The sequence below is a fragment of the Pogona vitticeps genome, chromosome 11 (genome assembly GCF_051106095.1).
Source record: "Pogona vitticeps strain Pit_001003342236 chromosome 11, PviZW2.1, whole genome shotgun sequence".
NCBI lineage: Eukaryota > Metazoa > Chordata > Lepidosauria > Squamata > Agamidae > Pogona > Pogona vitticeps.
In genome coordinates, this window is record NC_135793.1 from 1,414,140 (window position 1) to 1,699,217 (window position 285,078).

The 285,078-nt window shown below is 46.2% G+C and overlaps 6 protein-coding genes, 1 long non-coding RNA gene and 1 other non-coding gene across 9 annotated transcripts; 5 read left to right on the forward strand and 3 right to left on the reverse strand.

Moving 5' to 3' along the window:
* The first annotated feature begins 7,552 nt into the window (after window positions 1-7,552).
* PGK1 (phosphoglycerate kinase 1) lies at window positions 7,553-20,690 on the forward strand. Its single transcript, XM_020784372.3, has 11 exons — window positions 7,553-7,764; window positions 11,331-11,381; window positions 11,990-12,145; window positions 12,257-12,401; window positions 14,856-14,959; window positions 15,767-15,886; window positions 17,445-17,559; window positions 17,919-18,098; window positions 18,218-18,395; window positions 18,621-18,719; window positions 20,184-20,690. Exons 1-11 carry the CDS (start codon window positions 7,700-7,702, stop codon window positions 20,222-20,224), a joined length of 1,254 nt encoding a protein of 417 aa, XP_020640031.1. The 5' UTR covers window positions 7,553-7,699; the 3' UTR covers window positions 20,225-20,690.
* Window positions 20,691-34,167: 13,477 nt separating this feature from the next.
* AMOT (angiomotin) lies at window positions 34,168-54,590 on the forward strand. Its single transcript, XM_072981355.2, has 12 exons — window positions 34,168-34,409; window positions 36,072-36,982; window positions 40,847-41,339; window positions 41,919-42,063; window positions 43,170-43,262; window positions 44,064-44,209; window positions 49,517-49,666; window positions 50,490-50,680; window positions 51,686-51,808; window positions 52,034-52,266; window positions 52,486-52,749; window positions 53,514-54,590. The coding sequence occupies exons 2-12, from the start codon at window positions 36,141-36,143 to the stop codon at window positions 53,612-53,614; spliced, it is 2,781 nt and encodes a 926-aa protein (XP_072837456.2). The 5' UTR covers window positions 34,168-34,409; window positions 36,072-36,140; the 3' UTR covers window positions 53,615-54,590.
* Window positions 54,591-59,189: 4,599 nt separating this feature from the next.
* ATP7A (ATPase copper transporting alpha) lies at window positions 59,190-95,606 on the reverse strand. 2 transcript variants are annotated; one of them, XM_078380674.1, is made up of 25 exons: window positions 95,467-95,606; window positions 87,409-87,553; window positions 85,056-85,196; window positions 83,384-83,873; window positions 81,824-82,561; window positions 80,993-81,217; window positions 80,026-80,186; window positions 78,346-78,507; window positions 77,534-77,610; window positions 76,984-77,209; window positions 76,312-76,545; window positions 76,019-76,110; window positions 75,468-75,595; window positions 75,138-75,292; window positions 74,583-74,717; window positions 73,874-74,068; window positions 73,518-73,700; window positions 72,531-72,744; window positions 71,875-72,021; window positions 70,927-71,069; window positions 70,204-70,407; window positions 69,763-69,880; window positions 69,097-69,199; window positions 67,581-68,013; window positions 59,190-61,938 (listed from the first exon to the last, which is right to left on the reverse strand). In XM_078380674.1, exons 3-24 carry the CDS (start codon window positions 85,173-85,175, stop codon window positions 67,737-67,739), a joined length of 4,527 nt encoding a protein of 1,508 aa, XP_078236800.1. In that variant the 5' UTR covers window positions 85,176-85,196; window positions 87,409-87,553; window positions 95,467-95,606; the 3' UTR covers window positions 59,190-61,938; window positions 67,581-67,736. The 2 variants fall into 2 exon arrangements, with proteins under 2 accessions (XP_078236800.1, XP_078236799.1); XM_078380673.1 differs by lacking the exon at window positions 95,467-95,606 and having other exon boundaries at window positions 80,993-81,211.
* Window positions 95,607-100,742: 5,136 nt separating this feature from the next.
* TRNAL-CAA (transfer RNA leucine (anticodon CAA)) lies at window positions 100,743-100,860 on the forward strand. The gene is made up of 2 exons: window positions 100,743-100,780; window positions 100,815-100,860. It is a non-coding gene; the product is annotated as a tRNA-Leu (tRNA).
* Window positions 100,861-101,942: 1,082 nt separating this feature from the next.
* MAGT1 (magnesium transporter 1) lies at window positions 101,943-110,836 on the forward strand. The gene is made up of 10 exons (XM_072981512.2): window positions 101,943-102,104; window positions 102,898-103,067; window positions 103,390-103,507; window positions 104,137-104,277; window positions 104,382-104,522; window positions 105,189-105,278; window positions 105,484-105,547; window positions 106,804-106,878; window positions 107,612-107,702; window positions 108,894-110,836. The coding sequence occupies exons 1-10, from the start codon at window positions 102,009-102,011 to the stop codon at window positions 108,907-108,909; spliced, it is 1,002 nt and encodes a 333-aa protein (XP_072837613.1). The 5' UTR covers window positions 101,943-102,008; the 3' UTR covers window positions 108,910-110,836.
* On the reverse strand, window positions 108,549-111,169 carry LOC140702351 (uncharacterized). Its single transcript, XR_013538747.1, has 3 exons — window positions 111,037-111,169; window positions 110,834-110,920; window positions 108,549-108,645 (listed from the first exon to the last, which is right to left on the reverse strand). It is a non-coding gene; the product is annotated as an uncharacterized LOC140702351 (long non-coding RNA).
* Window positions 111,170-112,604: 1,435 nt separating this feature from the next.
* Window positions 112,605-168,994, forward strand: ATRX (ATRX chromatin remodeler). The gene is made up of 35 exons (XM_020784345.3): window positions 112,605-112,757; window positions 122,224-122,333; window positions 123,602-123,657; window positions 124,545-124,597; window positions 125,179-125,303; window positions 125,857-125,976; window positions 127,075-127,184; window positions 128,506-128,573; window positions 130,234-132,941; window positions 135,321-135,396; window positions 141,482-141,621; window positions 142,545-142,724; window positions 143,498-143,600; window positions 144,449-144,554; window positions 145,741-145,920; window positions 146,953-147,091; window positions 147,268-147,377; window positions 148,579-148,725; window positions 148,893-149,070; window positions 150,266-150,403; window positions 151,162-151,337; window positions 152,460-152,577; window positions 153,588-153,718; window positions 153,971-154,059; window positions 154,152-154,324; window positions 154,934-155,087; window positions 155,372-155,472; window positions 156,390-156,498; window positions 157,535-157,712; window positions 158,366-158,560; window positions 160,792-160,941; window positions 162,580-162,705; window positions 163,296-163,391; window positions 164,509-164,637; window positions 166,021-168,994. Exons 1-35 carry the CDS (start codon window positions 112,738-112,740, stop codon window positions 166,285-166,287), a joined length of 7,059 nt encoding a protein of 2,352 aa, XP_020640004.3. The 5' UTR covers window positions 112,605-112,737; the 3' UTR covers window positions 166,288-168,994.
* Window positions 168,995-171,836: 2,842 nt separating this feature from the next.
* Window positions 171,837-184,847, reverse strand: FGF16 (fibroblast growth factor 16). Its single transcript, XM_072981113.2, has 3 exons — window positions 184,432-184,847; window positions 175,508-175,611; window positions 171,837-173,073 (listed from the first exon to the last, which is right to left on the reverse strand). Exons 1-3 carry the CDS (start codon window positions 184,703-184,705, stop codon window positions 172,828-172,830), a joined length of 624 nt encoding a protein of 207 aa, XP_072837214.1. The 5' UTR covers window positions 184,706-184,847; the 3' UTR covers window positions 171,837-172,827.
* Between the last annotated feature and the right edge of the window lie 100,231 nt (window positions 184,848-285,078).

Below are 285,078 nucleotides of genomic sequence, written 5' to 3' on the forward strand. Positions count from 1 at the left end.
CAAGAAGCCAGCTGCCCAGTGGGATGGGGCCAGTTTCTCTTTTCTTGCTGGTCTTCAGAAGATGGGCTAGTGCCCTCTGTGTGTGTGGGGGGGGGAGAGTGGTCCTTTAGCTCTTGATTCCCATAGCAGCGGGTGGTGGTGGTGCATTAGCAGATGTAACCTATTCATACCTCCATTGATCTAGAATTCTGATTAATTTTTACTATAGAACTTCTGTTCAGACATTTTCCCCAATTAGAAACCTATAGAGTAAACAACATTTAATTAACTAGTCATTAGTTCCAGTGGTAAAAGGGACTAAATGTCAAGTGCGACGTTCTGAGGAACAGCCCCACTTGGAGATTTTCAATCACCATATTTAATTCATTTGATTAGTTCAAGTGTGCTTATTTTAAATTATCCTTCCATTTGTTTTAAAGAATCTGCCCATGGGAATCCATATGCTGGTAAAACTTCATGCCTACTTGGACAATATATTAATTGTGGGGACGCCCTTGACACACACACACGCATTCTTTCATTGTGAGCAGCTCAGCGTTCTCCCCCTCTCCGCTTGCCAGGGCCCAGACAAAATTGGCTCTCAAAAGCTGCTTTCATCATTTTTTTATTTTTTTTGGTGCAATGATAAGAAGAGCCGATCCTTCTAGGTAGTGCTCCAGGTTTGGAAATACTGTAAATAAATTGGATCAAGACCTGACTGTGAGCATTTATATAAGTATGTATAAGTTGTATACTTTCTGTTTTCAACTTTAAATACCACTTTTCAATGTTGTAAGCCACCTTGGATCCTTTTTGAGGAGAAAGGCAGGGTAGAAACATATTAAATAAATAAATAAGGATGAGTTTCAGACTGAGGAATTATGTTTTCTCTGATCTAGTAGTTTTGGCCTTGGTGGAAACAGGAAGCTCTTTATAGGGGAAATCAATTGCTCATGATGTCATATATACCATCCCTTACCCTCCAAAATGCGCTCAAGGACTGAAGCTTAATTGAAAATACAAATGAACTAATAGTTTTAGATTCTTACTCATCTCTGGATACTCTGTTTGCTTTCCAACAGAACCTGCCTCCTAGCAGAGTATATGGAAAGCAAGACTTTTGCCAAAACAGGACTGACTGAAAATATCTCCGACAAACAAACCAGAAAATCATCTTGTGAACTGCCCCAGTCTTTTCCAAACCCTGTGATCTCTTGCACAGTCAGCCTGGATTCATTCCTCTTCCATCGGGTGGGCTTCTTCTGTCGCAGAATATTTCTGTTTACACAAATGAAAGATAATGCAGATGCATCTTTTTGTCAGCTCACAGACTGGAAAGCTGGTGTGTGATACTACGAAGGCTGGGCAAAATGAAAAGCAAAAGCCATCTCTCTCCCTCAGTAGGCTGGCTTCCTTGGCATGATTAACAAAATAAAAATACTGTAAAGAATAGGTTGCTCCTTATTTAATAGAACAAGCTGTGCTTTTGCTCTGAAAAGTGAATTCTACTGCCTCTATCCCATTATTGATGTGTGGAAGACAGAGAATCCTGTGGTTCCATAGAGAATTTTCTGTCCCGTAGGACTCCAGCAGACACCTTCTGTACATTTCTCAAATATGTCTTCACTGCAGGAATCTTCTCTACAGACTGAGTACCAACATCTAAGTTCAGAAAGAGCTTGCTGAGGAAAAATGCTTGAGGAGGATTTTCATCCTGTACCTTGATTTTCATGCTCTTCTTTTATCCCCAGACCTGTCTGATGGTAGCCAATATGGTGTATCCGATAGATGCGACTTGGAAGATCTGTATTCAGATCCCCACTCAGTTGTGAAAACATACTGAATAATACTAAACCACTACTTCAACATCTCTCAAATCTCAAAAAAAAAAAAAAAAACCTATCAGAAACAATTTGATGGCATGAAACAACATCGGAAACACTGGGAAAAGCTAGACATTGGAGTACGCATGCTAGCCGTGAAAGGGTTTGCTGGCTGTTTCACGATCCCAATGATGCACAGCCTAATGTGGGATAGCATCTGTGAAATTCTGGGAGGAAAAAAAGTCACAAGATCTGTAGCCTTTCTTTATGCAGAGCATCTCTCAGCCTCCCTTAAATGTTTGGTTGCCTGTCTTGTGATGCAACAAAATAGGAGTGTGTATCTGACTAGTAAGAACAGTGGGGCGCCGTGTCCCTTTATTCCACAGTGATTTGATATCCCTCTTCAACTTGTATTAGTCCTTCCAGTTTGGGTTGCGAGAGAGTGCTCTTCAGAACTGAAATGTTCCAGTATGTCTCATTTTACATACATGACTGATGATAAACATCAACCAATCAGTATGCAAGACCTTAAGTGTCCCTCCCATAATGATCTCACAGTAGCATATGTTCCTTACCTCTTCCAAAAACTGTTTTTAATATTCTGTTCTCCAAATACTGAATATGAGTATTCTAGGACATGTGTTTGTCTTCTTTTTCCAACCATTTGATGCTCAGGAATTTATTTATTAGCTCCATTAACATCCCGCCTTTCCTTGAATGAACTCAGAGTGACAGACATGAGCGGGTTCCTCCCTACTTTATCCTGCAAAGATCAATCAAACTGAGAAAGAGCAACAGGTCGGAAGTCAGTCTGCGAGTTTCACAAATGAGCAAGGGCTTGGATGGATCTCTCTTGAGTCCACTTCCTGTATTAGCTGGCCCTTTATGGGCACTCTCTGAGGTGCTGAATCCTACAAATATAGGGTCTGCCTTGAGAAAACAGGGAAGGTCCATGTAGCAGGACTTGGAGTTTGGAAAGAGGCAGTAGGTAGGATCCAAGCACTGTGCTTTACATATGGATCAGATAAGGACCAGATATCATAAAGACAGATGTGGAAATTGGAAATGCCAAGTTCAGAGGAGGCCAACCCATTCAATGGGCATTCTATAATTTACAGTTAATCTGTCATCTCAACGCTCCTTGAGCCCACTCCATGCCACAATGAACAGGGGAAGCTTGGCATTCCCACAATTGAACTCTACTGAAGTGGCCATCTTTTGAAATTAATTTGACAGCTTCTGAAACCACCATTCATTCACTGTCATAGGCAGAGAAAAGTAGCTAGGGGAAGCAAAAAAGAGGAGCAAAACTGAAATCTCCAAAACAAAACAGAAAGAGCCCTTCAGATAATACAGTACTGTGGGTTAATTACGACGATCACTGAATGTATTTTCTTCATTTTGGTACGAATTACTGTACAACTTTTTCTGTTGAGTGAGGCTTCCGGGTCTCCAAGAGGATAGCAGTCGGCTTCAATTTGTGAGCATACTCAGAGCTGAATGCATGTATTTACAATTATACAGATCCTGGGGAAAGCTTACGTTATTGCAATTTGCTCAGATGCACATTCTAAAGTACATTATTCATTTGCAATGAATCCTGGAATGATTATAATTGAGCAACTTTGGTAACTCACCCAATAATCCACTGTAGAGTATCAATAGGTCAGCATCATAGCTTATCAACACTCTATTCATTTGAGAAGACCTTATTTTATCACAGTATACATATTTAAAAAAAGCTGAAGTGGCTGCAATCAATCATAACATTGAAGAGTCTTCGTAATCCAGTCTCTGGTGCCCTCTAGTGCCTTTCAATCAAAGGCATGCCATAAAAAGACAGAATGGGGACAGCCCAACAGCAACAACTTTAAAAAGAGGAATGTAATATACGCCATGCAACCCTTTGGATTTGAAAACATAAATTGTATGATCTGGGGTGTTCTTCATTCTGTTGCATGGCACGAATTTTTGGGGACCAACACCGGCCACCTTAAAAAAGATGGAAGCCTTTGAAACATTGGGCGATTACAGGATGTTAAGAATCCAGAGGAATCATTCAACACATAAAATGTGGGAAAGTAGAGTACTATTGTTCCTTAACAAGAAACAGTACAGAGTTGACAGTTCAAGGTGAAAAATAGATGTGAAAAGAAGCAGATAGAAGGGAATAATTTGTCGGCCAAACAACCTTTTGTTCTGGATGTGAAACAACATCACCGTTTGGAGATGCTGCATCCAGATTCAGAGAAGCCAGGATGACTGACATCCCACCTCTGGTGGCAGAAGACCAAGTGTTTTCAGTGGGTCCAGCTAGCATGATCTCACCCAGCTTTGAACAAGATGGGATCTTTTCAACAAGATGTGTGAAGCAAGGCTTTGCCAGATCTGGTTTTCTTCCTACATCCGTTCCGGCCCTGAGAAATTTGACTGGCCTCTTATCATGTGGATCCTAGTGGCGAAGGAGAAGGTTTTTATTTATAACAGGTTTTGCTGGAGTCTGCTGAATGCGACAGTGTCACTGTTATGTCGTTTTTGTTACCGTTGTTCAGTTGAGCTGGTTTTAACTTTTGCCACTTTATGGATTCAGTGAAGGCTTTAGAAAGCCCATCAGGAACTTCTTGGTGCTGAAAATTTCTGTTTACCATTTGCTCCTTTAAACAATTGTGTCCAAGAAAATCCAAAGGCAAGTTCTGCCCTCTGTGTTTCCTTTCTCTGTCCTTCTCTTATCCCGGGATCGTAAACTGGAAGGCCTCTCCAGAAAACCTGGAAATGGTGTCATGCCTAAAGGAGGAGCCACAAGTACACTGCGGTCAGAGCACATCTCATAATGCTTTCACTTCTTTGCAATTCAGGAGGGTTTTATATCCCAGGGAGAGAAAAAGAGAAACCGTACCACATGGTATCATTGACATCTTTTATTTTACGAAAACTGCATTTGACAAAATCTATTAGCAATGAAGTACTAAAAGAACAGATAAAATTTTAACTTAGAAATGTACAACCACAATGGGATAGCAGATTCAGAAGATCTCCACTAGAAGGCATATTGGTAAGAAATAAACAAACAAAGGCACACTCATAAATCCAAAAAGGTAAAAGGTCAAGGTTCCCCTTGACAATTTTTGTCCAGTCATGTTCGACTCTAGGGGGCGGTGCTCATCCCCGTTTCCAAGCCATAGAGCCAGCGTTTTGTCCGAAGACAATCTTCCGTGGTCACATGGCCAGTGCGACTTAGACACGGAACGCTGTTACCTTCCCACCAAAGTGGTCCCTATTGATCTACTTGCATTTGCATGCTTTCGAACCGATTACCAAACATTGAAACACGAGAGAAAAAACAACAAAAGCAAGATGCCTGGATGAAAACTTTGATTCATTTGAGATAAACGGATATTGCACTGAACATCATTTCTCCCAGTGTGTTTCAGGCAAAAAACACATATAATGTCCCCCTGCCCCACATTAATCACGTTGTTCATTATGGCCATTTAGCTGTTTCATTTGCAAGGTGTCAAGAGTCTGAAAATTGAGGTTATGGAACTAAGAAGACAGGAACGCCACAGAGCTGCAAAAAAATTTTTTATTTAAAAAATACTGCTATCGCTGCTGCCTCTGCTGCTGCTTTAGATTAATGTAGCTATAAAACTAGCACAGCCTGTGTGCTTGAATCTGTATTGCTGTAATAACTTACTGTTCAACTTGTAAATTAATAAACAGAAGAAACATTGCAAAGTCTTTGTAACTCTCTGGCTCTTTCTACTAAGAGGCAACTGATTCAGCCAACTGCTTGACTGGGGCGTCAGGAATGGCCAAGGCCAGTCCTTTCTACTATAGTTTCTCTACCCCTCCTGCCAGTTGCTCTTTTGCTATAAAAAAATTGAGAAGAATGGTTTCTAAGCAAACTAGTATTAGATCTAAGACATATATTGGAAAGGATGGTGCTCGTGAAAACAGAACAGAATGCTTTCATGTGGTCCAAAAAGGTATGTAAGCCGATCAAAGCACATTCCAACATTGTGGTTTCCAAATTTGGGTAACTCGGGTGTTCTTAGATTGCAATTTCCAGAAGCCTTCACTACCAGTTGTGCTGGCTGGATTTTCTGGGAGTTGCAGTCTTAGAACATGAGGATTACCCAAGGCTGGAAATCACTGTCCTAACACAAAACTTTAATTGCAACCATAGTTAATAAAGAACAACAGAGGCTAAGTGGTCAAAATCCTGAATTCATAAGGAGTGTTTACAATTGCTAATTGCAAAGAAATGTGTACATTTCTCTGCAATTGAAGAAAATACAAATCCTTCGAGAATACAAATGTGTACCTTAATTACTCTTTTTAGCAAGACTGTCCAAAATCCTGTTGCGTAGCTTACCTTGCTATTTGGGGAGAGGATATCAGATTTGAGACATTTGACAGCATTTTAGTGCTGTATCTTTACCTAAGTTCAACCTGTGCATTTGTAAATAAACACAGGCATTACAAAGATACCAACAGGGACTTCATCCCAACGGAAAGTGTTCTTTCCTCACTCAGAGAACTGGGGCAACACATTTAAAGCTGAAGGGCAACAATGTCCACAGCTTGAAGAAAAGCACTGTAACTTTTTGTGGACTGGAATTTGAACAATCCCACCTTCAGATGGGGTAGAAAATGCTTACCCATCACCAGTGTTGAAGACACATTTTCATCTCCCAGCCCATTGAATGGGAAGGGCACCATTTTGTTCTTTTTCTCGGCCACGGAAATGTCTTGCATGGCTTCGGGATCCTGGTAGCAGCAAACGGCCTTTATATTTCCATTAGAATGCAGTTAATGAAGAAGTTTTAAATCTTGTAATATAATGTGAAGTGGCTTAATGCTGCTGAAATAGTAGCATCACAGTGAGGCACCCCAATATTGGGGAATATATTTTTCAAATGGGCCATGTAATGAATATGATGGGTAGAAGGTGCTGCTAGTATTTATGTCTTTCTCCAGTAAAGTGTATTTATTTTTAATGAGGCATACCTACTATAGTTATTACCGTAGTTTTCCTTTTGCCTTTAAAATACCATATTTTTCCATGTATAAAACAATACTTTTTCCTAAGATAATTGAAGGAAAAATTGAGAATTGTTTTATACTCAGACGTAAGGAGGGGGGAAGGATCAAAGTGCTTTGATCCCTGTTTTCCCCTCCACCTTTTGCAAAGAAAATGCAGGGGAAAATCAATTTCTGCTGTCCCCCTACATTTTTCTTGCAAAAAGCAGCTTTCTGCCTCCACGTTTTGCAAAGAAAATGCAGGGGGAAAGTGATTCCTACTTTCCCTCTACATTTTCATTGCAAAACGTTTGCAGCAAAAATGTAGGGGGAAAGCAGAAATCGCTTTCCCCCTGCATTTTCTTTGCAAAACGTGGAGGGAGGAAGCTATTTTTTGCAACAAAAATGTAGGGGCAAGCACTTTGATTTAGAAAAGTGTGTGTGGGGGGGTGTTAGTATATTTCTGACATTTCTAGATGTGGGTATTCCACGCTTCCTCGCTTCAGCTGCTTTTTAGATACCTTCCATTAAGCATTCTGATTGTCAGAACTTCCCTCAGACCCCGTTCCCGCCCTTTTTGAGGCCCGCCGTGCAGGACGTGACTGGGCCCACGGCCGCTCCTCCCTCCGCTCCCGCCCCCTCCGAGACGGACAGCCCGCCCGCCGCCAATCCCTCGGCGTCGGGAAGGCCGGCCGGCCAATCGGAAGCGCGCTCGGGGGGCGGGGGCGGGGCGTTCCTTCTTCCCCCTCCTCCTCCCCCCCCACACTCTCCTTGGCAGGTGCGCGCGCATCCGGGAGCGCGCTGGTTCCGTTGCGGCCGCGTCAGAGTGAGGAGCTTCCCCGGGTCGTGAGGAAAGGAAAGCGAAGGCCGCCGACATGTCTCTCTCCAACAAGCTCACGCTGGACAAGGTGGACGTGAAGGGGAAGCGGGTCGTCATGAGGTGAGCGGCGCGAGGGGGGGGAAGACAGGAGGCCTCGGGGGGGGCGAACCTCTTCTTCTTCCTCACACCCCCCCCCTTTGGCTTTTCGGGCCCAGGGAGGCCGGCTCGCACGGATTTGCGAGGGGGAAGAACACCCCAGTCCGCTTTTTTCCCCTTTCTTCCTCGTCTTTCCTTTCTCGGAAGGTCACGTCTGAGTGGGCCTGACCCGTGTACAGCGCTCAGCAGCCTTCCCCCACACACGCGTCTCTGAGGGGGAGAGGGGTTAAATCCCCTCCTCGATGCGGGCGGGTCCTGACTCCCTCAGGGTTCTCAGACCTGGGTTGGCTGACACGTAACGTGGGGAAAGGACTCTCCACGTGTGTCGCTTCTTTTTTGCCTCATCTCAGAATATATGAGTGGGATTTGGGGGGGAAGAAGCAGGCGATGCTGGTCAAGGGGGCTTTGTGGAGAGGGGCGCGGGAGTTGGTGAAAAACAGGTGGTATTTGATGAAAAATCGAGGATTTTTCCTCCTGTGGTTTTCAAGCGGTGGCGGTTGAAAGGCAGCCTCGACCCCGGTGCGAAATGGCACGTAGGCTTTTGCTTCCAGGCAAGGCGGTGGGGGGGGGGGGAGAGAAGGGAAACAACCCACAGCCCCTTTATGGCATCCCATAATACAAGGGAGGAGAGGCCCAGATGGTCAGTGATCGGTATAAACCTATATCAAGGCCTTCTCACAAACTCCTTTTTTTTAATTTCAGGTGTCCCCCTGAAGGTCACAGAGGCTCCAGAAGCTGGGTTTTAAAAAAGGCTACCAGGTTTTACTTGGGCAGAAGATTTCGTGGACCGTTTGTGGTCCACTGCCACAGCCCACGAAAGTGGCTGCCCAATAAAATGCTGCAGTCAGACCTCTTGTCAGTTTCAAATGCAACAGACTAGCTCCCCCTGTAGAATTTATTTATTTATTTCCTTCATTTACATACAGCCTCGTTAGCTCGGAGCACAGTTCTGGGTGGTTCACCAACTAAAATCAACAACAAATAATGAAATATTGAAACAGGATGAAGTAGAATTCAAGTGAAAATGCAAAGATAAAACGATGCAATGATAAATTGGCATGGCGGTGGTAAAACAAATCTGAAGTGGTTTCTGTTGAGGGCTTCTCAGTTACAACTTTTAAATATTAGGCTGGATCCCTTAAGTGCCCCCCTCCTACAAAGCTGCACTGAAGATGGTGGGGCTTGTTTCTGAATAAATGTGCAAAGGATTGTCATCCCGGAAAAAGGCTTAGGTGGCTGGTTTCTGCATTAGTGGGACCTTTGCATGGAAAGGAGAGATGTTTTAGCCTCGGCAAATGCTTGCTGCTGTATTCTTAGCTTGTTGGCTTTTGCAGCCTGGCATTGATTTAATGCCCTGCCCCACCTCACCAAGCAGGTGGGGCACTGAAATGATAGTGTCTCTGGCACAGGGCAAAGGGGGGGGTGCTTCTCATCTACCAGAAGGAGTCTTTTCTGTGCAGTCACTGAAGCTAAGTCTTAATTTTTATGTCAGTTTCCCCCTCTTTTGGAGGTAGTAGATTGCAAAGGGTAATGTTTAATTTTATTTACTTACAAATTTCATTCATTGGTTGCCCAATAATAATAGTTCTCTGGTGAAGTACAAAATAAAAGAGATTTAAAAAAAAAATCACAGTGGAAAGGGAACGAATAAGGCAGAAAATAAAACAATGTTAAAGTTAAATGTGTTAGAGAAATTAAAAAGACTTGGGGAGGAACATGGAGGATAGGCCTCAGGCAAACTTCTCTGCAGTTAATTACAAATCAGAAAAAGAGGACTTTCCTTAGAGGCTAAGGATAACAGATACTGCATGAAATCCTTATACAATTAATACACTGCTAGTCCACAGAAGTTACTTGTCACCAAAATGAATATATTTATATATTAGCTTTCTGGGATTGGGAGAAGAAGAGTGGAAAATTCCATTCTTCCTGCAACAACCTGATCGTGCAACTACTGTATATAGAATTCCCTCTTGCCTCTAAAGGTGCACATACCTCTTTAAAATCTAATGCTATCATTTTCAAGGCTCTTTCCCAACTTTTTTTGAAAAGTGCGATCAAGGATGATTAAACTGGGATCCTCAACTTGAAATCTTGTACAAAGACATTTGATGATGTGTTCATGGCTGTGCAGGACATTTCCCTCCTTTGTAGCTGTGAGATTCAGACCTCATCCAACTGGGTTAAACATTAGGCCGATGTTTGATACAACTGTGTATGATTATTTTCTAGAGAAAATTTGATGCTTTGCAAGTGGCTTTTTACATCTTCGAAATGTGAAGTATATTCAAAATTCTTACATTCAGAATGAGACTACATATTTTGGAGCTACCTTTTACTTTTAATTCCAGCCCAAAAGACCTAGTCTCAACCAACTGCGTGTCTGGTCTGTTGCTGTATTACACAACAGGACATCCTCTCTCCTTCAGCTTTGGGGCACAAAGCAGGCTTTGTAGAAATGGATTCTGAAGCTCCTCCTCCCCCCCTTCCATCCTTATTTCTGCTGAGTAATTGCCAGTCAGGGCCATGTGAGATGAGTTGGAAGACGCGCCCTTCCCTGGTGTATTTTTCTTTATAGAAAAAAGTGCTCAACTTTTCTCAGAACTGTGAATGGGAATATTGCTGGGCTGGAATACTTCAGAAGTTAAAATTGTAATACACAGAAGTGGGCATAAGGTTGATTAAAGCAATCAGCAGTCCTTACAACAGCTAGGGCTGTGCGATTGAGCAGAAGCAGCAATCTGTCCCAAGTCCATCACATGTGTTTAAAATGGGGACACCCGTGGATGTACAGATGTCGATTGGACTCTCATCAGCCGTAACCGGTTAGAGGAAAACTCGGCTGAGCAACTTGTAGAGGGCTGTGCATTTCGCATCCTTGCTTTGAAGGTTGAACTCCCATGTACAGGCCTATTACGTTTTTCCCTGCTAAAACTTAGGTGAAGGCTTTTTGTTCTGCAGCTGTTTGGCTTTCTTTCTTTTCCTTTCCCCCTCCCCCTTTCTTTTTTGAAATGAGAGGGACAAAAAAGCCCAGGCAGCTTTGAGGTCAGGAAACAAAGCCATATGTTAGTCAGATGTACAAATCTGATTCTACACTGTGTTGTTGATGTCAGTTTTGAAATCTACCGGATAGCCAGTGTTGTGCCTTTTGCATTTAGAGTTTTACCTCCTCTTTGTCGTCGTTTCTTATCAGGAGTGGCTTTGTTAACAGCTGACGACGTGCGTAATTTTTTAGTAAGATTCTTAACTAGTAATTTTTCTGTTAGATGCTCTTTAGTATTTTACCTTACTTTCACATGTGGAAATCAAAAAAAGTCTCTGCTGGGAAGGGTTTGCAGCCTCTCCTTGCTGCCAGCCCAGGGTGGTGATAATGAAACCCACTTGCTCTGTAGACACTCCATCCCAGAGAGCTCTCATGCACCCCCCCTTTTGACAATTTTGTTTGCTGAACTTCAGCAGCAACCAGCTTTATAGTTTCTGTGGTTTTTATTTCTGCTCATGCATTAAACATTTCCTTTTTTTTAAAACAGAGTTGATTTCAATGTCCCCATGAAGAACAATGCAATAACCAACAACCAAAGGTGAGAGCCCTCTTTAAATTCTTAATTAAGACCTGTGGTTAAGTATGTTTTCTTCTCCATCAACTCCACCCCACCCCATGGACTGTTACATCAGTGAAGTCTATATAAGATTTCAGAAATGATTTTTAGCGTTTTCTAGCAAGGCTCAGAGATACTGAAGCTAAGAAGCATTTCCTGGGCTTCATGTGTTGGCCAAGATAGATTTGAGATGTGTTGCTGTTTGGGCAGGGGAGAGATGTTTGTGGAGACGAGACACTGTGGGCACCAGACAAAGATGTTCGGTCTCTGTAGCAGGATGATTGGAATGTCTATGGTACTGTTGGTGATGAAATCATAAAAAAGTACATCACTTTGGGTGGGACTTCAGTGTGAAGGAAGGACTGCGTGACATTTATCCCTGGATGAGATAGCAGTGAGAATCCCTGGTAGAATTTTATAATTTCTAGCCTCTTGATTCTCTGATCAGTGAGTTCAATCCCCTTCCCATGCTAATGGTTTGCGTAAGTACCACAGGAGAGGTGTTAGATAGAAATTCCCATAAGATACTTATATTTACAATCCTGATCAGGGGAGCAGATTTCTCAGTTGGTTTCCTGTCTTCCCTCCAGAATCAAGGCAGCTGTGCCAAGCATCAAGCACTGCTTGGATCATGGAGCCAAGTCTGTTGTCCTGATGAGTCACTTGGGTCGGCCTGACGGAGTTCCAATGCCGGACAAGTTCTCTTTGGAGCCCGTGTCGGCTGAGCTCAAATCACTGCTAGGCAGGTACGTTGTCTTGACCTTGATCAAGGTTAGCTCGCAGATGCTGTTCATGAGTTTTCATTGAAATATTATTTTGGATAATAAACTGACTGTCTTGTCTTGGATTGTCTCCAGGGATGTCACATTCTTGAAAAACTGTGTGGGTCCAGAGGTGGAGGCGGCTTGTGCTAATCCTGCAAATGGCTCTGTCATTCTTCTGGAAAACCTCCGATTCCATGTTGAAGAAGAAGGAAAGGGCAAGGATGCCTCAGGGAATAAGGTGAGGCACTCATTGGGCCTTGAGCGCCACCTTCTCTGTTCTGTTCCTGTAGATTTTATAAGTTTTGTCCTTCACAGTGCAGCTTGAAAGATGATAAACAGGTGCTTGATACAGTATTAACAATGCTTCGTCCTCTTCAGCATGTTTGGAGATAGAATTAACAACTCTGAAAACATATGAAACAGAAAAGCCAATACAAGACCCATGTTGCCCTGGTGCCCTTTTCAGACCTTACATAGGTTTTGAAGACCTTTGAATGCAGAGACCACTTACTTCCCCGCCAGCCATCTGGTGTTCATGCCTCCTCCTTGTACCTCTGACATTTTCTTGAAGGTCACGAAGAGCGCTTGGTCCCTGCTGGTTTCTTTTCTTAGCAGCTCTGACCCCACTAAGCCTTGAGCTTGGCTCCCTTTTGCAGTAGCCATACAGTGGGAGGGCTGATATACAGTACGGTGCCCTTTCAGTTTGATACAAAACACCATACATTGCTCTAGAAACATGTGCAAGTAAACGTCTGCCAATCAAGTGCTTGAATGTGCAAATTGACTCGGCACCATCATTCTTTCCTCCTTATTGCCACTTGAAATAAAAACTGGGTAATTTACATTTACCCTTCTGATGCCTTGTTCATGTTTGTCCCATGATGTTCTGGCCTCACCTTTTGTTTTCTCTCCCATTTTCAAAGTGTAGGCTGTAAACTTACTCTGAAGAACCATGCACACTGATGACTCTCAGTGGCATATTCTGCCACCTTTTATTTAAATAGCTAATCCCTACTAACCTATATATTATTTCCATTTTGAACTTTGATATACCAGACTACATTGCATATGGACAGCTGAAGCAAAGCTTCCTGGCTGGCTTCCCGTAAAATGTACATGAAAAGCATTGTCCCTCAGACCCTAACTGGAGAGGGGCAGGTTCTATTAGGAATAAACGAACGATGCCCCTGCACTTTTAGCGGCAGGTGTCATAGGGGAGGAGGTGACTTTCCTCTGTGATAATTTAGGGAACAGGGGGGGAATATTGCCTTAAATTAGCCCTCAGCTCCATACTGCTGAGATCCTTTCCATTTTTGCAGAATCAGTTGCAAGTTGTAGGGTCATAATTCAGCCTTCTTGACCATTGTCTCCATGCTTTGATGTAACGCTAGGAAACAGTTTCTGTGTCCAGGGCAGAGGATGCCAAGGTCGGAAGTGGGTGGGTGGGGGGAGATCTGCTGATTGGCTGTTAGTTACCTTTCTGTTGTGCTGTTTCATAAGCCTAACTGGCCTGCAAAAGGGTGGGACCAAGGAGAAAGGAGGCTCAGTATTTCCCTAGTAACCTTTTTCCTCACATGAAAGAGTTGTTTTACAGCAAATGGCAAGAAATGCTGCAATAATACATTGTCATTAGATAACTGTAGTTAGTAACAATGTCATCTGTTATTGTCAACAAAATAAAGAAAACCACTTGATTGTTTTTACAGTATAGAAAAACAAACAAACAAAGCAGTGTGGTCTTTAAATAATACCAGTATGTTTTCTCTCCCCATGTTTACTACTGGTTATAACAGATGTGCTTAAGGTAATCATGTCAAGCTGGTAAATTGGTGGATTAAGAGGCAATTATGTTGTTAGTATATGGTAGCAGTAATGGAACACTGCTTATTTTTTTCTAGAGGTGCCTAGAAAAGGCCTTCATCCTTTTTTTAAAGGGACTATTCTTCACATCTCCTTATTTTGAAACAAAGGGTTCTTGAATCACCACTGTGTTGAACAGTGCAAGAGGCTCTGGTGTGTGGTTCACAACCTGACCAAAGCCTGTGTGGCTTCTTTCTTTTCTGAGGGAGGGGGCTAAAGAGACCTTTGTTGTTGTCCCAGTTTTAAGGAATCACTGGCTTCTTTATATTTTGGTTTGTGACTGTGGAAAAGAAGGAAAAGAAACAACTGTATAATGCAGTGTTCCAGTATACAGTGGTGCCCCACTTGACAGTTACCCTGTTAGACAACGAAATCGCTTGACAATGAGTAGCGATTGCAAAATGATGTTTGTATGGGTTTTTTTTTTCGCTTCATGACGATCGGTTCCCTACTTCGGGAACCGATTTTCCGCTTAACAACGATTGGCTCTCAAAATGGCTCCCCACTGTTTTGCTGACCTCATTTCGCAAGACAGGGAGCGGAAAATGGCCGCCTATGGAGGATCTTCGCTGCACAATCAGGTATTTCCCCCATTGGAACGCATTGACTGGTTTTCAGTGCATTTCAGTGGGTTTTTTTTTCCGCTTGACAATGATTTCACTTAACAGCGTTTTTGCTAGAACACATTATCATCGTCAAGCCGGGTACCACTGCATTAACAAACTGATTTCATCTTCAAAAATACAGAAGAAGAATCACATTGTTCTTCTGAATAATTTGCTACCTTTTGACAAGCTAAAACAGGCAATGGGTTTTTATTCTCTTTCTCCAGATCAAGGCTGATCAAGCAAAGGTAGATGCTTTCAGAGCATCACTTTCTAAACTAGGAGACGTGTATATCAATGATGCTTTCGGAACTGCACATAGAGCCCACAGGTATGTCACCATCGTCCTGTCTTCTACAAATAAAAAGGCACTTCACTGTTCTAGATTAGTGAGGATACCCCATGTGGCATGGTGGCTGGACCTCCATCTGCAGCCAAGTTATTCTGTGGGTCTGTATGTTGGCTTGGCTCTGTCCCACAGCAAGAGAGAGTCCCTTGGAGTGAGACCAGTTTACAGATTATACTGGGTCTGATGTAGGTCTTGTCATAAGAAGCCGTGTTTGGGTGCGCCCCGGCCTTTGGGATGTATTTTTTTAATTTGGAGGGTAGGACCCTATGGCCAGAATCCAGTTCGTTAGGCCCTCCAGTGAAATTCCATTGGTGTGAGTCTCCGTGGCAAACAGCCACCAGGTAAGAAGTGTGACTCAGTGTGCAGTAGCAAATGCCTGCATAGAGGTCTTAACTTACAGCTGTTTGCTGCTGAAATTTGTACCAGTGGAGTTACAGTGGTGTAAACATGTAGTAAGATTCTGGCCACTGTACTTAGGTGTGGATTCCTATCAATATCCTAGAACTACCCTTGTAAAAGTAAGTAATCAAGGTCATCTCCAATGGTAGCATAGCGTCCTTTGGTACATATAGACTGGATAATCTTTTCTCGCCTGGCTCTTTGAATTTTGAATGAGTCCTTGGTCAGTCTACTGTGCAAAACTACCCAAGCTGACAGAGGTTGAAATCTCAGGTCGTAAAGTTAAATATGGAGACAGTTGTGGACTTTGAAGAGTTTGATCCATCTTTGTCGGTCCATCAGTCTTGCAGATTACTAAGGTCTCAATATTTTTCTCTCCCCATGTCACAGTTCCATGGTTGGTGTCAATCTGCCTCAGAAGGCTGCAGGGTTCCTGATGAAGAAAGAACTGGACTATTTTGCTAAGGCTTTAGAGCATCCAGAGCACCCCTTCCTAGCAATCCTTGGAGGGTAAGAATAAAGCCAAATGCAAAAACTTTCATGCTGTGTGCATATCTCCTTCAATGTGTTGGGTTTTTTTCCCCATTACAATTTATTTGAAAAGAGAATGTTCTGTCCGCATATCCACATACAAGTATGTTCTTTAAAGATTGTTCCAAGGCTGGTCAATGTATACATCTGTGGGATAGATCAGTCAGAATCGTCTGTGTGTCTGACCTTTTGATCCAAGTTCAAAGTACTATACAAACATAGCCTCTGCTCCACATTTCTGTGTGTAAATTGAAACGGCCTGTCATTATGCAATGGTAACTTAACTGATGCTGAGTACACTTTGGCTCCTCCAGCCTCCAGCAGAGAGTTGGTTTGGAAGTGGACATTTATTAAACTGTAGAGGATGAGGTCTCCTGATTCCACCTGGATTCTCAGTGTGAAAAAGGTGTGCTCCCTCTTTGCTTAGCAGTGCCTTTCCTTGGGCAGTTCTTAAGCCCAGGAGTGCATTTAACAAAGACACGTACATACAAAGTGTGGAGATCTTGCTAAGTGCTGTTCTAAATGCATTGAATCAACTTGTGGTCACTTCTGGCATTCCTGTTGCTGCCATACTGAGAAAGAAGCAATAATTAATTAAAAGTGTGATTAGTTTTATCTGCCTAGTTAGGTGTTCCTTCCCAATTGCCCAACATTATTTATCCTGGAAATTGGGACCCAGAATCACTGCAGGACAAGCTGACTCTTGGCTTGGGGGGGGATTCCTCCTCCTGTTTTGTTTATTTTTTTAGCCCCTCTCCAGATCTGATCACAATAGGATAGCAAGACAAACCGGGCTACATCTCACAAAGATCATACCTGGGGCTGACCTGCCTCCACTGCTACACATCTAAATTGCAACAGATCAAAGATCCCAACGCCAGCTCTTAATGGGAAATATAGGAAAGCCTGGCTAAAATGATGCATAATTACGGTTTGCTGAAGTGTCTTCATACAGGCATTAAGGCTTAAGAGGTCTGGGGGGGAAGTTCACACTTACACCCAACTTTTGTAACACTGTCTATCCAGAATTGTAACACCCAAATTGGAACAATCCCCTTGTTTGCATGTGGATCATGTTTGGAAAACATTCTAGGGAGAGTACCGTGGCAGCTTTTGGGACTGATGAACAGTTGAAATGATTTGTTAGCTTCACACATCTCTGGACATTAGGGGGCAGCACAATCTACTGAATGGTTTTGGGTGAGTTCCATTTTCAGCTGCCTGCCTGCCCCTTTTCCAATTTGTCCTTGAAAACATTACATTGGGTTCCATAACAAGAGAGAGAATGCTTGGAATGTCAGTGAAGGAGCCGGAACAAGGGTCCAGCCTCACTGTGTATTTAATAAATGTAATGCCAGTGTTTACAGATGGAGACTGTAATGGTTAGCCAAATCTAGATTTGTAGGATGAGTTAGGCAAGCCGGTGTTTCAAAGAATTGTGCAGTTTCTCTTCTCTTCAGTTGGAGAGAGGGCTTTTCAAATAATGGTGTCAATACATATCTTGTTCATTTATATGCTTTCTTTTTTTGTTCATCAGAGCGAAAGTTCAAGATAAGATTCAGCTGATCAATAACATGCTGGATAAAGTCAATGAGATGATTATTGGCGGTGGGATGGCCTTCACCTTTCTCAAGGTTCTCAACAACATGGAGGTAGGCAACCTGTAGCATCTGCCCATCCTTAGGAAAGGGGATACATGCAAAGCATTCCACATGTCCAGGCTGTTGTCTTTGGTTTTCAGTCATTAGATTGTCATCCGCCTGCTAAGTGCGACAGGTATCCACTTGTCATTTGAGTTCTGTTTGCAAATTCAAGAATGTAGGGAATGGCATGGGGATGAAGATGGGTCTGCAGATTATCCTTTGTCTTTTACGAGAACCCAAGTATTATATTAAACATCTTGAGTGCCCAAGATGAGGAGGACCATTGCAGAAGCCTTGATTCTGAGGCCCTGACTGGCTTCTCACCAGTGTGTAAAAGGAACATACCACGCCTTTACTTGGCCTTCCAGATTGGCAACTCATTGTTTGACGAAGAGGGATCAAAGATCGTCAAGGACCTGATGGCCAAGGCAGAGAAGAATGGGGTGCGGATCTCTTTGCCGGTGGACTTCATCACTGCAGATAAATTTGATGAGAATGCCAACACTGGAAAAGCTACGGTGGCCTCTGGGATCCCTGCTGGATGGATGGTAGGTTTTAACGGCGGAGGAGGGGGCGCTGCCTGCAGGGAAAGCTTAGAGTGCCCTTCACTTCTCCCCACTCGGTGGTGATGTGGCCGAACTGTGCAATTGGCTCTTTCCTCTTCTAGGGCTTGGACTGTGGCCCTGAAAGCATTAAGCTGTTTGTTGAAGCGGTGGGCAGAGCCAAGCAGATTGTGTGGAACGGTCCAGTCGGTGTGTTTGAGTGGGAGAAATTTGCCGGCGGAACCAAAGCTGTGATGGATAAGGTTGTGGAAGTTACAGCAAAAGGATGTGTTACCATCATTGGTAAGGACTGATCAGCACTCTCTTTCCTCTTTAATTGCCAGTTTAAATGTGTAGTTTTCTGCTCACTCAGAATACGGCCTGCCTGCCTGCCCTTCCATCAGGAGAAAGTTCAGGAGAGACTGTTTTACCCTGAGTCAGACCACTGGGTCTGTCTAGCTCCAATCCACCTCTTCTGGGTTGTGCAAGATCCTCTGACATCCCTCCACTCTCTGTTGTTGTTGACAGGTGGTGGAGACACTGCTACATGCTGCGCTAAGTGGAACACTGAAGATAAAGTTAGTCATGTTAGCACTGGAGGTGGTGCCAGCCTGGAACTTCTAGAAGGTACCTCCTTTTTTAAATTCTTTGACAGTTGCTATTTATTTGTATACCTTTTTTTCAGCAGGCTGATACATACTTGTGGAGAGTGTAGTCAAGTGCCTTGAGCTACATAGTAAGAAGTAGTGCATCTGTCCAGAGGCGTTACTCACAAGGGATGCAGTTGCTCAGATAACAAGCACTTAGGTTAGGGCCTCCATAGGAGTCCCGAGCCAGTTTCTGTGTTTTTAATTTTAAAAAAGATGGGAAGCTCTGTAGGTGTCTGCTTAGTGCATTGGCATTACACTTTTCCAAACAACCCCCGCTCAGAGAGCCTTCCTGGCCCAGTCTTTTTTCAGGCTCTTAAGATTTGCTTCCAAAATTAAGGCTGATTCTTGCTGTACTTGCAGCTTTTCAGAGAGCCGCTCTCTGTAAACTTCCTCTGGCAGTGACTCAGTCCTGGGTCAGGAAAGACTTGAAGTTTAACATTAATGTATAGGTGCTTGACAATGAGCTAGACTGTCCTCAGAATGACTCGTGCTTCCCTCTGGTAATTAGCTGATTTTTCCAATGCATGTAAATTTTCCCATACTGTGGTGGCCTTGATTTATTCATGGAGAAAGACCCTCACGAAAGTCACATGCGGCTGTTTATTTCCAAGCGTTTTCTGCTGGCCAGGGCCTTTGTCTCTGTTGCCAAGGAAGTCACGGAGAAGGGAAAGCATGCGAACTAGGAGGAGGAGGAGGCTATAAAGGACATTTTGCATCCAAACTGGAGGCTCTCTGAGGCTTCACCAATTTTAGGAGACCTGGGATGAGAACAAGTCCCTGAGGAATGTGGTGAATTGGATTAACCTCCTTTTATTTAGTTTACAAAATAACATAAGATTGTCTTGATTCTGAATTACCCACTTCTTCCCAAAATCGATGGGAGAATTTTGCTCAATACCACAGAACTGGCATTAAGCAGCTTTCCGCTTTTGTTCTTCCAGGACACACTGTAGCTGGATTAAGTCACCAGTGACTGGGTTTTAACATCTTTGATAGAGGTTTAACGTTATTTTTCAGGATTAATCTGTACTAAGCATCATTTATTTATATAATTTATTGGATTTCTATCCCGCCCATCTAGACCAAAGGTATACTCTGGGCAGTTCTTGTTCTTTCCTGTTATGTAATGGATGAATCTGTGTGCGAGTTCCTTTTTGAAACTCTAGTGGCTCATGGCCAGCAAAGCTTGTGCTCTCTTCGTGTAGTGCATGCAACAAGCTTTTGCCTTTTTCTCTCTGTCCTTTGAGGTGATGAAGCAGATTCTTTTTTTCTTTTAACATTTGGGGCTCTTTCAAAAACAAAAGTTCCCTATAAAAGGACCTTGGGGTCTACTGTAGATGAAAAATAGCCTGTTAAGCTGACTCTTTATTCCAACTTGAGATGTAATAGAATGATAATTAAGAAAGGAGTCCACTTACACGTGTCCTCTAACAACCCACAGGTAAAGTTCTTCCTGGGGTCGCTGCTCTGAGCAACGTGTAATGCGTACGTGTCACGCAGGATGGATCAGAACATCCTCCCTCACATGTTCCTGTGCACCTTGTCCTGCGAGCAGCCACTGCAGTGCTTCTTTTTATCTGTACCATCAGCAGATCACAAGAATGTAAACTGGAAGCAAGTAAAGGGATTTGATGCGGTTAAGATGTCTGTTTAGCAGAGTTGCAGTTTACATGATGCTGATGGGTCCACAGTTACCCCATCTGAACTACTGTAGTGTTAAATGGTTTTTGTGGTTTTAGAGTGTATATATTTATATTTTTTGCCTTTTGTAAAAGGCCAAGTTTCCCCAGTAGTTGCCACCTTCTCAAAACCAGTTTCTCCGTTCTGCTTCAACAGTGTTTGCAACTGCTGCTATTTGTCACTTTTACACAAGCCAGGGGAAAAATACAAATTTCTGGACATTGAAGACAATGTTAGCTTCTAAATAAACGTTTAAGTTGCAAATAAAGCTAGACTGTGTTGTTTTCTTTCATGTATTAATATTGTCTGTTGAATGCATATATAAATTACATTATATATACTGTATATATACAGTGGTGCCCTGCATAGCGATTGCTTCGTTTTACAACGAAATTGCTTTGTGACAATTTTTTGTGATCGCAAAAGCGATCCTATGGGGGAATGTCACTTTGCGATGATCGGTGCCCGCGATGATTTAACAGCTGATAAGCGGTTTCAAAATGGCCGCCAGGTTAAAAAAATGGCCGCCGGCTGTTTTCTGGGAAGGATTTGTCGCTTAAGAGGCACCAGAAATGGTTGCGCTATGGAGGATCTTCGCTGAATGGTGAGTTTTAAGCCCATAGGAACGCATTAATCACGTGTTAATGCGTTTCTATGGGCTTTTTAATATTGCATAGCGACATTTTCGTTCTGCAGCGATTTCTGTGGAATGAACTAACGTCGCTATGCGAGGCACCACTGTAATAAGTTATTCTTATCCATTAATTTAGTAATACATTTTTAATCCACCTGAAGACATGCATTGGATAACAAATGATGCATAGAACCAATAGGATTTTAAAAGGTAAAATATATACCAATTATAATATATCCCTGCAGTTGTTTTATATCTGCCCCTGTAAAAGCCAACCCAGATGAAGTGGTCTTAAGAGAATTTCTGGGAAATGCTCAACTCTGTTTGTACCTCAAAAGGAAGAGTAGTGCAGGTGTTCAAGAGAGCCTCTTGATTCTTCCCTGATGTTTGAATCTGAATTGCTTTATGCAGGCATTTTCTGTAAGGTAGAATGGAGACTTTGGCATGTAAGGGACTATAAATTGTCCTATCCTTGGAAACCCCTTACAAATGAAAACGCACAGGCCAATTGCATCACCAAACTTGTCACAAAACCTGTTCCATTCTTCTACTGAACCCTGGTTAGGAAACACTGGTATACGCTAATCATCGTTAGTATCAAGAGTATGATTGTGAGACTCATTTTAATAATATTGAATACAATGTGACCTTATTTATTTAGGGTAAGTAGATGTAAAAACACCTGAGGAGCAAGTGGCACCCATTATGCCCTGCCACCACCGCCAGTCTCTTGCACACTTTAAAAAACAGTCCCAGAGGGCTCTGGGTTGGAGGCATCGTCGCTTTGTCTCAAGCTGCAGCATCTCAAATCTGAAGGATCCGGGTAGGAAGAGAAGGTCCAAGATGCAGCAGTAACCTGTGAGCCTACATGCCACCAGTGGGGGGGCCTACTTTTCTATTTTAAATGACAGTTCAATGTAAGGAGTGCATTTAAAACACGGGCTTCAGTGGCCTTCATGGCTGTTTAAAACTAATTTGTGAGAGTTGCAGTTTTAACTGACCCCCCCAAGAAAGAAAAGTCTGGAAACCAAACAGCTATGAGTCTGATGTTCTCAGAGGCAGTGATTGTGGCCGTTGGAGAGCAGGATCTTGTTTGTGCAAAGCCAAGGAGATTGCCTGTACAATCCACTTGGATAAGAGTTTGTGAGTCCTCTGTGGATCCACACATCCCGCCCATCCTCCCCTCTGTCCGTCATTGTAGTCTCAATTTATATCTGACAGAGGCAGACTTATGGGAACTGAGGAGGCCTTTGGCAGGCGGGGCAGGCGCTCCATGAGGGAACGGCCCACTAATTACATATCTTTAAGCTCTAAAAGTTTCTGAGACGCCCTGTGCAGGCTGTGTGGATTCATAGAGGACCACTCGGAGAACCAGGGTTACAGGCAGGTAACCTCTCTCTCTGGGGGTTTTAGTCCAAGAGCCTCTGGGGACCCAAGGTGGGGAACCCCCAGGCCTTGGGATTCCATCCAGCTCTGCAATTCTATAAAATCGCTTCCCAGATAGGACTTGTCAGTCTCCATTCTTTGCACGTTCCTGGAGTAACCTTCGGCTGGGTGACCTTGAGAAACTGGCTGGAAGATTATTGGAAGGATTATTTGGTGGTTCTTTGTTTGGAGAACTGGGAGGGGAAATCCTAACGGCTACCTGGGGTGGAGTTTGAAACCACTCTCTCCCAACAACTTTCTCTGACTGCATTTGAACTCTCCTTGCGGAGGAGATCTGGCACAATCATTAATGTCGAAAGTGAGCTGTTTGATTTTTTTAGCCGTCCGATATCGCCTGCTCTTGCATTTGTATTATGTAGGGACCATGCGACAGTCTTTTTTTAAAAACGCTTTGCTTCAGGAGCTCGTTTCCTGTGTTTGGACATGGCAGCATGATCTCTTCATGGAAAATCTCAGACTTCCTTTATCTGGGAGGCCCTCAGAGTGTGCCAGAGGGGTGGGGAGGGCGGGAGGGACACATTTTGGCAAACAGGACCTGAGAGATCCTGGTTTCTTCCCTCTTTCCTGTTCGGCTCAAGTTTTTGTGCCTGGCTTTGTTTAGCGAAACGCATAGTGCGCTGCTGAAATGAATGGAAGACAATGGCTTTGAGGTGATACAAGAGAGGAGGAACCCAGCTGGGCCTTCCAAGCCCACCTACTCCCAAAGGGAGAGGATGGTGTGCCTTAGCTCAGCCTGAGAGAAATCCTCTGGAATCTTTCCCAGTATTCATTGTGGATTTTATGGACTGAATCTATAACCTTTTTTGCACTGCATGCAAAGCATCTGCAACCGAGCAACCATCACCAGATGCCGTTCGGTGGGCTTGCTGGGAGCACAGCTGATCCTGCTTGAGTCCATAGGAGGGTGTTCGCTTTCAGGTTTTTTTTTGGGGGGGGGGGAGACTCTGAAGTCCTGGAATTCACCAAAAATTCCCCAGGCAGAATTCTGGGAGTTTCAGTCCCCAAGCACCATACCGACATTTTCTTCACCAAGAGCAGGGCCTGCTTGCTACTTAGGCTGCATAGCCTTCACTTCCTGTTGGAAGTGGGGGTGGGGGTGGAGAAGGTCTCGGGACTTCTTGGGAGTCGCAGTTTTGCTTCTTTATTCATATCAGAGCACTCCACTATGTAAAATCATGAACGTCTATGCAATATAGGAAAAAAATTAAAACAAATTAAAATGTCAAGATAATCAGACTATTTTTGACGTGAAGCGTGCTTTTTCAATAGCATCTCAACCATGTGCTAGATCCTTTTTTGTACCCATGGTGGGGCAGAAACTGTATGCACCTGAGTGCTGCGTGGATTGAATTTCCCCACAGTCACAGAAAAATTGTCCTGTATCTAAATAGCCCCATTTTACTTGATTACTTTTTGATCTTCTTTGCTTTGAAATCTGCTAAGTGGTTTACAGAGTCTTTTCCCACTAGAGTCTTGTCCTGGTGAGAGACATTCTTCATTCTTCACTCGCTTGGCAATGTGTGTTATTTGTTGCTCACCGTAGATTTGGGCTAGCCTTTTCTGGTTTAACATTTGGAGCTTGAGAGGTGTGCAGAAAACTTTCCCTCACTTTTAGTCAACTTGATGTCCCTGAAGTGGATGGGTTTGGTGCTGTGCTACCTTACTCTGTTCAGTATTGGCCTCAGCACCTTTGGACATACTTCTGGAGGGGCCGTGCTCATTCAGCCACTGTAGAGGAGGTGGGTGTCTCCTGAAACGCTGCAGCAGGTACTACCAACAAACTTAGAAGGATACATCAAAAATGGGTCAGGCTTTTAAAAAATAAACACCATCTCTTCAAAATGTTCAGAAAAATACCCACCTGAGTCGGTGTGCAAGGACAGAGAAATAATGCCAGCCAAGGCGGTCAGTTACACCAGGCAGTTAGGGGGCAATGTCGACCCATCAAGACGTGTAATTGACCAGTGTAACCGACCTTACTTTTGCCATGACTCTTTGTGGTTATGAGTAAGGCCACTGTTATTTTCCCCCCACCCACCCACTCCCCAATCTCTCCTGTAGTTCTGTTCCAACCCCATCACCAGAAAGGAATAACAAAACCGGCACCGGGGCGTTTCCACCTGGCCTGGTATTCAAGGTGCCTATCTATGAGCCCCGGGGGTGGGTGGGGGGTGGTGGCGACGTGAGACCCAACCTGGGGATCGAGGAAGGGCCACCGGGAGCCTCTTGGGACAGACGGGAAAAGGCCAGCGGGGAACAGAGGGAACCCCCGAAAGACGCTGCTCTCACACGGAACACACGTAGGACTGACTCCCTTTGTCCAGGGGGCCGACGCGCGGCTTTTGCCTCGATGCATGTGCACGTCCGAAGAAGCGGCTCTCCCCGGGGGGGAGGGGGGTCCCGGGGGGGGGGTCGGTGGGTTGCAAGGCGCGCTCCGGGGGGGGCCTCGCCTGTGCGCCTTCCTCCTCCTTCCACCGCCCCCGCCGGCGCTTCTGTCCCGAAGCAACGCCGCCCTCCGACCCCACCAGCGCGGACAATGAATGGGCCGCTTCCCTGGCTTGGGGGGGGGGAGCGGGGAGCGGGTAGAAACAAGGGGAGGGGGGGAGCCGGTGGTGGATTCTGGGCGATGTAGTCCTCCTCCCCTCCCCGCCGCCCCCACGAGACCGTCTGCAAGCCGAGAGCTTCCTCGTCGGTGCGTAAAAGGCGAGGGAGGCGTTCGGGGCCCCCAACTCGGACGGGGGGGGCGCTTCTGGGGCGGGCGGGGGAGGGGGGAGGCCTCCCTCCGGACAATGGCCCCTTGTCTCCGGCCTCCCGCTCGCTCTTTTTTGTCCCGTCCCCCCCCCCCCCGGCGGGTGACGGGCGGGCGGGCGAGCCAACGGAGCGCGCAGCCCGGCCGGCCGGGGCCAGTGAGCGGGCGGCGAGGGGCGTTGGGCAGGCCTTCCTGCCGCCCTTCCCTTCCCTTCCCTCGAGCCGGACCGAGCCGGGCCAGGAGGGGAGCGGAGCGCCGGGGGGGGGGGGAGAGAGAGGAGGGCCTTTCTGAGCGCCGAGCCAGCCGGGCGCGCCGAGGGAGGGCGAGCGGAGCGGAGAGCCGGGGCGGCCGGAGGGGGCTGAGCGGGCGGGCGGGCGAGGAGGGGCCGGGGCTGCTGCCGGGGACGCCGCCTCCTCCTCCGCCTCCTCCTCCTCCTTCCCTCCTCGGCCATCTTTCCGCGGGCAGGTCGCCGGAGCGCTCGGAGCGCCCGCAGGAAGGAAGGAAGGAAGGCAGCCCGCCCGCCCGCCGGCCGGGGAGGAGAGCCGGAGGGGTCAGCCGGGCTCCGGGCTGGGATCGCGCGAGCCATGGGCCGGTCGCGGCTGGAGGAGGCGGCGCCTTCTCCTCCTCCTTCTCCTTCTTCTCCTCCGCCTTCTTCTCCTTCGGCTTCCCGGCGAGGAAGCTCCGGCAAAGGTGGGGAATCGCCGGCGCTGGAGAGAGAGGGAGGGACGGAGGGGGGACCCGGCGGGATGCTGCGCGCTCGGCTGGCCTTGGGCGCGCCCTCGTGGCGCCCCCGGAGGGACCCGTCGCCCGAAGGGGCTCTTATGCTGGGATGGCGGGGGTGAGTGGGGGGGGGATTAAAGAACATAAAAGAGAGAGGGGGGGGCTCTCCTCTTTCTCTCCGTCTCTGTCCCGCTCCCAAGTTCCGGGAAGCGCCCCGCGGAGCCTCCAGGGTTCGGTCCCCGGGGCAGGATGGAGGCGGGCCCCGTCCCTCGTCGAAGACTCCCGGGTGGCTCCTGCCAGGCCGTCCCGGTGGCCCTGCCCCCCTCCTCGCCTTTCCCTCGGCGGCCGCAAAGGTAGCCGTTTCCGAGGAGCCACTAGCCCCTTGGAAAGCATCTGTGTGTCCGGAATGGAGGGGAGAAAGCGGGGAAAGGTGGTGGGGTTGTCGAGGCTCCCCCCCCCCGGTGCTCTTTTCCTCTTTCTGGTGCCACAGCCTCTGTTTCGAAACTTCTTTAAGCAACAACTGATTGTGTGTTTGTGTGTGTGCGTACGTGTGTGTGTGTACGCCAATCCCAGCCGTCTCTTCTTTTTTACCATCTGCCCCCTTGAAGGGTTCTGCGTGGCTCTGAAGCTTGCTTCGTGTGTGAATTTGGCGTGCATCTCTGGCTTTTCCATTCTGAGAGCATTTCTTTTTCTTTCCCAATAAATAAACCTATGGGTTTCCTCGCTCCACCCGCTTCCCTCTATTTTTTTAAAAAAACTATTCAGCCTGATGAAGAGTCCTGTCAAACGCAAAAGCTTGCATGCTGTGTGCCTATCCAGTAATCCTAATACATACTGTACCTGGATATAAATGTAGGATCCAAATGGGATCCTCCCTTTAGTTTGCAATAAGGCTGGATGTGGCAGTAAGTAAGAACCTTTGTTTCTGAAGAAGTCCCTGTATGTTCAACGGGGGGCCTGACCTTGATTTTGAGCATCTTGAATTAGTTCTGCTTTCAATTTCTCTGTCATTGTTTCCTGAAAGCCAGACTGAAATCTGCCAGGCTTCCCCGGTGCCATATTTTGGGTCATAAACACTCAAGGGAAATATCTCTCCGTGCCTCTTCAATTTCTATTGAAAGAACTTCTGGCTTGTCGCTGTAATAGCTTTTGGGCCGTTGTTGCTGGACAATATTATTATGGCAGGATCTCTGTGTTTAACATCTTGTTTAATGCTCTCGTTGTGCTCAGATTATATCCAACAGAGTCTGTATGTCGTCATCTTAACGTTTGCCAGGTCGTCTAAGGCTGTAGCAAACTGTATTGTATGCACTTCTCTTCCTTCCGGTTTTAAAATCTCTTATCAGTTCTAGTTCCTTTATCCTCTCCCGGGGAGGGGGTGGTATAAAGAAGGACGCTGATCCCCCACTCGTGTGTCCCGCCCCGACTGCTTCCTGCTCCTGTTGGCAGGACGGGACAAATAAAAAGGCTGTGGAGCAAGTCCCCCCCCCGCCACTTTTCCCGAGACTCCTGAGTTCCCACGGTGGGGCCCTGGCAGGCGTGACACCCCTTGGCTCCTTCCCCTTCTGTCGTGAGTTCTTGGACGAGGTGCCCTTAGAGAGGGAGTGCCAGTGGGCGAAGACCCGTTGCATCCTGTGGGTTCACGGCGTCCTGCATACAAAGTGGGTCCTCTTGAGGAGCCCAGCCCCCTTTTGTTTCCCCTGACCGGTCAACTCTCCCACTTCACATCTTCCCTTCTCCCCCTTGGCCCCCTTGAGCAGGGACGGGTACTGACCAGACACAAGGACACGGCCTTCCATTCACTCGGGAAAGCTTTAACCCGTCAGAAAATGATCCCCACCCCACCCCCACTCTGCTTCTTGTTGGCACCCAAGAGTGGGCCTTTTTGGGGTCTGGATGGGCGAAGGGTTGGAATCTGTATACTGTACAAGAAGTTCACCTCCCAGGCCCTGAGGGGTCGACCTGTTCTTCTCGACCCCTTTGCCCATCAAAACATGGAAGGCAAATCCTCTTTCTTTGCCCACCCTACCTTCCATAGACAGTGCCCAGTTTGTGACGGGTGCCTGATTCAACGAGGCAGAATAGTCTGCTTTCTGCCCATAGAGAAGGGCAAAACGTTCGAGGGGCACAAGCGCAGCACGATGGTTTGGGGTGGTTTCTTAGTTGTTTCTTCCGATTTTGGCTGCAAACTTCCTTCCTGTTTGTGACACTCTCTTTTTTGTTCCTCATCCAGAGGAACTGGCCGGTTTGGTCACAGGCAAGATATGACGGTGGCTGCCTTGCGGGGGGGGGGGGGGGCGTTGGAGAACAGAAGGGAGTTGGTGCCTTCGTTAGTGAGGAGTCCGAGAAACACAGATTGATTAGAGCCTCGTAGCAAAATAAGGCTCTTTTAAAAAAAAAATCTGAGCTGTACTTACCAGTGAGTTGAAGAGCGGGTTTACTGGTGGGTCTTATTAGCTTACCCAACGATGGCTCCCCGGGCATTGTTGACTGCCTGTCCTCACCGTCCCTAACCATGGATAGTGCTGACCACGGTCAGAGTAGAGAGAGTCCCACCCCCTCTGAACTGGCAGCCCCCTTGGAATTTCTTCCAACTCCTGTTGCTCCTTGGTTATTTGGCTGACCCCAGCCTTAGGAACCAAAGTTATTGACTGGATCCAGCCTTTCTTAACCTGGTGTCCTTCAGAGACACGTCAGACTACAACTCTCATCGTCCCCAGCCAGTGTGCCATCCTGTCGGAGTCTAGCCTAGAAGGGTCAACAGCCTGAAAGAGGTTGCGAAAATCTCATGAGATTGAAGTGGCAAGTCGTGGAGAAGGGAGCTTGCATCCCAAGCAGAGAAAGGGGCACTTGAGGTCATCCAGGACACCCAAGGGGGCCCATGATGGCTTCCAGAGGGGGCTGGAGCAAGGGGAGCCCTCCTCCCTGGCTGGCACACCCTCCAGTGAGGGATGATGGCCATTGCAGTCCGAAAGCGCTTGGAGTGAGGGAGGCTTACGGGTCTTTTTCTGGGACGTCTGCCAGGCAGAACCAGATGTAAAAATGGTGACTCAGTGGGTAGGCGCATAAACTGCGCACTCGTATCTGACCCACATGGACAAGTAGAAACTTGCCCTTGACTTAATAATCCCACAACCTTTTTGCCACGATTCTTGGTAAAACAGTTGGAAGCAGTAAAACTCTGTGCAGCTTTGAGACGCCTTCCTTGATCTCCGTGTGGGCCAGGATCCTGCAGGAAGCGTTCCCTCCTCCTCGCCTGGGGTCTGTTGGGTGCCTTGACTTGCCCTGGAAAATGCCCAGAACCACGCGTGCAAGATCACCTTCCCGTAATCCGTTTTTCCCCAATGAATTCGAGCCACGGGTGCTAATCAGGAGTAGCCACGTATCGACCATCAGGTGTGAAAGGACTCCAGATCGTATTCCTGGACATCCAGGAGTGGAGGTCAAGGTTGTGTCCCTCCTCCCCGGGATCAACATGAGACAAGCTCGGGTGAATTCACAGGGAAGGGTCATTTGGCTGACAACCGAAAGATAAACTTGAGAGTCTAGGTGTTTTTTTGGGGGGTGGTGGGGGTGGGGGTGTTAAGAGACAGATTACGCAGGTGAGACAACCGGGAGAGCTTCCTTTGATGTAGTGATAACATGTGGTCTTTGCATCAGATAACGGAGGACTCTCTCCAGGTCTTCTCAGCCCGAAGCAGTTTAGTGAATATTTGCTGATCCGGGGAGGAAGAGGCAGGTGAGCGGTGGAGGGACTGGACAGGAGGGGCCTCTAAGGAGTGCCTGCCTCTTACTTACAAGGTTTTCCATCAGACGCCTTTCCTCCAGGGGAGGAGATGATGATGATGATGAGCCGGCCTCTTCACTCAGGATTCTGAAATGTCTGGAACCATCAGCATATGAAAACAGCAGCACAGCGATTAGGTCTCTGGTATTCCTGAGGATGAATGTCGTGTCCGGTGACCTTCATGACCTCAAGCCCGCCTCCTTTCTCCCCTTCGGCAGCCACCTGGACCAACAATCATCTCGGCCTATCTTGCAGACGGGACGGCTGGAACCAACTTCTTTTAATTCTGGGAAAGAGCAGCCCTGGAACTGGGGGGGGGGGCAGAGGTTGATTGGAATCTGCACCCCCCTCTAAAAATGTTTCTGCACCATGCAAACTTGTTAAAAAATAATTCGGGACACGCTTTAACTAAAGCAAGGCTTGCTTTAAAGGAGGCCTCAAGGAGGGCAAATGCTCCTGATTTTGGACCCTCAAAATATCCTCTTTTGGCCGAGCGGTTGACGGAGGAGCTCCAGAAAGGAACATGGATGCATGCTCGCTTCCCCAGTTAAAATATGAAATCTTACTGTCATCTCAGCAAACATACATTCCTGTAACAGTGTAAATAAACAACTGGATAAAGATATGTTTATCCTATTGGTGAGGACCCAGGAGAGGGCCTTCTCTGTGGCTGCTCCCAGAGACTCTGGAACTCCCTCCCACCGGAGGCCAGGCTGTCCCCCATTCTTTCCCATCGTTCTTCAAGCAGATAAAAGATCTTTCTCTTCAGGCAGGCTTTTCCCTTCATCACTGGCGGTCTGAGTTGTTGTTTTTTAGCAGAGGGTTGATGTTCTGTTCTGTTTGCTTTTAAATGTGTGTTTGTTTTAGTATTGCTTTTGCTTCCCGTTTCTAAGAGCCGCATTTGTTTCCTCTTTTATAGTATTTGTATACTTCTTGTTTCTAGCTTCAAATGTTGTCTTTTAATGTTGCAAATGGCCTTGTGTCCTCTTTAAAGAGAAAGGCAGGGTAAAAATATTTTGTAAAAAATAAGTCAAATCATCTGTTCCTTGTGCCGCTTAACCTTTTGGGGTCCCATTGCAGGCGAGCCTCTTCTTTGCCGCCAGCATGCGGCGTTTCTGGTTGGCGTTTGTTTTTTCCCCCCTTCTTCTTTCCACTCTCGATTCGTTTAGAAGACACTGATTTGAGCCCATGGAGATTCCATTGGGATCTCATGTGGTTTTGATTAGCCGGCAACCCAGAGCAGGAGAGGAGGCCTGGATTAAATCAGCCGAGGAGGAGGAGGAGGAGGAGGAATGGCCATACCACGAGGAGAGGAAAAGAACGAGAAGGTCCCGATGCATTCCTGGGATATTTTGGGGATGGGACTTTGGGAGTAACGGGAGGGGGGGAGGAAGCGAGCGAGCGAGCGAGCAAGAGAGAAAGAGAGAGAGAGAGAGAGAGAGAGCTAGCTCAGGATCTGGAATGCTATGGAACAAAGCAACTGAACGGAGGAAAAGTAACCGTCCTACGTCCGTTCCTCCTCCTCTCTCCTCCTAGGTGTGGGCATATTAAATTTCACTGCCGGGTTTGTTTGGAGAGGCTTAAGGGAGCAGTTCCTTCTATGCGTGCCTGCTTACCTGGGAGCAAACTCCATGGGACTCAAGCCGGACTTTCATGTCCCAAGCCAGCCTCTCTCTCTCTCCAGGTCGAGTCGATCGTGGTTTTACTCTCCGTGGCTCTCTTTGGAGAGCGTGGCCTTTTAACCAGAGCCAGCAGAGGAAGGCAGAGCAAGAACGGTCCAGCTTGAAACCACGGAAGGGGTTCCAGCCGACGGTACTCTTTCTGGCAGCCCGGATAACTCTTTCTTATTGACCTTCAGATCTTCCCCAGTTCTGAGGTTCCCTTGTGGGTTTGAATTATGTCAAAGTGTGGAACAAATTTAGTTCCTTGTTTTAAAAGGCAGGGAGACTCTGGGATTTTGAATGGAGTCACCGCGTTGCGGGTGCCGGTTTTTTTGGGATGTTCAGCTTACACAAAGGGTTTGTGAGCGGCTACCAGCCGGGCAACTCCTTGTTTGAAACGAAGCAGGGCGATCCTCTGTCCCCTCTCCCCTCTCTGGTATGAGGATGTGCGATAAACTGGCCCTTTCCCGTCCGCCGCCGTTGTGCCACACCTGTGACCTCACCTGCGAGGCGCTTGCCAAGCCCAAGCAGAAAGGAGCGGCTAGATTTGGGCTCGGGCACCGTAAAATCGGCGAGACCGTCTGCAGAGAGTTTTCCTGGGCCGCTGACGTGTTTGCTTAATGACACATTCTGCTTTTTTAGCCAGTTCGGGAGGCCTCTGCCGTGTCAGGTTGGATCCGGGGATTTGAAATCGCTCCGCGATTCCGCTTTTTCTTTTTTCCTGGGAATCTGACTTAGCATAACTGCGTCCGACTCCAGATCTGGGGAAGGTTGGAGCTCTCTTGCTTTCTAGATCTTGATGGAGTCCCACCAGTCCTACCCTGAGTAACCTTTAGCAGGGCGTGATGGGAGTTGTAGTTCAGCCCTTAGCATAGAGATTTCCTTCAGTTTGGGTCTCCCATCCCTTCAAGAGAGATGGGCCTTCTCTAGGCTTTATTCTTGAACCCTCCAGGTTGGTGGGAAATTCCTAATCTGGATTAAAATGGCCACCCTTTGACCGTTTAAAGGGGTCTTGGGCGGGCTCATGAATTCACGGAAGGCCTGTAGCTGGATGCTGATCTGTCCGCTTGGCCTGGCATTTCTCTTGACGGTTTCTTACCATGCTAAATGTCCTCGCTTACTCACTGTGTGGTCTCAGGGACTGCATTTGACGTCCTGGGCACGAGGACCTTGATTGCTAGTTGAAGATTAAGCGAAGTTAACGATTCTTGTCAGAAGGCTGTTCATAAAACGCAGGGAAATGATTCAAACCCGTTTTGCTGCTTTTTACAATGTTTTGTATGCGTGATTGTCCCATTTCTAAAACAGGAAGTGGCCCTTCTGGAAAAAGAAACACGGGTAACCGATCCTTCTAGGCGGAGCTACTGTGATATAATCGGCAGAGGGTCAGACAAAACTCTGGAGTCCTGGGTTCAAATCCCTGTCCAGCTGTGTAAACCGAAAGGGCGATGGCAATGCTAAACCACAAGCTTTTGGAAGTGTTTAAACTTCTGTATCTCAAAGAGCTCCTCGCTCTCCAGAAGCGACTTGATGGAATATAAAATATGACATCAATCCAGGGTTTCAGCCTTTAAGTCTTATTTGAATGATTCATTTTAGAAACAGATGTGCTGACTTCAGTTATTAGTGATCATAATAACTAGTAGGTGTTGTCAGGTTGATTCCCGCTTATGGTGACCTTTGCCGGGGGGGGGTCTACTGGGTATAAAAGAGGTATTCCCTTCCCTCTTTTTTTTCTGGTGGTGTTCCAGGAGGGCAACAGCTTGCCCAGGGCTACACAGGGTTATTAACCACCTCTCTCCAAAGCGAGGTGAAACTGTTCAGATCTTCGCTAAGGTGCTTCTTCTTTGTGGCCTCTGTGAATCCACAACATTGGGTTGTTCTGCGCCTGCGCTGAACCTCTCGGACGTTCCTAGAGCTTGGAAGACACACAATTAGTGGGATGTTTCCCCCGTGGAGCGCATGCTCTGCCCATCACCGATCCCTTCCGTTCCTGTGAAAATCTGACGCTGTCAAAGAGCGATTTCAAAGTACAACCTGGCAGGCAGAGGGGAGGATGGGCGGGAGGTGTGGATTCACAGAGGACCCCTAGAAGAACCATGGTTACAGGTAAGTAACCCCTCTCTATTTCCTAACCAGGCCATGGATCTTTCCGGGGCAAGTTTTTACAGGTTGCACCACATCCCATTGTCCTCGTTTCTCAAGGAGTGGAAAGATGCTTGTCTTTCCCTGTTCCTGCCAAAACGGGAGCGATATATCTGGCCAGCCCTCTGCTGTGTTTTGTGAGAGCCTTGCGTAACCTATTCACAAATACTAGTTCCCACCAGGGAGCGTTGCAAGGTTGCTGGCTTTAGATTGCGTTCTGCAAATGGCTGTTTAAATCTTGCCCTGCGCCTGTGCGTGTAATGATGGATGGCAGAAGAAGCCCTTAGGACAAGCCTTAAGTCCTTTCTGTCCTTTTCCAGAAAATTACCCCCCAGAGCCTGTAAGGCTAAGGCGAGGCAGAGCAGCGTTTCTGATTCTGTGCCGTGTAACATCCGGCCAAACGCTGTTGGTTAGGCTCTTCCGTTTACACAGAATGAGAGAGATGATGCCAACTGACCCCTCTCTTTCCCATCGCGTGCCAGAGAGGCGGTTGAACGTCTCCTCCAGGGCTTGAGGGTCAGCGATGAGCTCCAGAAGACGACGGGTTAATGGAAACCATCGCTTTTCGCTGCTTTTCAAATTTCACCCTTCTTTGTTTTTCAGGATCTTTGCCACTGTGAAGGAATTTAAAAGGAACTTGGAAATATACCACAGTTTGCATCCCCTCCTGTACTGAGAGTGCTGTTTTGGAATCCAAGGGCCAAAGCGAGAACCGCCATTTTGGAATTGCCTGGACATTTCTTGTCTCAACCTTCCTCTGAATGGGGCGTTTGCAAGCTGTGCTCTGACTGTGAAGTGATCTGAGACAACGGAAATTTGAGCAGAAATTGTTACGGTTTCATCCAGTAAGTTGCCAAGTGTGGAAGAGAAGTCTTTAGGATATCACATACTGTATGTGGGCTTGTTGATATATTGTCTCCCTAAATCAATATAATACTTCTTCTCTTTTTCCAGAGCGATTGAAGAAGGGGGAAGCTGGGGTGCTTTGCATAACTATTTCTGTTTGTAAATCATTTTTGCTAGTTTATACAGTGATGCTTCGCTTTACGATTGCCCCGCATTACAACGAAACTGAATTATGACCATCTTTTTGCAATCGCAATTGCGATCGCAAAATGATGGTCTGAATGGGTTTTTTTCACTTTGTGATGATTGGTTCCCCGCTTCGGGAACCAATTCTTCCCAAAACGACGATTTTCCTCCAGCTGATCGGCGGTTTCAAAATAGCCGCCGAGTAAATAAAAGGCTCCCTGCTGTTTTCTGGAACGGATTCCTCATTGCACAGGCACCGAAAATGGCTGCCCTATGGAGGATCTTTGCTGGACGGTGAGTTTCCAGCCCATTGGAACGCATTGAAGGGGTTTCAGTGTGTTTCAACGGGCTTTTTATTTTTGCATTACAACGTTTTTGTTCTACAGCGATTTTGCTGGAACAAATTAACGTCGTAATGCGAGGCACCACTGTATCCATTTTGGTGCTTCACTGCGTCCATGAGACAGACTGAGAAGAAGTGAAGGCCCCCATTTCAGCTTCATGGCCATGGGGGTTGGGATCTGATCCTGATTGAAAGGGGGCAAGGCTCAATGATCCTTGGGATCTCTCCCAATTCTGCAGTTTTGAAATTATGACTGAGCTGCTGGAGAGCTCAGTGGGTTCAGTCTCTGGCTTTGGAGCTGGAGGTTGGGAGTTCGATTCCCCGTTGGTGCCTCCTTGACCGGGGCTGGACTCGATGGTCCAGAGGGTCCCTTCCAGCTCAGCTGTTCTAAGCTGATGACGATGACGATGATTCTCCCCCGTCCTGGTCCAAATTTCTAATCCCATTGGGCTATTTCCGCCAGGTTCCTTATTGAGTGCAGGGCCCTCAATAGCCACTGTATTGTGGCCGTTCCTCCAGTGTAGAGTTTGGACTGGGGAGGTCTGGAAGGCGAACCCCAACCAGGTTCATAAACCTATTCCAACCAGATTTTTGTTTGAAGTCCACCTAAGACCTGCCACTTTTCAAGCCTGTGTTAAGACCTGCAAGAAGTTGGGCATTCTGCCGGAGGGGGTGTGTGTGTCCCCTGGACAATGACCCCCCCACACACCCAGATGTCAGCCCCCCCCCCGTTACATAAAACAGTTCTGTTGTTCTTGTTGTTTGTCACAATCCAAGAAACAAAACCTGGGCAAAACAAAAGGCCGGACAAGGTTCTTGCTGTTTTTATCTCTCTCTCTCTCTCTCTCTCTCTCTCTCTCTCTCTTTTTTCCCCCTTTTCCTTTTCAATCCCCTGGAATGGCCAGAGGCTGGAAGGCTGACCTCTAGATAGGTCACAGAGGTGGCTTATGAAAGACTCCCGATTTTGCCCGGTCAGGTGGAGGATGCCTGGGGGTTTCGCCCGGCTCGGTGGTCTCTTTCTCTCGAACCTCATCAGGGAAGGGAGGGGGTGCTGGTGGCCTTTTTTTCTCGGGCCGGTTCTCCCTTCCTGCTTGGACTGAGAGGTTTCACCACCTCTCCTTTTCCTCTCCAGCTCTCCCGGCCGGCCGGCCAGCCGAGCGCCCTCTCTCTCCCCTTCCGCCCACGAGGCATCGCAGTTGAGATGAGGACCTCCGAAGAGCCCTCGGCCACGACAGTCTTACAGCGCCTGCTGCAGGAGCAGCTCCGGTATGGGAACCCCACCGACAGCCGCAACCTCCTCGCTCTGCACCAGCAAGCCGCGGGCAACGGGCCGCCTTTCGCCAGCAGCGGGAGCCCCGGAGGGCCCAGCGACGGGCTGAGTGCTCAGGACCATCCGGGCGGGACCCATGTGGCCCGCCAGGAGCCCCAGGGCCAGGAGATCCCTATGGACAACGGCATCATGGAGAAGCAGCTCTCCCCGAGGCTTCCCAACAGCGAGGACCTCCCCACCTACGAGGAGGCCAAAGTCCAGTCCCAGTACTTCAGGGGCCAGCCCCACGCCAGCGTCGGGGCCGCCTTCTACGTGACGGGGGTCTCCAACCCGAAGATGAGGACGGAAGGGCGCCCGACCGTCCAGCGCGTGAGCCCTGGCAAGGTCCACCAGGACGAAGGGCTGAAGGACCTCAAGCAAGGCCACGTCCGCTCGCTGAGCGAGAGGCTGATGCAGCTCTCCCTGGCCACCAGCGGGGTGAAGGCCCACGCGCCGGTCACCAGCGCCCCGCTCTCCCCCCTCTCCTCCTCCTCCCAGCAGACCGGCGACTTCTACAAGAGCACCGGGCCGCCCCCTCCTCAGCTGGCCATGAAAGGGATGGAGCACCGGGGACCCCCACCCGAGTACCCTTACAAAAACCTCTCCGGCCCATCCATGGGCTGCAAGCCGCAGGACGCCGGGCATTTCTACGGGGACCATCGCCTGGGCCAGCCGGGACGCCCCGAGGGGCCCATGGTGAGGTACCAGCATCCGCCGGAGTACGGCTCCTTCAGGTGAGCCACCTGCCCTCGGGTGCAGCCGGTGGTGGGAGTCTTCTCGGGAGGTGCCTCTCTGGCCTTTCCGTGGGCATCGCTGTGAGAGGCGGGGGCAGTTTTGGGGATTCCTTAGAGGAAACCGGGGGGGGGGAGGCCTTTGCGAAAACAGCTGGAGAAAAAGATCCCTTTTAGATGAGCTGCTTCTCTCAGGGCAGAGCCTCCTCGGCGGGACCGTGCATGCGCGCACAGTGGGACTCCTCGGAGAAAGTGTGGAGAGAGCGGTTCCTCCCCCCCCCCAGTCCCCACTTGCTGGTTTTAGACAGCAACAACAACTTCCCCATTCTCCTCTTTCCTTCAGACTTGCAGGACCGGCCCAGGCCTGGCGCGTTAGCAAAATTAAAAAGAGAAAGAGGGGCCACGTCCGGGTGCACTTCAAAGACCAACAGGCTGATTTCTGTGTCAGCTTTTGTGGGTCAAAATCCACGTCTTCAGACCCAATGAGTGCAAATCCACGTCCTCTGTATTTAAGCACGTCCCCCTGGGAGCGGGGGCAGTAAGAATGAGGCTCAGCGAAGGGTCCCGGCCAATGGGCCATGCTCCATTAGCACAGGGATGAGAGGAGATGATCAAGCTGTAAATGACTTGAGCCTTTGCCCGGGAGAGAAGCCGTCTGCCAGGTACGAGACTTGGCCGTCACAAGGAGGCTCCAAGCTGGAACGGATCAAGGGAGGCAACCCTCCTGTATTGCAGAAGCATCGCTTATTAATCTAGTCCCTGCTTTAAGGAGCCTCCATCTCTACTCAGTCCCTGAGAGAGGCAGTGGAACTTGTTGACCTAGTTTCCACGTTTCCACCTTCTCCCCTGTGGGTTTTTGGCTCTCGGTGGCTTTCACCCTTTCTAGCCTCAGGGCCTTATTATCTTTTCTTCCACCATGGAACCTATTTCGAATCTTTCCTTACCTTTGATGACCCCCCCCCCCCCCAATTCATGGCAGGACTTTCCCCTTCCCCGTATCAGCTGCCTCCATATTCTTTCGTTCAAAAAGGAACCCATTGCTTAAAAACTCCGCTAGCGTGGCTTTGTTATGACCCCTTCCATCCCATGAAAGCTGCCCCTTGAGAGAGAGGCCGGTTTGCCTTGGGGAAGAGTCCACGCCCTCTTGCCTCTTTGGCCACCCTGTCTCCAGAGCCAGTTTGGCGCCCACAATCTGAAAGGACTTGTGACCCAGAGAGAGGCTTTGATGTCTCCGAATAAATATCGGAGTGTGCCAAGAAAGGCCTTTCCCCCCCCCCCCGTCCCTACCCCTGATTTGGGGCTGATGCGTTCTGAGTTGGAAGTACTTTTCAGACAATACAGGGTGAAACATCTGTTAAACTAAATACAAGCGTTGCCACAGAGCCAGGATTCTACCACCGGGACCAGCATTTAATTCTCTGGCCATGGATCAAATACAAACTAAAATAATTCTCTTTTAACAAATGAAAACTTTAGAATACAAGGTAATAATGAACAGTAAGAAGAAAGCAACTCAGTTAAAGGCTAATAAAGAGACTGGTGAGGTGCAATGGGTGGGAAGGACGGGGACACTGGGAATTTGGATCCCTGTGTTGCCTCCTGGCAAAGGGGAGCTGTGAGATCATCTAGACGGAGCCTGGGTGGCAGATGGGGGCTCAGCACCCTGCCACTTGGGTGGTCTTGAGAAAGCTGCGGGGAGGGGGGGAGGAGGTGTCCCAGAGCGGTCAACAGAGAGGATCTGATGCTGGAAGGAAGGAGCTGATGATGGATAGATTGAAGGAAGGAAGGCAGGAAAAGAGAGAAAGGGGGAAGGAAGGAAGGCTAGTTTCCCATCTTTGGCTTACACAAGGTCTTCACAATGGGCTTTTGGGTTGCCTGTAATGCAATCTGATGAACGCTAACCGTCCACCCCACCCCCACCCCGCGGATTATCACCTGAATAACGTGCCCGGCATGCCCATTTTGTGGGGACACCCGTTGCAATGCTGGAGCAAGAGGGACGCTTAGCTGCTGAGGGGGTGCGGCTGCCCCAGTCGGAAAGCCAGGCATCTCCTGCCCCCCGTTTGCAATCCAGCCGTGCCCTCCGTGCTCTGTGATGCCTGCCAGGCAAGGAGCCTGAACGCTGGTGGGGCTGACCCTGTACAAGCGTTTCGTCCTCCTCCACCTCCACCTCCGACAGCCGAGCTGAAGGGCCGGCTTTTTGAGCTCCTTTGCAAGCCGGCTCGCAGCCTCCTTTTGTCAGGCGACGGGGGGGGGGGATCCAACCCGGTTGGGCTCCTGTTTCATGCGGTTTCGGACAGATCTCGCAGGGACAAAGACCTTTTTCTGTGGCGGGAACCCCACCTCCCCTTTTCTTCCTCCCTCGTTGTTCAGGGGAATTTGAAGAGGAAAAGAATTCCCTCTTCCCCTTAAAGGAACAATAAGGCAACAAGACAAAGTCCAGTCCATTCCGGGAGCCTTGTTTCCCTCCCCGGCCATTTTGTTTTCCTTTGGGAAGCAGCTTCCGCAGGCGTTTGCTTCCTGCCTTCCCGGTGACTCCTCAGAACGAGGAACAGGCTGGTCTTTTTTTTTTTTTAAATTCTCCTTCTTCTTTCCCTTCTTTGGTCTTTTGAGGGACACTCAAGGGGTCCTGTTGTGAAACCTTCTTCGTGTACCGGCTTTCAATTCTGGTTCTTTACACGTTGCCCCCCCCCCAAGGGTGGGTGGATGCATCTCAGGTCCTAAATTCTGCTGCATGATGGGTTTGAGGGGCGGGATGCTGTCTTAGGCTCATTAAGGAAAAGGCAGAATATGAATGTTGCTATCCTATGCGGTCAAGTCCCTTCCAGCTCAGGGTGGCCCTGGGAATGAGTGATCTCCCAGGGATCCTGTCCTCAACAGCCCCGCTCAGCTCTTGCCAACCTGTGGCTTCCTTTATGGAATCAATACGTCTCGTATCTGGTCTTCCTCTTCTCCGCCTGCCTTCCATTGTGTCTTGGCTTCTCTCGGTGTGCCCAAAGTACAAGTGACACCCCCCCCCCCCGGGTTTGGTAATTGAGTCAACAAGCCTGGGCCGGATTCCCCTCGAGGCTACGTTTCCAGGTCCTTTTCCCGATACGGCCATCGTGTGACACCTACAAGCCATCGTAGGTGCTTGTGACTAAACTAGGACTGATTGCAGTTGGGGGCGTCCTGTCGGAGAGGAGGTCCCGCTGGCGGACCAACCAAGGGTGGGGTTTGGAGGCTGGAAGGTCTGGCTGCCTGGTGGGGGGCACCTGTCAGCCGCCCTGGGCCGACAGAGACCCTCAAATACACACTCCTAAAAATGAAACAAGCAAGTCGCCTCTCTCAAGAGAAGCACAGTCCCTTGGCTTTGTTCAATGGGACTGCAGTATCTGCGGCGTGATTGGTTCCAAGCCCCTTCCACGAATCCCCCCCCCCAAAAAATGGAAATATGAAAGGTTATATATTGCATGGTTTCTGGCTCTCTCTAGTGGACAGTCCCAGTAAATACATCATGGAAATGCGTATTTCTGGGTTTTTTAAAAAAATTATTTTCAGGAAGCAGATAAGCCAATCAGTGGATACTGATCCCACGGATAGGGGGGTCCTATTGCCCTTGCCCCTCCCTCTTTCCTCTCTTCGGCTTTGGTTTATTGGCTTTGATCCCTTCCCAAGTGAGGTCTCCATCCCTTGGCAGTTCTTAAGGAACCGAATCTTTGAGGTGTGGCAGAACCGTCCGGATTCATGGGGCAACCCACTGAGACGGGTGTCTTTTTGTGGGTGCTGGAGGTGGCCGGGGGGCGGCGGCGTTCAGGTGGCTCTGAGCCGTCGTTTTGCAGGACGGGCCCCCCCCCCATGAACTGCTGGCGTCGCTTGTCTTTCCAGGCAGAATCCGGACCTCCCGCTGCAGCTCCAGCCGCGCCTTCCCCACCACCACAGCCCCACGTCCTCCCTCACCTCTCTGGGGTCCTTGACGCTGCTCCAGTCGCTGCCCCCGTCCAGGCTCTCCCCCTCCCAGCACCAGCCGCCACTGACCCCCAGCCAAGGAGACCCTTTCTCCCTGCCACGGACCCAGCCGCTCTTCTTGTCCAACCCGATCCACCAGGGAGAGCTTTACCGGCTCTGCCAGCCGGTGATTGGGCAGCCTCAGCAGCAGCAGCAGCAGCCGCCACCGCCGGCCCAACATCACCAGCCGGGGGATTCCTACTCGGCTTTGCCCAGGCCTCAGCCGGCACCGTCTCCGTACCAGACGGTGCCGATCGATCCTTTCCTCATCGTCCAGAGGGCCCAGCAGATGGTGGAAATCCTGTCGGACGAGAACCGGTCTTTACGGCAGGAGCTGGACGGGTGCTACGAGAAGGTGGCCAGGTTGCAAAAGGTAGGAGCCGAGGAGGGAGGGAGGGGGACGCCTCTGGCCGGCCTTCCCTTTTCTTCTTGCTTTGGGACGGTACGGACGAAACACTGGCGTTTCATGGCCGGTGAATGTCAAGGCCCTGAGTTCATAAGTGGCCTCGTAGAGCTCGGTGGTTTAGGCACTTGGCTGTGGAGCCGGAGGTTGGGAGTTTGATCCCTGGACTCCATGACGCCGAGGAATCCCTTCCGTTCCAGCTCTGCCATTCTAAGATGACTCTATTAGTGAATGTCCTGATGTAGGATGTGATCCTGCGGGACAGTGCTGGAGCAGACCAACTTTGGATTCGTGGAAGCACAAAGTGGGCATGCATTCATTCACCCTACCTTTCTCCTTTTTTTTAAAAAAAAGAGAGCCCCAAAGTGGCTTAGATCTTTGAAAAGACAATATTTAAAAGCTTAAAATACAAACATTCCACTTGCCCACAGAGGTCTCGGTTGCCTCCAGTCCGTCCGTCATGTCTGCGTTTCACAACGCTCGTAGGTCTTTTAGGGCTACCTGTAGTCCACTGACAAGCGACCGCCTGCCTCTTCTGTCTTGATGCAGTTGGAAACTGAAATCCAGCAAGTTTCGGAGGCCTATAAAAACCTGGAGAAGTCTTCCTCAAAGCGGGAATCCCTGGAAAAGGCCATGCGGAACAAGTTGGAAGGGGAGATCCGTAGACTTCATGACTTCAACCGTGATCTCAGAGGTAAGAGCGGCTTCCAAAATCCTGCACCTACTTAACAAGAACTGATGATGGAAGACTAACCAGTTAAGATGACTGATGCGAGATATATTTTCCGCCTGTCCCATCTCTTTTTAATTGCACTGATCATTGCTGTTCCCTTCCTCGCAGCCCTTGCTCGCTCACAGGTCTTATCATGTTCAGTCATTCCTGCAACAGCCCTGGGTGGAAAACTTTGGTTGAGAAAATATTTATTTCCTGCTCAGTCTAAAATATTGCAGTAGGGTAAAACAGTGTGGGTTTCCTTGCGTATTATTTTCGGCATTTTTCACTTCCAGGAGCTTGGCTCTTGGTCATAATCAGGATCTCATTTCAAGATGTGCATTGAACGTTGCTTAAATGTAAACCGTAGAAGCAAGCCATCTACTGAGTGATTGAGAAAGTTAAGATAATTGCAAAAGGTGTGGGGTGGGATTTACAGCTGGTTGCTGGAAATCTTGTTTCAGTCATAATGAAGAGCGTGCATTGCAAGGTGGGGGAATCGGTTCTGTGATTCTGTTGTGACACAAGAGACACACACAGGACACAGAGTGTTGTGATATACTAGATCTCAGTCCCACCACCCTTACAGGTTCACTTGGTGGGGCCTGTCTCTGCTCCCAGACTCTGGAACTCCCTCCCACTGGAAGCCAGGCTGGCTCCATCTTTGCTTCCCTTCCGCAAGCAGGCCAAGACCCTTCTCTTCGGGCAAGCTTTCCCTGACTTCCTAGGAGACAATAAATGGGTTGAACATTGAGGAAATGTTGGAATGCTGTCGGGTTTTGCAACAAAATCCTTTTTGGAGTTAAACACAAAAAGGATTTCTCCGGGTAAAATGGGAAATCTGTGCTTCCGACGACAACAGCCACCTTGCGTTCTCTAGAATAGCTTCGCAGTAGAGGTGTGCAGATTATACACCTCTGTTTTATAAAACCGATCTAGAAGGTGGAGGGAATATTCTGCTTTTTTTCCTTTCCTTTTCTTTTTTTAGCATGGGTGAGAGGACTAGGCGACTGAATTCCTTCATGCCACTGAGAGGTACCGAGTGTGGGGATCTTACCTTGTCTCTTCTCTCTCTCTTTTTTGCACAGAGCGGATGGATACGGCGAATAAGCAGCTGGCGGAGAAAGAGTTTGAAGGCTCCGAGGATAACAGGAAAACCATCTCCCAGCTGTTCGCCCAAAGTGAGTGCAGATTTTTGTCAGATTCGTAGCTCTTGCTGGTGCGAAGGCTGAGCTGGGCGGCAGACGCGGGCTTGAAGCGACTGCTGGGTGGAAATCGCTAGCAAAAAGAAGAGGTTTGGTGGAGATGGGATTTGCTCTGTCTGCTGGTGAGACGTTGGGGGTCCAGATGGGCAGATTTGTTTTTGGACTACGACTCCCAGAATGCCCCCATAGCAGCAGCCTCTTTTATATTACGCTCCTTTCTGTTCCTCCCTTAGAAGCTCATGAAAAATTTATGTGTCTGTGTGTGTGTGGGGGGGATTATTCTCCTTTTATTTTTTTTTTTAAATCTTGGGGCAACTCTTCCTCTTTGCCTCAGCCACCAGCTCAGATCCTGCTGAGTTTTTACACCAGCGCAACACCATCAGCAGAAATCTCACTAGCGAAGGGCCCCGCGTTTAGGAAGTCAACCTTTGCTATTCCAAGCTTAGCAGTGCATGCGAGTTGTCCCACAGCACCAAACGCCTTTGCTCATTTCTTAACCAGTAGTCAGTTTGCTGCTTAGATTGGGGCTGATGGCATTGTGCCAGCAGGGCCACCTACCTCGCAAGACTGTTGTGAGCGTAAAATAGGTGGCATCCGTCTGCTCCCACTCTTCACCCACCTGGAGAAAACGGAGGGGTCCATATCGAGGGAGGAAAGAGAAGCCAGGTGACCCTCAGCCTTCCTCCGCTAACCCCTATTTTCCCTCCCAGCCATCTGCCCATGTTCAAGGTAGCCTTCTTCACAGGTTCTCCTCTCGCTCCCTTTCTGTTCACCCAGACAAAGAAACTCAGAGAGAGAAGGAGAAGCTGGAGGTGGAACTGGCCGGCGTTCGTTCCGCTAATGAGGAGCAGCGGCGACACATTGACATCCGCGACCAGGCTTTGAACAACGCGCAGGCCAAAGTGGTCAAGCTGGAGGAAGAGGTAAAGCCTTTTTTAAAAGCATATTCTTTAGTGCTAGTGAAATTGGGTAGGGTGGGGCTCGTCAGCCATGGAAGGCAGCCCATCCAGGAGAAGGAAGACTCCGATTCCAAACCTCCCCTGCCTTGTGGCTATATCCACTGATGGAAAAGGCTTCAGGTGTTAACCTCGAGGCAAAATCCGGAGCCAGAGTCCCGGAGGCAGTTCGTGTTGTTCTGGCAACTCCTATAACATCGCTGGAACCAGTTGTATTGGCTCTTGCCTTTCCACTGGACCATTTCAGTGATGTGGAGAGGGGGGATCTGCTGCTTGGGGAACAGCCTGTCCTCCATATTATTTTACCCAGGCTTCGCATACAGCATCAAAGTGAAATTGAGGGGGAGGGCAGTCCCTACTGTCATGCAAACCTTATATTTTGCAATGTGTATCCTAATAATAGAGAAGTTGAGCTGGTGGTTATTCGTTAGAGGCGTGTTGTGAGGTGTGTTGTGTGTTAGGCGTTCCATGAAATCAGCAACATGTCTCAGGGAGTACTAACATTTGATTTGGGACGATGGTTTTCTCTTGGGACACACCTCCTATTGATTAATTGCTGATGTTGTGGTTGTAGATGTTCCGCCTGGAGACCAGAGCTGAGAAGTGTTATGCTTTTGGACTACAAAGCCCAGATTTCCCCTCTCCCTGCCAGCATAACTAGCTGGGGGATTGTGGGTGTTAGAGTCTCCCCACAAAGTCAAATGTCCCAGCTCTGCTGGAGAGAGAACTCATTATGAATGGGGCCCCTTTTGCATTGACTGAGGATGGAGCCCCTGCTTACCACTGTTTTTAAAAGCCCACGGCTGGCCACTTTTGGCCCGTGTAGGCAAACCATCATCCGTGTGTGCTGTATTTTTAGTCAGGCTTCCCTGGGGTTGGAGGCTTCGCGAGAGGCCCGGACTGGGCTTTTTCCTTCCTCCAGCAGATAAATGCAGATGCTTCTCTCTGCCTGGGCCCCAGTTAAGCTTTCAGGATGTGCGTTGTGCGCAGGGGAGGCGAGGAAGGAAGAGAAAAGAGCAGCCGGCCAACTCCGCCTGGCCGACTTTCCCAAAACATTTAAGAAGAAAAAAAAAATCACTCTGTGGCCAACTCTGTGTTATCCGCAGTGATTTCTCAACCTCCCAGTTTTTTTTTTTTTAAAAAGAGGTTCATGTTCTAAAATGTAGAATTTCACCATCCAAGCTATGATTTGGGGGTGGGTGGGGAGGGTTTGGTGGTTGAGCTGTCTCTGAAATCCTTGGTGTGCTTCCATTGTGATTTTGGCAAAGGAATTCCGAGTTAGCGAGAGGGACGGGTTGAGCAAAGCTGTTTTTCTGGCAGAGGTCGCAGCTGGAGGGCTGTGTGTGCGTGTGCGCGTGCGTGTGTGTGTGTGTGTGTGTGTGTGTGTGTGGGTGTGTTTGCTTGCATTCTGCAGAGTGGGTTTTTCTCTCCCCTTTTTTCTCTCTCCTCTCCTCGCTTAATCTTTTCCAGACGCCTTTTTAACAGCAAGCCCGGGTCTTGTATTGTGTCGCCAGGGAGGGGACTGTATGGATGTGACGGATGGTGGGATTTGGGGGTTTGTTTTGGACTCCGACAACGAAAGTGCTGAGGGTGGGGGGCAAGCCTTCAGCGGCTGCTGCTTCTGGTGCCCAAAGAACCCCTTGGAGGGCAATGCCATGAGACCAAATTGAGATCTTTTGCATTATTGGGCATAAGAAGTTCCTAAAAGCAGCTGGTTTACATTCTGTTTCCTTCACTATAATCGTCGTAATTGTGGTGGGAAAGAGAGCGCGGAGGGTGCGCTTGGACTGGATTGTCCCGTCGGGCTTGGACACTTGGTGAAAAGGGCTTAGAACGAAAGGCTCGGTTACGTCCGTGACGTCAATGCAAAAATGGCCACCCTACGTCCAGGGCTCAACTCCCGGAATCTCAGAGAGACAACATTCCCACGTGCTGGTTATATCCTTGCTATTTATGCAAGCAGAATTTAGGGCTGCTGCAGAATTGGGGCAGTGATACAAAGTCATGTCATATTTAGGAGCGGCTCTGTTGTGTTAGTGACGAGACAAGGGGACATCAAGCCAAGAACGAAGAGATTCACAAATAGTTCTTGGTAAAATTAGATATTGTTCAAGTCACTTCTGATGTTGTTCAGTAGGACCCCCTTATCCACGGGATCAGTATCCACTGATCTACTTATCCACGCTCTGAAAATATTACAAGAAAGATCCTAGGGAAAATAGATATACAACTGGCCACTAGAGAGGGCCAAAGACGATGCTATGTATAGTACTTGCTATTAAGATGTCATTCGCTATAATCTGTGGTTTTCAGCATCTCCGGAGATGGCTTGGAACCGATCCCCTCAGATGCTGGTGTCCGACCGTAGTTCTTTTATGCATGAAGCCCATCCTCTGAGCCATCTACTGCCCAGGATATGCAATGTCGTATTCACAAGAATGGACTAGTGGGAGTATCCTGCTTCAGAGAAATGGGAATGCCCTTTAGTTGGATCTTACAGATCAACGGTCAGAATTGGATACATTAGGCCTGCCGGATGGGAGGGAACCTGTGGCTGATGAAACCTCTAGGCCCACCTGGTGCCAAATGGGTTGTGTAAGCCCACTGTACTCATGAAGTGGTTGCCTGATCATGTGACGGTGGTGGTGGTGGTAGGCAGCCCTGTTGCTCACTCTTTGGGCTTCCTTCCTACTCCATTTCAGTTATTTCCTGTGCAAAGCTATGCGTGAATTGGAGAATGCTGACACCTAGCCGTCAATGTGTGGTACTGCAGGTTTCAGGCACACTGAGATAGGCAAGCCAGTTTTTTTTTAAAAAAAACCTATTATTTAAAAAGAAATAAAAATTAATAAAATAATTTCCCTAGCATCTCGGTAGGCATGTCCAGTTTTGAGTTAACTCGGTTTCATGATCTCGGCTCCGTGGCAGAGAAAGACATGGTTCTGGTCGATCGCTGGAGGTGGTTTTCCGGGGAGCGCTCCTCCAGACCGATGAGCCAGTTGGGTGCGTCGAGGGCAGTGCCTCACTTATGAAACAGAAATTGCTAGGTTGCTCTTCAGCGCCTTTCCCCAAGTCTCCATTTTGGTCTGGGAGTAATTTTCCAGAGGTGGTTTTTGAGGGTTAGAACTTATTTTAAAACAAGCAAACAGACGGAGGTGCTTTGCTCGCCAGCCTGACCCATGACTGGTTTGGCATGAGATGTCACACGAGCACAGTGGCGCCTTGTCTGGAAACGGATTCACATCAAGAGTTTGTGTTGTTGTTTTTTTAGCAGGCGACTCCGTGAAGCCAGCTTAAACTCTGCTCTGGAGCAGAGGGTTTGGCAAGGCGGTTATTCCTCCGGTGGTTTGATCCGTTCCATGAGCGGTTTTAACCATCCTTTTATCTGCTTCACTTGATCTCTGCAGTGGATCGGACACCAGCTTAAATATATAATTGCAAATAAACTCTTGGGAGAAAATACGATCACCTACTAGATTTGGGGGGGGGGGGAGTGTTTCATCTGCTTCTTCCCCACGGCCTGTTCCTTGGTGGGATGGCCAACGGATCCCGTTTGTGGCAAGCCAAACCCTGTTTCTGGCAAGCAAAATGAGCACAATGAAGGAGAGCCGGGAAACGTCTTCTAGTGCTTTTTCTAGAAAACATTTCTTGGCAAAATGCTGTGAAATGAGATGCCTTTCGAGACACAATGAGGACTGGTGACATGGGAGAATACGGGGTGGTTTTTAGCATCCAGATAGGAACAGGGACGCATCCTGTAGAAAAGAGGTGCCTCTATTTCATAGTTAGGGAGTCAGGACAAAAGGATCACTAGGTAATTTTGTTCATTGACTGCCTGCAAAGGGAGACAAAAGGAGGACGCAAACGGATGAGTCCTCTGGACGAGGTCTTAAGAGTCCTGCCCTTTTCAAAACACCTAGCCAGGTTTTTCCCAGGACGTTTCGGAAAAGAGCTTCAGTTCCTTCGGAACCGCTCCCGTTGTTAAGACTCCTCTCCTTTAAGGCTCCCGGGCCTGCCTTTTGTGCCCTGCCCCCCCTGTTCCATCCCGTCTTCTGCCTGCCCCAAGTGCCAAACGGGCAGAGAGAGACCAACCATGCCCACTTCTCTGGTGCAAAGGGGGCACTGGGCATCCTTTGAGAGGCGAACAGCGAGCGGCCTTTGTGAAGGGCTCGTGGTCACCTCGCGAGCAAGACAGGAGGGCTTCCCTTCCGGGAAAAGAGCCACGTTGGGGAGGGCGACTGCTTTCTGAGCCGTGTGCGTTGCGCAGGGCTTTCTTTTGCGTACAAAGGAGGGGAGCAGAGCGGCTATCATGAGGAGGATGGGGATGGTGGTCCAGATGGTGGTCCGTCACTCTGGAAGGAGTGACGCCCCCCAAGGCCCCGAGCTGCCCTCCCTCTGTTCCAGACTCGATAGTCCCAAGGAGGAGGAAGAGGAGGGCTTCCAAAGACAACTTTTCAACCCTTGGCAGTCCTTCAGTGGCCCTAAACCACCCCCCCCCAGCATGTGCCGACAGGAACTTCCCAATGCTTCACCAAGACCAAGCTGTGGCTGGGGAGGGGGCTCCTCTTCCTGCAGCGCATTGGCAGCCGTCAAGATATTTCATTCCCCAGTTTTGGTCCCGTTCCCCCCCCCCCGAGGGAGGGAGGAACACGCCCAGACTTCTGACCATGTTAATCAAATCCTTCTGCTTGGGGGTGGGGGTGTACAGTGTTTTGAGGTTTTGCGTGTAGTTTTCTTGGCCAAAACTGGAATGAGCAACAAGAATGTAGGAGAGGAGTCCTAGAATTTGCCTGCTGTTTCTTGAACTCATTATTACTGAAGACAGATTAGGAAACAGTCATAATTTTAGCAATGCACATAGACCGGTGATGGAATTGGGAGAAGTAGGTTGCAGTCTACAAAGACTGGAACAGATCTGTTCGTCGTAAAGGGGCCACCAGTTTTTTCCTCCCACTTCTGTGTGTTTCTAGGCCCATAAAAGGGGGTCAGAGTGTCCCAGATAGAACTGGGCCCCTTAGAGGGACATGGAAGGATGGTTTCCTATTTTTTTTTTCCTGCTGATTTATTTTCCGGTGATAAAGGTTGCAGAGGTGGCAGGGGAAGTATTAGGAGACAGCATGTGACCTAGCAGAGAGCACGATTTGCATTCAGGGCGGATGAGGCCTCTTAAAGCCAGCGTGCAGAATCTCTGAGCCTGCTGTGCCGCCCTTCCCTGATGTCAAACAGGCTCCTCATTCTTTTTCCTTCTTTCTTTTTTTAAAAAATGGGCATTAGCTGAAGAAGAAACAGGTCTACGTCGAGAAGGTGGAGAAGATGCAGCAGGCGTTGGTGCAGCTGCAGGCGGCCTGCGAGAAGCGGGAACAACTGGAGCATCGTCTCCGGACCCGGCTGGAAAGAGAGCTGGAATCTCTGCGGATGCAACAGGTAAGCGCCTCTCCCTCTGCGCTGCCACAGCCGACCGTAAAAATGTTGGGAACAACAGCTCCTCCTTCTGTTTGGGAAACTTGGTAGATCTTCCTTCTGTTGCTGCGGGTGCTTCTCTTAAGAGGCGTCTCCCGTGCGGGCAATTTGATAAGCGTGGCCGCTAAATGGGTGGGCGAGGGAGCTGTCTCGCAGCAACCCAATTTTGAGCCCAAAGTGAAACATGTCTGCAAAGGTTTCTCATGAGGGAATAAGTCCTCCTTGGCTGAGCCCGGCGACCCTTTCCCTCTCCACTTTGCTAAGGCGAACCAACTCTTTATTCTCCAGAAAGCCACAGCATGTTTTTGTGTGTTTTAGGGTTAGGGCTTTTTAATCTATTTTATGATTTTGATTGCAAGTTATTTCGTTTCATTTATTGTAAGTGATTTCAGTGAGTTGTGATCTGTCCAGAGAGTGCATGCGCTATGGGGGCAGCTGAAATAATAAATAAGGAAGTAGGTAAGTCAGTCGGTAGGTAAATACATGGATGGATGGATGGATGGATGGATGGATGGATGGATGGATGGATGGATGGGTTAGTCTATGGATGGATGGATGGATGGATGGATGGATGGATGGATGGATGGATGGATGGATGGATGGATGGATGGATGGATGGATGGATGGATGGATGGGTGGATGGATGGGTGGGTGGATGGATGGATGGGCAGACAGAGTTAGTGGGAGTAATAACGTGCCATTGTTGTTTCCACGGGCGTTCACGAAGCCCAATACCTTCCAGGCTCACTCCATCTCACGGGTCTGCTTTGTCCCTTTCTCCCGTCAGCGCCAGGGGACGTCTCAGCAGGCCAGCGTCTCCGAGCTGAACGCCGCGGCGCTGATGGAAGCCCTGCGGGAAAAGGAAGAGAGGATTCTCGCTCTGGAGGCGGACATGACCAAGTGGGAGCAGAAGTATCTGGAGGAGAGCGTGATGCGGCAGTTTGCGCTGGATGCGGCCGCCACTGTGGCTGCTCAGAGGTAGCGGCAGCCTGGGGAGCATAAAAGGATCCGAGCAGGGGACACAGTCAGGCTGTTCTGAGATCCCTGCTTTCCAGCCCACCGGCTTTAATCAATCCTGGTTCTCTTCCCGGTTTATGGAAGAGAAGACCTTTGGCAGCTGCAGGTCCATGCGTTCCCCTTGCAGTTGCGTCTTCCAACAGTTTCAGCCCTGCAAACAAATTCTGGAGTTTCTCCTGGAGCTGGTTTAGCTTGTGATAAATCTGGCAGGAAGCCTACCTGTTCCATCAATTTCTAAGGTTTGCTCTCCGAAAAGGGGGAGTCCTGTCTCTGCTGCCTTCTGCCAGGATTCCCCAACTCGGGAGAGGAATTTAACCATCTTTTCCTCCCTGTCTGACAAGGAGCATCCGCTGCTGAAAACTTCAAAAGGTTCATTCATTTATAAGGGCTATTTAATAAGATCCGCACGGCACAGGTATGGGTGCCGGACTGTTTCCATTCGTGCGGTGGCACTCATCGCTGTAAGACTGTTGCATTTGTTGCATTGCACCTTTAGACCTTTTTTCTCTGTTAATTTGAAATACGTATATACTTTGCCTCCTTGCTGTTACAAAACCAGCTTATCTGGAGAAAGGCTAGGCTGGGCGCGCTCTTCTCAGACGTTCTCATTTTGTGCATGCCAGGACGTTTTACACATAGAGAGACCGTTTTGATGGCTCTCCCTCTCAAACACATACACACACACTTTAAAACACTGATGGAGACAACCCAGCAAAAATGGTGCCAACTGTGCGCCTTGCCTTGTAGCCAGACGCAGTAAGAGTTATATTACTGGAGCACATCTCCTATCATACCGCAGGTGGTTTGGCTAGAGCTATATTTGATTCTGCAGCTTTTGAGCCTAGGAGCCAGAAAAAGCTGTGCTCCTCTTGCACGTTGCCTAGTGTGCTTTTTTGGGTGTGAGTGGGGGTATTATTGAGTTGGCACACACACGCCCTGGCTAAGTGCTGGCCTGTCTGTTCGCAGGGACACCACGGTCATCAGCCATTCCCCCAACGCCAGCTACGACACTTCCCTAGAAGCTCGCATCCAGAAGGAAGAGGAGGAGATCTTGATGGCCAACAGGAGATGCCTTGATATGGAAGGACGGTAAGCAGGGGTTGGGTCCTTGCTTCTTTCAACTCCTCCTCAACACTGTGCCTTCGATCTTCAGGCATAAGGGAATCAGTGACAACGGCTGCGGGGAGAAACACAGCCTCTTGTCTACCCTCTAAAGCAGGAGGCAACTGAATCTTTGGGTAAGAGGAAGGGCACGTTGAGAAAAAGCACACGGTCAATGCAACCAAGGCCTGTTCTTTCGCCCCCCACTCTTAGAATCAAGACCCTCCACGCTCAGATCATAGAGAAGGATGCCATGATCAAAGTCCTCCAGCAGCGGTCCCGGAAAGAAGCCAGCAAGACGGACCAGCTGTCTTCCATGAGACCAGCCAAGTCCCTCATGTCCATCTCCAACGCCAGCTCGGGCTTGCTGTCTCACTCCTCAACACTGAGCAGCACCCCCATTCTGGAAGAGAAGAAGGAGGATAAGACCTGGAAAGGCAGCTTAGGTAACTGATCCATGCATGCATCCTTCCTTCCCTCCCTCCCTTTCGGAGATGAAAATCTGCACGATTAGAATCTGGCTGCATGAAAGCCTCCATTCTCGCGCATGGTGGGCTCCTTTGAGGGTGCGGCAGGGCAAGGCAGGAGAGGTCCGAAAGGATCTTGAGCCCTGGGGAGGCAGAACATCAGCTGGCCTTGCGGTGTCTGATGGCTTTTTCTTCCAGGTGTTCTGCTGGGGACAGAATGCCGCTCTGATTCCATCCCTTCCACCCCTTCGCCGGTTCTCCCCTCCACTCCGCTGCTCTCCGCACACTCCAAGACAGGCAGCCGGGACTGCAGTACTCAAACGGACCGGGGCAGCGAGCATAACAAGGCCCCTGCGCCTGCCACTGCCTCCTCCTCCTCCACCACCACCACCACCAGCATCACCCCTCCTGTGCAAACAAGACTCCCAGCTATGAATCTGACCTACGGTTCTGACAAAGCAGGTAAGCTCGCCTCCTCTATTGGTTGTGCTCACGGACGGCACGGAACAGGAGACCGGCCGCTCTGGGGGCAGGCGGAGCTGAGATGGCAGGGCAGGGCAGGGCAGGGAAGTCCACCCCCATCTTGTTGCTGGGGATTGCTAGGGAAGCAGCCTTTGGCAGAGCGAGAGAGAGAGCAAGGGAGGCTCAGCACCTTGCCCTACGGCCCGGAAGCAGTTGATGAAGTCTCCTTCTGCATCAAAGAAAACGGTGAGGGTCCAAAGTGGCTTTTCTGGCGCCATGTGAATCTGGGAACAGCACCTACGTTTGGGACGACTCACAAGAACTTGATGCACAACTTTGGAGAAGATGACTGACCATCAAAAACTCAACTGTTTGTTGTTTTATCTTCTTAATAGCTGGTTAAAGGTATCACCTGCTCCTACAGCAGTCACTTTGGTTTTCTGTGAGTGAATAGGGATAACTTCGTTGGAGGGCTAGCAATCAAACTATTCTTCCTTCCAGATGGCAAACAGCAGAGCTGTGCTAGTCCTTTCCGGCTGGCTATCCCTACAGAAAAGTTCATTACCCCACAATACCTCCTCTGAGATGCTCCTTTTTTTAAAAAAGGAGTTTAAATCTTAAGTCTGTCCAGTTAAATCCATCAAAGGTTCCAGTTCTTAAAAAAATGGCATTTTGGATACTGTGAATAGAAATCTGAAGCATTCTTCTTTTTTTAAAAATCACAGTCTTTATTTGTCTGTTTTCTTCTTCTTTCTTCTCTATAGATGGCTCAGTTTTCCATTCCAGCACTCTAGAAAGGAAACCCCCACCTCAAAATCTGGGGCAGGACCTCAGCCACGGAGAGATGGTGGAATATCTCATCTGAAGAAGCGCAGCGATGGAGTCCGGGAGCAGGAAACAATTCCCCTTGCCCCAAGACTTTTTTTTAAAAAAAATAGCAAATTTTAGTAATCAGGTCATAAAGGAATCTACAACGTGGTCCTGTTTGTATATACTTTTTTTCTCAAAAGTCATGGACACGTTAACTTATAATTTGTTCCAAAATAATTGAAGTAGTTTTGTTCTCTTTGTGAAGGTTATCTTTCTTACCTTTGGGGAAAAAATATACTGGATCTGGTAGCATCTGGATTGAAGTAAGCCAATTTCTTTAAATGCACTACATTTTAAAAATATCAGTATTTTTTTTTAAAAGCCCTTTGTATTTAAGAAAGATCCATGCTTAATGTCCGTAATGCCTTTACACAGCCTGGTTCCTCACTAGCCAGACAATATCATGGTGCTGTACAATCTGAATGTTAAGTGTCCGAAATAGTGATTAATTCCTGAGTATTCTAGTCCAGCCTCCAAGGGCAAAGGAGGAAGCTGGTCACATTCCTTAGGAGAACGTCTGTTTCAGAACACATTCCAGGACTGGGGGGGGGGGGGGGAATGTGGATTTCCACAGTGTGCCAACTCTTGGATGTATTCTCCCCCCTTTATTGTTCACATGGTTTTGCCTTTCTGTTAAATATCCCAAGAGGAAAGGGGGGAGGCTTGCCTTTTATTTCATATATATCCAAGGGCCTTTTTTTTCACAGCAGGATAACGAATAATGTCCTCTGTTCCGTGTCCCAGTGAAAACTAAATTCTTCGTGAGCCTCTTTTGTATATCGTTGTTCAGTTTGATTCCCTTTGTACCACATTATGCAGCTGGCTAGACTGGAGCAATTTCTGTACTTAAAGAAAGTTTCAGCATTTTTTTAAAAAAAACATTGGACCTTAATTTTTTCATGATATCATGCTGGAGAACTTTTATATATATCTATATCTATATACTGTATTTCCCTCTCTTCTCCTCCCCAAATGTTTTCTTTAGCTGTAATCTGATCATTCCACAAAACAGGACTTTCCTCTTCTTAAATGTATATTACCTTTGTAAGAATTTAGTGCCTTACTCAAGACAATAGTTACAGTGGGGTTCAATATTTTTCAGAAACAAAAATGGGGATGGTTGAAAACTGCGTTTTCAAGAGAATCCTTGATAAAGTGTGTTGTCGGCAGAGATGGGCACGAATTGCCTGTTCTGCAGTTCATGCTGGTTTGTTTTTCATCCAAACAGGTGTTTGGTGCTTCCCTGCCCTGCCTCCTTTGGTGGGCGCCCACTCAGAGGCAGCATCCCAGCTTCCCTGCCCTCTCTTCTATGCCCAGGCACTGCCTCCAAGTGAGCAGCTGCTGGGGGAGGTGGGGTGTGGAAGCACCAAACGTGTTCGGATGAAGAACAAACTGGCTGTTCATGTCTCTCTCTCGTTGTAGAGTATTTTCTCCTTCCCTCACCCCACCCAGAATTCCTCTGTGATATATGTTTTTGGGGGCTAAAGCCAGCGGATAAGCCCCAGACCAAACTAATCTGTTGAACTGTTAGGATTTTAGTAGACCCAGCACTTATGCAAGCCACACGGGTCAACTCTAAGCAGGACTAAGATTGCATCTGGCCCTCTCTTTTTTGGAAATTCCATGTAGACTTTTCGATTGTAGAAAGAGAGAGAGAGGGTGTGGGAATTAATTTCATGCAGGCACTTAGAAAGTATCAGAAATGAATGTGGGTTGTTTGTTTCCTGATGCTTAACAATGGCCTAGACTAATCACAACATTCACACTTCTAGCGAGGAAAAGGCAAAGCAAAACAGGGAAACGCAGCTGGATCTTGTCCTTCACGGACCCCTGGGGATCCCTGGGAACAAGATGCAAAAACTTCTGCCAGGCAGGGAAGTATCTCTGAGTAGAGTGCCATGGATTCAGTCCTGGAGTGGGCATAGATGAGAGCCATGTTGCACAGACGGCTGCCCTGAGAAACATCCAGCGATGACTAAAAAGAAAGATGGGGGGAGAAAAGCCCCTTTTGTGTCCAGGAGTGTCTTTTAGATTTCCTATTCAAGGGAGCATGCTCTTAATAGTAGCGGAACAGGCGAGATCAGCCTTTCTCTACTCCAAAGCAGAGGGCTTTCACGTTTCCTCCCTAAGATACTGTATTGGGCTGGAGCTGAGATTGGGGGGAAGGATAATGCAGCGATCTTCCCATGTATTAATAATGCTCGAGGGAGCTAGGCAGCTGCCACTCGCTTCCCAATGGTGCTCCTCAACTTCTGAATTAGCAGTGGCTGTGGGGCTTTGCCCCGCCCTTGCACATGCAGTTTCGGCACCTCCTATCCGATTAACCTTCTCCCGAGAAGTGTCTTCAGCTCAGCCCATAGTAGTCAAGGTCTTGTGAAAGAAAAGCAAAACCTTCTCTTTCAAGTCTTCTGCGTTTTAAAGGACCATGCTGATTACAGCATTTTGGGGGGGGGGGGGGGGATTTGTAACTGTGCCTGTTTTAGGAACATCTCTTTCCCCCTTTGTGGGAAGGCAGCCCCCCCTGCATTAAATTTGGGGTCTCTTTGTACAGAATTAATTTTTTTCAGTTGAAGCGACTTAACGTCAAACTGCACACCTCTTCCTTCCTTCTGTAAAACTGCTTTGTACTGGAAACGAGGCAAGGAAATACAAGCTTGTGATAACCTTTTTGAGTTTGTGCTCAGACCAAACTTTAGACTAAGAGTTTAATGCAAACTCGGGTAATAGAAGCAGCGGTGTAGATTGTGTAGAGGAAAGCTACGTAGGTCTTCTCTGAGAGCAAGCCCACAGATGTCAGACCGCCTCCCCCTCCGATGGGCCTGGGTGTCTCCTCCGTGGCTCCTTTCCATGGGGAACAGCCCAAAACAGACTGGATGGTTTAGGATGGAAACTGGTTGAAGGAGAGATACCAACATTTGGCATTTCCCATCTTGGGGGTGACCACAGTGCCATAAAACCAGCGGGAACGTCTGTCATTGCTTGGTGCCTCAATATATTTCTTACTTTGTACCTGTATAGGAATGTGTGTTTTTACGTCTAGAATGTATAGCTCCTCGTAATGGTAACTGTATTTATGAAGAAAATACATTTCTTTCTGAAAATGTTCGGGTGATCTTAGCCTTCTGTTTCCGTAGCCAATTTAAATGTTCAGGTGGAAGCCTCTCAAAATCTACCTTGCTTGGGGAAAGTGGGGAATTCTACTCTCGAGACAGAAAATGATGCGCTCCGTGCTCATTCATTCCCCGAGCAGAAATCCATTTGGAGGGGCTGAGCTCTTGTACGGAATGCTTGAAACCAAGGTTTCTCAGGTGGAAGTCCTGTGTCCTCCCTAAGCGGGCTCCCTGGTTATTAGGCTCTGAATCTTCTGTCGTTTTCTTGGCTGGAGATGGGTTGACAAGAGCTACGTGCTGGATCGCTCTATCCCAAGACCCCCACGTTGTGAGGGATTATTGGTCCTTCTTGCTGCCATCTGCTGGACCCCAAGGACTTCGACATATGAAGCGCTACGTGTTCCTCCTAGAGCAAGTGAAGGGTGCCACTGCCTGACTCCCTGATTTGGTGGGTAAAGCCAAAGGAGCAAGACATGTCCTGACTTGCACCAGAGTCCTAGAGCGCGCACGCACAAAAGGGAGCTTCCAGGCTTGGTTTGACGGTTTCATTATAGCAGATGGGTTTCAAACAGACGGACTCTAGCTCTCTCCCTAATGTTAAAGAAACTATTTGTCTCATGGCTGTTGTTTCTAGGAAGTACACAGCAGTCTCTAGATCTTCACAACCTTTGCAAAAGGGTGAATGCGCTGCCTCTACAACCAGGAGGCACACCATGCGCATGGAGGAGGCAGTCACATCTGTTTCCTGCCGGACCTTCCCCTTGCCACCTGGAGCGATCTTTCTGAAGCTTTCGGCCAAAAATCCCTGTGGCAGCAAACAACAGGAAAGCCCTTCTTGAACCTCCGCTGGGGGAGCCAGGAAGGACTGCACATATATACCCTTTTTCTGAAAGACTGAATCTTTTGTCTCGAGCTGAGTCCCAGCGACTCAATTGTTAGCTGCCCCAGCCCCTCAAGAAGCCAGTAAGGCTGAAATTGGAGGGGGGGCCATAGGCTCTTTACGTTTCTCACACGGAAGGAAGAAGCAGTAGGCACGGGGCTGAACCGTTTGTGAATATTTGCTAGCCACAGACTGTAGCTGTTTTGTGACTCTCTAGGGCCTTTTCATTAGCTGAATGGACAGAAAGGTTTCAGAAAGGTTTGCTTCAGCAGTGCTTCACCCTATCCTAGCGATTGTCATAGGAAGGGAGACCCCAGGAAGCTTGACTCCATCCAAATGGCAATTTACAGACACCGTTCAGATGAATTGATGGTCAGATGCAGAAAATTATCCTCTGTTTGCTCAGCTAAGAGACATCCTTCTGAATAGAGACCGTGAGACAGACCGAAACGGAATGTGTGCCTTTAAAATAAAAACACCACAGACAAGATGTCATTTACAGTTACATGCAACCATTTATAGAGCTGAAGAAGGCACATTCTTGGCCAGAATTGTAACTGGCAAATCCAGTAAATATAAAATGTGGACAGTCATGTTGTTTACATTTTAAAAATTTTTAACTTAAAAAAAGGGCTTCCTGAAAATTAAAACAGAATATATATGTCACGTTTGCATTTGGGACGAGAGAAAACCAAGAGGCCCACGGAGATGCCAATGTCTAGCAAAACCAAGCAGCCACCTTTTCAGGTGAGACCAACATCCAGAATGCCCAGAGCCTGCGCCCAGAGTCCTCTTGGCTCTGGGGCTGGGATTCAAAGGGGTCACGTGCAAGCTTCACACCTTTTCAACACGGAAAGCAGCCTTTAAGGCTACAGAAACCACCCTGCTCTGAATGGATTTTAAAAATGCCATTCTCTTTATTAAAAGCAAATAGGAAAATTCCATGCCATGTCTACCTAGTGATGAGGACACTGTATTTGGACATACAGAGAAGTTGCGTGGAAGCCAACCTGCTACAGAGATACATTCCAAGGAGCCCCTGCTCTGGGTTGAACTTAGAAACGGTCTCGTAGGAGCAGAATCTGCCTGGGCAATCTGCTGATGGCTTGAAACCAGGGCCTCCGTTAGCACTCCTCTCCCTCTCACCGGAGTTTCATTTAAAAAAAGAAAAGAAAACCTGCTTCCAAAAACAAAGCTAAATAGGGACGGGTGACTTGCAGTGCCTCAAAGAATGAGGAGGATGGCCCTCTTAGCTCACCGTGATGGGGTGCCTGGGAGGCTAGACCAGCCAATGAATTTTGGCAATGGTCTTGCCGGAAGAGCCAGGTGTGAACCCTGCGAAGGGAAGAAGCAAAGCCCTCGATCTCTGTACAATCTGCCCAGTCATTTAAAGATACAATACCAGAAAACAGACATCAGCTATGAATGCCACAGAGGAGAACAGCAAAAATAAATAACAGTAAATGCTATGCATAGTTCTGGGGTTGTTTTGCACTCAGATTTCCAAACTATTTTAACCAACACATGACAACGTAAAACTCTTAACTTAAAACCAAGTGCAATGAAGACAAGAAACAAACCTATATACAAGACAGGTTACATTTTACAGAGCACTGTACATTCAAGACAGAAAAAAAGATTTTGGTTTTTTTGAATTAAAGCGGAGTATAAAATTTTCTCCACAAAGTATCAAGAGGAATATTAGAAAAAGCTTAGCAAACTACATCAAGGTGACACTCCACCGGAAAGTGGACGTGTTGGCGGTATGCTGGGGGAGACAAGATTATCAATGTTAGGTGTACAATTAAAAAAATTACTTCCATCATTCGCTCTATCAGCTTTCATAATGTTTTTCAGAGGATTACATGATGTACAACTCACTAATTACATCACAATGAGTGGATGAAATAGGGCATTTTCTGCAAACTGGGTTAAGCTGGCGTTTACTTATGTCTAAATCAAAAATATACTTTTAGAAAAGCCAAATATACTTTACCTCATACTGGTTTGATCTCAAAGAACGCCCACTCTCAACTAAAGAGCCCAAAGATGGTTTCTCCGAATTATGACTAAAATTATTTGGAGGCCACTGCACCTACATTCTTGCATTCCAGAGGGAGACGAGAAGTAAGAAAGCTGCTTTTAGGCTTACTCCATTTAACAGGAGATGTGTGAATTAAAACAACATCCAGCGTAACCCAATGTTTTTATTTTTGAGATGAAGGGCCTTAACTGCAAAGTGAATTGCTGCCAGACAAATAAAGAGAGAGTAGAATTTGAGGGGAAACCACCAGGCCCCCATCTTTATCTGCCGGATACCACCAGAAAGTGCCCCCAGAGCAAATGTGAAAAGGGAATGATACTCCTTTTCACAGAAATATTAGAAGCATGATTAGAGTAATTGATTGCAGGAGAGACGCCTTCAAGGCAGACCTGAGAGAGGGGAAGAAATCGAGCTCCTGTGACTTCTGTTTAGTGAGGATCCGACAGAGAAACACATTTCCTCTTTTGGAACCCACTATTTCCCCACTCTGTTATAACGACTCCTACGGGTAAGAGGACAAGCCACATGGCAGGCAACACGAAAGGAAAGCTGGCGAGCCGCAGTTAGGCAGCCGAGAGGGCTCTGCGGTCTTTGAAGCTACATCCTTAGAGACCCGTGAAGTTTCAGATATACGCTACTTATTTCTAGGTATACAGAGGCTATCTGATATCAGACGTCAACCAGTGTTTCAAAAGAGTGTCACAATAAGAATGTGATTTTGAACACAAGCAAACCCCCGTAAAAACCTGGAATTAAGTCACGCCAGCCTCGGCATTGCCCTTCAGCATAACCGCGGGCTCTACAGCAAGCCCAGAGGAGTTGAGCCCCTGGCCTGCCTCTGCCAGCTGCTGCTCTTCCTCCACGCTTGTCCCCCGGGCCATTTTCTTGAAAAAGCGGGAGCTGAGCTCAAGTGATGTGGGAATGGAAGGACGAAACGGGCACCCACTGGGGAGTGTGGGAGTGTGTGGGAGTGTGTGTGTGTGTGTGTGTGTGTGTGTGTGTGTGTGTGTGTGTGTGCGCGTGCGCGCGCAGACCAAGACCGTAAGTCCTTTGGGGGGGGAGGGACTCTATACTAGAGATTATTTTAACCATGATTCCAGACAAAGGTTAAAACCTAGCACCAGTCACTTTGCAAACATGATGAGAAAGGTGGACACGCCAAGGGTTTCACCCCTCAAAACACAGTTCTTTTTAAAGCACTGACACATTTTTTTTTTCAAATGTGAATATATGAAAGCACATGACAGAAAACAGGGTCAGATCCTGTGCTTTGTCTTAATAATAATCTTAGAACTGCAGAGCCGGAAGGGACCCAATGGATCACCATGTCCAGCCCTTGACAAGGAGACCGAGCGGAGAATCAAACTCCCAACCTCTGGCTCCGCAGCCAGAGACCTAAACCCCCTGAGGAGCTATCCAACAGTTAGTGGGGGGCAAAGCATGTCTCTACCATTAAGAGATGTGCCAGCAAGACTGGTACCAGGATCTAGTATTTATTAGACTTCGCCTATCAGAAAAGCAACCACTCACTGGTGATACCACCTAAATCACAGGGAGAAAACCTCTGGGGATCTAAATGAAAACAAGACATCAACAGACTCCTTTTCAGAAGCATTCTGAGAATAAGGACTCTGAACGTCCCAAGTAGCCCAGTGGTCTCTACAGAACACGGCCTTGCTTGCTTCACAGCTGCAAAGGGGTGTCTCCTCCTTTAAGCGGCTTCCCCACAAGGGCAGTAAAGCAGGAGGAGAGGCTGCCCTGACCTCCCATTTTTGCCCATGGCTGAAAAGGAACCAGATGATTTCCCAGACATGCTGCGTGCACACAGGCCTGCCCTTCTCACCCACAGCCCCAGAGGAGTGTATACAAATCGGAAGGTCTGCTCGGTGGGGGAGGAAAACACATGAATACCAGGGAATTGTTTCTCTCTTTTCCAGAACCAGAGAAAACATGCATTAACATTTTATGAAGAATTATGAACAAGCCTGAATGTCAGACGGCTAAGGCACATCTGTTTGGCAAAAAGTGGTTTGGTTTAGCATCATGGTTTATAGCAGACCCTAAACGGCCTCCTACCTGCAAGGACACGGCCCAAAGCCACATGCCTGGTGGCTCCTCTCTTCATGATTCCAGATAAGGTCCTTAAATAGTTGGGCTCTCTTTCCAGAAAGCAATGTCCAGTGCAGCTGAGTGCCACTGCCCAGCATTTGGTTTCCAGCACATACGCGTCTTCGCCTCGTGCTCTCCTTGGCTTGCTAATACTGGCAAAACAGTGCAGAAACCACCTGTTACATAACAGCACTGATGTTACCTGTCTGTCATGGGTTTGGAGGGAAAGTTCCATCCTATGGGGAGTGGAAGGCGGGACATCAGGAGGAGGGGCTGTACTGTATAAATATGTGATGCCTGTGTGGTGAAGGGAGATGCTGAGACAGACTGTGAGACACTGGGTTGGGACGAAGCAGCAGCTGGGGAAGAAGAAGCTGTTGTGGGAGTCTGGGTGTCTGACAGGGTACTACTGTGTGTCAGAGTACCAGCCTGAAAGGTTCAGGGGTCTGTTGGTTAGCCAGAACTGATGGGTTCAGGGTCTGTGCTTTAAGTTAAAGGTTCTAGGTGAACCAAACTGTATGCTTGTGTGTGTGAGAATAAGCCACGTTACTTTATTTTATTCACCTGATTGTTTTATTTACCCTGTTTGTATTTAAAATAAACCTTATTCTTTTATTGTTTAAAAATCCATCCCTGGTCTGTGTGACTTATTATAGGGAATGGTTGGTGGCAGCTTAGTAACTGTGTGATAGATCCCAGTAGGTCTGGGTTTGTCACATTGATTGGTGTCCAGCGTGTGGGATACGACTGGTCCAGTTGTCCAGCGGTCCAGCAAAGCCTTGGCAGGTGTGCCCAGAGCAAGGGGGGTCTAGTCAGGGACAGTCTGAGGCGCGTAGGTAATCTTCTAGGTGTACCTCACGGGGAGGTGCGCTAGTAGAAGAACGTGCCAACTGGGGAGACTTAGATTAAGGTGCTCTGAGGCAGCCTAGTTTTGGCGGGAAAAAGCTGAGGAAAAACTGCGTAGCAACAGCGAGCTAGCTTGCCAGCTGAGAGGCCCAGCAGAGGGGGGTAGGCTCTGACTCGATACTGTTGCAAGTTTAGTGCTGAAGAACAGCAGCAATCTCTAGGGAGAGCTGGTTCTGAGGCAAAAAGGAAAAAAGTGGTCGTTTTATTCTGAGGCTTGACTTTTTAAAGCAGCCTGTTCTGAGGGGGGGGTATGCCCTTGACTCGAAGCCAAGTAGCAGACATGAGTGAAGTGAAAGACCCCCAGATTGACCAAGGTTCTGAGGATGAATTTGGCTCAGTGCAAGGTGACAGCACAGGAGAGCAAGACCCAGAACTCAGAAAAATACTCATAGCCCAACAGCATGAACTGAGGGTGAGGGAAATGGAGGAAAGGGAAAGAGAGAAACAGCGGCAATTTGAATTAGAGAGAGAGAGAGAAAGAATGGAAATGGAGAGGGAGAGAGAGAGAATTGCTCTGGAAAAAGAAAGAATGGCGTTTGAATTAAGAAAACTGGAAATGATGAACCAGAACAATAATAATAATAGGGATTCTGAGGGAGGCCAACTGTCTAAGGCTGACCTGAAGAAATTCCCTGTGTACCACAAGGGAGATTGTCCTGAGGTGTTCTTTTCCTTAGTGGAAAGAGCGTTTGTGGACTTCTCAGTGAGGGAAACTGAGAAGATGACCATCATGCGATCTTTAATCAGTGGTAGCCTGGCTGAGGTTTATGCCGAGATGCCTGAGGAACTGATGAAAGATTTTGCAGAGTTCAAAAAACTGGTGTTTGCAAGACATGGGATAAATGCAGAGCAGCTGAGACAAAGATTCAGGTCCCTTACCAAGAAGCCAGAACAGACTTTTACCCAAGTGGGGGCCCAATTGGTGAGGCTGCTTGAGAAATGGCTATCGCAGGAGGGGACAGAGACCTATGAACAGCTTAAAGACTTGATAGCCCTGGAACAGTTCTATTCAGTTCTGCATGGGGAATTGAAATTCCAGGTGAGGGAAAGGAAACCGAAATCTGTGGCAGCAGCCGCAGAAATCGCGGATTTTATCTCCCAAATAAGAAAGCCCTTGGGTGAGGGGAAATCTGTAGGTAAACCCAAAGAAACCTACAGCAAGTACTCTCAAGGACCAGGGAAAAGCCAGCAAGGGGGAGGGGCCCATGGTGAAGGGAAGCCCTCAGGCATGAAACCAAGCCCTCAGAATTTGGAGGGAAAACCGAAACAAGAGGAGAGAGAATCCAAATACACCAGAAAATGTTATTTCTGTCAGGGAAAGGGTCATCTGATCTCAGAGTGTGAGAAATTGAAGCAGCTAAAAGGGATGGTGCCTCAGAATTCTAGTGGGACCAAGCCAAAAGCTGTGTTCTGTGTCCAGAAGGAGCAAAGCTCAGTGTCACTGAGGGAGCCGGTTGCCATGGCTACTCAGTCTGGAACAGCTACCTCTGCTGATCAGGCTGAGGAAAATGGTCCTCTTGTGGAGGTAAAGCGCTGCTTGCTGATAAAAACAGATTCTCAGTTGTTTGAGACAGCAGGGGTGGACGTAGGAATACTTGACCGTCAGTATAGGGGGCTGCGGGACACTTGTTCCCAGGTAACCCTGTGCCATCCAGATATTATTCCTCGGGAGTTTATAATCCCAAATGAGAGCATAAAGGTGGCAGGGATTGAGGGGCAGGTAATCTCTCTGCCAGTAGCAGAGGTACCTGTCAACTTTCAAGGCTGGAGGGGAGATTGGCGGCTAGCGATTTCATCGACTCTGCCAGCAGCCGTGCTCGTGGGAAATGACCTGGCTGAACATGTGAAAAGGGTGCTAGTGATTACACGCTCACAAGCCACCACGGGGACAGTTCAGGGGGGTAATGAGGAGCCAGAGACGGAAGCAGAGGGGAGTTTAGAAGCTGTGGTGGAAACCTTAACCACAGACAGCAGATTTGGACAGGAGCAAAAGGCAGACGCCACTCTCCAAAAGTGTTTTGAACAGGTGACTGACGCCCAGCTAACATCTGAAACCCCAGTGAGATTTCTGGAGAAAAAGGGGATTTTATATAGAGAAACCCTGAGGAATATCTCAAAAGGGGGAGATGGGATCAGAAGCCAGCTGGTGGTACCTGAAAAGTATCGCCCCATGATCTTACAAAGGGGTCACTCTGACATGTTTGCTGCACACTTAGGGGTGAAAGGGCCCCTTGATTTGATCAAACAAAATTGGGAGCAGATCACCCAGGATGACCCACAAGACGTTGTGACATACATAGACACCTTGATGAATGACCTAAAGAGGAATCTAGAGCTGGCAGCAGAAAACCTGCAAGCTCAGAAGGTCAGACAGAAAACATGGTATGACCACAAAGCTAGAGAGAGGCGCTTTGACCCAGGGGAGGAAGTGCTTTGGCTTAGGCCCTGCAGAGAGAATAAACTGCAGCTCAAATGGGCAGGACCATATAGGGTCATTTCCAAGATGTCAGACCTGAACTACCTAATAGAGCAGGAGGAGAACCAAGCAAGGAGGGTGGTTCATGTGAATGCCCTAAAACCCTACTACAGAGGGGAACAGAGGGTTCTATTTGCTATAAAAGCAGCTGAGAGTGAGGAAGCTGAATTACCCTTCTGGGAGGGTAGAGGGGAAGTAAAATACAACCCAGAGGAGGTCAATATCAGTCCTGCACTCACCCAAGACCGGCAGCAAGAACTAAACATGCTGCTTAGGAAATATCAACAGGTGTTTTCCAACAAGCCGGGGATAGTGAAGGGAGTGATGCATCGGATCCACACAGGGGATGCACCCCCGCAGGCAGTATCCCCATACCGAGTAACGGGACCCTATAGGGACAAGGTGCGGAAGGAGCTGGACGAAATGCTGAGGGAGAACATAATCGTCCCCTCTTCTAGTCCTTGGTCCTCTCCGATAGTCCTTGTGGACAAGCCTGATGGGAGCATTAGGTTTTGTGTTGATTACAGGAAATTAAACCGTGTAACCACTCCTGATGCCTACCCAATGCCCAGGCTAGACAACCTGATTGAAACCATAGGGGGTTGTCGGTTCATCTCATCATTGGACCTGGTAAAGGGATATTGGCAATTAAGAATTGATCCCAGGGATCAAGAAAAGACTGCCTTTTGCAGCCCTTTTGGTCTCTATGAGTTTCGAGTCCTGAGCTTTGGTCTCAGAAATGCACCAGCCACATTCCAAAGGCTGATGGACCAGACCTTGGCAGGGCTCAGTGACTTTACAGTGGCCTACATTGACGACATAGGGATCTTCAGTAATACCTGGGAAGATCACCTGATACACCTGGAGTTAGTGCTGCAGAGGTTAAGTGCAGCAGGGCTAACAGTAAAGGCCAGCAAGTGTCAGCTGGGTAGCCCAGAAATAAAATACTTGGGTCACATGGTAGGGGGAGGAGTGATAAAACCCCTGGAGGCCAAAATAGAAGCTGTTCGTGATTGGCCTAGACCCCACACCAAGAAAAAAGTCAAATCATTTCTTGGGTTGGTGGGCTACTACAGAAAGTTCATCCCGAGGTTTGGCGAGATTGCGGCTCCGCTGACCGATCTGACGAGGAAGAAGGCTGATGACCGCATCCCGTGGACCAGCGACTGTGAGGCGGCGTTCCAGAGGTTGAAGGAGGCGTTAATCAACTATCCAGTCCTGCGTGCTCCAGACTTCGACCGGGAGTTCATCATCTACACCGATGCGTCTAACAGCGGGGTAGGAGCAGTTCTGTGCCAGGAGGATGAGAATGGTGACCAACATCCAGTGTCCTACCTGAGTAGGAAACTTCAAAAAGGTGAGAGACATTTGGCAACCGTGGAGAAGGAGTGTTTGGCCATAGTCTACGCGATCCAGAAGGCCAAGCCTTACATCTGGGGAAGACATTTTATTCTGTGTACTGACCATTCACCATTGCAATGGTTAAAGACAATGAAAACCCACAATAGCAAACTTATGAGGTGGGCTTTAAACCTACAGGACTATGACTTTGAAGTGAAGGTGGTCAGAGGGTCAGTGAACTGTGTTGCTGACGCCTTATCAAGAAGACCTGAAGAATGAAGACGGCGAAAGAACATGGACTATATGTATATAATGAAAACAAAAAGTTAAAATGTACCTGGTTTTGAATTGGTTTGTATGAATAAAGGTAAATTGATGTAATGTATATGGTAAATGTTTAAATGCATAATTGCTATGGTTAACTTAGAGTGTAAGGATGAGTAAGTATAATATGGTATGTATAACTGTTTTTGTGTATTTTATACAGGTTGTTTTTTTGTGAAAAGCACGTTAGCTTTCCCCCTACAAAACAACTTATAAAGAGGGGAGGTGTTACATAACAGCACTGATGTTACCTGTCTGTCATGGGTTTGGAGGGAAAGTTCCATCCTATGGGGAGTGGAAGGCGGGACATCAGGAGGAGGGGCTGTACTGTATAAATATGTGATGCCTGTGTGGTGAAGGGAGATGCTGAGACAGACTGTGAGACACTGGGTTGGGACGAAGCAGCAGCTGGGGAAGAAGAAGCTGTTGTGGGAGTCTGGGTGTCTGACAGGGTACTACTGTGTGTCAGAGTACCAGCCTGAAAGGTTCAGGGGTCTGTTGGTTAGCCAGAACTGATGGGTTCAGGGTCTGTGCTTTAAGTTAAAGGTTCTAGGTGAACCAAACTGTATGCTTGTGTGTGTGAGAATAAGCCACGTTACTTTATTTTATTCACCTGATTGTTTTATTTACCCTGTTTGTATTTAAAATAAACCTTATTCTTTTATTGTTTAAAAATCCATCCCTGGTCTGTGTGACTTATTATAGGGAATGGTTGGTGGCAGCTTAGTAACTGTGTGATAGATCCCAGTAGGTCTGGGTTTGTCACACCACCTACCTCTTTTTTTGGGGGAAAAAAATTCACCCCATTCCACTCAGCCTGAAGAGCCACTGAGGGAGGGACAGCCGGGTCCCTCTCCAGAACAGAGCAGTGCCTGGCGACCAAGGATTTCACCCACTCCATGGGGGAATGCGGGGTGGGGGAGTCTTTCAGAGCGTCGTGTCATCTTCCTCCCGGGAGTCCCCAACTAGGAGGGAGTGTCTGTCAGGCTCGCTGAGGATGATGCTACTGAGGGAGCGCTTGTCCGAGAGGAGGGAGTTGATGGAAGCCCGGCTGTAGTTCACAAGGCGGTCCATGAGGCTCAGTTTGGGGGACCCTGGCCCCGTTTCATCAATCCCGATGTGGACACTGATCTCCGAAGGGCTTTTCTGTCTCACGTGAGCACTGGCACGCCGTTCGTATTTCTCACAAGTAGGCTTCCTGTACCTAAACGGGGTGTAAGGCAGGGTTGGAATAAATGAGAACCTATCCTCTCTCTCTCTCTGCTTCAGATAGGGTCTCACAGGCTGGCACAGGGGCAACAAATCGAACGCCCAACCTCTGGATCTCAAGCCAAACTCACTCAGCTACCCAGCCAGGCTCTCTTGTCTTAATAATAAATAAAAATCATGTGCTGCCAAGTCAGTTCTGATTTATGGTGACCCCCGTTATAGGGTTTTCTAGGCAGAGAGTGCAGAGGAGTGATTTCTCATTCCCTTCTTCTGAAGGCGCCCTAGGGCTGTGCAGCTGGCCCAAGGCCACCCAGGCTGGCTCTACTGGCAGAAGGCCCTGTGGGGGACCTGAGCCCCCCAACCTCTGGCTCTGCAGCCAGATATTTAACTCTCTGAGCTCTCTAGCAGGAGAAGGATCATCATCTCAGAACTGCAGAGTGGGAAGGGATCATGATCAAGTCCAGCCATGGCCAAGGAGGCCCCGGGAGGAACCCAATTCTCAACTTCTGGCTCTGAAACCAGACCCCTAAACCGCTGAGCGATCTAGCACTCTTCTCTGAGGTATCTGTTTTTAAAGAAATTCGGAAAATAATTCATCCAACAACAGCATTCTCATCATCCCCGGATCTTCTTTCTCTGGGAGCTCATTTTAATCTAAACCATACAAGCTTAGCATTGTTTTAACCTCTGACTGCCAGAATGCAAACCGCAGCCAAAGGGAAATTGAGCGGCATTTATTTCTGTTTATTAAAAGTTGTGAAACAGCAACTCGTGGAAAAGTTTACATCTCAAGGGCACTCTCTCACAGGTCAACGCGCGTGCGCGCGCGTGTGTGTGTGTGTGCCGACTCAGTATCTCTGAATTCTTAAGGGGCAGCTAGAAGGATGTTTGTAGCCAAGACTGGCACATTTTCCAATTCTTTTTACTATGACACTTCTTCTTGTGGGCTTATTTGTAAGTCAAATACTGGGCTGTGTGCCCATGAAAACACAGATGCTGTTTATATATTCTTACGCATACGTTTTTTTTAAAAAAAAGAACAACAGATAAATTGCCCGCGGGCATGTGCTATACTTACAGTTTCAGCAGCAGAGAAGACAACACGACAGACACAGATGACGCTGCCATGGCAGCCGAGCCCATCCACGGCTGCAGAACCAAACCGATGGGAAGGAACACACCTAAGGAGGACACTGGCTGTCACTGAAGCACCACACTCAGACCTTCAGACGTAATTATGGATGCAGGAAGGACAAAGCATCTCTTGACTCTTAATTACTATTAGCCATACAGGAAAGAGGCTTGCTTAAGGACTAGCAAGCTCCCAGACTACCTTGTCTTCTCTGCACTGGGCCCAAAGCTAAGATATTTCGCATAGGCCTTGTTGTATTGCCCCCCTGCCACCACTAACCACATGAAACTAAGCTTGGGAGAATGTGAAACAGGCATCTCAGTTATGGAACCCACTCAAAACATCAGGCCTGAATTAAAGGAGTCATTGGCTGCCTTCTCTTCTTAAATCAGGGGATGTTTTTTTTTTCATGTACAATAATCTACATTTATTCAAATACAGTCCTGTCATCTTCTGGTTGCTGCACAATGGTGGCAGGTGGGATTTCACTTAACTGGGGCTTATTTTAGGGTTAGAGCTTATATTACGAACATCCTGAAAGCCATACTAGGGCTTATTTTCAGGTTAGGTCTTATTTTCAGGGAAACAGAGTTACATACAGTACATACATACCCGCAGCCACAGGAACACCCACAAGATTGTAAATGAGAGCAAAGATAAAGTTGACTCGTATCCTCCGGACCGTCTTCCGCGACAGATCGATACTGGCTACCACGTCCAGCAAATCATTCTGGCAAACAAAGCATTTGTTAAGACATGTTAGCCAAGGATGATGATCCGACTCTAGGCTGCTTTCAGTTTCTAAATTGGACCAAGCCAAAGAGGGGGCGCTTCTGAGCCATCCCCTGATAAAGAGAGAGGCCCAACTTTCCAGGCAATTAGCCCAACGAAGCTCCCACTTCGGGGCTCAGTGTGAGTCCAGATACCAGGGCTAAAGGCACAGATCCCATCCCGCCTTATGCTTCCAAAAGCCAGAAAGCAGCCACCTACCAGCAGGGCACAACCTCTCTTACCAGCTCCCCCCCCCCCCGTGGGCCCAATCCCACCACTGACCCGGATCAAAACAACATCCGCCGCTTCGATGGCCACATCCGTGCCGGTGCCGATGGCGATCCCAACACTGGCCATGGCGAGGGCGGGGGAGTCGTTGATCCCGTCCCCCACCATCGCGACCCGCTTCCCTTCGTCCTGCAGCTGCTTCACTTTGGCAACTTTGTGGGAGGGAAGCACTTCGGCAAACACTTTAGTGATGCCAACCTAGACGGAAAGCAAGGGCGAAGCCACCGTCAGAAGGCTCCAGAGCAACCGTAGGGCCAGAATTGTCTGGAATCACGGAATAAAGGGCTATTGCAGTTTGGTAAAATCAGGACTCTCCTAAAACAAGACGGTTTGGCCTGAAGTATGTAAATCAACATTTTAAACGGCAACAAGGGTTCCAGGCCTACACGAGAACCTGCGCATTCAAGAAGCTTAGGCGTGTGAAGTGGTGAGGCTGAACTGCGAGGCTACCTGTAACATAACGATTCAGGAGCTCACAGTTATCTGAATGGATTTTCCTGAACTGGAGTTTAGCATACAGAGGTGGGTAGGTGGGTGTGATGCTTTCACGGCCTAACCAACGAACAGGAACCAGATGTCTGAGAAAACATGGTCAGTTCCACCATCTTTGCATCTCACACATACTGCACCCATTTATTTCTTAAACTATCATTCGATAGCTTTGGTCTCTGCAGGTATTAGGACCATGAACGGAATCCAAAAGGTAGAGCGACTTACTTGAGAGGCGATAGACCGAGCCGTTTTGCTGTTATCGCCGGTCATAAGAACTACTTCTAAACCCATTGCCTTCAAAGTACGGACCGCCAGCTCTGCTTCAGGCTTCACAGTATCAGCGATCGCTATCAAGCCACAGAGTTCTCCTAGACAGACATCAAGAACCCAGGAACATGAATCATCGCCTCCATTTTTGGAGGGTACAGAAAATCTGTTTGTAAAAGACCCTCCCTCCCTCCCTTCCCTCCCTTCCTTCTTTTTCTACCTCTCTGTCTTTCGCTCTCCCTCTCTTATTTCTCCTCTTTTCCTTTCTATCCCTCCCTCTCTTCCCAGGCATAGATAAAACTCCAGTCAGATTCCCCCCCCCCATGTCCTAAACCTGCTTATATCTGATTTAGCATGTTTGGCATGCAAGCTCAGTGCAGAAAACTTTAGAAGTACCCCACTTGATCTACAGGTGCTGTACACATCTCATCAGATTTCAATAGAAACACTTGAACTGATCATTTCCATGTTGGGATGCAATGGATAAAGCACACTCAGTAGCCCAGTGAATTAGGTCTCTGAGCACCCCAGTAGAACAGTCAGCCTGGGTGGCCTTGGGCCAGCTGCACCATCCTAGAGCAGCCTTGGAAGAAGAAGGGAAGGGGAAACCACTTCTGAGTATTCTCTACCTAGAAAAGGCTGACAAGGGCCACCGTAAGCCAGAACTGACTTGACGGCACGCCACCGCCACCATGACGTGTACACTGATTAGGCCACTCATTGTATGCAATGTATCTTTGGAGCTGGAATTTTTCAACAGAAAAACACAGCAGCAGAAAAATGCCTACCCGACACGACAGCTTCATATACAAATGTTTCCCACTTAGCCTCTCTGCCTGCATTCCGCCTCATCTTGTCACTCTAAAACACTGAGAACTTCATACATAAACCAAGCCCCAAACTTACCATCCACGGCCACAAGAACAGCCGTGCGCCCTCGACGCTCATGCTCAATCATGGTGTTATCAATATCATTTTTGACCAGAAGGCCGTTTCTGGACATCCACTCCCGGTTGCCAATGAGAACGGAATACTTCCGAGAATTCCACGCGGCTGAAAAGAAAACAGGATTGCCCTTATGCTCCAAATAAGTAATAGTGCCACTTAGGCATGCTTACGTTTGCTGGAACTGTGATTCATCCTTAAGTAGACCACCGCAAGGGAGACTAGGTGTGTGGTCAGCGTTATCCAGAACAAGCACACATGCATCCAAGCTACATGAGCAAAGAATGATGTGGTGCAATTTCAACGGGACCGTGTTGTTTCACATTTAGGGTAATGGCATGTTTAATTCTATTCCCATCATCAAATAAATTCCACACATCCCCTTTCAACCTGTGGAATGAAGCGATCCTGCCCAATAAGAAGCGCGGCACAACCTTCTCCCCCATGAATGTCTTGGCTTTTATCCAAAGCCAGCGCCCTGTTCTGTCCGCCATGGATTTGCAGGCTCTGCCTCTGCTAGCTCTTCCCTCCTCCTCCTCCACCACCCCAACTCCTAGAACCAAAGGAGAGCCACAAACCAGGCATCCGTTGGATGCGACTCCTGCCTTTCCACTTACTTGGCAGCTGCTCATCAATAATCAAGGCCGGCTGTGTCTGTTCCGCAGCCGTTTCATCAATGCTGACAAGGGCTGCGTTTCTCACATTGTTTTCTTCGACTGTCTCACTTCTGCTCCTTAGGAGGGTTTCAATATTGGTGACTTTACACCGAATGCCACAACCAGGGACCACCTGAAAATCAGTGCAGGTTCCAAGGGTGTCTGTGTTCAATTCCTAAAGAGAAGGAAAAGTCAACGGAGGCTTGAAAGATACCGAAGGCCCTAGGCTGGAAAAAGCTCACCTTACAGAAAAGCACCATCTCCAACTTTTGAGATTGCAACTTGGTAAGGTGAGAAAATAACATTTTTTTTGAAAACGACATATTTCCTAATCTTCACAAATCAGAGTAACAGACAAGACACTTCAGAAAATCAGTATGTTAATCTAGACCATTCGGAATTAAGTACAAAGACGTGTATGGACATTAACAGGTACATTAACCCTGACATGGGGTTAAAATGGTTATCCCCCTTTTTCCCCCAAGTAGCTCACAGCCACCTTCCCTCCCCTTGTCATTTTCCACAGTAATCCGACACATTGCATTAAGACTGAAGGAAAGCAAGAGGTTCAGGATCACTGACTGGGCCTCATCAGTAAGCCCTGCTTGGCCCATTTCAAAGCCAGCCTTCTGATTTGTACTTATTTGCCGCTTTCTCACTCAAAGAGCTCAAGGCAGGATATGTCACTCCCTCTTTAGTCATTACATGACTTCCCAGTCATAAACCCACTTGAGGCAACTGGGAACCAGTACTAACTACCTAGGTGACCATGAGAATTTTATAGCTTTTTTGAAATGTCAGATGAACTGGAAATAATAAGTAAAAGGAAAAGAGGCACTTCGCTTGCGCAACTGAAAGGCCCAAACCGCCAAGGTCCACCAGAGTATGCAAGCATCTGGCCAAGGACTCTCTCGATGCTTTGTCTGAACGATGCAAAACATCCTCTACCTGTTTGCAGTACTTTGTGATAGCTGCTCCCAAAGGGTGCTCGCTGTTGCTCTCCGCAGTCCCGACCAGGGCCAACATCTTACTGCGTGGGATCCGGTTGCTTTCCACCAGCATCTTCAGTTGCATCACCATGGGGGTCCCATGGGTGATGGTCCCCGTCTTGTCAAACACCACCACTTTCACCTGCCGCAAGACACGGCCCCACATTAGGGGACAGACCCTCAGGAAGGGGCAGGATACACAGTGGGAATTCTGAGCCGAGGCGGGAGAGTCTCGTCACCCCATGGACCACAGCCCTCCTGGCCTTTGCGCAGGCTCAACGGGAAGGGACGAAAGAAACCCGTCAGGTTCGTTACCTTGTGCGCCATCTCGAGAGGCTCTCCGCCTTTGATCAAGATGCCGTTTTGGGCTCCCACGCCGGTGCCCACCATCACGGCAGTTGGCGTGGCCAGTCCTAAGGAACAAGGGCAGGCGATGCACAGCACCGTGATGGAGGCTTGGAACGCAAAGCGGATCACCACTTCAGCTTTGGAAATACTCTTGTTGTAGCCCTGTGGGTCATAAAGAAGAAGAAAAAAGGACGCCAGGCCTAAGCAGAGGCTCATTCACAAATCCTGAACTGGCAGGCCACTCGTATCAGCTCAATTCCAGCACCACACCGAGGCATGTTCAGGGAAACTCAGCTATGGCTTCAATGTGACCTCTCGGCAGAACATCCGACTGTACAACTGGCTGGTACAGAAGAATACCAAAGATGAACATGGATTTGCAGGCTATAATTTAGGGCCATGCCTGAATTGGCATAGAACGGCAAGAGCCAGAGCCAGAAAAAGTTACTTTTCAAACCATAGTGCCCAGAATCCCATTGGCTGGCCTCCATCTCATTTAGATGCATTAGGAAGCTCTAAATAAAGGGCTGGCCTATTGTATGCTAAGCAGAACAATGACTTCCCATGACAGCTGCATTAGGGAGGTAAATCTTAGGAAGGAAAGCTTGTAAATTAAACAGCTTTTAGAGGACATTTCTTGAGAAAAATGTCAGAAGAAGAATTATTAGGAACTTACCGGAAAGTAGGTTTCCACGATTTCAAAATTAACAAATCCAATTACAATCCAGGCAATAAGGGTTATCACAGAAACACCAACAATAAAAGGAACAAAATAGCCACTGAGTTTGTCAGCAAACTGCTGAATTGGAGCCTATAAACAAGAAAGGGTGAAAGAGAGAAAAGAAAGTATGTTACTTCTTACAGATTCCATGAGCATTGAGGTGTTTGGGCCCTGGGTCTTGGCCTACTGCCTACACATTTGTAATAAACAGGAAACAGACTTTAGAAACTGTGCTTTTTAAAAATCCCTGAGGACAGTTTTCAAAATTCTGATGCAAAGTCTTCTAAGAGTTTTGCTATAACAGTATTTGACTTCACCAAATTAGAGGGCTTCAGTTTTGGAATACCGAAGCCCAGAATGAGGAAAAAGAAGCTTGGAAATTATCAGCAATTTCTAATCAATTTGACTCTTGACATCAGTGTGTGGGGATTTTGAACCTAGACATAGAGTTGACCCAAGAAAGCAGGAGGAGACCTTCTCTTCCTCTCTCAGGCAGCCCACCGCGTCTACCTTGGAGGTCTGTGCTTCTTCCACCAGCTTGACAATCTGGGAGAGGGTGGTGTCAGCGCCCACATGTGTGGCGGAGATCAGCAAGGACCCATTCTGATTGATGGACCCTGTAATGACGGTGCTGCCGGGCTTTTTTGTGACGGGCATCGCTTCCCCTGAGAAAACGGAAGGAGAGCAAAGTATCAGAGGGCCTGCCCTTGCCCCCTTTCCTCCTAACCCCACACTCACAAGTCGCCTTTCCCTTCCCTTGCCCACTCCCTCCCCGAGGGAAAGGTTTGCCTCCAAACAGGCACACGCATGGGAACTTGTGCGCGTGCGCATAGAGCTTACCTGTGATGAGAGATTCGTCCACCATGGAGTGCCCTTCAATGACACGGCCGTCTACTGGAAACTTGCCACCTGGGACCACTTTGACAACGTCTCCCCGCTGGACCAGTTCCACATCCACCTGCTCTTCACTGTGAACAGGATACGGAAAGCCAACCGTCAGCCGTGCAGTTGGGTTTTTCTGCACATCATGTGACCTTCCCCTCCAAAGTCTGCTTTCAAAACCCTCCTCTTCCGCAAAGGTTTTGACCCATGTCCTCAATCCCGGCCCTTCTACAAGACAGAGCTCAACGAGGAGCAACTGAACCTCTGCCTGGTCCTGCTTTGCCCTGCTGGCGCCCTGGCTTCGTCTTTCCCTAGATCTTAAAGGCTGGATGGCCAGTTCTTTGTAGGTTTCCACAAAGGGGCTGGCCGCTCACTTCCTTCACTCCGTTAAGTGCAACACACACGGACGGCGACAGGAAGAGCCCATGGAAATCAGCAAGGACAGAACAAGTAATGTTTCAGTGTTGCCCCTCCACCTAAAAAGGCTTTTTAAAAACTCCACAAAATACCTCAAAAGGATGTTGTCTGGGCCTAAAGTCACAATAGTGGCCTCTGTTGCTTGTAGAGAAATTAGCTTTGCAAGGGCTTCAGATGTTTTACCCTAGAGGGGGGAAAAGCCACCGCATTTTACATTCACATCGTAAGACATTATTCCCATGTTACACATTTTCTGCAACAAAAGCTCATGGTGACAGCCAACCAACACACACACACACACACACACACACACACACACACACACACACACACACACAGAGAGAGAGAGAGAGAGAGAGAGAGAGAGAGAGAGAGAGGTATTTACCTTGGCGACATGCTCCAGCCACCGCCCCAGGGCTATGAACACAAACAGCATGGGCGGCGTGTCGAAGAACGTCACCGGGTTGACTTTCGCCTTCTCGACCATGGCCACCAGAAGCACCACAAAGGAATAGACAAAGGCAATGGTGGTGGCCAGGACAATCAAGACGTCCATGTTGGCCGTCTTGTGCTTCAGGGCTTTGTATGCTTGGATGTAGAAATGCCAGCCTCCAATGACCTGGAAGGGGGAGGAAAGGGTCTCAATGCTATTCCGTACCAAAACCCAGAAAAAGCTGAACCGGGCTTTAAAGGAGCCATGATGAAGAACCAGAGCGGATCTGCATTTCCTCTCTTTTCCTGCACTGCGTTCAAGAAATGCTCCCCTGTCAGGGGGCTGACCCAGACTCAGACAAAAGATGCCAGGCTACCCAGAAAAATCCTACAGAGGCCCAGCCTCAAGAAACCTCTCAAACAGGGACAAAAAGGCTTTAAACCTTTACTTTTGCTGTACAACTGTAGTCCATCCAAAGTGAAGCAAAGGTTGGGACATGCCCTGCGGTCAGCAGGGCCAGCCAACAGCCAGGAATCCTGGGAGATCCTGCACAACCACATCCAGGGGGCCATTCTTAGCCCTCTCAAAGGAACACTGGCATGGCCATATTCTTCTTCCACTCACCTGAACAGGGACGCACAAGACAAAGGAAAGCAAATTCATCACAGAGAGCCCGGGAAGGATCTGGTGCTCCAGGAACATGGACGAATGATGGGCTTCCATTTGTTCTTTGGTCAGGTTTACGGCCTTGTCCATAGCTGACATGTGGCTCTCCATCACCATCATGTAAATCATGAGCCCCATTACAGGAATGCAAAAAAACAGGCTGACAAGGAAGGACCGCTTCCATCTAAAATAACAAGAGATCGCTGAGAAACCCACCACAATGAGGGAAATCATGCAAAGCTTGAAGTGGCATTCTAGCATCTAGCGCTCTGGGCATGGCAAGAAGTATTCCGTGGACTTTGTAAAACAAAACCCAAAGGTGTCAAAGGTGCTACTATAGAAGTTCAAAATTGAACAACTATACAAACAGAAGAATATCAGCTACTACATTTGACACTGAACGTGCTAAGAGTATAACTACTGGCCCTTGTGAACAAAATTATATACTAGATTCTCCATAATTTCAAATGAAATTTCAGCATAGAGTTAAAAAAATAATAATACTGACCGCCTTATTTCCTGTTTATGATCTAGGTGGCTTGCAGATCTATCTTTCTTCACCAATTCAGCATTAAACCCTAAATCCTAAAAGGGAGATATGTTCATTTCAGCATGAAAAGCTTGCACCTCAGTTCTTTTGAGGAAAACAAAGCAGGTCCTGCAAATCTCCATTCTGACCATCACAGATATATAATGTAACAAAACCCAGTGCATAAGCTTGACATCTAAATCTGAGATTTAAGAGACTTGGATGTGACCAGGAGACTGATTCCAATGACCATTGCACACAGACACCACAGTAGCAATGTGGACGTGAGAATTTCTGCGGTAAGTGGGAAACTAGGTTTAAAAAATGCATAACCCATTCTGGCTGCCATCACTGCCGAACTCCACTGGCAGCAACGGCAGCAGCTGCAAACATATTTATCTTAATATTTACATTTTTACATCTTGGATTTTTGCATGTTTATTGGTTCTATTGTTTTTAAATTGTAATGCCGCCCAGAGTAGACCATTGGTCTAGATGGGCGGGATATAAATCCAATAAAATAATAAATAAAACATGGGTGGGACATGAGTGTAGATGCAGCTCATGCAATAAGTACACAAGAGGAAGAAGCAAAGAATCAAAACAGAAAAGCATGGATGCCAGAACGGCCTCAATGCTGGCATCTTGAGGGTTCACGGAGCAAACAACAATCATCTGAAACTGCCCCCCAACCCCTTTGCCCAGAGTTCATTCTCTCCTGGAGAGCCCCTCGCTTTCAGCTAGATGGACTTTTAGAAACCAATGTAAACAGCATTCATCAGGACGCTTACCTCTATGATCCGTATAATATTGCGAGGACCGACTATCTCTGGATCATACTTAATGTGTGCTTTGTTGGTGGCGAGAGCCACTGAACTGTACAGAACCCCCTTCGTTTTCATCAGTGTGGATTCTATTTTATGGACACAGGAAGCACATGTCATTCCTCTGACCTATTGAAAAAAAGAAGTTTTAATGGTTTGCAGAGCGTAGCCCAAGGAATAGTTCTGCGTATATTATAAATAATGAAGTTTAGTGTAAACATAACCAATTCAGTATTGATCCTATAATTGTTTTATTGCACTGTTTTCACTTTTACACCCCTCAGGTACTGCTACACAAGCACAGAAAACCAATTTTGCAAATCAAGACATGCATTAAGAATCCAAAGCTCCGTGGACAGCAGAAAGTGCTGCGGGTCCACTAGACTCCGGATCAGATACGCCAACCTCCAATTAAAAACTGTGGCCCCTTCTGACGAGATATTTCAATAGCTGCCAGTTTGCCACCTGCCACCACTGGCATCCTGGGGTCCCAATGGACCAAAATAAAAAACCAAATTCAGGAGGACCCCCCTCTCTCTGGTGCCAACAAGAGCTTCCATCCCAGAGGGAAGTGGGAGAGAATGTATTTTGCTCGGGACTGCGGTCTCATCCTGCTCCTCAGTCGTACCCTTTGCCTTTCCCAAACAGGCCACTTCGGGCTGCTGGTTCTTAAAAACATGCATGCTATTAACTGCCTTTGCTGACACGTCATAAAACCCTATTGGGATTAACTCACAGTGGCAAGGCTTTGCATACACAGCCACAACAGAATAAAAATGTGCATAGGAAAGCTTGACTGTCACCAGCTCCCTGTATCCCACTATCCAGGGCCTTCCTTATCTAGGCCCTGGAGAGGGTCACAGGTAATCTTAACAATGTTTCAGCTTCAGCACGATGGCTGTGTGTGCTTGACCCCCGTGCCCTTGCATTTCAACAGCTGACCGCTTCTTTGGTCACAGCTCAGCTTCCTGTCTCACCCTTTCATAAACAATCAGCTGTCGGACCCTGCCGGGAAGACCCAGGTTCAATGTTCCTTTTTAACAAGAAGTTGAAGAAGGACACAGCAAAAGAAAGCACATAGAAATGGAAGTCTGTAGTAACAATACTGGGGAAAACGAAAATGAAAGACAAGGCACAATTGGGTCTAGCACAGACGCTGCTGAACTTGGGGGAAAGGAAGCACAGAAAAGCCGAACAGATGTAATCTGACCTTTAAAAACATGAATACTTTGTAAAAGCCAAAAAGAGACAATTGCACTGTTTACAGGAAAAGTGAGATGGCCAGTGGCTGAAATCTTATACATACTTGAGTGAGCACCACTGGACTCAACAAGATATTCTAGTAAACATGCATAAGATCCACCTGCGATTCAACTGATGCACTTCCACATTTTTAAGGGGAATCACAAAGTTAAGCTTTAGAAGACTGGCTCGAAATCTTTGCAGCCCTACTAGAACTCTCAAAGGAACAGTTAGATGGACCACTCTAAATGAGGTAGAAGAGTTTTCAATACTCTCTCTCTCTCTCTCTCTCTCTCTCTCTCTCTCTCACACACACACACACACACACACACACACACACACACACATTGACTTTTGAAAAAGGTTGCATGCCAGGTGCTTTAATTGTTTAATTGATCTGCTTACCACAAGTTCAAGGGAGCCATCTCCATCACAGTTTTCCAGGACTGTGGCACCAAATCCCAGCTCCCTAATCAATTCTGCTACCATTGGTGGCTGGATGATCGCAGGATTATACCTCACCTCTGCCTTTCCAGCCATGAGGGCAACAAGTACAGTGCATATTCCTACAAACACAGAGCCGTACATTGTAACATTTAGTGACAAATGTATAACATACAGAAAGATATATTCTGCAATATAGAGTTTAATATATAGTGGACTGACCTAGGTGAATATATCTGTATTAAGACTAGAATAGAACAGCAACAATGGAACACTGGTTGACATAACTTGCAAGAACCAAAGGATGTGATTATTTTTCATAAAAAGAGACCCATCTGCAACAGTTACAAAGACCTTTCCCTTACCATGTTTACAACTGGCAAATAAAAGCAAGACACAAATACTGGAATGAGTAAATAAGTACTTCCATAATGTAAACTGAGTTAACATACAAAATGGGTGAATGAACACGGTTTTTGTAGTTTCACAAACACGAAGAGATTATTATTTTTTCTTTTTAGGCTATCTGAACACTGTGTATGTTAATCAAGCACTCTGAAGAGCGCAGTCAGTTATTTGAGAATTAAATCACAAATCAATTAAACATCAAGTAGCAATAGTCATAAAATCCAAAACGCTGAAAGACTGGACTTCTGCATGAAAAGTCATTAGCCACCAGAGCAGCAAAGAGGAAGAAACGGAACCCATTAACTTTTAAAGTCGATATTGTCTGAATATTGTGAAATGTGAATGCTACTCACCTACCAAAGGCTACTTATATCACTGTCTCTCAACACCATCCCAAACACCACACCCTCCCCATCCTTGACAAACAAACAAACAAACAAACCCCATCGAAGTCAGCACCTTTACCCAAAGGGACTGCCCAAGCAATTCCCTAAGCTTGGTTTTTAAGAATATTTCTCACCATCTTCTCTCTTCAGATTCCTTTCAATATTTGCCACGCAGGAAGCACATGTCATGCCTGTGACTTGAATGTAGCATTTCGATGGTGCCTTTGCATCCTGCTTATTATGGGTGGGCGACAAGTTGGAGGAGGCTTCCAGTTTGGAGAATTTCTTATCCTGAGGTTCTGCAAGTCTCCCCTGTGATGGTTGAGTTATCAAAACCACAGGTTCTGTGCTTGCTGGTACTGAGAACAGAAGACAATTACCGTAAAATAGCTTTTAAAAGCTTTTCAAACTACTATAGTTCTTGAGACAGTAAAGTCATCAATTTCACAATGAGGGAAATCTCCTAATATAAACATTCCTAGTTCAAAAAAACATAATCCTGTTCCAACTCAGTCTCGCCACTTTGAATCCCAGGAAGCAGATAAAGCTACAAGTCCCACATATTCCTTGCAGGAAAATTACAATTCATATTGTGGTCTCCAGTTAATGCTTGGCTCTAACAAGTTCATCAGAGCTTTAACACCAAATAGAAAGAAGGGTCTCGAGGGTTCTGGTTCAAGGACTATCAAGGAAATCAAGAAATGGCCACCTTTTCAGTTTGCCTCTTCTTCAAAATTTCTTAGCAACCACCAAAACCACCTAAAGATTTATACATTTTCCCAAAGAAGTCTGGAAAAACAACACACCTTGTTTTTTGAAAAGGCAAATTGCTTACTGAGACCAAGAAATACCAATGCTTCAAAATCTGTATTCCTGAGATTGCTATTACTCGGTAGCCCTGGACAATCCTTTCCTAGGAAAGCTAGCAATGGCACGTGTCTTTTGGAATTCTAGAGAGGTGTTACCTGTTAAGGAAGCCTCAAAACCCATGTCCTCAATGGAGTTCCTTAAGTCATCTGGAGAAGTCAGCATGGGGTCATATTCGATAGCTGCGTTATGGTTCTGAAGTGACACACATATGGACTTCACGCCTGGTTTTTGGGATATCACACTCTCAATAGACTGCACACAAGAATTACAAGTCATTCCTTCTACATTTATCATGGTTACGCTAATCAGAGGGTGATGCATGGTGCTGTTCATAGCTCTTTGAGAGTTCAATGGAGATATTGGGCTGTTCAGAGGTTCTACATTCTCATGTCCGTCCAAAAGGCTGACCTTAAAAGTCTCTGAGGACACAGCCTCTATGGCTCTTTTCAGTGCAGCAATGCCGATTAGGCTAGGATTGTACTTTACAACAGCTGATTTGTCCTCTAAAGATACTACAATGCTAGTTACTGAAGGGAGTGCTGAGATTTGATGTTGGATGTTGGCGACACAAGATTGACAGTGCATGCCATCAACCTGGAACCTGACAGTCTTTAAGGGGAGCAAGTCTTCCGGACTCCCTGGTTGAGCTCTTTCAAAGCCTTTGGTCTGTGCTTTCTTCAGTCGCTCTACGTCGATAGCACCAAGACTGAGGGGTTTAGGCGGCTTCTTCACAGACGCCATGAAACCTGCAGCTTCTATTTGGGTTTTTATTTCCTCTGCTGTGATGAGATGTGGCTGGTACAAGACCACCGCTTCTTGATTGTCCAAGGAGACTAGAAGAAAAATGGAAAAACATCACTAGGCTTCTCTTATGATAATCCATACACAGTCTTTATTTAGACCCATGAGTCAGACTGCCAGGGGTGGGGTCTAGCTTTCATCATGGGAACATGGGAAGTGCTGACCCTGGTGGCATGTAAATACAATGGTGTCGTGCAATACAGGCAGTTCAATTCCCCACGGTGCCTTCCCGGGAGAAGACCCAGTCTGAGTGGGAAGCTGACCAGCATCAGAGTATCCACAGAAGAAGGGAACAGTAAACCACTTCTGAATACTTTATTTCTAGAAAACCCTGGAAAGGGTCTCCATACATCAGAATCGACTTGAAGGTCCATCATCATCACCTGCTGGAGAGCTCAGTGGTTTAAGTATCTGGCTGCAGAGCCAGAGGGTGGGAGTTCGATTCCCCCACTGGGCCTCCTTGATGATCCGTGGGGTCCCCTCCCGCTCTGCAGTTCTAAGGTATCATTACACATTTTACGTGCCATTTTACAATTTCTAAAATATTCTCTCTCTTTGGCAGATGTATAAACTTGTGTCTGATTTCTGAACAGCTATTAAACGGCTAGTTTACTATTAGAAGGAAGATTAATTATATAGCGCTACTCATGTGCATGATTTATGACAGTAACAAGAACTGAGTAGTACACAAACTAGAATTTAGCAGAAGGGCAAAGGAGAGGATAAACAAGGGAAGATCAGGTTGAGTTACTAACAGTTTCAGTGCAGGATGAGAGAATAAAGAAATGGTGAAAAACGTTTTTAAAGGGAAGCCTTTTGAGTTAAATCCATACTCTCGAAGGCATTCCACTTACCTTTAATCCGTGTCACCCCTTGTAGCTTGCCAATCTTCCCTTCAATGGTGCTGGTGCAGGAATGGCAGGTCATCCCCTCTACTTTCATCCTCAGCACAACATCGCCCATTTGGGATGTATTTGCCTCTTCCGACATTCCCAGATTTTGCTCCTGTGTTGCATTATCTGAACACAACGCTGGCACTATTTCGCTGATTTGCTTGCTGTTTATAACAGAGGGGATGAATGTTACAGCTAAAGATTTTCCATCGAAAGAGTTTTTCACATCCAAGATGCCCTTATTCTTCAAGAGGCTGGCACGGATCTCTTCACATGTTAAAGCTGCTTGAATAGGCACTGAAAGGAAAACAGTGTCTGCCAAAATGACACCGGGGTTTGCATCAGCAAGATCCGTGTCATAGCCCATGTTATCTATGGCTTCTTGCAATGCCTCTGGAGTTTGTTCTCGGGGGTTGTAAATAATGGTTGCATTCTTAGCTCTCAGGGAAACCTTGCAAGGAAACAGAAAAATACAAATCAGTCAGCTTAGCCAAACAAAAACTAAAATCCTCTTAAAGTAGCATGAATGGATCAGGCAGCTTGGTCTTATTATTGTGACACCTGGCATAGTCATTTCAACCACCTGAGAAGGAAGCACAAGGCAGTATACCTATGAAACCACAAATTAACTCGGATTTATCTGTAACACAAGAGCACTGTTAAAAGATGATCCGTAAAGGGAAAAATGCCAGATAGGACTGAAAACGTGACACAGCTTCTTACTCTCACTTACTAAAACGGTACAGAACTTTAATATTTTTCTTCCATTCGGTTTCAATCAGAGGCGAATCAGGAGGTGGAACATGTACTGCAGGATACAACCAAGCAGTGACTTCCTCTTTCCCACCCTGATCAAGTCTTGCTAGATAAGCAAATCCTGCTGTTCCTGGAAACCATGTAAATGACACGGTTCCTCCATGAAATATAGCACACACCTAATAGTCCTCCAGTTCTTCTCTTCTGAAAATATATAGCATAGGAGAGCTGACATTCGAACATGACCCTTTGATGAGAGGGACAGAATAGGGAAAGAAAAAGAAAAAAAGAAAGAAAACCAAGCAAAGCTCCTATCAATGACAAGCAGCAGAAACATTTTATCTGAACTTTGAGAGCCAGATTGTTTTGCTAACGTCATGAGCTACTCGCATACGACACAACAAACATAAGAACTCTGAATTGCCTTCAGCCAGAAGAATCACTCTCCCAGTTTTTCTAATTTCTGAAAGGGCAGAACGACGCCACTGAAAAGCCCATTACATTAACTTCTAATTTTATATTTTCCTCGGGCAAAACCCAACCTGGAAACCATGACTGTGATCCAATTACACAGCCTAATATATTTAAGTACCATAGCCTCTCTGTTCTGCCTTTGGCCTAAAGTACCACTGATTGATTTGCTCGCAATTATTTGTCAGACAATGAAAATGCAGACTCTCTGAAACCACATTAAACATGAAGTCACCCTGTCCTGAAGCCTATTGAATACTATTTCCAAAGTGGGAACCAGCCCCCATTCCCACCTCGCAAGTGGCGAGAGAAACTATGAGGGCATCCAGATTACACTTGTCGGCAGATTCCCTGCCACTTCCCATTTAGCCCACAATCTAGAACAACAACATGTAATGTTACCTACTTTAACTTCATGAACTCCTTTTAAATTAACAACGTGCTTCTCAATAGCCTCCGCACAAGAGTTGCATGTCATTCCCTCCACACAAACAACAATTGACCGGGCACCCGATGTTGGATCCATTCTGAAGGCAGCTTGGCGTTCCTGTAAGTTAGAACAGAAAAACCAAGGCACAAATGAAAAGGTCTACAAGCAGCATTTCTCCTCAGGCAAAGGACAGCCTGCAGAAGAACTCCTGGAACTCTGGGCAACTGAACCTATTTATTGGATGTTGGTGCTTTAGACAAAAAGACTAACCCAAAACTTCTCCCCACCTCCAGACTTAGCCAGCGACAGGTTAAAAAACGTTCCACTCTATGCTTTGCTAATGAGTCTCTTCACATTACCTACCAGGAAGTACATGCAGCAGTTTTATATAGGAATAATAATAATCTTAGAACTGCAGAGCTGGAAGGGATCCAACAGATCATGGGGTCCAGGCCCTGCCAGGGAGGCCTGGGGGGGGGATCAAACTCCCAACCTCTGGCTCCACAGCCAGGGACCTCAACCCCTAAGCTGTCCAGCAGTTTTCATACTCTCTCTTAAATGCTAATCTCTTCCATGACAGCTCTGGAGTAACCTCCTCACCCTTATACCGAGTTACCTCCAGTTGTAACCAAGCTCGAGTATACTAAACCACATGAGTTCAAACCATCCTCCCTTTTCTTTCAACTGGCTTCTGAACATCAAGAACCAGATTCAAACAAAGCACCTTTCTTGCTTACAAACTCTTCCAAGTGCCATATATTCTGGCACCAGCAGAAACGGACAGACCGAGGCCGGTTTTGATTTTTTTCCCCCCACACAATCCCAGACCTTCCAAAAACAATGGTACGATGCCAAAGTGAAACCAAGAACTTTTAGTTCCAGGCATCAAGAGTTGCTACTGCTACCCTCAGACACTGAAAAGCTATTTGCACAATAGCCATTTGAGGAAGTCTGTCAAGTAGGGGCTGTAGGTTACAAAAGAAGAATGCTGGACAAATGAAAGGCCTTACAAATGTCCATGTCAATTGGTTTAAAGGCTAGCATGACAGAGAAGTCTTGTTCAGGGATATTAAAGATACCATTTTACAACCAGAAGCAGAGTTAGGAGGACAACAGGAAGGAGAGAGGCTCCCCTTAGGCACACACCTCACAAAGAGTCAACATGACAAGTTAAAAAGAATAGGACTTTAAACATGTATTTTGTACAATCCCAAGATGAACTCAATTAGTTGAACATGCCATAGAAAATAAACCAGGGGAAAGAGTGAGGATCCAGGGGCATGCATGACTTTGCCCATTAAAAAAGGTGGTAGAACAGGAAGTAGAGGGAATGCTAAAACTAGGAGTGATAGAACCTTCCTGTTCCATGGGAAAGGCCACTGGTCTTCATCCCAAAACATGGCATCCATTTTTGTGCAGTTCATAGAAGATTTAATGGAGTGTCTAAATTTGGTGCCTAAAATTGGCAAGATACTGGAAAAATTGGGGAGAAGCTTGTTTCTTAACCTCCCTAGATCTTGGTAAGGAGCATTGGCAAATGCTCTTCAGGATCCAAGGTAAAGAGAAAACAGCCTTCTCTGCCCCTAAAGGACTTTTTCAATTCAAACATATGCCTTTTCCATTGCAAGGTGTGACAGCCACCTTTCAAAGACTGATGAATTACATACTGCAACCAGTACAAAAGTTTGATGCAGCATATATTAATGACATTATTATTTTTCGTTTACTTTGGGAGGAGTATCTGAGTCACCTTTGTCAGGCAGCGCCAGAAATTGCAAAAGGCAGGTCTCACAGTTGGCCCCACTAAAGGTAAGATAGCACAATCTCAAGTACAATATCTATGCTTCCAAGTAGGCAGCGGGTTAGTCAAGCCAGTAGATTATAAAGTTACAAAGGTCTCGGCGTGACCAATCCCCAAAACTAAAAAATGTGGGTACTACACTAAATGTGAGTTCATATCACATTTTGCAATTGCAACTGCATCCCTTACAGACGATACATGTAAGCGCGTCCCTAAAGCAATCAGGTGAGGATCTAAAGAATGAGATTGCCCCTTCTCCACTCCTGCCATCCCCAACCTGTCCATAGAAGTGGTAGTAGTTCCAAAAGCCCGGACACAACTTTATGTCTTTTCAAAAAAGATGGCCTAACAAAAATCTCCTCTTGATATGGAATCTGGATACGGTCAACAGCCATTTTTCCTTCTATAGGCGTTTGCATTCATAAGTTCTGGAGTGCTAAATGTTATATTTCAGATGGCATTCTGAAGAGAAAGTGTGTTTCATATAAACAGTATAAATAGTTTTAATGATAGCTGGAGAATAATTACCTTTCTAACCCATACAGAGTTTCACAGAGTTACATGTTGACAGGTCTGGCAAAGGGGAAATGTACAGCTTACTCTACATAAAACAGCAGACTCTCCATGTAAAGTCAAACTTCAGCCACACGGATTTGTGTACTGTCCAGAAGAGCTGTCAGGAAAAACAGGGAAAGTTTAGTATTTCTGCTCCCACCATCAACACCCCTGTGTAACATTTGTAATTTTTATCCAGATGGATACGGAGTGGTAGAAAGATGACAGCATCCTAGAAATGGATTCAATCAGTTAGTCAAGTTGCAATTATGTTGAACATGGCCCAGGATCTACCACCCAATAAACACTAGAACTGAGCTAGGGTACTCTATCTCTTCCTTTAAAGCATCAAACTCCATTATGAAAGATCAGATGCAGCCAGGCATCACCAAAGAAACACCAAAAGAACAAACAATAGGTGCTTGCTTGCTGGCTAGCTAGCTAAGGGAAGGCAACGACTAATTGGGGAGATAGGGATAATTCCTTCCTATGTAACCCTACTCTTTAACAGCCCACAGCAAAGTCCACAGCATACTATATACTGTACAAAAAAAAGTGGGGGAAACCCCTGCAAAAGCGGGAGAGGAAAACAGGCAGGAAGAGTGACACACCGTGTTCTTTTATGGCTGACAGCCTTCCCCAACCTGGCATCCTCTAGACATGTTCAACTGCAGCTTTCGTTATCTTCAAGAACCTGAAGCTCGACATATTTGCAGGGTGCGAGGATGGGAGAACCTCTGCCAGGAGGTGCCTTCCCCCTTGGACAGTCCCTCCCCAGCACAGCCTGCACCTGCCAGAAAGCCTGCAAGAGGTCTGGCCAAGAGGTTGATGGGGCAGAGAGGCAGCTACAGTGGTGCCTCGCATTATGACGTTAATTTGTTCCAGTGAAATCGCTGTAGAATGAAAACATCGTAATGTGAAAATAAAAAGCCCATTGAAACGCACTGAAACCCCTTCAATGTGTTCCAATGGGCTGGAAACTCACCGTCCAGCGAAGATCCTCCATAGGGCAGCCATTTTCGGTGGCTGTCTTGCGAGGAATCCAGCCCAGAAAACAGCGGGGAGGCATTTTATTTACCCGGTGGCCATTTTGAAACTGCCGATCAGCTGGAGGAAAATCATTGTTTTGTGAAGAATCGGATCCCGAAGCTGGGAACCGACCACCGCAAAGTGAAAAAACGCCATTCAGACCATCGTTTTGCAATCGCAATCACAAAAAGATCATCGTAATGTGGTTTCGTTGTAATGCGGGGCAATTGTAAAGCGAGGCACCACTGTATAAGATAGTCGCAAGGGAGTACTATCCCCACCTGCACCTTCCATTCCCACTCACACAAAGGCCTGCCTGCTGAACCTGACTGGTAGAGAACGGCTTGAGTAGTTCATCTAGAATATCAGCTCAATGAGCCTCTGAAGAGCCCTGAAGGCAACTCATTACAGTTCATCCTTGGCCTGCAGATGAGAATGTCATGTACCAAGAATGCCATATACTGTACCAAGAACGTCATTTCCTGAGGCCACCCAATGAATTCAGGGCAGGGGCACAGCAGATTTGAGGCAGAAATTTCTCAGACGGAATACAGCAGGCTCAACTCACTGTCAGTTGCAGCATTTATACTCACCCACTAAGAAAGCACAATAATCTAAGTACTAAAACATTTCATTTTTAAAAAAAGATGAAGATGGTATGTTATCTCAGGTTCATAGCGGCTTATGAAGAGGACTGGATTTCTTCAGTCCCCCCCCCCCCCCGGGAAGGAATAAGAAATTTGACTTGCTATCACTTCCAGAACCAAGAATATTTCTACAGCAAAATGTTTCTTGTTCAGCTTATCATATGTAGTTGTTTGCTAATAATGAATAAGCCATGTGCATGCCAACAGGGCACAGCAATGGAATGTTTAGTTAATCATTGTCACTTTGAGGTGTGGAAAATACATTATGATGCAAAATATGTTAGCTAGTGTTTTTATGTTTTACCATCTTGGACTTTCTCTATCTCTATGTTGTCGATATTGTTGTTTTAATTTTTGTTATATACTCGGATTGCAAGCCGCCCAGAGTAGATTTGTTGAATCTAGATGGGCGGAGTAAAAGCCAGAGAAATAAAACAAAAATAGTGTTCCCTATGATACTAATGCAGTAAAATCAGAGCCAGGGGAAATTTAAAAACACCTGCTCCCATCAAGGTTCTGCTTGTCTAATAAAATACAGTTTCAACTAATCAATATATCCATCAAGCTAACTTGAAACTGAAGCCATGATAATAATGCCAATCACATACCATCCAATCCATTCTGACATCTGGTGACCCTTTTCCATTCCCCTTTTCTGGGGGCATCCTGAGACTGCTCTTTCAAAAAATACAGGAATCTGTACAATGAGGGTGCAAAATGGGCACAGAGATCTACCAATCATTTTGTCCTCAGCCAGATAAGTTTGCCCCACCTCACCACACAAAGAGTGCCACTTTCTCTGTCAGATCACAAGCTCTGTCTCAGCCAGGGTGGTTCATGCAAAGGATAAGATCAGGCTGACCTTATTCTTTCATTCCTGTATATGCATTTTTATACAACCCTCCAATCAAACGCTGATGGCACTGAACTGAAAACTCTTCCCATTGTTCTTTAGTTCCATGACGCAGACTTTAAACCGCCAAAGTCGCATAAGACAGCATACAACTGAGGAACTTGAACGGACATATCTCATAACAGCCCAACCATACAAAACCATGAAATATTGCTGCAGGAAAGTGGGATGGATGGACAGACCAAAACACACATCATCCTTTGGATATCATTGGTTTGCATCTCCCATCTGCCCAAGTAAACATAACAAATGGCAAATAATGATGGACGTTTCTGCCAAACTACACTGGTGGGAGGAAATTGCAGAACCTGTGACAGGTCAAGCTTCACCCCACCTTTAGCTAAGGCAGTAACGCACGGAAGGTCTTCCTGTGGCCAGTCCAGGACCGCCGTGCCCAATGCCAAACCTTTTATTACTGCACTGCACAGGAAGGTTCGGGATGAAGTTGTCGGTCACTGGGTATTGATCTCACCGCATGCCTTTGCGGGTTCTCTCATATGTATCGAAAATGTGTAGAGGCGCCAGTCCAGGAACCACAAGGAGAGAAGACACAAGGGTGTACAAGGAACAATGCCGTATATTGATCTCTGATTAATTTTCAAACCAAATATTCCTTCCTCAGAGATAACGAAATATTTCCTTACATGGAGCTCCTTGACACCACCTTATGATGCCAAAATAACCTCAGTTCTCCCATATTCTTGCCCCCAGTTTTCACAGCTTTTCTACTCAGAGGGATGGAATTTCTTAAATGCTCAGCTAAACAGTCTTTCACAACTCACCTACTGATGGCATAATTCAAGTATTCCTGACAATAAAGATTCTACTAGAAACTTTACAAGAATAAAGTCTTCAAGCTGCATTCCGAAGCGCAGAATGCAAACTCAGAAGTAAGCATTATGTACGGGGAAAATGAGCATTTAGTTGAGGTGCTACCTGTTTCTACGGAATGTTAGCAGCTGAACATCTAACAAACCAGTCACTCTGGTTTATGATTATTATTTTCAAAGTATCTGCACTATATTTTACCTGACAAACTAATCTAGTCAACATTTTCTGTAGGTTGTTTACATACTAAGTAACAAACCGATTAGCAGATTATTCGTACATTCAAGTACTCTTTCTCAAGGTAAACATCCCACACTCTGAATAAATTGAGGACTAAACTCTGGCCTCTTTCGTGACATTCATAATATGTTCTGTTGTGCACAGACAAAGCATAAAAAGGAAAGCATATACACAAACGGCACAAGAAAAGGCATCGAAGTACCAGACACCTATCCTAAATATTTTGACCTGACACATAATCAAGACTAATATATAAACATTTACTCTTCCTGACTACTCTGTACAGAAGAAAATCCTAATCACAGAAAACAAATGTGTTTATTTACAACTGACATGCATTTGTGGTTTTGGTGTTCATCATCAGTTTTACAAAAACGCCTGACACCACATAAGAAAACATGTTCCTTGTTTATGATTCATACAAAAATCCCCAGGTGCAAGCAGGTAAAACATAAGAATACATAATCTGCAGTGAAACCAATGGCATTTAAAGTGGGTTTTTTTGTAAATGAGGAAGTTAGATGTTATTACCGCTCCCCACATTCTATCATCATCTGTGATATTTGTTTTTTAACCCACAGGCCAAAATCCTCTTAGCTATGCTGGCAGAACAGTAGTGGCTTTACTCCTGAATGTAAATTATTCCACTATAACACTAATCTATACTTGATCAAAGCAGGCTACATATATATATATCTCCAAAAAGACCTCATAATATTTTACAGATTTTCTAGGAGGTATTCAAATTTTTATAGATCTCTAGAGGAACAGAATTGCCTAAACTTCAATTAGAGGGGAAAAATGCAAGCATTGAAAATCATTTATATTTCAATCCCAATATACCTAAAGAGTTGAATACAGAGGTACATGGACTTTGTAACAACAGTCACTTGAGAAGATTGATTACATTTTTTAATGTTAGATCTGACTGGCTGTGAACCTATGCTGATTGACCAATTATTAACTAACTATAAGGAAATGTGTGAAATTAAGGAACAAAATCAATCAAAAACATAGTGTGTGGGGGGGAACCCTATCTCCCTCTCTCCCCAATTACCAGGAAGGCACTAGTTCTTCTTGAAAGGTTGCAATGAAGTAGAAAGAAAGCAGATCCCTGGGGTAGCTTCACCACCACCACAATTTGCTGTCAAGTCGATTTTGATTCATGGCAATCCCTTCCCCAGTTTCCTAAGCACATGGCATTCAAAATGCTTTAGCATTCACGTCTTCTGAGGGTGTTTTGGGTCTGTGCAGTTTGCCCAAGGCTGCATAGGGCGGCTCTTCTCTTACCAGCCACAGCAGAGAATCAAACTTCCTACGCAGTCAGGTGCTCCAGCTCACAGACCCTGAGGCATAGTGGCTCCACTGCGTAAGCCCCATGAATTGTACACAGCAAACCACAGATCCGCCAATGAATTCAAGGCAAATGTAAGTTGCAATTATATTTATATAATGATACATGGGCATATGCCATTAAAAAAAATAAAACCAAAATTTAACTGTAAGATGGTGTAGCAGTTAAAAAACATATGGCAAACTAAAGCAATTCTCGAATGAAAATGTTGGGGAAAATAAAAATGATTAAATGTGTCACTGAAAAAGCTTGCCTTGTAGATACTAAACACATTTCTATCATGAAACCCACATTTGTGACAGTATCAGTGAAAAGGCCTTTTCTCTTTTATTGTTACACCGCACATGTCCCTTAAGAATCTCACTTCCAAAAAGGCTCCAGCGGAATGTCTAAAGTATCTACAGGCTGGTACTGAAAGAAATGTTCCTTCAGATATAAGCTGCTCCATAATATACTGTACTTCTTTCACCACATACTTACAAGTAAGCCCTGTTGTTTTCAATGGTGGTTGCTGTCAGATGCGTAGTCAGACAATTCCAGCCTTAAATATTATAATAGGCTCTAAGTTTCACTTATATCCATGTACAGTACTATCACTATTTCTAAATTAACAGTGGATCTACTGAAATGTCCTATTGGAGAGGAAAACAAAAATATATGAGCTTGGGTATTTAAATGCAATAGTTGCAAAATAAAAAATGCACCTCTATAATTAACTTTAATTACATTAAGTGCCCTGCCTGCTGTGCAGGATTTGGACTCTGATATGATGCAATATTTCTTCTAATAGAAAGCAAAGGGCCTACTCCTCATGGGAGGTTACCTGAGCCTCCTTCCTATGTACTTGCAAAGAGAAGAGAAGAAACAGGAACAGAGCTCTCTTCAGCTTTCCTGACATTTTTAAAAAGTGGTACTTGTCATGGACCAAACACATGGTCCAGGTATAAACATTAAATTTGTTCAGTACTTCAGTATAAACAAATTTAACCACATTCACACATACTGTATCAACACTGATGCATTTACCAGAATTATATCTGAATTCAATTCAAAGGGAATAATTGTAAGGAGAACAGGGGAGGACCCCCACCCCAAAAAAGTAGCAACAATGGGAAAGTAGCTTGGTAACTAAATGTCAAGATTTAAAAAACAATTTTATTACTTTTTGGGAGAATACAGGACATCACCACTCACTCTTTATCATAAACGTCTTTGAAAGCAACTTCTCTTTACGAAAACAACCTGTCATGTGGAAGATGAGATTGCTGATAGAAAAGCAGAAGTTGAAAGTGCTCCCACTGCTGTGCTTTTGTGGAAGTCTCTTAAGAGTCCCCGGGATCCGTCCATACAATCATTTCAGTGATTCTCATGACACGGCAGTTTTAGCATTAACACAGTTCAGATATTCAAGAAAAGTTCAAGTGAGGGGGAAAAAAATACATCGTGTCCACGAGGACACACCTTGCTATCTGATGGGAACAAACATACCATCTGAAGCTAGAAAACCCATGATTAGCTCTACATTACAGTTGGCTCAAGAGAACCAGCTAGTTAATAAAGACTTGTGTTTCCTATTTTGTTATAGGAGTAGTAAAGAATGGACTGTGCAAGGCAAGAAGATGAGCTAAAAGATCAAGCTCCCGAGCAGAGTGGCTTTTTCTAAGGAACAAACCAATTTGGAAGGCTGGCTCAAACTTCCATAACGCAGGTTTATTACACAAATGTTTGAGTCCCACAGACCAGTTACTTCCCCATGCCCAGTCTAAAGGTCTCAGAGCTTCAGTATTGTCTGTTTCAGCCCCTGGCCAGGGGAAAAAAAATGAAGGCCAAGAGGAAGGAAGTCTCTAAAAATCAACTACAAATCACAGACAGGCTAAAACTGGGACATTTCACATGTTCAAGTACAAAAGTGCCCTTTGTGAAGAGATAGGGCAGTGAGCAGGAGTAATTGGAGAGCCCTTGCTTCTTAGGTGGTCTTAGGGAGACCAGCAAGTATTTCCAACTCCCAGCTGTTAATTAGCCATACAAATATTAATCACCAATCCCGAATTTAAGTTATTGCAATGAACCAGGGCTGTGCGCGCACGTGTGGGACTGAGCCATGTCGGTCTGTTGCAGCAAAGCCAAGGGGAAAATAGCTTTGGAAACAAAGGCATTTTCTTGGGCGTCAGGCTGGACCAAATGCCACACATTATCGGAGGCACATCAATGAAACACCTGCATATCAAAGATGCTCTCAACCCCAAGGTGAGAGCATCTTTGATATGCAGGTATTTCTTTCTTACCAACCCATCACAATCAGGGTGTACTTCCATCTCTCTATTTTGAGGCTGTGTTCCCTCTCTCTCTCTCTTTATGTCTGAGGAGGTGGACGTGTCCACAAAAGCTCACGTTCAAATAAATATAACAGTCTTTAAAGGGCCACCGTATTTTTTACTTTTTAAATTTTTTATTATTTTGTTTTCACTTACGAGGACGCTTGCTCAGATCAACGCAGCTGCCTCTCCTGCAACTAAACGACACGATGCACAAACGTTTGCACATTAAACTATGTGATCCATGGTATTAATTCATTTTACTAACTTTAAATGTGTGACAGCCTTTAAGGTCCGGCTTGGTTTCTCTCTCTCTTTTCTGTCCTGCTCCCTTTGGATTTTGCCTGACGGAGGAGGCATGACTCTCTGCCACAACCACCCCCCCCCCCCCAAAATAATCGCTGTGGTTGTTTTTAGGAAGGGGAGGAAGGATCGGAGGGGGGGCCCAAATCCAGGGTCCTTCCCAACACCCTGAGGGCGAGGTGGGGGTTGGGGGGGGCTGACTTCAGGGGCGTTGAGTCTTCCGGGGGAGGGGAGGTTCCGCCTTGCCTTCTCTCCTTCCTTTTTCTCCTCCCCCCCCCATCCCTCCTTGCTCCTTCCCTCCGGGGCTGGAGACCCGGCACCCCCGGGCTTCCCCTCAGAGATACCTCACGGAGGGAAGATAGTGGGGGCGGGGAAGGAGGGCGCCAGCGTACCGGCTTTTACCTCAGGCTCCAGGGTGGGTCGGTCAGTCGGTCTCTCTACGGGCCGCCTCCGTGCCCGGGCGCCGCTCCCCTCCTCCGGCCAGCCGGACGGACTGACCAGCCTCCCTCCGTTCCTCTCCCGCCACAAGCGCTGAGGGAACCGCGCGGCGGCGGCGGCGCCCTTCCCCGGCCCAGGGCTCGGCCTCCCCCTGCCCTCCGCCCCGCCCCTTTCCCAGCAACGGTTGCTACCCTTTTCTCTGCGTCACGGCGCCCTTGGCCACGCCCTCTTTCCACCAAAGAGCGGGAGCGCGCACAGGGCGCCGGCGAGCGGGGAGGAGTCACGGGGTGAGACACACGTGACGCGGAAGGGTCAGCCGGCTCCGAGACACTCCGGGCGGAAGTCCCTGTTACAGACAGGCGGAAATGCGCAGGCTCCCTGGGCCGAGAACTGGCCGGCGGGTTGATCATCACCATCATCATCTTAGCCCTGCATAGGTGGAAAGAGGGGAGCCGATGGATCCTCAAGTCCAGCCCCTGTCAAGGAGGCACCAAGGGGGAATCGAACTCCCAACGGGGTTGGTCTTGGGTCAGTTCGGATCACCATTGCAAGGAGGGGTTGAGGGGGAAATCCCCAGGCCAAGTAGGGTTGCTAAGTAAATCTCAAGGAAAGAAGGGACTCTTGCCCTGATTTCTGTAATTCCATCTATTTATAGGTATTTCTGCAAAATTAGAAACTGATTTTATCTATTTACGTGGCTCAAGCGGGTATACTGAATTTCAAAGTGAACAATTCATATATTTTAATTAATGGAGCAAAATTCAGAACACTTAAAAAAAATTGTTCTCGTTGAAACAGAATTAAGAGATCACCAGCCAAAAGCGGCTTATTGCTCCTGTGGGCAATTCGAAACAGAACAAGTCCAAACAGCAGAGAGCAAAATGAGAAAAGGCAGGCACAAGGGCTCGCGTTAGCCAACACAGAATAAGAAAACATCTCTCCGGAATGTGGAAGCCTGAGCAGGCTTGAGCCTAGGACAGCTCTAAGGTTTGTCCCAGCCTGCCTGGTCTACGTAGGGAAGGCCGACAGTGCAAGGGGCTGTCAGGAATCACGGATCTTTGGTTGCCACAGCTGCTCTTGAGATGGTTGCTGCTGCTGGAGGCACAGCTGCCATGGCTTCTTCAATCCCCAGGGCTGCCTCTGGGTCAATGTGGGGCTAGGTTGGCCCTCCAGGTGTCACAGTCTCCAGTGGGCTGCTGAGAGATCAATCCAGACACCCCGCAACCTCAACCTTGTTCTTGGGACAGCCAAAACTATACCTGGGGGCCTCAACATAAAGTAGGTATAAACTAGGGCTTCATCAGCCCTCAGGGCTCCTCCTGGGAATCTCCCTGTGCACCTTCCTCCTCGACCTCGGAAGTGTCCAGATCTCTCTCTCCCAACTCACAGGTCACGACTTTCCCCTTCCCCAGGCAGCTTGGATCTCCTGCCACAGTAGACATGGTCTAGAGCAGTGGTTCTTAACCTTTGTTACTCGCATGTTTTTGAACTGCAGCTCCCAGAAACCCCAGCCAGCACAGTTGGTGGTGAAGGCTTCTGGGAGTTGCAGTCCAAAACTCTTGAGTAACCCAAGGTGAAGAACCAGTGGTCTAGAGGGGCGGGGTAAAAATCAAATAAATAAATAAATACCTCTTCCAGGGCCAGCTTCCACGCCTGCCTCAGAATCACCAGCGTCTACCTCCCAAAGATCCAACAGGGAACAGCTGGGGGGGCAGACCACCCCCTGGGGGCACTTAGCTGACACTACAACTCCCCACAATAACCCAGCTTAGAAGACTAATTACAGGTATAGGATAGTCATCTCCCTTAATCTCTATCCCCTTAGCAAGTCTCCAGATCCTTGCACCTGCCATGTCTACCAAGATCCAATTACTGCTTTAATACCACTTCTGTTACTTGCTAAGTATAGCAGAAGCCAATTAAATCCACGACATACAATACAAAAAAAAAAAGTCCTGAGACGTTTTAAACACATTTATTGTATCATAGGTAACAGAGTGAATAGTGCCCTTCTAGGCATGGCTTAAGATACATTCTCATCACAGCCTAGGGCCAGCGTACGGCTGCTTCCAACGTTGAGAGGAGGGTTTAGGAAAGGCAGGCACCTCTATTTGTCTCTCCATTCTTTTGGTGTGATCCGGCCAACAGGGGACAAATTCAAGTCGTACCCTCCTATTGTAAAAGCCTGCAAGAAAGAGGGTGGGAAATCAGCAAACAAAAGAATGCCATGCTTTCCAGCAGCTGCAACAATAAACCAGGTGCCTTGCACTCTCGGCAGCATTCTGCCACATTCCCTCCCCCCCCGCCAGTCCTCTACCTCAGCTTGACAAATGTGCCAGTGCACAGCCCATGAAAGTACAGCCAAGGCCAAGTGGTCATTTAGACTCCTCAAAGGCTCCTGCTCCTGATTTATATTAAAAAAATGTTTTTAAATTATTCTCGCACTCCAAAAATTTCAAAGTGGCCCTTAGCAGGCAAAACCCTACAGGAGCTTCCTGGCTGCTGAGCCCAGACTGATCTGACTCTCTTTCCTTACCAGCCTTTCACTGGCTGATGAAAACCACTTTCTTTAGACATACTTTGAATACTTGGTAAACTGTCTTCCTCACATTGTTGGTGTGAGTCTGCAGCTCATTAGTAGCTCTTATTCTGATCATTTTCGTGTGCTGCCCCACTTTATTTTTTTGTATTATGAATTTATTGTGTACTGTGACAGTCCTTGAAGCTGCATATATATTTTAATGAAAACAGGACACTGAGTGTTTGTAAAGGTAGCTTTTAACAGGTACTTCTGTCCTGGAAACCCTTTAAATCCTAAATGAACTCCATTGTCCTTTAAAGGAGTGGTAAGTCATACTGGCAACCTTACTTAATTTTGAATAACCGAACAGGAAATGACAGGGAATTGACAACAGCCACCTAGAAAGCTGAAATACTTACATATGTATAAACAGCCACACAAAACAGACCGCTACTAATAAGAATCAGGTTGCCATATTTCCCATGAAAATCAGGTTCACCTCTACGACGAAAGTTTCTTGTCACAGTATGCTGAATCCCACGAGCTAAAAAACACAGCAAAACTTCAAATTAAATTTTGTTTTGCATTTGGCTCTCATGCATAACTAAGCTCCAAAAGTGTGTTGCAGGACCAAACAAGGAGCAAAACAGTACAGTATTAACATCTATGACTGAAGTATGAATAGCATTCTTAGACTAGGTTAACAAGCTTTTTCTTTCAAAAAAACCTCAGATTTACATGGAACTTATTTTGCCCAGACAGGGAAAAATGCAAAGCCCTTCATTAGGATAGTTATGAACTCCTAACTGGGCTACCCAGCTTTTTCCTTTATACTTAACCTGCAAAAGGAGAGAGATTATCTCAACGTTTCCTGGTTACATTTAACAAACAATTTCAGTTATTTCTAGATTATTTTTACTATATAGACACAGCTCATTGCAATTTTTAATCTACATTTTAAACAATTTTTATTATACTTATATGCTGCTTTTATGTGTTTGGAAACTGTCTAGAGTGGTCGCAAGACCAGATAGGCGGGATATAAATAAAATAAATAAATAAATACATACATACTGTACATACATCTGATTGAAGACCAAGAGGAAACTGCACTCTAGTCGAGGAGGGGGGAGAAGAGGCTGGAGGATTTAGGGGCTGCTCATCATGACCAAGCGATGTGGTCCTGATCCATGAATGCTAGCAGACTGCATGATGGGTTTCCCCCATAGAAATACTGCCTATTCTTGCTTGCATTTCATATTGTGTAGTGACCACAGGGCTCCCGTTTATTGCAAGGGAATTAAGGTACACCCCTGTTCCTCACCACTGGCGATGCTCACCAAGACTGATGGGAGTTGTAATATCACAACAGAGCCGAAATGAACACTTTGCCACTAAGTCCGGTCACCACCTCCTTTGCAAAGCACCACAGAGGCACTGGAGCGGCCCTATAGCCAAGACCCCAAATCTTTCCCCCCCCGCTCCCCCCCAATTGACATCTCTGACGAAAGCATGCTTTGGATCGGAAGGAGTGGTCTTAACCGACCAGATAGGTGGGATATAAATAAAATAAATAAATAAATAAATAAATTTCCTGCATCCTGGTTTCCAATACCATTGGATGGACCACTTCCTTGTGTTTCCGCTTAGCGGCTGAAATGGAGGTGTGCTTTTTTTAAATGGATGGTTGTGCTCTGTTGCCTTTAAATGTTTTTTCAGTGCTGATTTCACTGACTGCTTTTCATATAATCCTTGTTCAGTCCTTTTGTATATGCATGCTCCCTATTTAAAACTTTTAAACATGGTCTTTTAATTGTTGCAAGCGGCCTTGGGTCCTTTTAAAGAGAAAAGGCCCGGCAAAGGATTTTCAAAACAAACGTTGGCCAACGACTGCACAAGGGGAGGCGATCCTTCAGGCCAGAAATGCCTCTCTCCGAGGCCTGTGGCCTACCTCACAGGGCTGGTCTGAGGGGAACTTGCAGAAACGCGGAAGAAAAAGCCGAGGGCAAATGCCTGGAATTGTGAATTTAAAATCCCCTTCGCGAGGGCTAGGTGGCCTTTGCATGCACGGGGCCCAAGGGCGCCTTCTTGCCCACGGCAAACTCAAGGGGGCAAGAAAAAGAAAAGGAAGCGGTTAACCTTGACTCGACACGCGAAGCATACACACGCGTTCATTAACCCGCAGGAAGGCTCAACCCAGCTCCCGAAGGGGGGGGTGCGCGGCCGGCAGGACTCACTTGCGGGCCTCAAGAGGCTCCTCGCCCACGGCAACATCTCCGCTCCTCTCACAGAGAGAGAGAGAGAAAAACAACGACGACCTTCCCACCCGCTGCCAAACGGACCAACTGACCCGCCTGGACCCTGAAAAACAAAATGGCGCCTTCCCTCGCGCGGCCCGCGCCTGCGCCCTTCCGCACAGGCTCCAAAAGCCCTCTGGGAAATGGAGTCCGGCGGCCAGGAGGGCGCGGCCTAGCCCAGCCTCGGAAAATAGCTGAGGGGGGGAAGAAGACTTTTAAAAGGAGGCGGTGGGGGGGCTCTTTTGCCTTCTCCACCCCCCCCCCAGATTTATCATACCGTCTTCCAGGGGTCCGGAGTAACCCCCCCCTTGGGGGCCGAAAAAGACCCGTCAGATTGGGGGGGGGAAGAGAGGAGGAGTCGGCGTCGGCGCCGCCTCCATTGACGAGAACGAGAAGGGCTCCCGACGCTTTGTTGTCGCGGTGTCAGGATGGCCGAGTGGTCTAAGGCGCCAGACTCAAGGCGGTGCAAGCCTTCCCGAGAGCGGGGCTGGGTGTTCTGGTCTCCGTATGGAGGCGTGGGTTCGAATCCCACTTCTGACACATTCCTTTTTTCCTTCCCCTTTCTTTTAAATCCGCTTTTTTTCTAGACGATTATTTAAATCTCTTCTAAATGATTTCAGAACAGCGCAGGGGCGCCTAGGAAGAAAGAAAAAAGAAGAGGAGAGGCGATACCTCTTTTCATTGCAAGGTGTTAGAAGCCAAAGGAGGGCTTGCTGTTTTCCTCTCCACCTCCAAAACCGTGGGTTGCTTATTTAAAATACTGTATTTTTATCCCGCCTTTCTCCTCCAAAGGACCCAAGGCGGCTTACATCAGTGAAATATTTATCATATTTAATATGATAATTAACATAATAAAATCAGTACAGTATTTAAAAGCTAAAAAAAGCAGGTATACAAATATTAAGTTAAAGATGAGAGTCCAAGGAGCTTTTCCCTTTCCTTTTCAACCCCTGGTTCGCCACCATGCATTAACAATGCTGAATGATAATAATAGTAATAATAATAATTCTTCACCGCCAAGATAATACCAATTTACGGTGACCCTTTCCAGGAGGTTTTTCTAGGGAGGGAATACTCAATACCTGAATATTTTGCACAAGACTAATTTAAGACTCCTGCCTCTAGTTTGCTAGTTTATTAATTTTATATTAAATTTACATTTTGCTCCTTGATTTGTTTTTAAAAAATATACAAAGCGTCAATAGTAGTTCCGTTTTTAAAAAAAAAAAAACCTAGATCTACTTCTCCAATCCGGCCCAACTGGTTCCACTCTTTGCCTGCTTACTCGCGAGTAAAAAAAAAATCTCCATTGAGTTCCTGGAACTTGAACCTCCCACCTGCAGCCTACAGGGGGCGGGCTGCCTCTTCCGCGGAGCCCCGCCCACCGGGGCGCCGAGCGACCAATCCAGCCTCAACAGCTGGCTTCCTTTCCCCCATCACCCCTCCTTTGCCCCGCCCACTCCTTTCTCTTCCGTCCCAAAAGTAAAAGTTCTGCGCTGGGGCGGGGAAGCAGGAAGTGGAGCGGACCAATGGGGGACCAGCGGAAGTGCCGCTTGGTCCAATCGGCTCCGGGCGCGAGGGGCGGCTTGGCCAATGGGCGCCGAGCCGCCGGCCAGGGAGTCCGGGGGAGGGGTCGGGGAGCGGCGAGTCCCCTTTCTGGCTGGGAGGGAAGACGCAGGGAGGGAGTGATGGCGGCGCCGCTGCTGAGGGTCTGGGCGCTGGGCTTCCTGGCCCTGTGGGCCGGAGGGGGCGGCCTCGGCGTCGGCGGGCAGAAGAAGAAGGAGGTGAGGAGGAGGAAGAGGAGGAGGAGCACCCTTGAGCATGTGCAGAGTGCCTTCCTTTCGCCCTCCCCCCCCACTTTAGCCGGTGTGGTTAGGATGACGGCCAGCTCTGGGTTTGCAGGGAGGAGGGGGGACGAGCAGGTGGTTGGTCCTTTCAGGGCGGGGGGGGGGTTAGGGAAGCCCTCGCCAGGTCGTTGTCCTCCAGGTGCAGCTGCTGAGGCTGCAGAGCAAAGGGTTGGGCCAGGAAGCGGAGGGAGGGCGGGGTGACCCTCGGCTCAGCCTACCTCGAAGGGAGGTTCTGAGCCTGGGGGGGTCGCGAGAGTCCTGTGTGGCGACTGGGTGGAGCTCCCCTGGGTAGATGGCCAGGTTCCCCTAACAACGGAGTCAAAGGGGAAAGAATAAGGGGACGTATAAAGGGTCATCTTGCATCCTTTCACACAAGGTGAGATGAAGCCTCGGCAGGTCGGAGCCGCTGCAGCCCTGGTTGAGCACGAGGAGGAGGAGGAGGAGGAGAAGAAAGGTTATCACCTCAACTGTAGGAATAGTAATAACAATAACAATCGCAATAATATTAGTAACAGCAACAGTGGGAATAGTAACACTTCACATCATGCGGCGTCCAGTTGCCTCCAAAGGATGGTGACCCTAATTTTAGGCTGAAGATTGGGGGAAACTTCTTAACGCTGGAGGCATTCTAGAGAAAATGGGAAAACCAAAGAATCAGTAGTTCTAGAATCATGGAGTTGGAAGGGACCTCTCAGGCCACTGAGTTCAACCCCTTGCTCTGATCTTTCAGATGGTGCTTTCAGAAAAAGTCAGCCAGTTGATGGAATGGACCAACAAAAGATCTGTCATCCGACTCAACGGGGACAAATTCCGGCGTCTAGTGAAGGCACCACCGAGGAACTACTCCATGGTTGTGATGTTCACTGCACTTCAGCCTCACAGACAATGCGTTGTGTGCAAGTATGGGCTTACATTGCTTAGAAACCCAAAATGACTGCAAAGCTTGTTAACGTCTGTCCGTTTCTGCTTTCCTTCTTCACGCACATTTCTTTTATTGGAGTGGGGGGGATATCCTGCTGTTACTAGCTCTGAGACTAGTTCCAAAGCATAGATGTGGTTGTATATTTTGGTTACAGCTTCTGGGATTCTGAGCGCATTTGTCAAAAAACACACCTCCACTGCAAAGTGAGGTCCTCCTTTCTTAAAGTCTCTGATAAGCCAAACGTTTCACAGTCTGCCTGACCCAATCAGATTTTCACAGTGGCTTCTTACATCTACACAGGCAAGCAGATGAAGAATACCAGATACTGGCAAACTCTTGGCGATACTCAAATGCCTTCACCAACAGGATCTTTTTCGCTATGGTTGACTTCGACGAAGGTTCTGATGTATTCCAGATGGTAAGGTGCTGCCTTGCTGATGTGACTCGTGCTGGAATAGGGTGTGAAAAAAGAGATGCGCTTTTTTTTATTTTTAAGAGGAACACATGTCCCATGGAATCCTAAATAGGATTACTCAGAAAGCTATCCCAGAATGTTCCTCCTCCTCCTGTATCTTGAGGATTACAATCCCAGCTGTGAAAAAGCCTAGAGGGGTTATAGAGATTGCTGCAGCTTGATTCCCTGAAGTTTAGTGAAAGAAGCTCTGCCCTCCAGCTGTCCCTCAGCTCCCACCTACATGGCAGTGGTGATGGAGGTTGTAATCTAGCAATATCTGGGTGGTGTCTGAAGGGTTCAAATGCTCCCCATCCCTAGAGTAGGTCTAACAGGAGAAGGAACTATCCCTCTTTTCAGGTTTGTAACGTAGATCTAAATATTTTGTTCTGCAGACTGTACAGTGAAAGGTAGTGACGGATTTTTTGGTAATTTCAGAATTTGATCGCGATTGTTATATGCTATTAATTTGTTACATTTGTATTCTGGGGTTCCTGCAACGAGTTCATTTTAAAGTACGGATGTTTCAGTCTTGATGTTTCAAGTTACTTTCTAGATGACCGGATGTTTTCTCATGTTTCGTTTTAAAAATGCAGCTCAACATGAACTCTGCTCCAACTTTCATTAACTTCCCACCGAAAGGGAAACCGAAAAGAGGTGACACTTACGAGCTACAAGTACGAGGTTTCGCTGCTGAGCAACTTGCCCGCTGGGTGGCTGATAGGACTGATGTCAATGTACGTAAAGGCCAGAATTTGACTCCCATGAAGTGCTGTGCTTCTAATTGGTCATTTATTTCCTGTTTTGAAATGCTTCAATATGTAAATGGTCTTTGCCACAGATTCGGGTGATCAGGCCTCCCAACTACGCCGGACCCTTGATGTTGGGCCTGCTTTTGGCTGTTATCGGAGGCCTTGTGTACTTGAGGAGAAGCAACCTGGATTTTCTTTATAACAAGACAGGCTGGGCTTTCGCTGCCTTGGTAAGCAAACCAACTGCTAAAGCTTTTCATTCTGCTCTCCCGTGGCATGTGCCGTTCAGGCTTGCCTTCCCATCCTTCCCAGTCCCTTGATCTGTTGCATAATAAAACAGGCGTATTGTTTTTTTTATGAAACGTCTGGGAAGTTACATTTAAAGGAATCACTCCCGCTGCTTTCCCCTTTGAGACAACCCCCTTAAACCTCCCAGGGATGGGGCTCGCCCTCACCGTACTGTGGAATTGAGTAATTCAGTGCAATTAGTCCTTCAGAGAGATTTTGAAAACCAAGTTGGGGCAAAGACCTAGCTCTCCGGGAGATGAAACTCTGGGGAAGTGGGAAAAGCCCGTCTCATCCAGACTTCTGCTGGAATCACAGGCTGTGTCCTGGCAGTGGTGCCTGCCGTGAGCATTGTCTTCCAGTCTGCTGGTTGTGAACTCAGACACGTCTGGGTTGCACTGTCAGTCACACCCTTGACCTTCTGGGAAGGCTGCTTGTGTAATTGTCATTACACTTCAAGTACTGTATTCTTCAGTAGGATTTGGGCCTTTTCCACTAGCATTGCATGAGATCCGTTAAGAGAAAGAGGGGCTTTGCCCCAAGGATGTTTTGATTCATAGCACGTTCGGTAATGTATAACATAATCACGATCATAATCTGTTCTTTTTCAGTGTTTTGTCCTGGCAATGACCTCGGGGCAAATGTGGAATCACATTCGAGGGCCACCCTATGCTCATAAAAATCCTCACACAGGCCAAGTGGTAGGTATCCATACCTTTAAACTAGGGAAGTCCCAGCTTGCAGCCAGGTTGGAACAGGCTCAGCAGTGACCCTCTAGTTCCAGCAAAGCTTGGCAGAGCCTGCCTCCTAGGCCCCCTCTCGTGTGTCTGTGTGTGTGTGAGAGAGAGAGAGAGAGAGAGAGTTCACCATGTCTTAAATCTTCACCTTTTAAAAAAAATCTTGCAGAACTACATCCATGGGAGTAGCCAAGCTCAGTTTGTTGCTGAAACGCACATCGTCCTGTTCTTCAGTATCCTTCACAATGTCAAATAATCCAGCATCAAGGCATGTCTTAGCAGACCATGCCAAAGTACTCTGCAGCACGTACGGGTGGAGGTAGTTACAGCACCCAGAATCACGAAAGAAGGGTTACCTGATCAGCAGGCATTGCAAATGTCATGCTTCTCCATCTTTTGAGGCACGCACAGGTGACCTTGCTGGCCAGGAGACGCCGTCGATCGGTATCTCCCAAGGAGAGGCTGTCGCTTTCCTCGTGCAGACCCAATGTGGCCGTCGGGATAGAAGACCCACATGTGAGGTGGGCCCTACAAAAAAGATGGGACAGCGACAGACGTAATGAGGCCACATCTTTTGGCATGCTTAGATTGTCAGGGATCACCGGATACAGTGGCTGGGAGTGTGCTTTATATATACTGAAAAGTGACAACAGAATTGCTGTCACAGTTCCCATCCTTTCTGCTCTGATGTTTCCACGTGAGTGTAATATCTCAGCAGGACATAGCACATTTTGATGTAGTGAAAACTTAATACAGAGTAAATCCATTAACCATCTCAAGGTAACAAAGATTCTGTGGTGTCTGCTTCATGCCGTGTAACGTAATGCCCAGCAGTGTTCTCCCTTTCTTCCTCTCCCCTCATCGGTGCTTCCTGTTTCCAGTTATGCATAAAAACAACACAAGCACATTTGTCTCCTTGTTTGACGAATAGGTATGGAAAGAAAGCCTAATAAGACCGAGAAGGCACAAACTGAAAATGCTGCGACTAAGTGGTTCCTCCGTTCAATATAGCTCCACTTGTATGTTTTACTGAATAAGTGATTGTTGTTATATGCCATCTATTGTCTTCCCCATATGTTTTCATAAATATCTTAGATGCCTAACCTCAGGCCTGGGGTAACAAGATGCATTGGCAGAAGGGGAGTTGACATTCATGTAGTACCTAGAGGGAGAATGGCTTTCGGGTTCTGAATTTCCCCAACGGAATTAACATATCCTGTCCCCTGACCTGAGTTTGGGCATGTGGGCAGGCTGCTCTTACCCTTCTTTTTAAGCTGCCCCTGAGCACACGGCCAGAATGTGTTTCCTTTTATAGTAGTCTTCATCCTACGGAGAGCTGTTCTCTCCTTGTGGGCTGCGCTCAGCAGGCTATAAACTTCTCAAACTCTGCCGAAGGAAAGAGAGGTTTCTAAATGGTTCGGCGCCCTTTGAAATGTTTGCAAGCGTCCATCCAGTTTTAAGTGGTTGAGCCTTAAAACAGCTTTCTCAGATGCAGGCGTCACTCTGGGGATTGTGCTGTTGCACGAAGCAGCTACTTCGGACTTAGAAGTGGGCAAGAGAAAAAGTAAGTAGCAAAATGCGGGCGCTAGCGTTGGTTTCTTTTCGCTTCTTCAGGGGCAGGCCACTTTCCCAGTGACCACACACCCCCATGCACACGGGAAAATTTAAAACGGGAAGTGACCCAGTGTCTTTGACTGCTTGGTTTGGGCCTCAGTACTAGAGAATCGTACATTCAGGATAACGTGTTGAGCCAAGGAGAGGATCAAGGTTTTAGAAATGGAGCCTGTCTGAAGCCTGCACTTTGCCCACGCCGGCTTTACTTGGCGTGTCTTCTACTGAATTTAAAACGAGGGAAGACACTGTGGAAAGGAGCAGACGGGAAGGCGTGTAGCAATATTTTGGTATGTGGGCACATATTTCCTATTGACGTTTATTTTGTCAAGTGCAGAACAGGGTTGCTGCCCTGTGTTATTTTAAAGAAAGAATGTCTTACCACCTTTTTAAAATATCCAGTATATGCTTGCAAGTGTTCTGTCATTTATTTATATTATTTTTATGCCGCCTTTCTCCCCATAAGGGACCCAAGGTGGCTCACAATGCTAAAACTATAAAACAATCGTTTAAACATACCATATAAATACCATATTTTTAAACAAACAATTAAACATCTCATGTACTTCATTCAAATGGAGGAAGACCAATGGGCCCCCTTCTTTAAGTCCCCCTCCCACTTTCCTGTGGCTTCTTTGTTGGTTTGTGCCGGCTGACCATTTATTCTGTGATTAAATTCCCTGCAGTCATTTGTATGGCCGGCATTGGTCTCGTGGTGCTGTTCTTCAGCTGGCTGCTCTCCATATTCCGTTCAAAATACCATGGCTATCCATACAGGTATCCCTTTTCCTTCAATTAGTAGGTTTTTCATAGGATTCTGTAGCTTTTGCATGAGAATGTTTACAGAAGTGACTGAATAGGAATGGAATGCATAGCTCTGCGCCTGCACACTTATAATGAGGAGAGGCGATAGACGGATCCTGGAAAGATAATTAAAATTGGTGAAATAGCAGCATTCCGAGAAACACCCCCCCCCCTTTTTTTCCCCTTCCCTATTTCTTCTTTTCTGGCTTCCCCTTTTTTTATTTATTATTATTTTTTTGCACAGCTCAAGTGAGGGAGCTGTGAAAATGGGTCTGCCGCACACCTCTTTAATGCCATTCTCGCTGAAGATGACCAGTCCGTCAGCCCTGCCCCCACCTTCCATCCAGCACCCTGGGGCGCCACTAGCCTGGGATATGTTATGCCTAGTGTAGTCCCCTTCCTGCCAACTCAGCCCTCTTCCATACTTGTGGGGGGCAAATACTTCCTCTGCCACATTCCAAAATCCACCTCGCAGCAAAGGCATAGAAATCTTTGTATAAGCTTTCAAGGAAAGGTAAAACACTCATCTGGCCTGGGGTTACCAAAAAGAAAAAGAGAGAGGGTGTGTGTGTTTCGGCATTAGAGCCCCGTCCTCTCCAGGTCTTGTCAAGATGCAAAGAGGGAACGGTGGCAGCTGCTAAAGGAGGACTTCTCAGGTGTTAGGGTTTCCCCTAATTTTGCTGGGAACACCAAAGACCCTAAGAAGCAATAACCCTTAAATCTTAATTTTGAAAACACAGCAACACCTTGGAACCCTAATCTTTCTCTGCAAAGCATGAGGCTTTTGCTTCTTTCTTTCTTTCTTTCTCTCTTTCTCTCCTTTCTCTCCTTCTTTCTCTCCTTCTTTCTTTACTCATTTACAGTATTCATTTAATTTTTAATTCCATCCATCTTGCTGAAGGCTGCTCTGGGTGGTCTGCAACCAACACGAACAGCATAATTAAAATACTATTTAACCAATTAAAAATAATAATAAAATAAAAATAAACAATGAAAAGCATTAAAATACATTTGCATAAAACATTTAAAATATAGTCCCTGGCAATTCCTGTACTGTGGGCACTGGAGATGACTGTAGTTGTGTTGTCAAAAGGGTTGAAGAGGGGACACGGCTTGCTTTGGTCATGATTTGATACACGATCTGTGTGTGTTCTTGTTTTATAGCTTCCTAATGAGTTAGAGGAGCTTGGAGCCATCCTGTTCCCATGGAGCGGATCAGAGGCATTAACCATGTGGATCACGCTACCTCTAATTCAAAATGAATGAAAATTGTTGCGCGCCAAACCAAAGACGTCTGAGTGCCTTGATGAAATACACAAGTATCCCCTAAAAATCATGGGAAGTATTAAGACATATCTGCATCCTCCGTTTACTTACAACCTAGCAATTTGGATTCTGGGCTTTTTGTAGTTGACTGGCCTAAAAGTTGCTGAAACTTAACTCTGCAGCCGCTCTTCAAAGAGCTTCCTTAGACACCAGTTGCCTGATGTTCCCTTGGGATCCGGCAGTGGCTTGCTGGGGTGGGGAAGGGTTAGCAATCTGGCCATCTGGAGGGTTCAGCACAGCCCTTTGGACTGTGGTTTGAATCGCTGGACTGCCTGACACTGCCTGTTTTTGATGCCGGAGAGGTCTCCCTTCTCTTCGCTTTTCTGGAGGTCTCTCCATGCCATGCAGAAAGTTACCTGGTTTCTATAGAAGCAGCCCCAATTTTATTCAAACCTGCTTAATTAGGGGGTTTATTCAATAATGCTTTCTGTTCAAAGAATACAGATAATATAGGAATAACATTGCCATTTTTTGAGGCCATTTCTCTTGGCGTTAGCTTTCTAACCTACTGAAGAGAACTCTCCCCCAAATAACCTGTTACACTACTAGCACAACCTAATTTGCAGAAATTGATAGATCCCTGGAAAAGACCTTTATGTTGGGAAAGTGTGAAGGCAAGAGGAGAAGGGGACAACAGAGGATGAAATGGTTGGACAGGGTCATCAAAGCTACCAACATGACTTTGACCCAACTCCGAGAGGCAGTGGAAGACAGAAGGGCCTGGCGTGCTCTGGTCCATGGGGTCACAAAGAGTCAGACACAACTTAAAGACAAAAATTGATAGCAAAAATATAACGTGGGCCTCTTACAGTTTCATTTCAAACAAAACCTAGCCCTGATTTGTGGTGGTTTGGGCTGTACTCCTGCCCGTATTGGCCTGAAAAACTCACTGCTTCAATAGTGCCAGTTGCAGTGGAGTGAGGAATTCAATCACAGGACAGAACAGATGACCAGCACTTTTAGGACTTTTTGTGTGGCCTGCTTTTTAGGGGCAGTGGGGTTGTTTTATCTCTTCCATGCCTTTGGGATGAGATTAATGGTCAGCCTGTAGAGACCCACATAGGAAGGTGGGGGGCAGGTGTAATTCTTACTTTGAGATTACAAATATTATAAATGTGGCTGTTTTCCACTTCAGTTGATGCTTCCTCGGGTGAGAAGCACATGCTGTTTCAACCCTTTCTCCCCTTATTCCATCCACACTGCTTGGTTTTCAGAACCTAGCTTGCGTAGGTTTGGGATCTGCATGACTAGGGAACTCCAGCTGCTTGACTTGGTTAAGTGTCTCTATCAAGGGAAGCCCAGGACTGCATTGGGTTGCCTGTGTGAATCAGGATGGATGCCTGTGGTGGCCCTGCAGGTGTTACTAAGCTGCAGATCCCATTATCCCGCCCCATTGTCTGTTCTGGCAATGGCTAATTTGCAGCCAAATAGCCTCTGAATAACCAGCTATCCCGCCCCCTCCTCCAAACAAAGAGGAAGAGAAATGTATTGTTTTTCCTTTGTGGTGAGGTGGGGACTGCATGGCAGTGTTCCTCATTAAAAGTGATGAGAGGCAACTACAGCTGTACTTGGTTAAGTAGTTTTCTCTTATGCAAGTGTGCTGTATTGAATTGCATTTCAAGTGCCTTAACACTGTTCATTTTTTTTTTTTTTTTTGGTATTGACTCCACAAATAGCCTAAAAGTATGTTTTGTACAGCTCTGAGCATCCAGTGGTAGCATGGATATTGGAATGGCTACTGTGGATTTTTGACAACTTGTAATAAATTCTTTACAAACCCTGCTGTTGTATTTTCAGTCCAACCATATCGAGGAGATGTCCTTCAAGGCTATAGTCCATCCAGAGTTTCTCCTGTGCAGGCTGCTCTGAAATAAATAGGGGTAGTTGAAAATTTTATATTTTGATAGGTGGATTTCTAGAAGCGTTTGACTGAGAGGTGTATGCAAGAAAAACAAGGAACCAGAAACACCCAGATCCACACCTGCAGCCCCCCTTCAGTTATTCCTCTTGCTTCCTTGACAGCTGTTCCAGACAGAGCATCTGAAGGGAGGTGTAGTTAGAACTGCACGTGGTTTAATGTTTTGAACCCTACTTATATTCTCTCTTGTGCCTTTAAAATACAGTTCTCCATCCCCCTCCCAACAACTCAGAGGCACCAGAGTTTTTGCTTAGCATTCAGCCTGACTCCTGGGCACGGTGAAGTTTACACCTAGGCTTTCAGATCCACATTCAGCAGTTATCTCCTGCAAATCCAAACACTGGGGCTTTCTCTCCACCCGCTTTGGTAAAGGCTGTCAGCTGAATAACTGCAGTGAAATTAACGGCCGGTTGGTTGCCTTCTGCAAACAGCCTCTGGAATGCACCCTGGGATCATAGCTCCGCCTGCACGAGAGGCCTCTGGTCTGCGCTTTCCAAACTGCCTTTTTCCAGGAGACTCTTCTCTGCTGCAAAGGAGAGGTCTTTGAGCCCCATTATGCTTCATGGGCTTTCTTCCCAGGCAGATAACCAAAGGCTTGTAGTGTCTAACTTGCATCCAGATTCGAGTCATTTGATCATTTATTGTAACAGATCATGAACAGGATGAGGTGCAATTTGAACGATGACTCAGTTTTGCTTTGCGGTATGGTTAGATCCGCCTTCCACTTCTAGAAAGTTAGCCACGTTGTTGATGCTGCATACTGTCAAGTTGCATCCGAATGACCCCTAGTAGGGCTTTCAAGGTATGTGAGTTGTCCAATGAGTGGTTGACCATGACGGACCCCTTCCAAGGCCAAAGAGTGATTCCAGGGCGGGTCTCAGGGCCTGTGTATGATCGCTACATATTTAGGGCTTTATTCATGGAAGGTGCGGTAGGTAGCCTTCAACATCGGCTGCCTGGAGGCTGATTTGGGCCATCAGAGATGACACGCAATTTGAGTGGCTGATGGGATCACAAGCTGTGGCACCTGTCCTTGCCTCGGGCAAGCAGCTGAGTCCCACAGCGCTCCTGGAAAAGGGGGAACGAGAAACCCCTTCTGAGTATGGCATCTCTAGGAAATTCTTGGAAGGATTGCCCTGTGTTGGAAGGGGGTGTGCTCATTAATTCAGCACCTTTCCCAGACTCCGATGGTTGGTTCTTGATGTTCCTCTTCTTAATTGTAATTCCTATAATTCTCCTTCGAAAGGACACTGGCCTGTCCACCTCTAGCTTGAAAGGATGAGACCCTTGAGGGCCACCTTCTCCATTGGGAGGAACAGGGGGCGAGGGGACTGGAGACCCCCCCCACACACACATACACACACAGAGAAGAGAGAGAGCCTCCTGTAGGAGAGCAGAACCGATGGGCACGGGCGCTTCCCTCCCGATGACGTCACGCGCGTCGGGCATGACGTTGGCTGACGCCAGTCCCTCCGGGCGCCCAATCGGGAGCGGAGGGAAGCGGGATGACGCCACCGGCCCTAGCAACAGCGCCGTCCGCGGCGGGCCAATGGGAAAAACAGCCGCTGCCCGGCGGGAGCCAATGGGGCGGCGCGGAGCGGGCGAGGGCGGCGAAGGGGCGGGGCGGCCGCCTGCCTCTCCTCCTCTTGCCGACAAGATGGCGGCGGCGGCCGGGATGGTGGCGCTCGCGGCTTTGTCTCCCGCCCGCGCCTGAAGCGCGGCTTTCCCGGGCCGGGGGGCGGCGGAACGGCGGCGGCCGAGACCATGACCGCGGAGCCCGCCAGGTAAGCGGGAGCGGCCCGGTTGGCCCTGGGCTGGGTCTTCCCCTCAGAAGGGGCGGCGGCGGCGAAGGAGGAGGAGGAGACCGTGAGGGGAAAACCGGTCCGCCGGCCAAGGAAGGGGGCGTGAGAGGCCCGGCGCGGGTATTTCTGAGGGGTATCTGAGGAGACTTGGGGGGGAGGGGCCCATCGAGTCCCCCCCTCTCGCCCCTCGGCCTCGCCTCTCTTCTGCGCATGCTCGGTGGGAGGCCAGACCAAAAGGGGGGGTGCTGCTGCTGCCTCTGCTCCCCCCCTCCTCCGCCGTTGCGCCTCCAGGGCGCCCCCTGGTGTTAGGCGCCGGTTGCCTCCGGAGGGAGGGAGGGAGGGATGCGGGTCCGGTCCTTCCCTCCCCCGCCCGGAAAGGGACGCGTGTCTTTCTCTCCTCCCTCCTCAAAAGGGGTGGGCTGTTACATTTTTTTTCCCGTACACGCGATGGCCCTGCTCCCACGAGCCCCGAGGAGCGTGTCAGCTGTTTACACCGGGGCGTCACTTCCGTCGTGCCCTTCTCCTTCCCCAAAAAATAAAACACAGACTCAGTTCGTGTGTTTTGGGAGGGCAAGGCAGAAAGAAGGATGGGAGCCCATGAGTCGCCCTGGGAAATGCCCCCTTCTCTCTTTTTTTGGTTTTATGTCTGTTTATTTTAAAGGATGCTTTCCAAAAGGTAGCTGAGAAGCAGGGAGTCTGCATCCTAAGGCTAGGTTCTTTCTTGTACATTGCACAACCCTGGTGTGGTGTGTGTGCGCGTGTGTTTAAGATCGGGTCATCTTTGTCTATATTTTGCGGTGAGGGAAAAGTTGCCACAATGGACAGCGAGGTTTTCATCTAGACTTTCATTGAGACACCCCAGTTATTGGAACTGAGCCATCTATCCCTCTTGTTAAGAAATTCCTCTCAGGAGATCTGTTCTCCTTATCCTGCACTTAGCAATCCTTTTTTTTTCCCCACCAAGGGTAAATAAACTTTTGGGGGATCTGATCATTAAACTTTCCTGTTAGTTTGGTGGATGTTGAAAATGGCGGAAAAGTTATCTTTCAAGGAATGTGTGCTGGTCAGGTTATGTTAATTTAAGGATAAAATGTGAGCAGACTGTTCTCCATTGGCTTCCATATGTCAGTGAATCTGAACCCATTTGTGGTCAAAGGTGTAGTTGTGTGAAGCATTTTCCACCTGGGGGATTTTCCTGGGAAGGTTTAGGCCCCAGGCAGAGCAATATTGACCTTCAGCTTATTTCATGCAGATTCAGGAAAAATTAAGGAAACAATAAGTATGGTTGTTACATTGTAGAACAATGTAATTTTGTAGTTGTATGTTATTTTTATATATTTTTTTTTCCGCGTGTTCATTACAAAATAAACACTAACATAGGTTCGGGTGTTTGTTACTTTTAGTGATGGAATTGTATATTTAGCTGCCAGTTGAACCGAATGTTGGCTGCTCTACAGAGAAAGAAGGCCTCATAAGTTTCTTTGATTCAGTGGGCCTACCTTAGCATGCTGAGCAATAAGATTTCAGCCATTGTATATTTCATTACATCTATTTTTAGTCATGAAGCAGAAAATTAGAGGAAACGTTGGTTAAATGTTTATTGAAAGTTGAATGTTGCCTTTTGCGAGATGGTTGTTTCTGCAATTAGTTGCCATTTTTAAAGGAAACAAATGTTATGTCAAAAGGTTTTAGACTCTTTTGCCACAACCACTAGAAATTTGACTCTGTTTCCTATTGGATTCACTGTCTGGTTAGTGGCCCTGTTGATTCTTGGGAGCAAGACTTTTTCTCTATTTTTAAATAGAGTAGCAGTTTGATAACAAGTGTGCTGTAAGGTTGCTAGTGCCACTTCTAAGAGGACTTGAGGAAAACTAACTGTGTCTCCGATGCTTTGCATTTGCTTGGTCCTTTTGCACTTTCAGCTTGGCGTTGCCACATCACCTCTCTCAAGTGCTGTGGAACAGGTTGATCCCAGGAAAGAAGAACTTCTTGACTGTGTTCTTCCATTCTTTTTTGTCCTTCATAATTAAAGCAATGTTATCTTCTTGAACCTTTCAGCCTTGTCAGCAGAACTCTGGGTAGTTAACATAAATTGAATAAACAGAGGGGAAAGGAAGGTGCATCAGACAAATTCTTTGGACCCTACTAAGTTTGTGAAGTGCATCTATGGTTTTTCTTTAGAAGTTCTGCACTTTGTTTATGGGCTTTGTTCCTTTTGCTTCCAGAGTTGTCTCTTGTTAAGCAACAGTGGAAGCTGGTGATCGGACAGTAAGTGGTGTGAAAGAGGGTAAGAGTGGCTAATTGCCATCATCTGCTTGGTTGAATGTCACATGTGTTATTGTAAAATAGTAATATTTCTCATATGGTGTCATACAGTACTTTAGAACCTTAAACATTTTCCTAAGAACTTTACTTTTGTTTAGCAGTTGTTGAAGTTGTTGACCAGGGGGCATATTACATACTGTACAGTGTTTTCCAAAAGAAAATGTTGGAAAGATGCTGCAATATCACATCTGCATTTGCATAAATGGGTTGCTACTTAATTTTTCACGCCATCAGTTCTAAAGAAAATGAGAAGACTTTGTCTAATAGTTTGCATAGAAAAATGACTGTTTTGTGCCTCTTCTTTTATTTTGACACCACTTCGGTTGCATATGAGAAACGGATTCACGTATAACTTGTATTTTTCATTTCTGATATGATTATTCATATAAATGTTCTTGTTCGGTGTCATAAAACACTCTAAAACAAATTAATAAATGTTGTTTAAAAGTGAACAGACCTTAAATATGTTTGTCCTAAAATAGTCCTCAACATTATTTACCTTTAAAGCTCATAATTCTCTTACTATCACTGTACAAACCAACACATGAATATGTTGGATTCTCTACAAAGCAGACTTCCTTTTTAGTGTTACATGTTTTGCATTTTTTTTTCTGGACAAAACATTAGTGACTGAAGCGCTACAGGTGCACTTGTAAGGTTTATATAACTTGCTGTAGCTAATTGTGGGAAATTGATGAGGTACCAGGGTGCATCTCAGTTTCATAGTTGGACATGTGTTATGCACATAATTGAAGCATGCTGCAACTTTACTTACTATGCTAAAGTCACAGAATAGACCAATTTGAATCAGTGGAACTTGAAGAGGGGTTCACTCACCCAGTGGCCGTACTGTAGTCTGATTTGCTACGATAGGCAACAGAATTTTGACCATTGACACAGTTGTTAAATGCATGAATACTTTTATGTTTGGCCCTTTAGAACTCCCACTTCTTGTACAGAAATATTACCATGGTAAATCCATGTTGAATAATGGCATAATATATAGACATAGATGGGTCTTGATAGGGGTTGTAAATACTTTGCCCATAAAGATAAGTGAGATTTGCAGGGCATTCTCTTAATGAACATCGTGCTTACACATACTGTCTGTTTCCCTGTGCAGATCAAGGAATAAGGATGCAACCTGTACTAGATGGGGATACACTTCCCCTGAAAACACAGGTGTGCAGCTTGGGGATGCTCCTGGATTCATCTCTGAGCCTGGATGGCCAGGTTTTGGCAGTGGCCAGGAATGCGTTTGCACATTTAAATGCCAGCTACATCATTTCTGGAGAGATGTGATCTGGTGACAGTCATATACACTCTAATTACTTCCCAGGTGGATTACTGTAACTTGCTTTATGTGGGACTGCCCATGGAAAGTGTCAGGAAACTTCAGCGGGTCCAAAATGCAGCAGCCAGATTGCTGACTTGGACTGGTTACAGGGACCACATAACCTTCCTACTATAGCAACTCCACTGGCTGCCAATCGCTTTCTGGGCACAATTCAGAGTGCTGGTCTTAATCTAAAAAGCCTTAAACGACTTGAACTCAAGCTATCTCAAGGACTGTACCTCCCATTATGAGCCCACTTGGGTTTTAAGATCATCAGGGGAGGCCTTTCTCTTCAGCCCCCCACCCTTTAGAGACACATTTGGTGGAGGCACAAGAGAGGGCCTTCTCTGTGTTTGTTCCCAGACAGACTCAGAGAAGGCCCTCTCTTGTGGGCCTCCCGCGGGAAGCCAGGCTGGCTCCATCTTTGCTGTCCTTCTGCAAACAGACAAAGACCTTTCTCTTCAGCTTACTGGTCTTTGACCATAATAAAGTTATTACTACTGCTACCTTTCTCTTCAGGCAATCTTTATTGACTGTCTGCATGAGTGACTGGCCACACAGCTGGTTACATGAGTAAATTCAGATGGATTGTTATGCTGTACTGTTCTGATGGTGTCTTTAGTACAACATGTGTTTACCATCTCTGAGTGGGTTTTGCTTGTTCCTTTTTAATATCTGCATATTGTTTTAGTTTTAATACTGAATTTTAATTATATAAGCTGCCTCTTTATACACATTGTTTTCAGCTTTAAATATTGTTTTTCAAGTGTATATATACTCACACACACTAATCCCAGAGTTTCTTGGTATGGCCAAAGGAATTCCCTGTTCATCATTCTGGACCAACGTTCCCTCTAAAGTGCTCACACAGAGCTCCATCGGCACTGCACAGCAGCAGTAGCCAGGGTCAATACTGTACCTGCTTACTTCCGGGTTTCAGATGAAACCCCGCCCCCCACGTGCCGATGGGCGAAGCTCCCACGCAGCAGGGATGACAATTCGAGGGAACGTTGGTCTGAATTGATTATGGGATGTGTTCTTGGCTCATGATGCTAGACTTGCTTGAGAGTGACAAGCCAGTAATCTTGGCTTCAGCTGTTACACCAAACCTTTACCTGTGGAGGACTTCCCTTCTTTAGCTACTCTAGACGGCAGAAGATGCCAAGTGAGAGTGATCAGACAGCATATGTTACCATACTAATCATAAACACACAAGAATTTACAGCCGTTCTGCCTTATCCTTACTTGCACACCAGGTCAGTGTGCATTGTAGTGCCTCATGGCTTGTGTGCAGTGTTAAGGCTTGCATAATGTAAAGTTTACAGATTGACCAACACATGGATTTGGTTTGGAAATATGAGTAAAGTTGTTGCATATGATGCTAAGAAACTCAAAGAAGTAATAATTCACTATGGCTATAGGGGAGGGGGGTGAGGCTTTTTGTTTAAGAATTAAGAGTGTTTAAATCTCTTGTCACTTTTTAGGATATGGTTTTGCCCTGAGTGGCAGGTGTTTTGCACTTTAGGACTTTGTGGGGATGTTGACCCTTCTTCCAGCAATGCTCCCTGAGATGTCTTACTGTTACAGAGGCTTAGGGGAAGGTTTTTATCTGCCTCTGGCTAAACAACTGTAATCCTAGGACCTAGAGAGAAGGCAGAACAAGGAGATTGGAAAGACAGGTTGGGGAGCAAAAGGTAACATGGTCATATCAGTTAATGGGGTTTGGGCCAGATGATGTTTAGTGAGATGACAGGGAAGCATTTGGGGAAAATGGTGGCTAGGAAGCTGTAGAGGTGCAGAAAGAAGAGGGGAAATCCATGCTTGGATTAGAAATCTGTAGCCATGTCTTCAGCTTTAAAACTGTAACAAAATTCAGTCCCATAATTTAAAAAAAAACTCAGTACTTTAGAAGTTACATTCTTGTAATACGTATGGTATGGATTTGTGCTCTGAAGTTAAGAAAGGGTGCAATCTTCCATTTTAAAGAATATTTTCAGTTTTTATTGGACTTTGGCAAACACAGCACGACTGATCATGTAATGGTGCTTCAAACTTGACTTGATTATTTGTGGCTTTGTGTCCTTCAATTTACAAAGAACAAGTTGTGCAGAATTTTCAGCCTTCCAGCAACATTGTGAAGGCAAAGAGATAGTGACATATCCAAGGCTACCCTCTGAACTGGGAGGAAACTTTGCTGTGATCAAGGGCTGTAACAATTGCAACATACCAATTCTGGTTTGGTTTTGCTTATTAACTGCGGATTCTGTAATCTGTTTAGGAATATATTACACCATTGTATTTATTTGAGTCTGTGAATCTCATATACGTTGGGTGCTAGAGCTTCCTAATCTATTCCTATTTATTGGCAACGTACTAATAGTTATCCATTCCAAAGCCATGCAGAAAACAATTCTGTAGCAAACTCTTTAAAAATAATGCAATAATATGCATAATGTTCGAAACAAATTCCAGACTTATTCTGCTTCACTCTGATGTGGCTTTTTAAAATGTTTTTTTTAAATTAATAAATTATGTTGAGATGTTCCCTGGTACAGGGTGCATTTTATTATGGAGGAGGTTAGTATAATTTTGGGATTTTTAGGTGTGGGTATGAGCAAAATGTTGTAGAATCTGGGGGGGGGGAGGGATAATAGGGTCTGGAAAAAGGCTCTTACAAGATTACATCCCACCCAACATTTACAGCAGAAGTGGATAAAAGATCATGCTTACCTCAAAACTCCAGCAGCTCTGACAAGCATGGCTGCTGATCAAGGATTATTGATTTACAGCCTGCCATCATCTGGAGGCCTATGTTGCCTCCATCGCAGGTCTATGGCTTTGTTCAAATCATGGTTTGTATTAATCATAGTTTAGATTGTCAAACCACAGTTAGAGGCTGTATATTAGTACCACTTGTTGCTCTCACACATGTTGCTTGGTTGGTATCACAGGGTCTACAAGTGAAGTTTCGCTTGGTGCAACCAACTCACTTTCAGATGTTTCTGGTATCTATAATATTGAACCTGCTCTGGCAGCAGTGACCCTTCTGATGTGGAATGTGCAAACCTGGGTCACCCTCACTGGATTTCCTCCATGGTGTTCATGACACATTTATTTCAGAGAGCTTCTGTATGAATTAGTATTCTTAAAAGCCACATAGCTCTTGATTTTAACAGATCTCTGTGAGCATCTATGTGTTTATAAGATGACTTCATAGGCTGTACTTGTTCTCCTTAGATATATATTTCATTTAACCAGCTTGGGCATATTGCCTTGAAGTGGTTTAGAAACTTGTTGCAGTGGTGCCTTGACTTACGAACTTAACTTGTTCCGGAACTCTGGTCGTAATTCGAAGCACCATTTCCCATAAGAATACATTGAAATGCAATTAATCCGTTCTGGCTGAAGAAAAAAATACCATATTTGCCGATGTATAAGGTGACTGGGTGTATAAGACCACCCCCCAACATTCCCATTCAGAATGTAGAGTTTGTTATATACTTGCTGTATAAGACTACCCCCTCTTCCGCATATGTGATTCTGCTTTGGCTGCATCATGGGGAGAGTTCCTTTTGCCCCTTTTGGTTCCTTTTCGGAGAGAGCCAGGGTTTGGTGGAAGAAGGAACAGCAGAGAGGTGGCAGCCATTTTGGAGAGGCGGCAGCCATTTTGAGAGGCAGCAGCCATGTGGTCGCATCTCAAAATAGCTGCCGCCTCTCTGCTGTTCTGACAGTCAGCTGTTCGGTGCTAGAGTCAGGCTGTTCCCAGGCTAGGAGTGGGGCTCTACTCGGTCTTACTACCAGGTAAGTGACTTCGCTGGGAGAGAGGGAGGGTTTGCTGGACATGCACCTGGCGTACAAGACGACCCCCCCACTTGGAGGCATATTTTTCAGGGCCAAAAAGTCGTCTTGTATCATGGCAAATACGGTAACCAAAAAAAACCCCAACAACCACTGCATGACCCATTGGAAATGCGATTAATCCGTTCCGGCCGAAGGGGGGAAAATGAAGAGCAAAGGAAACAAACCATGCAAGACCCATCGGAAATGCAAAAAAAGCAGAGCAGTTAGCAAACAAACCATGCAAGACCCATCGGAAATGCAAAAAAACAAAGCAGAAAGGAAACAAACAGTGCAAAACCCATTGGAAATGCAAAAAAAAAGCAAAGCAGAAAGCAAACAAACCGTGCAAGACCCATTGGAAATGGGAGGGGGAATCCAAAAAAAAACCAAACCAACCCCGCAAGACCCATCACAGTATAGAAATATAATCCCACCATGCAGCCCAAAACTACGCTGCAAAACCCTCCCAGAAGAGTTTTTAAAAAGCAGAAAGCAGCACCTTACCTTACCAGGCAGTCCGAAGCCTCCTCCAATTGCACACCCTCTAACTTCTGGAGCGAGAGAGCTACAAAGAAGCAGCCTCTTCGCCAACAAACGGTTAGCAATTTGAATTCCCCACCTGCATTTTTCTGTTCATAACTGGAAGCTCTGGCCGCAAATTGAAGCAAAATTTTGCGGCCAGAGCTGGTCTTAACTCAAAATGGTCGTATGTCGGGACGTTCGTTGAGGCAACACTGTATATGTTCCATCCTTTTAAGTTGCCTTTTTTTAAACAGTCGGGGACCCTCTTGAGTATTGACTGTATTGATAGTGATAGAAGGCAAAATTGTGTTGAACTCATGTTGATTTTTCTAAGATCAATGTTCCTGAAATTGGAACAAAGGCCTCTGCTTGATGCTCAGAACTGTGGATGTGAATGTTAACAAACCCTCTGTAATAATTATTCTTTCTCCTCGCCTGGCTAGGTCTAGGTAGAAGTGTTAGTTCTCTCATCAGTCCACTTGGCTTTAGACTCATTCCAGCCGTGCCTTGAAATCAACCTGATGGCAAGTCAACGTGAAGGGATGTATCTGGGCCTCAATGGGATCATCTTAACTATGGGTCTTGAAGGGGAATCAGATCATAAAGGCTGTGCTAGTATATCCCACAGACTGATTTGAGTTCTGTAGTATTAAGGAACTCAGCTTACAATACAGAAGTCTGAAAGGTATTCCCTAATGAGCCTGCTACCTGTTCTGAGCAGGGAACGTTTGGTGGCATAATTAAGAAGGTCTGTGAAACTGTTGAGTGGACCCACTGTTCATCAGAAAGTTATATGGTTGGAGTGTAAGGACTATAATCCAGGAGGGATGTAAATCAAGCAACCGTTTTCATAACGTTGCCAGATGTAGATCCCGTAGGGATTGGGACCAGCAGTGGTGGTTTTTGGATATCAAAGGCTCTGTCTCAGACCCTGGGGTAAGTAGGTAGAATAGGAAACTGAAAAATTAAAGATTAAAGTCTGCCTCTGATGACATCTTCAGCCTTTGGTTTGGTCAGAGTTGCACAGCAGGATTCTAGCCAGGGTCTGTTGTCTGGTGCACCTTGTGAATTAAACAATTCTTTGGTAATTTTTGATGTTGCTCACCTGAGTTCATTTAGCCAGACTCCAAGTGACCTTGTGATTTGTCAGGATGATTATGTGTGCATAATATTTCAAGAAGAATAGATACAAAGAGGAGTATATGAGACCCAGTCAAGCATGTAGACCTTGGAGGATAGCACAGCAGAACATGTCTTTTACTCCCCCCTATACCTTTTTCAGTCAGAGGAAAATCTGCGAACAGGTATACAGACTGCTGTTTAGGGACCTTGGAACAGTTAGACTTTACATATGTCATTGCATGAAACAAAGTCTATAAGTGACATTAACATATTTATTCATATGGTGAATTTGTTTTTAAACAGTGAAAGTAAGTTAAATACACTGGTGCAGAAGCTTCATGACTTCTTGGCGCACTCATCAGAAGATTCTGAGGACGCAAATTCTCCAAGATTATCTGTGAGCAAAAATACAGGTAAAGGGCCTTATTATTATAAACTTGCTCAGATCTGTGTGTCTCAATAGCTAAATTTGCCAATAGTTTAGGAATGGAATCATGAAATAACGTTCATCCTGTCTTCTTAAAATTTTAAAATTTCTTCTTAAAAAGACAAAACCCTTTATCCACAGTCCAACAATCTTGTCTGTCGAGCACACATTAAAGTGTAAATTGCCCTATTATTTCCCTGTTCAGTTCATCCCAGGGGCTGTGCTGTTGAAGTAAGCAGGGCCTCTTGCTCATAGCTGTGTTTACACGTGCACCGAGGTGCATGTGAATGAAAGCGCATCGTATCAGAATTACATGAGAGGAGTACCTATTGTTCCAATGAGAAAAAATGTAATGGACAAAAGATTACAGCTTTCAGGAATATTTTGATATGGTTGATGGCTTGTAGTCTATGGATACCTCCATCACCTTTTATACAATCCATGTTGACCAGAATCCTGTTCCTGGCTTATACTTGCATAATGGAAATTGTGTGTGGCCTTGATGGCGAATTGTTGCTAATTAACAAGGTGTTGACAGTATTGCTGGGTATGTAATGCCAGGAATGCCACCAGCACCTTGTTAACAAGTAGCAGGGAGCTTTCAACGTAGTTTATGCAGTTACACTTATGTAACAGTAAATCAGCAGTATGTATATTGCCACTGTGTTATTGAAGATTACAGTGGTGCCTCGCAAGACAGTGTTAATTCGTTTAGCGAAAATCGCTGTCTTGTGAAAAATCATCTTGCGAAATGTGGTTCCCCATTGGGATGCATTGGAATCCATTTAATGCGTTCCAGTAGGGAAAAATCTTTGTCATTTTGCGAAAATCGCCCATAGAGAAACTATTTTGCAAAGCGCAGATCAGCTGTAAAAATTGCTGTCTTGCGAAAACCAGTCCCGGAAACACCCCTTTTGCGAGTCGCGGACTCAGCTGTCAAAATCATCTTGCGAAAATCAGTCCCAAAAAAGTCTTGCAAAGCACGGTCCGAAACATCATCCAGTGAAAAACGCCCATAGGAAACACTGTTTTGCGAAGCACTATAGCGATTGCAAAAACTCATCGTCTAGCAAATTAACCGTTTTGCGAGGTAATCGTCTAGCAGGGCACCACTGTATATGCAGTCTTAGGCACATGTACTTGGAATTCAGGTCTATTCTGTTTTCTGATATTTACCTCCTTGAACATTTGCATTTATATTGAACAGTCTTCAGAAGTTTTATATGTGGATATTTTCCATTTTCTTTTTTACAGATAATAGTACTATGCCTGGAAATATCCCAGTCCCAATAGAAAACAGCAAAGAGGAGGTAAGAACAGAATGCTGAACGAATGTGTATAAGAATGTAGTGACAATTAACTTGGATTGATATTTTCACAATGTTATGTGTTACATAGAATTACTATGGACCCCATTTTTAGAAGTGATCATAGAATATTATAAGATCGCAGGACAGGAGTCCTCTGCAAACTGATAAACCACTGCTAACAACCAACCAGTTGCAAGACATGGAAACTTTCGTTTGCTCTCTGAGTGCCTGTGCATTTTTTATTTTGGATATATATGTGTATGTTTGTTAAGAAGGACTTGAGGTTTAAGCATGCTGTGTAACTTAGATTGAGAATATGTTTTCCAAATCAAGTCTGTGGCTGAAATTCTGTTGCAGAGCTCCACATGTGTAATGGGGAGATGTCATCAGAAGAGGTAAATCACCACAGATTAAAGACTTCCTTTGGTGATTTTGGGTTATGGTGCCTTCTGTGCACACTCCAGAATCACCTTCAGTCAGCCACTATTCACAACTGCTGCTGACATCATTCCTGTTGTTACCTATGCAGCAGGATGTTAGCCTATATTTGTGCAAAATACTTGATTAGGTTCATACACAGGTTTCCTGTTTCAGCCATGTATGATTCATGTCTGACCAAGAAGTTTACCAATGTAGATGATGTTACGCCTAGTGTTAACATTCTGATGTAACATTTTAAACACTCCACAGTTTTTGGTAGTTGCTGTTCTGTTAAAGTGGTTGCCAAAATATGTACGTTTGCACAAACACTTATCTCCTAGTCCTAGAAATGAATTATGTCTAAAATGAAAAAAGAGTGGAGTTATCCTTATTGATTTGCAACTCAAGATTGATAGTATTTTGTTTCTGCATAAAATGCTTGCAAGTTTGCCTTTTCCCCCCATTAGGGTAGCAGTTCTTCTGAAAAATCCAAATCATTAGGATCATCACGTTCTAAAAGGTTAGTGCACTGTCCTTGTTTACCTGTTTCAGTGTTTTGATTAAGCCACTCAGATATCAACATGCCTATTGGACTTTATAATGAGAAGGGGTACAGCGTTACTGGCTAGGAATTCTCTGGGTAGCAGACAGACAAAAAACATTTCCAGGTTCTGCAGTGAATATTTTGATGGTTTTAATGGAGAGTTGCGGGTTGTGGGTTTTTCCCCCATTCTTTTCCAACTAGTTGATGTTATTTAATTTAGAGGATAGATCCATAAAGCATTGAAGAATAGGAAAATGTGATTATCCTCAATGGTAGCAGCTAAATAAATCCCTGATATTTATGAAATGGGTTGTTACATTGACAGTGCATTGTTCAGAGTGCTCAGTGGAACTAACACTAAATGAGCTTTATCTTACTCTTCTTCACAGCCTGAACTAGATTTTCTTGTATGAAATGGTGATGTTTTAATTAGCAAAGGAATTGGGCAAGATAAAGGAATATGAAAATAAAATATACAGAATCATATACTTTAGTAAAGGTTTTCGGAATATATATCTCCTCGGTGTTATGGATAACAGTATTTGTTGTTCATGCAGGAAACCCACTGTTGTGACAAAATACGTTGGCTCAGATGATGAACCGGCATTAGATGAGACTATGAATCAAGATGGTTCGAATGAAAACTCAGAAAATGAAGTTGATATGAAGTGTTTGCCTAAAGGTAAATAATTGACAGGTTCCCACTACCATGTGACTAGGGTCCATTAAAATCTAGCAACCCAGATACACTAATTTGTTTTAAGTCAAAATGGAATTCATAGTTCCCCTGTATAAATGAACCAGAGCAAACCCTTGTGAGGTTCTGTATGAGGATATAGGGTAGCTTTGTCATTCCCACCCCTACAACTTTGTTCCTTTTTGCAACCTTCTGACTTAGTTAATATTTACAATCTTAAGCAAATTGAACTGATTTAAATTGAAAGTTCTGATATTTTTAAAGTTCCTTTTAAAAAATCACCCAGGGTGTTGCCATCTAGATATCTGTTTGCAGGACTAGCCTTTGAGCCAGATGCAACCAGCAACATTTTTCTTGGTTACCTAGCAGACTTAGAGAGAGAGAGTGAGTGAGTGCGTGCATGCATGCATGCGTGCGTGCGTGCGTTGTCTTTACTGTTGGAGGGAGACAAATTGACCATCCTTGAAATTCCTGTTAGATACCTACTGCTATGTTTTTATATTGCTGTTCTGCATTTAATTAACTGTCCTCTCTTTAGGTACAGTAGTTGTTCAGCCAGAACCAGTACTTAATGAAGATAAAGATGGCTTTAAAGGACCCGAATTTAGGAACAGAAATACTACTAAAATAAAACCTGAAACTCAAAAGAAGCGTGGAGGTAAACGCATGATGAATTAAGTTCAGTGACAAATTTAAATTATTCCATTTTATTGACTAAACTGTGTTATCTGTTGGTTCCCGAAATGTCTCTTCCTTGAAGACACTCTGCTTATTAAGAGAATTATATTGAGACAAGTAATCTTTACTGCTTTCTCTGCATCTAGAGGCAATGCATACTTAGAGAATTCTGTATCGTTTAGGAACTTGGTGGAGAGCATCTTCTTTGGGCTGTCCAATTAAATGTTTTAGCAGCGAACTTGGGGCAGACAGAAATAGTTGTTCTCTCTTCTTTGTAGCAATAAAAGAATCAAATGCTCACTTCATATGAGCTTGGATGGATGACAGATGGCTGTTGATTTCTTCAAAAGTTAAAAAAAAACCAGTTTAAGTAAAGAATAAAAGGAAACTTGCTGGCGGATCAGTTCTAGCCATTGCATGTACAACGTCTTACTGCGATTCATCTGAATTTGCCCCATTTTCTACAGTGGTTTTGGTGACTGAGGTTGCTGATGCATCCTAATCAAAGAGCCTTCAAAGTCGTGGCATTTCAGGCTCTCTAATTGTGGCACAGACCTGCCCTCACGGTTTAAAGTAACAAAGGAAAGGTGGCCGCTTGGCATATTTTCAGTTGAGTCCTTCACTTAATTGCCACTCCTCAGAAGCAGCCTTAGCTCTAGGGCCAAATCCATGTTCAACATGTATTTTGTTTTTGTTTTTAACACTACAGTCACAAATCAAGATTTTTGCAGTAGGAATTGTACTATTATTGCAGCAGAATTTTATGCTAACAAAGTTAGAATGAAAACCTAGATCTTTAAAAAAAGGTGTCGTGTCTTTGGGTGGTACTTAGCTAGCAGACAGGAAGGAATCTTGTGGGACCTTTAAGACCAACACATTTTATTTTGCATGGATATTTGTGAATATTGAATGCCTCTTCAGAACAGTATGCCCACTGCCTCTGATTATAGGCTGGAACAGAATGAAATGAGCTATAGGAAATGACCATTGGCTTATGAACAGTGTGGAGGATAAAATACGTTGAGAATCACTTTCTGCGGTGAAAAACTGATAGAATTCTTCTTCTTCTTTTAAACAGAAGAAGGGCTCCATGGGATCGTGAGCTGTACCGCTTGCGGTCAGCAGGTGAACCATTTTCAAAAGGATTCAATCTACAGGCACCCCTCCTTAAAAGTACTTATTTGTAAGGTACGTAAATGTCCCATGTATGTTTGTGCCTAGCCGTTGTCAGCGTGCCGCCCTGCAATCTTTTTCTGCAGCATTCAGCTGTTTAAGCCCTTTTTCTGAATCTGGTTAGGGTGTGAAGTATTCTGTGGGCACAGGTCTCCACTGCGATGGCCTTTGTAAGCCCATTCGGATGAACGCGCTTGCAGTGTTTCTGTGAATAGGAGCCCTACTTTATCCGAACTTCCAGTCGTGGGAACGTTGTGAAGTGCAGTCAACAGAACATGTCTCCTGAGGCTTTGGGAGACCTTTGCTGTGAAGCTGTAAGAGTCTTCCTGTGTTCCAGATGGAGTAGGTGGGGGTGGAGTGAGGCTGATGTGGGCCTGCCATCCCTGCCCCGTCTCAAGCCTTCTCCTGAGTCAGGCTGTAATTCCTGAATAGTGTTATATTCCTTTAAAGACACGGAAACACCTTTTGGCATTCCCCTGTTGACAGAGGAACCCCCTGCTGGGTTCGTTCTCACATTGTTCCCTTTAACTCATAACAAGTGCTTTACAGCCTCTTAACTCAAGAGGGAAAGGGCTGTACTTGCAGACCTTGGGATGTTAGTGCTGTGTGAGGGAGGTGCTTTGTTCATACAGAATATTGGGCCATCTGTGAACAAAATGCATCACGGGCACATGCACCAAATCCCAGTGTTGGCATCTAGTACAGGAAAGGAATGCCTCTTCTGCGTCGCTCATGTGACTCACCCTGGTAGTTCCTTAGGGATTATTTGCTGATTTGCAGATCTTTTCTCAGTACCTGCACTCTCAGCCCATGTTCAGAATCAGGCCATTGATTTTCATTAAATGTCTGGATATTTTTAATGAAACATTATAGCTGAAACATAAGACAGGCATCCTGGGCAATTTTCTAGTTTTTCGTCTAGTCTGTTTGTCACATGGAAGGGATCCTGAGCCTGGCTCTTTAGGCAGGCCTTCCCTTCTGTCAATTCTTGAATTCTGTTTTCTTGTTTTCTTTCATTCCCCATCTTGAATATACCATATTATTGATTCAGTTGTTTAATGTTTATAATGTTTTTATGATATTTGTAAGCCGCCCCGAGTAGGTGCTGTCTAGGGGGGCAGGGTAGAAATCTAATAAATAAATAAAATAATTGAAATCAGGGGGAGAAAAGGTTGGGAAGAGATGAGGTCTTACAATGTTCTGTAGTAGGCAAAGCATATATTCCTTTAATACCGAGTTGAGGTCAGTCACAGTGTTTCAAGAGCATGTATAATGTATATCCAGCTAATGTGGTTTAAGAAAGATGTCAAAAAATTGCCTTCTTTTTTTTCCCTAGACTTGCTTCAAATATTACATGAGTGATGATATCAGCCGAGACGTGGATGGAATGGACGAACAGTGTAGGTAGGTGTATAAACAAGTCCTCTATGTAGTCAAATTTAGTAGATTTAACGGGATCTTATGTGGACAGATTGTGATCCATGTGGAGGAACACTTTCTTCTCATGACCTGCTGGCATGTAAAGGGCTGGTTCCTACTTAGGGATCCACTGGAACCGTGACTTGACATAAATGAACAGGTTACTGGGGCTCACTGGTTGTTCACTCCAGCTTTCAGGAGGAATGGCGAAATAAATGAGTGGATTATATAGTCCGGCCGTCGGCAGCTTCTCTTCTGTGATTTGTTTCTTCCAAACTAACCAGAGGTCTAAACTAGGGCTTGGTCTCAATTTGATTTTGTGAGTGAGTGGAGGCTAGAGAAAGGAAAGTGCTGATGTCCCAGTAAACTTAAGTATAGAACAGAAATTCTGTTCAGTTTGCTTAGCTGCTTCCACTGCGAGCAGGAGGGATGGAATGGCGTACACCCGAATTCTGCTAGTTCTTACACTCAAAGTGTAGATCCAAGGTACACAGAAGTACTCCTAGTTCTTTTCACCTTGGATTCTGTTTTTCAGATATCATTCCCCCTGCCCCCATAACCACATGCCAAGTTGTCATTTTAAAACAGGTGGGAGGTTGCCTTTAATGCGGTAGGACAGAGGTCAAAGCCTCAAGGTGGGCGATAGCTTTATTAGACTGCTTTTTTAAAATAAAATCAAAAGCAGAAGCTTGCTTTTGGCCCCGTACAAGTTTTCGTCAAGCTGGGTACCAAGAGCTGTGGGTGGTCCAGGGGGGAAAGAAAAAAAAGAAAAGAAAAATTTAAAAAATCTGGGCCAGATGCATGTGTGTGTTTGCTGCTCTATCCATAGTGGTGGGGTAGCCAGCTTTATGAAGACCTGTATGGAGTCAATAGCTAGCCTTTTTTTATGAATTTTTATTTTTAGTGATTGAATAAGAGGTCCACTTCCCTTGCCTTCAGATTGTGTACAAGGAAAACATGGCTTTTCCCCCCTCTTATATTTTCTTTTTCTTTTCATGTGCTCCCCCTCCCCTCAAGGCTGTTTTTTGTAAATCCTAGCCCTGTTGGGATCCTGCCTTTTTGTGCGGAAAACAACAAATTGCTATTTCTGAGAGGCGATTCCCCTTCTGCATGGATCATTAGATCAACAAATACCAGATTTTTCAAAATCGGGAGTAGACTTAAGTCCCGTCTAGTTTCCTTGTTTCGTTTATTTGCTTCTGCATTTCTTTTGGTCTATGTGGTCTCAGGAGACTGACATGGGCATACATTTGGTCTCCCCCACTCCCATCTAACAAAACTGCCCACCTGTTATAAGACCTTCAGCATCCTGAGGTGGCTGCATTCGTAACACTCCCCTAAGGAGGTCCTTACAAGAACAGCACTGATCATGCAGTTTTTGGTGTAGTCGAGTCAAAAGTCTACTCTGTCATGTTCAAGCATATAATGTGTGTCATGTTGCAGCCTAAATATACTGTCTGCTGTTCTCCGTCTAGTTGATGAGAGGGGCAGTATATGTTGCAGCCCTTAAGCTTCTTATATACTGTGCAGAATACTGATGTAATCAGTAAACAGACTTTGGAGGGTAGAAGTGTATGTAGTAGAAATCGCCTTAACCTGCCTGTAGCAACACATTCTTTAAAAAATGTTCTAATTCTAATTGCAGGTGGTGTGCTGAAGGTGGAAACTTAATTTGCTGTGACTTCTGCCATAACGCCTTCTGCAAAAAATGTATATTGCGCAACTTAGGCCGAAAGGAGCTCTCCACCATAATGGACGAAAACAACCAGTGGCACTGCTATATATGCCAACCGGAGCCCTTGCTGGACTTGGTCACTGCTTGTGATAGTGTGTTTGAAAACTTAGAGCAATTTTTTCAGCAAAATAGAAAAAGAATCAGAGTTGACAGTGAGAAAAGTAAAATGTTTGACAACACACTGAAATACTCTCCCAAGAAAAATAGCTCAAACTGTAATGGTGAAGAAAAAAAACCAGATCGTCCACATTCTGGTTCTCTAACTTATTCCTACAAAGCATTGATGGTGCCAAAAGACCTGCTGAAAAAAACAAAAAAGATGGTCGAGACAACCGTAAACATGAATGCTAGTTTTGTAAAATTTTTGAAGAACGCAGCTGAAAACTCTGAAATAAACCGTACTGTGCACTTACGTCAGCTGAAGGCTTTTAAATCTGTCTTGAGTGACATCAAAAAGGCTCATCTGGCTTTGGAGGAAGGTATCAATCTGGAGATCCAAGCTCTGAATGCTAAATTTGGGGGGAAAAATACCAAAGAAGGGGCAGCCGAAATCAAATTGTCTACCAGTGAAGTAAAGAAAACGGAAGGAAAAGAGTTGAAAGAGCATAATGACACAGCAGAGATCAGTAAGTGTACAGATCAGAACACACCATCGGTGGAACAAACAGGAAGCAAGAAATCCAACTGTAGAGATAAAAAAACTGGGAAAAATGGAGGCCTCCAGTATGAACCCAATAGCCCTGAGGCCACAGACATGGATATTGTCTCTGTCCCCTCGTCGGTGCCGGAAGATATCTTTGAATCTGGTATGGAAGCACAGAAGGCGGGTGAACAGGGCCCTGGAAGCAGACCCACAGAACAAGGGGCCGTCAGTGCCAACCTGAAGTGCAAAGACAGTAGGGGAGGAGTGAAATTAATGCCGTCTTCAAAAGTTAAAAAAGAATTGTTTGTGAAACTAACTCCAGTTTCCCTGTCTAGCTCTCCTGTGAAAGCGGAAGATTCAGATGGAAAGTCAGAAAAGGAGGACAAGAAAGACGATGGAAAAGAAAACCACAGTGCTGAGCATGTATCGGAGAGTGAAGCCTTTTCCTTGGCAGAAGACCAGGATCTCAGAAGGTCTCCACGTGTTAAAACCACGCCTCTGAGACGCCCAACAGACTTGAACACTGTAGTGTCAAACTCAGAAGAGGACAGTAATGATGTGCAGAGTGAGAAGCAGAGGAGAAAACCTGCACAGTTGAAAAGAAAAACGGATAAGCAGAGTTCTCCGGATAGCACGGTGCTGAGTCCTTCCCCTAAACCGAACACCATGGACCAAAGTTCTGATTCTGATGAGGTACCAGCAGTCCTCCAAGAAGTGGCTATGATGAGCCACAGTTCCTCAGATATTGACAGCAACAGCGAGGCGCCCAAGGATACATCAAGTAAGAAGCAGGCAGTGAAAGAAGACAATGGAAAACGAAAACGGAAAAGTTCCACTTCCGGATCGGATTTTGAGGCAAAAAAATTGAGCAAAGACTTAGCTGCTGCTGCTAAAAAGAAACGCCAGACTCGTTCTGATTCTTCTAATTATGATTCTGAGTTAGAAAGAGAAAATAAAGCTGCCTCTCCTAACAAAGCTAGCAAGAAGGGTCCAGAGGCAGAGAGTTGTGGTTTTTCAGAAAAGGAAACAAATGACAGAGAAAAAGGGTGTTCAGAAGAGCAGGAGGGTGAATGGGGCAATGAAGGAGATGATCTTGAACCCTCTGCTCAGGAGGAAGAGAAGCTTGGTGGTTCTTCAGAAGGTATGTTGGGGAAAGAGGCCACTCCTAAGGAGAAGCAGGCGAGAGAGGTGAAAGAAAGAGCTGCCAAAGCTAAGCAGAGCGCGTCACCTGAAAAGGAAGAGGGTGGTGTTTCCAGCAAGAGAAGCCGGCGTGCAAAAGATGGACCGGACATCTCTTCCGATGATGCCGGCCAGCCCCTAAATCAAGAGCTGAGTGGTGGGTCCTCAGACGATGGTAGGAAAAAAGCTAGAAAAGGCACCACCAGAAGTGTGAACCAGAGAAGAGCCTCTGCAAGAGGGCAAAGCGATTCTTCCTCTGATGCTGAGAAACCTCCTTCTGAAAAAGAGAGTGTTGGTGGCCCTGGAATGAACACAAAGAAACAAGGCACCCTTGAGGGGAAGAATAGGAGGAGCTTGAGAGAGAGAGCGTCTAAAAAGCCCCAGGGGGACACTTCACACAACGAGAAATCTCCCCAGAATGAGGTGGTGGGTGACAGTTCAGAAGATAACTTAAATAAAAAAGGAAGTTGTGCTAAAGAAAAGAAAAAAGTGAACCCCAAAAGGAGGAATTCAAACAAGCCGAGGGTTGACTTGCTTTCCTCTTCTGAGGAAGACTTTTACGAGGAGAAGAAGAACAAGAAAAGAGGGGGGGCAGCCGCAAAGGGGAGCAGCAAAGGGACTCGTGAAGGGAGAGGGAAGAAGGCTGTCAAGAAACCAAAGAACGAAGCCGTCACGACAACGTCGTCCTCATCAAATGAGGCTGAAAATGAGGAGCTGAATTCCGCAGACGAGGGGAGCAGTGATGAGCAGAAAATTAAGCCGGCAGATACCAAACTCGGATTTTGTCAATCTTCAGGTGTGCAAAAGTTTAAGTCTGAACATTGGTTATTTACGGTACCAAGCATAACCTAAACATCTGTGATAAAACAGACCTGGTGGCCTGCAATTTTTTTTTAAAAAAATCCCTTTCTGTTGTGTTGTGAATCTGGGTTTTGGGGCTGGTGTCTGCAGTCGTATTTCCATTTTGGACTGGTGTTCCGTTGCCTCTTAAAAACTCAGGAAATGTTGTTGGCAGATAAACTCCAGCCTCCCTGCTTCCCACAGTTTCTGTCTGTCCCTGGATCCTGAATAGGGGAAGTTTTTAGTAGCCAAGTTGCTCACCTCCCCTTATACCTAGAGTCTTTGTAGGTATTGAGAAAACTGGCTTGGTTGGAGGATTTTACTTCCATTTACAGCCGTTCCTAGCGGTATTTGCACCACGATGCCAACAAGTCAAAGAAGGGGAGGGAAACAGTGGTGGGTGAGAGGCAGAGGATTGCCAGTGCCTTAAGCCTGGCCTAGCCAGTCAAAACCCCTAGAAGAGTGCATGCGTTCATCTGCAGGTTCACACACACCCTTAGCCCTGGCAGCGTAAAGCTGAGTAGATAAAGCTAAGGGTTTTTTCCCCAAAAAAGGAACATTTTAGTCCTGCATATACAATAACGGGGCAAGTCTGTCGCTTTGCCCTGGCTTTCGAAGGGGCTGCAAGGGGTTATTGGGGAGATGCTGACCTCGCTTGGAGGCTGCCATGGTTGGAGTCCCCAGGAGACTTTGGGGGCTTTAATGCAGGGTTCATCTGTCACTCTCTAGCCGTTGGTTCCACCTTCTGTCTCCAGCATGCTGTGTATTACTTTTGATCACCTTCCCTCCCCCAGTTGCTCAAAATCACATGTGTCTTTTCTCTTTATATTCTTACCCCACAAGAGTCAGACTGAACACAAAGAATCCATGAATAGGGTTGGTGGAGGAGGCACCTAAGCAAAGAGGGGCTACTTAATGTTTTCTCTTGGTCATCCTGGAAGTGTTTGGGCTTGATTCAGGCCACATTAATGCACTTCTCTTGTTTCAGATCACACTTCTCTAAAGGAACTTCACATTCCTCTCTCAACGCCTCAGGGTGTGAATGTGTCATTGAATTCATCCTTCTGGTGACAAGCCTCAAACCTTAGCCAGGTGGTGCGCAAGTGGTAGCCACGCTGTGTGCCATCAGGGCCATGCCCAGAGTCCTGCCGGCTTGTAGAAGTTGCCAGACCTTAATGCCCCACCGGGCTGCTTCCATGCCACCATGAGTTGGCTGTGAAGGATTGTGTGGTCTTTGTACTTTGTCTAAATAAAGATGCAGCTTCTGCAGAGTTGCTCTATTTAGCTGTTTCATTTTGATCTCCCACTTTTCTCTGGGTTACCATTCAGGTAGTTATCTTACATGGTGAGGTAGAGTTTTAGGTTGAGCTTCATGGCCAAGCAGGGCATTTAGCCACACAAGACTCTTGAAGTGGTTTTCAAAATGACCAAGGAGAGAGTTCCTTACAGCTGAATAATAGGATATAGTACAAAAGGAAATGTAACTGAGGCACTAGGTCTTCCTTTCAGATTTCTTGCAGCTGCAATTTCCCCAGCTTTGGCACTGTTTACAGGCTGCTACCGCTGCAGTATTTATGTATTCAGATAAAAATGTAATGCCTTGTTTTGGATCAAAAATTAAAGTGCTGGTAGATATCATTAATTGTAAGGGCAGGAGCCAGCATGTTTATATTGTCAGTATCTATGAATTGCTTATACTGAATTTTGCTAAGCAGCATGCAGACAATACAGAATAAAACTGCATTTGTGCCATACTCTATATGAACATTTCTAGAATCCAAGTGAATATTTACAGCAGCATTAAGCACATTGCCATAACTTGGAGCTGAATATAGCTGATGATTCACGAGTCCCCCAGTCAAATTTGTCGTTGTGTGCTGCACACCACCAGGATTCAGTTAGAGGCAAGTCAATTAAATAATATTTGCAGCTTCAACTTGTGCCATTGTAATTAGGCGGGCATTAGTATTCCTTTGGATTCTGGCCATTCTATTTTTTCACCCACAGATACCAACCTTTGCTAAAAATATTTTTTTAAAAGGCATGTGAACTGGTCACTCTATAGAGTTAGTGCAATATGACCAGAGTTATAATCATCAGCTTACAGCCTCTTTATTCCTACTATAAGTACTTTCCAGCCTTTGTTGCAAGCTTCGTTGGTTGTATGGGCTTAAGATGCAACTTTGTGTAGCAGCACCAAAATCAGAAATGTTGTTTTATAAGAAACAGCTTGATGGAGTAAGGTGGTGATCCCTTTTGGTGACAGTATTTGGGAGTACAAAGGTGCATTTTTTCCCTCCATGCTAAATGTGCCTGTCTTGTTTTCTTTCCAAAGGAGATGAAGGGGAGACTCAGCCAGCACCTGTTCACATGGGAGAGGAGGAAGATGACGACGACGATCCCGAGAATAGGTATGATTCCATCCGTAAGGACTTAAAAGCGATTATAACACACCCTAGGCGTGGGCGCAAACAAGAGCAACGGAGCAGCAAGCAGGTTCTAAAAACCAGAAGTGCCTGCCTTGTAACGACTCGCTCACAGGCTTCCCGCAAGTTTGAACGAGAGGCCAGAAAACAAACCCCTAAATCCAGAAATGAAAAGAAAATAAGAAAGTACATTTAAGTGTTAACGCACACACCTTGGCATAGGGTGTGTTATAAAGGCATTGCAGGACTGTCTGTTTTGAGTTTCCATGTAAAATGCAGATTCTGTGTAAATTGTATATTTAGATGCACTTAATAAAATAGCGGTTTGATATTTATGGGTGGCCCGCAGGGATAGGATTCTCACAACAATTATTTAGTATTACGACAGAAGCTTTGTTTTGAGCTTTGAATATCGTTTCATCCAGTATTCAAGTTAGTTTTTCTGAAGCCTCAATTAGAAAGCAGACGCAGCCTCGGGGCGTGGCTTTTGGAGGGACCAGTCTTCCCAAGCATTCACACCTTATCTCAGAAGTGAATGCTGGTGGCATAATCATGTGTTAACTTAATTTTGTACCTGGTTCAGTTATTTTGAGTGAGGCTTTTCTTGTTTGGGTTGGGGTTGCATGTTAGATTAAAACATGTTCATCACTATATATTTGGCATTAAACTGTAATGTTAAAATATTACAATCGTCAAAGGTCTTGGTTTTTCAGATTTCAGGAATCTTCTAGTAACAAAAGAATAAAATGGAACTCATGTAATTGCCAAATAATAAATGAGGAAAATTTAAAACCAATGGAGGAGGGTGGATTTTCAGTTGTCACACTCAGGCTGCAATCCTGGACTGACTAACTTTGAAATGGACCTCCCTGATCTCCTTTTTAGAGCAAGCCCATACAAGGTGTAATGCTCTTAGAGAATCAGCAGCGTGTAACTATGCATGATGTTGGTTACCGAGCAGTACAGTATTTTGGAAATGACATATTTTTGACAACATGTGCAATTGGCTTTATGAGGATAAAAAGTTGTTACCAATTTAACTAGTATTTATCTCCATAAATATAGAAAGAAAACCTGCCCCCCCTTTTTTGTATGTACCTGAAAATAACTTTGACACTTGTTCTCCCATTTGAAAAGGGGTACAAATAAAAATGCTGCTAATCTAGTTTTTACTAGGTTTACACAAGCAATGTTTAAACAAATGTTTAATAATGAACTTTAATAACTGCTTCATAATTGACAGGATAGAATGATAAGCATACTGTTGGGGAAGAATTTGAAGACTTTCTTTCAAAGACTTAAACTTTGCTTCTTTCTTTAATTAAAAATTTTTAAAAGCATTTCTAAAGGATAGACAGATGATAGGAAAATTATTTTCCTTGGGTAATTATCCTTCATTTAATTTCTTAACACGTAGCAGTGATTCCTTAAGTAATGTTTTCATCATAAAGAATAATTTTATTTAGTAAATAAAAGTTCCTGGAATTGCTTTTCAGTGGGCACAGCCCTGAATTACTGTATAATCCAGGAAGGAATCAGTCTACCTCTCTTAGAGTTGGTGTTCATTAGAAAATTGTCTTGACCGATATGCAAGCTGACCCGTATTATACCATATTGAAATACTTCATTTTTGTATCCGGATACTGCAGTTAAGGAGTGGTTTCACTGACCATGTGCATCAGAGAGATCCTAAGACCTGTCTGCAGTGGTCCAGAAGGACATGGATGGGGTTTTTTTTGGGGGGGGCTCCTTCCTCCAGTTCAAGAGCACTTAATATAGAGGGTGCCCTTCCTGTTCCTCATTGGTGAGCTGAACTAATGCTTTCTGCTTGCTTTTGGGATCCTTGCCGGCTGGACTCCTGTTGAATGGTCAGTGATTTTTTGCCATGTCACACCAGCCTCAGACTTTCAAGTCAAGGCGCTTAGGCTTGCAGTTTTAACTTTTTGCTAGCTTTTTGGACAAAACACTGACTTCTTTCAGGCCAAAGAAGGATGCTAGAGATGGGTAGTCACGTTACAACTTGAACAGTTGTACCACTAGCTTTCTTTATCTGAAGAAATTATTTTAACATGCTTCTATTAAAATGTTAAAAAAATCTTGCCAAAGTGCAATATTATAGTGATACTTAATATAACAGACAGTGCTGTATTTCATTGTGGTGTGTATATGTTTCTTATTGGTTTGTCTGAACTTATAAATAGTGCTGTTTTACTATGCTTGGAGTTATTTTTGTTCATAAAGAGATTCATCGTGTATTCATGCACAATGCCTTTGAAGTATTTGATGGATGCAATAAATTTTTGTAAAACATGTTTCTCGTGCAAGCATTTAATTTTAAGAAAAATAAAACACTTTTTTTCTTCTAAGTTATAATAGGGAATGAGTTACTAAGATATTTTCATTCATATTTAGGTTTTCTCCACATTCAGTTTAACATTTCTGTGATTCCCCTACTTTAAAGCTAAAATATGTTAGATGTCATACATGAGATAAAATGAAACATCTCATTAATACATCTTTCCAGTTTTCCCCTTATCTCTTTCCTACGTTGAGGTAAGCGTGGAGGGTACCAAATGTATACATGTTCCTTGGTTCCAGAGTCAGCGTATCCTGGGAGTTTTACACATGTATTCAAGATTTTCCATAATCTTTACAGTTAGGTTCCCCCCTCCAGGGATGGGATTCATGTCTACATGCTGGCAAACTGCTTAACCCCAGTAACCTTCCTCCTCTTAATAGTAAAAAGCAACAAACCTGTGCATATTTAGTTTTGCAATTCAAACCGCAGTGTAAGAGGTGGTGAAATAATTGAAAGAGAGCAAACATTGGCCTCTTCATTACTGTGAATGAAATAAACAAATATGGATGTCATAATTGGCAATATTAATGCCGGGGGGGGATGCTGCTGATGAGCAAAACTGCAAATTGGCTGTGAACAAATTTCAGAGGGTCACGTGTGCCCACTTTGGGTCTCAGCCCGATTCCTTTCCAGTTGGAGGCTTCTTAAGACTAGGTTTACAGGTAAAATGAAGTTATCAAGTCATGTAGGAGCTTTCATGTAAAATAGAATGTTCATTTTTTTTTTCAATGAACAGACTTACACTCTGAGTCAAAACAAGAGAGAGAACCTTAACAAGATTCTCGTTTCCAGTTAGCTTCAGGGTCATTATTGTCCCCTTTATCATAACTCTTTTTCATACCCAACATGAATGTGCAAAACTTTGTTCCCTGTGAGGTGGATTGTAATCTATCAGTTCTAATGAATTCAAATCTCCTGTCTTTGCTGTTGGATTAGGACAATGAAAATACTGGTGGGTAAGGGGGAAATTATTATTGTTGCTTCTGGTGGGCTTTGAAACTCAACATGTGACAAATGGTATTTAAGTAACTTTCCATTTAAAATGAATGTCTTTGTGCTTCAACACCTTTTGTGGCTTCTCATTTTCATGGTTTCCTTGAATGAAGTTCTTGTTCTTGGTCTCCCTTGTTGACCATATCAGTTAAGTTTTTGGAACAAAACCTGAAGGTTTTTGACTAACATTCAAATAAAATTGGAGGTGTTTTTTTAAAGTGATTTTTTTCATTATACAGTATAATGCTTACCCCTCAGTTTGATGAAGCCGTTATGTCTGTTGACATGATCCCTCAGGGATTGATGTTAGAGTTGGCATCTTCTATGTTTCTCACTCATGGGATGATATCTGTTGGCACAGGCTGGTCTCATTCCTGTGCCACGACACTCAAAAGGTCATAAAATTTGAGGATGGGGCACAGGAGTTTGCAAAAGCAGGGCCCACTGAGTTGAAACTGATACAGAAACACCTGGCTACATGTTTGAAGTTTTGTATACACATGAAATAATTAGGAAATGATGAAAACACAGTACATCTGTCAATAGCTTACTTTCTTAAAGCTTTAGAAAAACATTGTTAACTTTTCCCATCCTTGCATTTGAACCTTGCTTATGTAAATACTTCAGAGATACACCCTAACTGCACCAATATCTGCACAGCATCTCTGTGATGTTTGATAGCTAAGGATTTTTTCACCCCTAAACTGTATCTTTTCTCCTGCACTGTTGTTTTTTCAAGTATCGGCCAGCTGTTGATAAGAATATACCAGTATATACCATTCCCACGCAGGCCTGGTCTCATATCTCTGCTTGCTTTAGCCTCTTGGAGTCAGAGATAATGAACCAGAGATGTCAGCTGGGGAAAATTAGATCTCTCTACAACTTGGGAGGGTCAAGGACAGAAAGAATGTGTTGATCCACATTAGTCCATTAAAAATGCATCATAAAATGGAATGATGCTGTGTGTAAACAATGGTAGCAAAGGAACATTTTTGAAAATATTTTTAAGTTGTTAATGCATTCTGAAACAGTATTTCTTCAGTGAAAACAGATCAGAGATGTGAATTTTAGTGTGTTTCAGCTAGCCATAGAATATATAGGCTGATAGGATTCACAGTTGCATAAATAAGATGCATGCACAGCTGTAGTATTGAGAAGCCTTAACCCAGCTTTTTTGCAGTTGCAGGGGGAATTTCAGCCAGACAGCCATACTCTCTAGAGCCACCCTACTGTCAGGGGAAACGAGACAGTATAGTTTTCTCCTTGTACCACTGCTGGTCATTTTGACCTCTCTCACTTCTCCTGGCATGAGAAGAAAAGAGCCACTCATTTGGAAAGGATACACTGATTGTTTTCCTCTATGAGGACTAATGGTTTGTATTGTTGTCATTGAAAGAACAGGCAGCAAATAAAAGCTCCCAAGTATGAAAAATTTAGCAGTCTAGTGTTGTACTGAACACTGTCAGTCCACAAAACATGACAACATTGGGCAGGGGTTTCAACCACAGGGAGAAAGAAGGGTGAGCATTTTTCCTGATAATTTTCTTCTAGTTCTTAGATCCTAAGGTTGAATTTTGAAAGATTACTTCACAAAGTGGGATCTTTATTTAAAATTCAGCAAGTCATACTGCATTCTATTTTAAATGGAAAACTTCTGCTTTATATCTTTTGCAACTTTCTCCTGTATTTAATAGTGACAGAAATATAGACTTTAAACACTGTCTCACACACACACAACCACTAAATCTACTCAGACTTCGCCGTACAGGCCACTTCTGCTTTAAAATAGTTCCTCTGTCAGAAAAAAGCCAGGGTGCTGGTGAAGAATTCAAGCAAACCTGAGCGCTTGAAGAGTTTTTCACAGGTGGAGTTAAAACGCAGCAGCAGCAACGGCACATCCCAAAACTTAATATTAGATAATACAGGGCCTTTTTGCCATTGAGAAGCAGGCCAGGCTGTTGTTCAAACATTGAATCCAGTTTGTGAAATTGTAGAAATTGTGAAATTGAAAAGGCAGTGGTTTGCTCTCCTGAGCATAACCAAGGGAATGCCCCCATGCCTCTGTTTTCAGATCACGATTTTAAAATGTTTTGGACGCCACGAGATCTGAAGTTGGGTTGAGCTGAATTTTTTATTTATTTATTATTTATTTGTTTAATTTATAAGTCGCCCACACTACCCAAAGGTCTCTGGGCGGCTTACAGCATTTAACGGACTTGATTATGGTCAAAGACTAGCACCAAAGACACTGAATTCTAATATTGTTTTATAAACTTCCTGTGCCATGAAGGTAAAGGAGAAACAATGAAGGGAGGACCAATGGCAGTTGAACCCTATCATGCAGTTGTATCAGCCACAGATAAGCTGTTTTAAAGGACCTATCCACAACCCGATGCTTCCTAGGGGTGCTGAGCTATTGCTCCCCACCACCACCCAGAGGATGGCCGTCACGGGGGTGGGGAAAGAGTGCTGTAGGATTTAGATAAGGTTGTATTGACATCGTTCAGAATAGTCCCCTCATTTGCACACGATCAAGTTGAGAAGACAAATCATGCTCCCACTGTGGACATGGGTTACCCACCCATCCCGGGGTCTTGCTTAGTTCTTAAAACTCCTGGGTCTTGCCTTGTCTGGTTATGCAGTTGTGCGTTTGTCATTTGCTGGTTTTTGTCAGGCGAACCCAATAGAATATACGCCTTTTTTTGTTTTGCTCCAAAGAATTGCCAAGAAAATGCTTTTAGAAGAGATCAAAGCCAATCTTTCCTCAGAGGAGGATACTTCTTCTGATGAAGAGTCGGAAGACGAGAAGAAGAAGAAGAAGAAGAAGGGACAGAAAACAGGAAAGAGAGGCAACACAGGTGAGCACCCAGTAGCAGCGCAGTCTATCCATTGTAATGTCAAAATACAGTGGTGCCTCGCAAGACTGTTAATTCGTTCCACGAAAAACGTCGTGAAAACATCGTCTTGCGAAACGCAGTTCCCCATTGGAATGTATTGAAATCTAATTAACGCGTTCCAATGGGGAAAAAATCATCTTGCGAAAATCGTCCATAGAAAACATCGTCTTGCGAAGCGCCACAGCGATCACAAAACGTCTTGCGGATTAATCGTCCCGTGAGGCAGTCGTCTTGCAAGACACCACTGTATTGCTTAAAAGAGCAATGAGCAGCGCATACTTTTTGACCAAATATGTGAACTTGCTAATGCTGAACTCCAGAGGTGACAAATAGGTTGCTAGAACAGGCACTAGATATGGGCACGAACTGCCAGTTCAGTGGTTTTCGATGGTTCGTTTACTGGCCAAACTGGTGTTTAGCAGAGGAGGCAGAGCAAGTAAGGACCAAACACCTGTTGGCTGGGAAACGAACCAGCGGGACCTGCCAAACCAGCATTTCTTGCCCATTTCTAGTAGCTGCCTTGTTTTGTGCCAAAGTCTTCACAACAGTAACTAAAATCCTGCAGCCTTCACTTAACTGTAACTTATAATGTCGTCATAGCAGAAAGAGATGAAAGACGCTTACACCTGGTGTGTTATAATTTCACACGTTTGGTGTTACGCTAAATTGTCATATATTGCGGTGAGCAAATGGAAAATAAGGGGAGGTTATTGGTTGATTTGTGTGCGAGAGAAAGAGACAGAGAGAAGAGAACAAACAGGAAGACAGCTTTAATTTGATGCCCGATGTTGAGGACTTTGATGGTGTGTTAAAGTGACATAAACTCCCTGTGTGGGGGGAGAGAAAAGGCGGCTTATGGTTTTATATTTTTTTCCCTCTAACAGACGAGAATGAAGAGGATGATATCTTTGACTCAGATTCAGATGCCGAAGAGGCTAAGAAACCGAAATACAGACACCGATTATTAAGACACAAGTTGACAGTGAGCGACGGAGAGTCTGAGGATGAAAAGAAGGGGAAATCCAAAGATGGAAAAGAAGTGAAACGTCGAAATAGGAGGAAAGGTACAAAATCTCACCCTCTTGCTTTCTCTCCGTATCCAGACCAAAAGAACCAATTGAGACAACCAATTAGATGCTCGTTAGCAGCAAGTGATGCACATCCATAGCCTCCCTACCTCTTGATAGGATGGGGGAAATGTCCCAAGTCACTCAGAGGTGGGAGGCTTTACTCCAAGGCGGTTTATATTTCTTACGTGTTCAGAGAGAGAAGGCAGGATCTTAAGAGGTACTTTAGGTGTGTCTATGGGTTTACGCATGCTAGTGAGATTTGTTATTTTTTAAAAAAAGATTCAGAGAGATTTAAAAGAACAGAGAGTTGCTGTCATGTATACGTGAGCCCAAAGCCTCCCTGGGCCTATAGGACTCAATTCTTTTCCAGTTCATGAACTTTCTGGTTGGTTTTCCCAATGGCAATTCCTTTTTAAAATTAGCATCATTGACCACAATCACGGGACATGCTTGGACTGTCCAGGGCCCTTTCGACATGGTTTCCTGGACCGACAGCACACTAGAAGGATTGTGAAACTGGGGGAAGTGTGAGAAGTCCTTATGCTGTGGAACGGGGCGGGAATCTGTGATGGGATGCCGAGAGTGTGAGGAGAATCCTGCTGGCCCCATGCAAGCCTTCAGATGAGAAACCTTGTGGCCCTTCCCATAATCCAGAGTGCTCCAGGGGTAGAAAACTCTTCTGCGTCAAGGACCCTCATCCCTCCCACTTCCTAAATCCTTGGTGTCGATCTAACTTTTGTTGCTTGTTTTGTTCCTTGCATCTAAAGTGAGCAGTGAGGATTCAGAAAACTCCGATTCAAATGAAGCCAATGAGTCTGGAGTCAGCGAAGACGTCAGTGAATCTGAAGACGACCAGCGTCCAAGGACCAGGTAGTGTTTCATTCTCTGGTGGTTCTCGATTTGTTTCCTTTTTCTTTTGATGACGGGTCCGTTAAGGGGCAGATTTAGGAAGAAAGAGGAGGATGAAATGATTTGGGAGCCGTCAGGACAAAGATGCCTCTCTCTGTCTTCAGCGAATGAAAGAGTTAGAGGGATGGATCTAGTTTGAGGACCCTTGTGGCTTTTCAGGAGGGAATCAAGGCTCCAAGAGGTTGTATGCCTTTCCACAGTTTTACAGAAGTTACGCCCAGGTGCTTGTTCACATAGAAAGGAGAGACAGCCACGTGGCCCCTTGACATGTTTGCATTTTGCTGCACCTGCCATCTCCCTTTTACAAGTCAGTATCTGACAAAGACAAGGTCGGCTACCTCGGGGCCGTTTTCTGGACTTTGGGTGTCTTCCCCAGTTCTCTGAACTGGAGAATTGTTACGGAGAACACAGGCAACACCAACTAAAAGCACAGTAGACATCCTTTAAATGCCCATGTTGTTTGGAAATAATTAAGCCACCGACGAAAGGAGCGAATAGCTCAGATGATGTGTCTTGCAAGTAGACATGGGTCTAGAGTTGAACACATCTGATTTAAATCTGGAGATGAAACCAGTTTGCATGGACATCAAGAGAAGTGGACTCAGAACAGGTGGGGGGGGCCTCCTCCCCCGCCCAGGAAAGGAAAGTTGTCATTTCTGTGGTAAAAACAGTGACAGAAGGCACAGTGTGTTTCCTAGGACTGTTTTCCTAAGGAATGTCCCAGAGCTATGAAATGTTATGCTATTTAGGCAGTTTCAGTGGCAGCCAATTGACCGTTATTGATATGGAAACTTCTCCCATTGATTCAGATCTGCCAAGAAAGCGGAATTGGAAGAAAATCAGCGGAGTTACAAGCAGAAGAAGAAAAGAAGGCGCATAAAGGTCCAGGAGGATTCGTCTAGTGAAAACAACAAGGTATTTGTTTAACTGAAAAGACCCTGTAGTTCTGAGAATTTGAGGAGGCTTTAAATTAGGGGTGGGTAACATCCCATAACCAAGGGGCTGAGGGCGGGGGTTTCAGTAGTTCCAACTAGGAAAAGTCAGTACTAGTCCTAGATGAATGGAAGTCCCTGGTGTGATATTTTGCCGGCCTCTGATCCTCACTGTTATTTGACAAGACCGATTGCAATGGTTCCCAGCCTTGGGCCCCCAGAGGTTCTTGGACTCAAACTCCCAGAAGCCTTCACCACGAGCTGAGCTGGCCAGGATTTCTGGGAGTTGTAGTCTAAAAAAACATTTGGGTTAACCAAGGTTGGGAACCATTGCATTAAAGCAATGGAAACATTTTACTCATTTTGACTAGAATTCTCTGATAGCCCTATGACAATCTATTTTATTGCAAGTGAATGTTGTGGGGCCTTTGAAGGTTGTTTTTAATTTTTGTTTTTGCATCTTTCTGTTCTTGTTTCATATGCACTGTGTCTGCTTTTTCATCCCTACCTTCCCCCCCCCCAGTGTCCCAGAACACTCCTGAAACATGGGGAGCTTTAGAAGCAGTTTATATTTTAGTGTTGGCGGTGAAGGGATTGGGTGTTGCCTTTTAGCTCCTTGCGTGGAAAGTGCCTGTAGCCCTATAGAAACAAACCATTGGAAACCACCTGTGGTCTTGTGATCTTTGAGGTCTTGCTATGTTCTTCATTGACCTCCTGCTGCCATGTGTGCTGTATGCTGCCGGTGTCTGGCAGCAGCTAAATACAGTACATTGTAAAGGCCTATGGCTGGAAACAATAAAGTTTATACATAATAGCTATCTAAAATACAGTATGTGAGTTTTGTGCTGTCAAGTTGGAACAGGATTACAGCAAGTGTAACAGGGCTTTCAAAGTAAATGAAATGTTTGAGGATTGGTTTTACTAGTTCCACTCCCCCTGCAAGTTTCCATGGCTGAGCAGAGATTCGAACTCTGGCCTGGTCCGTCATTCTAACCGCCACACTACACTGGAAATACAAAAGGGCAGTTATTTCAGTTTATAATTTCAATGAAATTGTTTCCATTTAACATCTTAATCCCTTTTTATCTGACTTTATCCTTAAAGACAGAGGAAGGTGGTCAATTTTTTTCAATGCTATTTTTCTTGTTCGCTTGTTTGTTTTTTAACAGAGTAATTCTGACGATGACGACAACGATGATTCAAAATCTCCAGGGAAAGGCAGGAAAAAGATACGAAAGATTATTAAGGACGATAAACTCAGAACGGAGACACAAAACGCACTCAAAGAAGAAGAGGAGAGAAGGAGACGAATCGCGGAGAGGGAGCGAGAGAGGGAGAAGCTGCGAGAGGTGCTTTTGCTTTCTTTATGCAATGGACCCGTGGGAGGAAGGGGTGTCCTGTGTTCGTAAATGCCTGTAGCTGAGGTGGATTTTTGAAAATAAGCCTATGGGGCAGAAGGGGCATGCCTGGGAAATGCAGAGAGGAAACTACAAGAGAAACTTTTTGCCATGTGCAAGAAGAAATGGAAAGAGAAAGAGAGAGAAATGTGGGAAGGATGATAGGAAGTGTAACCCAGTGGCACCTGAAAAATAGACATGAGCTACTTTTCCAGAGTATTCGAATCTCCACTATTTATCCCTATTTGAGGTTTTGGTGGTTAGTGCTTAGTAAAGTAATTAGTATTTAGTTGTAGCGTGATTATTATTTCTGTTTAAGGTGTCCTTTTTGGGGTAGTTTTTCTATGTCATGTAACCTACATTGAAAATTGCTTGTTGCCGTAGTAGAAGCCACTTTAAAAACAACTTTAGAAGAGTAACTCTTGAGTTCCCTGTTTTGTTCTAAATGTATGCAGCTTATTAAGAATCTTTCATCAGTCACAGTGTACCTGGGCTTTTTGCCTGCTTTTTATTACATCAGCTGCAGGTCTTCAACCTCATGCATCACGCAAGGTTTGCCTTATAATCATGGCATTTTGCTGGCATTTGCAGAATTATTATTTTATTTACAAATTTTTTAAAGCCGCGAACATTACCAATGGTCTCTGAGCGGCGTACAACAATATTATATATGGCAAGATGCTTGTGCAGCGAATATCTGTATTTTCAGTCAGGGAGGTACCATGCTGTACTCCTTTGAAGGGTGCGAGTCAAGTCCTGTCTGTTAAATTCCTGCTCCAAACAACCCCTTTGCCTGTTTCATGCATGTTATGGCATCTCTTAAGTCATGTGATCCCACGCCGGAGGTATGGGCGTCTTGGGACAAATCTGAAAAAGATCTATTCTCAGAAAAAATGTATTTGGGCTTGAGTGCAAAGTGTAATCTGTTGCCTTGTGTCCTTTTATCCTGCAGCTTGAGTTACGATCCCAAATGTTTCTTTCCAGGTCATAGAACTAGAGGATACGCCGACAAAATGCCCCATCACAACCAAGCTGGTCTTAGACGAAGACGAGGAGACGAAAGAACCGATAGTACAGGTCCACAGAAACATAGTTACAAAACTGAAGCCACATCAAGTAGATGGTAAGGTAACCTGACAAGAACTTTGCTCTTTGAAAGGCTGGGTGTCGAAGGGGTTTAAATGTTTGCGCGAGTCGGGATAGAGAGGTGGCTCTGTTGCAGACCGAAAGCCAAAGTATTGGTGCTTCACTGTTGACTGCTGCCTTTTTTAAAGGATGTTTTAACAATATTGTTTCCAGGTGTTCAGTTTATGTGGGATTGCTGTTGTGAATCTGTGAAAAAAACAAGGAAATCTTCAGGCTCTGGATGCATTCTTGCCCATTGTATGGGTCTGGGGAAAACCTTGCAGGTATGTTTCAAGAATCCATAGGCAGGGAGGCATAGCCCTGGCTTCCTCCCAGTTTCTACCAGTTGCAATGACGGGAACCAGCTCCGGGAAGGGCTTCGCCAAAACGTCCAGGCGCTGCCTTTCTTGCCGTTGTCACCGTAGCTCAGTGTGAATATTAAAATAGCACAATATCCTTTTTATACGCAAGTGTTGTAGCTGGGGAGAGTAAAACTGTGGAAGGAAAGAGGATTTATTACACCTGTCCCATCCTTTCTTCCCAATGCTGGAGCATTGTACAATGGGGGTTACAGTGAGCTCCAGCCCAGTTTAGCCAATGGTGAGGATGCGGGGGGGTGGTGGTTTGGCCGTCTAGCGACAGCCCCACCTTTAAAAAATAGATGACTGCTTTTACTGGAATGGGACTACCAGGGGGTGCTCATACTCTAAAATGGTCATTGTCATCCTGGAAATTGGGAAAGGAAACCCTAAAATGTCATGGGTGTGCTCGGGGTGAATGGTCACTCAGTCCTGTTTGTGGCACAGCTGGCAGTTTCCTAAGGTGACCATGCAGCCTTTCTGCCTTACAGCAGTCACATGGTGCTGGAGGAGGAAAGCTGCATTTTATTTTTATTTATAAAGAAGAAAATGCATCCTGTACAGGTGAAATGGTGCAGCTTTATAGAAGAAGCACGGTCTTGAGAGGAGGCTGTTAGGGCTATTTCCAGAAATTGAGCCATGCTTTTGCTATAGAAACAGTGGCTTGAAAAATACTTGAGTGTGCCAGGAAATATATATTTCCTTTCTGGGTTGCATTTCTCTTGCAGTCTTTTAATATATGCAACACTACGCAGTAGTTAGGAGCCCAAGTTGCTGCATTCCTTCTAATAGTAAAGGTGAACATAACCGAATGGATTACTATGCTATGGCTGTGTCTCTTCTCACACTAAAAATTATAGCAGGGTGTCCAACTGTACAGAGAAAGATGACTTGGACAAGGGTAAAATCAGTTTGGTTGTTGCATGTGTGCAGCAAATCAATACACACACACACACACACACACACACAAGCTGTTTGCATATACTGGCTCAGCTCACCCTAAGAACACTTTGCCTGTGAAGTGGTGGATACTTGATCCTGTGCATACAAGGGTCTTACTGTAGCCTTAAACATGCAGAGACCTGTATTTTAGCTTCTGATCTGTTTGGTTTTTCCTCTCTTGAAGGTAGTAAGCTTCCTTCATACAATTCTGTTGTGTGACAAGCTGGATTTCAGAACAGCTCTTGTGGTTTGCCCGCTGAACACAGCTCTGAACTGGCTGAATGAATTTGAGAAATGGCAAGAAGGCTTAGAAGACGACGAAAAACTAGAGGTATCGGTCATCCTTGACTTGCAGAGCACTTGTGTGCCATAGTAGCTAGTTGCAGCATCAGAGATACAAAACAAAATGCTTGAGGATGCTGATTCCTCAAGACTGCAGGCCTTAAATGCTGATTATTCCAAGAGTGCCTTGATTTCTCCCCTGTTTTTCCCCACAAGGTCAATGAACTGGCCACGGTCAAACGCCCTCAAGAGAGGGGCTACATGCTGCAAAAATGGCAAGATGAAGGCGGCGTCATGATCATCGGATACGAGATGTACCGTAACCTTGCACAAGGACGGAATGTGAAGAGCAGGAAGCTGAAGGAAATCTATAACAAAGCACTGGTGGATCCAGGTAAGTCAGAATATTGTAGCCATCAGCCTTTTCTAATCTGGGTCCCTCCGACAGAAGTCTGCCCTCCCTGGCCAGCATCGCCAGAGAAAAACCTTGGAGCTGTCTAGGTCAGTGGTTCTCAAACTTGGGGTCCCAGATGCTTTTGGACTGCAATTCCCAGAAGCCTTCACTGCTTCCTGTGCTGGCCAGGCTTTCTGGGAGTGGCAGCCCAAGAACATCTGGGGACCCCAGGTTGTGATACAGTTGACCTAGGACGACCCAGGTTCAAATCCCTGCTCAGTCGCGGAAACTCAATGGGCATGGCTGTGATAAACCACTTCCTGGACATCTTATGCATCTCAAATCGCCTATTAGGGTCACTGTACATAAGCAGTTTGAAAGCACAGAATAACAATATCAACAATGAAGTCCAGTTCCAGCAGACCCTTTTCCCCTGCAGAGGATAGCCTATGACACTTATAGGCTAATTTGGTATCTAAAGACACAGTATCAGGGCAATATCAGAAATCTTCTCTTCCTCAAACATAGCTGTGCATTAAAAAAAAGAAAATCATTAATTCTCATATACCTCCTTTCATTTGACTTGACTTCCAGGGACCAGTAGGTGGCAGCATCACATTTGTTTATAAATACATATTGACATTCATAATTAGATAAAATCTTCCTTCTTGACCTCTTGGTGGGGCATTTTTCAAAGGCATTGCTATGGAATTTTGTGTTTCTTGACCCACATCTTGAAATATTGTCACTCCATATAGCAAAGCAAAAGTCAGTGATCCACAAGGCCTTTTCTAGCTCTGCAGTTCTAAGATGATGATGATGTGGCAGTCCCCAGACTACCCTGGCTGATGACAGAGTGATGAAGAAGCGTGCTCACATTTTTTATGAAGCGTTCGCTGGAGAGACACCATAAACGCTTGATCCCTGCTAGCTTTTGAAGAAGCAGACTAACAAATGTTAGTTCTGGTTCATACTTTTGTGATCTCTTGGACCATGTTATGAGAGATGCACCCTGAAATGAGAGAGAGAGAGAGAGAGAGACAACTTGAAAATTAATAACGTACATTTTTAATAGATTTGAAGTCTCTAAGTGTTTCTGGAACAAGTTGCACTTGATGGTTAGGCTGTGAAATACACTATCTTGGTACGACCAGTAAAAGAAATTCAAAGGTTTGTTTCCCTTTTTCGATACCAGGTCCTGATTTTGTGATATGTGATGAAGGACATGTATTGAAAAACGAAGCTTCCGCTGTTTCTAAAGCGATGAATTCTATCAAGTCCAGGAGGAGGATCATTCTGACAGGAACCCCATTGCAAAACAATCTCATAGAATGTAAGTTTCAGGCATTGGTGTTGGTAAAAGCCTCAAGATCTATATGTTTCATTGAAATAAAATAGGATGGGTTTGTTAATGTGGAAGTACCATCTCTGTACCCTTGCAGGGCTCCCCCCCCCTTTCTCTTTAAATGTATTCAGAGCTTGTTTGTTTATGTGACTTGGTTCACCTACCAAATAGACTTCAAATAGAATTCTTCTTAGATTAGTTCCATATCAGTACCTGACTGGCACTGAAAACTGAGTTGGAAATCGAGTGTGAAAATTGTCAGATTGGCTGTGAATCAGAGCCTCTGCCCTTCACGAGCAGGGGGCCGACCAGTTCCTCAATGGCCCCAGTCCTTCCCTGTCTCTCCCACCTGCTTCCGTACTCGGTGCTCCCGGCCAGTACCCTGTGACTTGACCAGGCTGTTTCCTTGTGCACCATGGGGCTTCTACATCTGCTCTCAGAGGGCTGGGTGTCCGAGCTCTGGAGGTTATTTCTTGCCAACGGACGTTGTGGCTCAGTGACAGAATGCTCGGAAGAGTTTAGCTTGGAGCAGCAAAGCAGTAGCTGGTGGCGGTGCCCTCACAGGAGACCTTTTGGGATTCTTGGGAGGTCTGTTAACACCAGGAGGGTGCAGTCATTGGCTAAAGTGCCTGTTTCAGCCGGATGTCCCTTTATTTTACAAATGTTGGCTGCCACCAGTAAAGGCTGGCCTTAAGCCACCTTTTGCCTTCTGCAGAAGACGTAACAATTGATTTGTGATTCCTCAGATCACTGCATGGTCAACTTTATCAAGGAGAATTTGCTGGGGTCCATAAAGGAGTTCCGGAATCGATTTATAAATCCCATCCAGAACGGCCAGTGCGCAGACTCCACCCTGGTCGATGTCAGAGTGATGAAGAAGCGTGCCCACATCTTGTATGAAATGTTGGCTGGGTGCGTCCAGGTATGTCGCTCCTTGAGTTATGCTCCCTGATAGTGTGAGCCTTTAAAATCGTTAGCGCCTAAAACTTAAAAGCTTTCACTGTCTTTTGGGCTCCGATAGACTGTCCCTGTCAATTAAAGCTGTTTCTGTCCCCCTCACCCCACCTGTTATTTTGGATCTGCAAGCCGGAAAAATGTTTTTATAAAGTTTTAAATTTAAAACATGATTGTTTTAAAACTTCTGTCTACTTTATTGGTTGCACCACCACCACCCGTTATTGTAAAGTGTAAAACCCTTAGCAACAGGTGGGCCTCCCACGGGACCTGCAGTTACTGAATAGTATTGTGCAGGTTAGGACAGAACTCTGAAATCTTTTTAGACTTTGAGCCATATTTCGCTCCATTTTACACTGCAAGATCCTAGCTGTTTCCCCAAAAATAAGACCTAACCTGAAAGGAAGCCCTAGTAAGATTTTTTCAGGAGGCTCGTCATATAAGCCCTACCCCCAAGATAAGCCCCAGTTGAGTGAAACGCCACCCTCCACCCTTGTGCAGCAACCAGAAGAAGAGGACAGGACTGTATTGGAATCAATGCCAATGGTTGTACCTGGAAAAAATAAAACATCCCCTGAAAATAAGCCCCAATGTGTTTTTTGGAGCAAAAATTAATATAAGAAAGACCCTGTCTTATTTTCGGGGGAACACCATAGTAGAATACCTGTGTGTCTGCCTTCTTCTTCCCTTGTCCCCCTAAAAAATGTAAGCAGAAGATGGTGGCGGCCCTTTTATGTCGCAGCTCCCTGGCTGCAGGCCAGCCACAGATATTGAGGAGACTCGTTTAACATTATGCCTCAGCGTGGACAGACATTGGCTTATTTGAAAGCGAACGGCAGTTCGTACTTGAAACCTCTGGACTTTGATCTGTCATGAGATTAATCCCAAAATAGGAGACGTGCGTAAGGGCAAAATACAGCTGAAGTGAACATTTCCTTTCTCCCAGGGGCTGTGTTGGATCAGAAGGGCGGGCAGGGTGCATCGCCCTGAGACTTACGCGCATGACGTAAAACTGTGCCTTGTTGCTGCCCTTGTGAATCTTCTTGCTTTATAAAAGTGCTTCATTGTCTTCTTAAAAATTCAATTACAGAGGAAAGATTATACCGCCTTAACCAAGTTCCTGCCACCCAAACATGAGTATGTTTTAGCTGTTAGAATGACTCCCCTTCAGTGTAAACTGTATCAGTACTATTTGGACCACTTAACAGGTAAGATGCGCATGGCGTTTCGCCGCTGTTTAACGGTTCCTTTGTCTCCCTTCTGTGACGGTCTTTGGCATGTGATATTTCGAGGGCCTAGGTGTGAGGTGGTTCTTCTTCTTTAAGTCTTTGGAGGTGGTGTGTGGCATTTGGTGACCAAAGTTGAGATGGCCTTTATTCTGATTTTGGTGAGATGTCAGACTTATTTTGAAGACCCGGCAGACTACCTTCTGGTTACAGAAGTGAGGATTCCTTCGTGGAACTGCTGGACAGCTCCGGGGTTCAGGTCTCCAACTAGAGGTTGGAAGTTCGATTCCCCTCTTGTGCTTCTTGGACAGGGGCTGGGTTTGATGATCCAGAGGGCCCCTTCCAGCTCTGCAGTTCTAAGAGGATGATTATCCACCCTCTTCGTTGGGTACCTGTCCAAACACAAGCCCATCAGATCTATCCCACGGCATCACATTTAGATAGAGTCTGTTTATGAAAGGAAAAAAAATAAACCATGTGTTTATAGGTGTTGGTCACATAGCTGTATGCCCCAGCAAGTGAATATACAAAATCTCAAGCCATAGAGAGGAAGTGAGTAGAAATGTTTTTGTCCTTTATCTTTCTTCTCCCTCGCTTCCCCTCCTGTAATGAGGCTTGGTAAGTCACCCCTAATGTAAGTCCTGTTTATTCAGGGGTTGAGACCAGCAATGGGATTTAGTCCCATATCTTGTGAGTGTCCTTTTAATCTGCAGCTGGCGGAACATGTTGAGCAATGTTAGGCTTTTAAACTGGCTTTCCATCCAAGTAGGTAAACCAGTCACTCAGTTCCCTGTATCTTAAGTGGCACACACTGAGAAATGTTACAGATTGTCAAACGTGAAGGACATGGCGAAGAGTAGAAGAAGCAGCTCATTTAGTCCCTTGACTGACCTAAGGAGATGGGGAGAGCCATGTATTTGCTGAAGTTGATATTGTGCGGCTAATATTTAAAGCCTGACTATTTTAGTGTAACTTTTGGACTCAATTCTCAGGTGTCAGCAGCAGCGGTGAAGGTGGAAGAGGCAAAGCGGGAGCCAAACTCTTCCAGGATTTCCAGATGTTAAGCAGAATTTGGACTCATCCTTGGTGCTTGCAGCTGGATTATATTAGCAAAGAAAATAAGGTAAATCGCATCTGTTGGTCTTCGCTCCTTCAGTGAGACGTGACTGGTGTGCCAGAATTTCACCGAATTAATGGAAAACCTCTTTGCTTTATTTATTGTGAGCTATTGACAGAGGGTGAGGAGATACTGTTGGTAACAAAATAACTATTGACCCCAGTATTGTTTAGATAAACAAATCTTTGAAAGACTTAAGAAAGCATGACTCAGTTTAACAAAACATCTCTTACAAAAACATCCACTGTATTTTTTCAGGGCTATTTTGATGAAGACAGCCTCGACGACTTCATTGCATCAGATTCTGAGGAAACGTCTGTAAGCTTAAGTTCTGATGAATATACTAAGTAAGTTGAATACAATATGGTCTGCCATACAAGCGCAGTAAATACAATCACAGTGCGTCAGCAGGTTCTTCATAACAGTGTTAAACTTACAGGAAGAAGAAAACCAAGGGCAAAAAATCAAAGAAGGACAGCAGCTCCAGTGAAAGCGAAAGCGATAACGACGTAGAAGTGATTAAAGTTTGGAATTCAAGATCCCGTGGAGGGGGAGAAGGGAATGCAGAAGAGCCGGCAAACAACCCGCCAGCTAACGCAAAGACCGAAGAAGGTAATGAGGCAGCTTGGGCTAACACTGAACGCTGAGAGAGAGGGTTGTGTGGGGAGTTCGCATGGGCACCGTAGGGAGTGCTAGGGAAAGGGCGGCCCCGGTGGTCCTAGCAAGACCCTTTGGTCAGATCCGCCACCCACTCGGCCGCAACACCTGCGCTCTTAGGCCAAGGCGGGCAACTGTCTGGCTGTCCAGAGGTGGTCAAACCGCAGCTCCTGTCATCTTCTGCATCTGGCTAGATGAGCCAGCACGGATGGGTGTTGCATTCCAGGAGGCTGTGGCGTGTTCATGACAGTGATGGTCTTTACGGATGCCACTGGCTCGAAAGCAAGAGAGCTATCTGAGAGACCCCCTAATTTCTTCCCAGACAAATTCAGGCCAGATTTAAAATTGTAGCTCACGGTACTTCAGCAGTGCAGAGAAGCATGCAGCTAACGCTTTGTGATCCCATTTAATCTTTTGCTTTTTTAAAAAAATGACCCTTTGATAACAGATTTGGTCATTCGTGGAGCGTCTGCCTTTTTGTTTTATTTTAAAGTCTCCGTTTTGGAACAGACTCTGTTAACTCCCATGGTCTCGGTGTTTGCTCCTTTGTGTTTTTCTTTCCAGGTAGAACCACTTCCTCTTCTAACCCAGGCAGCCCAGCTCCAGACTGGTACAAGGATTTTGTGACCGATGCAGATGCAGAAGTACTGGAGCATTCTGGGAAGATGGTGCTCCTCTTTGAAATTCTTCGCATGGCGGAGGAGCTCGGGGATAAAGTGTAAGTTGTTCTTGCCCACTGGAAGGACTTTGGAACCTTCTGCCCAGGGCACATGAGTGCTTTGGTTTCTTTTCAGCATGTGCCTGTTGCTGCTTCCCTCCGCAGACACTCCACGTTCAGCCCTTTCCAGCAAAGCCGGCTTTTTAAGAGTTGGTTTGTTTAGATGAATATTTGTGCCTTCCTCTCGCTGTAGTGAGTTGGTGATGTTAGTGGAGAAAGGCGACCTGATAGGTTAGTTAAGTGTGGTCACATCTGAGAACTCTCTGGTCTTTCTCTACATTCAGCTTAGTGTTCAGCCAGTCTCTGATCTCTCTGGATTTGATAGAAGATTTTCTGGAGCTAGCCAGCCGGGAAAGAGAAGAAGGCGATCCTGTAATATATAAAGGTGAGCACAGAAGCGTCACGTTTGAAGATCTGAAAAACTGTCCTTTTGTTTGCCTAAAGTGGCTTTCCTCAGGCAACTCCAGGTAAAACACCTGAACCTTTTGGAAACTGAACCGTCAGTTGGGCCTAACAGAGCTTAACTGGGCTAGCAGAATCCTGTCCAAAAGGGGAACCACTGCAATGTGACCGGTTCTTGTCCCCACTGCATCGACTAAAGGAAACAGGCATTTGGAACTGTTCAAAGATCTGTGAAAAAAAATGGTTTTCCTACACTAACGGACCCAAGGATGCAGCAAAATTCCCATGCCAGTGGAGTGTTAGAAGGATGGAGGGAAACGGAAGGAACAAGAAGTAAATAATGTTTAAAAACAACACATCTGGCTGCTACTTTTCCTTGATGAATGCTTGCAAGATTACTTTTCTGGTGTTTCAGTTTCCAAAACACAAATTCGAATGCTTCTGAGGGAAGCCCGCTTTTCTTAATTCTGTCAAAACTCTTTGATGATCTTTTAAATGAATCAACATTTTGGATAGATGATGAGCAGCTGTCTGGTACAGTTCTTCATCTATCCACATATTGATTCCCGTGCTTAAAATCTCAAGAAGGCAGTGTCGTTCTGTCAGTTTGTCTCTGTTTCGGTAATCTCCACCTTGTTCTAGTGTCCGGCTTTCAGTCTTCTTTTCCTGCTGCCTTCAGTCTTTTGATCTCTAAAGCCTTTTCCAGTGACTCCTGACTTCTCATGAGATGAGAGAGGGCCTAGGAAAGAGGTTCTTCAGAAAGGGGGGTGCTGCACAAACTACACTCAGGCACCTTTGAGTCCAGCCTGTCTGTCATCAGGACCTTAAAACATATTTGAGATTGTCAGTTGATGATCCTCTTTAGCGGGATATATAACTGTCTTCCCTTTGAATTTCCAGGTGAAGGAAAATGGTTCAGAAACATTGATTATTACCGTTTGGATGGGTCTACCACTGCTCAGTCAAGAAAGAAGTGGGCAGAGGAATTTAATGATGTAACTAACGTCAGGTAAATACATCACCCTTTTTGGTAGGCACGCCCCTGTCCCGAGTCAGCTCATGTTGTTCCTGGTAGACTTGAAAGAGGTACCTCTTTCGCAGCCATGATAAGGTCGTTCCCTTCTCCTGCCATTCCATTCCAGCTGCATCAATAAATTTCTGGATTGCTTTTAGACATCTCATTTATTTTCCTTCCTTTCTCTGTCCCCTGTTTTCGTCCCTGCTGTGACCACGATTAGTTACTTCCATTCTTAATGAGCAAAAATGCATTTGATGTTAGGGTTTCCTTTAAGAAAAGGATTCCGTTGTTACATTAAAGGCTCCCCATGGAGTTCATGGATTACAAGGTTTGTGTCGCCATAGCCCGTGGCTCTTTGATGTGAGAGGCTTGCTATTCTCAGCACATGTTGTGTAGATTTCTGAAAACAAATGAATTCACACACTTTTTATGCTGCGTGTGAGTGGTGTGTTAGAAAGCTGCTAAATCTAACTCACGTTATAACTGAAGCACTTCAATGTGTATTTTCTGTTTTTCAGTTCTCAGCTAGATAGACATTCTTGCGTGTGTAAATGCTTCCTTGCTTCTCATATTGAGTTGCAGAAAGAAATGTCATGTTTATTAGATTCCTCTCCAGCCGGCTAAATATTATAAGAAGGACACAAAGGTTAAGAAGAAGACAGCCTTACATATTTAGCAATCCCTATTTACATACTCTGGATCTACTGAAGTTTGGAAAGTGATTTTTTCCCCCCTTGTGGGAAAAGGCCATGTAAAGGACTGTAGAATTGTAGAGTTAGAAAGGACTTTGGAGACTTGAGGCATCCTGGAGAGAGGCATCCATATAGATTATCAGAGTTAATACCTCACGTGTAAGAAAGGAGAGCTCGCCACCTCTCAAGATAGGCAGTTTCACAACTGAACCCCCGATACTCTCAGGACCTTGCTTTTAGTGCGCTTCTGTCTCGCCCTGGGTTGCCAACCCAGTCTCTGGAGCAGCTACGGAATGAATATGAATTGTCTTCAATTTTACTTTGCTTTTTTCCAGGGGCCGTTTGTTTATTATCTCCACCAAAGCGGGATCCCTTGGCATAAATCTGGTGGCCGCAAACAGAGTAATTATTTTTGATGCCTCTTGGAACCCCTCCTACGATATCCAGAGTATTTTCAGGGTTTATCGTTTTGGCCAGAATAAGCCAGTGTTTGTTTACCGGTTCTTGGCTCAGGTAAGTCAGAACGGAAGGTCTTCTCGTGTGATGAGTGTCTGGGGACATGGTCCTTGTCGAGGGAAAGCATGCCTGCTACAGCCGCATGTTCATAGAAGACACAGAGCTTGGTGGATCTCTGCTGGGAGAGACTTCCACAGGTGATCCCATCCTTAGGAAGCACTGTGCACCCCTCGCCAGTCGCGGCGCTCTGTTTTATTGCTAGACCAGCCAGGGAAGAGAACATGTGTTGACCGTCTTAAGACTTGGGTTTATTCATAGGAGCACGATTGGTCCTTCAGAGAAGCTGAAGGCCTTTTTAAAAAGACAGTGGCAGTGCATCTGAAATAGATGAGCTTAGAAATGTACCGGTAGCCAGTGTGATGATCAGAGAAATAGTGCTGAGCGACTTGCTCTTTTAACTAGCATCCTTTCACCCACATCTGGATTCCATTGGAACTTCTCTGCCACCCCCCTCCCCCACCCCTCCTGCCCCAGACGTTGCTGTAATCTAACCAGGACGTCACCAGCACAGGAGTTAGTGGGAGCCAGTGTTTTTCCCCTCCAGAAGGATCGTAGTCCTCCAGGCAGTGGAGGAGAAGGTGCCCCCAGCCTCCAGAGATTCCAGATGTTTATCTAGACATCATTTGGTCTGTGTTCTTTTGTTACAAAAGGGAACAATGGAAGACAAGATCTACGATCGGCAAGTAACTAAACAATCGCTGTCCTTCCGGGTGGTTGACCAGCAGCAGGTGGAACGTCACTTTACCATGAATGAACTCACTGAGCTCTACACCTTTGAGCCAGACTTACTGGACGACCCTAATTCAGAAAAGAAGAAAAAAAGGGATACACCGATGTTGCCCAAAGTAAGAGAATGTCCGCTCGGCTACTGGCTTGGGCGGGGTGTCCTGCGGAACCACCCTCCACTTGTAGGGCTTAACTTAACGCTTCCATCACGGTTAGTTGTCCACAGCTATTAACCAACAGTGAAGAGAGGAGACACACCACTACAACCTTTCTACATATTTTTTTAAAAAACTGTTATTTATGCTTAAAAATATATTTCTTGGAGCAAAGCTCTTTTTTAAGGAGAGCGGTCATCATTGCTCCCTTGGCAGAAAGACATGGTAGCTCATTTCAGTGGCATGCTGCCACCTTTTAAGACATTGGCATAGGTATTTCTTGTCACACATCAGTAGTATCACTAGACACAAAGCAGCTAATTCTTACGCTGACTTCTCAACTTGTGGCAGTTCGCTGCTTGAATTTATCCCCATGGAGTTAAAAGCCGCATTATTTTTTTAGTTGGATTCTGGTCACAGTGTCTAGATCATATAATTTGTACGCAAGCTTCTAAAGGTAGGAAATATGGGGGTGGGGGTGGGGAAATAGTTGTTTGCCAAAGTTCATGCTATCATAAGTCTGTTAATAATCATGGGCCATCAAGTCAATTCTGACTTACGGCAACCCTTTTCAGGGTTTTTCCAGGGAGAGAATATTCAAAAGTGCTTTACCCTTCCCTTCCTCTAGGGGGCAACCTTGGGACTGTGCAGCTTGCCCAAGGCTACCCAGGATGGCTCTTCTCCCTGGAGGGACTCCCAACCTTCGGCTCCACAACCAGAGACCTAAACCACTGGGCTGTCCATCCAGTTAGATGTCTTAAGTGTGCCATGCGACTCTCTTTGTTAGTGTACTTAATAGATTTGCTCACCATTTCTTTATTTTTACAATAAGTTGTAACTTACTGTTCCAGTTTTCACTCAGATTGTTGTTGGTGCTGGTTCTGTAACTTGTCTAATATCTTTTAAAGTTACAAATGTGGGAGGCGACAGAGACAGCTGTGGCAGTATAAGCAGCAACATCCTCCAAGTGCCAAAAAAATTGATGTTTTTGCTCTAAATCTTTCTACAAACCTTTTCAGTGGAAACATATTTTGAATTGTTGAGACGGCTGGGTTTTTATCCACCCCTTCTCTTGAAAGTGTTAGTTTTAACCTTCCATGATTTGACCTTTATTGAATACAAATTGCATTTCAGACAAAAGAAGGCAGATCTACCCAGTCGGCTATAATTTAAACCACATTTTGATGACTGTATTGGCGTGGTGTGGATGGATCAAATTGCACTGTATTCGTATTGTTGTCATAGCAACTAATGCACATGCATGTTCAGGAACTCCCCAGTCATTTAAGCACTGCTCTGTAGATTGTAGGGGAGCGCTCATTGTGCTGATTTAATTTTATGAATCTGGCCCTCTTCTTTCTTTTTAGCCTACATCTATACAGGATTATTGCCTCCATTTTCTGCTTCTTCCCCAAACACCCTTGAATTGCTCTTTTGTGGGTTTATCGTAAAGGTACTATTCATGGTGCATGCGCCGTTTAACCTCTGAGAATGATGACCAAGGCATCTGTTCGCCTTGAGGTAGAGATCCATGTGAACAGCCGTTTGCTCCTTACGTATCCCGTCTGCCCATTCACTTCCAGGGAAAGAATGCCTTCCACTGTGGATGTACTTATGGAGCTGCTTCATTGCTGAGTGGGAAAATTCTGTGCTGCCAACCTCTCCAGTGCACCCTCAGAGCAGATCCTTAGACCCATCATCCTCCCAAGCCTTATAGTTCTAACTAGGCTCTTTACCCTCTTTCTGGGGCTGTTTCGGGTTACATGCCAGGTGTGCTAACTCAGAATACCTTAAGGCTGACTCTAGAACAGAGCTGGGGAATGCCAGTGGTGTTGGGTCTCCCCGTCCCTTTCAGCTCCAGCTCGTCTGACCCGTGGGGATGAATCATTGGCAGTCTAGTTCATGAAGTCTTTTGCATTGTTCCAGAGTGTTTTGGGATGTTTCAGAATCTTTTTGTGGGTGGTACCCAACCCCAAGATCTGTGGATGAACAAGTTAGAAATGCATCAGTAAACAAGCGTCTTGTGGAGCGCAATGGAAACTAGAAGATTGAGACGACAGATTGTGTACTAATCTGCACACAAATGAGTTGCTTTCCATATCCATTTGTGAGACCTGCCTCTGCTCCGAAAGGGTCAGAATTTGGCCCTTGCCCTTTGGCTTACTGGGTGCTTTTTTATCTTCTTTATCTGCCAGGATACAGTCCTAGCTGAACTGCTTCAGATCCAGAAAGAACATATTGTGGGCTATCATGAACACGATTCTCTCCTGGACCACAAAGAGGAAGAAGAGCTGACGGAAGAGGAGAGGAAGGCTGCTTGGGCCGAATATGAAGCTGAGAAGAAGGTTAGCGTGCTTTAAGCCATTTAGAGCCAATACATTATGTCAGTCCAGCGCCTCATGGCTGCAGTCCTGCAGCCAAAACTGCTCCTTCTTACCCAAGGTTCAATCTCAGATAGCCAGCTTGAGGTTCACTCAGCCTTCCATCCTTCTGCGGTCGGTAAATTGAGTAGCTAACTTGCTGGGGGGTGGGAGGTGACAGTGCGTAGCCTGCATATTTAAATTGTAAATTGACCTGAGAGTGTTTTAATCACTACAGGGTGGTATATAAGCTGCATGCTTTTTTTTCTTCTTCTTCTATCTAGATCAGGGCAGGTGTGGTTGAAAAAAGAGATTCACTCATCCCTGAATATTGTTTATGCAGCTTGTAATCCAGCACCTCTAGGGCCCCCCTCCCCGGTCCCAAACCCTGCTCCACTTGTTCAGTGTCCTGGGATTGTCTGAGAAAATGACATCCTTGAGCTTCCAGCATAGACAGCCTTCTGAAGACACGTTCAGGCCCGGGACCCAAGAAATGTCTTTATGAAAGTGGTTCTACTGGAATGCTTTTTAGAAGAGAAGAGTATTTTATTGTTTTCAGCCCCATTCTGCTCTCCGTTACCAATGAATTGGCAGAGAAACGCTGCTCTGCGTGAAGCCTATTGGAAAGAATCCCCAAACAAAATACAAATAAGCAGAAAGTAGGCCGCATCTTGTTTTTGAGTATATTTCTTGGATGCCACATTAAGGCATTTGCCGCCATTGCACGTTGAGTTTGGGGCTTAAACAAAACTGCACAACATGGACAGAAATATTTACAGACACTGTTCAGGATGTTTCCCCCAATGAATTGGCTACAGAACAGCTTCCTTTCAAGATACCTGTTTGTAAATAAAGAATATCAAACCCGGAATGACATTGACTAGGAATGACTAGGTGGCTGTTTGAAGATATGGAAAGCAAGCTTAATCCAGGGCTGTGTTCTTTTTGATGAACTAGGACTTCCTTACAAAATGGTGAAGAATTTGTGTTTGGAACTCATTCAGTTTCCTTTATTGTTAATATTATTTTGTCCATAAAGTTGAAAATATGAAGGCCGTTGGTAGATGAAACATGCTTACTCTGCCCCTTCCACCAGATCAACAATTAGATCTTGTTTACTTATTTCTCTGCGTTACATGCCCTTGGGTTGCCTCTGACTTACGGTGGCCCTTAATAAGGCTTTCTAGTTGTATGAGAGATGTAAGGAGCAATTTTACCATGACCACGCATAGCCGAGCAGGGATTGGAACCCAAGCTCGTTCCCCCATCCCACAACGCCACACTGGCTTTCGTCTTATCTCTATTGTGGACCCTGTGCTTTCCAAGTCAGAACTGAGTTGTAAGGATGCCCAGCAGGGCTTTCCACAGTGAGATGTTTAAGGAGTGGCTTTACCCGTTCCACACTTGCACAGTGAGTTCCCATGGCCAAGTGGGGATTCGAACCCAGGCCTCCTGAGTTCCTAGTGGCACTCTATCCAGGCTGGGTGTCCGACTTATTTCTAGGCAGGACTAAATGTTGGGCTGGTCTGTGGTGGTGACTTTAACACTTAGAAGGGATCTGCTAATGTTCTAAAGTCTTCCGGTGTGAATTCTCAAAAGCATCATCATCTCTCTCTATTCCAGGGCCTGACGATGCGCTTCAACATGCCAGCAGGGGCAAATACCTACAACCCCGGCTACAACTCCCACGCTCAGTATATCCCCTTCAATCTGCAAGCCTTGTCATCAATGAGCAATCAACAGCTGGAGGTGGGTAGGCGGAGACGATGGCAGGATCCGGGCCAAAAAGAATAGTTCTTTAATTATTTGGGGCCAGAAATGAATTGTAGTTTAATGGTAAATTCGCAAGGGTCCATTTTAACAAAAGGCCAAGGGTACAGACTTGACTCTCAAGCGAATTACAGTTGGACCTACATAGCCGCCATGGAGGAGCTGTTCCAACTCTTGCATCCCCCACAGATGCTGAAAAACACAGATTAAAGCAAACACTATTATAATAGCAACTGATATGCATAGTATGGTCTCTGAGTCTCTCTAGTGCCCAGTTCTGGTCACTTCACCATTAAAAATATAGATTTGGGGGATTTTTAAAAAAAACATATGTTCAGACCATGGATAGGTGAATCAGCCGATAGTGATCTCACGGATAAGGGGGTCCCACTGTGTTTGGTGACTTGACTGATCTTCTCCACATAGCCATGGGCATGACATGCTTTCCATGCGATGGTCCCTTGTAAATGTATAAATGAATGCTGTGCTTCATGTCACGGCAGAGAGATGCCAAACAGAGTCGAAAAGAACCCTGACTCAGTCTTTCTGGTTTTAAAAAATTCTTCCAGGACCTCATTAATCAAGGCAGAGAAAAAGTTGTGGAAGCAACGAACAACGTGACCGGAGCAAGAATTCAGCCCCTGGAAGATATCATTTCTAGCATAGTAAGTAAAGGAATGCATAACATGAGTCACTTTTTTTTGGAGGTTGTGTATATTTTTTTAAAAAAACTGCCATCAGGTATAACTACCTGGCTATAAATTCCATTTAGGGGATACTTGTTCTATTCCTCGTGCAGAAATGCTGAACCTTATTCTTAAGCCCATAACCCAATAGAACGTGGACAGCCACAGCCTCTTCATTGCCAGTGTTGGTTAAAGCAACAACTCATTTGAACTCAGTTGCCACGGGAGAGAGAGAATTTTATGAACGCACAAGCTAAGCCAAAGTGAAGCAATTTGAATTCCAGTAGCAGAGACTTGAATACATTCTTCGTTCTGTGAGTCTTCCTGTGGATCTTTTGATCCATTTCACGTGGTGTATGTGGTCATGAAGCAGGCTGATTCACCAATCTGCCTGTTACAGCTTCGATTTTAATGAGCGGTAGAGGCCTGTCTTTTTCAGACTTCACATTTGAAAAGCTCCCGACCCAAAAATTAACCTGCCCTCCCATCAGTGACTGAGCGAAGGGGTGAAACTGTCATTTGTTAAAGGTTTAGAATTCTGGAACCAGACCAGGATTAAGTTGTCCCTGCAGGGTTCTAGGCATTACAGGTCTTGGGTGGTTTTCGTTTCCTTTTAGCACATAATGGGTTTTTCTCCCCAGCTTCGTGAGGAACGCATAGAGAATGTTAAGTTTCCATTTCTACAGTATGTTGAGGGATCTTCACCTGTCGCTTCCTCAGCTCGCTTCCTTTTGGTTAGAGGGGAAGAGCCAGCATTCCCACCGGCCATGGCCAGGATCTTAGGGCAGAGCCTAAAGGATGCCGGCCGTAGTATATTCTGCAGGGGAAACTCTTGAGGGCAGTGGACACAGCCTAAGCCCACTTTGAACAGGCCCTGCAGACACTGACAGCCGGGGAGATCCGTGGGAGACGAGTGTTGCCCAAGGAAGGAAAAAGCAAAACCGCCTCTGGCTCGATCCAGAGGGGTGAGTTTGCAGCGCCTCTGTCGAGTCGCCTGCCGGCGGAGTGGCTGCATTCTGCTAGAGAAGCGCTCGAGAGCAAGAGCCCCTCCCTGCAAGGACTGCTCTCCAACCCTGGGCCTTGTTTTCTTCTGCAGTGGAAGGAGAACCTGACCCTCACAGAATCCCAAGTCCAGGCTCTCGCACTCAGCCGGCAAGCAAGCCAGGAGCTGGACGTCAAGCGTCGGGAGGCCATCTATAACGACGTCCTGACAAAGCAGCAAATGGTAAGGGCCTGGGCTGCCTCTCGGGCATAGCGGTGGAAGGAGGCACCCGGAAAGAGCGCCTTCAAGGAGAACCCGTGAACCGCAGTGCTTTTTCCAAAAAGCACCTTCACTCGCGGTCCTCCTCTGAACCTGATAGCACCACCATACGGTGTGCCCGCAGCAGTTCGTCTGTGCCCGTTTGCCACCCTGCCATTTTTCAGACTTAGCTTGGTGGGAGAGGCATCTTTCTCACCTGGGCGGGAGATCCTATAGCATTGTTTATAACCAAGTAAGTAAGAAGAGCACTAGTGTGGCAGGTGGAATGAGTAGTGAACTGGGTAGCACGCACACAGGTTCGTGCGCACGCAGACACGCACACACCCGTTCAAATCTCACCTCTTTGCTGCTGTGGGCTTAGTGGGAAAGGACTTTAGCTGAGCGTCTTGCTTCCTCCCTTCCACCCTCCCCCCCCCCCCATCTGTAGCGTGGGAATAATAGGGAAATAACCATTTGAGCACAGAAGGCCTTGGGCAAGGCTGCCTTCAGGTACTGCTGTAAGAACTATTTGGGGGACCCTGAAATGCTTTGCATGTTTAAGCACAGCATGGGAATCGTTGCCCTTCTGTCGTGATCTTTTAATTTTATCGTCTGAAATTGCTGTGAGGACATAGCAGGGGAGGTACACAGGCATGACAAGCCCATGCGCCACCAGCACATCGGATTGGTAGTCCTTCAGGGTAGCGGAGAGAAATCCATGCTTTGATAAATAAGATGGAGAGAGGCAGAGTTGAAATCCTCCGGTGCCAGACTTCCCTGGTGTTCTTTCCCAGATCCTTTCCTTGCCAGCCAAATACTTTTTTTTTCTGGAAAGCATTGCTTCTCGGCACCAAGGAATTAACATCTGCTAACAGGCCTCTTCGTTAAAGTCTTGGAGGGCTGTGTGGTTTCATGTTATTGCAGGAAATCTGAAACTTTTCAAGGAGGCGTTTGGTCAAGCTGGAAGCAGGGTTCCCCCCCACACACACACACACCTTTTGATGTTTGCCACAAAACATTTGTTTGGCACCGCCTGTTAGACTTTTCATAGGGGTGGCTAAAGGACCAGAGGAAAGAGCGCAGGGACTGATCTGTGGGAGCCCTTTTGGCAAGGGAGAGCTGTCCCCACCCCCGAGAAAGGTTGCCTGCTGCACCGTGGGCAGTGCCCCCCCAGATGGTCTTGCTTACTTCATGCGTCCCTCCTGTTGCCGGCTCGCAAATGCCACCGCATTAGTGATGGCAACAGCAGAGCTGCAAGTATCCAGTTTTAGGGTCAGAATCGATTTGTCAGGGAGACCGTGGCGGAAGGGAAAGGCCTCTGCCCTGGTGTAACCGCTCCACTTCCACCCCCTCCTCCCCCCCCAACAGCTCATCGGTTGCGTCCAGAGGATCCTGATGAATCGCCGACTCCAGCAGCAGTACACCCAGCAGCAGCAGCAGCTCTCCTACCAGCAAGCCGCCATGAGTCTGATGATGCCAAAGCCTCCCGGTTTACTCATGAACCCTAACAACTTCCAGCAGATAGATATGAGAGGAATGTATCAGGGCGCTGCCGGCGTGATGCATCCGCCCCCTTTACAGCGGGCACCTCCTCCGCTGAGTGGCAAAAACCCAGGACCATCCCAAGGGAAATAAATGTGATTTTGCACTAAATGTTTAAAGGATTGTTAAAATCGGGGAGAGAGAGAGAGAAAGAGAGAGAGAGAGAACTTTTTTATTTTTTTAGGAATCAATGGCTTAACAGAACTCAACCGTATAAATAGTTTGGGCGATTCTCCCTTCCCCTTTAGTTTTGCTTTGGTGATGTTTTCCGTGGATATTTGTCAGCGATGTTGCCTAGAATCTTCTTACATGTGTTCAGTACAGGAGATAACAAGTTGTTTTCAGTGAAAACAGGTCATTTCCTAACCTAAGGGGGCCGCGCAGGTTTCCTGTTTCAGCTCCGACATGTGCTGTTGATAGCCATACGACAACCATCCAGGGAGAGAAGCTTGGGAAAGTTATCACAGGTCTGTATATTTCGGTCACCCCGTGCAAACGTGCGCTGCTGAGTTCTTGGTTACAGTTGATTCCTCAAAAGGCAAAACGTTTTCTATTCCTTCACAAAATGTGAAATTCAAGTCAGGACAGGACGGATACCGGAGGCCTCTTCTGCTTCTTATCGTTTGTGACAGGAAAAATAAACAGTAGGAACCGAAAACAATCTTGAAACAGAACTGAGTGCAATATTCTTTAAATACTACTGCTCTGAAACTCCCAAGTCAAGCAGTTTTCTGGAAACTGTGACTGCAGCCTTAAGTTACAGCCTGAGAAGATGCTGTTTTCTCTCTAGCCTTCTGCCACTTCGGTTTCATCTTGGGTGATGAAATAACGTCCAGTGACCTTTTTATTCATGTCCTTCCATCCTGTGCTGATCCTGGTGCCGAGCACATCTCTGGTGACTCTTTTCTACCGGTGCTAGCGTCTCATCCTGTTGCCGGCAGTAGGATGGGAGGCTGAGAGGCCTATCAATTCCTGAAGCTTTGGGGCCGAAAGATGATGGCGGTGGTTGGGGTTGAAACACCCACCCACCCACCCACCCTGTTTCAACAGAGACAGCCCTGGAGTAGCCAAAATATTGTGCTCGCTCGCTCTCTCTCGACATGTAAAGGAATGTACTCGCACAGTTTGCAGTACGGACGGAATTGTGGAAGCGTTCCTCCTTTTACAGAAAAGGACTATCTCTGGTTACCCCACCTCCGTTTCCCATCTTGTTTTTCACTCTTTTCAGAGAAAAACAAAAATGCAGGGGGCATCAGCGTGGAAATAGATCTGTTTGCGTTTTCATTTGAGCCTTGAGTAAGAAGAGGTAAAACTCTGATCAGTTACACTTCATTAACTGCTCCTTGGCCATGTTCAAAGGAGCAAGTCATCCATTTCCTATTAGTAGAGGGACCCAGAGGGGCCTCCTATCGCTCTCCCACATGTTCGTGTACCTGATGTTTCAGAAAGAGAAGGTTTTCTTTTTTCGATATGTTGGCATAAAAATGAAGTGCCGATGAATACTTTTGCTTGGAGGTATCGGAATAAGAAAACCAGCCAGAGTTCGGAGGGAAGTGGAGTGGGGAATGGGTTCCAGAAAAAAAGCAAACCTCGTCGATCTATCTAGCCAGAAGGTTTGACTCCCTGAATCAATTTGGAAGAATATTTTGCTTTTTTTTTCCCCCACGCCCCCTTAATTGAATGAATCTCTGCAACCACACGACTGATAATGCAGGGGAAATAACTTCATTTTGAAATGGTTGTTGTTTGGTTAGGAACAGGCCTTTGTATTTTGTGGCACAGTCAATTCATGAGTTGTTTTAGCTTTGTGTGTGTGAGTGTGATGGGACATGGAGCGTATGCTTTACCTCCTGTTCATGCACTAGTGTAATTTGATCCATTTATTCAGTTTGGCAAGAAAGGGGGGGACCCCACAGGTGGTTGTTCGTACCAGAAGAATTTAAAGAGACACAAATATTTGAAGGAGAAATTAACCACCCAGGACATTCCTACTTTTTCTGAATATAGCTGGGGATTTGAGTGGCATTTTTACAACTAAAAGAGACTGAGGTGTGGAAGTTTTAGGCAACATTTTCGAAGACACATTTTGTTTCACACACAACAGAAGAGACAAGCTAACGCCTACAGTGATGTCTTAGGGACAAAAAAAAATTGCATTGAAGTAAATAAAAGTCGGACCATTTTGCATATGTATTTCTCACTTGACATTATAGCTGCATAATAGCGTGCTTTTGAGTATAACATCAAGCTTTAACCAATATTTAAAGACAGGAAATGGCATCCATAAAAATCTCATTTTTATATTTGTTTTAGATGTTTTACCTAGTTGAAACTGCTTATATAAGATGATGAATAAAAAGAAATGTTGCTTGTAATACAGTTTTGCCTGCTAAATTCTCCACATTTTGTAACCTGTTTATTCCTTTGGATGTAAAGCGTTTTTTGCTTAGTATTGTGATACTGTACATGTTTTTTGTCCCCGTTGTATAGTACTGTTTGAGTCCCTTGACCAGCTTTGGCTGCTGAAATCATACAGCTGTGAAGACTTGGCCTTTGTTTCTGTTTAGATGGCTTTACGTATGGAATATCATAAAAGTACTGTAGAAAAGATGTCACTTCTTTCTATAAGGCTGTTTTGTAAAATACATATTAAGGACTGGAAACGTGTTTTTAAAAAAAGAGAAGCATTCAAGTATGGACAGTATGCTATCTGTGTTTTCACCATTCAAAGTGCTGTTTGGTAGTTGAAATTTAAAACTATTTAATATCTCATTTAATAAAGTGACCAAAATACCTAAAACCTTCTGTAGCCCTGCTTTATTAAACGTACAGGTGTGATACGGATTGTCCGATGCGTGGGGAAGAAGCTTGAAAGAAGCTCTTCTTGAAAGACCATGAGCCAGATGGTCCAACGGGACCTGCCACAGCTTTATGGGCACACAGGAGTCCCTCCCTTTCAGTGACCCTGGAAATCGGAGATGATCAGAAATGTTGAAAGCCACTTGGTAATGGCTGTAAATGTGGCCAGGCCTTGTTGGCAGCAAGTGCACACTTAAGGCTGTCCAGAAGGTACTGGGCTTAAGTCCAGCCGCCCTAGTTTGGCCAGTTAATGGTGAGGAATGGTGAGCAATTAAAGTCCATCATCAGCCCCTCAATTCATACCCGCAGTAATGGTGTTTGATGAGCTGTCTTTGGTCCCACTTCTGGAGGAGAAGGTGAGCATCTCAAGACAGCACCCTGGAGCCACAGGAGACACACCCTTACACCAGTGGTCCCCAACCTTGGGCCTCCAGATGTTCTTGGACCACAACTCCCAGAAGCCTTTACCACCACCTCTGCTGGCCAGGATTTCTGGGAGCTGAAGTCCAAGAACATCTGGAGGCCCAAGGTTGGGGACCACTGCCTTACACGACAGGTGGCCCCTTGGTCCTCTGAACGTTCAGTGGAATCTGCTCTTGCTCCGTGAAGGGCTAGGATGGGTCTAGCAGAGGTTGGAGAAGAAGTTACTTAAGTGCCTGTTTGCCGGGTGGGTGGGTAGGCTTTGCAGTATTCCAGAAGCTTCAGTAAAAACCAACCAACGCTGGGAGCTAGATGACACCTTCCCTTCCCAGAGTAATTTAAAAAAAAAACCAAGAACATGTGAGAACCATCAAGATGTCTCCGATGGGTTTGCATCATCTTGTTGAAACCAGGGCTTTCCAGTGACTGGACACCTACTCGGTTAGTCAGCAGAAGGCCAAACCATTCAATCCTTGCTTTCCATTTGCTACCGCGGGGGGTGCAGAGGGATGGCGGATGGATTTGCCGGCTTGACTTCTGAACAAGGATTATGATGAACGGAGAGGAAACCAAAGACTGGGCGGCTATGAAAATCAGGTAAGTCTGGCGTATAAAGCCAAGCATGTTCTGTAAGTTACCTTCAAGTCGCTCCCCATTTATGGGGACCCTGATCAGTTTTCAGGCTACAAGAGAAGCTCAAGGAATGCTTTGCCCCTGTCTCCCCCACCCCACTGGTCTTCCCGGTATCTCGTTCTGTGGAAACGCAAGCCTGATGAGATTTGTTTGAGGGTTTCTAGAGCGGTGGATTTGGGCACAAGAGGCAACTGAGGCTTCTTTCTCCTCTGATGACACATGGTGGAAATTGAGGGTGGAAATGTACTAACCATACAGAGATGTTGCCTGGCTGGGCCGTGTTGGCCAGACATTGTGAAGAGTATTGCACGCTGGCCAGTTAGCTTCCAAACAGTTTCGAGCAAGCAGCTGCTCTGTAAAAGTCTTAACACCCAAAAGGGGATTTTTCAAAGGAACTCATTAGCTATTTTTCTTCCTAAAATAAACCTGATGCTTCCTGCATGTACTGCTAAGCTGCAGCCTCTTCCCACTGAATGTTTAGAATAGATAGGATTAACAATGATTATTTGGCTACTGGTTGCAAATTGCAAGAGACCCAGCGCAACAGGTGCAATCTCCATCGGGCTCTACGCCGATCCACAACCTTGTTTTCATTCCCGTACAATTCCTCAACATCCGTATCTTCAGAGCCCATGTCCTGTATGTTATACATCACCCATCAACAGAAGTGAAATCCGGTCAGGGTTACAGAGATGGTGGAGGCAGTTTTTTCTGAGAATCAAGGTCCTTTGGCAACGGTCACACAGAGATCCCTCCTCTAAGGACAGTAAAAGATCATCCCCATTGGATGTGTGGATGCTCAGCCCTGCTGGCCTCCCTTCCGCTTCACTTATGCTTAAAAGTTCTTTACTGTGGTCTCTGTGAAATCATACACGTGGGTAGTCCCACGCCTGCATGGACAATCTTGGAATCTTCTAGAGCCCGCAAAAGTGTTAGGACACACCCATCCTCAACGCATGTGCTTCCCACGGCGCATGTACACGTCCCAGTTCTCTTTCTGGGCTTTGGTGGTGACAGCAGGTCTGTTGGTAATGGAGTTTCATGTTTGAACAGAATCAAGCCCCCAGATCAAGGATGGCTCAGGGGAATGGATGGGAAGGTCAGGTGGCCGGAAGCCAGCAGCTTCTCATTCTCTCTGGGGGTGGGTCATCATGATTTCGCAGGAGGTTGCCTCCAGAAGGGCCATTGAATGAAATAAGCAGCTCTGTGGGAAACAGCAGCCTTCTGTAGCAGTGTGGGAAGGACCAAATCCAGCACACACACCCTGAATCAATGGCGCTTACAGAAGAATTGATGCATTGATGTACCAAGTTCCAGGGACTTGGAGGTTCCACACTCACTGGAACTTAAAACTGAATTTAAGCCTTGGTTTTCTGGAAATTTGTCAAGGGTGGGAATCACAAGCCATTCTCCAAAGAGCAAATACATACCATTCTCTTGACATCTTAATATTGCAGATGGAGAGACCAAGCGCAGGAGAAGATGCATTTGCTTAGTAAGCATAAACCAAGAAGACCTTGGAAGTTTGAGATTGTGGCCAAAACGGTGAAGCGCTGTTACGCTAAACCTATCAGTCTAGGTTTTACCTTTCAGTCATGTTACCTTGATTTAAGAAATTTATCCTCTCCCACATGAGATATCTTTTTATTTCCTACTTGTAGGTATATTTCATCTCTCTTTTGATCTTAATTCGGAAAAGGATTGCAATTGGAATAAATTAGCAAGCCACCCACAATATATAAAGACAATTTTATTGCCAATAAGCTCTGAAAACTCACTTCTCCCTTTGTTCCTATTCCAGTAACTTGGGCCATAATATCTCTCTTTTTAAAAAATAAAATAGAATTTTGAAATAAATAAATATATAAAATAAATATCATATACACTTTATAAATAGATTTCTCCTTATGAACAGTTATCATGTTTACATCTTTAAAAGGTTAGCTCCCTGACCCCGTTCCTTTCTGCTCTTAAGCTCCCTATAGCAGGAAACACACTCATGCATGCATGCATGCACGCACGCACTCACAGGTATGCCATGCATGCACATGCCTGCACACACTCCCTCCTTCTCAGGACCTGGGGTTGGAAAATGTGTTATTTGGCTTGGATCATTTTGGCTGTCCGGTCCTTGTTCCCACCACGGAAGTCTGTGAGCTCAAGAAACTGGTCAAGGCTTCTTGTCCTAGAAACATGTGAGTCCATTAGGGCCACCAGATGAAAACCCAAGTAGCCAATAGGAGAACCATATTATCGGAAAGCCCCCCTTAATAAGTAACCACAACTCCAGGTTTGCCAACCAGTATGCAAGTCATTTCTACGGTCCTCTGCCTTGCGGTCGGTCTCAGTTGTGTAGATGAGAATCAGCGCTGCTGGTGGTTGTCATCTCCGAAACCGTTTCCTCTCCATGTGTCATCGTTTGGATTTTTCCTAGCCCACCAGGTAGAGAAAACCTCGGAAGAAGCCCATGATGATGGCTTGGGATCGAGGCTCACCTTTTCCATCCCATCTCACAGGAGTAAATGCGACCTTGACACATGCTTTGAAGGAAAATCCTCTTAGGTGCCCTTCTGTCTGTTATCTCGATTTGATAGGAAGGATGGAATGACTATGTAATACAGTGTTCCAGAGGAAAAAGAGAAAGAGAGAGAGGGAGGGAGGGAAAAAAAACCCTTGCCAACCCAAGAATATATACACTGGCTGCTTGATCTTCCGACAGCATCACCTGTAGTGCAGGAGATCTCTGTATGGTGCTGGTGTTTTAGCTGGCTCCGCAGGCCTTGGTAAAAAATGAGTGAATTTTTGGTGTCTTTTAGTCCTATATCCTTCCCGAGGGGAGCCATCCCTGTTCAAAGCCACGTAATACTGTCGCTCGGAGTCCGAGTGTTTGTACAGAGTGGAAGCATAGGTGTTGTACCAGTTTTCTTCAAACTGCTCTCGGAAGACACACTCTCTTGTGAGCTTCTTCTGTGAGGCCAGGCGGAGGGGATGGGGGAGCAGAAAAAGACAGAAGGAAATTGTGAAAGACCACCCTGTGCCTCTAAAATCACCTCTCCCAATGCAAGTCAACCCAACCTAACCCAACTCAACCCAACCCAACCCAACTCAACTCAACCCAACCCAACCCAACCCAACCCAACCCAACCCAACCCAACCCAACCCAAGTGAATGGTTTTCCCTCTATTCTTTCTTTCTTTCTTTCTTCTTCTTCTGAAGAAGAACTGATTTGTCAATTCAGGCAGACTCTGGACTATTAAAAACATGCAGAGGAACCCCACAGAGGTGCAACAGGTTGATCTGACGTGTAGCTGAGTGAGCCCTGGCACAACAAGGGCTGTCAATGATCCCTTTGGGGTGAGGGTTTGGGTGTGGTTTTGTTTTTCCCCCGTGGCTGCTTTTTTATGGTCAAATCCACCTTAAAGGCCACTGAATGGGGAGAAAACCGGAAAGCATTCTCTTCTGCTTCCCAACAGATGAGTAGAGCGCCTGAGACTTAAATCCAGTTCCTAGTCACAACCAGAGTAAACCCCACTGAATAAAGGGAATTTACATAGGTGCTGGTTTAGATATCCATCAGTTTAGTCACTGGCCGAAATCCCATACTTGTAAAGGGCACTTGTGGGATCGCTTTTCCTGTGTTTCAGGCGGCTGCCACCTCAGTGTTTGGGCGACCTAAGAAAACACCCCTTACTATGGCAGACAGCCTGGGGAAACAGCTCACATGGTTTGCTAAATGCTCAGATCATAGAATCTCAGCTGAAAGGATGCTCCTCTAAGACCCAGCCCTTGTTGATCTATTCTTGAGCTGCATCACTTCAGACTGGACCTCTACTAAGCCTGGAGCAAAATCCCTACATGTAGAAAGCTAGTGCATAAAGGTGGAAGCTACACTTGCTCTCACCTCCCTGACTTTTCGTTTGCTCTGTCGATCATGGTTTTGCATGGAAGGACGTTCAGTCCTACGAGCTACCAGCTGCAAAACTGAAGCGAAACAGTTCAGAAACAGGGTTCCCGTGTTGGGAAGTGCCAGATCGACCTCAAACGGAGCACATGCTGCTGGAACGGGCAGGGAGAGAGCAAAACGACCCTGGAACACAGTATTCCAAGAAGCGACTGAACCACAGAGTGAGTTCATGCCCTCAGGCGGTAGCGACACCCTGCAGTCATAGCCCTAATTTAGTTAAGACCTGGAACGCCCAGCTGACACGGCATTTCTGCCACACCAGCATCCATGTGAGCCCCTGGCTGAACTCGAGAGTAGAACCTCAGTCTCAGTAGATCTCATGCAAGGGCGGATTTTCAAAAGTCAATGTATTTCATCCATTTCTGAGAGCTTTTCAGGAATGCCCTCCCTCTCATGGCATAAAAGCAACAACACCTACTTGTTAACAGGGAGAAACACATTTAAAGGATGCTGGCTGGGAATCCTCTTGGTGATTTACATGGGTGCAGATTATGTTGCCTAATTCACACAAGCTATTGATTAATGAGGTGCTGGTTGTGTTGTGAGCTGGAAAACCAAGCCCTAGGAGGAAAGGCGGAAAGCACTGGGTGTGGTTAGCCTTGAGGAAAGAAGACACTATGGGGAGGTAGGAGAGAGCTTCTCAAATATTTGAAAGGTACTCCTTCAGAGGAGGGGCAGGATCAGTTCTCCATCATCCCAGAGTGCAGGGCACGCAACAACGGGCTCAAGCGACAGGAAGACAGAATTTGGCTGACTTATCAAGAAAAACCTAACTGCTAGAGCAGTATGATGATGAAAGCAATGACCTCGGGTGTGTGTGTGAGAGAGAGCGATCCCACACTGGAGGCCTTCAAGAGAAACTTGACAACCACCTCTTGAAGGATCTGCTTTGGCTTGGATGGCCTTCCAACGTCATGATTCTATGAGCAGACTGCACACCTCGGGGCGCCACCGGCCCCTTCTTAAGTGAGCAGCAGTGGATCACGGTGGTTTATGCCATTTCAATTTATGCATGTGTAAATCACCCAGAGGAATCTGGCTTTGATGTTTCAAAGTCCCTCGTGTCGTCCTTTCCGAAGGATCTTTCTCAGTAAAACCAAAATGTGCTTCTATTATACGCAGCTACCACTGAGGGTCCAGACAGCTTGCCAAATCCATCAAGACTAGCCACAAAAGATATCATGGGTGATTTGGGGGGCATCGTCCTGGACAATACTGTATACCAGATGGATGGGAAATAAATGAAATGAAATGAAATCAACCAACCAACCAACCAACCAACCAACCAACCAACCAACCAACCAACCAACCAACCAACCAACCAACCAACCAACCAACCAACCAATCAATAAAAAGAATCATCATAGAGATGCACACCTCCAGCATCGTGCTAAAGAGGTGACATTCCACCCACCCACTGTTCGGGTTTACACTTACCGATCCATACAGCTCTCCTCTCTCGTTCATGCCGAGGTAAAGTCCAGAATCCACCCCGCGGATGCTGACGAGCCCTACGGCCAAGCTAATGAACTCCAGGATTCCTTTATATTAAAAAAATGCACATAAAGAATAAAATAATGAGTTATTTAAAGAATGCAAACACTCCTGCTCTGAGTTGGGGAGGGGGATCATAATAGCAAACAGTGCCTTTCTAAAGCAGTCCAGACTTTACACCTTGCTAAATCACAGGTAGGGTTCTTCTCTGTCCCAAATGTACCAGATGGGAAAGCTTTTCTCTGTGAAAAGCTGGACGCATCGGAGGAAGGCCACAGATAAGGAATAGAACCACTCCTGTCCTGTGGACAGCCTCCTTCCATGCTGGGCGCCGACACTCTTGAGAAGTCACCCACGTTGGCTAGATGGATATTAAGCATGGAAGTGCTGAGTATTCATCAGTGTTGCGGAAAGAGAATAAATGGCAAGAGGAGCTTTTGCTCAGTGAGTTGGGAGCAGAGGCCAAGAGGCATGAAAAGAGATGAGAAGCCTCTGTCGAGACCTGCCAAGCCCCTGCCCCCTTCCGACTCTCGGTGCCAACCTGTGCCCTGTGCCTTGAAACCTCAGAGAAAAGCCAGGGAGTCACAGCAAGCCGTTTCTCCATGGGCAACTTGTCACCCAAGCAGAGATGGCTCCTTCCACATCTACAGGAGGAGGAGGAGGAGGACGCCCCACCTCTGGCTGTGGGTCAGCGATGTCCCGTACCCTTCCAAGATCCAAGAGAGAAGGGTCCACTGAAGCCAGGAGGCAGGAGAAAGGATCTCCACAGTTTGTCAGAGCAGGGCTTGCAGATGCCAGCTGCACTTCTGTTGCCAGTGTTCCTCTGTGCACAGAAGAGGGAGAGCTGCGTCCCTCTAAAGTTCCCCGCCCCCTGCCATGGAGCCAGGAGTTTCTGATCACGAAGGGACTACAACGCCACGATCAAGCGCCTCTTCCCTCTCAGCCTCCACTGTGCTAGGGAAAGAAGTGGCTTTTTCCCAGGTACAATATATCACACCCAGGTACAATATATCACACACTTTGCCATACAAAGTATTTGAGGTTGGTTTGGACTAGGATGGGCAGTCAGGAGCCATTGGCTTTACAAAAGACCTGCTCCTCATGTGTTGATGTGGACAGAGGCTGGCGCTTGTATTTTTGGACTCCCTTTTCTAGTGGGGAGGCTATATGGGGGCTATCATGATCATTCCTCATGATAAGCAACTGCACTTCTAAGTTCACCCTGCACCATGGGCAACATGAGGGCAGCTGGGCCCTCTATCACCACAAAGATTCTGCCAAGACGAGTCCCTCTAAAGTTTGAACAGTCCAGTAGAGTCCTAAAACTTTCTACTAAACATGGCTGCAAAGAAGAGTGGTCTATTGACTAGATAGGCGGGATATAAATAAAATAAATAAAATAAATAAATAAAATAAAATAAATAAATAAACAAACACCCAGAAACACATCTTTAACAGGAATGTGTCAATTGGTTAATGTCCAGATGTGACACCTTACACCTGTCCACGGTGTTCTGTCTCTCTTCCAGTTGCCACAACCCGCCAGTCTTAACGTTTTGATTGCACAGGAAACCTTTTGGGCTTAACAGCAGACCCAGCCTCGCCGACCTCCACAAGACTTTTGTCCTTCTGAATTCCATGACGTTGCTTCCCAACCTTAGGGAAACCCGGGTCTTCTTGGACTGCAACTCCCAGAAGCCTTCGCCACCACCAGCTGTGCTGGCCAGGGTTTCTGGGAGTTGCAGTCCAAGAGCATCTGGGTGACCCAAGGCTGGGAAGCAACATCCTTTGGGACAGTGGGAAGAGGCTTGGTCCTAGCAGATACGAAAACATGGGAAGAAGATGCTCAGGATTTGCAGCGGCATGCAAGATCAAACCGGTGTTCCCTGCTTAACCTGCATTACTCTAGGGAAGAAAGGCTTAGGGGGCAAGTACAGCCTACCAGATGTTGGCCTCTGGCCCTTGTCAGTCCTATCCAAGAGGTCTCATGATGAGGAACGTTGGGGTCCTCTTTCTGGAGGACATCCCAGAGGCTTGCTCAGCCCCAAGACTGCAAAACAGCAACTATGCATGCCCGGAAAAGTTGTCTTGCAAATGAGCAAGGAAATGGGTCAGGAGGAGAAAGTGCTCCGAAAACAACCTGAGAGTCTGTCTGTTTATTTATAGAGCATCTAGAATGTTCCATCCTTCAGGAGCACAGCAGACCTCCCCCTCTCCCCCCCCCCCCAGCCCCGGTTGGGTTACATCCCACACATGCCTTTGGCCAGCTTCTTCGAGTTTCCTAGGAAGACAGTGCTACTGCTTGGCTACTCTTGACTTCTAAGGAGGAGAGAGAGGAAACCCACTCGCTTCTTCAGCTCCTTGGGAAGAAGGCCTTCCACTCATCACTCAAAGGGGCCAGAAGACTCAGGCAAGGCTGAGGTCTTGGCTACACTTAGAACAGGTCTACGGTGGAATGCCTCTAGCCTGGCCACCCTCTGTCTCCTTGCCTTGGTCCCGTTCATTAATCTTGAAGATCCATGATCCAAAAGCCAGTGATTTCATGCAGGGCCAGCCCTACTATTGGGCAAGAGAACAGGGAGCAAATTGCCAGCTCTTCCATTTCTCTGTGTTGTATTTTTTACCACCGGGAGTGGGAAAACAAGGCTTATGGGATTTCCTACCTTCTTTGCCAAAACAACTGGCCTGGCTTGACATGCTATGCAGTTTGATCTGGGTCAGCGGGGGGCGGGGTGTTATTTGTTGCTCTGCCTTAGGCAGCAAGATTTCTGGGGCTGCCTGGCCCTCATTTTATGCTCCTGGCTCCAATAATTGCTCTCCAGTAAATTTTGTCCCAGAGAGACACATCTCATGATGTACATGGTCCGAAATATATTGCTTGACCTCTTATTCACCACGGGGCCCTATTGGCTAGTGTCCATGCCAAATAAACACCATCTACCACTTCAAAGGCCTGGAGCACTTTTGCTACTTTAGAGAATAAAACCAGGCAGAATAACATCTCCGTGGGGAATACACCTGCCAATGTAAATGGGTTGAAAAAACTTCCATTTTAGAAAATTCTTTCTTTCTTTCTTTCTTTCTTTCTTTCTTTCTTTCTTTCTTTCTTTCTTTCTTTCTTTCTTTCTTTCTTTCTTTCTTTCTTTCTTTCTTTCTTTCTTTCTTTCTTTCATCTGTCCATCCATCTGTCTGTCCTGGCTCTTTTAAGGCATCAGCTCTTAGCAGCAGATAGGCGGGATATAAATTAAATTAAATAAATAAATAAATAAATAAATAAATAAATAAATAAATAAATAAATAAATAAATTCTAACATCTTTTTAAAGAATGCCTTGTCTATCAATCAGGATGTCTGGCTAATTGTGGATCCCGCTCATTAATCCATTGATGTTGCAATCCTAATAACCTGTTGATCCTTTCAGCCCAGCTGGGTTCCAGCATGCATGTCTGGGTCTCCACCTTTAAAGCCCCGCAAGGGCACGTCCTAAAAGCGGTTCTGGACCGCTCTCTGAAACAAAGGAAGTGGGGCCAGGGGTGGAGTGGGGGGCTAGGCGTGACACCGAGGGCCGTTGGACGATCCGCACGAGGTGCAGAGAAGCACATTTTGCCATGATCTTGTCGAATTGATATGCGAAACCTCCCCGATCTACAGTTCACCAGCGCTGGGAGCGGCCGTTGGGAGAGGATCAAAAATTCACTTTCCGACTCCAACAGGCTGCTTCTGTGGCCAAACATGATTTGTTTTTCCAGCTCTCCTCTTTTTTTTTTTCCCCTCCGTGGCAGAGAGATATTTGTTCCATTTATTTCTGTTTGAGTCTCTCCAGATTGCGTTCTGCGAGATTCGCCTGGAATTCCTGATGTCTGAAAAGCTGAGTTATCTTTGAACCTCCATCAAGTGCCGGCAGCTTGCCAGTCATTGTTATATTACTCAAACAATTGTTTAAAGATTACTTCAGCTGCCTGCACCTGTCTCTTCTCATACAACCGTATCCAGGGGCAAAAAAAGAGGGAGGAGGCCAGAGGAGGCCTTGGGAACAACCCTCCGTGTTGTGCTAATATCGGGGAATCTCAATTTCCAACTCAGCGGCCTCTCTGGGCTCCCGCAAAGCAACTGTTTAGAAACAGGTGCATTGGGCGGCGGGGAGGGAGGGAGGGAGAGGGGGACTGCCTAAGCCAGCCAAATCTCAGGGGAATGTCAGCCACAGCCAAGAGAGCTATGCTCTCTCTTTTTTTGGGGGGGGGGTACCCCAACCCGGAGCACGCAGGCTGGCGCTTCTGCGGGTCGGGGCCGTGACAGGCCTGGAAAGCAGGGCTCAAGTGTTTTACGAGCAGCTGGACTCGGCGGCACCCTTTGGCCCGGGGCCCCAAATGTCCACTTCTCACGCATGAGGGGGGGGACACCTCACCTTTTTGTAAAAGTGAAGGGAGGCCGTGCAGTGCAATGCTTAAAGAGCTGGATTTGGGGGGGAGACTTTCAGGGGGGGGCTCAGGACCCCTTTCTGAGCCCAGAAAGCCACTGGGTGGGCATGAAGTAACAACGGCCTCGGAAGCTGCCTGCGAGGAGGAGGCGTTGGGAAGAAAAGCCGCCTTCACCTGTTTGAGCAGGTGAGAGAGATGGAGCCAGAGGAAGATGATGGGGCGGGGGCTGTGATCTGTTTAACAGGGGTGAGGGGGTTGTTCCTGGAAGGTTCCAGAAGCTAAGGCTCACGGCACCTTTTGTGCTTCACTGCTTATCCCCGGATTTAAAGCCTCTGTTTCTTGAAAGACGGAAAGAAAACACTTCGCTTCTCTAGCAGCCGTGCAAGGTTGGTTGATGTCCTTCGGTATCTCTTGAGTGGAAGCAACAAAGTCTTGTGAACCAGGAAACCCATCCCTCATGCCTCACCCCAGGTACTATAATAATGTGGGTATAATGGGTATCATCATGTGGAACTCCCTGCAGGGCTCCCGACTCCTTCCACGCAGGCAGGTAAGCATACCTGTTCTTTTGGGGGAGCACCACAGGTCTCTTTGCTTCACTTGAGGGGGGCTCCCCCTTCCAATGCATCAGGGCAGTGGGGGGGGGGAGAGAGGTAGCTGATGGTCCTGGGTGCCCAAAATGGCTAGTGATGCTCCTGTCCAGTGAGGATCCAAGTCACTGCCCATTTTCATGCCTCCGGGGGGAGGGGGGAAGAAGCAGCCGTGGTTTTTGAGAACAGTCGAAGGGAAGAATTGCAGAGCACTTCAGCCCTAAAACTGCCTTTTGTAAGACCGCTTGGAAAAGATTTGAGGTCCCTTTCCTGACCTCTGGACCCTTGGCGCCTCTACCTCTCTCCTCGGTTCTTCCCAGGTGTCTTTGAGACAAAACAGGTGTTCAAAGCCTTCTCTTTTTCAAAACATAATTCAATTCAAAATTCTGCAACGGGGAAGCCAAAGCACAACACTTCACTTCCAGAAGCCCACTTCTCTTAGTGGTGAAAAGAATGTAAGACAGGATCTCCCCTCCATATGGCGAACAACCTGGAACCCCAGTTCAGGTAGTTCACTTTATTGACCCTCAACATCAGGCGTGTGTGTTTTGAACACCCAGAATCAGCTCTAAAGCAGTGGTTCCCAAATTCAGGTCCCCAGATGTTCCTGGACTACAATTCCCAGAAGCCTTCCCCATGAGCTGTGCTGGCCAGGGTTTCGGGGAGTTGTAGTTCAAGAACATCTGGGGACCACCGAAGTTTCGGAAGCAATGCACTAAAGCATCGCACACTGGCCACCTCTGGTTAAGTTTTGCCCTCCAAATGTTCTGATTCTGCAGTTCCTAGCATTCCTCACTGTTGGCTGCACCGGCCAGGGCTGATGGGAGTTGTGGTCCCCATCCTTACAATGGCAAAGGGCCATGCGTGGCTGAGTCTCACCTGAGCAATCCTAGTTTTATGTATCCTCAAAGACTTTCACTGCCAGGATCTGATGGTTGTTGTGGGTTTCTCAGTCTCTTTGGCCGTGTTCTGGAGGTTGTTCTTCCTGCCGTTTCGCCCGCCTCTGTGGCCATCGGCCTCTTCAGAGGACAGGAGTCAGAAGCGGCCGGCCACAGAGACGGGTGAAACATCAGGAAGAAAAACCTTAAGAACACGGCCAAACAGCCCGGAAAACCCACAACAATCAATCGTAGTTTTGTTTATTCTGCTGTAGGCGAACTGGATTGCTCTCAAAGAGCCATGTTGCCTAACAGGATGGAGGGAAAACATTTCCAGTCCTGGCTCTAAGTGCACTTGATCTGGAAGCATAAAGTTTCTGAAAGAGTCGGCCAGCGGGCCAAGGGGGACCCATGGCCTGGGGCAGTGACCCACCCACCCATATTTTGAGATGCTCCTGTCCACAAGCCACCCCAGTCAGGAAGAGGGCTGGAAGACCCACAGGAAGGTATGTAGATGCCACCGTCTTTCCTAATTGTTTACCCCCACCATCTGGAAGTTTGCAGCATACTGCCATCAAACATGGAGGATCTACTCAGGCAACCCAGCTTCATGACTTAGACTCTGCTCTCCAGCTTCCCTGCCATGCAGCCTTGAAGCCGTCTTGCAACCCACATGACTGACTTCAGGATTTAAACATTTGTGACCGCTGGGAGCAGAGGCCAGTAGCTGGGGGTGAAGAAAGAGCCTTAGGCTTTGGACTACATCTCCCTGCACACCCACCCAGTACGCTGGGAATTGTAGTCCAGAAAGAGCACACTGCACCCTATCTTGCTCTTCCCTCGATTTGCACCTGAGGTTTCCCGCCTCCCCCCCTCCCCCTCCCCAGGCTCTGACCTCCAATTACCACAAATAGCTATTTATTTTATACTGCCTTTGGGAGAAGCCCATAGCAGAAATCTATAATATTTTATATCAGAAGCCTGCTCTCCTTTACATCGCTGGATGCCAACAGCTGGGACTCTTATGGAATGCGAAGGCTTCGGTTTATGGAGGGCACCCGGCCTGTTAACTCTTTGTCTTCAGCCTCCAAACTTAAGGCGAGCGGAGGAGGGAGGGTTGGCAGTTTCTCAGCCAAAGGGGGCCCTTCTTGCCTATTGGCAAGCAGGAGGGACGGATTTAAGGCTGTTAAAAAACCGCTGGGCTTTCACTTGGAAGCCAAAGATGCTCCTTTGGGTTGGGAAGGATTCATTGAGAACCGGCCCGGCTCTGATCTGGTGTTTGGTGTCAGCAGAGGCTGGTCTCTGCCAGGCGGGCGGGCATCCTCCCTTCCAACTAAGCTCCTTTCTGGGGTGGGGGCCTCCTTGGCAGACAGGTGGAAGGGGAACGATCCACCTCTGTGGGGAGCAAGCCAAAGATCACTTAGCCCCCTTGCACCTACTAGTACTTTACACCTACACGTAGGGAGAGCCTTTCCTTGCTGATCCTTTGCTGATCTAAGGTACAGTATTTTTTTTCCATACCAAGACTGCCACCCAGAAGCTGCTTTCCTGGGCGAAAGTCCCCAGCCTCCCCATGGAAAATCACGGGGGTGGGGGTTGTTGGACCTCAGGAGACCAGCTCTCCAACATCTCATGCACGGTGAAAACATGATCAGGGTTGCCCTAGGCTCGAAGTCCCTTGATGGGACCTGGAAACCACTTGAGGATGTTTAAATCAATGTTTCGGAGAGTCCAGAGCCTCAAAGAGAAAATAAAACGGATGCTCCTGGAAGATCTTACACTGCAGAGGGGGGGGGGGGCGTAGCCACCTACTCTCTGGGTGTCCCAACCCACAGGGCTACCCGATGAGCAGATGCTTTTTGGGGTCTCTCTCCTGGACGGTCTTCCTTGCGCAGGTGCAAAAGCAGGCAGCCCTTCTAACAGACCCCAAACCCAGTTCCCAAAGCTGGATGTTTTACTTGTGGGGGGGGGGGAGAACAAAGCACTAGGAACCTTCTCCGCTTTGCTTTTCCTGGGAAGGTTGGAAGTTCTACACCTGAGCTTTTATGGTATTTTAAAAAACTTTTTCGACCGGGCTTTTATGGCACAATCTTACAGATGTCTACTCCAGACGCACACGGTTTTCTTCTTGGTCTTGGGAACGCACCTGCCTCTTCTTTGGCCTCTCCTCCAGCGGCTGGGAAGAGCGGAATTGGAGCCGCGGGAGGGAGAGGGAAAGCCCGTCTCTCTCTCTCGGGCATTTCGCGTGGCCTGAAAGTGTTTAACGTCCCCAGCTAGTTTTGCAAGGCGTTCGCTCCCCCCGCTCCCCGGTGCACCTGCGAGAGGGCTTTTTAGCCGCGGGAGAGTCGGAAATTGAAAACCCCAGGATCGGCTGGCGGGGCTGGCGCGCGCGCACACACGCACACGCGCAAAGACACACACACACACGCACGCACACACTCGCCGCGACATCCTGGCTCAAGAGGATTGGCATTAATGGTCTAATGAGTTCTGGATGGCGCTGAAGACCTTGGAGCCAGTCCATCAAGGCGCGCGGGGAGGGGGAAGATCAAGGATGCACCTGCCTGGGGTGGCTTTCTTTGGGGGAGGGGGAGAAGAGCCCCACAAGGAGGGGGGGAAGAGGGCACCGAGGGGAAGAGAGATCCCTCCCCCCCTCGCCCCAGGTCTTTTGGGAAGGGAAAGCGACCTGCTCAAGATTCCCCAGCACTTGGCTTGGAGGCAGGAAACGGGGGCGTCGGGGGGGGTTGTGTGTGTGTGCATTTCCAGGGCGCAACAGCCCCCTCGCCCTAAGCCTGCCTGCCTGCCTGCCCGCTCGCCAGAAGCCGCTCTTGGCGTTCAGGATCGCGGGCACGCCCCTGGCGCAGCTGCTGCGCGCCCTGACCGGCTGCGCTCCGGGGTGGGTGCGTGGGCCCTTCTGCCTCTCCCCTCCCCTCCCCCCTCCCCCTTCCCCTCCCCCTCCGCCCCGCACCGCCCGAGCTCACCGAAGCGGCTGTGATCCTGGCGGGTGCCGTGCACCGTCCCGTTGGGGAAGATCTCCAGGTGGAAGCCGGTCCTGCAGTAGAGCTGCCGCCGGCGGAGGATGCCCTTGAGGTGGGCGAAGTCGGTGGGCGAGCCCCGCTGGAGGCGCCCTTCGATCTGGCCCAGGCGCTCGTTCAGGACGCCCGGCGAGTCGGCCAGCGCCGCGTTCCCAAGAGACGAGGAGAATCCGTGCAAATCCAGATCCAGCGAGCCCAGGAAGCCGCCCACCTCGGCCATGGCCCCGGGGGTCCCGGTCCCGATCCTGATGCCGATCGCGGCCGGCCCCCGCCCCGGGTCCGGGCCCCCTCCTCAGGCCGCCGCCTGGCCCGGGCGGGCGCGTCCCCTGCTCGGCACGGCTGGCGCCCGCCTCCTTCGCCTTCGCCTTCGCCGCCGCCCGCCTGCCATCGCGGCGGGATCTGGCCGGCCGGCCCCGGCCAGGGGGACCTTTATATGCCGCCCCCTCCCCGCGCCCGGGCAGCCCAGCCCGGCCATTTACATGCAAGCCCCACCTCGCGGGCATCCCCCTTTGGCCGGGGCCGCGATCCCCCCCTCCCGCCCCACCCACCCCAAAAAACCCGCCCGCCCTGCCTCGCCTCGCCTCGCCTGCGCCTCGATTGCCTCCAGGATCGCGGCGGGAAAGCCAGCTGGAAAGAGCCCTCCCCCCTCCCTCCCCCTCCCTCCCCGAAACAGGCTGGCAAGACAAGGAAAGTCTCCTATTGCCCGCGATCCACGCCTCTCCCCCCCCCCCGCCGGGGAGCCCAAGATCCGCGCTTGCCTGGCCCGCTCGCCCTCCGGCCTTCCAGGGCGGGTGGGGGTGGGGGGTCTGGGCTGGCCTGGGTTGCTAGCTAAACAACCAAACAACCAAACAAACAAACAACCAGCGAGTGCGCGGCTTTTGGCAAACGGCCAGGCGCCCGATCCACACCCGGCGGCGATGCCGGAGGTTCGCTCGAGGCCAGCTGGGGAGAAGCGCCCGGCCAGCTCTACCCAACTTTTTTTCATAGGGAGAAGGTTTCCTTGGGGTGAGGAGGACCCGAGAGGAGACTTTTGCCGGTGCAGGCAGGAGATCCCTACAAGCTCCCCCCCCCATTACGAAGACCAGCAGGATCTCTCTTGCCTAACCCGTCCCCCCCCCCCCCCCCGTCTCCTCCTCTCTCCCCGTGCGCACTTCACGAAAGAGCGCCTGTTTTCCCAGCGGGTCGCCTCTTCCACCCTGGCCGAGCCAGGCGGGTGGGGGTGGGGGGCCCTTCCAGGCGAGCCCCCCTTCGCCCGCCGGGCCAGCTCGCCCCACCACCTTGGCCGAAAAGAGGGGGTGCGCCGGGCTGGAAACCCGCCCTCCCCTCCCCTCCCGCGCCTTTGGAAAGGAGTCGTAGAGTGGGGCGCGCCAGAGGGCGAGATACAGGATAGATAGATAGATAGATAGATAGATAGATAGATAGATAGATAGATAGATAGATAGATAGATAGATAGATAGATAGATAGATAGATAGATTAACCCCTTCCTTTCTGGACTACAAGCCCCATCTTCCTCAGGCATGCTGGGATTTGTAGTCCCCGACCTCGTCCCCAAGTTCTGTCACAAAGACGTTTCTCCCCCCTCTCCCCCTCCCCCAGTGTTTGTGGGCTTTTTTTGCGGCGGGGGGGGGCGGGGGCGGGAAGGGGGTCCATGGTGTTTATGAGCTGATTGGAAGAAGGAAACCGGCGCGGAAGAGGAGCGGGTGCGAGTGTTTCGCTTCAACCCGCCTGGTTGGGAGTTTTCCCAGGCGCTCCCGAGGCGCAGGTGGAGGGCTGCGGGCGGGGGGGGGCAGGGGAGGGGAAAGTGGATGGTGGGGGACGGGGGGAAAAGTTTTCCGCCACCTTTTTTCTCCCGCCGGCAACAGGTGTTTCCTCGCTCGCGCTTGCTCTCTCTCCGCCCCCGCCCCCTCCGGCGCGCCCGGCTTTCGCTCCGTGACACAGTATCTCCGACAGCAGCTGCTTGCAGACAGACGCGAGTCGACAAGGGGCTGGCCGGGCGGCGGCGGCAGGGAGGGAGGGAGGGTGGGGGGAGGCTTTTTGCACAGAAAGAAAGAAAGAAAGAGGGGGAAAAGAAGGGGAGGCGGGAGCGAGCCAGCCCTGAACACCAGCTTTGATGCAACGGGAGCGCGCATTCCTCCTTCCCAAAACCTGTCCAAAAAGCTTCCTTTTCCTCCCGGAGGCGCAAGGCGGCGCTGTTGCTCAGGGGTTGAGCCAGCTGGCCTACAGGTGTGGCGAAGGGGTGGTGGGGGCGATGATGATGAGGATGATGATAGCGGTAGGATTCCAGCCCCTCCCGAAGGCAGTGGGTCAGATGTCCACTGACCTCCCTGCAGGCATTCAACCCGGGGCATCCTCTTCTCAAGGCCTGCGTCCTTCTTGTGGCCTGGCTCCCAGCATCCCTGCACCCCCAGGTCCACAGGTGTGGGAGTCAGGGGGAACCCCCATTCAAAGAGGGTCTCCCAGGTGTAGGAGCCCACTGCCGGGAAGCATCCATGGAGGGTGATGACTGCCACCCTTCACGTTAGGCAAGGTTGCAGCAGCCCTTCTGGAGAAGGCCGAATAGATTTTGAGAAATACTTCCGGGGGGGCTCTGCAAACGCAGGAGAGCCAGCAAGGGCTCACCCTTTGCCACGGCCGAGTCTTCAGCCAAAGGTCCACCCCGACAGGATGCACAGAAACCAGGGCTGTGGAGAAGAACAATCCACCTCCTCTCCCACAGGAGACTCCTAACGTTTCCATTTTGCACAGACATCTTCCCTGGGTTGTTGTCGCTCTCATCCCTGGTCACGTGCCAAGTTGTGGGCCTGACATTAGACCAGGAATGTGAGCTGAGACTCATCAAACCAAGCCTGAACGTAGGAGGTAAAACCGTTGAAACAGAGGATGTTCTACTATGGGCACCTCATGAGAAGACAGGATTCCCTGGGGGGGGGGGGACATATTGCTGGGAAAAGTGGAAGGCAGCAGGAAAAGAGGGAGACCAAATACGAGACCATTGGGCTCCCTAAAAGAAACCACGGGCTTGAGTCTAGCAGAGCTGAGCAGAGCTGTGGTGGACGGGGTCTTTTGGAGACTGCTCACTGCATGGGTTCACCCTGAGTTGGAGGGGACTTGACAGTATGGAAACCTAACAACCGTGTCCAGAGTGATGGTTTCCATCTGAGGAGATAGCGAGCAAATTATATTTTAAATGGAAAGGAAAACCTCGATACACTTGGCACCTTTAAAAAAAACGGAGAAACCAATTTGTTAATCAGTAAGCCATGGTATATTTTCTTTTTCAAAGGTGTGAGATATTGGGCTTCAGAACACTGCTATAACTCCACTGTGGTTTGGAGGAAGGCCAGTCTCTTGAAGCCAAGCCCATTGAAGGATAAATGAAGGTTCCTGAAATGCGGGGGAACCGCGCGTCTGCCACCTTAGAGTAAAATAAAGTCCACACACCCCTGCACTTAACTAATCTAAGACAAAAGCAGCCAATTATTTTGACCAGATGGAATTTCTTCTTCTTTTTAACCACCATGATGATGGCTGTTTTTTTTGCAGATTCGGCCCATTTGGGTTGGAAGGCTCAGCAGCTGATCTGCTACAGCAGGGTTAGCTGGATCAGATGGAGGGGGGTATTTGTTGAATCTCTCTCTCTCTCTCTCTCTCTCTCTCTCTCTCTCTCTCACACACACACACACACACACACACACAGAGAGGGGGGGGAGGGAGGGAGGGAGAGAGAGCCAAAATGCTCCTATGGTTTTACATGAGCAATAACACAATCAGTGTAAACCTTGGTGAGTCGCTACACGGATTAAGAACGCAGCACTCTTGTGCACTTGACTCAGCATGAATTGATCTGAAATATTTTTACCCGGCCTTTCTCCTTTAAAAAAAAAAAAGGTGGCTGATATCATTTTAAAAAGACAATGTCTGAAAGATAAAGCAGTACATTATACAAACGTTACAAATGCTTATTGAATAAGCATTATAGTAAAAATGTCAAATAAAAACATTACTGAAATAAATTCTAAAACAAAAACACAAACCATTCCAGTTTTTAAAAACACAGGCAGTCCATCACAGAGGGAAAGCTTGCCTGAAGAGAAAGGTCTTTGCTTGCTTGCAGAAGGACAGCAAAGGTGGGGCCAGCCTGGCCTCCAGTGGGAGGGAGTTCCACAGTCTGGCATCAGCCAATGAGAAGCCCTCTCCCTTGTCCCCAAGCAAAGATGTAAAGATGCTGGGAGGGAGAGAAAGGCCTCCCTGGATGATCTTAACACCCGAGCGGGCTTATAAATGGCACAGCAAATGCTTGCATTGATGTCTGTCCATGTGACATGATAGGGTTATGCTGGTGGGCAGAACTAAGAAGATTTTTTGCCCTCTTGGAGCATGGTTTCTGTAGGTCAGAAACCGCCTTCTGTTCCATGAAGTTGGCTGCAACCAAATGTAGTCGTTCCTCAGGGGCATCTCCCGTCTTTTGGTCGCCTCTGCCATTATCCAAAGAATCCCAGCTTTCCGTACTCTACATGCAGCTAACCATCTGTTTTCTGAAACTCTGCACTAGACCTTCTTCCATATTCTACAAATTCTGTCATGTTTGCCTTCTCATTGATATTCATGTGCATGGACCGATTTTCCTTCGACTGCATTCACACGCACACAATCTCTGCCACGAGACATCAGTAACTCTTGGGTATAAATGCTTTTCTTTAACGATGTTTTTATTTCTCACTCTCTGTATGCATCTATGTGGTGGGAAGTGGTGTTTGATTTTTTTTTTAAGCCCAGACTCAACTCATATTCATTTGCATGGCTTTAATGACCCATCCCTTCTGTCATTAGCTGTTCATTAGGCAGGTGATGACATATCAGTTACACCATTGGCTTTGGAACACCAAAGAGGACGTTTCTTTTCTCCAGATTCATCATCACCATCTCTCCCTCTCCCACTCACCCCACTCCCATTTCTTTGTAAACAACATATATACTTCCTATCGTATGTGGGGCAGGGAATGCAGAACAGGGTGCATGTCCGAAACCTGAACCAAGAATCCCTTTGGTTGGGTAGAGCTTTGTCCAGAGCTGAAAAAAAGTAGGATTACAGTTCCCAAAATCCTCAGTCCACGTGGCTACTCTGCAAACAGACCTAACTTTCCTTCCCACCCTGCTCTTCCTCTTTCAAGAGTATGGAGTGCTCACAGGAGAAAACACCATGCAGAATGTCTAGAGGTTGCAAGATGAAATGAATTTTCTGGGTCTCTTTCTGGTTAGGTAGCACCTCATGGCTTAAAGAAAGCACAGGTTACAGATGGATTTTCATCAGCTAAACTTAGTTAAATGCATTTTAAAAAGTGAAATGCCACGGAGAAGTACACAGCCAGGATCCCTTCAAAATCTACAAAGATTGAGGTGTTCAGATTTCACAGTCCTGAAGCAATTTAGAAGGAAGGCAATTTTTATTATTATTATTACAGATGAATAAATACATATGAAAGCTGATCTTAACATATGAAACTTCTTTCATAACTGTTTATACTTCTGGAATCTCTGAACGTGCATGCATACATACATACATACATACATACATACATACATACATACATACATACATACATACATACATACATACATACATACATACATACATACATACATACATACATACATACAGGCAGGCAGGCAGGCAGGCAGGCAGGCAGGCAGGCAGGCAGGCAGGCAGGCAGGCAGGCAGGCAGGCAGGCAGGCAGGCAGACAGACAGACAGACAGACAGTTCAGTTAGAAGAAATCAGAACACATCACAATACAGTAAGTCTGGTTCAGTCAAATAAGCCAAACTGAAACAAACAAGGTTGTTGAGCCAATGCAAGTCCCAACAAATAAATGGCTTAGTCATCTAGGATGGTGGTTCCCCACCTTGGGTCACCCAGGTGTTCTGGGACTGCATTTCCCAAAAACACCAGGCAGCACAGCTACTGGTGAAGGTTTCTTGGAATTGCAGTCCAAGCACACCTGGGTAACCATGGCTCCAGAAGGCACCCCGCTAGAAAAACAATCAGGACCCTGGACAGTTCCCAGTGCCCTCTGGTTGCTGAGCCATGGAAAGATGTTGTCTTAGCAAAGGGTCCTCTGAAGCCTCCTGAAGGGAGCAGCTGTAACTGACTCCACCTTTCGATACTGGGTGTGCTCTCAACCAGGCTAGGCACCTCTGAATCCCACTGATGCCACTGGTAAATATATAGAAGAGGTCCTTGTGGGTCTCCCTCCAAAATCGGTGTCTAGAATCCTGTTGTGTGGTTAGGCCAGTGGAAGGGAAACAGTGTAACTCCTAGTGGCAAATTGTCAGCAATTAACAAGTCTCTGCTTGGATTCCTGGTCCTGTGCCAAGCCACCAGACTGGCATGAGACAGGAAGTCAAGCAGGGACTCATTCATTAGTAGCAACCTGCTTGCTGTCACCTTACACCGTAGGACTTGAATTACTTTGCTTCTGTTAGGCCACCCAGTCAAGTTGCTAAAGGGATGCAGATGAAAACATCTGGTTTAACGGTACACGTGATGTGAAGTCATGAAGGCCTCTAGTTCTCCACCCATTGTACCCAATGATATGGCCTTGGAGGCTAGGAGACTTCTCCCATGACAATGTTGTACCATATTACATGGTGAGTAGTCCTACATGAGAGGAGGAGAACTCAGCATGGAAATGTTTGTGTGCAGGGTTTTTTATGGCAGACCCATGAGAGGCATAACCTCTGATATGTCCTTACATCAGTCCGGGGTTTAGTCAATGGAACAGGCAGGTTTTAAAGGATACATAAGCCCGCAAGGAGACTCTAATGAAACCCTTGTGGGGCTTCCTTGTGAGGAAAGAAAGCCCACTGATATTTAGCCCCTGAGAAGGGCAGAGGGGGAGAAAAAAACCCACCAAACCAGATCCACAGCAGTCTAACGATGGTATAAATGCAACTTGCTCCACTGAGCAAAAGACACAGATAACGGCTCAATGGCTCTTTATTTATCTTTTGCTGTTGCAGCTTAAAGGGAAACCCGATTCCATCAGAGGGCAAATGGCTGGTGCTATGTGAGTGTGTGTGTGTGTGTGTGTGTGTGTGTGTGTGCGCGGAGAGCTGTCGGGTGTGAAGAAAAGGCAGCTGAGAAAAGACCTCCCACAAGAGCTGATCTAAACGTCCAGGAGGTTTGGATAATCTAATTTACAATGAAATGGGGTTTTACAGTGTTATCAGACAAAGCTTAGCAGTGTTAAGTTAAACAGCATATAATGCGATTAGCGAAAGGGGTGGCGTGTGCATGTCCGTGATGCAATGTGCCTTCTCTGAACTTTTCAAACAGGCCAGAGAGCGTGTCGGCCTTGGAGGCTCCGTGACCGGCCGAAGCCTCCCCAAAGCATTGAGGTTAGAGGGCGGGAGAGACCATGAAGGAGACACGCAGAGGGTACAAGCCAGCCCCGGCAGACATTTTAATCATCTGGGCAAATCAAAATTGAGCAACTTCAGGATGTTTTCTGACCCTGTGGGAATTCTGAAGTCCTAATAGTTCGCAGAAGGATTACTGCATTAGGATCTCCAGACACAACTGATTTTTGTTGCATCCAGATCCAAAATGCCCTGTTCTCAGCTGCCTTGCTCAGCTCTTGCAAACTCAAGCCAGTGGTTTCCTTGAAGGAGTCCGTCCATCTCGTGTTGGGTCTTCCTCTTTTCCTGTTGCTTTCCGATTTCCCCAGTATTTTTGTCTTTTCCAGAGAATCCTGCCTTCTCAGGAGGGGTCCGAAGAAAGACGGCCTCGGTTCCCACATTTTGGCCTCCAGAGATACTCCTCTTCCTCCTGTTTTGCTTCAAGGAATGACATTCTTTGTAACTCATTCCTCCCAAACTTTGCTCCTTGTGAAATAATCTGAGGAAGAAAGATGCTACAATACCTATTTTCAGGAATCACTTTAGTGAATCCCTTTGTTGGTTTTAAGAACGAAACAAAACGAAAAGGCCGGTCGGCACATTTATTAGCCAAACGCTGGCTGGTTGATGGTACTGCTGAAGGTCAGCCTCCCTCTTTCTCTCCTTGACCTAAACATGAGAAGGCGTGAAGAGAGATAGAGAAAAGGAAGGAGGTTTTGGAAGTGACGGGAAACCCATCCGATGCCCTGGCACGCTCAGCGAAATGGGATTTATGGCCCATCTCGTCTTGGGACTGAAACCATTTGGGCCGAGAGCATCATCGCTGATGGATGTTCACTGCCTTATCACTTGGTCTGAGGCACAATGTCTCCCTGTAGTTTATGTGACCACAGTGGGAGGCCAAAGGAGCCATAAATCACTGCGGTCCAGAAAGGGAAAGCCAAACCACCGGTCCCGGCGTGCCTGATGGATGGAGAGCAGGAGCCGAGCATGCAATAGGCGTAGAAGGCCAAGAAGCACTAAATGTGCCCGAGAATGAAAGGCGAGCCTGGAGGGAGTCAACCCCCTTCTCCATAACCACCGGGGGGGGGGGGGAGGGAAGATGGACGGACAGTTTTACTACAGTAACAAAGTTTAACACAGGCTGGTAGGGATGTGAGCCTCCCTCACCCTTCGTATTGCCCCTAGGATATGTGCTCTGGAGGTTCTCTTGGGGTGGAGGGTGGGAGGAAGTTTTCTAATAATGTTCCCATCATAATCATAGTCCCGGTCTATTCATTTGTATATCCTGCTTCCACAGATTTGTTCTGCTGAAAGTAGCTCACGAGGACAAAGCCTTCAAATTTCCAAAAGTCGAAGGCAAGGCAATGACACACGTGGTTTTTGTGTTTCCCAGGCTTCTGGTTGTGCGCCCGGTCGTGTGAATGGCTCGGCCACTGGTTGTGCAAGCAGGGCGCATGACTGACAGCCCAGGAAGGCAGGCCCTTCTCTTCCACAGCTGCCTTTACACAAGCTTGTTGGTTAGTGGGTTTCTGGCCCATTCCTGCTCTTATAATCACCACATGAATACAGAACGGCTGAAATCCGTGGCAGCAAAGTGCCACTAGAGTCAGCCCATTGAATCCATGAAACGCACAGAGGAGTTGAATCAGCCTCTCCCCATTGATTCAATGGGCTGAACTCTAGCAGCAACCAACCCATGGATTTCAGTGAATAATTGTAACACGGACCGTACGCAGTTCATTCGGGAGTCTGTTTACATTGCGAGACCCGCATGAGGATAATCGGCTTTAAACTATTTGAACTCTCGTTACTGCTTTTAATCTGATTTTAGGGATTGTCTGTCCCTGGGAGCGGTCCATGTAAGTACATAATAAACAAACACATTTCCAAATATCTCAATAAAGAACCATAAAGCAATGCTGAAACGATCTAGAGACGATTTAAAAATTCAGCATAACTAAGGAAGAAAAGACCAAAAAAAATCTTTTTTGAAGGAAGAACAAAAGTGGCTTAAACCAAACCGGGGTCCCCAACAGCTTTGAGCAAACCGCTGGATTGTAACTGGGAGGCAAAATGCCCCAATAGAATGAAGTTAACATTATTATTTTTTTAAAAGTTATTCTGTGTATTTTATTATGATGCTGCTTGTATATACTTAATCAATTGATGGAGCCAGAGGTTGGGGGTTCGATCCCACCAAGGGCACCTCCTTGACAGGGGCTGGACTGGATGACCCTCAGGGTCCCTTCCTGCTCTGCCATGGTGGTGGTGGTAAAAAGATAAACTTCAGACAATCTGTTTGTCCTCCTTTCTATTTCTATTTATGGATTTCCCCGAGTATTTCCAAAATGGTTACACCTCGTGCCACTTGAGGTGAATGATACAGTACAGATGTTGAACTATCACACAAGCAGGGGGAGAAACTTGGTTTGCCCTTAAACTCTCTTTAGTTAAAAGGAATCTAAGGAGTTACAAAGTGGGCCGTAAATTAGGCCCCATGTTAAGCACGGTCCCCGATGAAAGGCTCACGTAAATTATAGCCACTTGACTGCTGGGAATGAACAGAGGCCTGCTGTGGAAGAGGTTTACTTTTGGGGTACCCAACGGGGAGGGGGGGCCTGATCATTCCTCTAGCAGTGCAAGGATAGGCCTACTAATTGCCTGCCCCTTCTCCCCCCTCCCCACCCCTCTCTCTGTGTTTCAAAGATGGGCCGGCTGCAGCTGATGAAATGCAAAATGTTTGCAACTTTTTTAGGAGTTGAAGAAAAGACACACACACACACACACACACACAAAGCAATTCTTTATGAGATGCTGCAGCCTGGGGAGAAATGCCCCCGCCCTCACATGTTGTAGGGTAGGCGAGAGGGAGAGGAGAATCCGGTCCATGCTGTGTTTGAAGGCCCCTGTTTGAGTGGCTAAATTGCCTCAAATGTATGAGTCGGATTTCTGTACAACTGGGCGAACGTCTATGCGAGAGGCTTTCCTAGGCAGCCCTAAAAAGGCTTAGCAAGCCGCCTTGCACAGGTTCCTAAAGAAGAGGCACAATCCTAGAATCCTGGAATCGCTGAGTTGGAAGGGGCCACAAAGGTCATCAAGTCCAACCCCCTGCTCAAGGCAGGAATAGAAGTCAAGAGAGATCTGCCAGGTCGTTGCCTATGTTTCTATTGAGTGCCTCCAGCGTTGGGGCGTTCGCCGCCTCCTGAGGTCAATGGTTCCATTGTTGTACCACTCTAACAGTTAGGAAGTTTTTCCTGATATTCAGCCTAAATCTGGCTTCTTGTAGTTTGAGCCCAATGTTGTGTGTCCTGCACTCTGGGAGAATCGAGAACAGATCTTGCCTTTCCTCTGTAGGACAGCCTTTCGAGTCTTTGAAAAGCGCTATTATTCCCTCAATCTCCTTTTCTCAAGGCTAAACACACCCAATCCCTTCAGCCTTTCCTCGGAGGACTGCAGAGTTGGAAGCCCCCTCAAGAAGATCTGATCTCCCGCTAAAGCAACCCTGAGAGGCAGCCCCCCTCCCACATGTTCGTTTCCAGCATCAACTGGTATTTTCTGTCAGGATGTTCTCTGTAAGGCTTATCTAAAATTCTATTGCAGAGTTACACCTGTAAATTAGAAGCTTTGTGCCCCAACTTGGAGAAATCTGCACCCAAACTGAAGTCATATCCACCCCGAAAAGTGTTTTGGCACTAATTGGGAGCGGCATACAAATTTAAGTAACAAACAAGCATCCAGCAAGCAGTTCCACAGGCACAGTTGTGCAACTTGCTGCACCATCAGTGCACAATTGTTGGCACAATCAGGCCGCCTGAGCATAATGCTTCTCAAACATCACAGACAGTAATTTTACGCTATGCCAAGTGGCATAGGATTTCAGCCAGACCACCGAAAGGCTCTCCTGCAGAAAACCAGCAAAATTTGTTTTTTGTTTTTTTCCTGTGGTTGTCGAGAGTAAGAGAAGGTCTATCAGGGATGCATTCAGAATTATTTGTTCAGGGTGCCTGTCCCAGGTTTTTCTTATCCACAAAGAAAGCCAGTAAAATTCAAAGCCTCCATTTCCCCCATTCTTTTTGCTTGCCATAATTCAGGGCCGGATTCTGTATCATGGAGGTTAATGCAATTTCTGTATTGATTTTATTACACGCAGGAGAAGACTGTGGAGGAGGGGGAAACAGCACACATCAGCCTTGACCTCCCTAGGAGAAAGAGTTTTCTTGATTAGCGTATTTGTTTGGTAAAGCGAGATGAGCTCACCGCTGGGAAAGATTAAATACAGTATCACGACTTGGCCGGCCTTAAAACACCTTCTCTTCTGAATTTTGTTTTGAAACCTCGCAGCTTAGACAGGGCTTCAGTAATTCGAAGAGATTGCCATAAAGTTGTTTGGAATAATGAAGCCTTTCTCTCTGTCTACAAAACGGGAAGATTAAAGGTGGGACCATCGCTGATATTTTTCTCTTGGAAACACACAAAAGTTAGAAAAGAGAATTAGGGCGAATCGAAGGCATTTTGGAGGCAGAGTTGGAACAACCAAGAGGCCTTTCCTTCACCTGCCCACAATTATTGCCAGGTTGAACCTGGGGGAAATTATGACTAAAGGTTGAGCATCGTGACTGGGGTTCTGTCGTTCTCCGCAAAATAAGACTGTGAAGAAGAAACACGCTCCCTTGTCTCATCTTCTCAAGTCCCGGCCATACTTAAAAACCCGAACAAACCATGCTTTCGTTACTACTTACTTCTCAGCATCTAGGTTGCCATTGGCACGATGGTTCTTCTCATTGATCATGTAATTGGTCCCTTTAAGGGGCATTATCTGTGGGATGAAAAATTCTGGGCAATGCTCTATGGGTCCCACTAGTGGCCAGTTCTGATATTGCACATTGGAAATATTGATAATAAGAACTAAACAGCAGTTTCTCTGGATCTGTTTGAGGAAATGTTTATAAAAACACAGGAGATAAGACCAAAAATATACTTCCTTGCTATTGAAGATGGATAACAAAATGACACAACACTTAAAAAATTTCAGTGAAAATGTCTCTTAAATGCCTTTAAAAAGTGACTCTTTTGAAAGTAACTAGGTATTCAATTTAGGTGAAACTTGTTACATCTGAGAAGTAAGTCAGTAACTACTGGTTATATTGCCAGCTTTGTAAAAGAGACTAGTTAATTCCGTGCTCTAGTCTCCCATGGCATGTTTCATCCAAGGATCCCCACTGTTCCTCTGACTTGGCCTACTCATGTGTTTCCAGGTCTTGGGTTTTTGAATCTTTGTGGGTCTTGGTGTCTTTCCTAGTTTTCCTGCCTGTTCCCCAGTCTTTATATTTCCCCAGAGTTTTATTGCCTCCTCAGGTTGTTGTAAAGGAGTGGCTACCTCTGTCTCACTAGGGACTTGAGCCGGGTGGAGAGATTCTCCACAGCTTGGTGGAACTCTGGGGAGAGGGCAACCGCCCTCCACAGCCCTTCCAGCCCAAAATTGAGACCCCTTCCTCTCTTTTTTTAAAATTCCAGTTGCATTTTATTCTTATTTCCAGGCATAATTCACTATATTACCACCATTTGTATCATTTTGCATTAATGAGAGATCGTCCTAGCTGCTTTTATTGGGGGTAGTGGGATAGAACCCACCCACCCAACCAAGCATTTCTTATTAAATAGGGAGATGTTCTAATTTTTGAATTATTTCTGCCCACTTGCCCGTGCGTACGTGTGTGTGTGTTCGTTTCTACAGTTCTGGACATGGGTCATTTCTCCTTAATTTCAAAAGGCTTTGGATCAAATTCCCTCGATTTGCTTTCTATTTATTTTGTGTGTGTGTGTGTGTGTGTGTGTGTGTTTAATTGCTGAGAACATTGTGTCTATCACATTCTTGGTCAGGATGATTGAAAATATTGGACGGCCCGCTGGAAACTCCGAGGCGCGTTCTCGGCTGCAGACTCCCGGCAGTTATCGTGAAACGCAGCGACAGGTGTGGGATTATGTTGGATCGCGTCCTCCCATGAAACACGGAAAGATTTGACAGGTTTTTGGGAAGATCCTGAGGCTCTCCATAAAGGACCCGAAGCCCTTGCCAAGGGATCTCACAGATAGTTGGGAGTAAAGAGTCTGAGTCATGGTTTTGGGAAAGAACTGTGTTTTTTTACCCTCAAAATGCAGGGTGTTGCCATCATATTAATCATTATTATGAGTTTTAAAAAGAAAGAAAGAAAGAAAAAGGGGGGAAAAAAAACAAGCTTCGGCCCGGACAGTGACCTGATCTGTCCTGAGAGGTGATGAAATCCATTGTCTTTCTGGAATAAATGCTTTTGTTTTGCCGAACAGAGATTTTGCAATCAAGATAATTTCAGCCTGCAAAGGGGGCTGAAAAGGACAGGTAAGGTCAAGTTCTCTTCCTGCTGTGTTTTTGGCGACAGACTACAGTTTACCTTGTGGCTGGCATCTGGCTGCAGAGCCAGAGGTTGGGAGTTGGATTCCCCCCCCCTCCGCGGGGCTTCCAGAGAGAAGAGCCAGCCCGGGTGGCCTTGGGCCAGCTGCAGAGTTCTAGAGGGTAATGCACATCTGAGTATTCTCTACCTCAGCAGTCCAACCTTTTTGGGACCCCAGACCAGCTGAGCCTCTAAGGAAGGTGGGGCACCCCCCTGCACTCCCCCACACTCATATGTGGGTGCATACACGCTCTCAGGAGCATGCACAAAGTGGTGGGGGAGTGTGCATGTGCGTGAGCACTCCCCTACTCCTTCACGTATGCACAGGAGTGCCTGCACACCCTCGTGAGCATGCACCCACCTTTTCACATGGGCGCATGCGTGAAGGGGTGGTGGAGCAGTCACACCAGCGCTGGCATGCATGTGTGTGCACAAAGCAGCTGTGGGGACGGGGGTGGGAGGTCTTTCTCCACGGCCCCGCCCGGCTCAGGCCACAGACCGGCACCGGGCTGTGGACCGGGGGTTGACAACCTCTGTTCTACCTCGAAAACCCTGGGAAGAATCTCTGCAAATCAGAGTCAAACTGACAGCACATGAGTATTATTACTTATTATTGGCACCACAATGATATGTGTTTCTTCCTCCTTTGGCCCTGGATTGAACTGGCTCCCCCTGGCAAGGGTGGAGAAGTACACCCTTCAGTAAAATCATGGATATGTGTAGGATCCCCAAGAGTTAAACCCTGGATTGCCACCAGCAGCTTTTGGGGTTGAATGATTAGAATCATGGAGTGGGAAGGGGCCGATAAGGCCATCGAGTCCAATCTTCCGCTCAGTGCAGGAATCCAAGTCCAAGAAGATCTGACAGAAGGTTGTCCAATTTTTCTCTTGGATGCCTTTACCGTTGGAGCGCTCCACACCTCATTGGTTCCACAGTTGCACTGCTCTAACAGTTGAAGAGTTTTTCCTGATAGCATGTTGGGTGAGGCCTCAGGAGACCTCTAGTAACTTTCACGATAATGGAGGTGTAACAGAGGGGCTCTCCAAGATGCACAATGCACTTGAACTTGTTCTGATAAGATCAGTGTTTCTCCTGACATCCACACGACATTCATCTTGTCCCGGTTAGAACGGTGACAAAACCCCAGACATTTCCTGCAGATGGAAATGGTGGCACGCCTTGTTTTGTTCTGGAGGACTTAATATCATGCCTCTCTGTTCATTTCTGTAGCCAGAGTCTCTCAGTCAGAAGCTTTCCATTAGATTTCTTTTTTTTTTAAATCAAGGAAGCACAACAACAACAACAACATTAAGAAAACTCCATAAGAGAAGGTCTTGTGGGCAGTCAGGTTGTTAGAACATATTTCTAAAAGAGAATTGTGTGGGAGTTGATTTCAGCTGTCCAAGTCCCCTTCTGAAGCATTTGGTTAGATTTCAGCTGGCTACAAAAGCATGAAAAAATGTTGAAAAGAAGCTTTCACAAGGACTTGTTTACACTTAAAAAAAAAGAATTTCAGGATTTTCTTAAGCAAGAAGGGGCTTTAAGTGAATTGTCTTTCAGAGTTAATTTTGGACATGAATCCCAGTTGGCCCCCTGCTCCTTTACAACTGGCCAAGACCAGCTGGGACAACGGGATGGTGCTGCGTCCGTCTTCAAGAGCCCGAAGTTTCATGAGAAGTACCCTAACTACTAGGGTGAAAGTTACTTTATTGTGAAGCTACTTTTAATAGCAACTAATTGCTATTGCTTTTAATAACTGCAAATAAAGGGCATTTTGGGAGCATTTGGTCAAGAATGTTGTGTTCAAAAAAGACCAAAAAAATAACAAAAATATAATGTAATGTACTGAGTTGTTTTTCAATAGTACTATAAGTATATGACATGAGCTACTTCTCAAACACTCTAAGGGGTTACAGGAAAGAATTCCTTTTAGAAAGGAACTTTCCAGGTCCTGTGTTATAATAACTGCAATGTGAATTTGCCATCCATGTTGCCAGCCCTATAACCTGCCCATGTTCAGCAGTAAAACCATGGGACTTTGTAGAGTCGGCCCAGAAATGGCCCATTTCTCACTCTGCCTGTTCACATCAGATGGCGAAGCTAAGGGTGAGTTCATAGACTAACCCTCAGCTTCATGAATGGACTCTTTGGTGTGTCAGTTTTCTCTGCATATGTGATCAACAGGCCACTTTGAAGTTTTCAAACTCTCTACTTGGCCTGGGAAATATTCAATTAAAAGAGAGAAAGCATTAATTGCCGTACTGTTGACAAGCTACGTCTGGGCATTATCTAAAGATTTCATGATCTTGATATGTTAGTAGTGGATCCTTTCTCTGATCCAGAAGATGCTATTATTAATAATAAATGTAATTAATATGTTGCCAAGTCAATTCCAACTTCTTCTAGGGGTGCCCTGGGACTGTGCCACATGCCCAACTTGCCCAAGGCTGCACAGGCTGGCTCTTCTGAGATACACATGGGGGAGAACCCAACCTCTGGCTCTGCAGCCAGAGATCCAACTCACTGAGAACTTAACCAATATACTCCCGAAATCTTAAAGGCATGAGGAGAAACGGGTTCTAATCACTACAGCTTGCTTAAAGCTTTAAAGGTCAAAAAATGGTGTGCAGAAATCAACCGAGAGCTTGGAAAGTTACTCATGATTGCGGTGTTTTAAAAAAATAACTCATTGTCCATGTGAGCCAGTGTGATGTTGTGGATACAGCATGAGACTGGAACCTTGAGGACCTGGGTTCGAATCGCTGCTCAGCCATGGATGTTCATTGCAAGGTAGAAATGGCTGTGGTGCTGGAGGAGGCTCTTGAGAGTCCCCTGGACTGCAAGGAGAACAAACCTATCCGTTCTAAAGGAAATCAACCCTGAGTGCTCCCTGGAAGGACAGATCCTGAAGCTGAGGCTGCAAGACTTTGGCCATCTCATAAGAAGAGAAGACTTCCTGGAAAAGACCCTGATGTTGGGAAAGTGTGAAGGCAAGAGGAGAAGGGGATGACAGAGGACGAGATGGTTGGACAGTGTCATCGAAGTGACCAACATGAATTTGACACAACTCCAGGAGGCAGTAGAAGACAGGAGGGCCTGGCGTGCTCTGGTCCATGGGGTCACGAAGAGTTGGACACCACTTAACGACTAAACAACAACAAAGAAATGGTAAAACTACTCCTGAAATGTCACACATGCCTTGAAAACACTGCTTGGATCAGGTGCAAGTTTAACAGCACATCACACACACAGAGTCATTACTTATCACAAGGTCAATGGTGTCAATGTTAGCGCATTACTTGGGTTGCTTCTTACTCCATCGTTGCTGGTGAAGACACCTTATGTTTAGGAAGGCACACAACCCAACCAGGTTGTGTTGGGGGGGGGGAGAAAGAAACCCCCTTTGGCATATTTCGAAGGAACAGATCTGAAGGCCGGTGGTTGCCCTTTGAAGAGAGACTGCTTGGGAAACTGTTCAAAGGCTCTCGGCGAAAATAAAACGCTTTCTTCTTAAGCCACAAGGCAGTGGAAACGGCACCAGCAAGAGCCGTCCGTTTCTCCAGGCCCTGTCAGCAGAGATGAACCCATCCTTGGAAAGGCCGCCCTTCTCTGGCGAAGGGAAAGGAAATTTCATCTTGGCGCTCACTGGGCCCTGTTATTTTCTGGGCAGGCTGGAGAAGATGCTGCCAGCGAGTATACAAATTAGCACACTTAAGAGCACGGAGCCCTTTGTGGAGACAATTAACTCTCCCAAATTCCTGGAGGAATAATAAATAAACAAACTGAAAAGGGGTTCTGTCGGGACTTGAGTACAAAGGCTCCCTGGATGAAGTCCATTTTGCCCTTGCTATTTTGAGATGATTTGGAGAGCGCAGAGGTAAACGTTTTTGATGTCCCCCCCCCTTTTTTTCTTTTACAGTGATCTGTTTCCTTATATATTTCAAAACATCTGTTCCAAAGGTACTAAAAGTTTTGTGGCAACTGAGAAGTTTTCCACTGCAACATAACTTGTTAAAATATAATATGTTTCCAGACCGGACCTGGATCAAGATTTTGCTATTCGCATTATGTCGGCTCTTGGGCCATTTTATTTGAGTTACAATGGAGTGTTCCACCGGAGACTATATTTAGACTTCAAAGTAAAAGCAACCCCCCCCCCATTAGCTCAGAATAAGAATAACCTTTCTCACATCCGACTATTTTTTTTTAAACCACCAACACCATATTTGCAGATACCTTGAATGTTTCCACCCCACGTTAGTTATTATGAGAATTGATCATACCTGCCAAATGTCATCAAACTTAAGTCGGCCCTCTGGAGCTTTCTGATGGATTTGATTTCCTTCAGCATCATCTTTTCCCAGCTGACCTTAAAGCGATGGCCTTTTCGTCTGCCAGGTATCCATTATTTTATCCTTTTAAAGCTCAAACTCCCAGCAACCTCAGAAGGCAAGGAAGTCAGATGGGTAGCTTTGAGTCGAACGTTTCTTAGAACTTCAACATTCTTAAAATTTAGATTTCCTTGGGAAATTTCCATGATGCACACGGTCAACAAACAGGCTGAAGAACCAGGCTTTTCAATCCTTCTGCAACTGCAACAGCAACATTTTATGTGCCATCAAGTCAATTCTGACTAACTTTGTGGTTCAGGTCTCAGGCTGGGGAGACCTTGTCTCCTTGACAAGGGCTGGATTCCGTGATCCATAGGGTTTCTTTCAACTCTGAAGCTTTAAGATGATGACGGCTCTTTCCAGGGTTTATCCAGGTAGAGAATCCCTTCTTCTGGCACACCCTGGGACTCTGTGCAGTCCAACGTGACCCAGGTCGGCTCTTCTTCCAGGAGACCCGATGGCGAATCGAACTCCCAACTCCCAAAATTAAAGGGAGGAAAGCAAAAGGTTGTGGGTGTTTTAGATGCAGCGAGAAAGCTAAATACGGAAACACTTTAGTAGATTTAGTTCAGTGGAAATGTCAAAATTGGCTTCTTTTTTACAAATCTACTCTCTGAAGTTTAGGTGGATCCTTGAAAGTTCACAACCTGTTAGCTTTTGAAGTGCTGTGGTATTTTCCTTTTTTCTCTTTTTCCCCTCTCTGCCCCCTTTTCTAAATTTTGCAACCATTGCATTCATTCATTAGATTCTTCGTGGAATAAACCTGGCTATTCATTTGCTTTACTCATCTCCATCTTCAGTTACAAACATCTATTCCTATTTTTTTTTTTAAAAAAAAAAGAACTTTAAATGGAGGACGGCGATGAAATGTTTTGGTGAGAGTCGGCCACCCTAAACTACCTTCTGAAAGTGGCTTCTCCTTGGTTTGTTCTAACTGGTCATACTAGACATTTTCAATTTTTTAAGAAATTGATGTCTGAGGAAAAACAGTAAAATGGTACTGAGCATAGCAAGAATGCTTTCAAACCACCTGCCCTAATTTAAAGAAATGTTGCTCTATCTTCACTTTATCTGAATGAAATTCAGTTCTTTGGTTCTGTGAAGCCATTCCTGTGTTTTCTTTATATTTACCCCTTTTTGCCACTCAAAGAACAGGTTTTTTCCCCTGCTCAAAAAAGCTCCAGCATAGCAGACCTCAAAGCCTTTAGCGGCCAGCATTTTATATGTCTTAACACACTATATCAGACACTTTGCATCAAGAACAAACTGCTAAAACTTTCAGTGGCGAACACCAGACGGCTCCTTTTTCCTCTCTCCAAGCCTCAGATTATTTTTCTTGTTGCCATAGAGTCCTCTTCTTTGATTTTGGTTGCCTCCTCTCCTCTTTGGGAAGTGAACCTAAGAGAAAATGCTAAGGCATATTTATAGCAACAAACTCATTCAAAGTTCTTGCCGTTTCTCCCTCTGACATAATATGGCTAGACGGCCACTTCTACATTTAGGAACTTCAGATGCGGCTCTAAAATTCACTGCACGGGTCAACCAAGTATTAATGGCAAAGCCAAAAGCTCTGACCATTATCAAAGAAGGAAAATACAGTACTTCTCTCATTTTTTGATGGCCAAAGCAGGTGGATGATGGAGTGGTACCCTTTATCTATTAAAATGGATTTTTTTAAATTAAAGTAGCTTGTTTTAATTGACTCACTGCACAATGTCCCACCTTAAAGGTTTTTGCTTCACTTAGACGTAAACACAGCTCAGAAAGAAAACATGAATCCACAAGTTTTCCAGAGATTGACAAATTTCTTTTTTGGGGGGATATCAGAATCCCCCAGCCTGCGTGGCCAGTGTTGTAGCCTTCCAAAACAACGAGTCTCCGCTGGCTAAGTAGTTTTTTACTATTTCAGTGCTGATTTGGAATATGAAAGTTAAACGTGTAACAAAATGCACCCCAGATACGAAGGCCTATGTTCCTTGTTCCTCTCTGAGTTCAGAAGAAGTTTCCATTTCTGCCTGTCGTCTCCACTACGGCCCATCGGGGTCACTAACAATTACATGAAATTCAATGCCCAGCCATGCGGGATTTTTTTTTTTCATTTTTTTTTTTTTAAGAAAGAGAGAAATTAGCACTGACAGGCATAGCAATGACGGAAAGTCTTGGAATAACAGCCAAGTTATTTGTCTAGTTAACAAATACTATTTCAAAAGATGGTTATCTTTCTAATCGTGCCGGATAACACAACCCCTGCTTGCTGGAGCACCACAGCGCTCTTTGAATTTCAGGCTTTTAACGCCAGCATTTGAACGAAAGGCTGGGTGAAATGGAGAAAGTGGTCTTCGTGAAGTGGCCTGGACTGGGGGAGCACTTTGTCGTAATGGCTGTCTGCACTATCTGTTTCTATCCCATTCCTCTGCCTGCCAAGAAGCGGAGTGAAAAATCTGCAGTAAAACAACAGAAGAAAAATATATATATATATATATCAAAGGATTAAAAATCCAGTGCATTAGACTCTGATGAATGGGAGATTCTGGAGATGTTAGCCAGAGCAAGGGGTGCTAATGGAAGCCTAGCTGAAGCCAAGCAGGTTTTCTGATTTATTGTGCTCATCATGCTGAGAAAGTGGGCAGGCACTGGGTGGTACAGAATGTCAACACACTGCGTGTGTGTGTGTGTGTGTGTGTGTGTGTGTGTGTGTGTGTTTATGCGCTAGACATGCACGCCTATACCTTTGCCACCTGAAGAATATATGGGAGCCTGCTCTTCCTACGTTTCCTGCCTTTTAAAAGCTGGCCACCTTCCCGGCTAAAAGCAGAAAACCCCAGTCCTTTTGAAGCTGACCGTAACGAAAAGGAACTGGCACATCCACGCCAAAGTTGTAAGGCAAGAAAAGGCCCGGGTCCCCGGGGTGTAAAAAATTAGGGTGTGCACTTTATGCCAAACGAAAAGCCTGACGCGTTTCGCCTTAGGCGTTTCAGCGACGCCGCGTGAAATAAACTATATCCAAGCAAATATATTTGTTCAACTAGAGGTTGTATAATATGAACATTTATGCTTAAAATGTTGTCCCTAGGGGGAAATGATGTTATAATCCCTCCCACCCCCCCAGCTTTGTTTTGTGTAATCTAGCCCTTGACGAGAAGGCTGAAAAGGCTAAGTCGAAACACATCAGGTTTCTTTTATTTGGAATAAAGAGCACAGGATCATTTTTACGTCCCGGGACCCCATGTCTTCTCTTGGGACATTTCAACCTGCCCCTCTGCAGGCGCGCACACGCTTTGACTTATTCAAATTTGCGATCCTCCTCCTCTCCATCTGTAACTTTCCTGACTTTTCATGACATTTACCGGTCCTTTGAAAAGTCTGTGTGGAATCAATTCATTTCTTTTTAACAGGAGGTGCTGGCCCCCCCTCTTTTAAATGGGATCCTGTGTAGTGTCGGCCAGGGTTCAGGGGACTTCGGTTTGAATTCCCTGCATAGCCACCGAAACTTGAGGCGGGGGGGGGGGAATGGTAGAACGGTTCCTTCAGCACCTCAAAAAAAAACAATTATTGTCGTAGGAAGAAAGAAGCGTCTTGAGGGCGCATTAGAATAATCCCAAAAAGCAACTCCTCCTTCCTTCTCTTTGAAAAATGTTTGTGTTTTTCTGGGACAGATAGCTTTCGGTCTCCAGTTCTGCCCGCCGGGTAGTGGCAACTGGGCTAGTGACACCGTGATTTGGGCCAGTCCTTGTCCACCGGGGGGGATGGGGGGATGGTTTCGGAAAAGCAGCTGACTATCTGCACAGGAAATGTGAGAACAGCAAGCCAACATGAGGTGAAACAAACCAGGATCCTGGCTCTTTTTGCAAACCAGGATCGCTGAAAGAAGCTACACCTTGACATCACATCCAAGCACAGAGGCCTTTGGGTAGTGTGGGCGGCATATAAGTTAAATCAATCAATAAAATAAAATAAATAAGCACACCATTGTGTTTATTGTGGGTAATTCCGCGATGGGTTTGAATGGGCTTCATTTAGCAATTTTCTGGCCCGCCGTTCTGAAATACCGGGTCTGCAGAGAAACAGACCCTCCTGGAAAGAAATCACATTTTGGACCTAATTTAAGTGGGGGGATGGGGGGGAGGAAGAAATCACATTTTGGACCTAATAAATTTGACAGCGACTGTTTCTGCCAGATTCGTGAAGATCCGTCAGTTCTACGAATGCTTTCCCATCAAATACTACAATCTTCTGGAACGTTCCCTTTTCAGCTAAATGAATGTTCATAAGTTGCCAGATGATTAACAGCGTTGGCTGGAAGGCAGACAAGGAAGTCTGCCTCTGGAGGACGGACATTGTTTTGCTACCGAAATTTCCAGTAAAAGTTGGGTCAGGATTTGAAACGGTGTCAAATGATGTATTTTGTAGCTTTAAATTAAATTCAAACCTACCAGAAGGTTCTCGATTGAAACTGTTTCTGGCTGCGACGATTTGTGTTTTTTTTGACAGAAAGATTTATTTATTCTTTTCTCCGTGGTGGTTTCTGTGAAGGATGGAGCCCTTTTCGGTCCGCAGAAAGTCAGGAAAGCCTGTCTTGTTTTCTGAGGGCTGGCTTGCTTTTCTTTTTTAAAAAATGAAAGCATTTAAAACTGGAAGGGAAACAAGCGTTTTGTACTCATTGTTCCAAAAATTAATTTGACAATTTCATGAGTACGGGAGTGAAACCACAAAGCTGAATTCATTTAATTTGTTTCAGATATTGTTTTTATCCCACCTTTCTCCTCAAAAGAGCCCATGACTGGTTTGTTATCTTTGACTGGTTTGTCATCTTTCCAAAGGTCAAGGTGTCTATTGTATGATTTATTGATTTATTCATTTTTAAAAGGGAATAAATCAAGGTTTTCAAATAAGGAATAGGTTTAAAGGCCAATTTCTGGGTTCTGCATCTTTTCTCACACATCAACTCTCGGGTCGGTGGCCAAGGAAGGCAAGTGAGGACGAGTCAAGGATTGACCTCGCATTTTGTTTTAACACCTGTGGGCCTTGCGCTCCGTTATTGCACACTTCCTGAACAGGTTGCCCACGACCGATGGTGTCCAAATATTCCAAAGCAAATAATTAAGTGTTACCCTCTCCCGAAAGGGGACTGCCAGCCGGAGGCATCATAATCTCTAAGAGAACAGTTGAGGGATCAGGTAGAAGATGGCGATGTGTGTTCACCCACTGTAGCCGGCCCTACCGTTGGGTTGAGCTGTGGTTTGGTATCCTGCTCTTTCAACAGCCTCAGCTCTGAAGTGAAGCATTTCCTCCTATGAAGAAAAGAGAGGAAAGCTGGAGGGACAGAGAAGACGTATCAACCGTCTGCACTACAATTATTCATAGCAATTTGATTCCACGTTAACTGCTCAAGAATCCTGGAGAGGGAGTTTAGAAACTTAGAAGTCTTTACGAGAGAGCCCAAGGGGACCCTTCTAAATTACCCACAAGCATCAGAAAAAGGAGGTGGGATTTGCTAAATGCCGCACCACATTACACACCTTAGCTTTCCTTTGCCGTGAGAGTCAGGCAGGTATCGAACTGATAAAGTGATACAACAGGCAGAGGCAGAAAGGGAGGGAGGGCTACACCCTGGGATCAAGGTCTACTTGGTGGGAGCCTTATGTTGTGAGTGAGAGAGCCGAGCTGCTCCACCTGAGCTGTTGGAGATCCGTAATGCAGTGACACTTTTCCAACCCGCTCAGGACATTAGGAGAAGATGACACTCCAGCCCCTACCCAGTGTCAAAAAGGGATCCTCTGAGTGCATAGCAGGAAGCTTTCCTTCTGGTTTGGTTAGGGAAACGGGATCTCCTTTAGAATACAGGCTCAGGAAACCCGATTATGCCTTCTAGATTTGCGTCCAAGGTACACTCTTGGCTACAAGCAGACAGACCTCCCTGCTGTGCACATTCATGGAGGAGATCTCAGAACAAGATCCAGACATCAGATGAGGTCTATAATGTGTCTCATTCCAGGTTTTGTTTTTCTGTTTCTACCTGGAGGTTGCAGAAGAAGAACAAGAGAAAGAACACAGGTGAACCACAGAAGGAAAGAAAGTGAAATATCAAACAGAGGTGGCCGATTTAATGCAACTCCTTTGAGCTGCTGGACAGCTCAAGGGATTCAGTCTCTAAGGTCAGGGTTCTCCTTGAGAGGGGCTGGACTCGATGATCCATAAGGTCCCTTCCAGCTCTGCAGTTCTAAGGTGATGACGATGATGATGATGACGACGACGAGTTCCTTCTTGATTCTCTTAGGCAGAGGTCTCCCAACTGAGTCTTTCATACAGGAAAGAAGCTTTATTTGGGAAAACAAGACACAAAACCTCACTCTTGTGCTAGAGATGGGAGGGAAGTTGACCTTTTTAATGATGCTTCATGGTGATAAAGCCAAGAGGGGATGGCTTGTCTAGAGCCCAGTCTTGTGGAAATTATGGGATGTCAGGCATGGGAATGCTTTGAGACACTGGGTGACGGATGCTGTATAATTGCACGACTCCATCCAAACTCTTTCTCCTTTTCCCACGTTTGCCTGCATTATTTCAAAATTACCTTGATCATCTTGTGGCAAAAGATCTGCAGCAAATCCCTTAATAGCCACCGAGCCGCATACGCAGGCCCTCCGCTGGCCTCAATGAGGTCTTTGTGAAGGTGCTGAAATGGGACGGAATTAATATTGTGGCCGTCTGTCAAAATGCCTGTTTGTCTTCCTTAAGTCAGAAATTGCTGGCAGTTGGAGGCGAAGGGAGCTGACCTGGTGCATGTGACTGAGGGGAAAATCTTTAAGACTACACAAAACTTGCAAATGCATTGGCCAGAAGCCTGGGGTGTAAACACACCAGCATAGCTCAAATGGTGTGATATCAAAGTCATAGTTATGGAGTCACTGCTTGCATCGGCCGCTATGCACCAAGCTGTATGGCTGGCGTGTGACCGGAAGTGCAAGCGTCAACTTCTTTACCGGAGGGAGTTTGCTGTTGAAATTTATGCTGTTTGACTTAATGCAGGCATTAGTCACAGGATTCTGGCCGTTACATGTTTTTGGCATTGCAGATCCATGAAATGGTTAGTTTCTAGGTATATCCGCACCCACAAGTGCATCTATGAATTTAAAATGGGTGTGCCTTACTGCTTGGAATGTGATTTTGGTTTTGTTTACTGTCTGGTACAAAGGCCGTGCTCTCTAAGCTGAGTTCATGTAGCTCTTGGATGTTCCTTCTGCAAGTCCAGCAGTTGTCCCTTTTTCTATTCTTCTTGCCTTTGACAGCATTTTTGCCCCAATCACGAAAGCATCAAATAGAGTGTGATGTTCTGTGTTAAAGTGCTGGCCGTGGGTGCTTCTCATTTCCTGAAAGTTGGAGTGTAGACGTCTGCTTTCTGGAGCATGCTTCCGGCTCAGCTCTTGTTCTGTTGACATCTTGTAGATGATACACCAGGTATCTACACTCAGGAATATACAGGAAACCCAGAGAGCATTCTTTACGACACTGCAGTCGGTCGTGGATCCTTTCCTGTTTTCTGTTGTGCCTTCACACTTCTGAATCGAGTGGAGCCCCCCCTTCCAGTTTCCACTAAAATGGAAATAATGCTCAAAATCCTGTTGTGTCGTCTCTGCCAGTGTTACTACAAGTTGCCACACGTTAAGTAGTTAGCGTAGGCCTATACTGAGAACGCAATGAACAGGATTTTGGCCATCAACGCAAACCCAAAGTAGCAAAATGGGAGCGACATGCCCATCACAGCCCTGGTTGGCCCCCCACCCATCTCTGCATCTCAAGACAGATTTCTAAAAGTTTCCAAAAAGGTGAGAAACGGTGTCCTCTCGAACTACAGATCTCACCTGCCTGCTTTGACGAAACAAGTCAGATCTGCAGGGTTCATAGCGGCTGCTTTAGGGCCAGGAAGCAAGCGGTGTGAGCCAAAGGAAGGGAGAAGGGCGTTCTGCCTTGGCGTCCAGATGGACAGCCTGTGGTTCCACCAAGCGAGTCTTGCAGGTCGCCCCACGGAGGAGGAGGAGGAGCGGGAGGGACTGTAGTTTGAGGTTATATAAGCAAAGTCACGGGTGGAATGTGAGGAATGTACACAGAAGGCTTGCCTTTCAGAGAAAGGCGTGTGGAGGTGGCCGGAGGAGAGATCCCTGGGGAGCAGCAGGTTGGGTGATTTAGAAGGCGCCCTTCCCACCCTGACCAAGGTGAACCTAAACAAGTCACAGGGATAGACAGGCTGGGGGTGAAAAAAAGCCAGGTTCAAAAACGGCAGAGGAGACAGGACTGTGGGAGACTGAAAGAGATCCCACCACAAGCTGGCTTGCTCCCCAGAAACACTGGGATCATGTGGGTTTTTAGCCAGCCGCGACCCTTTTGGGTATCTTTTCTCCGGCTTGATGCATGGCCTTCAGGCAGATGTCCGAAACCTTACCCTACGAAAGACATACACCTCACGTTTTCACACGGATGCCTCTCAGATGGCATGGGTGATGTGCCCCACAGGCCGGGTGGAGGGGAAAGGGTGTGCTAGGCGGTGGCGGGTGTCCTTCGTGGGGAGGAACCCTAACACGCTGGGGCCCTAAGGGAGGCACCTCTTTTTGCTGCACCCAGCAAGCTCCTGGTCCTCCCTTTTTCTGCGAGAGAGAGAGAGAGAGAGAGAGAGAGAGAGAGAGGCTGCACTTCATGGACACTTTCAGTCTGTGTATTTATTATTCATTTATTTCATTTTTATGCTGCCTGTCTTGTGGTGGTGGGATCCAGCGTAGCTGTGAACGTCTGAGACCGTTTGAACCCTTCAATGCATGCAGGTTTTTCAAATCTGGAAGTGTGCTTTTCACTGCTTTTGGTTTGCTTTTGGACATTGGGGTGTGTCTGTCTGTCCGTCTCCTCTTCCAAGGAACCCAGTGATGCAAAATGAGCGGCAGTTCATTCTGGCAGTTCTACTTGACTTATGACACAGCTTTTACAGACGCGTATGTGGCTCGCCTGGGATAAAACCTGCTCCTGCAAGGCCTTGAGACTGAGCGAGGCCGAGCTTCACTCAAGCTTCCTCTTCCTGTCTCCTTGTGAAATGGGAGCTTTCTTTTTGAACAGAAGCCTGGGAGCAACTCAGCCTAGCTGAGAACTTGGAGGTCCTGGCTGATGTACTCTGGGAGTTGTGATTCTATACAAGCATGTTAAGGATTCCGAAAGACCGAATTATACATTAGAGACATCATGCCACGAGAAGCTGAAATTATGTTATTGTTCCAAAGACATAATTCCGGCAGCGCTTTGTGTCGGAGCAATCATACTTGTAAATGTAGTCCATGTTTATCTCCCAATTTTTAAAAAGCATGCTTTTTAAAGGGGGAAAGCTTGTGTTGTGACAATCAGATGGCTTTTATAACTTAAGAAATTCTCTCTTCCAATGATGTGCCACCTGCAACAAAAGTTTCACTCTGAACCCCCTTACTGTGGTTCTATGGAAATGACTTCTGGTACAGGATCCATACTATGCGTCAAATGTCTAAAGAGAAACGCACAGCATCCAGCCTGCCCGTGCGGTTCCAGGTGCCCTCGTCTCTGGTGTGGCGTGCAATCATCCTCACATAGCACAGTGTTAATGTAAACGCTGACTCTGCAAGAGAGTGTCTGTGTTTCAACTTTCTCTTTTTAACCTTTACATTCAGGGGCAAAAGAATTCCCAACCCACTCCCCCCCCCCACAAAGCTCTGGGCAAAAGGATTCCCCTGGCATGAAACTATTTACAGCAAATATCTTTTCAGGACAGGAAATGTTTTCTCTGCATTAATAGAAATCCAGAGCAGTGAACGGAAGAGACGATGCATTATGGGCTGCTTAATATTCTGAAAATAAATGAGGAACAAAAGGAGCATCTGATTTTTTTTTCCTTTCCCAAGCCTGCCACCTTCTTCCTGGGTACTCATAAAATTTTATGGAGTGGAATAGCTTGAAAGGAGTCGACCTTTTTAAATAGAACTTGCTACAGTTCTTCCATACATATGTGAGCAATTTTAAAAATTAAAAGAAAGAGAGAGAGAGAGAGAGAGAGAGGCTAATTCTTGGAAGGTCTGAAGTTGATAATTTGTCCCGAACAGATGGATTCAGTCTGTGCAAGGCAAATAAATAAATTAGCACCATCTTTGAAATGTATAGCTTAGCTTGGCATCTGCGGTTACCGTACACCTTTGCGTCGAGTTCAGAATTCAGATCGCCTTCACCTAGAAGGATGGGCTTGATCGAGTTTGGCCTTGAGTTAGAACAGAAGACCACCTGCGTGAAAGCGACGTGAAATGTTATGCGCCCCTTTGTAATGGGAGAGGGCTGGGAGACCGAGCCTGCACATATTTTACCGAGCAGGTCATGTATTAAAGCCAAGCATGGAAAGGTAAGAGAATAAATGATGAAGTCATCTTTTGCAAATGGGTGTCCAGGTGGTGAAAAGCCAACAGTCTGAGAGTTGAATTGAGGGAGTTAGAAGGAGGGAGGGGAGTGACTTCACTTTAGATTTTAGTGTCTGCCTGTTCGTCTATCTAGCAGCTCCCTTTAGAAACTAGAAAGCAGCCTTGATTCTCAAGAAGCACACCCTGGAGTAGGGCGGCTGACTTCTGTGGTGCTTTGAATGCTGCACCTTATTGGCTTGTTTGATCTCATTGGTGCTCAAAAGAAGAAGGAGGAGGAGGAGGAGGAGGAGGAGGAGGAGGAGGAGGAGGAGGAGGAGAAGAAGAAGAAGGAGAAGAAAGAAGAAGAAGAAGAAGAAGAAGAAGAAGAAGAAGAAGAAGAAGAAGAAGAAGAAGAAGAAGAAGAAGAAGAAGAAGAAGAAGGAGAAGAAGAAGGAGAAGAAGGAGAAGAAGAAGAAGAAGAAGAAGAAGAAGAAGAAGAAGGAGAAGGAGAAGAAGAAGAAGAAGAAGAAGAAGAAGAAGAAGAAGAAGAAGAAGAAGGAGAAGGAGAAGGAGAAGGAGAAGGAGAAGAGATAAAAACCCAGATCCACCAAACTCAAAGAGTTTGGGATCAATTCCTTCTGACCTCACCCCTAACATTTCCCCCTCCTCTCCTTCTAAACGTGGAGCAAAAACACTGCAGGTAACATTCCACGTTTCTGCTCCATGAAAATGTAGGCCGGAAGAAATGGGTTAGTCTTTAAGGCTCTTGAAGAAATAGTTAAGAATGCATTTTTCTTTAAAAACACACACACATAGAATGAAAAACTTTTTGGGATAGATTATTCTCTCCAGGAGGTTTATAGTAGCAGATCCATTAGAATAATAAGAGTATTGTTGCTGTTACTTACCCTCCATCCATCTCCAGACCTTCTTAATTCTGTAATTCCCAACCATGGATTGGTCCATGGGAATCGTCAGGGCAGTAGACTTGAAATGTGCGGCTTGCTGTCAAGTCGGACTTAAACAGCACCAGTGTCTTGGCTAGAAGTTGAGTTGGGCTGTCGGTCTTTTTCAATGACCTGGACTCAAATTGTGACTCCGAAGCCACCCACCCCTCCCTTCTTTCTGGGTTGGGGGGGGGAAGCTTGTTTTTCACAGGCTCTCAGACTTGGGACTTGGTACAAAAGACTCGGAGGTGGCATTGAGACTCAAAGACTTGGCCAACATTCCTGGGAGTTAAGAGTCCAAAAACCGTCTGCAGGGTCAATGTCTCCCAACCCAAACTTTTAACAGCAAAGTCTGTTCAGTCCTTAGATGAGGCTCCAACATGTTGGGGAACCGGAGGAAGTCCTTCCTTTATGATTTTAACACAAAACCACGTATCTTGCCTTCCTTTAGAGATGTGCTCAGCCCTGTACTTAGGTGAGGATCATAACGCAGATGCGAAAACCCACATACATTTGGTTCACCTGTACTCAGAGCTGTAAAGAGTACAGGGCAGGTGGGGCTTTGCTAAAAACTTTAGGCAGGACCAAATTGAGAGGCGAGTGACCTTGGCAGCCTCAGGAAAATAAACCGCAGCATCCCCTGATCCTCTTCACTTTTGGGGGGAACATCCACAGAGTTGGTTCAAACCCTTCAAAGAGAAAGAAAACCCTTCTCTCACCCTCAACCCTGTTCCGCTGTGACATTCCTGGACAAAGAATGTGTTTCTCAGAGAAACAAAGGAGGCCCACTGCTCTCTGATCGCACCCTGAGTGTTCAGACCGAGCAACGATGGAGGTGATGGAAGTCTAATTCTGGGACATGAGATGCTTTGAGCTGGCAACTAGAGAGGGGCACACACTGCTGGTTCGCTGGTTCCTCCCTGTTTGTTTACTGCCGCAACAGGTGTTTGGTGCCAGGTCTTCTTTGCTGGGCGCCCACTTGGGAGCAGGGCCTGGAGGAGGCCGGGCAGGAAAGCTGGGATGCTGATTCTGAGAGGGTGCCTGCCGGAAGGGGCGGGGGGGGGCGAACGGCCAAACAGCTGTTGCGGCAATAAAAGAACCAGGCTTAACCACCGAACCCGTGATTCGCACCCATCTCTACTGGCAACCCAACAACATAACCTGCCTTACTGGATTGTGTTAAGAATCAGATAAGGGCACATCAGCTCTCATTTCTCTGATCCACAATGTCCTTCCTTCCTTCCTTCCTTCCTTCCTTCCTTCCTTCCTTCCTTCCTTCCTTCCTTCCTTCCTTCCTTCCTTCCTTCCTTCCTTCCTTCCTTCCTTCCTCAGCTCCTTCGTTCCTTCCTTCGTTCCTTCCTTTCGTTCCTTCCTTCGTTCCTTCGTTCCTTCCTTTCTTCCTTCATCAGCTCCTTCCTTCGTTCCTTCCTTCGTTCCTTCCTTCGTTCCTTCCTTCCTTCCTTCCTTCATTCCATCATCAGCTCCTTCCTTCCTTCCTTCCTTCCTTCCTTCCTTCCTTCCTTCCTTCCTTCCTTCCTTCCTTCCTTCCTTCCTTCCTTCCTTCCTTCCTTCCTTCCTTCCTTCCTTCCTTCCTTCCTTCCTTCCTTCCTTCCTTCCTTCCTTCCTTCCTTCCTTCCTTCCTTCATTCCATCATCAGCTCCTTCCTTCCTTCCTTCCTTCCTTCCTTCCTTCCTTCCTTCCTTCCTTCCTTCCTTCCTTCCTTCCTTCCTTCCTTCCTTCTTCCTTCCTTCCTTCCTTCCTTCCTTCCTTCCTTCCTTCCTTCCTCATCCCCTCAGTTGCTCTTCTTTGCTCTTTCTTTCCTCTGGAAACGCCGAGGAGGAGCCCACCCTGAACCAGATGTTGGCAGTCTAGGGTTTAGTGTTTTTGGACAGGAGCCCAGACTTTTACCTATCTTTTCAGCTATTTACATGGCTTTTATTTCCCCAGCTGTGCTTGCATTGATACTGTACAGCCGCAGACCTGTTAAAGCAGGACTCATTAGCGTAAGGACTTACTGTAATTTCAGCAACACGAAACACTGCATGGAAATCATTTTGGGCTTTGCTTGATGAGAAGAGGATCAGGCTTAATGAAGGGTGTGAAGAAATATGCCATAGATTATGATAACGGGGGGGGGGGGGGGAAGAGAGGCGGTGGTGGGATTTTTCATTCCAAGACCTTCATGGAGGAGGGAGGCGGCCACCACCACATATGGAGGGGAAATGTCTTTGTTCTGAGCAGACTAAACTTTCAATGTATTGTTTGGCTGCAGGACTGTTTTTCAGTTTTGATGGCTTCCACCCTGTTTGCATTTTTCTGCTTCCCTCTTTATGTTGGGACATGTCTTTCCTCCTCCAACGCTTTTCCACAAGGGACAGTGGCTAGGTTGAGGCACCCGGAAGGCAAATGTTGGTCGAAGATGCAGCCATAATAGTCTCGGAATGACAGAAAGGGGAAACACTGGGTCTCCTTCCAGGTCTGAATCAAATACCTGATTATAACCGAAAAATCCCTGTATGGGTTGGGTCTCGGCAACCTCAAGGGCTCCATTGCCTCCTGTCCACCTCCCCAGCTTTTAAGATTAGGGGGCGATCCCCTTCTCCTGGTCCTGCAACCCCCACAGGCACATTCAACGAGGCCACGAAACAGGGCCTTTTCAGGAGCTGCCCCCAAATTATGGAAACTTTTCCTTTGGGAGGCCTGCCCAGCCCCTTCTCTGCTGTGGCCAAAAACTTTTCTTTCTGAGCAGGCCTTCGCCAAGGTTGAGTTTAACAACTGAGTTCAACTCATTGCAGGATGCTGCACATTCCTCATGCTTTCCATGTGCAGGTGCGTTTTGAAGTGGTTTAAAGTGGTTTTAAATGCAATGCAAAGGAAGGAAGGAAGGAAGGAAGGAAGGAAGGAAGGAAGGAAGGAAGGAAGGAAGGAAGGAAGGAAGGAAGGAAGGAAGGAAGGAAGGAAGGAAGGAAGGAAGGAAGGAAGGAAGGAAGGAAGGAAGGAAGGAAGGAAGGAAGGAAGGAAGGAAGGAAGGAGATCCTTATTCAACTCCACCAGGAAATCTAAGCCATTTCATTCATTTTGATTACATTCCATTTTAATGTATTTCCTATTGCTATGAACAGTGCACATACCATCTCTGCCAAAGACACGAACCTGCTTATGGGAGGAAAGAACATCTACTGAAAATGACTAACATAGACGCCTCTTCCCTGGCTGCTAAAAAACAGCTAAATTCATTTTAAGAAAGAGATCCAGATCAGTTGACTCTTTCTCTCTTTCTCTCTCTTTCCTGTAAGCAGTAATGGATGTGCCTGTTAGACATCATCATCATTATCATCATTCCCATTGCCATCAGGGCTTTGGGAACTAGATCACGAAGTTTCACACAATATTATAAGCAGTTGGAGATCTCAGAAACAACACCATCAGAGGTACCAGAAATGGCAGTATTAGGAACTGCAGAGATACCATGTCGATATTTAACAGATACTACAGAAGTCCTGGGATCTCAAGGCTGCCTCTATTTTTGCTCTTGAAGAAAATCTCTTATTGGAAAAAGCAAACCATTTCAGATGGGCATCATGTTCGCCCGCTTACTGGAGAAGCAGAGCCAGTTTAGGTAAGTTTGGGTTCCGGTGGTATCTTCTTGTAGCTGATCTTGGTTTTTATTTTATTTATTTTTTTCAATAATAGGAGAAGAACTCTTCCAGAGAGCAAATCACTCAGGAATCAACCTATTCTGTCCACATGTTAGGGTAAGTTGCCAAATCATAGTGTTTGGCTATGTCTGTTGGATTATTTCAAGAACTGGCATGCGCAGCCTGGTAGTAAATGTGTCATGAAATTACTGTAAAGTTGCATGAATTTTGGCCATAAATCTTACTCACCTCCACTAACTCTCATTCTTTAATTCCCAAGGGTATAAAGTACCACTTACATTACTGTTCATTTCACTTCATCATAATTAAATGACTTCAGAGGGCAATAACTCCTAGAAATTTTCTCTTTGATGTGACAGCATGCACCTTGTAGGTAGGGTAAGGACCCCAACTCTGTATTCACCACAGCCTTAGACAGCACCAAGCGGGCTGCTGAGGTAGGCGTGTGCTCATGTTACATACAACATCTGGGTCACAGATGTGGCTGACATGGGCGCATGGCATCTTTTTCAATTTCATGACACCCCGATGAAGATATTTGCAGGACAGCTGGACAGTGATGTTGAAAAAAGGAGAAGACAAAGCTGCAGTATGAAAGGGTGGCATTTCTGGATCATGTCCTTTAACTAATTGGCAGAATTCTAACAAAGCAAACCAACCAACTTCATAGGAGAATAATAGCATGACAGTAAATTTGGAAATATAAGGACTCATTGCAATAATATCCCTAAGTCCTACCCAGGGAAGTTGAAAAATGTAGGGAAGGGATCAATCCATGTTAGCAAAGAGGCAGATCTTTTGAGAAGCTAATGACCCTTGATTGCCTGTTCAGTAGGAAATCACCCTCAAAATCTTTTGCATCAGAGATTAATTGCAGTCACAGACTGTTCTGGGGAAAATCAAATCATCATCTAGGTTCAAAGAAAATTGTAGCTAATTTCAGAGGGAACAGGGCAAACACACACACTCTCTTCATTCCCCCGTGTGTGTGTGTGTGTGTGTGTGTGTGTGTGTGTGTGTGTGTGTGTGTGTGTGTGTGTGTGTGTGTGTGTGTGAGAGAGAGAGAGAGAGAGAGAGAGAGAGAGAGAGAGAGAGAGAGAGAGACTTATGATGACATCACCCCTGCTGCTCAGGAAGTCTTAGATGTACTACACCATAGATTAGGAAACAAAAGTCTTTCCCACCAATATTCAGAAATGATGTGGAAAGAGACCATGAGGTATGCAAAAAACAATTCTGAGGAGCACACCCATTCAGTTTACCACAGGTCTGGGTAATCATTTAGAGTGTGCCTGTGGCATAAAACCTTAATAAAATCTTCTCAGGGGAGATAAATGCAAACTTATAGCAACTTTTCAATTATATATATATACTTAAATCATAATTTATATGACCTATCACTATATCACTGTATCACTGTATCACTGTATCACTGTATCACTGTATCACTGTATCACTGTATCACTGTATCACTGTATCACTCTATCTATCTATCTATCTATCTATCTATCTATCTATCTATCTATCTATCTATCTATCTATCTATCTATCTATCTATCTATCTATCTATCTATCTATGTCTTCCAGTGTGTAAATCAGTCAAGAAGCAGCCAGCTCTGCCCAGGTGGAAGCACCTGGAAAGGTAGTCCTAACCCCACAGCAACATCTGTTGAGAACGGGTTCCTCTTACCATCTCTGTCAAGCCAAGCAAACCGGGTCCAGCTACTACAGAAGGAGAGTGTGAATTCCAATACAGGGGTCTTGAAAAGACAATACCCTAAAATCTTGGTCTAGGATCATTACTAGTACCCCCCCCCGATGGATCTGAAAATGAAAATACCACAGTGGTTTAGATGACACCAGTTTCTAAACCACTGGGCACTCATTCCTTCCTAGGGGCTTTGTGGAGATTTAAAGAACGGGATGGAGGACACTGAACTTGGTGGAGTGCCAGGGCAAAACGCACATGGCTCTAATGGCCGCTATACTTTTGTCCTTAGTTTCCCTCTGTTGTCCGACCTCATCCCATAAAGTGAATTTCTCCAGGTCGGGAGGTAATGCGTTGGGTCAGGCCTATTTTCCAAATGATGACGTACCCAAGGGAGCAAGCCCTGTTCCTGTCAAAATTAGCTTTATTGCAGGTCAGGATCTTTCTTTTTCTTCGTGAAATTTTAGAAGACCGCCCGCCCCCCAGACTTGAGTCCCTTCCAGACCTGAAGGAGGTCCATTTCAAAGCCATGGGTTGTCGGAAGCCGGGACACCCATCATTTTAGCAAATCAATGACATTTATCTTGGAGGTGACCTCTTGGCTGTTGCTTTGAAAACTTAACCTGCAAAGCCCTGAACAGCCCCCTCCGTCCACACCCTGCGTAAAGGAACACATTTATTAGCCGGCAAAGATAAGGTCTTCTGTCCATACTTTTGCAGGCGTGAATAAAAGCGAAGCGAAATTTATGGTCGCCCGGGTGCTTGCCCCCTTGATGGGACTTTCAATCAAAGAGGCTCTCTGGAGGACACTGCGCAGCGGGCGGTGTGCGCACAGCAGTTGCACGTCGTAACTGGGAGGTATGGGCCCCGTGCCGGTCCATGTAAAGGCACTCGTGGCATTGCGATGGAGAATCATAGGGGCACAGCATTAATTTTCGGATCATCTCATTTTTTGGATCATCTCAGCTTCCAGTGTAAGATTAGTCTTCAGAAGCAGACTATGTTGTTTAAAGCACAAACAGCAGGGCTGCATGTTAAAAGACAGCCAGAGCGGTGTGGTGGGTAGAATGTCAGACTAAGGCTCATAAGACCTGGGTTCGAATCCTTGCTTCGGCCTTGGAAACTCAGTGGAAGGTGGCAGTGTCAAATCCCTGCCAGGACATCTCATATGCATCAAACACCCGGCTGGTGATTTAGCAGTGATTTAATGACATGAAATGCTTGCCCCTTTCCCATACCCTGAGGCTCGCAAAAGTTTCCCAAGGATAAAAGAGTTCACTATGGAATCTCAGAATCTCAGCGGTACCTCAGTCTTCCAGCCACTCGGCTACACCGGTGAGATTAACGCTATTTCTGGCAAATATGATTAAATGACTATACAACATTTAACCAGAGTGATCTTGTATCTGCAGAGGTCATGTAAAAGAGCATCTATTTTCTCCATCTCAAATTGAGTTTCGCCTTTGGAAATGTCTCTCAAAAATCCAAAGAGCCTCAGTTTTGTGTCCAGGATAACACAAGGTGTTCATTCTAACAAAAGAAAGAAAGAAAAACGTCTCATTTATGTTATTCTGCTTATCATGAGCTGGCAATTATATCCCAACCTACTGAAGCTCTGTGTAATTCAGGTTCTTAATATATTTCCCCATCAAAATAATGAAAAGTCTCTTCTTATGAAATTGGGCGCTTGTTAAGTTGTAATTTGGTTTTCTTTAAAAAAAACCCACCCTAATAATTAAAGACAGAAGCCATTTAGGAAGGAAGGCTTAAGAGATTGGGGTTGTATTTGAAGGAAATTAAAGGCAGGAAGCCTGAAGGGTATTGCAGCCCAGCAAGGTAATTATGATTAAACAAAACAAGCCATTATTTATGTCATACCATAAATTTACTCTGCAATTCACCCAAATAAGGTATGGGTCCCAGGAAAAGGTGCTTGCATGCAGATGTACCTGCAAATGGGTTTTCATGTTTCAGACCTATGGGTAATATCTGAGGAACAGAAGAAGTCATTGTGGACATCATCATCATCATTATCATCTTAAAACTGCAGAGGTGGAAAGGACGCTATGGATCGTTGAGTCTCCACCCTGTCAAGGAGGCATGGCGGGGAATTGAACCTCCGACTTTGGGCTCCACAGAACTAAACCACTGAGCTACCCAACAGTTCATGAAAGATAAAGTGAAGTCCCCCATGTTAGGTGCAATGTAGGTGGGTGAATGCAAGGATATTATGCCTGCGAAACAAAACAAAACAAAACACTGTGATCCAGTGCCAGAGAACGAAGCGATGGGGGCCAGGTACCCCTTCCAAAGCTCTGAGAGTCTATGCCCATCAGCAGGACTTTTTCTTCAGCATCACACATGGCAGCCGAAGGTTTCTTCTGGAGCGGTGGATTTGACGTCTTACATTTCCCCGGAGAATCGTGCTTTCGATATTTGTATGCATACTTTGTCATTGTTGCCCAATTTTGGTGACCGGTGGTCTATAAAATTAAATACTACTATAATAAAGATAATACAGATAATACTCGGGCAAAATCCTACAGCTCCATCATGCTTAGAGTGCTACCTTCTTGTCTGGAAAGAAGGCCGTGGGAGGGTATCGATAAAACAAACAAAACAAATAAACATCACGCCAATCCAGAGGGCCAGCCTTTGAAACAAGGTGAGGATATCAATTAAAATCCTGGTTGGCTTTTAGCTATGGAGCAAAGTCTCTTATCCAATCCAGGTGCTTGTCTGAGCTCGGATCCTGGCTGAGACATCACTTCCCCCTGGGCGGTTGCAAAGGGAGCTGTCCCGGGTCCTGGTTTGACTCCTTGAGGATTGCTTACCTGGAGGAGATGCTGCTTTTTGGTGGAATCCTAGCACAGGCCTCGTTCAGCATGGTGCAGAGGCTCAGCTTTGCCCCAACGAGACAGGTGTCATCATCCTGACCCGTAAGCCTATTCATCATCCATTTAAATAGCTGCCACTTTCCTCTGAATGATTATGGTTGCATTTGCAAAACCGATGTAATTGCACTCAAATTTATAGTAACCAAAGAGTGATGCAACTGAAATAAATACAGGGCCTTTCCTTTGTGCTTTCATTGAATCCCATGCTGTTTTCTTGATGATGTTGCTGCACATCTTAAATGAAGGCAGCGCAAGGGTGACCTTTCAGGTTTTGCTGAACTGTAACTCCCATCAGCCTTCACCATGGACTCTGCTTGATAAGGGTGAGTGGGAATTATAGTTTACCAAGATCTGGAGTGTCACAATGATCCGCATCTGCTTCGCACCTAAGGCAAAAGAGAAGTATTTCAAAGCAAGGAAGAATTTTCCGTGTGTCTGTGCGTGAGATCTTGTTGCCGCAAGAGTAACAAAGCAGATGAACACGTGAAAGATTAACACTTTGGGGTTTGTTTTCAAAGAAGGAGCTGTCTGGGCACATCAGACAAAAATGCAGCAGGATGAAACCATCCTGCTTAATGAAAAGGATTAAACACCAATCAAGGGCTGCTCGCTTGTTATTACTAATCCTGCACAGACTCCCACCGTTTGACACCTGTGTCAATAATGCTATTGTTACCTTGTAGGCTCATAGACTGATCATTAGACTTATTCACAGCCTTTACTAATAAACCATTGTCTCTTTCCCTGTGATCTGTCTCCCCACCTGGCCGTGAGGCCATATAGACATATGACAGTCCTATAATCTCACTCTTACACCTGAGGAAGAGGACTCGATTCCCAAAAGCTCCCATTAAAATAGAGCAGGTAGTCTTTAAAGTGCCAGAAAGAGACACACTCTCTGGATTGATTTGTTTGTTTGTTTGTTTGTTTGTTTGTTTGCTGGCTTGCTGGTTGCTGATGAAGTAAGCTAGAAGCCCATCTCAATTTATGCCAGATAAAACTTGCAGTGTGGTGTCTAAGGTGTCTCAAGACGCTTTATTATTTGGAGCAGGCATTTTACTCCATTTGGAAAAAAAAATGAAGTCAAGAGAGGGAAGAAAACTCATGAAAGATATTCTCAAAATCCTTCAAATGCAGAAGCAGGTGATACCTTTATTAGAAAACAAACAAACTATAACCAAACAAAGAGCGAGCATTCAATAATCATTCATCCTACTCAGGCTGTGCCCCAACTTCTTGTGGGTAGTTCAGAAGATTATATACATTTATTAGAACCCCAAAGTTTCATGGCCATCGTTGAGGCCAGATTAGCTTCAGCTGTCTGTTCTTTGCTTGATGGTTTTCCAGTGGTTTAATAAAGGTATCGACCCTTTTCTGATTTTCTGCCCTCAAATCCTTGCTCCCTTCTGCCCTGCCTCTGTTGCAAAGCAATAAGGCCAGACCGTGGTGGCCAAAGAGCGTCTATCTAAAGAGGGTAAAACAGCCAACGTCTTCTGTTGTTCCGGGAGATCCCTCTTAGAGTAGAAAGCTCGCTGACAGCCCTTTTCCTGATGCCCGGAAAGACCAGCAAGGATGAGTTGACCTAAATGGGATTCTCACATCAATCCACTAGGGAGCACTGTACTAACATTGGTTAAGTTCCACCAGTGAAACCATTTAGCAAGCACAGCTGCCTCCCAAGAGGCCCTGACTAAGAGCACAGCTGCGGGGATGAGCGTGCTTCCAGGAGGGCAGGTTTAGGTTAAGAAAACATTGACTTACGTCTGCAAGTGAGTCCAGAGTCTATTGCTACCAAGGCACGGAAGACCGAAGTAGCAGCCGCAGCAGCAGCAGCAGCAACATCTGAAAGAAACAAAACACAGAGCAATGCCAGAGGTCCTATGATTTTGCTGGACTCACAGAGATATGAGCCAATGCGACAAACGGCTGCCACTAGAGAGATTGTTCCAGATCAATATTTTCCTCCTTCGCTCAGATTGGGGGGGGGGAACATTCTGCTCCTGGAGGAGGTTTTATTGTTAAGAATGGAAAAAGGAACGAGGGTGTTATCTCCTAGCAAAGGAGAGGAACATCCATTCAGATTCGGATTCAGTTCAAATTTTGCAAACAGATGCACTCCGCTTTGGTTAACTTTAAAAAAAAATTTCAGTCGGTGAAGATCACTTAGTCTTAAGTTTTTGCAACACTTAAGAATACGGCAGTAAGAAAAGTTAATTCATGTTTTCCGTGGATTCCTCACATTCCAGAGCAAAGGTAGGATGCGCTTAGAGGCCATCAAGCTTTGCCTGGCGCTGAGGGGTCACAAAGAGTCAGACATGACTAAACAACTAAACAACACCAACAGTGTCAGTAACTCACTCCAAGACATTACAAGTAGAAAGAATAAAAGGTGTCCTTCCTGACAACTGAACAGCTCGAACAGCAAACTGATAAACGTGATGGATTTGAAATATGACTACTCTCAGGCCTCAGCCGATTCCCTGACTGCCAATAGGCAAAAGAGAGGGAAAGAGAGAACGGAGCAGAGAGGCGGAGCTCTCTTCGATTTCAGAGACAGGGAAGGAATGATTGGTTAGTGCTGGATAGATTGGCAGTCAGCCCAGCCCAGAAAGGACCCTCCCAGACACAGCTGTTAAAAGCAGCATGCGAGGCTGCAGAAACTCCAACCGTGCGGGCCCTCCCCCTAAGAAGGTGCTTATGGAATAGGGGTCAGGAATGTCTCCCTTTCACAACTTGACTCTGGGAGGGTCAGGGTGTTCATTTTGTTTGTTTGTGAGCTTAACACTTACAGTGTCACTAGCCTGGTCTGTTGGTGGATGTTGCCGAAGGTGAAGAATGCTGGGAGGGGCCCTCCAGCTGCCTCTGGCAAGCCCCAAGTCACCCCACCCGGCTTTCCATTGTTGCTGATGACTGAACCAGCCATTGTTTTCCAGTCTGGCTCGCCTCCCCTGGTCCCTTGATAAGCCTGAATAAAACACCATGACCGCTTTCTTCCATCGTGGTTGGTGGAGTCTTCCATGACTCGCCGGCCTCGTCCCACATTCCTGCGTGGAGAAGGTCGGCGTTCTGGCAGAAGAAGGTGTTGATGTCTTTATGGATGGAAAATCCTGGTTTTGCTTTCTATCGGATACCTCACAAGACGCAACGTTGGGATTTGGGGAGTCTGCTCTTTTGGAAAACATCTCCAGAGGAGGCAGTGATTCTCTCGTTAGTGTTTTGGAAAAGATGCTGCCGCCCTTCCTGGATCTCTGTTGAGTGAAGTGAACATACGTTACGAAGCATCCTGTCTACCACCAAATCAGGCTGAATGCTAAGCGGAAAGTCGGGGTGATGTGCTGGTTAGGGTGTAAGGCGAGGAAAGGGAACGTCTCCTCTCAAGTGACCCCCTTGGCCAGTGGGTGACTTGGGTTAAAGGTCATGCTGAGGATAAATTGGGAAGAAGGAGCTATGGGATCCTAATCTCCTGAGAGAAAGCATGCATCCTATGTAAGCAAAGTGTGAGCATGCAGCGAGGGTAAGTGAAGGAAGGAAGGAAGGAAGGAAGGAAGGAAGGAAGGAAGGAAGGAAGGAAGGAAGGAAGGAAGGAAGGAAGGAAGGAAGGAAGGAAGGAAGGAAGGAAGGAAGGAAGGAAGGAAGGAAGGAGCTGGTGATGAAACGAAGGAAGGAAATATGTGCAGATTTGATGTTTTTTCAATGAATTCTCTTCAGGAAAGATGCCACCCTGCACAGGAACTGTCATAGTCCTGCACAGCTCAGTGCTTCTCCTGTTTTGTGGAGTAAATCCTAAGTAGGAAAGCTACCAACCTGCACAGGAATTGTAATAACCCTGCACAGCTCGACATACCTTCCAGGAGAAAATGACAATGAAATTCTGAAAAGACCCTATGAAATTTCCTGAGAGATTTCTCTGGAGTGGGAGAGGGCAGATCCTGGGTGGAGAAATCTTGCTGCGAGGAGACAAAGCATCTTCCCCACCTCACCCCCTTTCTCCCTCCATGAGTCCTACTTGCCTGCGCAGCTTCTGTGGCCTCACAAGGGGTGACCTCTGTGAAATCACAATGATTTGCCCCCTGGACTCAATGCACAGAGCAGAGCAATGCTCTCTCTCTCTCTCTCTCTCTCTCTCTCTCTCTCTCTCTCTCTCTCTCTCTGTGTGTGTGTGTGTGTAATTTGCACTGGGCTCCATCCTCATCTCAGTTTGCAGGATGTCTCCTGGGATCCATTCCACATCTCTCAGATCTAAGTGAGGTTTTTTTTTAAGTAGGCGTTTCTTCGTTCACCTTCCTTGAGAATTGTTTTTCTCAAAGTACCTTGTTTCAGGGGGTTGTTTGCTTAAGAAAACCTCTGCCGTCATCCTGAAGGAATGCATCAAATCTGGTGTCAATAAGCTTAATTGGTGTGAAAGGCTGATTGGCTTGGGGTGGGGCGGGGGGGGGCTGAAGTGCCCCCTGTGGAGATGCAAGATGAAAAAAAAAGTTGTGTGTGTGTGTGTGTGTGGAGAGAGGAGAGCAATCAGGAAAGCTGGACGAAAATGACCTTGGGAAGGTTTACAGGAAACAAGTCTACTACCCAGTTTGGTTTTGGGCTCTGATTAGTCTTGAACGTGGGAACTGACAGAGACTGTAAATCAACATTTGCTGAAATAAATGGGAGGCGCATTTCGCTCTTCCTGCTCAAAATATTTCAGAATGGAGTTCTTTGATTAGATGCACTTATATCTGACCTTTCCACCAGTGAATCCAGAGTGGCCTACATGGGGGTCCTCCTTCTCTCCTCATCCTCACCAACAACCCCATGAGGTAGGCCGGGAGGAGTGAGGATTACTGGCTCAAGAATGACCTTGAGGTTTCCGGGCAGAGTGGGGAATTTGAACTCATAACTCCCCTGCCTGGCACTCTAATCACCTCACCATGGCATTTTTGGTTAACAAGGCTGCAGCATCGCCCCTTCAGAAAGCAACCCCAGGATTGCTCCCTGGCGGGAAGCAGAATCCCAGCACCATGAGCCCAATGAACCGAAGGACAGAACAACCCTGTTTGCCCATATCCAGCCAACCTCTGTTAGGAAAGGCTTGGGAGGTTGGCGCGGTCTTCCTGAGGGCCCCTTGGAGCCCTACGAACACCCTCTGCAGGACCAATTCGCACTTGGATCCTCCTCAACTGAACTCGGAGCGTTCCTTCCACAACCCCTTTGCTTTCCCCTTTCCTGGCCCCATTTCCAGAGAGCTGGCTACGGAGGAGAGGGAAGGGAGACTTTGTAAAAGATCATCTTGTGGTGCTCAATCCACAGGGGCAGAGAGAGAGAGAGAGAGAGAGAGAGAGAGAGAGAGAGAGAGAGAGAGAGAGAGGCATTTGTCACCCCCTACACCCCCAAAATACTTCTCTGGGTCGCAATAAAACCTCCAAAGCAGAGGGTTCAGGTTACAGGTCAGCTCCCCAGCTGTGAAAGGACAAGGAGGACCATTCCCTCCATAGCTTTCTTAGGGCCTGACAGGTGCCTCGTTCTTGTGCTCCGCTTTCACATCCACCTGCCAAAAGGTGCAACCTCCCAGTCCCGATCCACGGGGACAATTCCAGGTGGCCGCCAGTCTCCTTTTCAAAAAGAGCCTCCCTGGAATGTGGCGTCAGACCCCACACAGACTACGGAGGGGGGGGGAACAGGGTGGGAGTAGCTGCCTTTTTAAAAGAGGGGTGGGCGCGGCGATGCCACAGGCACTACTCATCCAGGCAAAGCAACCCAGCACCATTCTTAAAAACTCTGGGATTCGGAAGGAAGCCGAATCTCTCATGCACCCAATACATGGGATTACAAGGCCCATGATCCCCAGATGCTACAACCAGCAATCATCCTGGGTGGCAGGGTGGCAGCTGTGCTCCAGCACCTGTCGAAAGGGCCAGTTTAGAAAGGGGCTTCCTCGCCGTTTCTTCTTTGCACCACCCGGCATAAGATCAAAGTACGGGAAGTTGACAGCAGGATGTTCAATACAGGACTTGTTTTCAGTAATAAAGGTGCAACAACATTTCTTTGGAGAGCAGTGTCAAGGCATGCAATGCTGCTTTCTTTTCCTTGTATGATAAGTACAGTAGGACCCCTGTATCCATGGTGGATTGGTTCCAAGCCCCCCCCCCCACTGCAGGTGCTGAAAAATGCAGATTTTAGCAAACACTGTCTTAAGCGTGAATACTATTCATAGCGTGGTCTCTGGCTCCCCCTAATGGCCAGTTCTGGTAACTTCAATTTTGGAAATATATATTTCTAGGATTTTTCTTTTAATAGGTTTAAAATTTCCAGACCGTAGGTAAGTAAATCAGCGGATACCAATCCCATGGATACGGGGATTCTTTTATTATTATTTATTTAATTTATATCCCGCCTATCTAGTCGTGGTGGACTACTCTAGGCGGCTCTGTTTCTATTCATTATTTTTACCTGTTTTATTATGTTGTTTCTCTGGTTTTCTCTATCTAGATTGTGTTAACTTTTCCTTATAAACTTGTTATTTGTAAATCCATTTATTTGCTTTATCCATTAAAAAAACACAACTAAGCCACACTTAAGGGTAAAAGTCCTGCTTAGGCAGCTTACATTAAAAAAACCCTATGCATTAGAATCTTATGCTCAAATGAAATTGCAGAAATTTTGGAAACCAACCCAAAACCAATTTTTTAAAAAAAATCCTTTTCAAGCTCAGACAGTCCTAAAAGTTAAAATACAGTTGCAGCTATGAACCAAGAATAATTTAATAAAACATACCTAGGGACAGGCCACAGAGACACAGGAAACGCACACAGAGATGCTGATGCAAAATGAAATGGCCAGGATGATGACAAGGGTTATAAGAATGTACATTTTATAGGAAAATAACCCAAGGAATGTTGTGTGAGAGTGGAGGGGTTAACACTAATGTGACGCCGAACCATTCCCTCAGCCACAAACATGAAAAACAGAATTAACACTACGATTCCAATTTTTAAAAAAATCTTTCTTTTTTTTTGTCCCGAAAGAGACATTTTCCAAGCCCTGATCCGTATATTGTAGATTTTTGCACCGTGAAGTGTAGAATAGTTATGGACTGTTTCGACAATAATCACTCTATTTTAAGTTTTATCTTTCGTAACTGGTTAAACAAACGTTAAACCAGCAGATAGGTAAGCTGGGAGTGTGTGTTTTCTTTAAATTTTTATTTTGGGATGGATTTTTAAAATACAGGGAAAGGATGGAAGGCAATACCAAACCGATGACATAACTGCACCAGCTTATATATGCCTATCAATGTGTAATAGCTGTGTAATAGGATGACCATGCAGAGAGAGGGGTAGGGGTGCAGTTGGGAGGGTGGGAGGAGAAAAGGACACACACACACACACACACACACACACACACACACACACACACACACACGCACAGAGGGCAACTCTCCCGGTGGCTGTATGTCGGAGCGCCATCTAGTGGTTGAATAAATGACTACAGCCTTGGAACCTGAAAACTCTGAGCAATGCGTGTTCCAGTCTCTTTATGGGAAGCAGAGAGAAAAATCCTCTAGAGAAAAGGCATAGTGGACTGGATCGGGAAGACGGGCACAATCTGTGACCGAGGCTCCCTAATGTGAGATGGTGGATGTGACACTCAGTCAGATTTTGGAGACATGGCATGATCCAGATCAACATCCATCATTTGGAAAAGTGGGAAAAGGAGCACCTGTGGGCTCAGTGGGAAATTTGCAACAAATTATTCTCTAAAAGGAAGAAACCCAATTCCGAAGACACAAGGCCTTTACAGACCTCACACCTTGCTTATGTTAACATGGTGCTTCCTTGATGCCGCCCTGTGGTTTGTCAAACAGGTTTTAGTTTTTATAGTCTCTCTCTCTCTCTCTCTCTCTCTTTAAATGTTGTGTAGTATATTTTTGTTCTTTCCTGCAAGCTGCCCAGAATAATGGCTTGTCCACTCGATGGGCAGGGTACAAGTTTAAACTAATAATAAATAAATAAATAAATAAAATAGCAAAGAGGCTGGGACGCCAAGCCTTGGACCTCAAACATCCAATCCGTAGGAAGGTGTCGTGGTGAGTAAGGACCACCGGCTGTGGTATAAAACATCATCCATCACAGGGACCTTCTAGCTGGATCATTCTGCTCTGATTTGTGTACCATGGACGTCCATAGATGCCTGTGGTTTTAGAGAAGTGCTTTCCCCAGACCGACCTAGAACTGCTGGGTTCTAGGTTGGTCTAGACCTAGAACGGAGCAGGTTCTAGGTCAGTCTTTAACCCTGAGACTTGGATACCAACCTGTGAATATGTGGTTTTTCAGAGAGTGTACATAGCCCCATGTAGCGCAGGCTGTAATCCTGTTCCCCGATCTGCCCTTCGACTGGCCTGCAGCCCCTCTGTCTCATCTGGATGAAGCTCTCCAGCTTATGCACTCATATCTGGTCCATGGCTGACATCAGACACGGATCTAGAATCGAAGCAGCTTTTTTTGAAATGAGGTGGAAAGCAGAGAACGAGAGCCTCCCAAAGCTGTGGACAACCTCTGCTGGCCATGTCATGTGTGGATTAAATGGCATGGGGGACAAAAGAGAACCTTGAGGGCCCCCCGCCCCAGGCCAGCAAGCGGGGGGGGGGGTTGAGCAGGAATCCCACAGCACCACCTTCTGAACTTTCTCCTCCAGAACTCAAAAATGCACCTATCGATTTTTAATTCTTTTAAATAGTTTTGAATCCAGGTTCTCAAGCTTCATTTTACTGTATATTTATAACAATTGTTTTTATAATTGTTGATGGTTTTACAGTTCGGGTTGTCGGGAGCCACCTGGGGTCCCCTTGGCTGAGAAAAGTGATAGATAAATAAATACTGTACGAACAAGTGGCTGAGCTCTGCCAGCAAAACGTCCTACAGTCCGAAAAGGAGTGGCACCTTTTCAGATATGAAAGCCATTACCTTTTGATATAGCAGAGGCGGGGAAGGTGGTTGACAGAAAAGCCGTGACCTTTTCAAAGGTTTAAGCCTTCTGGCAGGGCCAGAACACCTGCCTTGTCCAACAGACCTCCCTCGTGTGCGGAGTCCAGGGTGAAAAGGAAAAAAAAAACCCAACAACAGAAGGCAGCTTTGCCACATCTGGGAACCACTCCTGCAGACACTCAGTGCTGAGTCCATGGGGTTATGCCACAACTGTTCTTGCAGCATTTTGCATTATCTTCCTGTCTAGTACGGTGTTGGTTTTCATATCCGTACCGTTTGCTTTGGCTGGGGCACGAGCAGCTATCTGTGGAAAGCCGCAAGGCCCGGCCAGCATCTGATATTTGTCCTGAATCCATCCCGCTGTGTAAAAGCGCGACTCCAGGATCAACAGGAATTCATGGAAAGTTTTGCTTTGCTGCCTCGGAGCTTCGCACGGTCCAGAAAAATACTTTTTTGCCCTTTGGATCGGCGAGTGCCCAGAATAAAGCAAAACGGAGAAGGCGGGGGAAGAGAAAAGAAAAGAGAAGAGGAAAGTCTGAAATCATAGGGGTATTTCTGGAGATGGAATTATTCCCTTGGCATCAACACTAATCCGTTTTGAATGTTTTCCCACTTCTAGTCAAACCCCAGGTGACGGCCAGGGCATAGATGCTACCAGATGGCTCCAGCCATGTCATGGAACTGATTTGCAGAGCATTAAAAAAAAAAAAACAGCAACACAAAACCAACAACTCAGGAGGTAGCAAAGTGGCGCAAAGGGGTTGGCGCTGCCAGATGTCCCGCGTGTTTTTCTGTTTTGGTCCAGAAGGACTGCCATCCATCCATAAATGTTTATGGATTGTTCCCCTTTTCAAAAGCTTTGTCCATCGTGTGCTCGGCAGGCAATGAGTCTGGCCGGGTGTTCTTGGGAGAAAAGTATCCTTTAAAAAATAAAAACCCAGAACATTGCACAGGGATCATAAGGATAAATCTGAGTTGACGGTTGGGCTGATTTAAGAAAATGAAGGTTACGACCCGTTCTCCATAAGGAATTGACGACGTGGCTTTGCCACGATGGAGGCGTAGAAGGATCTTCTGCGGTTAGATGGCCGAGCCATCTGGGGCCTGTTGTCCTGGGTAGCCACGAGGTCTTCAGCCGCATCACAGGAGAGATGTTCTCCTGATGCATGGACTGGAAGGCAAGCACCCCTGTTGGGTACCTCATGGTGCTCTCCGGACCCACAACTCCCACTGGGAGGGGGAAGGGAGATGAGGAAGAGGATCAGGAGACTGCAGAGGGGACCTTTTCCCCTGCCGCCCTGCTTTGTTTTGGGGGGGGGGGGCAGCAGGGAGGCCATGTATAGCCTGCTTAATGACATTGTCAAAAAATGCCCAGAGAGTGCTTTCAGCGCTATGGGGCGGTATAGAAGCAGCACCCTTTGCTTTTTTGCTTTTAATATTTCAGGCTGAGTTGTTGAGACTGTAAGTGCCAGTTAATGAAAGAAAAGAAAAAGAGGGGTGGGCTACTCTGGAAATTGTGACCCTCTTCTGTTCTGTCAATCCCTGCACTTCTGCTGCTCCGTTAGAGGAATTCTACCAAGAATTTTACCAAATATTCAAAACTCTGTTGTCTGCCACAATGAAAGAACAGATGGTGTTGGTGGTCACAACAACATCACACACACCCTTTTAATGTCTCCCTACATCCCCTTCGTTGACTGAGTATCCAGCCTGGTGAAGAGTTTGAGAGATTTCCACCCGCCACCCACCCACCCACCCACCCACCCACCTGCCTTTCCACCCTGTGTCTGCTCTCTCACCCACGCAAATTAGTCAAAAGCGCCAGCCCTTGCCAAGGCCAACAGATTAGAAGGGGTGGGGGGAAACCTGGCGTTTTTCGGCTAAACTATGACAAGCCAGAAAACATTCAGCACAGACCAGGGAAATGCCCAGAAGCTGAGATCATTTCTGTCTCCCCCGTGATTTCGCTGATCTGCCCTGAACTTTCTATCAGTCAGAAATTAGTTTTTATAGAGGCCACATTTTTTTTATTTTAAAAATGCAACCGTTGCCAAACTGATAACTGGACGTCGATCTCAGAATTAACTTCAGAGATACAAACCCGTCTTATTTATTATGGGCAAAAATGTGGAATACAGAACATCCAGATGAATAGATTTTTTTTCCTTCCTCTCATTCCTCCTCCTCCCCTCTTGGTTTTGCTGGGCTTTTGGCTTCGGAACGGAATGTGATGTCCACTATCATTTTTATTTTCTGGTTTAGCCTGAAAGAAGAGCGTCTAGAATGATTTGCAGACCTTTATGAGATTTAGCAGCTGGTACAAATTGGAAAAGGTTGTCTCTTTTCCCGAGGTGTTGAATTAGATTCCCACAAAATCAGAATCAGGTGCCCCCAAGAAACGGCGTTCTCCAGAGCCTGTAACTCAGGGCGTGTGTTTGAGTGGGGGCTTTGATCCAGGGTGCCAAAATTCTGGAATGCTCACCAATTTGCTTCTGGATGGGTGTGATGGCATCCACTGGTAATTTTCTGCTTGGAAGGGTGCTTAGCACTGCAGCAAAGCCCCGGGGACGAAAATGGCAGACTACAGCTTTAGACAAATTCCACCATTTTGTTATCCTGTTATGTGTTGCAGAGTTTTTAATTGTTGGTTCGATTCCTCTTGCTGTGTGGGAGAAGGGCCAGGATTCACAGAGCAAAATAACCTCAAGGCCTCCAGATTCGTCCACCCTTTTTTTCACATCAACTGATACTTAAGGTCTCAATAACTCCCTCCGAGGCATTACTGAGAGAAAGAATGAAAAGTTTCATGACTTCCAGTTGAACAGATCAAGCAACACATTGACAAACACGACTGCTTTCAACAACAGACTCCGACAGACTCTAGAGAGGGGAGGAGCTCTGAGCAGAGAGGCGGGGCTCTCTTGGAATTCGGAGGCAGGGAAGGAACGATTGGTTAGTGCCAGATAGATTGACAGCTACCCCAGCCCAGAAAGGTCCCTCCCAGCCAAGCCTGCTAAAGGCAGCCTGCGAGGTTGCAAAAACTCCGACAGACTTGTGGGGAAACGCCAACACACCCCATTCCTCCCGGCCCCTCTGGTTCAGCATCCAGCTTGGTTAAGAGCGCTGGTGGCAAAGTTTGGTGATCAGGAGGACCCGAAGAGGGTTTCCAAAGCATGTGTTGGCCTCCTCAGCCCCATGAGTTCCCAGGGCCAAGTTGGGATTTGAACCCCGGTCTCCCAAATCCGAGTCTATCACTCTATCCACTACCCCTAGCCTAGGAACCTTGGAAAGCTCTTTTTTTTTTTTTTTTTTTGGCTGCTGTCTTCCTTCTTCACTTCCTCCTCCTCCTCCTCCTCGCCACATGTTCTCTTTCGGGCTTTTTTTTCCTGGTGGGCCAAACTCTGGATTCAAACCTAAGCAAGCTGTTCTTTCCCTTTGGAATGGCGACCAGCACGAGATGACCCAGAAATATCATAATCGATCAACAAATGATTTACATCCATTCAGCCTCACAGCTGCCTGCAGACAGCAAAAAGATTGCAAGGAAGCAAAATAAACTATTGAAACTAAAAAGAATCTATATAAAATATACAGGAGCCCTTAGTTCTGTCTCCTGCTGGCCGAGGCAGCCATTATGACTTTGTGTAATAGCAGAACCCCACAGTTCTGGGTAAAATACTGGGGTGCCAGGTCCCTAAAGACACGCTTGGAGGAGCATTGAGGCCACCATGACCACAGGAGACGCGCCCCTCGCTTGTGCTGTCTGGGATGTAGCCTTGGCTTGTCCTGGAGCCCAATCCTGTGCGGTACATGGCCACCTGAAGAACACCATGAGGGCTGAACCTCCAAAGCGTGGGGGGCAGTCTTTCCCCCTTCTCTGTGTGAAATGTATCTTTTCACCCCTCAATAGAGGGCTTTGCTCTCTCTCTGTCCCCCCCCCCCCAATTTTACTTGCTGGAGGTCATTTTGGAACAGGCTTCCTTCTGGTCCTCAGCATCTTTAAGTTTGGGGGAGTGAGGGTGGAGGGAAGAACGGGCAAACATTTTCTTATTCTGCTTTTATAAACCTTTTTTTGGACAGGGGGGTCTGCCAGCGAGACGATTTCCCAGCTAATACTTCTATTTGATTTGGCACTGGGTGGGCTAAGTGGAATTGCTTTTGTACTGGAAGCAGCTCCTTAAAAGGGTTTTTTTTTCCTTTTCTTTGCAAAAATTGCATGTGATTTATTAATTTTCAGATTCCACTTAGCAGCTAAATGCTAGGATCGCTTCGTTCTCCCCGGGGGTCGTTATGGGATGGTGCACGCAGGTTGCCGAGACTTTTCATCGGCGAGATGAAAAGATAAATCAGCTGGTTTTTTGAGAGGAGGCCTTGGCTAGTGCAGTGACGACTCTGGCTGCAGAGGCAGAGGCTGGGGGTTCGAATCCCCCACTGGGTCTCCTGGGAGAAGAGCTTATTTCTCCCTCAAAATAGCAATTGAGATATTCCAGCGGCATCTCTCATAGAACTGGGGGTCTATAAAGGATACAGTGAGCATGTGTCCTGAATTCCTTAAGGCAGTGGTTGAGTCTCCAGATGTTCTTGGACTGCAACTCCCAGAAGCCTTCACCACCAGCTGTGCTGGCTCAGATTTCTGGGAGTCGCAGTCCAAGAACATCTGGGGACTCCACGGCTGGGAACCACAACCTTAAGGGCTGGAGGGCATCTGTTTTAACCACAGCTTTTCTCACCTCCTGCATTTGCAGATGGGTTTTCTCTGCTTTGTGATTTAATTTGCAGCTGGGCACTCAGCACACGGCTGTGAGGCAATGCCACTTTGGGCAGCAGGTCCCCAACGGACGGACGGTCTATAGCCATGACAGAGAAGGACAAAGCGATAAACATCTCATGGCCTTCGCTGAACTCCCTAAGCCGTTGTCATGGGCCTCCCTCTTGACTCCGACTTGATGGTGATCCCGCGAAGACGTGCTCTCCAACAGGTCCTGTCCTCTGCCGCCCTGCTCATCTCTTGCAAACTCAACCCCGTGGCTTCCTTGAAGGAGCCAGCCCATCTCACGTTGGGTCTTCCTCTTTTCCTGCTGCCTTTCCCACCTTTCCCAGCTTTCTTGTCTTTTTCCAGAGAATCCTCTTTTCTCAGGATGGTCCCAAAGTAAGACAAGCCTCTGCATCAACGTTTTTTGCCTCCAGAGACAGTTCAGGCTCGATTCCATCTAGGACCTCCTCGCTCGTCTTTCTGGCGGTCCTGAGCCAACCTTCTGAAACAAGAGAAGATTAAATCTGTTTGGCTGCTGAAGGTGGGGTGGAGGGGAGGGAGGGGCCCTCTTGCCTTTGGCCTCGGGCTGCGAAATGTCTTGGGCCAGGTTTATCCAATCAGTCTCAGATCAATGGCTCTTCCTGCCCAAGGACCTTCATTTCCAATAACATCAGCCCCGAATCCTTTGGCAGCTTTAAAGCAGACAGATTATATTTGGCGCCGGTTTCCACGGACGGCAGCACGCTTCGGCAGCAGGCATGGGCTGCTGTCCTTCTTTCCCCCCCCCCTCCGCCCCCCACCACCATCCCAGGGCCAGGAAAATTCATGTTTAATGTTTTTTAATTAGTTTTATTAGTTTGCAAGACTTGAGCAAGGCTGTTAATGATAAGAACGTCTGCAGATCACTCCTTCACAGCGTTGTTGTAAAGTTGGAAGCAACTTGATGGCTCCACAAGAGCAACAACATTTCATTTTATATATTTTTTCTTTTTTTTTAGAGCTCTCAAATCGACTTCTTCCAGTTCCAAGGAAGCAGTATTTTGATTAAAAGCAACTTCGGGGGGGGGGAGGGGCAACTGCTCAAAATCCTCTCTCTCTCTCTCTCTCTCTTGGAACAGAACATGCTAGACATGGACAACCTAGTTCACACATCATTAGAAGCACTTCTGCCTTGAAGGTAAAAAGACATTGGTTCACCTTAAAGGGAGCTTTCTGCACTTCTCCTGTTGCAAATCCCCTTGCTTCTGTTTCGTGACCAGTGATGGGGAAGACTTCATTGGCAAGTCTGATCGCTCAGGCGCAGAACTCTGAAGCCACTGTGTGCCTAGAGGGAAAACGCCACAGTGGCAGGACACACACACACCTTTCTCTTAGAGTGTCATTTGACCCTTAAACTCAGAAAGTGGGCAGCCAGTTGGTTTTTGAGACCTTTCCCACAGTTCTTTACTAGAGAGCAGAATGCAGAAATGGATGGATGGATGGATGGATGGATGGATGGATGGATGGATGGATGGATGGATGGATGGATGGATGGATGGATGGATGGATGGATCCACCTGACACTCATTCATGAGGATCCCGTAGTGCCTCAGGTGAGCGTAAGTGTCTCTGGAGACTCTTGCATGCCAGGTGGGTGCTGCTCTTTTTCAAGGTTTGCTTCTTATTTTTAATCTACACCCCATCTTTCCTCCACTGTCCTCCCAGTGGCTTACTCACCATTCCTCTCCCCCTTAGGACAACCATCCTGGGAGGCAGGTCAGGTACAGCGGGATCTACTGGAACAAAGTTACCCGGTGCATTTCATGGCGGGGCCAAAAACCTGGATCTGTCGGTCTAACTGTCTCTCCTCCAGCGCACAGTCGTAGGATCCCCCACCCCCACCCCCTGCAACCTGAAGGCCACATGGCTTCCCATGTTCAACTCCGTCCTGTGCAGACCTGTTGGGTTGCTGGTCCGTCTTCAAACTGGACTCGCAAGGATTATGGATGGTCTTTGGCAAAGGAGGAGGTCCAGCAGGGAAGTCAAGCTCGGGAGCTGTTGACCAAGATTTGACCCGCCGTCGCCCGCGAGTCATTCTTTCCTCCTCCTCCTTAACAGCTGAGAGGGAAGGAGCTCCTTGCAGACAACACTTTGGCCGTCTCCTTCCACATAAAATATATCTCGAAGCAAATGTCTGAAGCCCAGCGAGTGACCTCCTTTGCTGAAAAGTTGGAGGCATCTGTGGTGTCCATTTGGACACGCACGAAGTGAACGCCAAGCCCTTTGGCGCGCCGTCCTTGTGCGCCGATTGTGAACAGTCTTTTGCAGCCAAAAGGAAAACTTAGGAAGGTCTTTCTCTAAGATTTTCCATAAAGTTACCTTGCAAATCATTCAGAGAGCAGCACATAATTTTCTTTTCTTCCTCCAAGCCCGGAGCGATCCAAAAGAAGGAGGGAAAAGGGGTCATCTTCCTAACAGAGCTGGGAAAAGTTACCCTTTTTTGGATCGTACGGGGCCATGTGCTTGAAGAAAGCAATTTTTCCAAGTTGTGGTGAAGAGGTACCTTGTCCACAGGGGGGAAAAAGGACCATCAGGAGATCATGAACTCATAGGGTTGCCATAAACTGGAAGTGACTCAGCAGCAACAAGCTCCTACCTGTAACAGCTCAGGTTTTGCAAACTCGACTTGCTTCTCAATCCATCTCATTCTAGATTTTTCTCTTTTCCCATTGCCTCCAGCTTTTCCTAATGTTATTGCCTTTCTAAGCAGGTCTTGTCTGTACAACAGCTTCACTTGAGCCATTTTCAGTCCTAGGAAGAAGAAGTCAAACTTGATGGGATTGATAAAGCTCTCCTCCAAGGCCCATTTCTAATGAATTAATTCCACCCCACTCCACCCCCCCCATGTCCTTTCTTCATTTTCCAGCTTTCAAACCCACACCCAGGAACTGAGAATGCCATGTCGTATCTTCTCTGAGAATTATAAACTTGAGCATCTCCGAAAATCCACCAATCTTAGGATTCCTCAGGATGGTGCCATGGCAGCTAAAATGGAATCAAGCCGATGTAACTTTGACCTACCCTTTTAAATAAAATGTTTGAATTGTTGAATAACTTATTGGGGTTCACTTCTCCTACTATGTTTTTAACAATGTAAGTCACCTGGGGTCCTTTTTCAGGAGAAAGGCAGGGTAAAAATCTTTTAAATAAATAATTTAAAAAAAAAACTTGTGAAGAGAAGTATGAATGAACTCTGAATACTCAGGAAAAGGAACTTGTAAAAATGAAGGGTCCCAATATAGCTTCCCCTTACGGCTCACTAGGAAACCTAATCTTCTGAGATTCAAGAAGGGCCGGGGAGAGTTTTATTTTGTTAGAAAATGTGTGCCTCTGTGATTCCTAACTCCAGAACATCTGCTGAGCTTCTTGGGGTGAGAAAAATACTGAAAATAGTCTTCTGTGATGTCAGATAATTTCCGGCTTAACCTGGGGACATTTACTGCTTTCTGCAGGCTACATTACAAGGGTGTTCACTTTTCATTCTGAAAACATCCCTGGTCGTAAAGGCAACCTTTATTGGAAAAAGGACCTTCCCCTTTGAAGTCTGTTTGCTTCCTTACTGATTTCTGTTCCTTGCCACGATGAGCTCAGTTTTTCTGTTACGTGTCCCCCCCTCCCCTCCTCCTCCTTGGCAAGGCACAGCTGTTGGGGACCAGCCTGGCTTTCTTGTAACCCTTGTGCTTGTCAAGGGATATAAAGACGATGCCATGCGCCGGGAGGTTTCCACCCAGAAAGCCCCAGCAGAAATGCTGCTCATTTTGCAGGGTCTCGGGTTAAGACAGTTTTTTGTGTCTCAGGAACTGCCACAGTTCCTGTCGGAAGCCTTAGAAATGCATCTAACTCTGCTGTTTTAATGGGTACCTCTTTGTGTTGCTTTGCTTATTGGTCTGAATCATTGCATTGTATATTGTGGCTCTTCTGGTTCAGTTTACATTGTAGAGCATCATGCCAAGGGATACAGGGTGTAGGGTTTCAGAGCAAGGCGAAGGCCCGAATCCTGTTGCTTAGCCTAGTAAAGCACCCTAGAGTAGGCCCATTGGATCAAAGGAGATTTGGCGAGTCAAGCTCAAGTAAGTCACCGTTAGAGTCGCTCCACTGGAATCCATGGCACGGATGCAGAAGTTGACTTGCCAAATCATCCTCGTGGATCCATGGGGCCTCCTCGAGTGCAACCGACTGTGCTGAGCAACCGGGCTTGGACCTGCCTCTTACAGGGGCGACGGGGATGCTGATGAAAGCATGTAGACTTCCAGACGGTCTCGGTGGTTCCCGGGCCAGCTTTTCCTGTCTGCATAGCTCGGCAGTTTCTCAATATGTTAGGAAGGCTTTTAAAGTATTCCCTGAAGTCTGGATTCCCATAACAAGGCCGGAATTCCTTCCCGCTTTGACAAACCGTGCATCTGTTTTGCCTTTAGCTCTCAGGGCAAGGTAATGAGGGAGGCTAATGATCCGAACGTTGGCTCAAAACTGTCTCTTGCTAGGATCTCGTTTCGGCGCTCGTATGCTGCCTCTCCGGCACAGATGCATGCGCGCACACGTATTCCGGGCTGGGCGCATTCTCATGTTGCTGACGACGAGGGAGACCTTTGAGGACGGGTCTCTTTTTTTGGTGAGCATCCAGCTTGTTCTTTGCCATGTGGTTGATTTTACTTAAGGGGCCAGTCTTACATAATCCAATATAAAAGGGATTTAGGGGGGGAATAGATCTCAGCAGCAGCAGCAGCAGCAACAGTATGGAGTTACGCTGCTGTGAGATTGTGTGGAGCTTGGCCATGGAGGGAGCTGCGTTCGAAATACGTCACTGAGCTCTTTTGTCCTGTGCTGCCACTTAGGGTGGTGGCCAGATGGTTGGGAAGGATCGCGTCTAATGGCGCTGGAAAGGGTCACTCGGCTGAGGGTGGAATCCAAACAAATTGGCCTTGCTGCTGGACCCAGAAAAGTCCAGTTTGAGCACGGAGCAGGGTCCGGCTGATTTGTGATCCCTTGTGAGTTGTGCGATTGCGGGGAAAGAGATGTCACCGGATCATGCCACAATAGATCCGAAATGCAAATCGTTTCTCTGGTTTTCTTGGATTCTGCTCCTCCCAAGCACGCTCAGGGGTTAAAGGTCTCTGTCTGAGGTGCCAGAGGTTGGGAGTTCGAATTCCCCCACTGGGCCTCCTGGACAGGGGCGGGACTCCAGTATCCATGGGGCCCCTTCCAACTATGCCATTCCAAGATGATGATGATGATGATGATCTTCATCTGGAATTTTGTTGCTTTTTCTCCTCTTCAAATCATGATCCACGAACATTGGATTTAACACGGGGCTGTTGCTCCACTCGGCTACAGCCCGAAGCTCTTTGCTCTGCCCCATGGTCACCCCACAAATGGGCAATCAGCCCCAGATTTACTCCATTAATCCCAAGGAGGCAGACCATTCCTACCGTGTCATAGGGAATCCTGTTTTCAAACCAAAGCGCGTTTTGAACAAATATCAACAGAAACATTTGCTGGGCATCATCTCTGCAACTTTCTGAATTTATAACTGTTTTTTTTTTTTTTTTAATTTTGAGGTCCAAAATAAAGTTCACTGCCTTACCCATTTTATTCTGGTATGAATTTTTTTGGGGGGGGGGGGAGAGGAGAAGCTGACTTAAATGTGGTATTACTTTAACAAGAAAAAAAAGTGGTTTATGAAAATCAGGAGCTTAAGTTAACGGGATGGATAATGTTTTACCGCAGGGAGACCATAAGGGTTTCATTTCCCTTATATTTTCCACCAACATTTTTAAGAACTGCAGTAATATGAAGTTATAGGGTGGCACAAACCTGGGGAGAGCCCAAAGGCACCACGATTTCTAGCCGGTCTCTTCGGCGAGAGAATTCGCACATTTAGAATTACTGTGGTATTAAATTTTAATGGGTTTGATTTCTTTCCAGAAAAATGTTACTGTAATTGGTGGAGCCTTAAAACAATTAAAGGTTTCTTGTTTGGAAAATGTAGTCATTTAGGAGCTGCTACAGGCTGGGGTCAGCGATTGGCTCCTCAAGAACATCTCATGCGCAGAACAGGTGATCCAGTGGATCCCCCTAGACTTCCTCTGTCACCGGAGACCCTGGGGAAGTGCACATCTAAGGCAAATCATGCAGGTTTAATGAAGGGTGTCTCTCTGTGTGCGTTCCTTTTAGAGGTAAGGTGCATTGCAGAACAGCTCATGCACGCAACAGGTGGATGTTCCACAGGTCCTGTTGCATATGCAGAAAGAACTGCCATGATCTGGGATACAGCACAGGATGTCCCCATGGCCCAGACCCCAAGGAGAGTTTTTTTAAAAAATGTGGGGCTGACCCATATCAACATACCTGCTCTAGGATGCTACATTTCCACCTCAGGAATGGGTCTTTTGTAAAACTAACGGCTCTTAACTGCTCAATGAAAACCATGCCATCTTCGTTTGCTCTGCCTTGCAGAGGTCGGTCCCAGAAACAGATTGCTGCTGAGAATATCCATCCTTCCCCCTCCTTTACTATAAGGATACCAAGTTAAGCTGAGAAGGAACAGGGAGGATGGTTCGGGATAATACCGTGATATTCCTGTCCATCAAAGAGTCCTTTTGACAGCATGACCCCCAGTTTTGCTCTCTTGGATTTTGGAATCCTGCAAGGTGAGCCCCATGGATATGTTCAAACCATCTCCATTAAACCAGGTGGACCATCAGCCAGGAGAGGGCGGGTGTTAGTTCTGGCAGCTGAGATACAACTGAGGTTCAAAGCAGACATTTGGGGGGAAGTGTACTACTTGCCAGTGGCCTGTTTTTCCCTCCCACCATGTGATTTCTGAAAAGACACAGACCTGGGGAATTGGATTTGAAAATGAAGTTTGTGTTCGCCTTCCACTGACCAATCACAAGAGAAACACCTAGATCAAATCCGGGAACCTGCGCACAGCCCCAAGATGAACGGCGTTGCCCCTTATTTGCAGGCAAGGTTGTCACTCACTGATTTTTGGCTGCTGAAAGGAAGGAAGGAAGGAAGGAAGGAAGGAAGGAAGGAAGGAAGGAAGGAAGGAAGGAAGGAAGGAAGGAAGGAAGGAAGGAAGGAAGGAAGGAAGGAAGGAAGGAAGGAAGGAAGGAAGGAAGGAAGGAAAAGGTATTTTCAAGTGCGAGAGTAAAGTGTATAGGCAGTATTAATCAGAGAAAGGACTCTGCTATTCTCTGGATCCAATGTCTGACTATTTTGCAAGAAGCTTGTCATCTTTTAAGGAGAAAGGTGGATTAGAACTATTTCGAATTTTAAATAGATTTAAATAAACCCTTTCCAGGTAACTGGAATGATAACTGGCTAATGCACATGTTAAATTTCACTTTGCATTCTTGCTAGGAATGGACCCAAACGAGTTAGCGCAGCGCACATTTGCACCGATTTCCTGCCCCATGATCTGTTGTGCCGCACCATATGTCTGGGCTTGGATGCAAGTAGGTTTTGGTGCCAAAACTGCATGGAATGCGCCAAGAGGTCAAGCCTGGGAATCTGAACATTTCATACCTCTTTTGGAATTACGGGAAAGGAACGGGGGTTTCTCATCGCTCGAAGTCAAGCACGGCGGTCACACAGGTGTAATAAACCAACAGCCCTCTATGGCATTCCAGCGCGCAGCCACCACTCCACATTATGAGAACCTGGGCGAATGGCTCAATAAGCGAAAGCAACTGCTGAGAGATTAATTGGTTTTGGAGAGGGGAAAAAACGGGGGGAGGGTTAATCAAGGCAGTTAAATTTTCTGGCAGCCCAGGCTTGCTTTTCAGCGTTGAGCTATCTGCACAGTTCTGCATTTCTTTTTTTGGGGGGGGGGGCGCTGCCATTTTGAATATCTAAACTCTACTGAGGCTTGCAAGCAGTGTGTGACTTACCTGGGATGGGCAGATGGTTGTCTGGATGGACCACATTGTTGACGTGTCATTAGAAAACGGAGCGTCTTTCCACAAGAAAATGGATCTGAGAGTGATCCATTTCTCCTAGCCTGTGCTTTTTACTCAGTTCTATTTCTTGAATCCCAGGCGTGAAGCAGAAAAAAAAAATACCTTGGACCCTTTGGTGAACCATGCCGGTAGGGAAAAAAAGAACACTGGTTAGTTAAAATTTCAAAGACCGAGAAGAGATTGTTCAAGCATTGTTGGTACAAGCCGAAGACCTGGCCTCCACTTTGATTAAAAGAAAAGATGATAATGATCCCATGTCCTTTGAGGGGGGGGGGGACACAGGAGATGTTGGATCTGAAGAACTGACTGGATATAGACACAGCATCATAGAGCAATGGCGTTGGAAAGGGCCTAGAAGGTCATCATCCTACTCAAGGCAGGAATCCAAATCAAAGCAGATCTGTCAGGCGGTAGCCCAACTTTGTCTTGAATGCCTCCAGCGTTAGAGCGCTCACCACCTTCCACCGAGGTCCAAGGTTCTGTCGTCATACTGCTCTAACATCTAGGACGTTGCTCCTGATTATCCATCCTTAATCCGGATTCCTTGAGCCTATTCTGCGATGATCGAGAACAGATCCTGCCCCTCCCCTGGATGACAGTTTTTGAAGAGTGCTCTCCTATCTCCCCTCAGTCTTCTTTTCTCGAGGCTAAACATGCCCAGTTCTTTCTGTCTTTCCTCACCGGTTCCCTTCCCCTGATCATCCTGGTTGCCCTCCTTTGAACTTAATCAACACTTAGTCGACGTCCTTTATAAAGTGTGGTGTTCAGAACTGGACCCAGCACTCAAGATGAGGCCTAACCGGAGCTGGACCGCATTGGCAAAGATCAGTAGACTAGGGACATAGGAGATCCAGAATTGCAGAGGTGTGGCTTTGACAAGGGTGGGTCCGGCAAGCTGACATTTAGAGAATGCAAAACGTTGCCGCTGGAACGGGATGACGCTACTGTTGGTGTCAATAACGTCGACAGCCACCTCTCCCTGGGCAGAAGACAAAATGACAGAGGAAGGCTCAGTGTGGAGCCAACGTTGAGGCTCAGGCATTGCTTTCCTTAGCTCCCTCCTCTCTTCGGCCTCTCGTGACCCCAACAGAGTCAACGGGGCCTCAGAGCCCTCAGGTTCCAAAGGTTCCCCTTAAGGCCTTGAAGGTTCAAATCCCTGCTCCTCCATGAAACCAATTGTGGGATCTTCCCATATCAGCCTACTCCCCCAAGGGCTGTTGTGCAGATATAAACTGGGCAAGTCAGAATCTTATCTAGCATGTTGAGCTCTTTGGATGGATGGTCATGAAATAAGTTCATATTTACTCGGCACGTTCTAGCTGCCCAGAGATGCTTTTCTCCCTCTGTGCCGGGACGTTGCACATCAATAGACCTTCTGGTGCTGCACACACTTTCTCCCTTGACCGGATTGCTTTGCCTTCTTTCATAGCATTTCCCATCCTGTCCCAAACGAGGCAGCTTCGGAGTCAGGAGGTCTATTTCTAACCCATTCTCTTGTTTTTCATTATGGGGGAGAGAAAACGAAAAGTCACATGCGAGATGCTTCTTTGGTATGTGTAAAGAGCCTAGCGTTTGTGGTGTGGCCGGATAACGCAAAACCACAAAGGGTGTGTTCTCGTTTTTTAATTCTTTGGTCCTTTTCTTTAAACCAGTGTTGTCCTTCGGAGAGTCACCATTCCGTCTGCTTTTCTGTGATCGTTACCCATCTTTCTCGGAGGCTTCTCTCCCCCCGTCCCCCTGTTCCGACACACACAAAACTGATGCTGGCAAAAATATTATTTTTCCTTTTGTTTAATCAGGTTGCTATGGATATCGAATCTTGCTTATCCTTCACCCCCCCCAACCCCACCCCCTTAATCTTAAATATGTGCCTGTTTTGAATTTGACACGACAGCTTATTTATTTGCTACACGTGTGTGTGTGTATGTGTGTGTGTGTGTGTACACGCGCCCCCCTCCCTTTTACAGGAAGTATGAGCTCAGCTATTTTGTTGGCTTGCTCTTTAACAGCATACCTGAATTCTTGGCCAAAAAAGTTTTTTTTAAAAAAAACCCAAAATTAAAAAGCTCTCGTTTGGGGAAAGTTGAGCAGCTCCAAATTTTTTGGGGGGCAGCCAGAGGAAATATAAAATTAATTAGCAACATAATTTAGGCCTTTACCTTACTAGTAAAAAAAAAAAGTCCCGGGTGTTTGTACTGGTAAGAGCCACCGGGCATGGATCCCTTTTCTCTGCTTCACGACCACGGTGGGGTTAAAAGCCATATTGCTTTCAGTAGTAATTCTATTAACACCTTTAAATGGAGGCGCAAAAGAAGACACAGGAGAGAAAACGAAGCCACTCACAAACCCCACCTCTTCTCAAGGATCAGGATCTGTGCGGGGTGGGGTTGGTGAAGGAAGGCAGTTTTACAGAGGAGCTGCCGGTGAAGGGAGGAGAGCCAACCGACACGCCTGCTTTCCTCAGTCACTTCTTTCCCTCTTCCAGATTTTTTTACACTTGCGATTGCAATTATTGTAGCATTATTTTAATACCTGTTAATGAGTGGCTAAAACACGGTCCTGCATGCAGAAACATCACCACCTGAAACAAGACAGATTTTCCTCCATCCCTCCCTCCTTAGCTCCTAGTAGCTAAGTTCTGTTTCATCAACCTTTTGGCTGGAATCCTGTTGCGTACTTCACGTTGACATTCACTCTGACAGCATAAATATCAGTGCCAATGGGTTCGATGGCTGAGAGGTCAGCGCTCGTTTTTTTCTCTCCTTGGTGCACCAAGGCTGCCATGTGACAAGAAAAACCACCAGCAATTCCTGAATTTGGTGGAAGGGTGTGGTGCTGAAGTTACACCACAAGGTATAAGCAACAGGATTCTGGCATCAGAAGCACAGGCAGCTATCTCTCTATAGTGTAAAGCCACAAATCAGTATTTCTCTGACATTGAGCATGTTCTGTGATCCATTACGAGCACAGTGTTCCCTCCTCCCATGTGCCTGTTGGCTCGGAAGGATGATATACTCTCCACAACCAACAGCGATCAGAGAGGCAAGCATGATTGCGAAGAGCCGAGTCTTCAGACCCACTCAAAAGGGTTAAACATTGACCAAGGGTTCTAACTAATCACCAAGTGTGAACTTCCACCTTAATTTCCCACATTGATTGATTGATTGATTGACTGATTGATTTGATTTGATTTGTATCCTGCCCATCTGGTCTATAGGACCACACTATTTGTATCTTGTAATCTCAAGCTAATTGAAGTTCCTCATAGCCACATCATCTGCTTCTTTTACTAATGAACCATTGTCAGCTTGTCCATCATCTGCATCCCCACTTAGTCATGGGGCCAGCTATACATGGAGCTATCGTGGTTTAGATATCTGGCGGAGGAGCCAGAGGTTGGGAGTTTGATTCCACCACTGGGCCTCCTTGACCAGGGTTGGACTTGATGATCCAAAGAGCCCCTTCCAGCCCTGCTGTTCTAAGATGATGATGATGATGATGGTGACGACTGTGGTGATGGACAGCGCAGGGGTTTAAGTCTCTGGCTGTAGAGCCAAAGGTTGAGAGTGTGATTCCACCACTGGGCCTCCTTGACAAGGGCTGGACTCTATCTATCTATCTATCTATCTATCTATCTATCTATCTATCTATCTATCTATCTATCTATCTATCTATCTATCTATCTATCTCTCTCTCTCTCTCTCTCTCTCTCTCTCTCTCTCTCTCTCTCTCTCTCTCTCTCTCTCTCTCTCTCTCTCTATCTATCTATCTATCTATCTATCTATCTATCTATCTATCTATCTATCTATCTATCTATCTATCTATCTGTCTATCTACTGTATTCAACTTGAGATTCCCTGTTAGAGGCAGTTTATATAATATGGAACAAACTATACAAACCAAGCCAAAGATAATCAAGGTAAAATATTCTCCGGAGGCATTCAAGAGAAAATGGGCCACCCTCTGTCCGACCTGCTTTGATTGGCATTCCTGCCTTGAGCAGGGGGGTTGAATTCGATGACCTTATGCCCCCCACCTCCAGCTCAATCAATTCTATGACTCTATGATTCTCCAATTCTTGTAAGTTTTCCTTCTGATGGTTCTTTAGGAAAGTTCATGAAAGAGGCTGGTTTCCAGAACGGAATCCAGGGCTTTGGCCCATGACTGCCGCTGAAGAGTCACTAAATGCCACACCGAATATGGCACCACAATTACTGGACGCATCCACATCATGGTATCCCTACTTCCCCGTTCCCAACATTATGGACCACAAACTTGGTCTTGCCACTCAACGGAACCAGGGAACAGAGCTTCTGCTGCTGGCTTCCCTCCGTAGGTGCAAGGAGCCCCATAAAAACCTCAGGTTTGAGCAAGCCCTGGGAGGCACCGGAAGAGCCACTCCCGTCTCTGGACAATATAAATTGTGGGGGGCCCTGAAAAGCTCACCAAAGAGTCAACTGGTGTGTTTCCCTAAATTGGAAAAAGACAGACAGTCCTCCGTTTTTTTTTTGTTTCCTTGGCCTTGTGGATTAAGAGTGATACATTGTTTCCTTTCTTTTAAAGATTTTCCCCTAATTAATCACCGCTTCAGGAAAGAATAATTCTTTGTTACGTTTTCTTGGCAGCCGGAGGGCCCTTCAGCCGGGGCACGGCATCCAAACAGGCCACAGAAGACCGTCCTGCAGGCGGCCACACCCACCTCCCTGGGCTCCCGTTTTCCTACGTTGCGTGGTTACTGAGCGAACAACTCTGTTCCCCAAACGGGGGACCTTTCGAGGGTGAGTCTCAAAGTCCGGAGCCCTCCTCGTTTCCCAAATCCTTTGGGGTCTATTTGTTGCTAGTGTGCCCGGATGGGTGGGACGCCATTTTTCCATGATTCCCTACATGCAGCTGGAGCGTCGGGTGGAAGTCCTGAACGAACATTCACCAGAGACACATCTCAAACACACACACACACACACACACACACTTGGAGGCTTCAGTAAATCAAGCAACCAACCACCACAAAACCTTATAAGCAATTATCTTTGCAATGTCGCCACATCCTCATGATGAGTTCAGGTCATTTTGAACAGCCATGCACTCTTCTAAACTCTTTACAAAATCTTCACCAATTTAGTACCCATACAAACTGTTTTCTCTCAGAGCCATGCACTGGATTAAGGGATACCTGGCGGAAAATTTGGAGGTAGAGGTGCTCATTGTGATCCTGTCCATCGCTGCCCAGACCCTGCAAAGGAAATCCAAAAGTGGAGGCCAATGGATCGGTCCCTATCCCACAAGGTACCAGTCCCCCCATTCAGCACTGGTCAGTCCTCCTCTAGAGTAGTGCATCCAGTTCTGGACACTGCACTTTAAGATGGACACCAACAGACTGGAGCAGGTTCAGAGGAGGGCAACAAGGACGATCGGGGGACTGGAACCCAAGCCCTCGGAGGAAAAATGGATAGAACTGGGCATGTTTAGCCTCTAGAAAAGAAGATGGAGAAGAGAGAGGAGAGCACTTTTCAAAGCCTTGAAAGATATTCAAACAGAGGAGGGACAAGATCTGTACTCAAGCATCCCAGAGAGCAGGACACTGGGCTCAAGTGACAAGAAGCCAGGTTTCAGGAAAAATTTCTCAATTGTTATGGGCAATGGAATCAATTTCCTTGAGAGGTGGTGAGGACCCCAAAGCTGAAGGTCAAGAGAAATTTAGACAACCGCCTGCCAGATATCCTGGGGTCTGGATTCCTGCCTTGAGCAGGGGGTTGGACTCAGTGGCCTTATAGGCCTCTTCCAACTCCATAATTCTATGATTTTATGATTCTATATCAACAAAAGAGGCCTTTTGCAAAGTGAATGGCTCTTAATTGCTCATTCACAAGCAACCCACCCTCAAAACATTTTGCATTATAAGAGGGCTAAGCTGCAAAAACGTGGTGTCCCTGGGAAAGTCCGCATCTTCCAGATGGACTGAGATCATCGTACCTATGCATGTTCTGAGAGAACAGGGGAGGCCATCACAGACCCCACTGATCAGAAAGTCCCAGGGCTTCAACCTTGTGAGTTCCAAATGCACCCCATCGTCACTGTGCAAATCCTATGTTTGATAACAGTTGAACGTCGAAATGCATTTCGCTTCTGCAACTGCTAACATTCAAATAAAGGAAGAGATCAGTTCTGGCTGTGATTTAGCACAGTAGTTCTCAAACCTCTAAAATCTTATATGAAACGAGAAGGCCTACTTTGTCTGAAAAGGAAATTCACATGTTTACACGAATTTCGTTATTCGCGTTATTGCTTATGCCTGCATGGGTAACAAGTGGCCAGTCCCATTTTTGCTGTTCCCCAGCACCCCGGGTTCTTTCAGCACCCTCCCATGCCCCAAACCTAATCTATTCTACTTTTAATTTAATCCAAAATCTAATTTCAGTTTAATGTGAAATCTGACCTAAAATCTATTTTTAACAATTCCTGGGCACTGTACCCTTAAACCTTTTTTTTTAAAAAAAATGAGGTTGGCCATTGGAAATAGCAAGAGGGCTTTTTCAGTTTAACCCTCCCTTTTTCTACTAATTTTTCCATTAGTAGAATGAATAATAATTCATCTAATCCATTTGCACACCAACTTTTTTGGAGTCTTTCTTTTCCTTTGTTTTCCCCACTTCTACTCATGTCAAATGTCTTGCTCAGGATCCGTGCAGGGTGCTGCTCTGCCCCTTTTAGTGTCACTGGGCTCTTTGCTCTACCCTATGGTTCTCCCAAGGAAGCATAAATCACCCTGATATCCTTAGTTTTACATATTTGTCTGAAGACAGGGCTCATCCCGAATCTAGACGGTCTTTAACGGTCATCATTTGGCTCCATCTTGATTTTTATTTTTATCACAGCTTTGGAAAACTCTTAGACTGCAGATAAATTGGCCATGGGGCGAAGGGCAGGTTTTTGAAAGTCCCTCAAAAGTAACTTTTCCAAGCTTCCCAACCCAGCTGTTTGGTCTTTACAAGGCCGACCTTTTTAAGGCAAGCTTGAATACTTTTACCGTGTTTTCCCCTAAAATAAGCCAAGTCCTCCTGACAACTGATTAGCAGGATTTGATGGGTATTTCAGATTGTTCCCCCGAAAAAAGAGAGAGTCACACTCTCCCACAACTGAAGAAAACTGAATAATTGTAGGGCTGCCACAAATTTCCTGCAATTAAGGATTTTTAAGGGTGGCAAGTGGGACTTTTCAAAGGGAACCAGTGGGTTCGAGATGTGAGTGAAACGCCTGACATTCCACAGAGGTTTCGTGTGAGTCAAGTTTCAGTTCTTTTAATCCGTTAAAAGGGCAATAGAGAGAATAAAACCAAGGTGATGATGATTCTTACTTTGTCAGGATGACCCTTGGGCTGTGAGTTTCCAAGACTTGGATTTTCCATGCAGCTTAATGATCTCCAGACCTTCCCATGCCCTCTGTAACGATGAACATTTTTAGGACACACCAAAGGAAATACTGTATTTCTCTCCCCCCCCCCCGGGTACTTTTAAGACTTCTGTGGGGTACAAACTAGGCAGCACAGTGTCATACAGGTGGTGTGTCAGAGAAGACCTGGGTTCAAATCTCCACTAGGCCATGAAACACGCTCAGGGGCTTCGGCTCCTTCAGAATTTCTCCTCCTCACCTATTTAAGAGGATGGCCGTGAGGATAAAATAGGAGGCACAGAGAGATGGCTGCAACCGGGAACTCACAGGAGAAAAAGGCAGGATCTAAATATTGCTAACAAAAGATAATAGCTTTAAGGTCTTTTGAGTATTAAAGGACTCGTGAAGCAGTCAGCAGTATCTTTATCAGGAGGTCTCCTGTAAAGCAAGATGGCTACTTAGATTCATTCATGGTGTCTGTCGGATGAACTGCTTTAAAAGCAACATGCAAAGTGTGCTGCTTATATATATGGCCCCATAGCGCTTCTTAAAGCAGTCTTTGGATGCTTCATCATTTAATTATGCAAGCTATCCCCCCCCCCCGAGCTGGATACTCAATTTACCAACCTCAGAAGGATGGAAATCAACCTTGAGCCAGTTATCAGAGCTCATTGGGATCCAACTCAGGTCTTGAGCAGAGTCTTGACTGGAGTACTGCAATTTAACCACTGCGCCAGGAGGCTCCTTTAAGCACTACAATACAGAAACAATTCTGAGATCCGTCAATCTCACTCTCTCACATATGATGCCTGGCTTGCTTCACTGGGATGCACATTATATTTCACACTGTATTCTGATTTTATATTGTGTTATTATCATTTTTCTTGTGGATCCTTCTATATTTTGCTAGGTTTACAACTGTATTAAATAAAGCCTAGATACAATTATTTTATGCTGCATTTAATAATAATGTCCTTAACACACACAGACACACACACAGAATATCCTTGGACTAGATTGCAGTACAGTGACAAACACATGAATTCTGACGTAGCTCGAGAGCGCCCCCTAGAGCGTCTGGTTCATTCGCCACCCTGCGGTGCAACCTGAATAGGTCAAATACCACCTTTTTGTTCCCCAATATGCATCCAGGAAGTAAACTCTTCTACACAAAGGTGTGGCTGGTTTAAACTGGGTGGCTCCTTTGAGATGCAATTTTCAGGTCATCCAAATAATATCTCATTAGAAACCAATATCCTCTTTGTCAGAAAATGCCTCTGCCAATGAACTTTACAGATGCTGTAGCAGCCCAGATGTTTCCTCAGCAGGTGGGGTTCAAACCACGTCAATTCGGTTGCCTTAATTGATCTTGTCTAGAGTTCTACGGCAGTGATGGAGCCTTCCCTCGTGTAGCGTGGTCTTTTCCAGGCAAGGTTTTTCCTTCATGACCAGGAGAGACCAAGATCTGAAGCAGGACATTCGGCAAGTAAAACAGGAACCTTGCCTTGGAGCTTCTAAACCTGAGCTCACGACATTCCTCCCAGTAGAAATACACAATACGAGGCATGCTCAGCCATGTCGCGAGGGAAGAGGAATATATTCTCAGGGCTGCTGTTAGCCTAATCGTTTTCCATCACTGTTTTAACCTTCCCAAGCAAAATAATGAGAGATAACATGTTTGTGAAAGAGGTCTATAAAAATACCTTATGGCTTAGCAGCTCATTTTCCTCTCATTTACACAATTAGCAGTCATCGGTGGGACAAAGGCCCCGTTTTTGTATGTTAAATCCTTGCCCTTCCATTCTTTTGTGGTTTGAAGCACTTTGTTGGATAAAATCCTAATTTAACATTAAAAAGAACAGGCTATAAACGTAAAAGAGTGCTGCATATTAATGTTATATATAATGAGGAGCTATAGACTTCATGAGGTGGAGAGTAACGTTCAGTTTATCTCGGATCTTTTTTTCCAGTTCCTTGGTCTCTTTGAAATTCTGGATCTTTAAGGACTTCCCTAAAATTGCACTGAGAGGTTTTTCAACATGGGTTGATCGAAAATATTTTATCGTCTTTCCTCCCTCACCTGTCTCCAGTTTTAAATGTATTCAGTGAATGGAGTTGCGGTCCTTAGAAAACGTATGGTATGTGAGACTTTTTATCCTTTATTAATTTCAATTGGAGACTCAACCCTTTGTTTTCCTTTAGGGAGTTAGTTTGTTTCCCCGTTTGGTCTTCCTCTTTTCCTGCTGCCTTCCACCTTTCTCAAAGAATCCTGCCTTCTTGCAAAAGGACAACATCGGTTTCATCATTGTGGCCTCCAGAGACAGTTTGGGTGTGATTTAATCCAGCACCCACTTGTTGGTTTTTCTGGCCGTCCAGGGCATCTGCAAAGCTCTCCTCCTGCACCTTCTTTCGAATGAATCAATTTCCCACCCCTCTTTTGGTTTTCTTCACTGTCCAGCTTTCATACCCGTACTTGGTGTTCAAAAATATAAGCGTGTGGATGCACTTGGTCTTGGATTCCCAGGACATATCCTTCCACTTGATCATCTTTTCTCATTCCTTCATTGATTGACTTCTTGATATTTGGATTGCACAGGTAATCTGCTCTGCTATACCACGTGGTATTTGCTCTAAATATGATCAGGATCTCAGGATCTAGCCATTTACAGATTGGATTGAATAACTATAGAAAAAAAGCAAACTGCCTTCCGCAACTTTCAAGACTGAAAGATGTATTGCATCTTTTGTGGATTACCACACATCTCCTTAATTACCAATTCCCTCCCTCTGCCTCGGAGGAAGTCAGACTTACAACTCTAAGTGGCCGCAAAGTTTTCTCTCTTACGGCCTTGTTTTGTTTCGATGCAGGCGTCAAAACAGACCAACAGAGCTACCCCTTGGGGAAACAGCAGAAAGTTGGATGAAGTGAGCGGAACCTCTTAACCCGGCTCATCTTCTCCATTCGTGTGCTGTGACACTCCTGGAGTTGTGCGAGACCTGATCAGCGTGAAAGTGGCGGTCACTCTGTGTGATAAAAAGACAGTCTTTAGACAGCATCTCAATACACTCGTTTCTCACTAATCTGACCCCCTCAAAAACCAGTACAGCAGATGGGTGGGATCAATTTCCAGGAAAAAGATGTGTGCAGGATGAGCTGGCTTCCCAGGTGTTGTCTCACACCTGTTGTTCCCGCATCAGCACCTTCACAGGTGCTAAGTGCTGTGGAGGGGGCCGCCTTCCTAATTTTGTGTACCCTCGGCACTTAGCTCACACTCTTGGGGAGCTGATGCCCTTCAAAGAGCTGGCTTTGTCCCTCGGGATCCAAATACACAACTGATGGGGTTCATCCTTTGTGTGGCCAACAAAGCCATTCACAGAGAAATCCTACCTCATCAGAGTGTCCTTTTGGGGGGGGGGGAAGTGAGAAGGTTTTGCTTTTAAGGGAGATCAGAGAGATGAATTAACTTCCTTGTAGGGGGAAAAAGCTGCCCATTTGCTGTTCATTTTCACCTTTGGGTCTAGCTTTTCCATGCAACACACACAGGGACTGACTCTTGATAATGGTATCTGAGGGCTATTGTTCAAATAAAAATGTGCCACAACATTTTTGCCTTCCTTATTTTTTTTAAATTTATATTTGGCTTTGGCCTGATCTGTCAAAATACTCAAAATTCAAAAAAACCTCCAAACCTACCACGAAGTGACGGCTCCTTCGCAAAGATTTATGAGAGGCTGTTTGGCAGCGGTTTAGATACGGGAAGTCTGTTTATTGATGGCTCGATGGTGAACAGCTTTCTGGATCATTTGGGCTGCCTTGTTCTATTTCTTGCTCTTTTGACAGAACATCAAATGTTGATGCTTCAGCAGGAATCTTGGAGCACTCTGGATTTTGCAGCCACATCCAAACTGTCCTCTTTTTAAAAAAATGATAAAACCAACATTTTATTTCTTTAAAAAAACTTCAAGCCACTTGTGGGAGGTTCAAACAGGTGGCTCTAATGGGGTTTTCTGCTGATGGCCTTTTGACCGCCATCCTCTAATGCAGTGGTTCCTCACCTTGGGTAATCCAGATGTTCTTGGACTGCAACTCCCAGAAACCCTGGCCAGCACAGCTGGTGGTGAAGGCTTCTGGGAGTTGTAGTCCAAGAACATCTGGGGGCCCAAGGCGGGGAGCCAGTGCACCTCCTTACTTTTAATTTATGTCATCCTTGGATGTCAGCCTAGCAGAAGTATCTTAGTTTCAATATTCTAGCCCTAAAGCATCATCGAATGTTTCATTTTAAACCCCGGATTGAAAGATCCACACGCATGTTATAAGAGAAGTGCATACAGGCAGGAATCCTTTATCCCTCCTGCAGTCATATCACAGCAGTGATGGAGTTAAAACAAAAGCTGGCTCTGAATCTTTGGCGTACTTTGGGTTTCGAGTTCAGAAATATGGAAATATTATCTAGGCTCCAGAGATAGATCGTTATGCCCTCTACTGAATATTATTGGTATCAGGCAGGGAGCTTGCAATCCAGCTTCTGCTACTGTGGTTTTGTTTAGACTAGAGGTAGAGAAGCGTCGGCAGAGGTAATGAGGCAGTGGATTAAAAAGACGGCTATTCCCTCTCTCAGCTGTCAAAAAGGGCAGTTCAGCCAAGTTCATGGACCTTAGGAGCAAACCTGAAATAAAATGTGCGTGTTGTTGACAGGTTTGCAGCTTTCAAATGTAAGACGTGGACCTTCAGTGGTGGATTCAGTTTTTTGCATCAAACTGTCTTCTAAACAGACAAGGAGCTCAGGGCTTAAAGAACCTAAGAAAGCCCATGGTGGGTCAGATCAAGAATATTATTTTAGTCATCTTGCCCCCCAGCCAGTGGTCAAGCAGTAGATTTTTAGAAGCCCACTGAAGAGACAAGGAGGTGGTATAGAGTCCTTCCAACTAGAAGCCACTGGAGATGGTTTGGATGCTTCAGGAGAACTTGGAAAAAAATTATTTCAGGGGTTCACAAGGCTCAGCTACCGGCTGAATGAGAAACAAAAATTTCTCCTCCTAACCTGTGAGACCTCCTAATGCTGTGGCATTTGCACAATTGTGCAAAAATATTGATAGCTGCTGCTGTGCCACATATACTTCCAAAATTTAGAAGCCTTAGATGGGTTGCTTGCATCTTTTGGATCAATCGGATGGTCCTTCTGGGATCACTGTGTGCATGCATTTTAGCTACACAAAGGGAAAAGGTTCCGGAATTGTAGCTGTGTTCGTCTGTGCAAGCATTTCAGCAACAGAGGCAGAGAGAAAAGACACGCTGCACAGAATCCCTTTCCAGGGAGACATTTTTACACAGACAAGTTTGCACAAATTGTGGGACTTCTTCGAGTAAGAAAAGAAGGCTGTGTCTTGCACTCATGCTGGAGGTGAGTTCTGGCACAGACCGCAACACTCCTCCACATCCTGCCTCGAAATATCAAGTCTTGATGAGAACAAAAAATGTTTATGAACATTCTTTAACCCCCTTGTTGTTCACCATCCACAGCAGGTTTTTCAACATGGACAGCTACTGGAGAGACGGTTTCATCTTGAAACACGAAAAGGAGTTCATTTCAGATGGGAGAGCCTTTGGGGCAATTGTTCTGGCTGATTAAAAGTTGAAAGTATTGTTCTGGGAGATGATCAAGAACATGTCTTGCCTCTCGTTCTGAGTGAAGCAATGACCTGTACCTCCAATTTCAGGCCAGGGAAAACAGGCTGGCTCGGGTCTCAAAAGCGGGCATTCTTGAGGGAGGAATATTGCTCTGCGTTTTCCATTTCTTGACAGGAAAGGTGCCGCCTGTACAGGAAAGGGACGGTTTATCTGGGTCCGTTTTCCTCTCAGGCCAGGTAGAGACAAGATCTGGAAGGGCCACCTGTTGAAAGTCAACAGGCACTCCTCAGCAGGTGTCGTGAAGGAAGCCAGCCAGACCAGAGCAGCCCACGCTCCCTTCTGGTGGCTGCCTTGGGTAGGTCTGAGCTCAAATATCAAATTATAATCACATCCCTTCCCCAGAAGTGGGCTCTCCTGCCAGAAGATTTTTGGGTTACATGCAAAGTTTTCCACATAAAATATTGGAAACAAATGTTCTTACTTGTTTCATCTTCTTCTCTGGCACCGGGCAGGAGGGAGCGATGAAAATAAGAGAGAAGGGTAAAAAAAAAGAGCATTTCCTTCTTCTCTTGCCTCCATTATAAATCCTTCCAGTCCTCTTATAAGTTGTAATTTTGGAGCACTGTTGCATTTCACGTCCTGTGGTGCCCAGTGTGGTGCAGTGGAGAGAGTGGCAGACAAGGACTCTAGAAGACCTGGGTTCGAATCCCGACTCAGCCTTGGAAATTTGCCCAGGATGGGCGGAAAATAGTAAAACCATTCCTTAATTGTTATACATTCTTATTTTGAAAGCCCTGTTTGGGTTTGCTTTAAGTGTGGCTCATCATAATATGTTCCATCCCATGAACCACTGTATCAAAAAAAAAAAAAAAAAAAAAAAAGCTTGAGAGAGGTTAAAATCAAATGACATTTATATGTTTATAGGCATTGTGTTCTTACATTCACAATTTACAATTAAGTTTTGGAGATATTTAAAAAGCACAGCAGTATTATTGGAAGCAAGCACTAAAATAATTCCAGTAGTTCTAGAAAAGGGTTGGCTGTAAATTTTACGGCCATAGCAGCACACATATGATTTTTAAAAGTCCAGTGGCCTTATTTTGAATAAATACTGTTGCCCTCACTAAAGAGAATCACCTTTTGGTGATTATTAAGACAATGTTATTGCATATATATAAAGAGGTAAACTAGATATATCTTAGGGGTGCAGAGAGCTACTTATTGTGAAGCTTGCTGTCTTTGCACTGTAGTAATTAGATCTGAGCAGAGGAGCGCACGTCAGAAGAAATGTCCTGGTTAGACACAGTATCTCCTGGAGAAATCTGATCCCCAAAATGCTGAGAACCATTACAGCACCCCAGTTGATATGTCGGCCTTCTCCTGTTTCACCCGTTGCCAAGAAAGGCTATTAACTTCTGGTGCTCCAGAACCGTGTCCTGCATTCGTGACACTTTTTAAAATAAACAGGACTCACGTTGACCCACGCTACTGATTGAACACTCGTGGTGGTCGGTCATGGAACGGTATCAGCAAAAATGGTGATTGGGACAGGCGTACCTAATTGAATTTCCTAGGGGGTTTTGGACTTCACAGTTCCAGCTGTCTTTTTTTTTGAAGGAGTGTCCCTGGAAGCTTTGAAGGACTTGTAAATGGGAAAAAGACGTTTCCAAACAAATTGCCACTGATGGCTTGGGGTGTTGTTTTTCTTCTGATAAAGCAACAAAAATGCAACCATCTTAAAAGGTACTTATGCGGAGCAAAGGGAAACGACGGAGGTCAAATTTAATGGGTGAGCAATGAGGTTGGAAAACAGGAACTTTATGTCCCGAAGGCTTCTTGATTCTGGGAGACGCTTGCTGGAAGGGATAATTTAAAAAGTGGGCTTTATGTGGTTCCTTAAGCAAAACAATACACTAAATAGGACACTAACTAGGACTTTACACTAAAATTTAGGTTATATTAAAGTCAGTCTTTCAGTCAACGTTGGGAAAATAAATGGGAACACCTTCCAGCCCTACCAACTTCCACTTTTTTGAAAGCATACACTTTGTCTTTCTCTTTTTTGGGGTGGGGGGGATTACATTTTCTTCTTCCTTTTTTCTACGCAGGTGGAAGGGGTTACACCCATGCCTCAGAGTGGAGTGGGTGGAAGATGGTGCTGACATTATATAATAATAATTTTTTAAAAAGTAATTAACATCCATTTATTAAACTCCACTTCCTGAAGAAGTAGTGGCAAAAACATCAAAAAGTGCTGCAATATCTAACATGTCAACCCCAGTCATGTAGAATTCTTCTTCTTCTTCTTCTTCTTCTTCTTCTTCTTCTTCTTCTTCTTCTTCTTCTTCTTCTTCATCATCATCATCATCATCATCATCATCATCATCAACATCATCATCATCATCACCAGCAAGTCATTTCTGATTTATGGTAATCCTTTTAAAGTTTTTCTAAGTAGAGAGTACTCAGAGGGACTTTACCCTTCTCTTCCTCTAGGGGGAAACCTTGGGACTGTGCAGCTTGCCCAGGGCCACACAGGCTGGCTGGACTTGCAGGAGACACTGTGTGGAATCAAACCCTCAACCCTCTGGTTCCACAGCCAGATACCTAAACAATTGAGCTATCCAGCCAATCTTAATAATCATGTGCTTTCAAGTCAATTCCGTTGACTTTTTTCTAGGTTTTCCAGGGAGACAGTACTCAGAAGTGCATTACCCTTCCCTTCCTCTAGGGGGCAACCTTGGGACTGTGTAGCTGGCCCAAGGCTACCCAGGCTGGCTCTTCTCCTGGGATACATAATGGGGACTCGAACTCCCAACCTCTGGCTCTGCAGCCAGAGGCCCAACTCACTAGAACATATACAGTACATATGTGAAATTCTGGATGACGCTTTGTGTAGCTGCTGAAGTGGACTACGATACATGAAAGAACATGGTGAGCATGCTTGGTTAGTCTTAAGGGTGTCACAGACCTCTTGGTTAGGTTTGCCAGTTCTGGATGATTTTGAAAATCGTTGCAAGCGAGGTGAAGCTTCAGTCACACAGGAATCAATTTGGATTTCATAAATGAACTGATTCTGTTAAAGAGTAGGTGAATAAGTTATTGTGACAACTAATTCACTGATGGACAGCTTGCTTCTTCTAAAAATCTGGAGAGATCTTCCCTTTTCCCTTGGACTGTTGAAACCTGTTCCGTTTTTAAGATCAGTCATTTCGCTGAAAAACAACAACACTTAGATCTATTCCAGAATCCATTTATGTGCAGGTTTTCTCACATCAGACCAGAAGTATTTTGATGGCATTCCACATCTGAGTTGAATGTCAGCCTTGAAGGTGGGGCATTTTATGTGACCAATGGAAATTTGGCTGCCCGCATCAAAGGCGAGGAGCAGAGCTACTCAGAAATGGCTGTAAATATTAGCCAGAATTCACATTGCACACAAAGGCGAGCAGAGGCTTTGCACATATAAATAGTCTTTTCTAAAATGAAAATTCTCTGCATTCGGTAACAAGGCAAATGGAGGGGAAAGCTGTTCTGAGAAAAAATAATAATAAAGATTGATTATAGATAATTTCTCAATATTTCTAACATACATTTGATTTTGGCATATTCTCCTGCCCGGTAAAGTGGTTCACTATCATTATTGATCAGGATTATTATTTAGCACCTTTTCTTAGCACTGTATAGTGCATGGGAATTTGTCAAGGGGCCATAACAGATGAAATGTTTTTCATTCATGTCCCTGTAAATGCAACTTGATCTCCAACAATCAACTTTAAACTTGTATAATTGTATAATTGTATGTTTTATAGTTGTATTGGAGAAGGAGAACTCCAATTTCAAACCTCCACTGCCTTGTGGCTATATCCACTCGTGGAAAAGGCTTCAGGAGTTAACCTCGAGGCAAAATCCGGAGCTGGAGTCCCGAAGGCAGCATGTGTCGTTCTGCCAACTCCTGCGACATTGCTGGAACCAGTTGTATTGGCTCTTGCCTTTCCATTGGACCATTTCAGCAATGTGGAGAGGGGGGATCTGCTGCTTGGGTAACAGCCTATCCTCCATATTACCTTACCCGGGCTTCATGCTCTGGAGAGGACACTCCTCGATTCAGAGCATGTTACCATAGTCTCTCGAGACTGAAGGATGCCTATGATGAGTTGTATTATTGTTGTATACCACCCAGAGTGACCAGCAGTCAGATGGGCGGTCTAGAAGTTTAAACAATAAATAAAATAAACCATTAGTGAGTGATATCTGCATTTCAATGACCCAACTACTAATTCTTGTGTATTAAATTGTAGGTAGTGGTCTGTCTTGGTGGGAAAAAAATCAGCAAACTGGTTCACATGGAATCAAAGCCTTACAATCATTTAATGTGTTTCTTTACTGATTAGACACATCAACATATATTGAGAACTGGCCTTATTGAATGCATCCTGTTGATCCTATCAGACAGTTCCTTCTAGACTCCTTCCTTAGCCTCAGCATCAAATTAGATGATGCAGCCATCATGTTGTGAGAAGAGGGACTTCCTTGAGTGCTGAAAGGTATCTGTTTCTCAGCTGAAAAAGCTTTCCTCACCACCTGTATGTTGCATGTAATTTGCTTTGTGTTGTGATTGGTCCTGGAGAGGTAAACAGGGCCTTCATTTGCAAATCTGATTGCTCAGATAGGTGATCATTGTTGATGGAGAACTCTTGTGCTACCAACTGCTAAATGACAAGCTGGCATCTCACACTGACTGCTCTTGAACTGCCAGAACATCAAGCCTTGATAGCGACAAGGTAAAAATTGCTGATACTGGAGACAAGAGAGCACCCCAATGTCCTTTTAGCATTTGCTCGACAAGAATGATTCATTTCGGCTGAGCGTCTGCTCTTGGCACCACCCTGCTGTGTTGCACGCACCATGACAAATGTTCATGGAACCCAGAAGCTCTTCTGCTCTTCCTTCCAGCCCACAGTCTCTGCCCCACATCTAAAATTCAGGAGGAGCGAGAGGAGGTAAAGAGGTGTATGGAACTCCAAAAGCAGGGCAGAAGATTGCATCCAGAGTCGATAGCCATCTTTCCAGTTAGGGGAGTAATTGGCAAAGTATGTTTGACAGCTAATATTCAACATCGGGCCCAGCATCTTTCTCCCAGGAGACAGGAAAGGACCTCCTGGGAATGAACGAGACGACTGCTGTAATTCAAAACTTTGTTTGACTTAGCTATACCTGTATGAGTTCGGTAACAATAATGAAGAAGCAACTCCTTCCAGGAGCTAAAACATCTGTTCTGAAGTCTCTCGGTATGCATGGGGTTTTTTGGGGGGAGGAGGGAGGGGGAATATCCCCCACCTTTCGCTTTCTTAAAAGTTTGCTAAAACAAATGATAACTCGCCCACCCTCGCATGTCTCCTTGGGCTGGTTCTTTTCCAAGTATGACGTGGACCCCTGCCCATCTGGCTCCAATTAGGCGCAGGCACTTTGCAGAGCTGAATCAACAACCCTCGAAAAGTGTAAGTCAAACCCGCGACACGATTAGCGCGTTCCACAGAACCGCCGTCCGGGATTGCAACCATCACAGCAGCTCATAGCCAGAACCCAACGGCTCCACGAGGGGTTGAAGCCGCCTTCTGGGGAACACCAAGCCAGAAGCAGCCACCTCGAGTTGCAGCCACTTGTAATCAATAGCTGTTGTTACTACACGTGTCGAGTCGCGTCTGATTTATGGTGACCCTCTTATGCATGAGCATCTCTCCAAGATGCCCCATCCTCAAGAGCCCTCCTCCGTTCTTGCAAACTCAAGCTTCTTCCTTTGCCTGGCTCAGAATAATGGTACAGGTTGGGAAGGTTGGAACCCCATCAAACCACAAGGCTGGGATCATTTCTCTCTCCTTGGAAGCTGGAATGGCTAACTGCCCTCCTGGTCTCATTCCTCCTTCCCACCATGGGATCCAGCTATTCCCAGCAAGGACGGACATGGGTCATGACCCTCCCCGTATGCCACTGGCAACTCTGTCCCCTCAGGGACTTCACAGGTTCTCATTTGCTCTGCCCTCTGGCTCCTGGGATCCAACCCTGAGGCTGCCTTTACTCACATGGCTGCAGCCCCTGTTCTCCTGTTCTCACATCTCACCCGATGCCCTCCTTCCTATGACTCCTCGCCCACCTTCGCTCGCTTCTCCTTTCCTTCCAGCTTCTGTGTCTTCTTTTCCTCCACCTCTCACCTCCGTCCTACCTTCTGACTTGTGTCTTCCTCCCTTGGCTCTCCTGTGCCCATTCCTTTAAAACATCCCGCCTCCTGGGTCTAAAAAATGTGTGGGTGGGTGTTTCGGTCTGGATCAACAGGCTGGAAGACATCTTGACAGGAAGGGTTTAGCAAAGCTCAAGGTGGCATCAGAGGCGGCTGACCTGGGGATCCACACCTTTCTAGTCAGGGGACAGAGGGCATGGTCTGTAGCTCAGCCTTGGGCAAGGAAGTCCTTTGGCCCAGCTTTGGAGGGACATTGCGCTCACACACACAAAAAGGTTGGGGTCCAAGGCTACAGTGACTACTGAAAACCCACAGCCCATCAGCACCTCCAGAACCGTACAACAATGGGCCACTTTCTGTCCCAAACTATTATTCCTGCCACCAGAGGTGTCCTGCAACCCTCATGGAAGCTCTCAAGGCAACAGGCTTGAAAAGAAAGGAGGTTATCTCCCCTTTTAGGGTCAGAGGAGCAAGCTCTGAGGCTTGCAGGACCTGGTTTGCCCTTGACGAGGTCAACCGAGGTCTTTTCCCATCTATGATCTGGGCCACATTGAACCCAACCTGGGGTTACCAGATGTTCTTGGACTGCAACGCCCAGAAATCCTGGCCAGCACAGCGGGTGTGAAGGCTTCTACGAGAGGTATTCATCCAAAAACCTCTAGGGACCCAAGGTGGGGAACCATGGCTTTCGAGAACCTCAAAGGTCCCCTTTCCTGCTGCTTGACTTTGTCCAGGCAGGTTCCGAGGGGAAGGTATGGAACGAGGTACGGATCAAGGAGCAAGACCGGTCGAAGCCACTGCCCAGAGGTGACTTAAAGCAGTGGTCTCTAACCTTGGGCCTCCAGATGTTCTTGGGCTTCAACTCCCAGAGATCCTGGCCAGCAGAGATGATGGTGAAGGCTTTCGGGAGCTGTAGTCCAAGAACATCTGGGGAACCAAGGTTGGGGACCACTGACTTAAAGGACCCAAATAAAAACCCATCCATGCTTTCTTTTATTTTTCTACAGTAAATCTGAAATACTTTTGGCTGCTGTTTCTCCCTGCTTCCCTTGGGTTGAACTAGAAACAAATATGGTGACAATTAAGAGTATGGTGTACAAAAACAGAAACCAGGGCTCACACTCAGGCTGGTGCAGTTAGCATTAGAGCTGGCAAGAGTTTCCATAACAGCTTACTTTTAAAATAAAGTCAGGAATTCTGAAAATTTGAGAAATATAACATTCCACCCAATAGCCTCAGTGCTATTGCCGTTCCACCACTGCAGACTGCGTGGGGGGAATACCAGCATGATTGTCTTCTTTTTTTAAAAAAATCTCTTTCTCTCTTTTTTATATATATTTGTTTTTATACTTGTAAACCATGTTATTCTGCTCTTGGATAACCATGGAATGTGCAGGTGCTTTTCCAGAAGGTTGAAGATTCGCCTTTTTGGTGACTGGGGAACAGGTGAGGATATTTACTGTGGGTTGCCTTCCAGAAAAGAAAAAAAAAGGAAAAGTCTGTTTTGAAGCAAGATGAGACAACATTGAAGCAAGATAAAACAACGTCCATGTGAAATGAGGATTCTTTCCCGAATTTCAGACGGCTGGGACGGTTGTGACCTAATCTATCTCCATTCTAGAAAAAGCAAAGTTGGGTAAAAATTCACATGCCATCTTAAGCTCTTCTAAAATTTGAAATTCCTTTGGGTTTCGAAAAGTAATAGGAGCAGTTTGGGTCTCTGCTGGGCAGATCATCATCATCTTAGAGCTGCAGAGCTGGAAGGGACCCTACGGATCATCACGTCCAGTTCCTTGTCAGGGAGGCATCATGGAGAATTGAACTCCCAACCTTTGTCTCCACAGCCAGAGGCCCGAACCATGGAACTCTCCAGCAGTTCTTAGATAAAGCACTGCTTATGAGTAAAGGTGGCAAATGTAACTTTTTAGACTTCCTTCTAAGCATATGTCAGCCAATGTGTCTGGCCAGGAGATGCTGGGAGGTGAAAACCCCTAAACATCTTGTTTCGAACCTCTGCTTCTGGGTCTTCAGAGCCAGAGATCAAAAAGGAAGGAAGGAAGGAAGGAAGGAAGGACTGGTTAACCCCTTCTGAGCCCTTTATACTTAGAAAACCCTGGAAAGGGTTCCCTTAAATTGGAATCACACTGACAGCATGTAAGGAGCAGGATTAGGGCTGAAGCTGATAGACCGAGGGCATTGACCCTTACCTTCTATGTCCAGTCTAGACACATACCCTTATCTGGGGTGCAGGAAATAAGCGCCTGTTGGTGTCAAACTCAAGTTCCCAAGAAGTGGCACAAGAAAGCCCTGTTGCCTTCCACATTCTTACGCAAACCTTATGAATCTAGAGGGAACCCTCAAGAGTAAGCAAGGAAGAGAAGATTTCATCAGTGCTTGCCAAACAAAGTTGTGAAAGACTGAGCCAAATACAGAATGAGTTTGACCCTCGTGAACTACTGGCAAGAGTACACATCGGGAGGAAATCTCCAGCAAGCCTTAAATCGTGGATGTAACTAGCTTGATGTTCATAATCCTTACAGAAGAAGCAACTCAAAACATTCTGCTCTTCGACGTTAATATTTATCTGCCTCTCTGTGTTTACCGTATTTTTCCATGTATAAGATGATACTTTCCCCTAAAATATTTAGATTAAAAATTGAGGGTTGTCTTATACATGGAAGTAAGGAAGGGGGAGCGCTCAAAGCACTTTGATCCCTGCCTTCCCCCTCCACTTTCTTGCGAAGAAAGAAATTTTGGGTTAGAAAAATGGGGGGGGGGATCTTATACGTGGGTGCGTCTTATACACAGAAAAAAATAGAGTATATCTCACCCGAAGGCATCAAAGTCCTTGTGCACATTTAGATGCAATGTTCCAAAGCTGAAGCTTGATCAGTGCTTTCCAGGATCCCACCACGACCACCCTTCTATAAGCTCTGATGCCTCTGGAAATCTCTCTTAGTCAGGTTTCTAGGAACAGGTGACAGAAAGTCTTCAGCAGAAGCTCTCGGCCGGAAACCCCACCTGCTCCTTCTTCCTTTGCAAAGAGCAAAAATCTGGCCATGGCAGGGGAAGAACAGGGGGTGCTGCCAGTGACCCAAACCCCCTACTCTCTCTGCTCCTTCCTTACATCAGGCCGGGCTTCTCCCTCCCTTCCAGCTTTGAAACTCTGCCAGGCTTCCAATGTCTCTCATTAACTTTTAAAACCTATGCTCTGTTTAAGAGGAGTTATTACTTTTTTCCTGGCAGTCCTCGGAATTACAAGGCCCACATGAAGGCACCGAAGCCTAATAGCTACTCAAGACTTGAGTGGGAAAGAAATGCTCAACACGACATGAAAAACCGATTCGTGGAGCGCAGAAGTGACAGTCTGTGCCCTTTTGCAGCCAAATGGAAAAAGTTGCTTTCGAAAAAACGCACTGAAGTTTCCAAAACAAGGCAAAAAGGTGGCCAGTCTAGCCTCCGACTAACCCCCCCCCCTTTCCTCTCTTTGTTTTCCTCTGCTGAAAAGCACACTCTGGTTACCTCAGAAGCAGGAGATGGTGGCGTGTGGTTCCCTTTAACCGTTTCTTCTTCCTGGTTTCATTGTGGCATTTCCCAGGATATCTTCATGTAACCCTATTTGGAGAGGGGAAGAAAGCTGGGATGATTGAAGATGCCCAGATTCTGTAAGGGTTACATGGCAAGCGAGTGACCTCATTGGGAGGTGGATCTCTGGATCCCTCTGACTCAATATTGTCTGTACCAGGTGGGGCAGAAGGCAGATTTATAGGTGATTTGGAGTGGACTGGAAAGGATTTTGTTTTTAAGTTCTGATTATTTCTTTTTTAAAAAGCAACAATAAATTAACTTCCTCTTCCCCATATTGTACGGGTAAAATGAAGACGCTCCCATGCAGTCTTATAACTTGAAATAAATACCCTCTTTCTCTGTCTTATCATGTGGCATTGAGTCACTTCTGACTTATGGTGGCCCCATCAATGAGCCATCTCCAAAAGGTCTTCACAGCCCTGCACAGTTCTTGCAGACTCAAGCCCGTGGCTTCCTTTAGGGCAGTGGTCCCCAACCTTGGGCCTCCGGATGTTCTTGGACTTCAACTCCCAGAAAACCAGCAGAGGTGGTGGTGAAGGCTTCTGGGAGTTGTAGTCCAAGACATCTGGAAGCCCAAGGTTGGGGACCACTGCTTTAGGGAGTTGAACCATTTTGTATTTGGTCTTCCTCTTTTCCTGTTGCCTTCCATCTTTTTCCCAGCATGATGGTCTTATTCCAGAGAACCCTGTCTTCTCATGAGGTGCCCAAAGTAGGGCAGCCTCAGTTTCAACATGTCTGACTCCAGAGAGAGTTCAGGCTCAATTTGATCTGTCTTTCTGGCAGTCCGGAGGTATCCACAAAGATCTCTCCCGAGTCACCTGTTCTTCTTCACCAGGCTGACGTTGGCAAGGCCTTGAGGTTCTAATGAAAAGTCAAAGGGAATCGTGAAAGCTTGAAGTCCACCCTGATGTGCAGGGAGGAAGACAGAGGTTTTCTTTCCTAGCTCAGAGACGGGGATGCTAATGAATTGTTCCTGAGAGCAAGATGGGTCACACTCACAGCTATAACCGACTGCTCGTGACCTTTGCAAGGGCCTCCGGTTGGCTGTTGCTGAAGATCAAAAGCTGGAAAAGATTAATACCTTTGATCTGATCTTGCATTTTAAACTCTGGAAACAGAAAAGCAGAAAAACTCAAGACAATGAATCATTCTGTCTTCTGGTCAAAAATAATAGAAAACAGAGGTAAATCGGTAGCCTCCTAAGCATCGGTTTTGCAGGCAGGCAGGACTGACTTCCAAGGGGACTTCAATCTGAGCAGAGTCTGGCAGACAGAAGAGGAAAGCACGCCATGACCAGGATCATATTCCTCTGTATACCTTTACAGCAATCTGTCTTCCACGTGCCCAGTGCCCCAAACGAGATGTCCCTCCGCCCCTCGTCCGTTTGAGAAGGAATTGCCTTGGGGTCAAATTACACATTAACAGGAATGTGTGTTCCATGTTTTCCCCTCTGGCATACAACTCCTTCAAAACTCTGTGCCTGGGGGAATCAGGCTTGCAAATGAAGCCTGCAATTACCCTCTATGAACAATCATGAAGCCAAAGCAAGATAATCTACTAGATGCAAAGCTGTAAGAAGCTTGTGGTAGGATAAGCAGATGTCCTTTGACTTCTTAAGACAGATCAGCTTCCAATAACATAACTGTACAATCCTTTAATTTCAGCACCAGAGGCATCGCAATGCTCTAAAAAGTCCCCAACAAGATCCACCAGCTTCTTGCGCCTCTCTGCTCCAAACCACGTTGGCATACTTGTGTGTGACTTACATTAACCAGGGCTCATTCAACCTCTTCCAAAATGGATGGCCTAGAATACGTGTGCTGGGAACCAAAGCATCCTTTCAGCTGGAAAAGACTGGTGATAGGTCACATCCTGCCTCGAGGCACTCGTGGTCTCCTTGCCCATTGGCAGATGGCATGTCTCGTCTTGAGCGAGTCTCAGGGGTGGCATTTGAGATCTCCATTGGCACCTTTTGCCATTGCCCTGACGCTCCTTTTCAATGGCATGATTCTTTTCCCCCGTTTATCGTGGTGTTAACAGCCTATTCTGTCTTCATTACCTAATGGGAAGAACCGGTCCCTGTTGTCCTTCTAACACCAACTCCATTCATTTGTAGAAAGTTATATTTCCTTTCCGTTCAGTCTAGACAGCACTAACCAGCCCCACCAGTAATATATTTTAACTAACTTTAGAGGTCAGACATTTCTTATTTATTCCCTTCCCTAGTTAGGAAACTAACCCTTCAACTCGCCGTTCCCAACTCGTTGGCTTGTTTCCTGTTGACTTGTTGGCTTCTTTAACCATCAACCCCATCTTAGAGGCACCTCTAGATGTTAAGCCCCACTCCAGCCCCAAATACAGAGTCTTTATACATATGGCAAGGGGTAAACCTGAAACAAAATAATGCTACAAGAAGAAATTATTCATTTCCATGGTCTCAGATTATACAAAGCTTCCAGATAATGAGGTGGGCTATTCATTTGTGTTTCTTGTCTTATTTTTTTGCAAAATAGAACCTTTGTTCACATAAAAAATACTAGATTCTGCTCTGATATTATTGTATTTCCCCCACCATCCGTACGACGTAAGCCTAGTTTCCTGCAGGCCAGCAACAACCAAACAAATTACAATCTGTCGTGGTTAAAATAACTGCTAGGTTCTTATTAAATCATCCTAGTGCTGATGCATGTAAATAACCCCACAAGATGTTTTTAAAATAAAGTAAGCAGTCGTTCATAGTGTTGCATCCTTTGAAAATTTGGTCCCATTCAAATAGTAATAGACAATTCATTGACAGCTTAACTGACGAGGGTGGACTGGTCAATGGGCCCCGTGTGCCAGCTCAACAGAGATTGACTCACGTCATATTGTTCACTCTTTCTTCCCTTTTAACAAAAGTCAAATGTTTCAGGAAGAGGTCTGGAATATTTCTGAAGGCGCCCAGCCTCCTCCCCAGACCTCTTACGGTTTCTGCCCTTTTGGTTCAACCAAGAACCTGAAATCAGCGATGCCAGAGGAAATCTCCTTAAAGTATTTCCTAACTTTCTGTTCCTGGAAACAGCCCCATGACTGGGACACGTTCTGGGTATTAATGCTTATTCTCTTCCAAACATACCCTGTTCCCATATGCAACTGAGCCATGTCATTAAAAAGAACGCGTGCTCTGTGACATTTGTGCCTAGGACCCACGAACGCTGATGGCGTGCACGGAGGGAGGAAACCTTCAGCCATCGGCGCTTTTGGATGGAGGCAAAGATTCTTCCACTGGAAACAGAAAGTTTGGGAAACGCCCGGTGCCAATTGCACCTTTTTCTGCCTCCTTCAAGAAGGGATCACAGATACAAAGCCATGTCTGTGGAACTATTTTCCACTCATAAACACCTTCAAAACGAACTCCAAATATCCAGATAATTACGTTTTCTCTAACAGGGAATGAAAAGATGTCACATTGATTCCACCAGTTGCTGTTTGGTGCAGCTGACTCCTTCCATCTTGACCCTCGCTTAGTCACTCTCAATTTGCCACTGGTTTTTATGGGATCCTCAGAACTAATGAAATATATTTAGGGGAAAGTACACCCAGGAAAGAAAGGTCATTATTTTTGGGTGGAGATGGAACAGCCTCGTTGTAAAATTTAGAGAGCGGGGGGAAGGCAAGGTTGGGGAGGGAAACAGAAAGAACCTGGCCATGGGAGAAGAAGTCGGTAATAAATGAAGGCCAAGCTAAGGCCAGAGTTTAGAAGTAATTAGCTATAAGTAATTGAGTTACTTTTGGAGTAATGAGTAATACAACTAATAATTACAAACTTTTAAAGTGTGGCAGGCAACATGTAATTGCCAATTACCTGCAAAAGTTGCTTTGAAAAACCAGTACAAGATATTATTAGGGACATTTAATCAGAAAATGTTTAGCATCTGTTTTATACTGATGTCATTTGGTAACTGGGAAAGTATCTTTTTGTTTTCGTCCTTTGCGGTTTTAATAAATATTTCCAAAATCCAATGTTGTCCGTGTGTGTTTCCTTGTTAAGCGACACAAGAACCAGAATCACATCACTGCTGATTTGCAGTGACATAAGAGGAAATCGTATAAGGCTTGGCTGCAAATTGTTACTCCTGAAAAAAGATGGTGATTGTGTTCCTGGGTGTATATATTCAGCACCTGAATATACACCCAGGAAAGAGGAGGAGGAGGAAAGAGTTACTGCCTCTTCATATTTTATTATTTCTATTCTTTGTTATGTTAAATTGTATTTGATAGGTTGTGTGTATGTGTGTGTGTGTGTGTGTATACACACACACACAGACACATACATATATGCACATACATATACATATACAAATACATATAAATAAATAATTTTTGGTCATGATCCAGAAGATGGTAGAGTTTCCGGTGTGTTCCTAGCAGGACATGTGTGTAGCTGTTGCGATGAAAACAGCGCCAAGGAGCACCTGAAACATTGGCAGTTTTATCTGGCTATCTATCATGGGGTGCCTTTGATGGCATGGGTTTTGCTGCAAGGAACATATTTACAGCAAACGAACCTCGTTAGTCTCTTTGGAGCCACCAGATGATTTCTTGCTGTGGATATTTAAAGAGGTCCTCTGTCCTCCTGGCACCTTTTGCAATTCCCTCTGGATTTGTGACACACAATTTGCAATTACAAAGTTTATGCTGCATTTCCAAATATGGAACCAGCCCTAAATACACACACACACACACACACACACACACACACACACACACACACACACACACACACACACACACACACACACACACACAAATCTGGATCTTCTAAAGAGACTTGGGCTCACTTCCTGTCACAAATGTTGATGTAACCGTGTGTGGTTTTACTTTCTGCGAGCAATTTCTTACGGCCTCCTTCCTACGCAATTCCCACTACAAAGTACAGAATCCGATCTTAAAAGTCAAGCACTTCCTTCGGTAGTTTTGGCTGCTTTCCGAGAGTAGTTAAAATGGTTTATAGCCTGCATATGAATGGGACACACACACACACACACACAGAGACACACACACAACTTGAAAGCAAATTAAATATAAATAGCTGCCCGCTTTTATCCAGGCTTCCTCTCTTACTGAATTCTTCCTACTGAAAGCAATAAAGCCATTAGCGTTCCTTTCTGGTTTTATTACTTTGTCCCATTTGAGAGGCTGCATGTTCCTTCTTTCTTCTGGGATTGTGTTCTAGGAATGGGGACTTGAGATCTTACCATAAACAGAACAAAATGACACAAGAAGACAAAGAAAAAACAAACAAACAAACCAAAGACCTCTTCGTAAAAAGGATGACTCACTGGTTGACCATGAAGGGTCTACTGTCTCTCCTGGTCTAGAAAAAAGCCATCCTCAGAGCTGTATATCAGGACAAAACCCCAAGTGGAACATTCTGAGTTCCTTGTAGGATGGGCGGAATGTAAGTGTGATTAAACCACGAAGCCTGGGTAGGGTTTGAGTAGCAGCGGAGTGAGGACGGTTACTCCCAATCTGTGTCCCCAGAAGTGTGACATCAGAAACCGCCTTAGCAAAAACAGATGCCGATGCGATGTCATCACACTCGGTGGAGCAAGTTGGCCAAGAAGGGAAATCAAAATCCCTTTAGCCATGCGCAACTAAAAGCCCTCCCCATTTCCGAGGCGTCCTTGTTTCCAGGTTTGATGATCTGCAATGACCGAGGAACAGCTAGGCAACAACACCAGCCCCCTTGGAAGGGTGGCCAAGCCTTCGAGAGATAGCTGAAGCAAAACTTTTGCTCGGAGAAGGCAGCATAAATCAAGAAAGCTTGGAAGAAACCATTTGGCCGGACATTCGGGGTCATAGGTAGCACTTTGGTAGACCTGCCCACTCATGGATGGACATGAACACCCCCCCATGAAAAAGGAAGAGGACAATGTACTGCACCCCAAAGAAAGCGCAAGTTCAGACTTGCAAGAAAAGGAAAGTGAATCCAGCCAAGAGGGGTTGCCATTTATTTTCTGCAGATTTTTGGCAAAGTTGTTATGTTACCAAAAAAACAAACAAACTGATAGACCTTCTCCTTATATGCCAGTTCGGGGAGTTGAAAGTCGGACACACTATCCTGATCCATCAGCGTTGCTCTCGTGGCATCAGGTAGAACATACTGTAGAATGATTCCCAGTGCTATGAGCATGATGATTTATGGCTCCATTCTTTATGTTTCCTGAAATTTCCTCATGTTTGGACACCAAGTGGTTTGGGTGACCAGAAGGTCAGTGAAGAGGAAAGATGAACTTTCAGAGCCAGCGATGGGAAGTCATGGTTGTTGGACCGGAGAGGAAGCAGTTGAGTTAGAGGAGAAAAACAGTGTAACCCGTGTAGGTGGGCTATTAAGGTTTTATTTCCTTTAATGCCAAGAGAGCTGTGATCACTAAGAGAAAGGGCAAGGATTGTTATGGCCAGCAATTATGTGAAGTCATTTTTTCGAAAAGGTACAATGTTCCTGTGTTCACAGCTTGTTACACTGTGTGAGGATGAATAATTCTTGGAAGCGTCGTCGTTCGGTCAGAAATACTACATTTTTTCCACTTGTTTCCACTTTAGACTATATTAAAGGAAGGCAGTTTTGAAAAGGACAAAGTATGTTGAAATCACATTGTGGGTTTTTGGTGGGTATGTCTTCCGTGTGAGCTGAGGACAGGCGCTCCGAGCCCACGGCTTCTCTGGACACGACGTGGCCCCAACGAGGTGTTGTTTGTTCTGTTTTGGACCACTTCTGAACACCTGTCCCGGCCGAAAGGGCCACTGGAGCAAACACAACAGCGAGGACCCTCTTTCATACTCAGGGCACGGAGCCCGTTAAAAGCCCCGCAGGGCTCCTTTCGATCAATGCGTGTTTATATATAAATATATTTATGAAGGGACGTAGAGCCCACAAAAACGGCTATAAAAATATTTCTCCAACATCTGCTAGTCATAATTGTGTGGGTTATTGTTTTTAAAAAAAGAAAGACACTGCAAATAAAGTTCACTCTCTTTTTTTTCCCATTTAAAAATATGTTTTACTTGTGCGTTAACTTGGATCTGAGCTCCGGTACAGACATAACGCTGTTTGAGTGCTCTTACAGAGAGAGGAGAAGAGTCAGGAAAATGTGCAAGTCCCTTTCCCAGGGCTTTCGGGATGGGAAATTCTTGGCTCTCCACTCTTTGTGGCCTTAAGCTGAGAGCCCTGTTATCTCGCCAGCGCTGTTTTCAGTCATTGTGACTAGAACCCGGGGCCACTGGGTGGCCACTGAATCTGCGAATAAAGTTCGAAGAAAGCACAACGACCTAACATAGCAGCGCGGCCGTAACGTTGTACAATGAATGTCTCTCTCAAGGGGTAACTGAGAGAATAATTTATATAGAGAGAGAGGAGGTGAACCGATTGGGTACAGGGCACCTCACGTGATCTCTGCATCGGGCTACCAAAGGAAGCCCACCTTCCAGAGAAGTCCACATCCTTGTTCTGAATCGGCAAGACAAAAATCTGCGCGGGTGTGGCGGATCCAGGGTTTGCAGAGTCAACATAATTCCCAACTTCAATGTACTGGTTGTCGAGGTCATAAAACAGAGGGAGGTGGAAGCACTTGGGGTGGTTGGGAGGGAGAGGAAGCGGCAGAGAGACAGGGTATGAACTGCTGGAAAGCTTGGGGGTTTAGGCCTCTGGTTGTGGAGCCAGAGGTTGGGAGTTTGATTCCCCCACTGGGGCTCCTCCTTGACAAGGAGTCGATGATCCATAAAGTCCCTTCCAGCTCTGCTGTTCTAAGGTTATTGTTGTTGTTGTTAAAGGTAGGTCAGACAAAGGAAGGGAACAGACAGCCAAGACGGCCAGAAGGAACAAGCAATGCAACAGGGGCCCAATGGGAGGAAAGAGACCCGAAAGAGCAGGACAGAAAGAGGAAGCAAGACGGTAGAGCAGTGGTCCCCAACCTTGGGCCTCCAGATGTTCTTGGACTACAACTCCCAGAAGCCTTCACCACCACTTCTGCTAGCCAGGATTTCTGGGAGTTGAAGTCCAGGAACATCTGGAGGCCCAAGGTTGGGGACCACTGCGGTAGAGGACAGAGCGGGCAAAGGGGAGGGGGTGAGGATAGAACCTAGGCTCGAGAGTTGTCCAGGAGCAGGAACACAAAGCTCTCGCTTCGCCCTGACCCCAATAAGGAAGCGAGGTTCAGTCCACCGCTGTCCTTGGGGAACCAAGGAAGTCCTGCTTGCTGAGATTGGGGGGGGAGGCAGGGACAGTCTGCTGTATCTCCAGCAAGGCTGAAAAGCTTCCTCTTCCTGTCCTCTTGAACACTAATTTGTGGGAAGCATGGAAGAAATATTTCCAACAGTGTCTTTCCCGTATGCAAGTCAACATGAAGATGCACCGTTATGTTTGAGCACTATCCTTCTCTCTCTCTCTCAATTCTTTCCGGCTCTTGTAGAACTCTTCCAAGTCCCATCCCCTTGAATTAAGGTGGCTGCTGCAACCCTAAGGTTGCTGGACACAAAGATTAGCCAGTGGCTCCCTCAACAAGGATCATTACCTTCCACCCACCACCAGGCAATGGACTGAAACTTTTCCTGTTTGCCCAACGTTAATGACAAGAGGTCCAGCCCAACGCTCTTTTTCTCCAGATCACCATACCCAACATTTGGGATACATGAAGACTCAATGAAGAGGCTCCCTGATGCTCCCAAGGGGACGCAGATTTTTAAGGCAGCAACTAGCAAAATCAGCTAGCCCAGGCTGACGAGTGTGCACAACCGACAAGAATATAAGAGTCTGGCTGAACCTCCCACTTCAAGGAATGGGGCCAGGATGAGATTCCAGATTTTAATGCTGATCATCTCCCTTCTTTTAAAAAAAAATTGATCTCTTGGCTTTACTTTTGTTTTGGACAGCTCTATTCTCATCCAAGTTTTCTTAAACTCTTTTTTGGTAATTAAGGTTTTCCATGATCTTAACCTTGCTCGCTTAGAGCAAAACATTTCATAACGCACCTCGACTGCCTTCCAACTGTATTTGTTTGAGTTGTACTGCAGTCAAGTATTTCATCTAGCATTCTGCGAAGGACTGGAGCAAGACTTCAGCTCCTCTGACACTCTGCCTACTCGATGTTAATCCCTGTTCTCTACGATTAACCTGGACTTGCACACCAACTGGATTTTCGCAGGCCTGCAAGAGACAAACGTTAGACATCAAACTGGGAAATGAAGCACGAAGCACCTTCCAGTAACCAAAGGAAAAACAAGGCACGCTAAATGCAAGACACGTTGGGGCGGCACCTCTGCCAAGAACATAATAAGCACATTGTCTACTTTAGCCATGCTCCATAGGTCCCAATGGGTTTCTGATACCAATTCAAGGCACTGAGATCAGCATTTAAACATTCAAGGGGGCTGAAATCAGGAAACCTCAATAAGAGCGACTACTAGTTCCATAAGTCTTGTGTGCCACTTGTTTAAGAGGAGCTCCCTTTACAGTCAGGACAGGAGCCACAATCTACTTGTGAAGTTACTCAAGTTATATTTTATAAAATCGCCCCCCAACTCAATCCATTTGAAGTCCCACTCTGCAGAATGGTGCAGTCCCTCTCTATGTTTCCAGGTCCCACCTTGTTCCTCCACATTGCTATGGCCAAAATCTTGTCCCGTACTTCCACCAGCGCGGAATGATGTCAACAGCCATGTCAGATAGCCACTAATTAAAGAGTCGCGGCCTCAGTATCACATACAAACTGAGATCAAAGCAGGGACTCTTTAATTAATGGCTATCTGACATTGTGGGTGATGCCGTTCCTGTTGTGCTCCTGAAACTACACAATAAGAGCAAGGTCATTATTTAGCTCAGCTGCTTTGCTTTTTATGAACCACCGCACAGCAGCGCTCCTTTCTGTAACATTTTTTTTAAAAAAAGACCCGCTAAAGATTTTTTTTTTCGCAGCTCTCCAGAAAACAGATTTGACTTTTGGCTCAGAACTTTCCAAGTCATTCCAGGACACATATATTGATGGTTGGATAGGACAAAACAATTCCAGCGACTGAAAGCAAAGAGTGTAGCCAAGTTCTGATCGTCTTTAGGAACATTCACTACAACACATCATCCCAGAATCTAGAAAAGGGCCCCACAGAAAGATGAATCCTAATGCAAGAAAGCTTTGCATGAAGAAGGTCACAGGTTCATTTCAGAACATCCCCAGCTAAAACCGGGGGGGGGGGGCAAATACTGAAAGACACAAGCTACTACATAAACCATTGGTCTGAAAAGATGGTGCCGGTTGCAGGACTCTGGGATTTATAGTGACAAACCCCCTACATTTCCCAGCTTTGCTGTTCGTCATGTTTATGAAGTACATTTGATGACTGAATGGAGATTTGGTCCATGGTTCCCCTTACAGCAAGGGATAAATAAAACATGGGTTCCCTGTCTAGAAGAAGTTTATCCCAAAGGGCTGGGGGAAGTGGCCACCACCCAACTTGCCTTGACATACATTTGCCAAATTAGCCTGCTAGGGTTTTATAATGGCTCAGACGAGACATAGCATAGGTTTGTTTACGCATGTGACCTCTCAGCCATGTGGCACTGAGAGAGTTACATGCCTGAAGGGACAGCAGGAAGAGCAGGAGTATGTATGTGACTCATTGTGTGATCTGAGCCTCAGTCCACCACTCTAACCACTATGGCATCTTCCCTTTTGGTCCTGAGAGGTATGTACGCCGCCCACTGGCTGCCTCTTTTCACCTTGCCATTTCTTTCCCTTTTTCCAAGCTATACATTTTCAACTTTCACTTCCACATTCGCCCTGCGTTGTGCTGCTTTTAGCTTTTTGGGCTCCTGACCAATTTTTCCTCTTTTTCTTCTGCCCGAAACTAAAAGTGTGTTCATACATCATCATGTGTTTGTCCCTTGGTACCTCAAGTATTTTCCACATGTACCGCTAGTTTTCCAGCTGACAAGCCAACATTGTGAAAGTGGAGATGAACAGTAAGCCAGCAAAGTCCCTTGCTTTTTCTCTCTCTCTGTTTTAGCAGGGGGGTGGGGTGGGGAACAAAGAGGAGTCTTCTGTCTCTAAGGGAAATTGCCAAACACTTAAGGAGCAACAGACTCATTCAGGGGCCACGGAACCAGCTGTGCAACGCAGACTGCTGTGTCCTCTAAGTGAGGGGGAATGTCTGGCTCTCAGAGGAACCAGTTGGGAGCCCACCACTCCTGGTCCCCAACATCTGCACTTGTCTCACTCCGTCTAACAGTCGGGCCGGCCCTGAGTGATGTAAATTGACTTCTGTTTCATGTCTTGAATACGTAGCCCTAACCCAAGCGGCTTGTAGCTGGTATGAAAAACCATCCTCAACTGCAGAGCCGGAAGGGACCTTATAGATTCTTGGGTCCAGCCGCTGTCCAGGACACACAGCGGGGAATCGAACTCCCAACTTTGAGGTCCACAGCCAGAGATTTGAATGACTAGACTCTCTCTATGCTGAGTGGTGGGCACAGAGAAGTGGGCAGACTGCAGGTTTGCTTCGCCCATCCAAGTAGACCATTGAGGTCCAGCATCCAGGTGGCCGGTTCCCTTTGGTGTCCTGTGAACTAGACACCAGGAGGAGGCCCCTCATAGGTTGGTACAAATACATCTCCAGGGTCCCAAAGATGAAGCCGTCTAAGGGTTAACCCCCACACTGTAGAGATATCACACCGTGCAGGAGCCAATGGGGATTGTTCAGAGATGGAAAGCTCATGCGCAAGATACGGGAGGCGAGAAAAGGCCGTGCAAGAACCAACACAAGGTGTAGTTTGAGCCTGAAAGTCTAACCATGACCACAAAGCTGTCTGTGGCCATCCCAGTTCAGCTGCTCATCTTTTTTTGGGTCGTGAGCCTAAAAATGAACCGCGAGAGGAGATGAACACAACGCCAGCAGCGGCAGGCCAGCTTTTAAAGATGCAATATTCTTCATCCTTTCTTCACGGAGAATCTGGATTCCCATCAAGTATTTCTAGCACTTAAAAAAAGAGAAATCGCAGAGCACATGGAGCCCTCATGATAAACTCTGCGGCACAGTTTACTTTGGTCTCCCTTCCTGTCCTAATGTTCTGATTATCCCACACATTCCCAAAGGAACCAGTTTCCAGGAACAGGGCGAAAACGCTGGCGCTTCCATCAACAAGCCAGCCACCCTCTCTTTTTTAAAGCTGCGTCTCTCTGTCTGTCTGCCCATCTGTCTGTCTTTCAGAGTTGCTCCTCTCGACAGTAGGGCCCAGAGGCTTGACTCCTTTGGAAATGTCTTTGACAAATGCTTGGGAAACCTGTCAAACATACCGAGCAGCTGCTGAGGGCAGGCCTCCAGTCCATGTGTGCTTTGGCATGGCCAGGATGCACAGGAGCGAGCAGGAGGGGACGAAGCTTTGAAGTCTGCCTGGTGGTGTTATATTATTCTTGGCTCGCAGCTGGCTGGAAAATACAAAATGCAACAAGTTCTCATCGTTGCTGCAGTGCATTGGATTTTTCTTTTCCTCCTCGGGGCTCGAGAAGGTCGTTTTTTGCATTACGTGCAGCTATGAAACACCTCAGTCATTTTTTTTATTTTTATTTTTGCTCAGTTATGCTGTTTTATTAAATTCCTCTTTGTTCCTCCAGCGCACACCTTCCTATTATTATTTATTTAATTTATATGCCCCCACACTACCCAAAGGTCTCTGGGCGGCTTACAACATTTAAAATACAATAAAATTTAGAACAATTAAAATACAATTAAAATATATATAAATATATATTATAATATTATTTCAAATAATAATATAATTTCAATTAAAAGCCTTCTGGAACAGGAAGGTTTTGACCTGGCACCGAAATGTCATCAGCGTCGGCGCCCGACGAATCTCAGTCGGGAGGGCATTCCATAGTCTGGGGGCAGCTGCCGAAAAGGCCCTTTGTCTACAAGCCATCCCTCTTACCTCCTTAAGGGACGGCTCTTTCAAAAGGCCCCCCTGGCTAGATCTTAACTGCCAGGTAGGCTCATATGGAAGGAGGTGGTCCTTCAGGTATCCAGGGCCCAAGCCTATGGCTCAGGTTCTCCGTGGTCGACTAATTGAAGATCCAAAGACAGACACAATTAAAGCTAGAATGTGTTATGGTGATGTGTGGATGAAATGAGATTCCCCCCCCCCCGGCCGTCACTGACTAAGTACTGCAGACCAGACTGCTGTGAAAGGAACAGCTACAGAGACGGCAACACCATCAAATTGTTGCAGAGTTTTGAATTTCTGGTAAAATTCCTTTAGTTGCACAGCAGAAGGAGAGAGATCCGTGGAATAGAATACAAAACAAGTTCCCCAGAGAGTCCACTCCTTTCTCATCAACTGGCACTTAAAGTCTCAATGACTCACTCTGAAACATTTTATAGGAGGGAAAATGAAAATGTTTTCTTACACTTGTGAAGAGATCCACAACAAACACAACTTGGCTTCCAGCTGACTAAAGAGAGGGAAAGGAAAACTCAACAGAGAGGCGGGGCTCTGTTTGAATTCAGAGGCAGGGAAGGAACGATTGGTTAGTAGTAGACGGATTGGCAGCCACCCGAGCCCGGAAAGGTCCCTCCCAGCCAAGCCTGCTAAAGGCAGCCTGCGAGGTTGTACTGGGAAGCCAAACACGAAAGGCTGGATGTCAATGGGTCATCTCAGATCGTGTAGAATGAAAGGGGCTTGTTCGGTCAGCAGCGTAGCTTTCTGCCATAAATCCTGGCTAATTCTTTAGGTACACAGAAACAACTGGATCATTGCTCTCCTCATCTTTCATTACACCAAAACGGCGGAGATCCTCGGTCAGCACAACGTTTTGTAAACTCCTCACTGACTATTTCCATTCATTTTTCAGTTGAAGGGTTGGAACTCTGGAGCAATCTCCGGGAATCTTTCCCGTGGCTTGAAAACAAAGTTCCCAAGAGACAGAGGCCAACCCAAAATTCAACACAAAGGTGTTGGGTAATATTTTTTTGTCCCAAAGGAGAACCTAGTTCTGGGACCAGTTTAGCAACATGTGGAAATAGATCTGTGATCAAGGAACGCTTATGCAGGTACCTGGGCTGATGTCCTTCACAGTCCTGGGCACCCGCCAAAATGATGGGATTATTCTCTCCATAGTAATATAATACAATCTTAGAACTGCAGAGCAGGAATGGATCGCAGAGTCCAGCCCCTGTCAAAGAGGCACAGAGGGGGAATCGAACTCCCAACGTCCGGCTCCGCAGCCAGAGACCTAAACCACAAAGCTCTCCAGCATGTTTCTGCTCTGTTCCTGGAAAACAGGTCCTTTTGGCATTGCCCCGCAGAAGCAAAACCTCTGAAGGAGGTATATTTTCTCCCCACTTGGAAATAAATATGGGGCTTATTCACGAGATGCATTGAGAGTGAGACCACAGGTAAAAGTCTGCAGCTCTTCTCTGTCTTCAGGTGTACGCCTTCCTCTTTGAGTAGGGACCTATTCTGGGATTCTGGAGGGGGCAGGGAAGCCCTTTTGATCTATTGCTTTCCTTAGTCCCCAAAGGAAGGTCTTATGAAACAAGTCCTCAAACACTCCGTCCTACCACGCTACCCTTTTAGAAATGCATCGGAGTTTGCCCTTTTCTGGAAGGAGCTGGAAGCGACCGGACGATTCCTCCAGAGCCAACGCCTGCCTAGCCCGACAGCTCCTTCCACGGTTCGAGCAAAGAGTAACAATAGGCAAAGCCTTTCCTTTCAGGGCCTCATTGGATGTAATGCCTGCGAAGCCCCCCGAGGACTCCAGAGAGGTTTCGGTCGGCAGGCCCGCCGCCAAAACCTTGCTCGCTGGAAATGAAAGCCCGCCCTACCTGCCCATCTGTCTGGCCCGCTGCTTTACAGTATTTGGAATAAAAATGGGATTTCATATAATTTTGGGTGACATTGTTTAGAAAGAGGCCGCCTGTACGTGTCAGAATGAAATGCAAACCGCCCCACTGGCTGGTGGGCTGAAGGGTGATCTTTTGATTGATATTTGGTCATGCCCAGTTGTTATGATTGCTACCCGGTTGTATACCGTCCCACTTCTCCAGCAGAACAGGTCATGGAAAATGTTGCTGCAACAATTATATACAGCTGGTACCTACCCTCCATATGACTTCAGCTCTCTGCAGAGCAGCTTGTATTTCTTTCTGCACCCCAACTGGTACAAATCAGGGTTCACGTTGTCCTTGAGGGTTGCAGTCGCTGTTCATCTCTGCTAGCCGTGGGTCGGTGGCTGAGCGAGGGACAAAATGTTTGTTCTCCCTCTTCTTTTTAATTATTATATTTTATTTTGCTTTTTATGTCTAGACTAGCAGCTCCCATTAACCTGAGACAACACATTAAAAGTCCAGCCAAGGTTGAAAATGTTCACGACTTGAATCTCCATCTCTGCCGGCATATTTCTACCTATCTCTCGCCGTGTGGGTTAATTCTTTTCCATGAAGCCAGTCTCTGATGTTCCTCACCCAAGACGTTCCTCTTTTACCTCTTCCACATTCACCCAGAACCTTCCCTTCAACAATGTCTTGCAGAGACATTCAATTTGTCATGACAAATGATGGGTTCCTAGTTGTGAGAGCTGGCATTTCTTTAAAAATCAACTCTGTTCTTCCCTGATTTCCTAGCAATTCCCCCCCCACACACACACACACACACTAGCATTACACAATGTCGGAGAGGAGTGTGGGGGCCAGGCAAGTCCAGAGTGTTACAAGCAAGTGTCCTGTTTTGCTGAGCTCATCCTTGACGTGTCCTGTCGATGGCCCCTCGGAGTGGATGAGCCGCTCCGGGGAAAAGCTGGGCTCCCACACTTGGCCGAGGGAACAAGAGGCGGAACAGCAGGTTAGCCAAGAAGTGGAGATGGAGAAGCTTCACCTGATCACCTTCCTTTTTTTGAGCTTCCTGGTCAAAGGGGTGGCAGCTGGAAAGACCATTCAGAGTGATTCCCTTAAGCGTTTGAGATTTCCACTCCGTAGGGAGAGTCCGTGGAGGAAGCGAAAACTTTCAATGAAATTACCCTCTCATTCTTTTTCACCTGGGTGGTGGCCTCCATCACTATCATAGACATCCTTTTGGGGCACGAGGCCTCAGAGTGAGGGCGGGAAGCCTTGCCCTCACTCCGAATGGACTTGATCCAACTTCCTCGTCACACCGTATCCTTGTGAAGCAAGCACAATGAGGACAGGGCTTCCTGCCTTCAACTTGGAGCCTTGTGGGTTGATAATGGTGGAGGACTGATCCATGAAAAGCATCGGCAAGAGAGCATAGCAACACCTCCTGCTCCTGCTAAGTTTTCCCCACCTGACTCATCTCTTGAAACCAGCCTGCCTTCACAATTTATGAACAGACTTGTGGAGAGGCACATGATCTCACAATTCGTTAGCGTGTCAGTGAGTGCTTGTTTAGGGTGCGTGTGTGTTTGTTTGTTTATTTAATATAAAAAAGAATATTTATTGACCAAAGAAGCAAAACAGATGTTCCCCACGCCCTCTATATTGTTATAGGCTCACTCACAATTACAGCAATAATGATCTTTCTCCTGATGAAGCCAAGCTTCCTTCTCTGGGACGAGTCTGCCAGAACAACTAAGACAGCCTTCAAGTTACACTCGATGCCCTTTCGCTGTGGAGCTGACTCCCAAAGGCAGTCTCGTGGAAACCTTACAAAAATGTGATGGCATTTGAACAGAGGAGGATCTGATACATTTCACAAAGTTAGTCTCGGATTTTATTATATTTTAAAAAAAACTTGGATGAACGCAGGCAGTGATCCAGGGTTTTTCTGCCAATGAGGGGAAAGAATTGTTTCAAATTATCACCCAAAGAAATGAAATTCATGGAGGAAAATGGATGTGCATTGTTGTGAAGTGAACGGGCAATGGAAACCAGCCACAGAAGTGGATTCCACGCCAAAGTCTCTCTCTCTCTCTGCCTCCCCGCCTGGGACTGACGCTAAAGGCAGACTTGAGGGCTCTGTATTCGGATTCCTTCCTTGTGCCCGGCCTCGGACAGATTCGCACAGAATTCCTCACATCGAGCCCGTCCCTGCTGTTTCAGGGTGGAAGGCTGAAAGGGTAGACTCGCTCACTGGGCTTTGATTTTCATCGTGCTTTAATGCAGCTTCCTTCTGAAACTATTCCAAACTCTGTTACATGTGCATGTTTACGTGTTCAAGTCATTTCCTATGTTAACACTGGTTACCTACAATTACGATGAAAAGCATAATATATGGACAGAACAAATATGTTTGCAAACAAATGCGTCATGTGGGTGCGTCTAGTATGAGTGGCAACAGCTCCCTTGAGCATAATCAGAGGGTGTGTTTTTTCAGACACATATATTCAATGCCACAGTGGAAAGGGAAGGAGCATATGGTCCAGGAAGTATAATTCCAAAGATCCTTGAATAGAAATTAGCTAGCTTCCGTATCTCTTGAAATTAAAACAATCTATACAAGACCTTTGAAAAGCTATCAGCATAATTGAGGTGCCTGATGCAATAGCTTTAATGCATAGCTTTTAAAGTGCACACTCCCACAAGGTCTTAAAATGAAAGGGGGGAGGCAGGCATTGGCTTAGAAGAGAAAGGAAATGAGACGAAGACAGATTTCCTCCAATTAGCTGGCCTTCTACAGCTGAATTTCCTCAGCAACAGCACCTCAGCCATCAGACTTGCCAGTGAAGCACCTGTTTACCTACCCCTGAACAATCAGAAAACAAAGCACGCTAAATGCGAATTGCAGAGGAGAGGAAAATCATGAGCTATGAGAGATGGCTTGAAAGTCCAACTCGCAACAACAACAGATTAAACGTACCGTCTAATTTGATCCCGTGTCTGCTGCCCACACCAGAAGCATGGAAATGATTCTGTACCTGTTTAATCAAGTGCACCTTTTCACACAGGGAGCAGGCTAGGAAGCTGAGAGCACCCAGGGAACAGGTGGGGCAGTGTGGGTGGGGTGGGGTGGGGGATTCATACACCCAGCTCTTCCATGGAGTGAGAGCAGATCGTGTGGGGAAACAGCCCCTCCCAGTGCACCTAGAGTCTAGTGCCAGAGGCTAGGAATTTAATTCCCCACTGGGCCTCCTTGACTGCGGCTGGACTCCATGCAGCTGTGCAGTCCAAAGATTATTTCTATTAAACTACAGATTTAAACGATCAAGCTCTTTGGTACATCGTAAGCCAGCTATC

What these genes read in the sequence shown, in the direction of transcription:
- PGK1 (XM_020784372.3), top strand. Translation starts at nt 7,700, where the DNA reads ATGTCTCTCTCCAACAAGCTCACGCTGGACAAGGTGGACGTGAAGGGG. An exon ending in AGGTTCTCAACAACATGGAG is followed by an intron (nt 17,560 to 17,918) that starts GTAGGCAACCTG and finishes TTGGCCTTCCAG; the next exon opens with ATTGGCAACTCATTGTTTGA. An exon ending in AGGATGTGTTACCATCATTG is followed by an intron (nt 18,396 to 18,620) that starts GTAAGGACTGAT and finishes TGTTGTTGACAG; the next exon opens with GTGGTGGAGACACTGCTACA.
- AMOT (XM_072981355.2), top strand. Translation starts at nt 36,141, where the DNA reads ATGAGGACCTCCGAAGAGCCCTCGGCCACGACAGTCTTACAGCGCCTG. An exon ending in AGGTGGCCAGGTTGCAAAAG is followed by an intron (nt 41,340 to 41,918) that starts GTAGGAGCCGAG and finishes GTCTTGATGCAG; the next exon opens with TTGGAAACTGAAATCCAGCA. An exon ending in TGCCTTGATATGGAAGGACG is followed by an intron (nt 51,809 to 52,033) that starts GTAAGCAGGGGT and finishes CCCCACTCTTAG; the next exon opens with AATCAAGACCCTCCACGCTC.
- ATP7A (XM_078380674.1), bottom strand. Translation starts at nt 85,175, where the DNA reads ATGGATCCAACATCGGGTGCCCGGTCAATTGTTGTTTGTGTGGAGGGA. An exon ending in TCTTGTGCGTCCCTGTTCAG is followed by an intron (nt 76,546 to 76,983) that starts GTGAGTGGAAGA and finishes TCCCCCTTCCAG; the next exon opens with GTCATTGGAGGCTGGCATTT. An exon ending in CTCTCGAGATGGCGCACAAG is followed by an intron (nt 73,701 to 73,873) that starts GTAACGAACCTG and finishes GTCTTGCGGCAG; the next exon opens with GTGAAAGTGGTGGTGTTTGA.
- MAGT1 (XM_072981512.2), top strand. Translation starts at nt 102,009, where the DNA reads ATGGCGGCGCCGCTGCTGAGGGTCTGGGCGCTGGGCTTCCTGGCCCTG. An exon ending in GTTCTGATGTATTCCAGATG is followed by an intron (nt 103,508 to 104,136) that starts GTAAGGTGCTGC and finishes TTAAAAATGCAG; the next exon opens with CTCAACATGAACTCTGCTCC. An exon ending in AGAAGTGGGCAAGAGAAAAA is followed by an intron (nt 106,879 to 107,611) that starts GTAAGTAGCAAA and finishes AATTCCCTGCAG; the next exon opens with TCATTTGTATGGCCGGCATT.
- ATRX (XM_020784345.3), top strand. Translation starts at nt 112,738, where the DNA reads ATGACCGCGGAGCCCGCCAG. An exon ending in CGTCTAGTGAAAACAACAAG is followed by an intron (nt 144,555 to 145,740) that starts GTATTTGTTTAA and finishes GTTTTTTAACAG; the next exon opens with AGTAATTCTGACGATGACGA. An exon ending in CAAAGCACTGGTGGATCCAG is followed by an intron (nt 149,071 to 150,265) that starts GTAAGTCAGAAT and finishes TTTCGATACCAG; the next exon opens with GTCCTGATTTTGTGATATGT.
- FGF16 (XM_072981113.2), bottom strand. Translation starts at nt 184,705, where the DNA reads ATGGCCGAGGTGGGCGGCTTCCTGGGCTCGCTGGATCTGGATTTGCAC. An exon ending in CCAGGATCACAGCCGCTTCG is followed by an intron (nt 175,612 to 184,431) that starts GTGAGCTCGGGC and finishes TTTAATATAAAG; the next exon opens with GAATCCTGGAGTTCATTAGC. An exon ending in GAGGAGAGCTGTATGGATCG is followed by an intron (nt 173,074 to 175,507) that starts GTAAGTGTAAAC and finishes CTGGCCTCACAG; the next exon opens with AAGAAGCTCACAAGAGAGTG.